The 288,358-nt window shown below is 46.7% G+C and overlaps 1 protein-coding gene across 1 annotated transcript; it reads right to left on the reverse strand.

The window, feature by feature from the left end:
• Positions 1-28,682: 28,682 nt before the first annotated feature.
• PRSS56 (serine protease 56) lies at positions 28,683-164,543 on the reverse strand. Its single transcript, XM_069617542.1, has 17 exons — positions 163,863-164,543; positions 150,611-150,772; positions 128,352-128,552; positions 126,379-126,429; positions 124,916-125,102; positions 97,411-97,519; positions 91,159-91,318; positions 90,527-90,669; positions 87,236-87,395; positions 81,752-81,940; positions 71,767-71,928; positions 67,591-67,732; positions 52,741-52,909; positions 45,598-45,748; positions 41,538-41,621; positions 38,010-38,116; positions 28,683-34,353 (listed from the first exon to the last, which is right to left on the reverse strand). The coding sequence occupies exons 1-17, from the start codon at positions 163,975-163,977 to the stop codon at positions 34,180-34,182; spliced, it is 2,466 nt and encodes an 821-aa protein (XP_069473643.1). The 5' UTR covers positions 163,978-164,543; the 3' UTR covers positions 28,683-34,179.
• Between the last annotated feature and the right edge of the window lie 123,815 nt (positions 164,544-288,358).

Below are 288,358 nucleotides of genomic sequence, written 5' to 3' on the forward strand. Positions count from 1 at the left end.
TAGAGAATGGCTGTTAGTCTAGAGGTTTGTTTTTTAGATGAAAAAATAGTGAGAAATATAAAAGAAAAAATCAATATTTTTGTACTCGATAAAGTGTGTGCCTTTGTAAAATAACAATAAAACGTTATATATTTTTATATGAAAATAAAATTGTGATCTTTTTTGATACAAAAATATATGTCTCCATTCTCTACTCTCTTATAGTTGTCTGTGTAATGAACGGTCGCTAGGCCGTGAGACAATAAACAAAAAACAAAATCTTTTTCTCATGACATCCTTTGAAACTTGGGGAGAAACGGTAGCACAAGATACAGGTGACATCATGGCAGAAAGATGCAAAAGCTATGATGATGGATACATCACTGAACGTTTGAGTAACTCATCCCTCTTCGGTGGAGAATTGGGAGTTACATCTAACCTTACGAACTGGGATGAATTTACTCAAATCAAAAAAGAATAATAAGATCTGAACTCCACAGGAGCATAATGTTGGAATACCTAAGAAATGGCATCTTGCCACAAGGTTTGGTGGTAAGAAATGAACCCAGACTCTTCCTAGACAATATAGAGTTCCTGATACAATGGAGTTACATTGGGAATAAGTGTGGGAGGGGCTGGGTTATCTTAATCATAGATACGGCCAAACAAACTATGGAAAATATTGCCATAGACCTACAAAAACTTGAAGATGAAATAAAAAAAATAGTCCCCATTGAGCAGTATAAAAAGAGACTAGATGAATTACTAACAGAAATGAAAATATTTAAAGAAGATCTAACTAAAGAACATATTAGAAGATTGAAAAAATACGTCCAACAATTTACCCACAAAAAAGCTTTTCCTTATACACAGTAGAATTTATTTAAAGAACAGGTAGAGAGGGGTATTTCCCAGAAAGGTAACAATGGGAATAGGAGAATGAGAATCAGGGGCACTTCATATAGTTCTAGTGAAGACAGTGCTGGTGAAGGAAGTAACACGGCAAGACGTGGAAGAAATATTGAATTTAACACAGGTTGGAGGCAATACCGAGGAAGACAAGGTGGCAACAGGAGAAATGCCAACAGAGGAAATCCAAACGACCAACATTTTTTAGTACGGGACTGGACATAATGGGACCCAGACCAGAGGGTAACACGGAGCATGAAAACACTCTGGTAAACCTATCTGACTACACACTCAGTGAAGTAGAAACCAATACATTAGAAAAAGGCTTAGGATTTGTCACCACAAATAGACATAACCGCTTCATCTTTAGAGAGGAGTTTGACAAACTAATGAGGAAGATCCACTTAAGACAGTATTTTGCTGACAAGGAGGAAATTAATAGACAAGATAGTAGACTCCATAAAAAATCTGACTTTACTCCACCAATAAGTTTACAAAGTGCAGAAGCGAGGGTCTTCGAAAGGAGAGTCCTACAAGAGAAAATATTAAGGAAACAGGACATAGCTTTTCAGTTTATGAATATAACACTACAATCGTAAATGATACCCTGTTTTCTTTAATTTAATACTCAGGCAATGGATGAAGTTATAAATGCTTAGGAAAGCCTCAGATTACTAGGAATAAAACCCTGCAGTGCAAGACCTGACAGACACATGAGCAGGAAGATTACTCCACTTAAACATTCAACAGGTAACCATGAGGTTCCGCCATCTTAGAACTAACAATTTAGGAACAAAAAGAAATCATTTATCTGTAAAATAAAGAGGTTTTTTTTATGTGACAGATGTACTAGTATCATGTCGTGACAGGGTTTGCAAACAAGTTTATAAGGTACATTAGTGAAAAAGATATTTAAAAGATGTAGGAATTGAACTACATTGAAAGATTGGTGAATAATAGAGCCATCTTTATACCTTGTTTTTTCACAGAACATCATCCAGAAGTTGACCTAGAGCTATAATCAAAAGGGACAAGAAAGGAAACCTAGAGACCAGGTGAAAACTAAGAATAAGAAGCAATTTGGAAACAGAAATTGTTTTTACCTATTGTGTTTTTCTCCCCCTGAAGAATTTCCTGTAAATTAATGTGATAGTTGTAATGAGGAATGAAACATGTCGGGTATGTTTGTCTGAGGAATGAAAGAATGGATGAATGAAAGGCCATCTATGCAAATTAATAAGGAGACTACCAGTCGGTACCACATGGTAGTTACGACCGACAGAGAATATTTTACCGTGTAAACAAAATCAACAGCACATTAGACTTAAAAGGAATTGCTTCTGAATGTTGTGCCATAGAGAATGACTGTTAGTCTAGAAGTTTGTTTTTTAGATGAAAAAATAGTGAGAAATATAAAAGAAAAAATCAATATTTTTGTACTCAATGAAGTGTGTGTCTTTGTAAAATAACAATAAGTTGTTATATATTTTTATATGAAAATATAATTGTGATATTTTTTGATACAACATTTACCAGTGGTATGTCTAAACTCAACTGGGAAACGACATGCATCTAGGCTCAAAAACTGGATGCAGAGTGATAAACAAGGGATCCTTTGCACATCTGATATCATATTGTAGGCTGTGTATTGAAGAGGGCAGTTGCAAAGACGTCCAAGACAAAAATATATATCTCCATCCTCTAGTCTCTTATAGTTGTGTGGGCTGCGACCACCAATACCACAATAGAATTAAAGCATATGACAAGTACGTACAACACACCATAAAATAATGAAACTCACCCTGAACTCCCTGCAATTGAAATGATGTCTGTGGACAGCAAAAGTGACCACAGACTTGGTGGCATCTGGAAACCCTTTTTTACCTATTTAAAATAGCTCCATATCATCTTTATTCCACCCCCCACCATTTCCAAGCCCTCTTTCAGTCATCAAATGACCTCAAATGGGGTTTCCAGGCTGTTCGTTCATGGCGCTGTCCACCGACTACTGCATTGTGCGCGGAGCAGGCATCATCCACGCCCACTCTTTTCACGTAGAAAAACAGCTCCACATCATCTTTATTCCATCTCTTACCCTTTCCAGCCCCCCTGTCAACCACCAAATGACCCCAAATGTGCTTTCCAGACTTTTTCCCCACTGCACTCTCCGCGGACTCCGGCCGCTGTTGATGGATCCAATTTAGCGGGCGTTTCCAAAAATATGACGCACCTCATGCTTTTCACCATCCAATCAGCGGGTGTGTCCGATGTCCGCAGCCTTAGCATATCCCTCTGATTCTTTTGGAGGGCTGTCAGTGGAGGGAATACAGAAGTAAATCCACGGACTGGACCCAGATATAAAAAAAAATGTTACCTTCTTTTTTGCCATTTTACAAAATACTACCGGACGGATTTACACCAAATGTACAAAACTGCGCTTTCGGGACCAACCTGCCACTACTACTGCAAATTTGGTGAAAATCCATCCAGTGGTTTGGGCTGAAGCCATGAGCAAAATCTTTTTTCCATTGCGTCTATGAGGATTTCTGGGTCTGGTCTGCAGACTCACTTCCTGATTCGGGGGCTGCAGATGCCTCTGGACCAATCATAGAACAGCGCAACATCCGCGGCCATCATACATGCCCATTGATTGGTCGGTTAAAAATGTGAGGTGCATCAAAACTTTTGAAATGGACGCCATGTTGGATTTACAAACAGCGCCCATAGTTTTAATTTTAGACCTGAGTCTGAACGGTTAGGCAAAGTTTGGTGCTGTTTCACCAAGAGGGGGCAAAATTAGAGGTGGGGTCCCAAAATATTAAAAAGGCTTATCAATTTGTTGCTGTCCGACAAAGCTCAATCAAAGGTTGCAAAACAATTTTAGACCCAGATTTGAATGGTTTTGCAAAGTTTGGTGGGATTTTGTCAAGAGGAGGCAAAATTAGAGGGCTGCTGAGTAGTGCAGTCCTGCAGGTCACTCCTTACTCCAGATCCTGTGTCCAGAGTCTGTCTACAGTGACTAACATTTTACTGGGAGGACCCAGCTTATAACCGCTGTCATGGCAGGCAGGACAGGCTAGACTGCAGGACCAACACACGACTCACAAGCTATAATTCTGGGTCTTGAAGAATGATGCCTGCCGAGCGTGAGTCTCCGGAGGGAAGTCTCTCATCAACTGACGAGCCCAGGCAAGGACGCCCATAGCAATGGCTAGCGGGGCGGTGAAGAATGGTGTAGTCAATGACACTGAGTCCATAGGTAAGAGAAACTGTGCAACATCCAAGCACCCCGCCCCGCTTATCATATCCAGACTTGAATCGAGATGAAAAACGCCCTGTACCCTTAACCAGAAACTGACTTGTGTTACTTAGATGGCATTATCTGTGGAAAGCTGCGTGAGTGCACCCCCGATACTCCTTACCCAGCTCCCGAAACACCCTGCCTTCGAATTTGAGGCGGAATGTGGGGCGACTGCTATCGGGTTAATGGAGGAGGCGGGTGAGGACGCCGACGACCCCATGGCGGCTCGGACCGGGCTCACTCGCGGAAAGCTGCAAAAGAGAGCTAGGTGCTGGTGGAGGGCAGTGTTGGACAATTTGAAAGAAGGCCCAGAGAATCGGGAAGGCGCACAGGGGGGAGAATGACCCATTCCAATAAACCCTGACCTGTTAACACCCAATGACCAAGAGAAGGGTCACCCAGGATCAAAAATCATGAAGTTCTCCCTACTGTAGTGGCTGTTTCCGAGGGGGTGCCTCCGGGCTCTGGCCCGATCTGCACTTGGACTGCGGAGTCGATTCCAGCTCCCCCTTGTGGATGAATCGTGGAGATGGAAATCCACGCAGTAAACAGTAATTCGCCATTGAGAAGCCCAGATGACCTTACATCGAAGACAGGTCAAACAGCGGCGGGGGGGGCGGTCAGACCCTTACGATATGAGTATGGAGGAAGCAATAGGCCGGTGTGTGAGGGGATCGGTAAACGAGCCAAGCGTGGACTCTGAATTGATAGGAATGTTGGTGCCTGGGGCGGACCACATTTGCGTACCTGTCAAGAATAAAGGACCTGTAAAGAACAGTACTAACATCATCACACCAGCTATACCAGCTACACCAGCCACAAGCGATGGGGAAAGCATAAGCCCCCTACAAGAACCTCTTCTCCCCCGAAGCTCAGCTGATGACCCTAGACAACCAAAAATTAAAGCTAAACCCAGCTTCCAGCCAAAAACTATGACTCTGAATAAATCCAACAAGATGAAGAACAGCAAATCCCATTGGAAGCCGTATTACAGGGGCTCGACCCATAAAAAGAGGGATAAGAAGACAGAGGTGCAGCCTAACAGCAAAGGGGGTTCTACCCCATGTCAAACTTCTTTAAAAGAAAGGAACTTGAGGAAATCCTAAAGACAAATGGAATCTCGAATACCGAATTGTTGGAAGGGGTGAATGAAGTCGGGGAGATTAGTAAGGAGAAAGCACACCATCCGACGAATAATGTATTAATTACAAACGTGACCGAGAAAACATCTACGCTACTGAGATGGCACTTTGGGAAACCACTATCTTCACAGACAAATGACACCGTGCGAACACCTCGGTTTGAAAGGCGAGAACCGCAGGCTTTGACTCCAGCTTGCCCAAAGGGTTCTGTGTCAATACTCCAAGAGAGTGAAAGTGGAACCAACGAAGAGATTTCTATCGACTTGAATTGCACAAAGACGACAGACATCCTGGAACATAGGGGTGGTCCAAGAACAACTAAAGACACCCCATTTAAGGAACCGGAGACGAATTCAGACAGACGTTTCGATATAAGACCTCCGGAGCCCTCGCTGCCCTGGACAAGCCAGAAGAACCTGAGAGACAGAAAAGCCCCATAAGGGCCAGTCTGCAAAAAAAGCCCGACCTGATGGCAATAATGTCAACAGTGACTATCGCAGTAGCACTCTTTAGCAAACTATACGAAGCAATTAACGAGACTCTGAAAGATCAAACAACGTTAATCGCTTTGATGCACACCAAGTTAACCTATCTGGAAAAACATATCCTTGTCAGTGAAGCCAGGAACGACAACACAAGGGACCAAGGAACATCTTGCTTGATCGAGAAACACCGCGACAACCCTATATCCTTGCAGGCTAGTGTGCCAGTATTACCATCTGAGCCTCCGCAAGGTGCAGGGGCCATGGTAGAAGTGAACAAACAAGAGAAGGATGGAGTAGACTTCAGCCCTATGACAGATCCAGTGGAGAACAATCAGCATTAAGGACGATCCAAAGACCAGAGGACAGCGAGCAAACAACTGAAGAAAATAAATACTCAAGATATACAAGCAAAGAAGGACGGTGACGCGGACAATGGAAGTATATCTACAGAACCATTCAAAATCACTATGCCACCTGTAAATGAGAAAGGAAGGACAAATCCTCATTTACACCAAAAAAGCCCAAAACATCGCGAGTTTGGGATCTTCTCCAAAACCAGCTCGCTGGAGGCTGATAAAGAAGGGGCAAAGAAGAGTCAAACCGCCAGACCCGAAGGGACTAAGGAGGTGGTCCTCAAGATAGTGCCCTTTGGTGATCAGCCAAGACAAACGGCAGTGGCCAAGGGACAAGCTAAAAAAATGGAACCAGTACCGAATCCTTCACAAACAAATGAATTAACAAGGAAGAGAAAACAAAGAAGTGCCTCAGACGTGGATGAAGATCATGATCCATCAATAGATCTATTGGCCTCAAGCACATATACAATTGAGGAATCCGAATCGGACCTCCCAGTTGAGATCCGAACAAAAATAAAGAGCGGGCGAGAGGTCTAGCTGATAACACCAGAGAACCTACAGAAAAGAGCCGACCAACAGAGCAATTAACGACCCCTTTTAGCACAATGGAAGACAAAAGGAAATGTTTGGTTATCATCACCAGGCCACCCTTAAAGAATGTGACTAGGGTCCATTACCTTCCACAGGGAGAGACCGAGAGCAGAACCTCGTGGGTCAGTAAGGCCCTAGCGAAATCCAACAAACATAGATCGAGGGACAACTCTCCAACTAAGGTACAGTCATTGTAACAAGGCCCAGCGGAGTCAAATTAACAACAGAGACAAGGGCAATATGATCAGGAGTGAGACCCGACTTTATAAAAGGATTAAGAGTGGATGTGTATTTTTGCTTGAAGGGATTCAGGCAACAAAGGGAAGAAGAAGACTAAGCAGAAACACCACTCTAAGCCTGTTTGGGCATGTTCCAAATCTTCGACAAATAACTTCAGCGGACTTGACGATAATTGAACCATGTGAGAAGGGTAGAAGTGATTGCGTCTACCTGCACATCGACTCACTAATAGTAAGGAACATCTTAAACCAAGAGACGGAAAACCTCTTGATCCTGGGCTACGACCTGAGAGAGCTCAAGCAAGAACCTTATACTCCTTTAGGGGAAGGCCCCACAAACAATTTAAACATCAAGAGGGATTGTGACACCAAGAAAAACCACAAATCTGAAAGTCACAACAGCCAAGATCCTGATGAGACAGCACACAGGAGGAAATCAATAAAAGTGAACAGAAATAGGTGCATTTCTGAGGCGAATCAAGAGCAATCCCGACACGGGAACATAAAAACCAGCCGGGCTAAAGGAGTTAACAGCCCAGATCGACTGAGTCGTCCCAAGGAGAAGCACTTTGGATCCTTAAGAGACCCAGAAAGATGACCACAAGGACTGAGAGAAACAATTATGATCACTCTCGACCAAAGTCCTCAAAAGGCAAATCTACTGCCGCGACCGATAGAGAAAGATTTGGGACCCCCTAGTGGAGAACAGCAATCCTGGGCGTGGGTCCCATTAGCCTTGGCAAACACCCAGGCAACTTAGCAACTAAGAACAGCTAGGGTTGATGATGAGCAAAAGAACAGAGAATCAGAGAATGCTCCATTACAGGAAAAACAGATGTTAATGGGTTCCTGGAATAGTAGAGGATTCTCACACTTGACATCGCCCAGTGACGTGAACTTGGGAACATTCGACATCTTATGCCTACAGGAGACTTGGTTAATGTCAAAACCCACTTTGGACGGCTATGAAATTATATTCACGGCAGCCCAGAAGGGCCAGACTGGCCGTCCCAGGGCGGGGCTTTTGACAGCGATTCGATCTGGCAGTGGGCTTGAGCTCCTTGCTCGAATCCAATGCTCATCTCTGCTGCAGGCTTCCGTTATCTCCTGGCAAATGAATGAAGTGAAGAGTCACGAAATAACCCTTGAGATGCTGATCATTATCAATACCTACTGGAATCATAAAGATATTACAACAGAGCAATTAATTCTCGACATAGACAACTTACTGGAGGAAGAGAGTGAAAGACACCAGTTGACCCACATAATTATAAACAGCGACTTTAATTTCACCTGCGAGCACCCAGAACCCAAAAAACCTGCTAACCCCCAAGCGTTGGCTGCAATGGAAAGAGGGAAGAGGTGGCAGAGATCTTAATGGGAAAATGGGACCTACATAACCTTCATTGGCTAAGAACGAAAAACAACGGGGCTACCGCGACCTGGCAAAGAAACGAGCAATGTGGAACACTCGATTATACCTTTGTGTCAAAAGAGCTACTTGCCGCGACTGATGCCTTTAAAGTAGTCAAAACAGATAATAGCGACCAAAATGTACTGGTAACTACTTGGAAATAACATCAATCACGAAGAAAGAAAATGACACGGGAACTTGAAGCGTGCTCTAGAGGCAAGCGGATAAAACTGTCTGAGAAGGGAATTCGAAACATAACTGTCATGACTCATTCCAACTCACCCTCAACACAGCCTTTTTCCCTGAAGTTATGGAGACTGCCCTGGCATCTCGCACAACGCCAACAGTGGAAAAACTACAGTTCCCGGCATTCCAAAGTAAAGGGTGGTCACGTGACTCGCACGCAACGTTCCCCTCATTTGCTTCGTTGTACAACTATAGATGCACCTGAGGAAAGCCGTTCGAGTGCTCCATAACAGTTGCCTTCTGCTAAGTTAAATTGCGCTTTATTTCCTGGTTTACTGACTTCTGACACGTTTCCTGACTACGAGTTTTTGGATTGTCCAGTATTTTTGACCCGGCGCCTGATTTCCCTTCCACAGTGCAAGCTCTCCTGGTTACCGACATTTTGGCTCCCCATCCTACTCCCCTCCTGTCTTGCCCCTTAATTGGATTTGGTGTTCCTGTTACGTCCTCCTGCTTGAGCACGAACGCTGCACATATTCACACACCCTTTTTGTTTTGTGTGTAGCAGTTCCATGTGGAACTAACTCAGACAGAACGTCTGGCTGTCTGTCGCATACGGCAGTCTCCGGCTCCCTACTTCCAAAGTGACCACTGGACGCTCTGCTGCTTGAAGTCTTGGTCACTTATTTTTGATTTCAGTGGATTTCAATTGGGACGCTTTGCTGTTTTCTTCATTGTTTTTAACTATGGACGCTTTGCTGCCTATTGTAGATATTCTGGGATGCTCTGCTGTTACACTCTGGCTTTTATTTTGTTTTCTTTAGTTACGCCCTCGTGCCTTTCGGGTTAGTTATTTTTTGAAGATTTCACCTTTGGGAACTATTGAACATATTTTCACCAGGTGAAAATATGTTCCTAATTCCTAACACTGCTTCCTAATTCAAGTAGGTTCTTCGCCTTTTCATGAACACTGCAGGTAAGAGTGGGGTTTCTGAGAGTGGTGCGGCTGGGATTCCTTGATGTAACGGATGCTCATGGTATCTATAATCTTTGTCTTTTTCCCTTAGCTCTGTTGCTGCTCCTGACTTTTCACCCAAACTCGTGACCTGTCAGTTGTTTTCAGTCCTGCAGGCTGCGCTCTTGGGGGGAAGGTTTTTCTGTCTACGGTCTACTGTTCAAGGTTTTCGTTCTGAAAGCAAACAGTTACTTGTGTCCCCACTTTTGTGGTTGCCTTCACTGGATCACGACAATAACCGAGACTTACAAAATGAACCAAAATGGCACAAGAAGGGAAAGAGCCGACCGGGAAGTGGATTACGTACAGCTTTTGACAGTACACCAGATAATGAAGCCATGAACCATGAAAGCTAGTGGAACCTACCACCATATTTACAACCGACAACTGGTCCTTCAGCGTGCCATCGTAAGAAAAATCAAACAAATTGCAAAAAAAGCCAATACAGCACAGAGATGGACGCAAAACTAAAAAAAGTAGAATGATCTTACAAAAATTGGCTCCGACAACAAAGAGCAATCCTATATCAAGAGGATGCGGAACAAATGTTACGCACTCTGAGCACTGAGAGATCTAAGGACTTTTGGGCCCTAATTAAATTGTCAAATAAGAGCATTAATGATGCACTCCAAAATAATGTAAGTGAAGAAGGGTAGGTCAAATTCTTTGATGATTTATAAAAGGCACCTACCTCTGAAGCGCCACTTGAAGAACAGACCGGCACAACATCCTGGAATATCCCAAACAATATTGAGACCATAACAAATAAAATTATAAAACTGAACAACTCCAGAGTGCCAGGCCCGGGCGGATTATTAAACCTTGATCTAAAAAACCACGTGGAGGCATGGGCCAAATTGATCAGCCTGATCTTTAAGAAATGTAATACCTATAAAAGAGTTCCTCCTTCTTGGAAGATAGCCAATGTTGTGCCAATCTTTAAAAAAGGAGCTAAATACAAACCCAAGCACTACAGACCAATAGCGCTCCCTGACGTTATTGGAAAGCTATTTGGCTCTTGTGTTCTGAGACTATATTGGCCACTATCAGACAGGTTTCATAGAACATATCAGCACTACAGTGAATATCCTCCTACTGAGTAGCCTAAAAGCTAAAATACATCAAGGCAGCCTGAGAGTTTTCATGGCGTTTGTTGACCTTACACAGGCGTTCGACCATGTCAACAGGAATCGCCTCTGGATGAAACTTCAAGGGACAGAATGTCCGGAAAACTTGCTGGAGCCCATTAAAGCCCTGTATGAAGGTACTACGATGAGAGTTCGACTGAATGGAGCTGGTGACATATTGAAAGAAATTAGAACATTTCGGGGAGTGAAACAAGGGTGCCCTTTGGCACAACCCTTTACAACGCCAACACAGCAGATCTCAAGGCGTGGGCCAAAAACATCAGAAGTTTCCCCCCGATGATAGGGGAATCGAAGGTGCCACGGATCCTATATGTGGACGACATTATATTATTGGACCAAACTGAAGTGGCTTACAAAGACAACTGGAAAGCCTTTTGGAATACCTGAAGTCAAACAACCTTGAATTGAACAGGAAAAAACCCAAAATAATGTCATTTGAAAGGTCAACCAGAACATTGGGAAAAGGAAAATGGTACGTTGTGGAAGAAGAACTCGCACCAATAAAAAGCATTAAATATTTGGACGTGATAATGAGCAACAGCAAAACCGAAGTACCCATGCAAGAGGCCTTGAGAGGGAAAATGATGGCTCTGGCACAGCAGGCCAAGATGGTGGACAGGAAGTACAGATGTTTTCCCTTATCCCGGTGATAAACTTTTTTAAGGAAAAACTGGTCCCGAGTGTGGCATACGGCATGGAAGTCATGCCTCGCTTGCCAAAACAGATTTGGGACAAATTAGAAGGTCTGTTTTGGAGGCGTGTGCTGGGCCTCTCCAAATCGGTACCAATAGCCCTAATTAGAAGAGAATTGTGTTTAACATCTTTGAAGGGCACAATAACAAGAAACAGCATGATGCTGTACATGAAATCAATCATGACACACAGTCCCAAGATCTTTGAAATCCTAAAAAAAGAACTGGATGGAAGTGAGAACAAAATGCTCGTAACATGGGCGACAGACAACAAGAACTTGCTGGACGAAGTTGCACTGTCTGAAGACATCCTCTTAAGAAACCCTAATAAGGTTGCAAATAAAATGAGGTAATTAGACTGGATAAAAACACAAGAGGATGCCTCAAGGTATAAGGCTGCAAAAAACTACCCAGCCATCCTGATGAAAATCAACGAGGTGAGAGGCTATCTGAAAAAGTAACCAGATAGAAAGCTGAGCTGTACCTTCCTGAGAGTCAGATTAAGCCTGTTAAAAACAAACGAATTAAGGGCAACCAGAGACGATGTGATATCCAACGAATGTCGCTTTTGTAAGACAAAAGCGGTAGAGACAGTAAGACATTTACTGCTCACATGTCAGGGCACACAAGGAATAAGAGAGACCTATCTAATGTAAATACTGAAAACTGTAACTACACAGGATGAAGACCAATGGTGGGCGCAACTCATGGGCGGTGAGAAAACAAACTGGACATTGGCAGTGGCGATCTTTATTGAGAAACTTGGTCTCTCATTAACGCAATGGGTTATTGCGGTTGCTTTGTTCATGAAAAAATATCGATGTGGAACAGAATACTGACTTGAACTGACCAGGAAATATTGGGAAACTTTTACTTCCCTTTCTTGAGTACGTTTTATGACGTTTCGTTAAACGATTGGAAAACAAATATGAATGATGTGATGAGAAGCTTTTTGTAAAAATTGCAATACAGTAAAAGAGGGGGTCTCATCATTTTTGGATGGCTTATAACTTTGTTGCATTTGACGACTCTGCACAAAAGTTTTCATATAAATTGTAGACCCAACTTTGAATGTTTGTGCAAAGTCTGAATGCATTTTGTCAAGTGGGGGCTTAGTTAAATGACTGTTTCTGTGCGTACACTTTGACACTTTCAAAAAATAAGACATGGACGAATTTGTAGCAAACTCATGCAAGGAGCATTGGCAAGGACCCGAAAGCATGGTTTTGCAAATATGTCTGTGTTTTATTTTTGAAAAGTGTCATAACGTAGGTACAAAAAATAGTGATATACATTTGGTGACTGAGACCATGGGCAGTGGCCAGATTGTCCGAGTCATGGACAGTCTGCCTACTGGCCATGACCATGAGTGACCAGAAACAGGGTTAAAGTGGCCCTGGCCACCAGGGACCGGCTATGTGGTAATGTTTTTCAAAATCGGGATAGGTTTGAATGGGAAATAAAATTCTGCTGTGGTTGCACCCCAAAGTGCTGGACAGGATTGCAGCAAGCATTTGCGAGGAGCATCAGCAAGGACCTCAAAGCATGGTTTGGCAAATCTGTCCTGTATTTTATTTTTTTAAAGTGTTAAAATATAAGTACAAAAAATTGTGATATAACTTTGGTGTCTTGGCAATGGGCCTGGCCCTCAGCAAGGATAAATGTGTACTCTGATTTGATTATTGGGGCATGCGGCATGGCCGAAGCCATAGGTCTGAATGGGAAGAATATTCTGCTTGCGTCTACAGACTGAAGTGCTTCACTGGATTACAGCAAACCTGATCCAGGAGCACCAGCAAGGACCTGAAAGAATGCTTTTGCAAATCTGTCGTGTGCTTTATTTTTCCAAAGTGTCAAAATGTAAGTACAAAAACTAGTGATATTACTTTGGTGCATGGACAGTGGGCCTGGCCCTCGGCAAGGACAAATGCCTACTCTGATTTACTTATTTGGACATGCGGCATGGCAGAAGCTCTAGGTTTAATGGGAGAAAAAATTGTACTTGCGGCTGCAGCCCAAAGTGCTGGATGGGATTGCAGCAAACATGCAAGAGGAGCCTCAGCAAGGTCCTGAAAGCATGCTTTTGCAAATCTGTCCTTTGTTTTGCCTTTTGAAAGTGTCAAAAAGTAAGTACAAAAAATAGTGCCTTGCCAGTGGACCTAGCCCTCAGCAAGGACAAATGTCTACTCTGATCTGCCTATTTGAGAATGTGGCTTGACCGAAGCCCATGCCCAATGGATTGTGGAGACCGGTCATGCCTGCAAGCCATGAGCACTGGCCATTTGCCAGGTTATGAGGGTATAGTGGACACTGAACTAGGATACTGGGTAGGTGCAGTGGATAACGGGCGTGGTTTGGTGGGGCTGGTGTCATGGTCGAGCCTCATGCCCTAAGCAATTGAACAATGACTTGCATCCCCAGCATACGCTGCTGATAACGACACACATCAGTATGCGTTGCAAAAAATATGTTTCTTAAAGTTGGTTTATAGTTCTTTGATGTATGTTAAAAGAGGAATTATTAATAACTTATATATAGTGATGTAACATCATGAAAAAACGTTCTTAAAGGGATGTTATGGTTAAGTTGCAGTAGTAAAAACCTATGAAATTCAGTGAGCATATTTGTTAGAGGGATGTTATAGTTACAAGTAAAATGGAAAATCCCCAGATAATCGCCACTTATGGTATGCTAAGCAACCATAACTCGTGCCACCACTGTGCGCTGGTAAGACTAACACCCAAGACATCAAAGATGACATCACAAATGCCATTGATGACATCATTGATGACATCATATATTTTGTTCACAAGATGTCATGTGTGATTGGGAGACCTTTCGTGAACTACTTAATGTATTAAAGAACATTATATTGGAGTGTTTTTGTTAATACACAAACATAATCATACATAGACATAGGGAATGGCAGCAGCATGCACCATAGAAATACAATCTTTTTAATTTGGTAATTTTGGATAGTAAAATAATGAATGCTACCTTAACAGAGTTTTGAGTAATGTTAAACATGGAAAGAATAGCTAATAATTCAAGACTTACTTGTGTTAGTATAAACAATATATATGAAGTTCCACAATGCATACAAATCAGAGGCACATACAGGGAAACGAAAGTAAGGGAGAAATAAGCAACATCACCAGAACATATCAATAACATTAAAGTTCATCATCATGTATACAAATGATATCTGTGTTTGAGGCCTGTTTATTGCCCCATACATGTGCACCATGAGCTGAAACCAAACCCTAAGGAAAGTACTTTAAGAACATACAAGAATTTTAACGTCTAGATATATAGCACCTTTTCAATGTTCATATTTTCACTGTCAGTGTACAAAAACTGCTTGGCTTAGCTACGTCACTGAACAAAAACAAGTGGCCCAGATTTGTGATGTCATCAGTGATGTCACCAATGACATTTGCGTAGTCATCTTTGATGTCCTGGGTGTTATTTTTAGCAGTGCACAGTGGTGGCGTGAGTTATGGTTGCCTAGTTTAGCATAACTGGCAAATATCTGGGTTTTTTCAGTTTTACTTGATACCATAATGTCCCATTAATAAAAACAATGTTTTTCACTGAATTTCCTTGGTTTTTATTAGAGCAAGTTAACCATAATGTCCCTTTAACGTTTTTTTTGCACTGAATATATATACATATATATATATATATATATTTTACAGGGCCTGCGGTAGCGGCCATGTAGTTATGGTTAAGTCGCTCAACCCATGGGATATATATGTACACATATATGAAACCTCCCTCACTCTCCCTACTGCATCATCTTTACAGCGTGGTGTGACTTTCGGTGATCGGTTTAGCATCTGCCCATCAGTTCTGTGTCCGGTGATGTTTTGTGCCGCTGGTTTATCGTTGTGTAGTTAGGCATCATCTAGGCCTTGGTATTCCATGTGCACGTGCCTCCTCGCAGGAACTTCGCATTTTGCGTCCAACCTCAGTGGCAGGAAAAAACAATCTGAGAACGTCGACGTGTGAAGCATCATGGGTACCTGTACATGTAGAGTAGGGATAGTTTTACAGGTACACACACCCCTGCGAAACCCATTTTTCGAAATCGAAAAAACAATATGTAATACTCCTCATCAACCACTAGATGTCAGCCTATGTATAGCAGTTTCACATTCTCAAGAAACAAAGCCACTCTTGCATCTTTCGACAGGGTCTTTTAAAGATAGCCTGGCAGATATGAAAGTAAAACAAAAAAAATCAGTATATGGCAGCCACACCGCCAGCATTACCACCACACCTTCATAACCAGATGAGCACAGAAGGACACCAAATGGCCCGCAAGAAAATCCAAAGTGTGGAAGGGGGAAGTTTTGATACCAACCATCACGTGCACCCTGTGCAAGTAACCTTCATGCTTGGGAATGTTTGGGGGTCCAATTGGTATCTCTGCAGTGCTGCACAATGTGAAACCATGCACAGAACTGTGGCGAAACCCAGAATACACCTACTGAAGCCCATTAGCAGTAGCAGTCATCCTGCCAAGCCCTGCCCTTAGTGTCCCCCCAGGAAACCGCTGCTGTGCCATAGTGCCAGCATCTGACGGCAGTGGTGAATGACTGTAAGCGTATGAGCTGGCCTTCGCTGATACTGTATAACAGGGTTGTTCAACTCTGGCCCACAAGGGCTGGAATCCTGACGGATTTTCAGGATATCCCTCATTAATATTCATGAAGAAATTGTACACACATTTAGAATCATTGTAGTCAAATGTATGTCATGAATATTAATGAGGGGTATCCTGAAAACCCGGCATGGTTCCGGTCCTCGAGGAATGGAGTTGGACAACCCTGCTGTATAACCACATTAATGCAGTGAGAGCCACTTTCCAACAGATCAGACAGTACTCCTGGCAGTGTTTCCAGTTCTCCCAGTTAAACGAGAGCTTCAAACAAGGTTTATTGGGCTTCCTTGTTCCTGGTATGTAACAGCTGGAAGCATACAGGTTCAGGCCCTTGCTGAAGGTCCTCCAGCACTGAACCACATGGGTTTCAGGTGGAACATCTTTTCAGAATGTACACACAACATCTACTCTGTGGCTTCAGAAAACAAACCATCATCCCCAGGTCTCAACAACAAGAGGGAAAAGTCACAGAAGATGCAAAGGAGGGGGGATTTCTTGACATGGGGAAACCTGGAGCAAAAGCTGTGCCTGCCACCTGACATGTGCCGACCCTAACTGGAAGACTTGGGCAGTCGAATGCTATTGAGGCATTGGGCAGATTGCTTGTTATTGAGAATAGGTTGAGCGGGTAGTTGAGACCCACCATATATGCAATCAATTGTTGAGTAGCAGTGGTGTTCTCAATGCTCGTAGCAGTTTTAAGAGTTCAGTTACTCATTAATGAGTTGCAAAAGAGATCCCAGAGGGGACGATGGATAACATACTTGACAGACATGGGTGGTAATCACGATTTGTAGTAGGGGGTTAATGGGGCAGGTAGAGCTGCCGGCCCTGTTAACCCCCTACCGCCTCATTACGAGTTCCGCTCGTGGGACTCGCTAAGGACGTCTGGTTTTACCAGGCATCCTTAGCGGGTCTCGCGAGCGGTGCAGCATGCAAACAACGGGCCCGTTATTAACGGGCCCGTTGTTAGCATGCTCCCCATTCCCATTGAGCCCTATGGGGGCTCGAATGGGGATGGGTTCCTGGAATGGGAAATACTGGGCCCTCCAAGGTAGGAATGGCCCAGTATTTCCCCCATTCCAGGAACCCAGACCCGATACCCGGAATGGCGGTAGCCAAGCCGTAAATAGCGGCATGGCTACCTCCAAAGTCGTAATGACCTCCATACTCTTTATGTAAAATGGTATTTATAGTATGTTTGTCCAAGATGTCTTTGTGGAGTGCTTGATATTGGCTTCATGCATTTTTGCCGCAAGGGACACATTTCTAGGGTCTTTGTGTAATCCTTGACTTTCTGCCTTCAAAGTATAGCAACAGTATTGCAAGGGACACGTTTGCAACCGCAAGCTATCATGGGCCAACAAAAGGCTCCAATGAAATGTGACCATTATATTGATTCCGGATTATCTCTGGCAACTATGATGAACTCTTTAACTCCTGTGAGAACTGTTTTCATTCCTTTTCCAACACTGGAGATAGTGGTACAACATCCAATGTTAAGCATGGCTGCATTTGTTTGCCACAAAACCAGAGGTTGTGAAAATGGCTTTTGTAACTTATTCACATTTAAACATCTTGCACAATTGGAGAGCCAATGCCAGCGTATTTGGGGACCCATGCTCTGGGGGTAGTCTCTCGCCTGCCCTTGTCCAATCATCTTCTACAATGCCAGTCACCTATAAGAGGATTTTAATGTATTTTAATGAATTGCTTATAGCGTGTACCTAGCACAAGAGAAGCTAAGAGCTTTACAACAGGGGGGTGCCAGCATTGGGCTTGGCATTTAATACAGTCGAGCAGTGCTGCTGGTGGAGGGAGAGAGGGATTTGTGTTTGTTCAACAGTTATTGTTGAGTGACCCTGGGTATAATGGCACTGGAGCAGCTCTACATGGCAAGCTTCAATGCCATGGGGTTCAACCCCCCTGACTGATGGACATCTCGCGATAAAGTAGTGTGTGCCTTTATACCACATCAGGTGGTCCCTCTGTGACTGCTGAAATAGTGCCACACCCACAAGGTTACACCACAAACAACAAGCTACAGTGTTGGGGGTGGCAACAAGGCTCTGATTCATGTGTTTGTGCGTTGCCATGGTTCCATGTGTAACCCTTCCTTGGTAAACCCAGCTTGATAGGCGTCTGGTGTTCCATGTGCAACCCTTCCTTGGTAAACCCAGCTTGATTGGCATCTGGTGTTCCATTTGAAACCCTACCTTGATATACCCTGCTTGACTGGCGTCTGGTGTTCCATGTGAAACCTTTCCGTAGTATACCCCGCTTGACTGGCATCTGGTGTTCCATTTGCAACCCTTGCATAGTATACCCGCTTGACTGGCATCTGGTATTCCATGTGTAACCCTAGCTTGACTGGCATCTGGTTTCCATGTGCAACCCTACCTTGGTATACACCGATTGACTGGCGTCTGGTGTTCCATGTGCAACCCTACCTTGGTATAGCCCGCTTGACTGGCGTCTGGTGTTCCATGTGCAACCCTACCTTGGTATACCCTGCTTGACTGGCGTCTGGTGTTCCATGTGCAACCCTACCTTGGTATACCCCGCTTCACTGAGGTATGGCGTTCCATGGACAATCTTTCCTTTGTATACGGCGCTTGACTGTGCCATAGCAGAGTGCTTTCCTCCCCCTTTACAGTCTCTACCTCACACAAGCTAAAGTAGTCCCAGACCCATGACGAGCGGGGACCTGTCAAGAGTTGTGATGATGCCTGTCTTTCTGGAATTTTGGCAAGGGATCCAGGCTTGTTTTTCTCCTTTTTGCCCAGGTGTGCACTGCTCCGGGGGCTTCTGTATCTTCTGGTGGGCACCACGTCTACCTCATCCTTCTGTTGCTCTTTCATCTCACGCTGCACCACCACCAGTACCCTCTCTTCATCTATCTTTGGGATGCCTCACACCTCTGCCACACCTCCATGATGAGTTATTTCCAGCTCCTCTGCAACTTCAAGGTTGATGAAGGCATTGACCAGCATCTCCTGTAACCTATCCAGAGTTACAGTGCCCTCATTCTGGATCAAGACACCTGTGTTTTCCCATCCCTTCCCACATCCTCTGGAACAAGGACTCCTTGTTCGGGCATGACCCCTCCAACTGCCCTGCCTCTGCCACCTCTTCCTATGCCACCTGTGCTGGAAGTGGCAAACTCTCATTTGTCAGCCTGGCCTCATCTCCTCTTCCAGGGCCATCCTTCAATGACTCTCCCACCACAGTCAACACCTGGTGTGACTGTGGGCATCTGTCACTGAACCTTGCAACCACAGGTCCTCCAAGACCTGGCAGTGGAAATTGACATCCCTAACCTCCAAGAAGTGCATCTCCTTATCCTCCTCCGCCTCTCCCTCCATGTACATTACACAGTCCTGCTCCATGGTTTAAAATTCTTGCTAAGAAAGGACTTGTGAAACACCAACAGAAATAAGTGACTAGGTCAAACAAATCGATTCTTACAAGACTCCCACAGATAACTGGAAATAGTACTCAGACACACAAAGGAAGATGACAAAAATGCAGGAAGAGTTCTCTGGTTCACTCCTTTGGGAAGCTGTTTGAGGTTTACACAAAGAAGTGGGAACACAAAAGTGATCAGTTATTTTTTGGGGGGATACAAGACAAGACAAGAATTCACACAGGGGCAAGTAATATTAACACACAGCCAAATGGGGTGAGGAATACACAAGGGAAAACTGTTTTTAACAACGTTTTGGGATGAAAGGAACATGGCATAGATCTAGCTGAAATACGAGATTTCAGTGTTTCAGCCTTTCATTATTAAAGAGCTGTGTGCGCATGTGTTCGTGTGTGTGTGTGTGTCTGTGCTCGTGTGCGTGTGTGTGTGTGTATATATACATATATACAACCTGCTTATTACAGGAATTCAAACCTTCGGCCATGAGGTTGCACACAGATCTCAAAGGCCAGTGTTCTTGATTGTACATGCAATATTAACTGTGGGTATAAACTACACACTAATCAAATTCTATTTTATGCTGCCCATCCGTGACAACTCATTAGTATGGATGGAGGACGTTGCTGTCAGGGCTGGGCAGGTTGGCAGCACTTCATGAGGGAAAGTAGTGTCCCCTAGTCACCCAAACCCTGTGAATCCTTTGTCACAACCCTGTATGCAGTACATAAGGAGGATTTTCCATCCATATTGCAGGCAGAGTATGAAGGGCCAGAGAATCATCAAGAAACTACATTTCCCAGCAGGCCGTGTGCTTCACAAGCCTGCCGGGAAGAAAAGACCCACGGGCGAGCCGCGCCCAACTAACTGTGCATGCGCGAGCCGCGCCCACGCGTCCCCGCTTGCTATTCCGGCTTCAGAGGAGAACGGACGTGTTTCTCAGCGCTCCGCCTAGAGCAAGCCTACGCGGGGCATTCCGCCCGCCTGAACTCATCACAGGACCTGCACCAGCTTTCAGATAAGTGCTCTAGATTTATTCCGCGAGCGGAGAGAAAGACTAACGAAGCGGCTGAAGTCGCGGTGCATGCATTCATAGTATTTTGGTGGTACACACCGCAACGCATGGCAGAACATTAACCCGCATGCAGAGTGCATATTAGGGGTGACTGAGTGCTCGAACGCTCAAGCAACGTTCCGGGTGAGGAAACCCGAAATGTACTTATTCCGATCCTCCTACGGGGCAGGGCAGGAGGCACGTGTGCGGAGCCACGGGTGAAGACAACCCGACTCGAGAACCTCAGTGGGTCACGATTGCCCATTGTTTTGGGGAACAAGCATAGTATCAGAACGTTAAGTTTAGCCCAGCACACGCTTATTGTTATTTTGGTATTTTTCAGCGGAGCTCGCTATAGAACATTCGGGGACTTCCCGTGCCGTGCTAAAGGAGAACACGACTACGATCCGCAGCTAATTGCAATTCCGGTTCTTTACTAAAGTGTACATTGTCTTGCTTCAAGGTGCTATGTAATGCCACAAGGTGCTATGTAATGACACTAGATATCTTGTAATTGTGCACGTTAACACAAGCCTTTTATAACTGCATGAAGGTAATGCAGTGGGGAATAAGGCTCATGCTAACTTCACCCTGGTGAAGTAGATTGTTGTTAGAGCTCCAAGCAAAAGCTCCTATGGTGTGGTTTCAAGCTCCACAAAAAAGGCTTCCAATTACTGGGCAAAGGTGTGACTGTGAATAGTATGAGTGGGCAGAGAACGCACCACAAGAAAAACCAGTGGAGGAGGCGGCAGGAGCTGAGGAGCATCTTTCCCTAATTTCCCCATTCCCATCCATAACCTCTCCCTAATCCTTTTCCTGGTGATCTGACAACCCTCTACCCATCCACTTTACGGACCCTAACCCTCTTTCCCAGGCGGGTTGCACTAGCCTGTGTTTCCTATCAGGTCCAGGTGCCAAGACCTTACAGGGAGGCAGGTGTTCATGCTGCCTCTGCGCCAGACAAGATAGAAGACGTCTTGACAGTTGCCCCTTGCTGCTCGCTTGAATGGGAGGCAGCACAGACCAATATTTGCAGGGGGACTGTGCTTCCTGCATCTGAGAGGGATGCATCCACCTGCTTCCTGTAATATTGACTGTGTGCATACATTACACATAAATACACGCCTTTGTTTGGCTTCCCACCAGTGATGATTCTTTAGTGTTGGCATGGGTTTTTCCCCCCCCCCGCGTGAGTGGCATCTAGCACAGTCCATTATTTGCAAAGGGGATATGTTGCCTGCCTCTGAGCAGGGATGCATCCCCTGTTTCCTGAAATATTAACTGTGGGTTGCGGGATATTTTGACCCATTCAAATGTGCCCCACTGCATCACTTTACAAATGGTGAAAGAAGCCCAAAATGGATGCACTGACTCTGGTGCGCGCCAAAATCTTCAAAACAGCGTTTGGGTCACAACCAAAAAAAGGCTGCACACTCTGCCACACACAGTCGGGGGTGTGAAAACAGAGTTCTCACTGCAGGGGCATGCCAGTGGAATCTGCCACATTCAACATGGAGCAAAGCAGCAGAATTGTGTTGAAAACCGAAAATGCCTTTTAAAATGTTAGCTTTGCAACCTTAAAAAAGTGCTGTATTTGGTGCTAGATCCATTCATTTCCCTTGAAACATTGAGATTAAAAGGGTACTGCAGTGCCCAGGATCATCCAGTGTGGCTCAGAGGACCGGGCCTCATTGACTGACAGCTCTATAAAATGTATCTAATGAAAAAGCAGCCCAGGAACCCTTGTTTTCATTTCCACTGGAAAAACGTGGCTAACTTTGCAACAAGTAACATAATCAGCTGTGCAGAGAGAAACTCTAAACAAAGGCAGGCTACATGTGTCCAGATTGCAGACAATCCCAGCACTCATGGGAAGACCTAATGCTGAATTGTGTATTTGCTGCATAGGAAAATCGGATTTAAAGGACTCAGTTTAATGTGCTTTTTTCATGAATGAAGTGTAAAATCACCTGTTGTGAAAGCATGTTTTTGTTTAAAGGCTTAAATCTTTAAGCATGTCAAAGGATTACTAATGTAAGAATTCACCTATAAACTGTGTTCATTTTATATGTTTAAATGAAAGATTTAGGTGAAACTTAAAGATAAACACAGCTTGAGTTAATTAACTATTTAAAAAACAATTCTGCTCTGACAGTCCTTAGCCTGGGAAAGGTTGACACTCACTGCTGGCAGGAAAGGCTAATTGCTGTTGGGAGGCCTCGCATACTCATGACAAAGGACTTCATTAGACTTTCGTCTTGGCCCCAGGCAAAGACAATAGCAGGCTTGGACACTCATCCTTCCAGGGCAGGGGCAGGATGCTCCTTTCTCCAGGATGAGGCTTCTCATTGAACTTTAAAGGACTTGACGTTTGCTCACACTTGGGATGAAAGGAAAAAAAAACTGACGTGATTTTTGGGTTTAAAATGCTTATTTGGCCACTGAAATTCAAGACATTTAACTTGGCGGCAAGAATAAGTAAACAAGTGAAAAGTACATACATATAAGTCTGAATTTATGCTAGCCTTTTGAAAACTTGGTAGGATTTCTTACTGCATAAGGAACTGAACTTATGGAAATTGACTAATTGCGCAGAAACTATTCATGCTGCAAATCTCATATTGTGTACCCATGTTCTAGGGGTGGTTGGACATATATGTACCGAATTAGGAAATGTTAGGCCAAACCTTTTATGATTAAAGTTCAACAGAAATGCAACACCAGGTCCCACTGACTTGGGAGTTGGATGTAAATGTGACCCACAAAATATGTAATTCATGTATCCGATTTTCTTACAGGGCATAAGTATATAAATATGTATTTGTGGGAAAGCTAGATTTTGGTCCAAATGACTGTGGGAGGTTTCCAGTCATCTCATAAAACATGAAGCCCTTTCTGTCATCCAATCAGCAAAGAGCAAGGCGGGAACTGTACCTTTGACCAATCATAGCCTTGTGGGTGTGGGTTGTAAGTCTGCCCTTACCATAAACTGAGTGATGTCATTTGGCATGATAAATAAGGGAACCTCACAACACACAAACACACTGATTCCTGACTCCGTCCTGATTTCCGCGTGGCGCCCTGTTCCTGAATTCTCCACCTTTGTTCCTGATTCAAGATTTCTTTGCAAAACCAAGGCCTCAGCATTTCTGAACTCTTTTTCAGCTAGGCCCACATCCTGAAACCACCCCAAAACTTAAGGGAAGCAATTTTGATCCAGTCTGGCTTGCCACCATTAAGGCTTGGCTGCTAAAACTCGCCATCCCACTGATCCACAGTGTCCAGCAACCAGAAGGGCCAATCCAATCCGGTCCAGTCAGAGGTACCAGTCTAGGTGACCAGAACCGCCCACCTGATCCTGTTCCGCCAAATGTGCCCTGCTGTCCTTAGGCCCGATCCGTGATGACCAGAGCCCTTGATGGTCCAATCTTAAATTAAAGTGGAGTGTAAGTATAAATAGGAATCATAGTAAACCATAGTATATTTGCCTTGCCTTGTCCTATCCCAATCTATAACCTATCCCATCTTTAACTCAAGAACCTATAATATTGTCAGACCATTCTTGCAACTCTGTGATTCTTAGTGTTAGCGACAATTTTTGTCATTTTGTTTTACTAGACCATAAGCCATTAGTGATTTTGATTAAATAAAGTAATTCCCATAAAGAAAACGGGGTATCCACCACGTGAAGGGTTACAAGCATCCGTGTGTAACTGTGGAGATTCACGGGTGGCATTGTCTTTTTCTTAGCCATGAATCTAGTTTAAGTAAAATCAACCTGTCCTTTTAAACCCGATTTTCTGTTTTTCTCTGTTCTCTTTTCCTAAAAGCACCTCTCATTCAAACTTGCATAACTTCCTCAAATTAATAGCTAGAAAGTTATTTCAACTCTGACTAAAACCTAAGACCTTTAGCTACATCTCTACCCAAATACCGCATCCAAAAACAGTGTATTTAACCAGTTTTTCTTAAAAACCACGTAGTGAAATTTAGGCGGGAATTTGCATTTCTGCAAAAGTTTTACACGTGTGATTTTCAATTCCAATTATTTCCAAACTTTCATAAAGATTCAATGTGTGTACTGCTGCTCATACTAAAGTTTATGATTGTTAGCATCTTTTCAGTGTTGCTCCCACAGAGATTTATATCGATTTAAGGACTTTTTGCACACTTTTCATTGTTTTGCTCAGCCATTTTCGAATGTCATTTTAAAAGTGTAAAATTTCCAAAACGTTTTTCTCTCTTGTTTGGGGAGGGAAGTATTCAACCCCTGTACACTCTTCTTTATTCCTGAATACCTGCTGCTCTCTTACCTCTGTGTAGAATTGCTGATTTGTGAGTTGAGAAATCTCCAGGGGGGAAATCTTAACTTGAGTGTTATTTTCCAAACAAGTCAAAACTGTTTTTTTCTCCATATTTTATATTCTGTGTTGCTATAAGTGAATTCAACTGCATTACCTACTTTATTTGTATTGTCACCATATTGGCGATTGCTGCCCCGTATATGAAAACATATGTTTGATTTGAATTTTAAATAAATAAATAAATATTACCTTTACCAACCAGCCTGATTCCTGGTCCATTGTGACCTGGGGGTATTTTGAGAAGGGGTGTGATAGGAGTGGTATATCACTCGGAATATTGAACCTGTAGACACAATACATAAGTATTTCATTTGTGCATTGTGCGCTAGGCTGAGACCGGGGTGTATTGCCTGATTGAAATCCTTAGCAAGGTATAAATTACACACAAATCAACTTCTGTTTTATTCTGCCCACCGGTGGGAGTTCATTCGTATGAGTGGGTGTGCTGCCCCATCTCTTGAGTGGTAGGCAGCACAGTCAATTATTTACAGGGCACACTCCATGCTAAATTTTGTTTTGTCCAATGCGGAGCACTTTGGACTCTGCAAAATGCATGGAGCGAAATAATACGAGTCTGATGGGGGCAGAGGAAGACTGGTGCCTCTCATTATTGTGCTAATAGCAAAGGCCAACACCTAGGCCATCATATCGCCGCTTGTGCCGCCTGACTAGCTAGACACTGCCTGCCCCCTCTCCACCCGCCACCCTTTACAGTTGTAATCCTTGTCTGTGCACCTCTGTATCCCAAATCCTGCTGTATATCTGTTCTGTTGTTACCTTTGTTCTGTAAAGTGCTGCGTTAGGTATCTGTATTGTTGTATACCTCTGTAAAGTGCTCTGTTGCTTCTCAAAGCCAGGTCTGTGCTTAATAAATACAATAATAATGATAATAATTATAATAATAGGTGTCACTAACTGACAGGAGAGGAGCCCCCTCCTCTTCTGTCAGTTGGTGCACTCTGCATGGTACAGACCTTTCCTTCTGTCTGGTGGTCATGGTGTCGGAATGTGGAAGGTGTGAGATAGAGCCAAGTGAAATGAATGTAAATATGTATATTGTGCAATGTGTTTGTATGTATGCATGCATGCAGTGGGGTTGTCTGAGTGCAGTGTGTAAATGTGTCCACGTGTGAATGTGTGTATCTTTATTTTTATGTGTGCATGCATGCAAGCAGTTGTCTGAGTGTTGTATGAATTCCCGGGTGAATGAAAGAGTGTTGTGTGAATGTATGAATGTGAAGGTGATTGAGAGAGCGTAAGCTGTGTGAATGAGAGGGTATGTGCTTTTAGTTTTTGTACCTGGGCTGTATGAAGGGGAGCAGGCCTCTAATTTTATGGGGGACGGCTGGTGGCATGACATTTATACTTGGCATCAAGGGTAAACCAAACATGATGGGTGCTATTAAATAGCTAGACTGGCATTCTTTGGTGCAGCCAGTCTAGCCATATCCTTTTGCAGTGGTATGTTTTTTTTTTTACTGAGCATCAAGGGTAAAGCAAACGGTTGGCATGGGTTACATAGCTAGACTGGCATATGTTGGTTCATTCAGTCTAGCTACACTTGGTATTTTTTACTGGGCATTAAGGGTAAAATAAACATGAGGAGTGCTATTGCCTAGCTAGACTAGCTTCTTTGGTACAGCCGGTCTAGTCACGTTTTCATATTGTGGATGGCATTTACGTACTAGTATGAAGGATAAACAAGCATGATGAGTGCTATCACATTGCAAGGCTTGCTTTCCTACCGTAGTGTGGCATTTTTAACTGGGCATTAATGGTAAAGCAAGAATGGAAAGTGTTATTATATAACTAGACGTACTTTGGTGCAACCAGTCCAATTATATTTCTTATTGCGGCATGGCATTTCTTACTGGCATGAAAGGTAAAGCCAGCATGATGGGTTTTATTGCATTGCTAGACTGGCATTCATTTGCACACCCAGTCTAGATCCACTGTTTTACTGTAGCATCACATTTTCTTTTAACTGGGCAACAATGGTAAAGCAAACACAATAAGTGTTAACACTGTCTGCGCCAGTGAAGGGCTGTCTAGCAACGTATTAACTCTCACCATGCTGGAGTAAGTTTGTATATGATAATCATGGCGTACATTGGTGAACTCTGCATGGTCATGTATGGGGACAGCCAGTTTGAAAATATCGTTCATACTGGCATATATTGTGGGCGAAGGCATCATGAAAATGTGTTGGAAAATGCCCTGCGCACTGCTGGTGACATACATCTATTGGAATTTGGAAACGTTTTATGTCCTATCACACAAAACTGAAGCTTTGTGGCCTTTTACCCAATTTTTCACAGAAAGTGTCATAGAAAAGGTACAATTTTAACCCATTATTTTAAAATGTTCTCAGGGGGAGAACCTTCCAAACCCCCATTGCTTGGTTAAGACTCCCTCCTCACGCTCAGTCGCTACGTCGCTCACACAAATTTGAGTTTCCACTGCTGCCCATTCATTACAAGCAAAATATTTTCAATTGAAGAACCTTAAATACAGCGCCTTTATGTTTTGAAAAAAGAGAAATACCCTGTATCAACATTTGATATGTTATGTCATGTTATGTTAAAGGCTCTTATACCCACGCTGTTTATTTATTTATTTATTTGGATTTTTAGAGTGCACTACAGCCCGCAAGCATAGAGGCCCTGTATCAGAGCTTAAGAAGGCTTGATGAAGGGTTACAAAGAAGCCACCCAGTGAAAGACTTGTTTACATTTCAGAGTTTCAGAGTCAATGGTTACTTAGTATCACAGAACACAGGTCTATACAGTCAGACAAAGAGGTTTTTTTGATGGCTTTGCGAAAGGCTGAGTGGGATCAATGAGCCTGATGTGAGGTGGTAGGGAGTTCCAGAGTGGGGGGGCAACCGTAGGCCACAGTTGCCACATGCATGGTTTCTTGGCGCTCTATATAGTTTTATTGGGGGGCTGGAGGGCAAACCCTAGATCTCACTGTTATGGAATTACTGGCAGTTTCATCACTCTGCAGGGTTCTGACTTTGGAGGTGCGGTGGAGTAGATCAGCTGTGTTGACTGATCTCGGCAATGCTACACTGGCACTGGGGACACTGGGCTATGGTCTGTGCAGTACCACAGCCCGCCACAGCACTCGCGAGGGTCAAGACTTTAAATCAACACTTGTGTATAGGCGCGTTTTAAATGTCATATCATATCATATCATACTCAGGCACAGACGGACCATCTTCTTCTGGTTCTTCTGTGTCTCTGGATCTTTTCTGCACTTTAGCACAGATGTCTCCTGTGTTCCTCTGCATTCTCTTTTGAGCGCTTACATTTATAAGAAGGGGGATCATTTTCACCCTTTGACTCATCACAAAAATAAATGAACTAAACCATCTCTGAGGGCCACTGAAAGGAATCACGGTTTTAACATCACTCTGTTGTTAATGAATTAATTTAATCACCTGTGTATGTGCCACTGCGTTCCTGGAGCCAGGGGCTAAAGGGTAAAGGAGGGGGCAAGTGACACTTCACAGGATTCTGCCACCTAAGGAACTGAGTTAGGGATTTGGCAAGACCCCCTTCTGAAGGTCTTGCATCTGCTTTGTTGTGCCCTGGATCTGGAGAGACCCGGTCCACTTAAAGGTCTCCCTCCAACCAGGTGTGTAAAAGGCTGCACAAAGCCCCATCTGGTGCAGGTTGAAAATAAATATTTTCAGACACTCTTGCATTCCTTACTGATAACTTTATTTTTCATTAACCATGTACAAAAGTCCTCACAATCATATGCATTATCTGTACAAATAAATAGAGACAACATGAAATTGACGCCAGGTGCTGTTTCTCTTTCATTACATGCTGTCAGCGCCTGCACCTGCACGCCTTCTGATGTCCATAGTCTTATATACATAACTTACAAATTTTCAGTGCCACAAGAAAAAGTAGACGTCATAACTTTCGAACCACAAGGGCGTTGAAGCTCAAATATCATGAGCAGTCAATTGTTTTCCGACTCAAGGATCTGTTTTTATAGTCTGGCAAGGATTATTTTTGACTAGCGCACAGTGTTCTCTGAACCACTTCCAGGCACCAATATGACTTTTGTGCTGTTATTTCGGTACTCATGAAAGGTCACGTGTTGATGCCAGTGTGAGTGTATGCATACTCCATCAAAAGCTCCCCAACTTGCAATAACAGCTGTGCAAAAGGGCTAGTTCGTTTATTTGTTTGTTATTATTTCTATAGCGCCAAAGCTAGCCCCTAGGCACCAGGGTACTAACAGAAACAATAATTACAAAAAACATCTAAAGTAAACACACAATACATATAAATATTGAGAAGAATATTTCGGCCAGGCGGCTTCCATGTACGATTCTTGAGCTCTCTTCCAAGAATGCCCAAATTGACACCAACAAGGGTCTATGTGTTTAGAGTTGTGGACACCGGCCTCCCGGGAAAAGAGCTAGACCACCCACTCTTAACACAGAGTCCCCAAAGTCCCCGTCAATATGTTTTATTCCAGGAGTCTCTAAATCCAGTTCTTGACAGCCCCAAACACACCAACTGTGTGAAGAACTATTATTTAGATGTACTGGACTCTCCTGTTTTTTTTGTGTAGACAGCTCTAAAACATGGAGAGGATTTGGAGATTTCTATTTTAAATCTCCACCCACAAGCAGTAGCGAGAGACTTAGAGGGACATCTGTGTCACATCCAAAACAATGACTCAAAGATTAACAGATTAGAAACCAGGACACGATGAGGATGGCGAGTGGGAACATGTTATTTAGGCAGTACAAGATGGCTGCTGGCTGGCACACTGTCCATTGGTTGGCATTTTACATATTCACTTTTCCCCTCTTTGCAATTTTAGAGCCAGAGAGATAGTGATGTTCACATAATCATAATGTTTGATTAGTCTCCTGCAATAGATGGCATTAGACTTCGCACCTCAAGGGTCCAAGGTCAGCCACCATGCCACTAGACCAAATGTCCTTAAATTACTCTGCAAATACAAGAAACATACTAACAACAATAGTTAAAAACACACAGCAAGCGTTGCTCCCCTTGACGTTTGTCTCGTATCCCCCTTCTGCAGTGGTCGAAGTGGGCGGGAGCGGTCGGGAGCGGTGCTCCTATACGCCTTTTAATTAAGTTTTACTGTCCCTATAGTTTTATTTTAAAAAGAAACCATTCCGGAATGGTTGCGTTTCCCGAAACAGCAGGCGCATGTGTTTTGGGGTTTATATTGCGCGTGGGAGAGGGCGTGGCGATGGGGTTTGTGGGGAGCGGTACAGGCTAGTAGGGAACATAGATCCACTACTTCTTTTCGTACACTTCAACCACTGCCCTTCTGAACAAAAATAGTAATATGTGTATTAAGAACCTACCAAATCGAAATTTGCTGAAACATTAAGTTAATTTCAAGTGTGTGTGTGCATTCAGTCCATGAGGAATCAGTGGGTTTATTTGAATAAGTTATCACTCCGACGTGCACTAAGTGCGTTCACTTTGTAGTTTCTTGGCGTACCTGCTCCCTAGGTGAGAAAGTGCACGAATACCCACAGGGGTCTTGGGGATACACGTTTGATGCTTTGAAAACCTACCATTGGTTGCCTTCTGAAAAAAGAGAGAGGCTGTAGGCAGGCGCCTCAGATTTGAGGTGGGGTTAGTGTTTGTTAGTTGGGAGTAAAAAGATTTTTCAGGGAGTAAAAATAAAAGTGCTTATGGCCCACTGGGGTATCTTTAGGCAAGATAAAATACATTTAAATTTTAGAAACATAGACGACGTTTTGCGCAATGAGCATATGGCGGGCTTTGTTGCTTTACGTTGCAAGTTTAAACTAGAGAGACATGAGATGGGGCACTGGTTAAGAGGTTATTATTCCACCGGATTGATTTGCTAAGTGCTTCGGGTACAGACAAACCGGACATGTGTAGGAGTTTTGACTCGCCCCTGCAAATGGTCTCGACATTTCTTAGTGCCATGCCTGTGAAAGCGGAATACGTTGAGCGCTGGGATAACCTACGACAGGTTTGGCCGACGGAATTGAATCGCAAACTCTCAGTAGGGCATTGGGACTACATGACGAAGGCAGGCTACAGAGCAACATTAGATCGGAATTTGAGATTGATTCGACAGAAGATACTTGGACGCTTAGATTGGACGCCTGTGCACATGCACAAGTTGGGATTACTGGATAAGGATCTATGCTGGGGATGTGGTACGGAGAGGGGTGCACTATTGCATACATCGAGAATTCCTGGAAGGATGTGTTAGACAGACTGGATATGACATTAAGTGTGTGCTTCCCTAGATCAGCTGTGCAGGTTATTCTGTTATCTAAGCAGGACAGGTGTGTGATAGCTCGTGGTCTTACTCAGTGGATTGGTAGGTCATTACTGGTGCCCGTAAAGCAGATACTGAAAGTCTGGAAAACAGGGAAAAAGCCACAGGTGAAGATTGGGGGACTGATTTACAGATGTTGTCTAGCTTTGGTAGGGTCATGTTTTCAAGGATGGGTTGAGGATGGTATTGCATCCTTTTGCCGACACCCGTTTTTCCGACGGGTGCTTTGCTGCAGGAGTTTTGCAAAAAATTCCCATTGAAATTTTGGGGGTGGGGGAAGGGTAAATAAAGGGTTGGGGCGAGGTTAATAAATCAAATTAAATTAAGGGGGGTTTGGGAGGTGAGACCCCCAAAATAATTTTTCAAAAATGTTGATGAAGTTTTTGGGCAAAACTCCCATGGCAAAACACCCGTCGGAAAAAAGGGGGCCGGTGAAATGACATGGAAGCGAGAGGATACCTATTTGGAAATGTGGACATCTTTTAACGAATTGTATGGTTATGTTTTGTGATTAGGGCCTACATTGTGCTGTGAAAAGGAAGGGAGGTGGGTGTGTGTGTATGGGTGTTTGTGTCTGCAGGAGTGTGTGTTGCTGTTTGGGGTTATGTGTTTAAATCTGATGCTGTGGTGAACCTTTCAGGTTATTTTGCTAACTGTGTAATGTTTCGGATTATTCTTACAATGTTTCTTTTTTTCTTTCTAGGATTGCGAATCTTTATTTTGAAAAACTGCGAAGGTGGGTTTTTTCATGGTTTACCCCCGAGTGCTGTTGTTTAGTTGATGTATTCCTTTTGAAAAATAAAAGTTAAAAAAGAAAAACATGGGAATTTTTGTTGCAACACATAGGCCCTCATTACGACCCTGGCGGAGAGGGGTTTACGCCAGCGTAATGCATGGCGTACCTCTCCGCCAGATTAGGACTTTCCGTAGCGCCATGGTGATTTTTATGCCCGGATTTTCCGGGCGGAAAAATCCATGGCGCTACGGGACCCCTCGTTAATTACGCCACCGTAAGCTACGGTGGCGTAATTAACGCCTTCCCCACTCCCATTATACCCTATGGGGCAAAAATGGGAATGGGGAAGGGTAAATGGGGATTGGGGACTTACCGCCCCGCCAAGGTCGGAATGGGGCGGTAAGTCCGCCAACCCCCATGGCGGAGTTGGCAGCTCTGCGCCATGGTCCATGGTGCAAATTGCACCATGGATCTCCGCCAGGGTCGTAATGAGGGCCATAGTGTATTTGTGCCCAGTTATTTCGATTAATGAATGTTTTAAACACAATCTTTGAGTCCCTCTTCAGATCAGATAACACAATAGCAGAGCTCCTCTCTGGGCCAGGTGGTGTTCAGGCCTCTGGTCTGAACACATTATCAAAGCCATGCTGGCAGCAGCAGGGGCCAGGCACCTGCATAGCTGTTACTTCTTGTATTTTTAGTTTGCAGTATTTGTCTAATTTTAGGAAGGGGAGCAGACAGGTGTTCCGCCTATCTGGAGGGCTGTCTGCGAGTTGCCATTGCCTGAAAAGTCCGGTGAGTCTTATTCAGCATATAGCTGAGTAGAAGGCAGGCTTCTGTGCAGTCCCCCAAATGCCTCCTCACACTTGGAATCAAAGAGGCAACTAATGCATTGAAACCTTGCAGCGGTCTGCAACCAGCACACATAGCAAATGTTCTGCGTGTAGGATCTCGTTGGGATCAATTGATCTACAGCTCGCCCAATAGGTGATCAGTGAAGCTGCGGTGTCCGACATATGGCGATTATGCAGACTCACCCCAAGAGCCAATCAGAAATTGGTCAAAGGCCTGACATTGAGTAGCTGTATTGTGATTCTTAATAAGCCAACAGTTCGCATGACTCATGGCTCCAAAGCATTGTCGATACTGTGTGATGTCCTCAGACAAATAGGCCTTCGCGCAACAAATGATGAATAGCTTGCCAACCGGTAGACCCGTCGATGGCTTATGATGCAGCTTCGTTCCTTCGGCAGGGCTACCTTTCTTTCTGATCTTGTAGAATAATCTAGAAGTAGGTACCTTTACAGGAACATACACATGGGATAGCTTTTGCTTGTCAGTGTAGACTTGCTGCAAAGATGCCTGCCCCCGATACATGGCATAGAGTACCTGACAGCAACACATGTCCTAGAGCCACCAAACAAACATGGCATCTAGCCACCCAGCAAAACATGGCATCGAGACACCCAGCAATACATGTCATCGAGCCACCCAGCAAGTAGGCTTGCACTGAATGATGGTGCTGTAGAGGTATCCTCAAACCATGAGGCCAGTGAACAGAGATGCTAAACCCAAGCCTCTCACACGCTGGAGCGTAGATGAAACGGTGACAGGTCTTGTCCATTACTATGGCTGTCTGCTCCGCCACCCTCAATGGTACATTGGGAAACTGCTCTTCTGGAACGGCCTAGATTATTGACGGATAGACTCAGTACCAGGTTTCCTGGGCATTATGTGATGTCCATTAGGAGAAGGGCTCTTTTCATTGCCTAGCCTATCTTCCAGGCAAATGATCGTCCATGCGCAGCAACTTTGGCAAATTCAGAGGTCACATAAAGATGGTAGTTTGTTTCACCCGACTCCACAAGTGATTTCGTTTTGTGTTCCCAGTTCCATCAAATTCTCCATCTGATGTTTCTATTAAAGTAGTAAACGCTTACTTTTGGTCTTGGCCAACACCTTGATATTGATATTTCGTCTCTGCCGTCCTTCTCAGCACACGGAGCAGAAACGGTCCACTAGTGCACTGGTCAGTGGATCTTCAAGACCATGGCAGGACAGGGTCCTGGCTTTTTTTGGCGTTTTGCCTCCTGGAGACTTTATTTGGGCTCAAGGTAGATGGCGGGTACTTGCCAAGAAGGAAGCCACCTCTTAGGTCTTTAAAGCCCCGAGAGCCAACGCAATCAGTCCCGGCATGCTGCGGTCCAAAGAGGCCTTTTCCAAACCTATCAGGCTGTTGAAGGTGATAGCTTTGCCACCCACAGTAGCTTGGACCCGGGCTCGGAAAAGACCCTTTTCATTCTTTGATCCCAGGTCTACGAGTATCTGAAAGAGACAGAGAGGTCATGGAATCATTGGTATGGACAGTTGAAGAGAAGAAAAGGAAGAGGAGAGGCAATAAAAGAGAGCAACAGCGATAAAACAAACAAGGGAAAGAGAGTGGATGATGCAAACAGATTCAATGAGAAAGATTTAAAGGTATGCCTGGTGAGACTAGGATACAATGCTGGACAATTGAAACAAAAGAGAGAGAGAGAGACAATGAGGCATGAGAAAAATATTTAAAACAAAGTAGGAAAGAGTAAGACGTGATGAGTAAGAAACAAAACAAAGAAACCAAGAGCTGGTCAGTGTGTGTTTTGAGAAAGACAAAAAAAGACTGGGCCAGAGAGAAAGCAGGACAAAACAGACAAGACAGAGAAAAAGACACAGCAGTAAATACACCTGAAGCTAAGACATGGAACCCTTAACATAACATCACATCATTTGCTGCAAATAGATAGATGAGTGTAGTATTGGCCTGATGATGTCATTATATTTGTCTGCAGTATTTGACCGTCTTGAAACCTCCATTTTGCTACATTGTTTGATGAAGGTGGCAGTGGTGTCTGTTACATCAGTGCAATGGATTGAGTCATTTTTTGCACCATAGAGTATCAGGTGTTTGTATTGGTAGATTCAAATCCTGCTAACATCTGGTGGACTGTGAGGTCCCTCAGGGGTCTTGTTTGTTGCCACTGTTTTTCAATAACTTTGTTAAGCCACTATATGACCTCTCTTACATTTGGGCACCGAGTTTCAGAATGATGCTGTTGATACTCTAATCATCATCCACTTAGATGGTGACCATGAAAATGATACAACCTTGAAAAATACTTTTTGTGGAATAGGTAGGTGGGGGACGGATAAGTGTGTGGGCCCGAATCAAGCAATAACATAGTTGTAGGTGACATCATCTACATATATGACCTGTAGGAATAAGGAACTATCCCTGTACTTTGTCATTGCAGACCACTCTATTCAGGTGCAGAAAAAGGTTCAATCCTTAAAGGCCCGATTTACAAAAATGTTTTGAAATGGGAAAGTCCCATTGAAAACATTTTGTAAATAAGGCTGGAAGTTTCATCTTTGCCTACTAACTCTACTTCGAGCAGCCTATTAATTATCCGGGTCCCTTAATACTTATCTTATGTAACTCAAGCAGGCCACTCTTGTCTGACTCTCATTGTGCCATCTTTGTCTGGGCAGTAGTTGGCACGGAGCTGGATTACAGCCGCTAATTATTCTGAGGGGCTACTCAACCCACCCTTCAGTGGCTCTAAATATTACATAATGCTGCTTCCAGAGGGGTCTCAAGAACATATGACCCCAGTGCTGAAGAGACTTTCTTGGCTCCAAATGAAGGCGTGAGAGGAGTTTCAATCCCAACCTGGATCCATGGGGCACTATATGATCGAGCGCTAATGTACGTCATGCAGCAAATTAAAGAATGTTGCCCAACAGGACCTCTGCAGTCTAAACAGACATTTTGAATTTTAAATATCCAAGAACACTTGACAGATTTTTCGGAGTTCTTACAGTGTCCCACTGGAGCGGTTGGGTGCTAAGCATTGTTAACAACATTCTGGATTAGGAAAGCAAACCCCATTTTGTAATGTAGGCACTCGTCCCTTTTCACTGTCGCCTCTCGGGGTCAGAGGGCAGGGAAGAGGCCAGTGGAAGATAGAGGCATCAGAGCAGGTCCTGATGGGAGCAACCTCTCTGTTGCCGATGCAGGTTTGGCGGCGCAGAGGAGGCCAACAAAAGGAGGAGGCGGTCAGATGAGGACATGCAGGAGCAAGTGGCAGGCAGTGCTTGGAACGCAGGTGGCAGAGAATGAGCCGTCTTGGAAGGTAGTGTTTGGCACCTGCTCTAGCAAATGGAACCCTGTAAGCTAGCAGGACCAATGGGCACACCAGACAATAATGATGGGAAGGCCTGGATTCTGATTGGCCACTATGATTCCAACATTCCACCCAGGGTGCTAATATTCTGTTTTGGACATCTGTGTGCCGCAGTAGTTACTGCTTTGTTTAATATGGTTTATGGTCTATGATGGAGGGGTGGGCGTAAAAGACTCTATTTTACCTGTCGTAAATGCGGAAAGCTATAGTGGATCTCATTGCCGGAATGATGGAGCGAAGCTTGTGATAAAGTAACAATAACATGGACCAGTTATCTAGCACACCCTTGAGTGAATTGTCTCTTTGCACTTAAATAACAGGCATTGGTATTACCAAAAAAACACTGTTTCTAATTCACGTGACCTTACGTGAATAAAGCTGAGCTGCCGCTTGAGTGATTTAAACTTATGACTTGACGGTCAAACATAGATATTTACAGTGAGCACCGAACCCGTAATACCAGCGTCCCTGGACTAACAATGCAAGCTTATTGGACGCTATAGGTGAACATAGCACATACTGGATCTACTCCCTGACCACAAATCAATTGCACCTGGCGCCAGAATCGCTATCAATCCGCTGATCTCCAACTTCTCCAGCCCACTCCCAGTTCACTGCACTCTTACCATCTTTTTAATCTCTTTGACTTTAATGTTGATAGTATTATTATGATAGTGTTTATTATTAATGTAATGCTTTTATTATTATTATTTATAATATTCTCATGCTGCTGTCATTATACGCGCTAAGACTGTTATCATTAGTCTTATTATTTCAATGTATGTGATTTGTATTTACATTTATAATATTATTGGTGATTGTTTTAGTATTATTGATGTTTCTCATCTTTTATTTTTAATAGTTATATCATTGTAATTATTTGTAATATTTGTGTTTTAGTAGTATTAATGACATCATTATTATCATTATTATTATTATTATTTGTATTATTAATGTCATGTTCATGGCAATTATTATTATACATAGTATTAAAATAATAGCATGACTCTAATTATTATTATTGCTTTATAGTTTGGATTATTGATATTAGCACTATTGATCATATTATTGTTAGTATTACTATTATTTTTATTATTTGTGTTGCTACTGTTATTGTTATATGTGTATTGAAGCATTACAATCAAAGTACTGGCTAGGTTTTAGACATAAGAATAACCTTTCCAGGGTTGTGCATAGGTACTCAAAAGGTTTATAGAATATATCAAACATTGAAAGACCTTCCTCAAAGTGGTAAAGTGGTAACTCAGACACTCTGATTCTAAATAGATGATCTGTGCTTATAAAGATAAAGTGATCACTAGGCCTGATAGGAATTCCCAGCAGAGCCGCCTTAAATTTTACTCATTTTAATTCTATTGAAATACACCAATATTCTCATCGAAAGCATGGATCATCGTGGAAAGGCGTAAGAACTTGTTTACCTTTTCCTGAAAGAAACTCACCATTCCCTGGCTGAAAGGTCCAGAATTATGAACAGGCTTTTTGGAAATCCACAGAATCTCAAAAAATAAATGAAATGTGTCTCTGAATATTTGCAATATTTGGCCACAACTACTGGGTACATTTTCTTGGTCATGGCAGTTTTCAGCGACTCTGGTAGAACGCGTATTGGCCAATTTAGTAAAGCTTGGTATTGCAGATTGGCCAGTTTAGTAAAGCTTGGTATTGCGGTTTGGCCAGTTTAGTAAGGGTTGGTATTATTACTGGTTTATTAGTTAAGGCAACCTAGCCACTCACCTCCTGGAAGGCCATGGACAGTTTGGATTCCGGGGCCCGCAGGATCCACTTACATTGCTCCCTGAGGGCAGCCACATTCGCCTGGGACTCATTCAAGGCACGGCATGCTGGACAGAAAATAAGGATGGCGTTCAGTATTTGGGCACCATTGAGGTTCTAACGGAACAACACATACGCCAAACGTAACTGACGCATTGCGCGGCAGACTGCACAAGGTTTCCAATCTCTTTGGTCTTGTAGTAGGAGGTCACTGGGGCTAATCTTTTCTCCAGTTAAGAAATTAAGGTTTGATGTCTCATTAGAATACAGTCAACTCACATGAAGCTATTTTTTGAAGATTTATTATGAAAAGACATTGACAGTATAACAGACATTCTGATTGGGTCTCAGTGGTGTGATTGACAGGTTGACTTCATGAACAAACTGTTCATTTTAATATCAGTGCAAGGCAGTTTGTTTTCTAGAATGGTGTAGTTATGGTTGAGAGTTGTGCTTGTATCCTCAGGGTGTTTTATAAAGAGAGGATTGTGAGAAGGCAGCATATACAGGTGATATGTATACAATATGTATAACATTTCTCATTGCATCTCCTGTTGGATGAAGGACGCATACATATGTTAGCAAAGCCAGACCATAGAGAACCCAGGGGCAATTTCAAGTTGAGAACAATGGGTACAGGTCTTGGGAAATAAACCGTTGCAACGAATAGTGCTCAGGTCTCTTGTGGATTGAAAGCCACTAGAAATCATATCTCAAAATGCCCCCAAAACATAATAAATCAGAAAACTGATGCTGTGACGGTCACATCTACATTAAAGATTTCATTTTACAAACATGGGCAATTTTTCTATGTGAAGAAAATTCCAACTTTGAATACAAACCCACCATCCAATACATATCCAAAGTGACTTTTTATGGCCTTCTAGTTTCATATTGACTGTATAATTTTTTTTGTCCTGAAGAAGGCCTCACAAATCTGTTTGCATGGCGAAATATTGTAGACTCAACTAATGAGAAGATGTAACAAGCACTTTTGTGGCAATAAGCCCAGAGCCAGCTAGCCATTACCACCCATGGTAATGCCCCCAGAGCTCATAGTTACAGGCCTGAGCATAGCGAGGGACTTAACGAAGGCCTTGGGGGCATTACTGTAGGCAATAATGGCCCGCAGTTGAGGGACTTATTGCCATTAGTACCCCAGCCCATAATATTGGGGTACTAATGTATTTTTTCCCAGCTGCGAGACATGTTGCGTTTCACAGCCGGAAAAGAAAAATTAAACAAAAGTTTACAGTATGGCCGTTGTGGACAGAAAACGTAGTCTGTTTTCTATTTCCTTGGCGGCCATAGTAAACAAAGAAAATGGCCACCATGGAAGGGGAGAAGGGACTAGCTGTAGTCCCTTCTCCCTTTCCATGGCGGCCATTGAAGTAAGTTGAAAAAAGTAAACAAAAAAATGCCAGCCATGGAAGAGTGAGAAGGGACTACACATAGTCCCTCTCCCTTTCCATGGTGGCCATTCCAGAATTTAACACTGTCGGAGATGGGAGTGAGCTGCACGCCGTTGCCTGATCGGGATTACCATCCAGTAAGGCTTGGAATCCAGCCAACATAGGTATGTGTTTTTCTTTTGTTTGCCGGGCCGGGTGCTAACATTTCTTATAGCATTATACAGTTCACAATTCTAAACATAAATGAAATTTTATAACTAGCACATAATCTACAACACTGTTGCTCTACCGTGTGTAGTCACCATTAATAATATGTAGTTATCTAGCACAATACATGATTATAGATTTTTTGAAAGAGCTTTGGTAACAATACATCGAAATGATACAAACTAAATAATTAAAGTTAAATTATATATACTGGACTCCGACATTCGTACTGAGGAAAACTCATCTGTCAAGTACCCATTAAAGTGCCTGTCAACCAATATACCACATTAATAAAACCATGTGAAGTCAAACTCTATCACCTTAGTCAAAGTCTCACATATGTGACAACACACACAACCTTAAAATAGAACTGTTCAAGATTCATATTTGATCAAACAATCTTTTTTGCACCTAAAATAATAGATCATGTCGTTGTGATAGAAATGTGTGCCACAGGAATGATTTCTTTCTGAAATCTGAAACAGCAATTGCACTTAATTAGAATGAATTACTGGCCAACCGCCAGTCCTAATCCCTAATCTGCTAAACAAACTGTGTCATACTCAGGAGCCAAACAGAAAACTGCTTTGCCAACTTTCAAATGCACTTTTAACACTAATACAACTATATTATCGCTGGGATACAGCAGAAAGGCAAAGTCAACATGTTGACATTCCAACCTCTGACCATTGTGTTACACATACAAAATGCAGAAGGAGCATTGACCTACTAAGATAGTTCACCAGGTCACTTGAAGCAAACATAGGCTAGGGTTGATCCGAGTGGATGAGACAATAGATCTAGATCGGTTCATGATTAATTATTAACAGTTGGTTAAAACCCCCTTTATGCCTTCCTATATAAATGGGATAAACATACTGGCCCTTAGGATTTAAGGCGTTAATGTGGAAATAATCCCCGAGCCGGCGGGCCATTACCACCTAAGGTAATGCCCCTGGGGCCCATAGTTATATGCCTGAGCATAGTGATGGACTTAACGAAGGCTGTGGGGGCATTACCATTAGGCGGATATGGCCCGCTGGGGAGGGGCTTATTGTCATTAGTATTCTGAGGTTTTAAGCCCCGGCATACTAATGGTGTTGTTTTATTTTTCAATCAGCATTTGTTTGTGCCATTTGAAAAGGCAGCCGCTGCAGTACGTCTTAGTTCTAGAGAGACTAGAATGCGTGTACTCCTTTATTACTACGGATCAACAAGGCGCCATTTTGGGCCAAGTTGATCCGTATTAATGAGTTGGGAGGTAATGTAGTGAGATTGCATAACTTGCGAAACACTTTTGAAAGTGAGTGTGGACTATTGTGGAAGCTGCAGCGTGCTGTGCCGGGCTCGCAAGTAATGCGAGTTTGTTTCCAGAAATGGAAGCGGATGGCGGTGAGTGAGGAAGATATGAGACCCGACGCGAGGTGCATGCCGATGTGTGAACAGGATTACACTGTGGTAAGGCTCGCAATTGAGCCAATCCACATTCAGTGTTTCCCACAGCATCACCGTGGTAGGCACTAATGTTTACGAGTGGACCCAGTTAATATCTGGTGGCCGCAAAGTACATCTATTGTAGGGGCAGGTGGATGTTGCAAAGCCAGAGGTGAAGGAAGCATTATTGCATTTCTTCTGCAATCCTCTAGCAAAGATAAGGCTAAGTTATGTTAAGAGTTATATAAGGTTCCAGCCACCAACATAGTGGTCTCCACTGTTACACCAGTGCTCGGCTCATGTGGAACGATGCAATGGTTTCCTGAAGAATGATGGGGCAGTGTCCTACGCTGTTTATTTAGCTCTGGGTCAAAGCGTCTGCCCCCAACTTGAATCGTCCACATTTTGCATAAGGGCACATCTGCCCAAACCTTACCTCTGGAGTCTGCTCTCCTCTCTGCAATGGTCCCAGTTACATCTCTTGCCTGTCTACGAGAAGGTCGGCTGAGGGTCTCGGATTCTGCAGACAGTAAAAAACAAGTAGAAGCAGTGTGATGAGTGCACTCCACAGCGTGATAAGTGTCCAAAGCAACCCACTATCCACTGAGTGTCCTTGACAGTGCTGCTCCACTGAGTGCGCAATCCCACTGAGTGCACTTCACAGCTCAACTTCACTCTATGCACTCCATAGTTAAGTCTCACCGAGTGCCCTGCGCAGCTCAACCCAAGAGAGTGCTCTCAACAGCTCAACACCCAGTGAGTTTTCCCCACAGCACAGATCAACCAAACTCAGGGTCTGCTACAATTCGACCCTGGAGACTACTCTCCACATCCCAACTCTACATAGAGGCTTTCACAACTCAACATCACTGGATGCCTGACACAGCTCACCCCAATGAATATCCTTTCACACCTCCACACCTCCACACCTCACCACGTGACTTGGAACTTTGAACTTTGGGCTGAGATTGCCCGGTATGTTGTGTACGTTTATGTTAGTGCGGAACAGGGTAATGGAATCTGGAATGCGGCTCCTAGTAGCAAAGGGATTAAAGCTTTGGTGCATGACTTTACCTTGCTATTACTTGACACCTTATCACAGAGATGTTCCTGCTTATGTTTATGAAAATGAGGCCCTTCATATTTGCCAAACCTCTGTGTGATTACATTCTGTTCTCCTGATCCCTCGGCCATCACAGAGTCTAACTAGAGGTGGGCAGGTGCTTAAACCCAGCTGTAATCTTAATCCTTCCCATCTGTGCGCTTAAGCACTGCAAAGATGAGTGCTTAGTGAAAGACCCCCGCTGAGATCCACGGGAGGCGATGCTGCATGAAAGTGTGAAAGGATTTATTATGTGATAATGGGTGTGATTTTATGACACTGACAGTGCAGATGTGATTTTAGATGTCATTTACATGATTTGATCTGACTGTCTATATAATTAGATGTGACTGCTGCTGTGATTTTATGTGATTTACTGTGATTGCAGATGTGATTTGCTTTGATTGTGGATGTGATTTACTGTGATTTTAGATGTGATTTGCTGTGATTGTGGATGTGATTTACTGTGATTTTAGATGTGATTTACTGTGATTGCGGGTGGGATTTGTTGTGGTTGTGGATGTGATTTACCGTATTTTAGATGTCATTTTCTTTGATTTGCTGGAATTGTGGATGTAATTTGATGAAATTGCCAATATGATTTTATGTGAGTATGGATGTTTTTAATGTGATTGTTGCTAAAATATGATTATACATATTAAAAGTGATTTGATATGCTTGTGGATATGATTTGGTGTGATTTTGGGTACCATGTTGTACGACTGTAGTTGTGATCTGGAGTGATTGTGGATTGGTATGATGTGGATGTCATCTGACGTGATTTGATGGATTGTGTTAATATGATTTCATGATATTTGACGGAATTGTGGCTGTAATTTGATGTGGCTGTGGATACAAGCTGATGTGATTGAGGATATGAATTGATGTGATTATGGATGTGGTTTGATGTGATTGGAGATGTAGTAAGAAGTGACTACACATGATTAGGTTTGATGTGATTGGGTGTTATTGTAAATGTTATTATATACACTTGCATATAATTCATTGGATATGATTTAGTGTGATTGGATGAGATGGGAATGCTTGTGAGTCATGCATGACTCATGCACCCAGGTTTTGGACAGATATCTGAAGCGCTTCAGGAAGAGAACAAGCAGATGTGAGAAGGGAGTTTGTGGGGCTAAACAAGTCTATAAATGGCAAACATCAATGGCACGTGGTACGGCGTCACAATCCTGTGGCCACCTAGGATGGGACACTTGGAGATTGAAGGTATCACAAAAAATCGGTTAAGGAAATGTGCTTCTATAGGGGGGTGTCTGAAGATCCTGGTGTAAGTTTCAGTTTTCCACTGGGTTTAGTTGTGGTGTATTGGCATTTGGATGTTATCATATATATGGCCTCAACCAAAAAGCAATGTAAATTCTACTGATTGAATACAAATATTAAAATTGTTCCTACATGGAAATAGTTGTTTTCCCATACCACGTTTTGCATCTGAGTTTATTAGAGGGGAGGGAAGAGCTCTAACATGAGGCTCTGTACATGATGTAGAAGGCACTGGAGTTGAAATCCCCAGACTGCCTGCCTTACAATAGGATACAAGATGCCATGACAGACAGAGTAAACAGCCTCTGAGTAGGGAGGTTTTGGCAATGAAGAAGGGACAGTACTGACATGCAATGAGCACATGCCGCGCATATACAGAGATGATGATTTACAGATTTTGGCACGTGCCTAAAGGTGGTGGGTGAGAGTGGGGATCACAGAGGAGGGCGGAGGCTGCTAGATCACTCAAGTATTGCTTCAATGTCCTGAATCCTGATACAGTGCGGCTGGGGGGATAGGGAGGTCCAATGGCAGGTGGCAACAAGGCTGAAGGACTGGAAGTGGGCAGTAGCTCAGAGAGAACCAATACATGTAGGATATGGAGGGCTTCAGAACTCAGTGTGTAAGAATCACTGGTGGGAGTTATCCAGTTGGTAGTTTTGGGGGATATACCATGGATTGATTAGAGTCGAAGAAGGACTTTAAAGAGGGAGCAATTTTGCATTGACTGAGAGTCCACATGAAGGTGGGGCACAGAGGTGGGTGAGGATGAAGAACGGTTGAAGAAGGTGCGGATGGCAAAGTGTAGGAACCTTGCAACAAGGGGTATAAGAGCGAATAGAGGGAGACCCAAGAAGAGGCTGGCAAAGTAATCCTGCCCGCTGAAGACTATGCTGGCTATGCAAATCTTGCTGGAGTGAAATGTTGGGCACATTTTATGAATGTGCGGGAGGTTACACCTGGCAGCCTTTGCAGCAAAGAACTCTTGCAGTTTCAGATTGCTGTCAAAGAGAACCCCCAAGTTGCAGACACTGGAGGGTGAGGCGAGGGTATCTGAGGGAAGGGAGGGTGGAGTGGGCAGGGTGAGTGAGATTTAGAGGAGTTAAGCAACTGACAGCAAAGCACCACCCAGCAGCGAATGGTGCAGAGGCGGTCAGTGATGCAGAAAGATACCTCTCCAGTGAAGGAGGGGATTTAGAAGAAGATGAGGTGTAGAGAGTGAAAATGATGGTCCCAAAGACAGACCCCTGAGGGACACTGTGTGGAAGCAGACTGGCAGAGGACGTACCAGTGTAAGTTGAATCTCCAAAGAACCAGATATCAGCAAATGTATTGAGTAGAAACAATTTGCAACAGGTCAACTGGAATTCCCAGAAGAGGAGCCTAGAGCACTAGTACTGGATGTCATATATACATGGAGCCTGTGAAGGAGAGGGCACTCTCTGTCATAGGCTCAGATTGTGTGAAGCCTTAGCATTGGGCCATCTGCAACATTCTGGTGGATCCGAGTCTTATGCAAGGAGCGCAGCTAAGGCTTTCCTGTAATAAGCAGTCAGGGCTTGTTGGATAGGCCTAGGGCAGCCTAGGCTGAGGGGCGGCAACTAAGAAAGCTGGTACCTCCTAGATTACCTAGGCAAAAAGGACAGCTCGCCATTACTTAAAGAAGCAAAGTTATAGGCCAAACAATTGCATTCAAATCTATCTTTTTTCTGTCTGGAGGTTTTAGAGGACACTGAAATTGAAAACCCCTACATGCTCCTACACACAAAAATTGACTATCAAAAATGGCCTAGGTTGCTTTGAAAATTAAAATACCTTTAGTGCCTTGAGTCCCCAACTCTACCCTGTGTCGTTTTCCGAAGTCACTGACAATGAGACATGATTGGGAACCTTAGGCCACTGCGGCCTCAGCACTCACAAGGCGCACAGACATGGTGTGCTGAGAAGGTGCTCGGTTTTGCAAGGGCCTGAAAATATCCTTCATGTTTAGGGAGATTGTCTTGTTACGGAAGAATTATATTTCCATATGTGCCCTCACGGGGAGTCCATTTCTGGCCGTGAATTGGTGTCCAACCTGCTACAGAACTAACCTCTTCCACCTTACCGTTGAGCATTAGGATTTCCAGCTGTTCCACGGCAGGCATTTCAAGATGGCCGATGTCTTGATCAAGTGCCTGAGAAGCCAGGCCCAGCATCAGTCTCTGGATGTACAGCCATCCCTGCCCTTTTAGTTCTTCCACCGAGCTTTCATCCCCCTGGAAATGGATGGGCAAGAAACATTCCCATCAGACAATCTTCTCAGCATAGCTCTGAAGATGAACCTGCATTTTACTGTACATTTATGAACAACTGTCAGTAGACTTTGCAAGTTCTTGCAATATTGCTTTAATGCTGCAGTAACATTAGAACATTTTTTTTAAAATCTCAACGTCTCTGATAACAGTTAGGCAATCTGACATATGGTTTTCCATGACCCTGGATCTCTGCGGACTGCATTTTCAATGTAACATATGTCGATGATGCTGTTTGATGTATGATGTAATCAGAAGGCTGCTCTTACATCATCAATATCCATCCAAAGTTTTATTACACAACAGTAGATTTTCCATAACTCTTCTATCTTTCTGCAGGTGCACCCATAACTCTCTCATGTATGCAAGCCCATACCTGATTACACACAATAAATCTTTCGGTATTAAAGCACCTTAAGGAGGGCTCACATTCACAGCCTTTGCAGGATCTGCAAGCCCACTAGGTGTTTGCTGTCGTCTCCTCTCCTACGCCTGGTTGGAATTTATTTAGCTCCTTTGAGATCCAAAGCAAACGGTGAAGCTGACAAGGCCCTGTCTGAAGGGCTGCACCACTTTGAAAAGAGGGGTGGCTCTGTTAATCTTCTTCTGCCCAGAAGCCGCCAGTATTTTTCCGCCATCCGCTCTTAAGCAGTCACTCTCTCACTCCTCCCAGGCATTTTCGAACAAACCAAATTACACCCTGACTCATTCCTCTGGTGGCTTGCAATGGGATGTTAAGTTGAAGGTTGCACGTGCTTGAGATGATGATGGAGGAACCCAATATTGGGTGTTGCAGAGGATACTTGTTCCCTATGGGTCTCTGTTGTGCAGGTCAAAATTAGAGAGGCCAGGTGGGCATGACTACAGGTGATGGTCACTCATGAGCTGCTGGAAGACTCTTGGCGGACAGTAGTGTGTGAAGAGATGCAGATCAGAGGGTAAGATGTGTGTTGTGGGGGTGGGGTTGAAGTGGGTTGGAAGATTCCAGCAGCAGTGCTGGTCGGTTCATGGATGATCTTGGGGCAACGGGACGTGAGGCCAGTGGCAGTGAAGGAAGGTCCGCGGGTGATCAGGATGGATTGGGTATACTTTATGATGTGATATGATATGGCATTTATAATGCGCCTATACACAAGTGTTTCAAGGCGCAACGAGGCAAGGGAGGGCTACAAAGGGAGGACAGACAACGATCCTACTAGACCAGGTGTCATTCAGATCGCGCAAGTGCGAGGGAAGGGAGCAAGGGAAAATGCAGTACATGGGAATAGATAATAACAATAGTAAAAAATAACGTCCAACATGTGGCAAGTGCATGGGTAAGTGCAGACAGCAGGTGTCAAGGGCTGGTAGGGGGGCTGTAGGGATAAAGAAACAGTCCCCAAGTGCGGGGGTTGCCAGGCGGGCAGTGCAGCTTGTGCGGCCGGGCGACTGGATGCTTCATCAAACGCAGTTGGGTATTTCACACTTGGGACTCGGTTATTTCTATCACAAAGTTGACATTTTGGTGTAATGGAACCACATGGCTGTGGATTGCTTGAACCATAGTCTTCCCATTGCTGTAAATCTGTATGATGATACACGTGTGTGTTGTACCTATGGGTGTGATGGCAGAGAGCAAGATGGAGAGTGAATGTGTTAAACGTGTCAAGGTTCGAGTCTGCCGAGGGTATCCGATGAGTCGAGCAAGATGCCAGGATTACGTAGGCCTGTTGTAGGACAGTGCTATGTACTTAGACGGAGTCTCTTTGGTTGTCAAAGTTAGGTGTTTTATATGTCTTTCTGATGCTTTGTGATTCTGCTGAAAATGGATCAGATAACTTAATGCTGGAAGGTAGACTTTAATAAGCTATACATGCTGGTTGCATTGGAAGCAGGGGGGTAACAGAGGAGGCGGGTAGACGGGAAGTGGGAAAAGAAGTCTAGATTAGTTTGTGTAGATAGTCTGAGCTGGCTACTATGATTTCTAAAGATAAAATTTCAATATATGTTGTTGGTATCCTCAACAGTGTATTTCTTACTCAACCTTTGAAAATGACGTCCTGGGAAAGTGTTCATATTTGGAGATTACCAGCCCAAGGGCAAATCTTGGCGAAGGTCTTTTGGAGTGTGTACTGGTGATCAGACCCACCGATGTTGGTGCTAGTTTTGTGTGAAGTTACTTTAGATGAGGGAGATCTAGGCTCCTTAGATGAGTTACAGTGTACTTTGAATTATGTGGTGTATGTACAGGTGTAGCCTAGACAATGATTAAATGAATACAGGAGGCCCCATTAGGCTATTCCACTCACTTATTGAATGAGAAACATCAGTGGCCACTAAAGTACATCTGGATCCAGAGGTGCACTGGTCAATATGGGAATCTCAAGAAGTACAGACCAGCCGGTGCCTTTGCAAGGCCAGTAGTGATGGGGCAGTCATGGACATGTCCAGGGTAATGAAGAGCATTTTAGGACCGACTGTTGCTTCCACTGTGTCTGTAGTGCCGGGGAAGGGACATGTCACTGTAACTCTCTCATGTTCAGTGTTTCATCATAAGTGGGCATTCATTTGCTGTCCAGCTGGCACCCTCAGACCTGATCCAATTGCTCCACTGTCTTCAAACTTTCACTTCACTCTGGTATCTTTGCAACTTTTTTCAAAGTGGCACCATGATACTAATTCTGAATAAACCCTGACAGAGTCACCTATTGACCCCTCTCTTTCCTTCTTCACTATTCCAAGATAGTCAAACAGGTAGTCGTCAACCTCATGACTGACCAACCAGAAGACAGCGCCGGCAGTTACCACCTCCAATCAGGGTGCTGCAGTACACAATCCACAGAGATAGCATTTACCCATATCTTTAACTCCCTGTCTACAACCCAGCACTGCCACCTGCCACCTGCCATCTGCCTTTTATCCTCATTCATCTTGATCTCGTTGCCACCTTTGATTCAGTTGATCACCGCCCCCTCCTTCAGGCTCTCAATCCATGTCTTCCAGGCCTGGATTGGCCAAACTCATATCTGGTTGATCGCTCTTTCCCCATTTCCCCGCAGTGATCTGTCCTTGGTCATTTCCTCTTCGGTTTCTGCACCTCCTCTCTTGTCAAACTCGGCTTCTCCTCTTGCTTCTCGTATGATCTATGCGCTGATGATAGTCAGATCATCTTCTCCTTCCACCCCCTTCACTCCCAGCTGTACTTCCACACCCCTAACTGCCTATCCACCATCTGCCACTTGATGGCGTGGCATTGCCTGATACTGTTATGAATCCCCATTCCTGAGGAACCTTTGGAAACCTGTACGACTTCAGGAAGTAGGACTTGGTAGCGGTCGAGTCTTCTCTGTTGCGTCTAGGTTGCATCCGGTGCTGACTCATCGCCACGTCATCATGCATCCCCTGCTCTGATCCTGGAAGCTTAATCTTCCTTCCGGTTAGTGGACTGATCACGTTACAATCCTTTGTTGCAGGTACGCTGTTTCTCCTGTTCTTTCTGACCCGTTATTCTTCTACTGTGCACCTCCTGCCGAACTCCTCGTCTCAGTATATGTGCTTATTCGCCTTAGTCATCCTTCAGCCTACTCTCTCCTCACCTTCCATCTGCCCTTTGCTGGAATATTAGGAGCTGGCCGTATCCTCTAACGTCAGACCTACCAGCCTTCTTCTCATCTGCAAGAACACATATGGGGTTTTATTCCCCTCAGGGTTTCCCTCGCCCCTGTTGGGCTGACTCCTGGGGTGGGTCCATGATATGATATGATACGATAAGCTATTTATAACGAGCTTAATACCCAGAGGTTTCTAAGCGCGGACCCGGGGATCAAACCTGTGGTGCTCCGTGTCGTCTTGCTTCCAAGCCAATCGCGTTGCCCCTAAGCTATCCTCCAAAGACTCCGAGGTCTGATATCATTCAGCCCCAGGCTAGCCTCTCATTAGGACAGATCCTTTCACTACAAGACCAAAAACCAGGGATCTGGTCGAAGCCAGAGGACCCAAGGGAGACCCTGCCACAATGAGGAAAGTCATCGAAAAGGTATTGTTCTTGACATTTGCCAACTCATCTAAAACTGTAGTGAATGTACTGCTAAGACTCCAAAGCCTCTCCTCTGGCCTTGACACCTGATCTTCTTCGGCCATTGCCCAAAGCTAGCAATCTAAAGTCTACCTTTCAGAGTGACCGGGCACTTCAGACCTTTATCACCTATACTGCTACGGCTGCCAGGCTTATCCTCCTGAAAATCAGTAAAACCCATCCCCTTTCCCCCTTTCACTCTGCCAATCTCCAACTGGCTTGACTACTGTGCCAGCCAACTCAGAAGATCTTCTAACTTGTCTGTTCCTCCTAACAATGTGTTGGACTTTACAGCCTGCATCCTATATAACCTTCCACGTTTCCTGCCCACCTCCATGCGTGACCTTCATGGATGTGACTTCTTGTACAATGTCCTTCCCAAGTGAAATCCCTTTTTCTGTTTAAATCCATCCAAAGGATAGTCTTGCTACCCAACCCCTCAACCTGGCTGAATCTGTCTCCTGCTTCTCCCCACCTAGCATTCCACACTCCCAGGGTCCACTCACCCTATAAGAGTACCCGGCCCACTTGTTTTGCCTCCCGGTTCCACTCCTTCGCCGTTCTGCCTCCCCATCACCAGGAGTCTTATTGTGGTTTCATCCCACAGTCATCATCAACCAGCATCACCACTTGAATGCATGTCTTCACTAATCAGTAAATACTGCATTTACTGACGATGCAAAATAAATAAATAAATAAATACATAAATAAATAAATAAATACATAAATAAATGCAATGTCCTTCTTGTGCGGTTCCCATTCGTGGTCTCAAGCTCCTCCACCACCGTCGTCCAGTTTAATTAACAAGCTACTTCATCGTGACTATGTAAACCAATTAGACTGCTGCAGTTTTCAATATACCTTGCACAGTGCTACTTGGAGAAGCACTTTTGATGTTCAGCAAATAATTACAAACGTTTCCTAAAGGGAATGTAGCGCCCAGAGGCACTTTATTTCACAGAGGCATCCGTAAAGCCATGCACTTCCTCTATTTCCTTGTTGACCCATCTGTTTTCGTCAGCAGGTCTCAGAGGAAGCATTGGTTTTCATTTATCCAATGGTTTCTCAATTTCTCATTGAAACAATGGTAGAGTATCACAAAGCGCCAGGAAACCGTGTTTCTAGGCAGGTGCTAAACAAACTGCCAGAAATATCCAGGGAGCAGGATTCATGGAGCATTGTTTCAAGTAAATGCAGCCGGCTGGAATCAGAACGGGGGTCGCATTACACAAGCACAAGCACAAGAACAAGCACAAGCACAAGCACATTAGTACACGGTGCTGCCAATCCACGCGATACACTGAATGCGGATTGGCTCATTTCCGAGCCATGCCGCAGTGTAATCCAGTGGATGCACTTATGTGCATCACGCGCTTGCTACACTCTTTTCTTTTCTTTTTTTTCTGGCGACCATGGAAAGGGAGAAGGGACCACACGTAATGCCTTCTCCCTTTTCCAAGGTGGCCAGTTTCCTCCCATTCATTAGTACGCAACAAGTTGGCCCATAATGGTGCCCTGGTGCTCCGTACTAATGAAGCAGTACACGCGTTCTGGTGTTCCTAGAACTAACGCATACTGCGTCGACACCTTTTCAAACGGTAAAAGAAATGTCAATTGAAAAGGTTTCATCATCGCATTAGTATTCCAGGGCTGCAAACTCCAGGAAACTAGTATCCCGAGACTGCAGACCCCGGAATACTGATGGCAAGAACCACCTCGCCAGCGGGCCAATACCGCCTTAAGGTAATGGCCCCGGGGCCACTGTTAAGGCCCTCACTGCGCTTGGGCCTGTAACTTCAGGCCCTGGAGGCAGTACTTTAGGTGGCATTGGCCCGCTGGCTCAGGGGTCATTGCCATAGTATTAGAGTTTGGGGGAAAACATATTGGGCCTCATTATAAGTGTTGCGGTAAGGCAACGACGGTGCCAGTAGTGCTAACGGTGCCGTTGTTACCGCGCCACAACATTACGAGTTCTGCAAACCAGACGTGCAGAGCAGTACCACGAGCAGTACCGGATGGCAGCAACGGCCCCGTTATTTACGGGGTGTTGCTACCATCCTCCCCATTCCCATTGAGCCCTATCGGGGCTCAAATGGGAATAGGGACGTACCAGGTCCGGGTCCCGCGAATGGGATTTACCGGCCCTCCAAGGTCAGAATGACCCGGCAATTCCCATTTTGCGCGACCCGGACCCGGGCCAGAGTTTGGGGGTAGCCATGCCCTTAATAAAGGGCATGGCTACCTCCAGACTCGTAATGAGGCCCATTGTGTTCATATCATTTTTGCACCAGGGCTATGATTGCCCTATTGTTCAAGGGCTATGGTTTTTGCACCAGGGCTATGCCTGCCCTTGAACAATAGGGCAATCATAGCCCTGGTGCAAAAATAAATTGAAAGGAATCATTCTTTGCACTGGGGCAGAATTGCACTTTCACAGGTGCAAAGTTTTGGTGATCTGGCCCTATGTAGTTTCAATAATTGTACTTGCCCAATTAGACATTGTAAGTGGTTCTCTAAAAATACACATGTGAACTACAAGTGGTGAAGATAACTTATGATGTTGAATGATGACCTGACCTTTAAAAAGTAAACATGTTTCAGCATTTCTTTAAATGTGAAAGCCTTCTTCAGGATTATATAACTTTGTGAGTCCTGGTGGATATTCTTCTCTGGGCGTTGCATTTTCTGAAACCAGTCTTACTAGTGATGTAAGTGTATGCATTGGAGAACTTCTTTTAAAATTTACAAATAAAAGTACAATAAAAGCAAAACCCTGTGGGATGAGTGACAGGTGAGCAAAACAAATGTGGAAATAATATAGTTGGGAAATTCCTATTGTTTGTTTCTAGATATCAATGCTTTCTGATGACATAGTTCGAGAACAGCTTCTCGCTTCACTGACCTGCTTGAAGAGCTCCATCTCCGCTGCCAGGCCACCTTTACCGCTAGTAGAAGTCACTACATTGGGCCCTGTCGCTAGGCTTGCCAGGCCTCGCAGGTGCGTCACCCAGTCCTCCAGATGGGGACCAACGCCTTGGAATAAGGATTCAAATGACAGTTCCTTAGACAGCCTGCAAGGGGGTGACAGAGAAGAGAGGACAATTGGAACTCGCAGCGCCTAGAAGACATATGTCAGGTGTTCTGAAGGCCATTCACACACCATGGGCCTCTGGTACAGCTCATCATCAGGAGTCTTTACCCAAGAAACAATAAAGGGGGTTCATGCATATTTTCATTCAAGAAGGGACACTTTTCCCACCATAGATTTAGGCAGAGATCTGGAGCCCTGTTCTAGTACTCACAATTTCTTTTTTATAAAGTGCTGAGCTCAGGCGCTACTATAACAGATGTTTCTATTCATTGGCATGTATTTGATTAACCTGAGAAGGATACAAGTCTGAGTAATCTATGCTGGATTTGAACACGGAATTTCCAGTTTATGCCTAGAGCTCTGGAAAAAGTGCATTATCCCCGGGGGCCATTTGACAGTACTCTCAAGTTGTCCTATTTATTTATTTTATTTTTTTGAATTTTTAAAGCACTCACACAGCCCGGGGACATTGAGGCACTGTTACAGGAATATGTCTTAGTTGTGTATTTATAAAGTGCTTAATACCCACAGGTTTCTAAGAGCGGGTCTGGGGCTCGAAACTGTGTTGCTTCATGTCGTTTTGTTTCCAAGCCCGAGCACGTTGCCACTGAGCTATCCACCCTCCTATGTTTCGTGTGTTAGCTTCAGTCAGTGTCCTTTTAGCCAAAAGGCACTTTAGATTCTGGCACTTTCAGCCCAGAATTTAAAATGGAAAACATACAACTAGGAGTGACCGAAAAGTAACCCATGAGAGCTGAAACGCTGGGGTGAGTAAACCTCCAAGAGCGCTTGTAGTATTCCCACCTGATATAGGGGGCATCTTTAGAACAGCAAACTTTCCAGTGCATAATAGTATTTTGTGTTTTTTTTTTTATCTAATGAAAAACTGATATCAATGCAGCTCTGACATAAGAGCAAGAGTGATACAATGGGGTTCAATTTGCTAAATGGAGAAAATTGTATGCAGGGAACTGACAGTGCTTGCACTTATGTGCTGTTGGCTCCCTGCATGCAATTTTAAACCGAGGAACAATTGCCTTAACTCTTTGTTTTTCCTTTGCGCTTTGAGAGATATAAAACACTGTGAAGAGATGGCACCTAGAATGGTCCTCGTGACCCCTATATACATGACAGCCCAGAGACTGAGAAATGAGAGCTGCCAGTCAAAGTTTGGCCAGCCTCCAGCTGGGCCAGTACATACTACATATGTGACCAAATATTCTCTTAGACAACCATTCAAACCCTATCCAGCTGACGTCTTCACAAACACAGGTGCCTCAACACTGGACCAGGTTGACTAACGATAAATATCCAGCTGTGCTGGCGTCATTAGAGACACCACAACATAGCAACGTTAGCCACAAAGCACACTCTTATCCCTGCACGACGTTACATGGACACACATGTGCACACACAAAGAACATGCATACACAGTTCTATAGAGGACAGATGCATGCACATACTATCAAATGTTTTTCTTATTTTCTTTCATTAGCCAAATGCAAAAACGCAATGAAGCAAGAGTCACACAAAACAAGTTTGCACCAGCTTATTGCACTAACCATAGGCGACTTCAAGGGTGTATAAGGAACCTGGAAGAACCAAATACTACTACCCTCACGAGAAAGCAATACAATTTATATATATAGATAGACATAGAGAAACCATAGAACTGCAGTGAAATTACACGAATCCACAGGCCTCAGAACAAGGAGGGAAGACATGCAGACTCTGCGGCACGAAGCAAAGGGACAGTGCTCACAGCCAAGGACAAAGGTGGGTGGAACATTCCTGACTCCAGGGGCATGGAGCCACCTGCAAAATAGCAGAATAGATCCTCACTAATTGCAGATGAAAAGCTCAGTTTTGCGGTCCTCGTCCACGTGATGCGGCCGAGCCGAACAATAGCCTCTTACCCATGGTGGGAAGAGAAGCTGTTCCCACCGAAGCAGACAAGAACTGATATATGTGTTGCTCAAGAAACATTGCAAGTCGCAGGCCCTCTCTCAGGCATGGTGGATATACCAGTGGAAACAATTGGGACACAGTCTTTCTCATCACCTTGAGAAGGTACACAGAGCGCTGAGAACAGAGCGAGGTGCCAGGCCCGAGGAGACCCGCACCAGCCAATCAGGGAACACAAAATCTAAGGTGGAAGGTAAGGGGCAAGGGCCAATGGTAGTCCTGTAATCTTGAAACAATGTAATTGATTGTTTTTCGGAAACCTCAGGCGAGACCACCTATCATGGAAGGACCAGTTAGCTAACAGCTATAGGTGCCTTCTATAGGCACTAACACCCAAGCCAACCAATAGAATGGGCTCTTAGGTTTTTGGGGAGAGGTCAACGGCTATGATGCCATCTAGTAACAAAAGCCCACGACACGGCCCCAGAGCTGTGATTGCTGGAGATTTGTTGGTTTCCTGTATGATCCCTGTCTGGATAATAAAAGACAGTTCTAGCTTTCTCTTGGCTGAGTCCTCTGTCATAAACGGGGGAGGGTTCATTGGGCCTGGGTCCTCTGCTGAACAGTGACTGTATAGCACGAACCTCGGTCCTCTGGCATAGCATTTACAAATGCCTGCAAATGAAATGTGCTCTGCGGGCGGTGTTTCATAATGGATTCCAAAATAATCTGTGGGGTCATTACCAAGTGCTAAACCAAGGCGCATTCCATTGGAATCTTTGGACTTACGTCTGCATGAAAATCTCATGCTGGCTCAAAACCAAGTGCTTTTCCCAGACAGAGGACGACTTACCTTTGCTGCCCTCCTTCTCCTCCGAATGCCATGAAGATGAGCTAGAGCGGAAAATGAAAGCGTAAAAGCAATTGTAAAATGACCCCCATAGTGGTTTTATGTTGTACCCCGTTAGAGTGACCAGCTACTATGCAATCCCACGTCATCACACAGCACTCAGCCTGCATCCTCGTCCTGTTGATATCATGGGAAACCACGGTAAATTGATACAACTTGGAATGGTTCAGTTACTGATGGCTCATCTTTTATCCGTCATATTATATTACTGCAAAACTGCATTTTATGGGTGTCGCTTAGTTAGGTTATTACTTTGTTCTGCATTTCTTCTTGGACCATTTGAAATGAAGAGTTGGTGAACTTGAGTCGCAATGTGCCTACCTATGGCCTGTTTTGGTGGAGGTTGGCAAGTGGTATGTCACTCTTCCCTGATTATTCCATGTTCCACGCTGCCTTATGGATCGACCACATCAGTCTTCAGCCTGATCACCTCCTGCCTGGAGGCCAAGAGTTTGTGACCTTCCTCTAATCTGGGCTCCGCAACAGATGCACCATGCACAGAGCACTTACCCACATCTCCCACTCCTGTGCTTACGGCTCACCACTGCCATCGGCCATCCATCCACGTTCTGCTTGATCTCTCTGCTGCCTTTGATCATCGGTTCCTCCAGACTCTCCACCATTTGACCTTCAGGGACAGCAGGTGTGCGCCCTAGCTGGCTGATCGCTCCTTCTCTGTCTTCAAAAGCACTGGGGCCTTCTTTGCCAGCCCGATCCCATGAGGAGGTCCCCAAGGAGAGATTGTGGGCGTCTCCTCTTTGCACTCTGCACCTCTCTTGGCAATACAATCTTCCTTGGCATCTCATATCATCCATTTGTTGATAATACTCAAACCTTTCTCTCCTTGACCTTCTTCACCCTGAGCTGCCATCTCACAGCACTAAATGCCCATTGCTACCCGTCACTTGCCTGATGCCCATCTCCTTTGAAAACCAAAGAGCTCTTTCCCTCCACCACCAATGCCACCCCCTTTTCGCCTTTAGCTTATTCCTTTTCCCTGGATCCATCGAGCAAGGTTTGGAAAGCCGGGGTCCACTTGGCCAGCATGTCATCATCTCCACTGCTATGGTTGTCATGCTTTATATGTGGCTGTGTTTTTGAGACATTTCAAAGATTGTGTACTGAACACTTATTCTGCTCCTTTTCCCTGTCAAAACCCTCCTAGCTGCCCGGTCCTCCACAGAGTGGATTACACCGTCAGACTCCTTATGAGACGTACCCATTACTCCTTGACAACTCTCAGCAAGGTACTGAGCTTCGCTACCGTTGCCCTCAACCTTGCATAGTCTTTACCCACCACCGCCAAATGCTTCCTTACCGAATTGGCTAACCATTCAAAATGGCCCCTATTCAAATTCCTTGTGCTTTGTTTCATTCTTTCCACGGGCTAGCCCCCACTACCTTGGGGAATTGATCTGTTATGTACCACGTAGAAGTTTCTTTTTACGAAGCCCCCCTCCATCTATCTGTCCCCGCCCGACCCTGTGCTGCTTTGACTCCTTCCCCCTCCTGGCACGTCATCCTTGGAATGAATACCCCCAGAAATGAAGGACATTCCAATAGTGACTGCCTTCAAGATCCCACTCTCTACAAGTTGGGAATCCCAGAGTAATTTGGTGCTACTCTTCCCCCCACCCACTTGAACGAGGCACAACCCCTGTAACCTAGGGTTTGAATATCTGTGCACAGGTCTGGAAATATTCTAATTGCTGAAGATGCATTTAAAGTCTGTCCTGTGCTGTCCCCGTTCACTGTTTCTATCGCCTTACCAACCACCATACCATCAAGGGCCCGATTCAAGGAATTTTTTGCACGGTTCAAAGTGACTTTGCACTGACTCTGCACTGCAAAAATACACTTTGCACAGTTCCATGGATCAGGGTTTGTGTTAGCAGTGCAAGTCGCTTGTCAGCAGTGCATGTATTAACTGCTTTATTATGATTGTGCAAAGATGTGCAGAGCGCCCATACATGGGATTGTTCCAGCCAACAACAGGCTCTATGTCTAAAGATTCTGGGTGAAATGCTGTTCATTTTCAAAAAATGAACACAAATACACATTGCTTGCATGTTGCTCATGATGAACATTAAAAATGCCTGATCTTTAAAGACTTGAAACTCTAAACCTGGCATCATGTGTTAGAACAAGGGAAAGCTAGGAGCGCTACTGTAGAAAGTGAAGAGTTAATCATCGCCGGCACATGCCACCTGTCCCAGCATTCCAGTGTTTTTCATCTGCATTCCCCTGATTTATTCATAACATTCTACTCTCAGTGGATGGAGGATTCTGAGAGCACTTTAGCCCTCCGGCTGATGGGGCCTATACGGGTCAATATACGCACCGCTCTAGCTATAAGCCCTGGTCGGTTTCTCAGGCCATAACTTGGGAGAGGGCCTTTTGCATCAGATAGCGCACGCGGTGGTGGGTGCAAATGTAACACGTGTTCCGTCTCTGCGCCTAGATCTCTTTTACACCATTAACTCATCCGTGATGTGATTTATTAGAAGCAATGGGATCCGGTAGATCCTGTAGGGTTGGTTGCCTTTACAGTGAGCTGCAGCGTCAGACCCAGGCACCCTCACTCCTCACCTCGCATTCCATTGCAAATCCTGCAGACCTGCTGTACAGACCTTGACATGTGCTTCAGTGAGGCCTTTCCCTGACCCCCTTTTTCCTGCAACACTGGTTATAGGTGTGCCGAATCCTGCAGCTCGCAAAGTGCCTCCTGGGGCTAATGTGATCAATTTATTTATTTCCTGATTTTTAACACGCCGGAACCCGGGGGTATCAGGGCGCACATATACACATAAAACAACGGAATTACAGGACATGAACAGAGCAACAATGAAGAAAAGAGGGTTTACTCAAAGAGAAAGGTCTTCAGTGCCTTTCTAAAAGTTCTGATGTTGGGCCATCACAGGACAAAGTACTGGGAACAAAAGTGGTCGATGCTGCAGAAAAATAAGCGATTCATAGCAAGCTCCGGCAGCCTGCCAATAAGGTGCTTTTGGGCAGCGCGATGCCAGGCAGAAGAGGGAGACATGTGGGACCCAGCGTGTAGTTCATTGTACTTATCAGACAGCGCTGGAATTGCGGCGTCCCATGCCGGGTTTCAGACGCATTGGGACCTGGATGAGATAAAAAGGGTGGTGCAATGCGTTTCCCCCCTTTATTCTTGCTGGTCGCAAGGATCCTGGCCACCTCCCCCAGCTGTTGAAGAATTGTTTCTCCCGCCGACCCATCACCACAAGTTAGGTAGGTTTAGGTTAGGTATTGTGAACAATTTAGGGTGTTAAAGTATCACCTGGGTGGCAGGGTTTTTGATACATTTTAAAGATTGTTTACTGAACTCTGATAAATGGAGTACATTTTGGAAGATACATTTTGCTCCTTGTAGTGAAGCGTGGCTCAGGGCATGCCAGGGAAGTTGCCATGGGACACGCACCAGTCCCTGCTGATTTGGTAGGTACACAGGGGCGAGGGAAGTGATCTTGGGTATGATGTCATGCACCCCCCATGTTATTTTATGTTATGTTATTTGGCTTTTATTCTGCGCAAATCACCACCGTAGTAGTCTTAGGGTGCTGAGTCTTTGTCCGTGGTTGAGTGAATTGTGACCTCACGTCAAGGTGTTAAACCAAACCGTAGTCTGAGGCAGGGTCGGACTGGGCCATAATATTGCCTCGGGCATCAATGAAAAAGTGGCCCACCGTTGCAAGTGGCAATTCATTCCATTTGTGACAGACTGTTTGAGTGGTACCCCAGGGGGAAGTTTTTGATAAAATGTGGTGCAAATTCTGCAATTAATCATTCAGTAACATGGGTCAAAACTACTAGCTGCATGGTGAAGTAACTTATCACACTGGCCAACATGGGACAAAAAAGTGGCCCCCTTTGCCTCAGAAACTGGTCCAGGCTAGCATTTTGTGTTTTTGAGGGATGAGAGGGAAGGGACAGTGAGACGAGGGAATGAGTGAGTGGGAAGAATGAAATATGACAAACCAGAATAAAACAACGTTTCGGTAAAATGACAACAGGTAGAAATGCAAGTGTGAGCAGGGATACAGGTATGATATATGTAGCAGTTCATAGGGAAATACAAGTTAAAGATTGTTTTACCAAAGTAGAAACAACCGCTGCAGAAATGACTGTAGTCGATTTCGTCACAAATCAGTTTTTACTTCGGTAAAACAACCGAAATCCATGTCCCGTAAGCAGCCGTAGACCAAACCCCCCTTCTTACCTTTTTGCCAGCTGCCGCTGCTTCTCCTGTACCCCTGCAGTGTTAGTTTGGTCCCTCTAGCGCGGATCGGAGCCGACGCTGCAAGGTCACTTTTCCTTTTTCAATCGTTTTTTGTTTGTTTTTGGTCCCCTGATTCCATTGTCAAGGAAGCAGGGGACACCCCTGCAACCCCGAAATCCATTATATCAAAAATATAGAGTGGGGGACAGCCCCGCAACCCCAGTTCCTCATGTTCAGTATTTTGGTCTTTGATTTTTTAGTACTGGTCGAATTCGGAAGATGGTCCAAACAATCCTTTTGTAATAACTTTTTGGGCGTTTCCGGCCACAGAGGAAGAAAGAGTGGATTTTAAGGGTTATTTTCTCTGTATGTTGTTCACAAATATCTTAAATGTGTTGAGGAGCTTCATTACCACTGGTATGGATGTGTGAGGGCCTTGAGATGTGCTCAAGAGTTCCAGATAGTTTTGTTGGCTATTTATACTGAAGGATCATGCCAAGACTCCCCAGATCAGAGTTCTTGTGGGCTGCCTTAGGCAAGTCCATTTGAAAGAAGTGTACCCAGAACACAAGAGTTGGCTATGAATCGGAGGGTGCACAACTGAACACAATAGGAAAGGGAGATAAGGGCTTCCCAGCCTGAGCCAAAATCAAAGGCCTCAAGTCTTGGAAAAGAAATATCAAATCTTAATTAGAATGCTACTATAGGGGTTGGGGTCCTTAGTTGTATTGAATAATCCTACAAAGATAGTGCTAGAGCAGTGGTCTTCAAACTTTGTAGGCCCCCCCAAAAATGCCAAATGGAAAGTAAGTCCAAATGGCTATGAAATATCACGTGCATACACCGCACCCTACTCCCGGTATAGAACCTGGGCCCCCCCCACACCTCTCTGCCCGCCTACCACCTGCTCCCATTAGTCTCTGGACTCCCTCATCCCACTCCGAGACAGTCCCTGTGCTCGCCCCACATGCTGCTCCCACCACTATCCCATGGCTCCGGTCCATCCTGCTCCCACCACAGTCCATGGGCTCCCCCACCCTGCTTCCAGCACAGTCCCAGGGCCTGTGGTAGCAGGTTAGTTTTTTAAGTGGTGTGGCATAAATATGTCCGCCAGATGTGCCATAGCGACCGAGCACAGCGAAGGAGCCAGAACCAATCAAGAGGGGTTTGGGGGGTTTTCCCCCTGTGAATTACTTTTGAATAATGGGTTCAAATATTGCAATTGGCACTGGAGGGCCAGGGGGCAGGCATGATATTTTTTACTGGACATCTATGAAAGATGTCCAGTAAAAAGATACTATCCCTCTCCCCTGGGCCCCACTGGGCCTAACACAATCAACATGATTATGTGTGTATGGAAGGCGCTGGGATGCCACGAGGGAAAGCATGGTATTTCTGACTGGACATCTATGAGAGATGTCCAGTAAAAAAATACCATCTGTGTCCGCTGGGCTCCACAGGACCTGAGAAGGAGAGCTGATTTTGGCAGGTGGGTAGGGGGGTTTTGTGCAACAAAGGCATTTTTAAAATGCCTTTGTTGTACAACACTCCTTCCCCTCTGTTCACCCCACTCGCCAAAATCAGCCCAACAGACCAAAACAAACACACACACACACATTCACACAGAAATCACTCTATCATTCACTCAAGTACCCATCACCATACACTCACTCATAACACAGGCATACACTCATCCATACACATATTTAAATAGAAAATAAATTAACATAAACGTACCTTCTGCAGGGGCCTGTGCGTGGGTGCTGAAATGCCCCGCTCCATGCTGTCTGTATGTGCAAGGAGGTGTAGGAGCTCCCCCTCGCATATAAAGACATGCAATGCCTCAGTCAGCATTTCCAATGAGCTATGCAAACCTGTTGAAACAAAACGCCCCCAGCACTTGCATGGCTCAGAGCATGTGCAGCTGGGGAACTGAACTGAACTGTCGAAGGGAAATTTGGTTTCCCTTCTACAGTTCAGCCAGCCCAGGAACACTCCCTCAGATGGAAAAAGCAGCTGAGGGAGTGCTCAGTGTTTCACTGGGCTGGCTCCTTTGCTCCTCCATAATGGGTGATGGGGCCACTGGGTGGTCGCCCCCTCACCCATTATGGATGAGCCTCCAAGCTCGGACTAGGCTATAGGGCTATAGGGCAATAGGGCAATGCCCGTACTAAAAATGCAAAATGCTAGGGTGGGGTAGTCAAAATAGGCCAAAGTGGGCCAGTTTGACAAGTTACTTCACCATGCAGCTAGTAGTTTTGACCATTGTTGCAGAATAAATATTCCTTAAATTTCACAATGTGCTTACATTTGAACAAAAAACACCCCCGTTGGTACTATTCAAGCAGTATGTGACTAAAGGAATGAATAGCCATTTAGAACTGCGGGCCACTTGTTCATTGGTGCCTGAGACCGTTGTATGCTTCAGTCCAACCATGTGAGCTGCCCCTGCCCATTTCCTCCAATCTAATTTTATTTTACATTTCATGCTGGGCTCTCGCCCCACACAGCTTGAAGACCTCTTTGCTAAAGGGTGTCAGATGTTATATAGGCGTTAACTTACTCTGCATTGTATTAAGCAAGAATACACAGTGTGCAACTTAGGGTTGAGCAGTAAACTTTTATTACAATGGGGCGAGTAAGCTGCCTATACACACGGCTGGGCTGAGATAGAGAGTCATACCTTCGGAAATTAATTGTCAGGGGTACAGAAAAATATGATAGGCACATATAATATCGGTAGAGCTAAAGGATAATCAAAATGATACATTACACGTGTGACATGGAGTTAAACATACAGAGAAAGAAGTATCCAAGCCAATTTTGTCTTGGGAGGATAGCGCAGGGGCAAAGCGCTCCCCTTGGAAGCAAGACGACACCGAACACCACAGGTTCGATCCCTGGGTCCTTTATAATGCATGCCCCCTATGGGTGCCTCAGACTGCTTTCCACTCTAAGCAAGCGTGGGGGCAGACAACCATCATGTTGAAATGGGCCCCCACACATCTTCAGCTGGGCATGGGCTGGTGGTAGTTTTATTAAGCTTTGGGGTGCAGGCCGTAGATGTATCCAGAGGTGATGCTGGACACCCTGCTCACTAAAATATTCGGCAGCCCTAGAAGCCAAAATGTGTTTGTAACTGTGCAGGAGAGGATGGTAAAATGCCAGGCCACCCTCCAGAAATCCACACATGGCGACATAAGGAATCGTGTTCCTTTGCCTCTCTTGGACCTGTTCAGGTCAGGGATAAGTGTGCACGAGAGGATGGTAAAATGCCAGGCCAACCTCCAGAAATCCACGCATCCCCACGTAAGGAATTGCGTTCCTTTGCCTCACCTGTGCCCGTTCATGCCAGGGATATGTGTGAACGAGAGGATGGTAAAATGCCAGGAAACCCTCCAAAAATCCACACATGCCCACATAAGGAATTGTGTTCATTTTCCTCCCTTGGACCCGTTCGTGCCAGGGAGCAGGTGCATGTTTGCTTGTAAAGTGGGAACGGGTTCCCTTGGCTCTGATTGGCCTTAATCTCAAATCTATGCAGAAATGACAATGGAGCTGCAACAGTGTTTCCAAATTCCCCCCATAAAGTCTGGAGGCTCAGAGCAAGTACTTGCAACAAAAACTGGACTGCAGATCAAGAAGGAGGTTGGACGAGCATTTTTCTAGAGCAGTGGTCTTCAAACTTTTTTGGCCTGTGCCCCCCCTGAGCAAAATCTGGGCAGGCCGGGCCCCCACCAAAAATGCGAAATGGACAGTATGTACAAATGGCTATGAACTATTACGTGCCGTCATCGTAACCTACTCCCAGTATAGTCCGTGGGCTCCCCCCCCTGCTCCATCACATTCACTGGGCTCCCTCCTCCCACTCCTACCGAGTCACTGGGCTCTCCCAACCCCATCACAGACCCTGGGTTCTTCCCACCCTGCTCCCACCAATATCCCAGTGGTCCTGCCCATCCTGCTCCCACCACAGTCCCTGAGCTCCCCCCATCTTGTTCTCAACACAGTCCGAGGGCCAGTGGAAACTGGTGTATTTTTTATGTGGAGAGGCATAAATATTTCCGAAAAAAATGCCATAGCGACCGAGCGCAGTGAGGGAGCCTGAACCAAACAAGGGAGGTTCGGGGGGGGGGCATCCCAGTGAATTTTCTAAAAATAATGTGTTAAAATGTAACATTTTAGAGCATACTTTAAAAGAAAATGGGTAAAAAGCCAAACAGATTGCAACTGGTAGAGGGGGACCAAGGGGGAAAAGCATGATATTTTTGACTGGACGTCTATGAAAGATATCCAGTAAAAAAATACCATCCCCATCCTCTGGGCTCCACAGCGCCTCAGAAGGAGAGCTGATTTCGGCAGGTGGGTAGGGGGAGTGTGCCTTTCTTGTACAACCCTCCTGTACCCCCACTCGCCAAAATCAGCTCAACGGACCAAAACAAAAACACACACACAGACAGTAATCACTCTATCATTCATACAAGCACCCATCATCATACACTCACTCACAACACAAGCATACACGCATCCATACACATATTTAAATAAAAAATAAATGAACGTAAATGTACGCAGGTGCCTGCGCATAGATGCTGAAATGCTCCAGGCTGCTCTGTCCGTATGTGCGAGTAATCGCAGGAGCTCCCCCTCGCACATACAGACATGCAGTGCCGCAGCCAGCATTTCCAATGAGCTATGCAAGGCTGGCGAAGCAAAACTCCCCCAGCCTTGCATGGCTCAGTGAGAATATGCGCCTGGGGAACTGAACTGTCAAAGGGAAACAAGGTTTCCCTTTGACAGTTCAGCCATTCCAGGAGCACTTCCTCAGCTCGAAAAAACTGCTGAGGGTGTGCTCAGTGTTTCAATGGGCTGGCTCCTCGGCTCCTGCATAATGGGTGAAGGAGCCACTGGGTGGACGCCCCCTCCTCATTATGGATGAGCCGCCAGGCTCGGACTGGCCAGTAGGCCACTTTTCTGGCCAATGTGGGCCAGTTTGATGAGTTACTTCACTATGCAGCTAATAGTTGTGACCATTGTTGCTGAATAAATATTCTTTAAATATCACAATTTGCTTACATTTTAACCAACAACACCCCCTTGGGTACTATTCAAACAGTCTGTCACTTAAGGAATGAATATCCATTTGCAACTGTGGGCCACTTTTTCATTGATGCCTGAGACAGTTTTATTGCCCAGTCTGAACATGTGTGCCACCCCTGCCCATTTCTATATTTTTTTATTTTTTTTTACACATTTCATGCTGGTCTCTCGCCCCACCCCTCCCCCCCCCCCCCCCCCCCCGGATTCGGCCCCACAGTTTGAAGACCTCTGTTCTAGAGTGATGTTTTACTGAAGTACCAACTTCCTCTCCAGCAGGAGTGACTGGGACGAGGCCCTTGTGCTTGGAAGCCTGCTTCTGCCAGCAAGCCTACTGAAGACATTACCATGGCCCCAAAGTATAAATGTACCGGCAAGCGCCACACCATGTCGCACCTGATGTGCACCATGACCAACCAGCCCAGTCGTCCGGAGATTTGAAGGCAGAGGTCTGCCTGTGTCAGGGGTTGCAGCTTAGAGGTCAGAATCAAGGGTCCCAAAGCTGGTGGTGACTGTCAAGTGATCTCCAGTTTGGCAGGCCCACCGCACACACACACGTTGGCCACCCAGAGGTGGTGACTCGACCTGGTGAGCCAATCTTGGCAATTTCCCAAGTCTATCGCTGGAGTACGGACAGGAGCAGGTGCATCGATATATGATCTTTCAATATAAAATATTCAATATAAAATCTGCATACCGTGCACGCTTCACCAGCCCACACCACTGACGCCAAGCTCTGCTTGGTAGTCCTGCCGGTGCCCATCGAGCAGTGGGAATAAACCTTCATTGCTGTGTTAAACACACCTCACCAATAGCACTTGGGCCTGGCGTTTCCAACCACAGCCATCACCGCTGAGCACAACAAGCCACTGCCGTCCTCTGTTGCAGTGTTCCCCAAACCATGGGCGCAAGATTTTTCTGCACATTTACCGCCATTCCCACAGAGTGCCCGGGACATTATTCTTGTATCATGAAGTAAGTGACTTATGTGGTCTGGCCTTCTAACTGTATTCCTCCTCCTCTTTCAGCACTTCTGTTATTTTACACACAGGCACCTTACACGCACTTCCTCTCATTTGTGATAGATCCAAGAAGCCCCTTCCTGAAGAAAACAAACCGACCAGGGCTTTAGTTGAAACCAGGACTTGATGCTCTTGAGATCCTTTTGAATGGAAAACAACAAATGGAATGTCTGGATATTGTCTCACCTTCATATGACTTCATATGATCGTATCCACTGCACATGAGTGTATTTCTCCATACGCTGTACCAATTGGAAACCATTGATGGCTACAACATGAGATCAGACCTCTGTGGTTGTCTACATTCTGGGGTCCATAGCTTAGATTCTGATTCAATAGGACTATCTTGTCTAGAACCCTATAGAACAGCTTAGGGCATTAATGCGACTTACTTGTTATCTTCTGTTCCCTAACCTCTCCATATTCTGTCGTTTTTTCTTTCTCCCTTTTCCATACACCTCATATCCCGGGAGGATAGCTCATGGGAAACGTGCTCACCTTGGAAGCAAGACGACACGGAGCAACACAGGTTCGATCCCCGGGTCCGCGTTTAGAAACCTCTGGGTATTAAGTGTGTTATAAATAACCTATCATATCATAACTACCTCCTTTTGATTTCAAGACATAGAACAGCTGGCATAGGATAGCAAAGGGAGCGGGTAAGGGGTAGGTATTGCCAGCCAGTTTGAATTTTGCTGATTATTTCCCAGGGGGCCTGGTGTGCAATTTATGTACAACGATTTAGTCACTTTTGTAAAGTTGGCACACGTGCTGTATGAAATATTGATGAACAATTTTGTACATTTATGAAACATGCTGCTTTCTTTGTTACATTTTGTATTCAATGTGGCCCAAACCGTTCCAAGAAATAAAGTGCCTTGAGTGCTTCTTCAAGGCTTCTTGGCACGTCCGCAGCCCACCTTCTTTGCTTCACAGACACAGAATTCCCACTCATTAGGGCCCTATGTTACTGACCAGTCCATTAATTCAGTATTAGATATTTTTTAAAAACACGCTACCCCTTCTGGAAATAGTTACCCGTCTAGAAATGAAGGTAGGTTGGTGCCTCTCATGAAAATAAATTGAATTTAGTTCAGTTTCAGGCCTCTGCTCAAGGGAAGGGTAGATGGAAAATGGGCCCTGAAGCGAACCAGTCCATAAGAATAATAATCCCAGCTTCACACTTGACCAAACATTGTGATCTTGACCAAATCCCTCCATTTCTCTACACTTCGGTTCCCTCATCTGCTAAAATAGAGTGTCTAGAGGGCAAACTGAGCATGAGTCTGGGGGATCCTTGGCCCGTGACATTACTCGCTTCAGGCCCATTTTCCCATTGGCAGGTGGATAGCGCTAAGAAGCACATTTGAGTGGCGCTGTGCTGTGTGAACTCAAGGCTCTGCTCCCTCCTTTACTCTTAATTGCACCACGCATTACACCCTCATCCGCACCCCAGTCCACAGTGAGGGTATGAGCGCAGTTACCTTTCTGGGTGCTCCATGGGTTTGCTTCCTGCGCCTGTTGGTCCTCCTGCGGTGGGTGGTGGGGTGGCTTTGCCGGGCAGTCGTGTGGCTTCTGCTGGTGCTTGGGTTGCGTCTCTTGCTGATGCCTCCTCCGTCACCATCTCTAAATCAAAAGAATCAGAGGTTCAGTAAAGGAGCAGGGAGCTCGTGGGGGAGAGGTAATAGCATCAGTGGCCTTGGGGTCAGGGAACTGGGGGCAAATGGACTCCTGCAAACTAGGAAGGTGTGAAGGTGAACACGGGGTGCGTGTGTGCAATGAATGCAAAGTGCAGGTGGTTGCATGCACAGTATGCATTATGAGGAAGATGGCGGACATGGGGGTTTTTAACCCGGTCGGAGGAGGCATCAGATGGGGGTTTCACTGTCAACAAAGGTTCTGATTCAGGGTGATATGATAGTTTATTTATATAGCGCCTATTCACAATGGGCCTCATTACAACTAGTGCAGAATGGGATTAACGGCGCCAGTAATGGTACCGGTGCCGTTAAACCCAATCCGCACTATTACAAGGTTCCTATCGCGGGACCTGGATCGGACGCCGGGTAAAACCAGGCGTGCTTTCCGGGTCCTGCGATGGGAAGAAGGAGGTAACAACGGGCCAGTTGTAATCTGCCCGTTGTGACCTCCATCCCCATTCCCATTGAGCCCTATGGGGGCTCCAATGGAAATGGGGAATGGTTCCTGCCAGGAGGAATTACCGGGTCCACCTATGTCGGAATGAACCGGTTATTCCTCATTGCAGGGACTTGGTAAATGAGCCCGGTTTGGTGGCAGCCATGGAGCTAATAGCTCGACATTTCTGGTAGAGGCAGAGCTCATTTCTTACCGCCTAGAATACCCCGCCTCCCAGGGGAGTTGCTAGGTCTGGAAAAGACCCGGGGCTATGCTGTTGTCGGAACTGTTGGGACTGGGGGCTAGCTCGTCTTTTGGCTGTAGCTCCTGAGATTCTATCCGGGGCTACAACCAAAAGATCAGGGGCTATAGCCCCCTTAACCCCCCCCCCCAGCAACGCCCCTGCTGCCTCCTCTCCTGGCATTTTCAGGAGAGATTCAGATGGTTCTAGGAAACTCTAAGGAGGGTATGAGGTTGACCTTGAACTCAGGGACGGCCAGGCAAACTCCGGCCCTAGGAGATCTTAACAAGTAAAGATGAGCACCTTAAGTAAGATTCAATGTTTTGAAAAGGAGTGGGCACAATTGCTGACATCGAAAAGGAATTTGCGATATTCGCCAACAATTCCATTCCTCCTACTGGGTGGTTTTCAACTTTTTCAACCACATATTTTGATGATTTATTTTTGCAGAGATTTCGCTATCCACTGAAATCTGGGGCCTCATTACGAATTTGCCAGTAATTTGGTGGTAATTTGGTGGTAGCTCTGCTGAATTACCACCATATCCAATTAGCGTTACCACCACTTTGAGCAGTGGGTTTACCATGGGATTACAAGTGGTGGTAAACTGGAGGTGAATCTGCCACCATATCCCCAAAAATAGGTGGATTTACTGTGTAGTAATTCCGCCAGTGGTAAATCTGCCCAATTTATAATTTGGTGGTGCAGGAAAAGTGGTGGGAACGGAATTACAGACACATTTTTCCCACACCACCAAACTTTTAATGAGGCATTGCATAACAACGAAACTTTGTTTTTCAACAAGCGAAATTTTGAAAAAAAATTTGAGACAGGAAAAGTCCACAAACTGCAATTTCTGCTACACAAGCAAAATTTGTGGATGGGGTGAATTTTGCCTGGAATCCACCAATTTTCTCGCAGAATGAAATTGAGCAATTTCACCCACCCCTAGTTCTGACCACGACATATGCATGATCTTCAATGACTACAGTTTGTATTTTTAGTTTTTGGACATGTTTTAGTTAATGTTAACATGTGTCTGCTTGTTTATATTGCATCTGATGAAGGGTTATTATCGAAAGGAATGATTGCAACAAGTTGGAAGTGTAGAGGAGGTCCCAGACATGGCCTGCACCCCTTCCCCTCATTTCGAGTTACCAGGAACGTACTCGCCAAGGTATGTAACGTATGATGAGCAAATGAACCAACAAAGAGCTGCCCTGGGACGCTGCCCAGTATACATCAGAAGATCTGTGACCAGCCAGGCGCGAAGAAGTACCACCGCCTGATGTCATCCAGGACCCGAGGATGCCATAACTTTTCCCGATAAGAGACTACAATTTCGAGGCCATCCTTAGCCAACTAATTGACACATCGCCCTAAAACACTGATTGATGGAAGGGAGGCAGGGTGAAACTTGGGACACCAGGCACATGGGTGTCCATTCTGCATGCCGCTAATTAAAACAGGGATTTATGTCTAGGGGCGTAACTTGCCCAGTCACAATGGACCATGTAATCTAGGGTCCTATGGATACTGTAACCAATAGGACGTCGTAGTTGTAGTGACGTCTATCGCACGTGATGTAGAGGGATGGGCGTAGACGCCCACCCGGTAAGAATTATCCAATCCGCATGCCTTATTATCATATACAGATATAACACCTATACTCAAGTTACCTTTCCTAACCAATTATATTGCATGATGATTTTTTATAGAATTAGACGTCAGTGATGACGAGTTTTGCCTATAACAATGACTGTTTGACTGATGTTCGAGGAAGTCGGAGCAAGCCAGGAGATCGCAATGATCCTGATTTCCATTTGTTTCTCTGTTCGATGTACTTGTCATTAAACGGACTTCCCTTTGCCAACCTACTGAGTCCTCATTATTGAGTCGTGTCGGAGTAAGTGAATCCTGCACCCCCTATCCTCACATGGTGCAGCTATCTTGTTTTACAAGTTCTAGAGAGTGAGCGCTGACCTATGGGCCCGTCAGTGAATTCCTCTCCTCTTGGACAGAAGGAATGACTATAATGGGTAGGGGTAGAGTATACATTTGGAGCTCATAACGGGAGCGCAGACCCTAAAAACGAGGCAACATGCATGCCACTGCCCTGATGCCCTGCAAGCCAGCAGAGGGAGACACAGAAGATGACATGATCCCTGGGAGAGAGGGCACAGGATGCAGGCTGCTGAATCGTGGGCCCTCAGTCTGGAGGCCAGCAATTTGAGAACACAGATAAGCAAACATAAGCCACGGAGAAATAACCCATGCCAACAATGCTAGCCTTCCCGAAGGCATGCTGTCCTGGAAGAACATCTCAGACGATTGTGGGTCCTTACATCGCTGCCGATCTGGAATAAATTGTTACTGTATTTCCATATACCAGCACTTTTCCGGACCGGCAGAGTAAAAGTTTGCCGGTGGGGGTTACCTGATTTTCCTCCAGTGAAGAGCTGGAGGTAAATCACGCCACCACTGGCAAAAATCATTGTATTACCAGTATTACCGGTGCCTGTAATATTGGCATTCCCCTCTAGCCCTAGGGGACTCCATGGATAGGGAATTCACCGCTCTTCACGCCACCTGGAATATCCCAGTAATATCAGGATATCAGGCGGTGGGAACGGCCATAGCGTTTGGTGGTATCCTGTCGGTAAATCCGACTAGTGAGGGCCAACTTGAGCTGTAAAAATGACAATTTTACATCTTCTGAGAACTGTGGGGCCGAGGATGGTTCAAGGTCCACTATCCCGCTAAGATGACTTTCCATGTGTTGACATTACAAATGGTGGCCTGTGACTGGCAGACGATCCCCCTGGTATGCACCAAGGTAAGCCTCCTCCATCTTTGGGCCATTCAAGTTTAGAAAATGTGTAACTTGTTTATATAGGGCCTGGTAGAATACTTTTGTCCTTTTGTAGGACTGGGATAAACAGGAGTTCCTATAACACAACTCAGCGGTAATCCTTTCACAATTTCAGAAGGCTGAATGACACAGCTTAACTTTTGGGTTGCACACTTTGGAGCGATGGCCCTTCCTGGATATCTCGATATCTCCCCATAGACCAGTCCCCCACTCAGGAGGACAAAGACAGAGAATGATTGGCAGATGGAAGGGCAAGAGGAAGGGAGCAAGACAATGGTTCTAATGTGAGAATTTGGGGACACTGAGCATTGTAGCCGTAAGGGGACCACCCGGAGGCACACAGTGGGGCCTTCAGGGAAGGGAGTAAGTGACAAAGTGGGGAGGTCTAAGAGCAGGTGCGGAAGACAATACCTGTGAGGTCTCTGCGTACGCGCGGCGAGAAGGTCTGCTTGTACATCTGCTCCATGAACTGCGGCAGGGTCTGTGTGAAGAAGGAGAAGTCGACATTGTTGCGCAGAAAGTCCTCGGCCAACCGCAGCAAATCCAGCAGCCCCTGCAGGTAGGATCTTAGCTCTAGGGGCAAGAGAAACACAAAACACCATGACACCTCCAACATGTGTGTATCCCTGAGGAAGAGCAGTGCATGATAGGGTGTAGGGTATTCCAAGCCATCAAACAGGCAATGGATTTGGGGTTTCTTCTCCATTGACCTGAAAGCTTCCAAGCAATGGGGTGCGACTGGGCAAAGAGCCAAGGGACTAATGGGGTGCACAGAAATACACATAAAACAGGAGAAGACTCTGCTACCAATGTCTGGAGCCCAAACACTGGATAACATGAGTGAAGAACCACCAAGATTCCATCTTTCATCACACGGAGAGGGCTGCAAAGGCCAAACCTGCACCGTATGGACAGCAGCTGGCATCAGGGAGCTATGATAAAGGCATGCATATGTCAGTGGCATAAATATTCCAGACAAGGAGTCAATGTCACAGCTGAGGTTTCCCCTACAGCTAATTGGAGAACAAAAGGTAGGTAGGCCCTTAAACCCTCAGATCCTGGACCAAATATGTATCAATTCAACAAAAGGGAGGAAATGAGGGTGGATATCATACAGATAAATGATCAAAAGTCTCATTTAATAATTCCAAAAGGGAGTAAATGAGGGTGGATATCATACAGATAAATGATCAAAAGTCTCATATAATAATTCCAAAACGGAGGAAATGAGGGTGGATATCATACAGATAAATGATCAAAAAAAGGGAGGAAATGACGGTGGATATCATACAGATAAATTATCAAAATTTGTATTTAATAATTCCAAATTACCACAAGTCGCTGGCTTCAACACATGTATGTTAAAAAACAAATGGTCAATACATATTGGATACAACACATGAGGTACATGGAAAAGGGAGAAAGAAAAAATGACAGAATATGGAGAGGTTAGGGAACAGAACATAACAAGTAAGTCGCATAAATGCCCTAAGCTGTTCTATAAGGTTCTAGACAAGATAGTCCTATTGAATCAGAATCTAAGCTATGGACACCAGAATGTAGACAACCACAGAGGTCTGATCTCATGTTGTAGCCATCAATGGTTTCCAATTGGTACAGCGTATGGAGAAATACACTCATGTGCAGTGGATATGATCATATGAAGTCATATGAAGGTGAGACAATATCCAAACATTCAATTTGTTGTTTTCCATTCAAAAGGATCTCAAGAGCATCATGTCCTGGTTTCAACTAAAGCCCTGGTCGGTTTGTTTTCTTCAGGAAGGGGCTTCTTGGATCCATCACAAATGAGAGGAAGTGCGTGTAAGGTGCCTGTGTGTAAAATAACAGAAGTGCTGAAAGAGGAGGAGGAATACAGTTAGAAGGCCAGACCACATAAGTCACTTACTTCATGATACAAGGATAATGTCCAGGGCACTCTGTGGGAATGGCGGTAAATGCGCAGAAAAATCTTGCGCCCATGGTTTGGGGAACACTGCAACAGAGGACGGCAGTGGCTTGTTGTGCTCAGCGGTGATGGCTGTGGTTGGAAACGCCAGGCCCAAGCGGTTTTGGTGAGGTGTTTGTAACACAGCAATGAAGGTTTCTTCCCACTGCTCGATGGGCACCGGCAGGACTACCGAGCAGAGCTTGGCGACAGTGGTGTGGGCTGGAGAAGCGTGCACGGTATGCAGATTTTATATTGAATATTTTATATTGAAAGATTATATATCGATGCACCTGCTCCTGTCCGTACTCCAGCGATAGACTTGGGAAATTGCCAAGACTGGCTCACCAGGTCGAGTCACCACCTCTGGGTGGCCAACGTGTGTGTGTGCGGTGGGCCTGCCAAACTGGAGATCACTTGACAGTCACCACCAGCTTTGGGACCCTTGATTCTAACCTCTAAGCTGCAACCCCTGACACAGGCGGACCTCTGCCTTCAAATCTCCGGACAAATCTCCGGCTGATTGGTCATGGTGCACATCAGGTGCGACATGGTGTGGCGCTTGCCGGTACATTTATACTTTGGGGCCATGGTAATTTCTTCTGTAAGCATGCTGGCAGAAGCAGGCTTCCAAGCACATTGGCCTCGTCCCAGTCACACCTGCTGGAGAGGAAGTTGGTACTTCAGTAAAGCATCACTCGAGAAGACTGCTCTTCCAAGCTCCTTCTTGATCTCCAGTCCAGTTTGTGTTGCAAGTACTTGCTCTGAGCCTCCAGACTTTATGGGGGGAATTTGGAAACACTGTTGCAGCTCCATTGTCATTTCTGCATAGATTTGAGATTAAGGAGGTGGCCAATCAGAGCCAAGGGAACCCAGTCCCACTTTACAAGCAAACATACATCTGCTCCCTGGCACGAACGGGTGCAAGGGAGGCAACTGAACACAATTCCTTATGTGGGCATGTGTGGATTTCTGGAGGGTGGCTTGGCATCTTACCATCCTCTGGGGGCACACTTATCCCTGGGATGAACGGGCACAGGTGAGGCAAAGGAACACAATTCCTTATGTGGGCATGTGTGGCTTTCTGGAGGGTGGCCTGGCATCTTACCATCCTCTCCTGCACACTTATCCCTGGCATGAACGGGCACAGGTGAGGCAAAGGAACACAATTCCTTATGTGGGCATGTGTGGATTTCTGGAGGGTGGCTTGGCATCTTACCATCCTCTGGGGCACACTTATCCCTGGCATGAACGGGCACAGGTGAGGAAAAGGAACACAATTCCTTATGTGGGCATGTGTGGATTTCTGGAGGGTGGCCAGGCATTTTACCATCCTCTCGTGCACAGTTACACACACATTTTGGCTCCTAGGGCTGCCGAGTATTTTAGTAAGTAGGGTGTCCGGCATCACCTCTGGACACATCTACGGCCTGCACCCCAGAGCTTAATAAAACTACCACCAGCCCATTCCCGGCTGAAGATGTATGGGGGCCCATTTCAACATGATGGTTGCCTGCCTCCCACTGGCTTAGAGTGGGAAGCAGTCTGAGGCACCCGCAGGGGGCATACATTATAATGGAGAAAAAGATAAGGTTAATAGCCCGCAATTATCAAGAGGCAGCGAGCTAAAACACTGAATGCGCGCTGAATAGCAATGAATCCTTCTTTGTAAGTAAGTGGCTTATGTGGAGGACCCAGTGTTGAAAAGCAACAAGGTGCTAACACTCCTGTTTCCCCCAACCGAAGTGATGTCTGGACGGGCTCCAGCAAACGCATCTTGTAAGGTGAGCGCTGCAAAGCGCACACTTTAAGCCCCAGAACGTAAGTACTATAAAGGAATACATTGCCACGTTACTGAACTGCTGGCTGGCACAGTGGGGGTAGTTGGTGGGGGCCCCCTTGAGGCTCGAGGCCCCTTGGATTTGAAAATTGTGGAAAGACCCTGACGCCATCCCTGCCCCAGCCAGAGAGTCAACACTTCGCCAGTCAGGGGAATGCACCCACCAGCAGAAAAGGGCTACTTTGGCTAATCCCATCTCTCAGTGCCCATAATCACGCTTCCTAAATGTATAACCCTCTTCATAATTTGACACCTCCTGCAGAATATACCAGAGCTTGCCATGTCCCGTGGAGTACATCAGTCATAGCAAAAGGTACTCACAGGAGAAGGTACTCCCAGAAGGATTGACTCACAGCAGAAGGTACTCCCAGAAGGATTTACTCACAGCAAAAGGTACTCACAGCAGACAGTACTCACAACAGGATTTACTCACAGCAGAAAGTACTCACAGCAGGATTTACTCACAGTGGAAGGTACTCACAGCAGAAGGTACTCCCAGAAGGATTTGCTGACAGCAGAATGTACTCACAGCACACAGTACTCACAACAGGATTTATTCACAGCAGAAAGTACTCACAGCAGGATTTACTCACAATGGAAGGTACTCACAGTGGAATATGCCCACAGCAGAAGGTACCCACAGCAGACGGTACCCACAGCACAAAGTACCCAGAGCAGGATTTACTCACAGCAGGATTTACTCACGGCAGGATTTACTCACAGCAGAAGGTACTCACAGCAAAAGGTACTCCCAGAAGGATTTGCTCACAGCAGAATGTACTCACAGCACACAGTACTCACAGCATGCTTTCTTCACAGCAGACGGTACTCACAGCAGGATTTAATCACTGCAGAAAGTGCTCACAGCATGATTTATTCACAGCAGAAGTACTCACAGCAGGAGGTACTCACATTAGGATTTACTCACAGAAGAAGATACTCACAGCAGGAGGTACTCACAGCAGGATGAATTCACAGCAGGATTTACTCACAGCCTAAGGTACTCCCAGAAGCATTTATTCACAGCAGAAGGTACTCACAGCAGGCGGTAGTTACAACAGCATTTACTCACAGCAGAAGGTACTCACAGCAGAAGGTACTCACAAAAGGATTTACTCACAGCCACATCAGGGCTAATCAAAACGTTCTTATTATTCCTGAGATATGGATTGACCTCACACTCTGGATCACGTTGAGCCCACATCTTGACCTCACATCTTGGCTGCTGCAACTTACACCGTGTTGGTACCATGCAGCGCACCTTGGCAACCCTTGTCTTCCACTCATATCTTGCACCATGCCTGGGGCGCCGAGTATGTGGGTGCTCCGGGGCCCGGGCATCCGCCCGCAGAATGAAGTCAGGGCTGAGCCCCCCCCCCATGCCGGAGAGAAGAGTCGCAGTATGGATGGCCCTTTGTTTCATCCGTACTGTGTCTCTCTCTGGTGGCCCGGGTAAAAGCCGGGGAAGAAAACAAAGCTTAGAAATTGAGGGACAGATGCAAAGCAAGAGGCTCTTGTTTTGAATCTATCCCTCAATTCCTAAAAATAGTTTTGGGTTGGGTGTACCTCTACATTTGTGCACCTGGGTGCACAGATATAGAGGTACACCCAACCCAAAATCATTTTTAGAAACTGAGGCACAGATGCAAAGCAAGTCTGTCCCTCAATTTCTAAAAATAGTTTTGGGTTGGGTGTACCTCTACATCTGTGCACCCCTCTTGCATTGCATCCATTGCATCTGCGGAGGGAGGGGGCAGGGAGATGGCAAATGAGACTGTTTGCATGTCTCTGAGTGTGCACGTGGTGAGGGTGAATGCTATGGGCGGGGAATGGAGGTGCTGAGGGAGGGAACTCCCCTGAATTCTAAGGGAGGAAACAGCGCGGGAGAGAGTAGAGGTGTGGGGTGAGGTGGGATCACCTTCTTGGGGGAATTAGCAGGGGGCAGTAGAATGGGATAATTCAGCATTTTGAAGACCACAAAAATCAGCTGCAATAAATCACTCTTTTTTTGTATTTGTTCTTCAAAACGCAGAATGATGACATTGTACCCAGTATGGACCTTGCCATACTGTTCACCTTGATTAGTGTAATAGCATTCAACGGGACAGTACTTGCAGGGCTGCAGTAACTCAATGGAGCACAGCTATTGGGCTTCTGTATTTTTTTTAATTTCTTTTTTAATTCTTTTTTATTTGACTTGACAGCACAACAAAGAAAACAGAGGGAGCCACATGGCACCAGTGCTAAGAGCCAGCAATGCGAATGATAAACAGTACATATTGAGTGGAATGAAGCACATTAATAAAAGGAAAACATACAAAGAATTGATACATACACCAAAACGGGTCACCATCTATGGGGAGCCACCTGGGGAAGTAGGGGGAGAAGTTGGTGGTGAGGCCATGGCAGAGATATAGTTTCGGAATCTCGGCCAGATATCCCTCGGCCTAGAGTGTGGATACTGCATCGCGTTCCAGGATTGCTCAGTGTCGTGAGCCCATGTGACCGATCTGAGCCATTGTGTATAGGTAGGCGCTCTAGGACGGAGCCAACAAAGTAATATACAGCGAACTGCCAGTAGCATGCAGAGACCTGCCAGTTTCTTAGAATCACGGGGTAACTGAGGGAGGTCATGTGTAACAAGCAGTGCAGTGGGGTGGGGGAGATCGAGTCCTCCAGAATGTCAGACAAAGTAGAGCAAATGTCTACCCAAAATTGGGACAGCCGGGGACAGAGCCACAGCATGTGTATATAAGAGGCTTGATCTGCACCGCACCTGGGACAGGAGGGAGGGTTGGCGTTGAACATGCGATGGAGTCTCATAGGTGTATGATGATACCTATGTAGGATTTTGAACTGGATGAGTTTAAATTTAGTGTTGTAGGAGAACTCGTGGGTACGAGTGCACATCCGCCTCTCGTCAGTGATCTCAGAACCAAGGTCCTCTTCCCATCTGCGTCTCAACTCGGTGAAGTGGGGGGCCGCTCTAGTCTGTAATAAGGAGTAGAGCCTCGCCGCCTTGCCCCTGAAGGAGAGATAGAAACAGAGCTCCTCCACTATGGGTTCATCAGGGGGCAAGGCGGGGAAGTCTGAATATCTGGACTTGAGATGTTCGTGGAGTGAGGAGTACTGTAGCCACACCAAGGGCCGGCGCATGAGTGAAGGAGGAAGGTCAGACCATTCGATAAAGTTTCCCTGTTCAAAGGCATCGCGTAGCGTCAGGAAGCCAGCATCGGCCCAGCGAGTGACCACTGAAAGTGGAATGTGTGGGACATCGGGGAAGAAGTTCCACAGTGGCAAATCCCCGTGGAATGGGTCGGGTGTGTCGACCATGGACCAGAATTTGGTTAGAGCCAAGGATGTACTGGCTACAGGATTCGCAGAATTTGAGTCAGGGGGGATTGGTTGGAGGACCAGGGATCCGATCACTCGGTCACAGACAGTTAGCTTCTCGAGGCGAACATGTGGGGGGGGATCAATGGTATTGAACCAGTATGCAGCAAACTGTGATTGCGTCACCACCCAGTATCTGATAAAATTGGGTGCGCTGAAACCACCCAACGCCTTAGGAGCGGTCAGTGTGGATAATTTGAGTCGGATGGCCCCAGAGTGCCAGAGGAAGGTGTTACATATGCTGTGCAGTGCTTGGAAAAAAGTATCCCCGGGCCACAGAGGCAGATTGGTGAATCAGTACAGTAATTGAGGTAATACAATTATTTTGAGTATTCCAATTCTGCCTGCTAGTGAGAGGGGGAGTTCAGTCTAGCTGGAGGTTTTAGCCTCCAGGTTAGTTAGGTAATTCTGATAGTTGTTGTCACGCAACTGTGACGTGTGCCGGGAGACCACCACCCCCAGGTAGGTGAAACTAGAAGGAGACCAGTTGAACCCATGTAGATCGGGGGGAGGGGCTGTGTCGAGTCTGTGAGTGGAAATAATGTAGACTTGGAGCAGTTAACCTTCAAACCAGATATGTCCCCAAATCGAGCCACATCTGTCAGTATAGGGAAAAGATTGATTTCAGGGGATCGAACATACAGCAGGGCATCGTCAGCATAGAGGGAGACTGTATCGGTCTGTCCAGATGTGCGCAACCCCCTGTGAGAGTGTGATTGCCGAATCATATCTGCGAAGGGCTCAATGGCTATAGCAAAAATTAGTGGGGAGAAGGGGCATCCTTGGCATGTACCTCTAGATATCTGGAAGGGGGAAGAGCATCTGTCTTCCGTGCGGACCTTAGCTGACGGGGCGGTATAAAGGAGCTTTATCCAGGTGCGGAAGTTGGGGCCGAATTTGCATTTCTCGAGAACACACCACAGGTATTTCCATGAGACTGAATCAAATGCCTTCTGCATGTCCGGGCTTCTATATTTTTAAAGGGACAGTAGCAGCACTTCTCAGCAGGGCTGTGTATGTGCCAGCACTTTCTAGTAGAGCTGCCATATTTGAAATGGGGCAATGCTGGTACTCCTCAGTTAGCTTGCTATACTCTTGATGGGGTAGTACTGCTGTTTCCTAACAGGGCTTCTATAATTGTTGAATCTTCTCTGCGGTAATACTATGCTTTTGTTGAGGCAATGCTAGTTCATCTTAGTGGGGCTGCTATATATGGGACAACATCAGCACTTCTCAGTTGAGCTGCTACACTCTTAGTGACAAGGCCCCGCACTTCTCAGCAGATTAATTTATTTTAATTTTAATTGGTTATTTATAATGCGCGTAATACCCATAGGTTTCTAAGCGCAGACCGAGGTATCGAACCTTTTTTTTTTGCGTGGACCGAGGGATCGAACCTGTGTTGCGCAGACTGAGGGATCGAGCCTGTGTTGGACGGACCGAGGGATCGAACCTGTGTTGCTCCGTGCCGTCTTGCTTCCAAGGCGAGCACATTGCCCCTGAGCTATCCTCCCGAGACTCTGAAGTTCTGAAGTACATTTAATGAGACAGAACCAGAACTATTCAGCAAGTCTGATATCATCTTCATCATCATCAGAATAACTCAAAACTGTTGTGGTTATACATGAGCTACTATATTTAAAGGGATGGAATTACTCAGAATGTAGCAGCACTATTCAATAATAACCCAAAGCGCTTAAGCATAGTTAATGTGGAAATACTACACTTCTCGCCGTTGGGACAGTACTGCCACTTCTCACAGAGGCTTCTACGCCTTTTATGGGGCAGCATGGAGCCAGCCCACTGGACAGCTTCACTTTTAATGGCACTTCTCAATAGGGCTGCTATACTACAATAGGAAATGACCAACACTACCTCGCAGGGAATTGCATACTGTTGATGCCACCGAGGCAGCACTTCCAACCACCACTGCTGCTTTATTTTTAATGGCACAGTGTGTGTACTTCTCAGCCACTCTGCTTTACATTTAAACAGACTGAATTATCATTTCTCAGCAGGACTGCAACACTAGACCATTGTGTTCTGTATGTTGAGTGCTTCTTCACCACCAATGTGGGTTCATGGCACTCTCCCAATGTCTAAATTGTAGATCTGGCTACATTCAATTGGCAACAGGCATCTCCCGAGCTGCTCGCTGTCCATAAGCTGCTGCTCAGGATGTTGGAAGCCGTGATGGGGCAAGGGATAGAAGGCTCAAGCCTGTAGGACAGCAGAATCAGCAGGGTCTTAAAACCTGCTCACTCCTTCTGCAGTAAAGGGTCATGGGCAAAATGAGCCTGATGCCACATACAAGGGGCTGTTACCACTTTATCTCTCCTGAATGAAAGAATGAGATCTCTCAGACAAAAGTTATCACCCCTGTACACACATCGAATGAATATGGTATGGATCCATAGATCGCGAAAACTGGAGTGAGAATTCAGAGTGTTTTAACAGAAATATAATCGTCTTCCCAGATGGGAGACTGACTCCATTAATATACATGGTGTCACTGAGATTACCAAGATTGAAACTGTACGTTCAGTTGTGAGATTACCAGCAACAGGTGATACTATGCTCCAAGCAGCGAGGTGCCCACTCAATATATCACACTCTTTAAAGGTGTGAGACCCATCCTGAATGCTTGCCCAAAGAGCCTTGGCCAGAGTTTCACACTGAAGAAGTGAGCATGTGATCCTGGGTCTGCAGCCCACACACACACAGGGGATTCCCATGCTCCCACTTGCGAGATTTGCACCGAATTAGTGAGATTGTGCTCCAAGGTAGGAAGCACACGCACATTTTTGCTCTGAGATTTGACACACTCACGGGATGGGCTGGCATTTCGTTCTCCCATCCTAGTTGTGTTGCTCTGGCTTTTGAGGGCTGGTTCAACCGGGATGATTATAGAGGGGTGGAGTAGGGGCAGTGTTGGCCTACTGGAATGCAACTGGAAGGCTGAAACCTCCTTCTTACTTGACTTTAGTATATGCAGTACATGCTAACCAATGTTTCCACTGTCCTGCGCGCCACCCACCCCCTTCGCACCAAGTTAGCTACTATGTATAAATGCGGTCATATAACCGCTGGTGATGCCACTTCCTATATTTGGGCACCCCCCTTGGGAAATTCATTAGTCGGCTACCGAGCTGATGCCTGCACACCTTGCATGTGGCGCTGATGTCTCTCAGTGCCCTCTCAGCCCCCGCACTCACCACACTTCTTCTGCTTGGCTCTGCAGGTCTCCTCGGCCGCCCGGGTGCAGGCCGCCTTGCTCAGGCGAGGGGTGCAGGACTGGGTGTAGAAGGAGCACAAGCGGCTGAACTCTGACCTCTGGTCCTTCTCGGACAGCTTGGACAGCGTCCCCAACTCATGGCAGGTAGGTTCCCGGGTCAAAGGTGACTCTGAGGGGCACAATCAAGGAGGTTTGTGAGAAGGATGTACACAAATGGGGACACACACACACACACACCCTGTTACTTTGCAAAAAATAAGCATCGAACCATTCAACAGACTAGACTGAACCCACCCACGGCACTTCAGAAAAGCGATGGTTGGCATTTAGCACTATCAAGCGGATGGCCATGCCCACAGTGTGACAGGTGTTTCCCTGTTGGGCATCATTAGAGAGATGTGTTCCTTCTTGACCTTGGGGATGTAGCTTGAGGGACCAATTGAACTCTGACCTTAAAAATAAAACCATCCATTGCACAGCCTATTCATATTCTCTCTCTCTCTCTCTCTCTCTCTCTCTCTCTCTCTCTCTCTCTCTCTCTCTCCCTCTCTCTTTCCTCTCTCTGTCATCCCTCTCTCTCCCCTCTATCTCTTTCTCTCGCTCCTCTCTCTCTTTCTCTCTCTCTCCCCCTCTCTCATCCCTCTCTCTCTCTCTCTCCCATCTCTCTCTCTCTCTCTCTACTCTCTCTCTCTCTACTCTCTCTCGCCTCCCCCACCCCTACAATCCAAATCCTGCGTATGCGGAGGGAAGGGGAAGGGAATATCAGGGAGTCCTTATGGTAATCACCATTTTAGGAAACCCCTCTTACCAGCTGTCCCCCAGGAAGTCATTGCTTACGTTAATATGCACGCTGGGTTGTTTAGTGCCAGGTTTTCCAAAGAGAATTCTGCGACTCATCAAAAAATCCCAAAGTGCTGCATGTTTATGTCATCGTTTTATCGTCTTTGCCCCATGGGTTCAAGAAAGAGCCCACTCTTTCTTTTAGCCCCCACTTTTACTTTAAGATGTTTGCAATGAAATATAGTAATGAAAATGATTCAAGTATAGCAGCCTTTGGTCATTACTGTGTGTGACGAATCAATTTCCGGGGTACCAGTGGTCCAGGGGTGAATATCAGTTTCTAAACCATCAATCAGCCCCACACCTCTAGTACACCAGAAGTGATGCGAACAGATTGCAATAACAAGCCAATTATAAACCTCCTTGTCCAATGTTGGTAACATGGATGGAATGGCAGGCTTATCTCCGCAAGGTCGTGGATATTTGGTTAGTTGTAACACAGCAAAAATACAATTATTATCCAATGAGATAAAAGGGACTGTCCAGTCAAGGATTGTTAATGACCACAAAAGGTTATGGTTTCCTGGCTTCAGCACAAAGGGAGCAATGGGTCTAAAAATGATTCTAGCGGATTCAGGGTGCTTTGCAGTCTTCTGTGACAGAGTTTGAGATGGAAGTCAGCTGAGGGTATCAGGTGGCAAGACGGTTTGGCGAGCGAAGCTGGAACAACAGCTGCATGCTGACCTACAAGGCGGCACATGGTCAGGGATCGTTGTCTGAGTGCTGGTCGGAGGTTCTGAAGCACTGGTTGAGACGTCTTGGATGTCTAAGTGACTGCAGCATAACAACAGTCACTTTTGTAGTCAGTTGCAGCTCCAGCACTTCTTCCAGCTTCTTCACTGGGCTTGTATCATCATTTAAGGCAGATGGCCCAAAGCAGAGGAGTTATGTTTATGTATGTATTCATAGTGCGCCGATAGCCGGCAGGAGTGTGTTGCTGGCAGCTGCATTGTCCTTTCTTGCAGGTTCAGAGACCTTCTGGCACTTCCTACATAGGGAGCTTGCTGCAGAGCCTAGCAGGGCATGCTGTGTGCTGGCTGGGTACCGGTTCTGGAGCGGCCAGAGGGTCCTCTGAGGTCTTTATCTACCGCTGTTCCCTGGGAGATGTTTAGGGGAGGGATCTTGCTTCCCTCTTTGGAACTCCTGGCCTTCATTCACTGGTGGATGCTGTAAGGCAGACTGTACCTTCAACTCGGGCAAATGATGAGTTCTTCTTGTTACTACTTGCAAAGTCTTCAGATGATCTTCCAATAGAGGGGGTCAGCCTTATTTTAAAGCAAAGTGGGCCACAGTGATTGGTGTAGGCTAAGCCTACCTTAATGAACTAATCCTGGGGTCCCTACCAACAATCTCCTGTATGCATGAGGTCATAACCAGAGTAATGTACAACAGGAAAGATAAAGGGGTGAACACTTGTGTTACTAAGTCCCACTGTTATGCTTGAGCTAAAACATGGCGCTGGTGCGCAGTGCATTCTGGGAGCACTCAGAGCCATAATGGATATTTACTTCATGCCGCAGTGAAAAGCTGTATTCATTTTGCTGAGAGCTGGATTCACTATGCTGAAGAAAACATGCTTTCCAAACCTGGTATGCAGTCAAGGACATTCTGCTGGGAAAGCTGGCTTTGTTATGTCTTGTTATGAGTTATGGGACTGTTTTCCGTGGTTCTTGTTTTTAGAGGAGGGAAGCACTTTGCTCCTTGAGGTTACTGTCGGTTGACCCAGCTGACAACCAACGGCTGCCCATCAATGCGCAAGTGCGTTGCCAGAAGGTTCAAGAAATTACCACCCCTTTTTGAGGAGTGCATAGATGCGGAACCCCTTAACGGTCAGACGGGACCTCAGTTGGAGGGGGGACGCTTCCGTCCGGCATACCTGTGGGCTGTTGTGCTCTCGGCCTGGCTGTTATCGGGGTCTTCCAGCCACTTCTGGCGGGATGAGGGATTCAGTTACGCCCACAGTGATGTATTTTCTTTTGAATTCTCTGTTTCTTCTGTGATTTATTTCTGTGTTATCACTTCTTGCTTCCAAGCTTTGAATAAATAGCCGTATAAGTGCTCATTATTTTCTAAGAGTGTGTGTGGTTGTAAGTCATTGCGTCGTCTACCTGCGTTTAAAGTATTGACTCCGTAATTGCACTGGTGATTAATGACTGTCCGTGCACTCTGGGCGAGCAATACACCCACCCATCTTGATAAAAGCGGTAGTTCTCCCTTAAAGCTACTGCTAGACCAGACTCTCTGACTCCTGTAAACCACATTCTTGTACCTGATAAATGGGGTCCCCCAACCGGGAGGCCTACTGTAAACCGGCAGCCCAAGACATGACAGCTCACTGTCAATGATACTAAGGGCAGGAGCTGGCTTCAGATTGACACAGTAACATTTGAAAGGTTGTTGGGTTTCCTTTCTCCTTTGTTAACCTCTGCAGCCAGGTCCCATGTGGGCCTGTTTGAAGTACACTCTATTAGTAAGTTAATTGCTGCCACCCGCTGCAGGACCAAACAAAAGTGCATGGAACCTTTGTTAGTTAATCAGGCTGACCATGGCTGGGGAAGCTTGCTGCCTGTCACAAGCCAACTAAATATGCTAGTGCGACCTGTACCTGTAGGTTGTGTACCCCCACAGTACACAATTCCATGTGTTTGTCGTGGTGTGAGCATAGGAAAATGTGTGTGGATTAGCCTCACATATTTTCCTGAGGTTGTTTCACCGTCATTCCGTTTAATAAAACATTTTTTTAAAGCCCAGACCAGTGCACACCCACCGTGCGGATGGCCGAACTCCTCACACTGTGCAATGCCCAGTCTACAGAATCTGTTTACATATTTGTTTGCTTCCCAGAACTTTCTGATGAGGTTTGGCAGAGACCAATACCTTACCTATTAAGGGGCCGAAGATACCATCCTATCACCCCCAATCTCCTTTCTACCACTGTTGGCGTGTTTCTCCCACACCGTCCTTCAACCGCAGCACCCCTATCATCCACCCAGATTTCGTGGGGCACTTTGAGGATTCCAAGCTCCTTTGTTGATCTATCCTGCTCCGCATCTCATCATGAACACAACCCTCCAGGGCTTCAACCTGATTCTGAAACCTAGGTTTTGGAGTAGCCCCAATAGAAGATAAGGGTTGGCAGATGGGTCATGCGTGCATTTTATGTTGGCCTGTGGCTGAATGCCTGGAGTATCAGGAGTATGAGGATTGCGTGATGCATTGAGGTCGTTTTATGGGAGAAACCAATGAGTGATTCTAGCCCCTGCCCTGATCAACAGACATACACGGTTTCTTGCCCCGACAGGCAAACATTTCAGGTGGCCACTGAGCACAGCAAAATAGCAAGTTACAAGCAAGCAAGCAAGCAACCGAGCAAGTAACAGTGAGGTTTGAGATGCTCTCAGCTGCCAAACAACATGCAAATGTAGGTTGAAGGGCACTCTTGGCCTTCTTATCTCAAAACATGATCTTTTCACCAAGCAATCCTCCATCCCATAACCCTTAGCACACAGCTGATGATGAGTGGGAACTCCAGACTCACCCCTTCCCTCATCTGCAAATTCCCAGATCCTTGTTGCACATGGAATACAATGTGTCTATGGAAGAGAGAGTGAGAGAGAGAGTGAGAGAGAGAGAGACACACACAGAGGGAGCAAGGGAGAGAGACAGAGAGAGAGGGAGATGGGGAGAGCGAAGAGAGAGTGGGAAAAGGGAGAGAGAGACATAGAGGGAGGGGGAGAGAGAGACACACAGGGAGAGAGAAAGAAGGAAGAGAGAGAGACACAGAGAGAGGGTGAGAGGAGGAGGGGAGAGAGAGCGCGTGGGGAGAGAGGAAGAGAGGGGAGAGAGACAGGGAGAGAGGGAAAGAGAGAGACACACATGGAGAGGGCGAGATGAGGGGGGAGAGAGAGAGAGAGAGGTGAGAGAGGAAGGGGGAGAGAGAGACACACAGGGAGAGAGAAAGAGGGAAGAGAGAGAGAGAGACACGGGAGAGGGCGAGAGGAGGAGGAGAGAGAGAGAGAAGGGGAGAGGGAAGAGAGTGTGGGAAAAGTGAGGGAGAGAGAGAGAGAAGGAGAGAGAGAGAGGGAGAGAGAGACAGAGATAGAGAGAGAGAGAGAGAGAGAGAGAGAGAGAGAGAGAGAGAGAGAGAGAGAGAGAGAGAGAGAGGGCCTGCAAACATCAACACAACAGATCTGCTGGAGCTTTTGGAGACCATGTAAACTGTGTAAATCCCAGTATCATGGGATAACATACAACATACATGATGTGTGCTACTGTATCTATGAAACCAGACTGTTTCAGATTGGCCCAGGAGCCACATGGAACAGTTTAGTGTCAATTTAACGCTGGCGAAAGGACAAGGGATATAAAGAATCAAAGGGATTCTTGCAAATGGGAACAGTGCGGCCATTTTGGCCCTTACACCCAAAACCAATATTAGAAAGTTGCACCATTTAGATGGAAATAGAAAAGTGATAACTGCATGCCCGGGGGAGGGAGGAGACGTGCAGTAAGGGACTTCTCTGGATGTTGAGGTGCACTGTGGGATGCAAGGCGAGTCATGCACGATCCGCCAATCCCGACCTCCCTCACGTTTCCAAGATGGCGGAGCTAGGGCAGAACTTACTGCTCATTTGATGAAGGACCCAGTCGGTGAAGGCCGTCACTCTTGTGTAAACACCTGGTTTTCCCCTCTCCCCGCAGCCGTCACCCCAAGATGTGATGCCATGCAGGACATACAGTTTGGAGACGGGATCCTGGCAGGTCAGGGGCCCCCCGGAATCACCCTGTAAGGAAAGCACAGGGTAATGAAGACCTATCCATACAGTTTTTGTGGCAAAATAACATACAGCATTTTGTACATGTATTTATTGTATTGAATTAATTATTCTTGAGTAGGAAGGCACCCGCTGCGGAAAGACGGCATCTTCCTGGTGCCCCAAGTTACGGGTGAGGCACTTCTTTTCCCATTGGCAGTCACATCTGCCAACTACCAAAGGCAAACTGAGCAAATAGCTTTTCGTGCAACAATTCGCAAACATCCCCAAGTACAGTGCACTGTTCTGTCTTTGCACAGCAACAACCACTGGCCTCTGAAGACATCTTGGTCCATTAGGCTGAAGGACCCTATTTAAGTCCACTAGGTAAAGGACGTGCAGCAAAGAAATGCTTGGGCCCCATGTTCTAGTATCAATGACTTTACAACACTGCAGCTGCGCAAGATGTATTGAAATACTCACATGCATCATGAGGGTAAATCTCAAAGTGAACATGATGACGGATGTAAAGGGATGCGAGCTTGCATGCCAAAGGACCAGAGAATGAGCCGTCTCTGTCTATGCCCCAAGACTATGGAACCTCCTCCCCGTCAGCATCAGTCTCACCCCCACGGGCTTACAATTCAGAAAAGAACTCAAGACCCACCTCCTCAAGGAGTCTCTCCACCTCAACACCTAGGCCATCATGTCGCCCCTCATGCCTCCTGACTCGCTAGACACCATCCACCATTCACCTTCCCTCTGCCCTGTACAGCAATACCCCTCTTCAGTGCCCCTCTGTATTCAACCCCCTCTCTATATCTGTTTTGTTATTACCTCAGAAAAAGCGCACCGTTATGCATCTGTAGTGTTCTATACCTCTGTAAAGCGCACCGTTATGCATTTGTACTGTTCTATACCTCTGTAAAGCGCACCGTTATGCATTTGTACTGTTCTATACCTCTGTAAAGCGCACCGTTATGCATCTGTAGTGTTCTATACCTCTGTAAAGCGCACCGTTATGCATCTGTAGTGTTCTATACCTCTGTAAAGCGCTCCGTTATGCATCTGTAGTGTTCTATACCTCTGTAAAGCGCACCGTTATGCATCTGTAGTGTTCTATACCTCTGTAAAGCGCTCCGTTATGCATCTGTAGTGTTCTATACCTCTGTAAAGCGCACCGTTATGCATCTGTAGTGTTCTATACCTCTGTAAAGCGCTCCGTTATGCATCTGTAGTGTTCTATACCTCTGTAAAGCGCACCGTTATGCATCTGTAGTGTTCTATACCTCTGTAAAGCGCACCGTTATGCATCTGTAGTGTTCTATACCTCTGTAAAGCGCACCGTTATGCATCTGTAGTGTTCTATACCTCTGTAAAGCGCTCTGTTGCTTCTCGAAGCCAGGTCCGGGCTCAATAAATACCATCATAATAATAATAATAATGTGAAAATTATCGATATTTAGAGTCAAATGGTACATGGTCCGTCCACCTCGCAATTTTACAAGGATCAGGCAAAATTAATTAAAACAAATTAGCACCGTGGGTGGAATGTTGCAATCTGGACGACCAGTCAGGATGCAGGGCTTCTGGGCAATAATCACTGGTGTAACCATGGAACCTTTTGTCTCACAGGACACTGCTGGCCACACCGGGTGTCTGCCATTGTCTCTGTGTTGCTGCACTGCTGTCCCTGCTCCCGACCAACCCTCCCTCACTCACCCATGCTTTCCAGGTGCATACCTCTGAGCTCACATGCTTTTGGCCGGTGTCACCCGCCCTGTAAGCAGCACTCTCACTGAGCCAGCTCTCTTCCTGCCCATACATGTCAACAGGCTTTCACCCACCCAAAACGAAATCGGGTGTTTTCACCAGTCCCGGGGGCCACACAACGGTGAGAGTTATGCAGGTGTGGGCTGCTGGAGACCACATTGCCTACTCTCCAGCACCTCCATGGCAGCTTCTTTAGTCCTAGCCTCGCCTGACCTGGGCACTGAAAATCAATGACGGGCCGTTCCAATCACCCGTTGCTCGGCAGCCATCTTTAAGTGACTATAAAATGTGGCATTTCCCTCCCATCACGAAACGGGCGCAGGCAGCGTCATTCCCCCAGATCTGGCGGGCAATAGAGAATGTTATAATCCCTCAGGCCCCCCACGACCCCCCGCTTATGCTCCCTCACTTAGGGTCCCTCATGCCGCAGTATTATATAAGTGCATAATATTATTAAAGTGCATTAAACAAAAGATTAAAGGAAGATAGTACATAAACATTTGTAGTTAAAAGACTGCCTTCCAAATGAACTGTTATGGTCCCCAGGCCGCCATATTAGCCCCTGCCATGCCAGCTCGGGGAGTATTTTAAGGGTACCCCGAGCTGGCGTGGTGGTTGAAGGTGCCCTAATGAAAGGCAATGCACCCCGCTTTCGCCAGCGCCAGTACGAGAGCGGGGCACAGTTCCTTTCAGTAGGACGCTGATGCTAAACCAGCAGGGGGCAGGTTAAAATGATTAACTCCCCGCTCTGGTTATTCACTTCTGTAGGGCGCCAGCGATCTCTTCAGCCAGAGTACAACAATGTGTACAACCTTTTAAGTGCCAAAAATCTCCAAATACACAACACAAGAAAAGCCTTCCTGGAAGACCCTCTTCTTTTGCCCACCCGAGCCACTTGGCCTTCTGCCTGCACACCCCTTAACGCCATAACACGTGTGTTGTTTCATGCCAGCACCCTACCCATGCAATCCCGCCTGGGTCACAGTTCCACTACTTTTTTCGCTAGGTTTTTTCCTCTGCTCAGCTCTGTTGTGCGACCCAGTGCGACCAGGCGCTGAAGTTAAAGGGATTCAAGTCCTGTAAAGTGATGGCTGCCCATTACATATAGTGCTGTGCATGTGTGGACTAGCAGATGCACTACGGACTTTAATGCTGTTTACGAGTCTTGCACTCGACCAATTGAAAGACCTCTACATCTGCTCTCGAGGATAAAAGTTTGAACTAATACTCGGTGAGTCTTGCATCTGTTGACTGATTGAGTTGTGACATCTCAGGGGACAGAAGTACAAACAAAGATGACCATGTAACTGTCACCCCCCACCCCAAAGTCACACCCACTTCCCTGCAAATAATCTTCCATTGGCAGACACAAGATTTCTCCAATGTACCTGGCAGGAGTCGATGCCACCCGACAAATACCCGGCACAGAACATGGTGTTGGTGAGCAGGTCCTTGCCCAGAGCGTTCCGGCAGGATTCCTGGCTCAGGACTGGCACCCGGGCCTCCATCACTACGTCTGCCGAAGGTCCATCTGTGAGGGGGTCAAGAGAAGAGGCATGTGGTGAGACAATAGGTGGTGCTGGAAGTTCGTGCATTGGGGGGTGGGCTCTGCAGACATTGGCTGCTAGACCTGAGCACAGTCATCAGCATGTCAACACTTAACTAACTCTGCCAAGCAGTATCGCCCACTGTGAGGCACCAGCTCACCTAAAAACTCCAGAATTTCCAGTAGACTAGTCACTGCCCGGGGAGAGAAACGAAGTCTCACATCTTAACAGCAGGATACACCTTTTCCGAGGGAGGGCCTATTTTGGAATGTCTGTCCTGCCCTATGGACCAGACCTCCTCTGAAAGAGACAATCTGTATTATGGTAAGGGGCTATTCCACCACCGTTTGCTCTCACCCCTTGAACATTTAGAAAAGGACCCTCTGATTTCTGCCCCACCCACCTCCCACAGTGTAGGATCAGGAAAATACTGCTATTGTCGCACCTCTGAGTTCTCCCCCTATGCGTGTTACCTTGGTACACAGAGCCCCAGCCCGCAATGAAGCAGGGGGTGCCGGCGGCAGGGTCCTGGGGGGCTTCTGGCAGGCAGACGGGGCTGGTCTTCTCCAGATGTGTGGCGGGTGCGGTGAGCTCCACGAGAGCCAGGTCATTGTTGAAGGTTTTCTGGTTGAACTGCAGAGGAAGGAAGGTGTGCACTGTGAGTGGCCAGCCTTGATGAACAGGCAGTGTCTGGAGGCTGCAGGCAACGACCTGGCAAGTCAGTACGCTTCTGCCACATTATAACCTTCAATCTGCAGCAGGCCTCGGGCATTATGAGGAGAGCACCTCAAGACATTCCTCTTTGCTTCTGCCTTCGCTCCTCCTCTCCCCTGCTGATCTGTTCTGCTTTGGCATCGTGCACCTGGTAACCCTCTGATTTCGGGCCCAGGTACTTGTTCACCCTGCCACGCACCGGCACTGCCTCCTTGCAACCCCTGCACTTGGGTCTGTATTTGTAACCCTACAGTCCCCCCATTTTTCTGCACTTATCAGACACCCCTGTCTGTGCCTTAAACCTAACACTTGCCACTTGATGGCTGCACTACCACTGTTGTTTTTTTTTATTCCTTTGCTCAGCACTTTCCACTTCTTCCCCTCCCCCCTGCACTTTCCCCCTTCTCTCTCCACTACACTTGCACGTTCTCAATGTCACTGAGCCTAGTAAGAGCCTTGTTTTTGTTCTCCCTTGTTCCTCTCCCTTGCCTTGTCGTGCTCTGAAACACTTGTGTACGAGCGCGATACAAATAAAATATCATCATCAATTATGTGGAGCAGGCATCTACAATATTTGGCCCTCCAGCTGGGTCACACCACAAGTCCATGTTAGCATGGTTAATGGTGAGGCAACATGGGAACCGTAGTCCAAAACATATGGAGAGCTGTAGGTGGCAGACATCTGCTGTAAAGCGTATAGGGTGCTCTAGGGTGCTTGGTCCTCCATGAACTTGTAGTTCCCTATCCCTTCTTTACTGTATGCAATCTGACTACTTACGACTTCAATTCTTTTTAATGCACATAGTGACTAGGTTATGCCATTGCTGCTTGTAAGCCTTCAAAAAAGGGATGAGCAAATTTTAAAGTGCTTGTCTCGAATGCCTAGAGCCATTCGGGCTCCTTAGAAAAGGCTCGCCAAGTGAATCTAGCTGAGTGAGATCTATTTAAAAAATGGGGGCTGCCTGCCAATTACAATAGGTGAGCCGGCCTATCAATGTATCCTAACACATTCGTTTTTTTTTTTCTGTAGCGATAGGTTTTTAAAAATAAAAGTAAAACATCTATTTATTGTCATTACAAATGTATTACAAATAGATAAAATATATGTAGCATATCTAGCTACAACACAATCCACATATAATACAGAATTCGTATAATTCATACAAAAATACAAATGTATATATTACAGGGCCTGCGGGAGCGGCCATGTAGTTATGGTTAAGTTGCTCAACTCAAATGAAGACCACTTTTTGGGTGGCTTATAACTTCGCTCTCTCTGGACGAATCCTCACCAAACTTTGCAAAAAAGTATATGGTACATCTGAATTTTTGGGGAAGTTTGGTGAGGTTTCGCCAAGAGGGGGCAAAGTTGTAGGGGGGGTCCCAAATTATTTTTTTTTTCCCATAGACATAATGTGAAAAACCTTTGCTCACGCCTACAGCACGAACCGCTGAACGGTATTTCACCACATTTGCGGCATGAGTGGCGGCTTGGTTCCGAAAGCGTACTTTTGTTAATTTGGTGTAAATCCGTCCAGTATTTTTTTTTTTAAATGACAACAAAGTAAGTAAAAAATTAGTGATATCTGTGTCTGGTCTGCGGACACACTTCCCTGTGTGCTCCATGGACAGGACTCTGATTGGCTTAGAATGCAACGTGATGTCCGCGTACATCGTACGCGCCCACTGATTGGATGGTGAAAAGCGTGAAGTGCGTCAGATTTTTAGAAATGCCCGCCATCTTGGATTCGCGGACAGCGGCTGATGTCCGCGGACATCGCAGTAAAACATATTAAAAAACACAACATTGCACTTGTCAAACTTATCAAATAATCTCTGGGGAGGAGAGGGGTGATGAGGATGGGATGGGATATGGCTGCAAGAATCAAAATAAACAGGTGTTTTGCAACGTAAAAGTTTGCGAACAGTTGAGATGTTTGCGAACAGTCCTGTGAAGTTTGCGGACACCTCTGCATTACAGGGTTGGTGGAAAGCAGTTCTTGGATGGCTTATAACTTTGGCGCCACTTAATGAAACTGCATGATATTTTGCAATCATATTCTCGACCTGATTCCGAATGGGTTTGCAAAGTATGGTGAGATTCTGTCAAGAGAGGGCAAAATAAGAGGGGGTCCCAAAATATTGTAAAGGTTTATAAATGTGGTGCCATTTGACAAATCTACACAAGGTTTGCAAAAACATTTTTGATCTACATATTAACATTTTTGTAAAGTCTGAATGGATTTTGTCAAGTGGGGTCTAGGTTATATGACGATTGTATGTGCATACATTTGACACTTTTGAAAAAATAAAACATGGCCGGATTTCCGGCAAACTTGTCTAAGGAGCATTGGCAAGGACCTACAAGCATGATTTTGCAAATGTGCCTGTGTTTTATTTTTTGACAAGTTTCATAATGTAGGTACAAAAAATAGTGATATACCTTTGGTGACTGAGGTATAGCCTTTGGCCATGGGCAGTGGCCATATTGTCCGGGTCATGGTATAAGGTCATGCCCCGGACAATCCTGCTACTAGCATTGACCGCGAGGGATGAAAAATGGTGTTAGAGTGGCATGTCCACCTGGGACCGGCTATGTGATAAAGTTAATCGAAAGTAGGATAGATTTGAAAGGGAAAAAAAATGTGCTCATGCTAATATGGTCATAGGAGTCTGACCTCCCCTTCTACAGGCTGCCATGGAAAGGGAAGAGGGGTTCTGTACTCAGCGTCCTGCTGTAGGAAGAAAAATCTATTTTTTAGCACCCCGGGTTCCTGCTTTGGGAACCAGGGGTACTAATGGCCTTTATTCCCCATTGCAGGTGGTGCATAATGTAGGTACAAACAATAGTGATATACCTCTGGTGACTGAGGTATAGCCTGTAGCAATGGGCAGTGGCCAGATTGTGCGGGTCATGGTATAAGGTCATGACCCAGACAATCTGGCTACTAGCCTTAACTGCGAGGGAGGAACAATTGTGTTAAATTAGCCATGTCCACCTGGGACCGGCTATGTGATATAGTTATTCGAAGGTAGGGTGGATTTGAAAGGGAAAAAAAATGTGCTTGTGATAATATGGTCATAGGGTTCTGACTTTGCCTTCTTCAGGCTGCCATGAAAAGGGAAGAGGGGCTCTGTACTGAGCTACACCTTCTCTTTCCATGGTGGCCATCTTGGAAAAGGATTTTTCTTCCTACAGCGGGACACCGCAGGCGTCCCACTGTAGGAAGAAAAATCTATTTTTTAGCACCCTCGGTTCTCGCTTTGGGAACCAGGGGTGCTAATGACCTTTATCGGCCATTGCAGTGGGTGCAATAGAGGATAATGTCCTTGTTATTTATTTATTTATAATGTGCCAATGCCCACAGACATCAGGGCGCACACAGACACACTTCGGTAGGGCCGATAATTTGGGCTGCCCGGCCCTTATCCCCCGTTTCAGTCCCTGGAACGTGGGATGAATGCCAGATTATTCCAATTAGCATAACACAAAATGCTAATGGAAATGTTGGACAAATGTATTGAGTCTCTGTATGGTCACGTGGCACTGTCCGGAAGGTCCACAGTGACGTCAGACGTTCGTGGTCATCGACGGATTGCAAAAACAGTAGAAAAAGTATAGAAGTGTAAAAATGATGCTAGAAGGTGGGAAATGGCAGAGTTTTAAGGTGAAAGGTTGTAAATTGGACATAAATGTTGCTATATTGGGGTGAGTATGATATTATTAAGTTGTAGGAAAACAGCATGCACTGGTAAAAACCCATGGAATTCTCTGAAAAAAACTTTGTTTAAGAGACGTTATGGTTAAGTTGCACGAATAAAAACCTATACAATTCAATGAAAAAACTTTGTTAAAGAGACTTTATGGTTAATTTGCACTAGTAAAAACCTATGAAATTCAATGAAAAAACTTTGTTAAAGGGACGTATGGTTAAGTTGCACTAGTAAAAACGTATGAAATTCAATGAAAAAACTTAGTTAAGGGGATTTTATGGTTAAGCTGCACTAATAAACACCTATGAAATCCAATCGAAAAACTTTGTTACAGGGACGTTATGGTTAAGTTGCACTAGTAAAAACCTATGAAATTCAATGAAAAAACTTTGTTAAAGGGACTTTATGGTTAAGTTGCACTAGTAAAAACCTATGAAATTCAATGAAAAAACTTAGTTGAGGGGATTTTATGGTTAAGTTGCACGAATAAACACCTATGAAATTCTTTGGAAAAATGTTGTTACAGGGACATTATGGTTAAGTTGCACCAGTAAAAACCTATGAAATTCAATGAAAAAACGTAGCTAAGGGGACGTTATGGTTAAGTTGCACTAATAAAAACCTATGAAATTCAATGGAAAAACATTGTTACAGGGACTTTATGGTTACAAGTAAAACCGAAAAACCTCAGAAATGTGCCTGTTATGGTAAGCTAAGTAACCATAACTCACACCACCACTGTGCACTGCTAAGACTAATACCCAGGACATCAAAGATGACATCACAAATGTCATTGATGACATTACTAATGACATCACATATCTGGCTCACTTATATGCGAGATATGATTTGCTCCAGTTATGCCAGCACCTAAAATGCACTTGAACTGGATTGGTGCACACAGAGGGAACTGTGTGGCAGAAAGTAAACTAATTGCTTTTTTTGAAGATGTACGCACGAGAAATTGTCATTGTTGTAAAAAATAAATACTGCAAGCAAAGTTAAGCAGATGGAAACAGGTAAAGTCACTGGCAAGAGGTTCATTCAGACAGGTTTCAACATTTGTGAAACAGACTCAGTGCGTAGAATACACCAACTCCTTGGCATATCTAACAATATAATAAAAGGCCAGGTGTATGTTTGTCCTGTATGTTTGTCTGATGCAGTAGCTTCGTCTGTTGTCACCACTGGAGGGAGCTATTGCCTTAATATACAGAGAGACAATGCCAATTTGCCTAACTTCGCCTGTTGTCACCACTAGAGGGAGCTGTTGCCTAGTATACAGCGACAATGCCAATTCGTATAGCTTCACTTGTCAACACTAGAGGGAGCTCTTGCCTTAGTATAGAGAGACAAGGTCAATTTGCATAGCTTTGCCTGTTGTCACCATAGTTGTCACCATAGCATAGCTTTGAGCTGTTTCCTTAGGATATGTAGGGATCCTACTGTGTCAATGAAAACCTGCACCTTGGACCGTGTACAGGCTCTTACACTAGTCTCTATATATTTTGTGAATTCACACACATGCGCACGTACATCGTACTACGTCAAATTCTACTCCACAAGACGGGGGCGGATTCACAGAGAAGCTGCCAGGAGTAACTGTGATTTACTACTGAAGAGAGTCTTTTTGATTCACAAAATGTCTAATTTCAAAAAAACAGTGAAGTACTCAGAGGGGACCGTCTGTGTTTGCACTTGTAATCCTTTGGTCCCCCTGGTGAAATTGGCATCATCATTTACAAGACACAGTGTAAAAAGAAAACAGATATAAATTATTTTTTGCACTTTGTTTTGTAAAAATGTAAATGCCAACCGCATGTGCAAAAAACAAGTAGATTCCATATTTAAGACATTAAACACACCTTCATCAATTACACTATATATATTATAAATATACATAAGCCCCCTAGTGATAATTGTTGGGAGTGAATGGAAGAGGGATAGACTCTGCGGTTCCATCCTAGGAGAGAAGGGGGTTGTTAATGGTGATCTTGACTGGAGTGATGTCCTCAGTTTCAGGCCCCCGGGAGTTCCAGTGATGGGGAGCCAGGAGGGAGAAGGAGTGAAAGCAGGTGGAAGTACAGGGTGGACTGCAGATGGCTACTATGAGAAGGGGTTTGTGAGAATTCAGTGCAAGGCGATGAGCAGCAGCACATAGACACAAGAATTGTGGGGGTGGGGCTAGCCCATGGATGGATTTAAACACAAGAAGCAGGAATCTGAATGCGGAGCGCTTCTGCGTGGACAGCCACCCTCTGCGTGGTGGAGGGAGGTGGGTATTGTGTCATGCCTACCTTTGGGTGGACGATGATCCGGTTCACCGCGAGAACCTTCTCCCCCTCGTCTGGCTTGCTGAGGTCATAGTCCCCCACCACCACCGTCCAGTACAGCTCGTTGTTGGTCCTACACAAGCAAGCAAAAAGGGCAGCAACACAATTAGTGGGACTCGTTGTCCGACAAACTCTTTACAGAGAAGCTGCATTGTTGCAGGAACAAACACCACGATGCGTTGTATTCATTTCTATGTATTTATTGTGATAGAAGTGTTTGCAAAGTGATGCAAGCCGGATGTGCTTCCAGAACCGTAGGCGATCATTGACTTCCTGAAACGCTAGTGGTCTGTGTGGAGTCTGAGCGGAAGTGGAAGGGATTTCCAAGGGAATAGAAAAGACTTGATGGTGGCTAGATCCAGCCCAAAACTTTTGCATGTCGGCTAGTGGCACAGCTGCCGGTGTGGGGTTGCCGGCCATAGGCTTCCGGTTGTCAGTCCGGTGAGATGACTTTGGTGAGGTGCAGAGCCGTTTCTAGGGGCGGGCTGAACGGGCAGCTGCCCGGGACGCATTGTGGGGAGGGGCACAACAGAGGTAGGTGCTAATCATGCCCAGGACCTCGGGTAGAGCAGGTGCCATTCACATGCAGACACTATGCACAGCGAGCTGCATGCATTAGGCTGACCAGATTTTTTTAAAAAATGGGACAGGCCATAAAAATAGAAGTAGGAATACAGTAAATACAAATAAAACTGTAGTCCCACTTCTATGTCTCTGGCCTGTTGCGGGGGGGCGGGGCGGGGTGGTGCTCACAGGCACACTCTTCTCATTGGAGGAGAGTGGCCGGGGAGGGGAAGAGTGAGGAAACAGGGGCATGAAAAGCATTTAAAGCCCCCATTCACGCAGGAAGAGTTGCACCGGGACCCGATTTCGGGATTTCGAAATCGGGTCCTGGAAAAAAACAGGACCGTAGCCACCCACCCTTGCAAACTCGGGACGGGATTTATAAAATTAAATAACTCCCGAGACCCTGGGTGATTTCCCGGGACTGTGCCACGAAAACCAGAATGTCTGGTCACCCTAGCATGCGTTCTGTTGAGGATTGTGGGTGCCCTACTTCTTCATTGGACTACATCGTGCGATCCTTAATGCATCACTGTACCTCCCTGTGCTTCAGTTCTCTTATCTGCCAAAACTGGCAGTGCTTATAAAACAGGCTAAACTCCAGCCTATATAGATGGCAAATGGTATCCGGTCATTTTATCGCAAACATTACAGAGTAGTACACAAAAGAGCAGACAATAACACTGAAAAACACTGAAAAGATTAAATACATATATAAAGGGAAGTGGGGTAAGGGGTTAAAATGGGCCAGGATGGGTTTGGGGTGGCGTTATAAGGGTTTAAAATCAGGGGGCTGAAATAATAAAAAAATCGGTTTTGTGTTTTGCCTGTGATTAAATGTACCACTCTGTAATTGTGGCCGGTAAAATCACATATATCAATGGCAAAGGAGTGGCATCAACGAGGAGTCAACTGGCTGGAACTTGAATGCCCAAAACAACAACAGGGAAGGGTGTCACATGAGAAGAATGCAAAAAAAACAAAGCAATACGTACTCGAATCCTACAGCCATCTATAGGCGTGGCAGCAACTCAGAACTGTACTGAAATGCATTTGATAATAATGATTTTATACACGGCAGCATTTTACATAGACAAGAACAAATGTTTCAATTGCTGCTCTTCTGGTCCTGATGAAGGCGGTTCATTATTTGAATTATATTTTCATTATTTAGTCGAAACTGGCAGGGAGGGCGGTTCTCACAAATGTATATGGTACAGCATGACCTTGCTTAGTCAAAAGAGGATGCTCTTGAATGAGGCCCATTGTAGACATATGACCTCAACTAGTAATTCATTGGTGAACAAGTTATTGATTTACTGTGCATCAGATTGTTCTGTTGGTGCATTTTTATAATGCAGTGTTATTTTACTCTATTTGTACTTGGTGAATGTGGGGTTGACTTTTTCTAAGTTAAAAAGGTTCACAGTCACCCTCCCCTTTTATTAACTGAGCCCTGGTTTGCACTTTGTCTTTTTCTATGCACATTTTCATGGATGCAGACGCTTTTAGAATATGCATTTTTCTAATCATTGGTATTTGTGTATACATGTGTTATTTTGGTAATTGTCTATGTAAAATGCTCAGGGACGTCATTTGGAGGTCACGAGGGGTCGCATCTGCGACCTCTGAGGTTTCTCTTGCTACCCATGTGGTCTCCCTTGCTACACCTAAAATACATTGTTTTTTAAATAAATAAAGCTTTTTTTTTCATTGAAGCTCCTGGGCTGTGGCCAGTGCCATGTGGCTCTTTTTTTCTGGAGAGGCTGGAATTTATGTTGAGCCCTCTTAAAAAGAACAGGGGGTTCAGCAAGTGTAACACATTGAGTAGTGACCCTAAATAAGAAGGAATAGGAATAACAAATAATTTGTCTTTCTGGAATTCTATACAATAATTGCTAGACTCATTAAAGGGGTGAAAGGTCATGTTCTATCGCTTCCCATGATGTCACTTTGGGGTGGGGGTCAAACGACATCACTTCCTGTGATGTCATCAGAGGTCAAGGGTCATGTGATGTCACTTCCGCCACCCCTGGCATTTTGGTGAAATGACCCTGAAAATGCTGCTGTGTACAGCAGCATTGTTATCATACAGATTTCAATGCAGTTCTTTGGTTCTGGGTTTGAGTTGGTTCCACGCCTATTGATGGCTTTAGGGTTTGATCACGTGTTGCTTTGTTTTTTATGCATTCATGTCACGTGACACCCTTCCCTGTTGTTGTTTTGATGAATCTTACCCCAGGTGTCCATGAGTCATGGGGTGCACCCGACTCTTTGGATAAGCATGGAACGTGAAGGCCGTCATCATAGAGCTGACACATGAACAAGGTGTAAAAGACTCATCTTCCGAAATAATATAACGAACGAGGTACAATTCTGGGTAAGGCAGATACGGTCCAACTTCCAATTGAATTTTTGGAAATAAATGGATTTTAAGAAACACTTTTAAAAAGAAAGAAAACAACGACAATTTTGGTCCTAACTACCTGCCCAGGACTTTTGAAAGCGAAGCAGCTGGGAGATGTGGGGCGAGGAAAGTGCCGTGGTGGGGGTTGGGGGGGTCAGGGGCTTATTCCCAGCGATTGGGCCAATTATCGACCTAAGCGATGTGTTTTTAGTGCTTAGAGGGAACTGTTGTAAGCAAAGCACTGTGTTCAGGCTCAGAGGATTCAACTCCTCCCGCCGCTAGAAAAATACCAAGTCAAGGGAGCAGGCATGCAGATGAGCGCAATCAATGACATGGGGGGCACGGTGGGGGGGCAATAGCCACTTTGCATAATCATAATGGTAACTTGTTTTTATGCAACAGTGACCTCGAGTTTTTGCTTTTTCGGAGAGCGCCCAATCAACAGCAGTTATTCTGATATCCTGTGTTTATTGCAGAATATTGTGTAATGGTTATTGTATTTTGCCTGAAAGTGCTGTGCAAACCAGTTCACAAATATGTGCAAATTAAGTAAAAGAACTAACAAGCAGATCTGGTAAAAGATGAGGTGTGAAAAGGTCTGCATTCAGTAGGGGGGAGGGAAAAAGTCAGATGAAGCCCCCTCCATCCTCAGTCCAGCTCCACCAGTCACCCTCCCCTCTGGCCATCAAAATGCACAAGCCGCAGTGTCCCAGGAGCTACCTGGAGAAATCCCAACGCCACCCCATGTGCTCAAATGCACACCTCCTCTTGCACATCGCCCACAAACCTGAACACTTATTAGCCAGTTCGTCTGTGCAGGAGGTGTTATAGAACTATGCAGATAACAAGGAGGGTCCTGGGAGACTCTCTGGCAGACATGAGTCCTGGTTAAAAGAGCCTTACCCAGAGTCTTTAGCTCACTATCTTTCACAGAGAAGAAATATCCCAAACATATCAGTCTTTGTCCTGCCCTGGGGCAGTCCAGCGCCGAAATGCTAGGCAATTCTCCTCTGAACAGAGCTTTGCCCGTGATTATGATTAATTCAAAACCTTCCAGGCATCACTGTTCTGTTTTGCTAAAGTCACCCCGAGTGGGACGGGTATGCCCAGACATGGGTCTCGAGTCTGCTGGTTCTAGAGACCGAAGCTACTCCTCACTGATGAGGCCCAACAAGGCTGAAACATGTCTGGGGATGCTTGTGGTCTCCTGCAGAAGGGATGTGACCTAGCAGTTTGGGCTGGACTACCCCTTTTTGGGGTGGGACCAAGCCTGATTTGCATATGGTTTTTCCCCTTCTGTAATGGCTTGGCAGGCTGAAAAACGATGGTCTGGAGAGTTGCCCAGAGCTTTGCCAGTGGTTATGATTAATTCAAAACCTTCCAGCCACCACCTTTCTGTTTTGCTGTTGTAATAGAGCTTTCCAGGCTTCTCCTGTTCGACCTTTGGATAAGGTAATGTTAGTGGAGTTGAGGCTTCACGGTCTAAACCCCGTAGGGTCTCTTGCAAACTCTATTTATAATCTGGGTTTGAGGGGGGGAGTGGTGACTAGTGCGCTACTCAAGTACCAAATGTATTCAGTGCAATTGCAGACCATGCTGAGGGTGAGTTAGAGAATTTCTTCAAGCACAAGAGAATTTCTCAGAAGGTACTATGTTCAATTGCATTTTTACATGACTACATTAGTTCATGGATTTCTTCTATTTTATGTGAAACAAAGCTGGTACATTGTGTCATGCCACATGGAGCTTCCTCAGGGCTTCCTCAGGGCTTCCTCAGGGCTAATATCTAAGAAATTATACATTGTAATGTAATGTATTTGTCATTTATATAGCGCCTTTTCCCATTGGTATGGTCTCAAAGCGCTGCCCTCGGGGGACCGAAGTCCAGGTATGGGAAATTCTTCAGAGGGGTTTAGAATGTGTGTGTGCATTGTAGCCAATATGAACGTATGCAGCAGTAGCAAAGTCACAGCTAGCTAACTATGTCGAGCTGGCGTGTGGATGGGAGCTAAGAGGTAGTCCGGAGAGTATGAGAGAGCAGTATCATTATGTCTACAGCCAGACTTAATTTCTATCTTGGTGCATAGCTGCATTCTTAGGCCAGAGGTGTTGCGTGATGTGTCTTAGAGTAACGTATGATAGTAGATGCGTGCGGGTGGGTGGCCGTGCCACTGGCTGGTTTCTTGGTTTCATAGGTGCAGCTGAATTTAGAAGGGGGTGAATTGAAGGTGCATCTAAATTCTAACACAGTGGCTATATTCAAAAGCTGCTCAATATAATACAGAGGCTGTGCTCAAAATGCAGCTAAATATACCTCAGTGGCTATACTCAAAGATGCAGCTAAATGTAACCCAGTGATACTCAAACTGTAGCTAAATATACCTCAGTAGATGTACTCAAAGATGCAGCTAAATGTAACACAGTGCTATACTCAAAATGCAGCTAAATAAACCTCAGTGGCTATGCTCAAAGATGCAGTTAAATGTAACACAGTGATACTCAAAATGTAGCTAAATATACCTCAGTAGATGTACTCAAAGATGCAGCTAAATGTAACACAGTGCATGAATTATTTAAGTGAATACATGGCACACGTTATCCATAATGCAAAACAATTAGTGATAACAAATAAGTGTGAAACAAGAGAACGCAAGAAACTAATGGACAACAGAAGAGTTGAATAGGAGGAAAAGGAATAACCAATCGTAAGTTATATGAAAAAACATAAGAACAAATGCAATTTAAATAAAGACGCTTATAAGGTTGATTACATCTTATGTTTATAGAAATCTTTTTTGTTGCACGGTTTTGGTTCATGGTAAAAGATATGGTTAATACAAAAATTAGCGGGCATTGTCGATGTAGTAAACACTGCATAGAGGTCCCCCGCTTCCTAACTGATGGACACGATGTAATGACATGGCATGAAGGGAAGAGGGTGAGCTTTGGTGCAATTGCTCTCAATATAACTTACATAAACTAGGACAATCCAACTCCTTGTGGGAATTGTAATTGGTTATTTATAATGCGCTTAGTACCCAGAGGTTTCTAAGCGTGGACCCGGGGATCGAACCTCTGGTGCTTCATGTCGTCTTGCTTCCAAGGCGAGCGTGTTGCCCTTGACCTATCCTCCCGGCCCTGGCATGTGTTTTTTATTATATGGCATGTTTTGTATAGAACAAATCTGCTCTTTGAGTGGTGCAATGGTCAAACCTTAAACTTCAGCCCTCAAACATGTCACACAAAATAGAAGTTATTAGCAGTTACTAGGACTATGGATATATCTTGCAGTGCCCACTTCAATAGCCTACTCTAGTGTCCCTACAAACTTCATCCCCCAATTACCACTTCTTCACAAAAGGCAGCCAGGGTGGTCATGAGCCTGCAACCTCAGGACAGCATTGTGCCAGCTCTGCAGACTCTCCCTGACTTCCAGCGAATCGGAGAACTGATTTCAAAACCCCCCACATTATGCTTCCAGACTATTGGAAGAAAGGCTCTGCACATGTCAGCCAAAGTCTACAGACATCAACACCAACAAGAAACCTGAGAATGGCAAGAATGATGACCTTCACCAACACAACACTCAAAAAGAAGAGCTGTGGAAGAAGGACTCTCTCACCAAGTGGACAACCATTGGATGAATAGAAACCCTCCCAATGTCTCTCCCAACCATGATAGTCCACGTATCCCTTAATTGCAGTCACCACCTCTGGTTTGGGTGAAGGGCATCTTCTTGTCGGGTCCGAAGGTGTTGGTCAAACCAGAGTGGTCTAGACCTAGTCTAGCTGGATATGGGCTGTATATCGCTTCTTCTTCACGCTCTAAAGTGAAGGCTTATCGCCAGAGAAGGGCGGCCCAGCAGGCAGCAATGTACAGCCAATGGGCTGTGAGCGGAAGTTCATCTCCAGGAAGGCTTACATGTGAAAAGTTCAAAATCTACAAGAAAAATCCTGATAGTTGGTATTATCACAGAGATGCCCCCTATGGATTTTAAAGAAAAATCCCACCACAGTTCCTAAAACGAATTGGCTACATTGGGAAGAAAATGCCACATAACTATTTAAACAATTATTACTTTTGGGGGCGAACTACCTATTTTATTAGCATAATATATAAAAAACTGCTTGCCTTTTTCAAGCACTGAAAAAAATCAGGTGACCCCTTCTGATAATGCAACTCATGGGAGAGTATACAGCAAACCTACATGCACCAGAATTACGGAAAGAAACAGCTCACCTTTAGTTTTTCTCCAGCTCTACCAGAAATGTCGTCAGGCCTAGTACGATAGTCGCTTGTTTTGTTCCTCCCCTCCCTTTCTACACCCCTATCCCTCACCTTTTGTTTTTCTCAGGCTCTACCAGAAATGTCGCCGGGCCTAGTACGTTAGTCGCCTGTCTGTTTCCATTTCCTTCCCACTCTCCCCCTCCCTTCCTTATCTATGTCTTAGCTCTTGCACTATCTGAAAAGTCGTCAGGCCGAGTACGATACTTAATTTCACAACCTTACTGTTCATGGCCTGTAAGAATGTCATTGTATTTTCCCTTGTTCCCTCCCTTGCCCTGAAGCGCTTTGAAACACATTGTGTAGGCGCTATATAAATAAACTATCATATCATATGACGTGGCATATTTGGCACCTGACGTGAGGAAAGTGAGATTTCTGAGGTTTACAAACTGTGACACGCACTGTCATTTTACTTGTGCTTTGCACCATAATCTGCAAATACTGCTGGTGTACTACAGAGATTTAGCATGAAGAAGAAGACTATGTTAGTTAATGGATATCTTTTATTCTATGTGAAACAAAGCTGACATGTTGTTTCGTGCCAAACAGTGCTTCCTCAAGGCATGTATAATCCAAGGAATTATACAGTGCATGAAATGTTCAAGTGAATACATGGTACACGTTAGCCATCATGCAAAACAATTTGTGATTAAAAAAGTGTGAAACAATGGAACGCAAGACTAAAATGGACAACAGAAGAGTTCAATAGGAAGAAAAGGCATAAGCAATCATACGTTTGCAGTCCACCCAGTCCATCTTTTATTTTTTCTTGGCATGTTGTCACCTATAGTTCTGCACTTCTAGTGGAGTAAGTAGAAGGATTGGGCACAATAACTAGGCGTGTACCAAATTTCTGCGTCAATTAACTATTCGGACTATGTTTGGCTGAAAACCAGATATTTGGCTTTGATTGACTACTTTATGGAACACTCGCTCCAAGCCAAAGTCCACTTTTTATGATTAGCTATCTTCTCTCTGTTTGAGAGATGATAGCGAATCACAGAGAGTGGAACTGTCGGGGAGAGGGTTGCAGCAGGCAATAAGCTGTTTGCTTATTGGCTGCTGCAAATGTCACCTTCGCTGGTGTGCTGACTGTATTTTGCTCACGGAGAATCTCCACTGTGGAGACCCTCGATGAGCAAGACACACTCAGCATACCAGTCAAGGTGGCATTTATATAAGGTGCCTCTGCTTGAGGCACAGACGGGGTGCTGGATGTATTTTGCTCATGCAGGGTCTCCAAAAGAAATCCTTGGAGATGCCCCATGAGCAAGACACATTCAGCAAAGGTGGCATTTACATGACTAGTCTCCAGACATGGATACATGAACATTTTCTGATTGGGTTAATTATTAAACCGTTCAGAAAATGTGCATGTAACCATAGAAAAATGCCTGCGTCATTTCCATAGCGTACCTCAAGCAGTACGGTAAACCTACTGCTGTAGGAATGGGGGCTGGAGCCACACCTTTCCCTCACAGTTAACTGTTCAGACCTGTAATTATCTTCGGCCGAATACTTTGGCCAACTATTCGATATTCGGCCGAATAGTAATTTCACTGTTCGTACACCCCTAACAAGAGCACAAAGAAACAAGGCAGGATTAACTACTCTTGCCTGGCACGCTCTTGACCACCCTATAGAGTGAGTGAGTAACCCTAGAAAAGTAGCAGGCACGTGATCAACCTTTACTTTTAACCAATATCCTTTTGCATTTGTCGATTTTCAGACATTCACTTATAGGAAAAACAAATATACTACAAGTCCCAGAATGCAAATGTGTGTTAACTGAAAAGCCAGTGCAGAATCAGACTAAGCAATGCCTGAAGGCCTGGTGGAATTGAACCCCCGCCCTGTAGCTATTTCAGGCTGTCCAGGTCAAGAAGGACATTCTAAATCAGACCTGGCCTCCAGGCTCACATCACCCACTATTGGAAGGCCTGCATTTAATCCGGACAATTAAACATCTAGGACTATAACTTAACTGCATAACCAAAGTTTCTGGCTAAACTAGGCCCCTGGCAGTAGGTTATTACCCAGCACGCTGGGCTCTGCCTGTCTTTATTTCCTCATGAGCACTGAGGTTTGGCTCTAGTAGGGCAGTGTATGGATAGGAACCTGCAGGGGTTACAAAGAGACGAGGCACCACTTCAGCCACGCCAAGATTCAAGCCTATAAACCAGAGATTACATACTTCTCAGCAGCATGTCCTCAACCCACTGAACTATTCTACCATAATTGTCTTTCGTCTTAAAGTATAGGCTGTTGCATATTTCTGAACACACCACGCCAGTCAGTGCATACGTGCAAGTATTTCTGGGTGGTGCTGTGACCTCTTCCGCCCAATGGGGAAAGGGGGTATCCCACCACCAAGGCGCCGTGATCCACAGGGGCCTCGTGCCTCCCTAGTCCCAGAAGAGGCAGATCACTGCGGAGCAGGGCTCTGCGGCGGCTCGCAATGGGCGTTATGTCCCAACTAGTCTATTGAAATACAACAAGAGCAACCCATTTTTATTGAGATAGCTCAGTTAGTTGTGACACTGGAGTGTTACCAGCAGAGCCCCAGCAGAGGCCGAGTTCGAAACCTCTGCAGAGGAGAAGGGGGAAAAACAAAGGCGCCTGCCTGGAGCGCTGCTCCGAGTGGCATAAAGTGAGCGAACGTTGGCGGATTTTCAGCAACATTGTGGAAACGTTGTTCCCTTTAGTTCCTGCCCATTTCGATCTCCGGGAGAGTGGAGAGAAAGAGAGAGAGAACCGACCCACATCCAATAAATAACACACATCCTGTTTCGAATCACCTTAAACCAAGCACCCTACTGTGTATTATTCTATACTATAAAACCCTTGCAGAGTGCTAATATCCCTGCCAACACAACCTCGTGGCACTAGGAAATGCCACAGGCAGCCCGCATATTTATCGATCATGTGTCAGTGATTGAGGTGGAATGTGTTGAGTTTTGCTGGAATTATCATGATCTGAGGTGGCCCAGAAAAGAAAGGGAACATACTCCTACGACATGCCGCATGAATCGACAAGGCCTTGTCCATCTACTCTGCCCTTTCTCGGCTCTTGGAATACTCTCAAGCAAACACCAAGGATGGGGCCCCAGGAGAACGGTCCAATAGGAGGCTGGGCCCTTGTAAGGTGGCACGTTTCATAATAATCACCTTCTTATGTGAATCTTGGTGCGTCCAAGGCGACGCTTTGGAGAAAAGTGAGAGGTGCCAAGTGTATGAGAGGGTGCTGAGAAGCCAGAGGAATACATGGAGCCTGGGAGAGATGCTTAGAAGCACTACAGGTGCCTGGAGTCCAAGCGTAGTGTTGAGAATTCTGAGAGGCGCTAAGAAGTCTGAGACGTTCCTCGAGCTTGAGAGGGGCACGGAGAACACAGTCTGTGTGAGGCGCTAAGAAGTCTGAGACGTGCATAGAGCTTGAGAGGGGCACGGAGAACACATTCTGTGTGGGGCGCTAAGAAGTCTGAGACGTGCCTAGAGCTTGAGAGGGGCACGGAGAACACAGTCTGTGTGAGGCGCTAAGAAGTCTGAGACGTGCCTAGAACTTGAAGGGGCACTGAGAACACAGTCTGTGTGAGGCGCTAAGAAGTCTGAGACGTGCCTAGAGCTTGAGAGGGGCACGGAGAACACAGTCTGTGTGGGGCGCTAAGAAGTCTGATACGTGCCAATGAGGTTGAGAGGGGCACTGAGAACACTGAACGATGCCCACAGTCTGTGTGGGGCGCTAAGAAGTCTGAGAGGTACCCAGAGCTTGAGAGGGGCACGGAGAACACAGTCTGTGTGAGGCGCTAAGAAGTCTGAGAAGCCTAGAGCTTGAGAGGGGCACTGAGAACACAGTCCGTGTGGGGCGGTAAGAGGTCTGAGAGGTGCCTAGAGCTTGAGAGGGGCAGTGAGAACACAGCCTGTGTGAGGCACTAAGAAGTCTGAGACGTGCCTCGAGCTTGAGAGGGTCACTGAGAACACGGTCTGCGTGGGGCGGTAAGAAGTCTGAGACGTGCCTAGAGGTTGAGAGGGGCATTGAGAACACAGTCTGTGTGGGGCGCTAAGAAGTCTGACACGTGCCTAGAGCTTGAGAGGGGCCTTGAGAACACGGTCTGTGTGGGGCGCTAAGAAGTCTGAGACGTGCCTAGAGCTTGAGAGGGGCAGTGGAAAGTTTTAAAAAGCAGAGATCCAGAGAATATGCGCAGCTCGATGTATGCTTCCACCACCTCTAAACTGCACCTTTGCTCTTTGGCAATGCAGCAGCACTGGACTGTACTAATCCCTGCAGGGGGCTGCACCAGGAAACCTTCTCTGCAATCCTCGCTCGGTGTTTGCAAAGCGTTCGCTTTCTAACTTTTTATAGCAATCATAACACCATCCCTTTGATCAGTGACTCTCTTAGCCAGCGCTACCGACGCAGCCCCCAGGCCACTGGGTGTGGCTTTTTCCGGTTTGCGCCCCACATGCCTGGTTCCTGCTTTCGCCTGCTGTGTCCCCGCCTCTCCAGCATGATTGACCCAGTAGGCAGGGCATGTTGTATTATGTATCCCAGAGACACTCATCACGATTTCATCCAATGTATCGTATCCTGAATAGTGTCTGGTCTTTAACCATCTACACGACTTTATGTAAACCGCCAGCATTGTACTGTATTGAATTGTGCTCTAAACCCATTGCCCTTGGACTTCTTACCTGCCATTGCCGATGTAGCCCCCAGTATAGTGGATGTGGCATTCCCAGTACATCCCAATTCCCGAATAGGGCTGTACCTGTACACCTGATGTAGCCCCCGTACCATGAGGTGAGGCTTTGCCAGATTGTGCAATCACAATCGACTCTTTGTTGTAACCTTCATGCTCAGTGCCACACACTGTGGAATGCACTCCTTACCTTGTAACTGTAACTAGCGCCTAGATGTCTCAGGGTTTTGTGCGCTGCTTTAAATGTACAAATAAATCAATACGGGTTCTGGGAAAACCTGAAAGTTGGTCAATCTGAGAAGCCATATGAATTGTGAAAGACAGTGAGAAACCAACTAGATACTCACAACCTCGAGCAAGAAGGAAAGAGTTGGGAGACTCTGGGACGCTGAGAAATCCTGACAGTGCATGCAAAATAATACAAAGTGGCACATTAGGACGAGGGTACCGTGTACTTATGCTATTTATTCCATTCAACCAAAACATATTTACATGTAAGAGCTCGTGATATGAGTCCGAGTTGGGGCTAGTTTCCAAGGACGACGGATTACAAAAGAGGATTTTAGCCGCCAGACTACGTCCTTCATTTTAATCAAAAAATAGTTTGCTGCCATTACATCTTGCTTGACTTTCCTGCTATATAACATGATCTCAAACTGCAAAACGTTCAAACCTTCAACAAAATCATTTGAAATGTGTGCAGTGTCTTTACACGAAGAAAATGCCTTTGCGCGTTCGCGTGCAGTATTCCACTTTTCCGCTAGAGGGAGGCAGTGGACAAAGAAAGAACTGACCGAAACATAAAATACGTGCGTAGTCTATTGATGAATAAGGTAGCCTGGGTCAATGTTACACCCGCGTTACACCTTACACAGCTCCATCGGACTTAATACACCACCGCCACCCTCCTGCCATCTATAAGGTGACCTACACCGGGCGGGATTCAAACTATAAGTGTTACTCTTGCTCCTGTCAACGCTATTTGTTTCATGTTTTCTGAACTCCGAAGAAAGAAAGGCCGAGTCGGTCCGTTTGTAAATCGAATGGGCTCTGAATGTGAGCCGGTGGTGTGTACCTATCGTACAACCACTGGCACCTGCTGCGTACAGATCCGAGAACAGGGGGAGGTGCTCAACCCACCGAGCTATCCTAAACCCAGGTTCAGTTCAAGTGCACAGGATGCATTCACAGGCTGAGAGCTTTGAGGCGCGTGGGAGATTGCCGGGAATGTGGCAGGCTGGTGTCACTGGGCTGCTGCTGGCACGCGGCCCGTGTGTGCCCTTTCAGCTGCAGCTGCACACGCGGGCCACTGGGTGAGGCTTCTCCCTGCCCGAAGAGCTCCTGTGACTTTCCGCAGACTACTCCAGTCTTCTTCTTCTTAATTATCGGGTGAGTGGGCGGACCCACGCAGGCGCTTCCCCACCCTAAAGGATGATGTGCACAAGACCCACCAATCAGTACTTAGCTCCCATAATCTCACAACTCCTCCCACCGCCCAGTCTGCCTCACAAAATCCAACATCACACTGTTCCTTCTCCTGCCTCTCACCCCGTCACCTCCCAGCAAAGCCTTCCCACTCAGCTCAGCCACACCCAGCGCAGACAACCGAACCCTCATCAATTCTCTCTCCTCAACATGTCTCTCACACCTAAGCAGAAAATGTCCCACAGTCTCAGGCACCCCACACACCGCACAATCCCTCGACTCACGCTTCCCTACTCGAAACAGACAGTCATTCAGCCCCACATGTCCTATCCTTAACCGATTCAGCATCACCTCCTCCCCCGCCTCCATTCCAGGCTCCCCGCATCCACCTTCACCGACACTTTCCCACGAACACCGAACATCCACCTGCCCTTCACCCCACTCACCCACCTCTCCTGCCACTCTTCCATGACCCGTCTCACCACCACAGCATTTACCTCATCCACACTCAAAGGCAGCCTCACATCAGTCGCTCCCCTTCTCATACCCTCACCCGCCGCCCGATCCACCAACTCATTACCCAAAATGCCACTGTGACTGGGAACCCACGCCAACTCCAAATCCATTCCCCCACGCACACACCGATCAATCTTCCTCCTGATGTCCATAATCACATCCTTCCTATCACCATCCCCTGCCACAATCGCCTGCAACCCACTCAATGAATCTGAAAACATCACCACCTTCTCTAACCCCAACTCGCACACCCTATTAATCGCCAATGCAATCGCCACCAACTCAGCCGTACAAGTCGACACATCATTCGTCAATCGTCCCACTTTATACTCCCCAGTGCTTTCCAGATAATACGCCATACCCACTCTCCCAGACACAGGATCCTTCGAACCATCCGTGAACACCTTGCGTCCTTCCTTTCCTGCCACATACGCCTGACCCAAAGCTTTGATCTCACCCCGCAATCCTCTCTTCTTCTACACCACATTCGCCAACTCCAAACACACCTTTGGAGACCCCATCATCCACCTGGGCCATCTCTCCAAATCTGTATCCGTCACAGTCATCAAATCGCCCACACCCCACTGCACCCCTTTCTCCCACATGTGAAACCCAAAAGTGCCCCCCTTCCTCCTCCACTGGTCCCTATAATAGTCAAACCTCCAATTATACTTCAAACATTCACGCACCGGATGAGCCACACTCTTCGCACTGCACTTCACCCACCATCTCATATTCAACTCATCCCTCCTCAACCCCAACGGCATCTCTCCCACAAGCACCTGAACCGCATTCACTGGAGAGGACCTCATCACACCCGAAACTCACCCTCAATGCCCTCGCCTGCACCCTATCCAACCGCAACTTCCGACTCGCCGTGAAACCCACTGACACCTGGCATCCAAAATCCATCACACTTAAAATCAACTCCTTATACAACATTCGTAAACACTTCTGCTGCGCACCCCACTCTTTCCCAGTCACCGCCCGCAACAAATTCAATCTACGTTTACACTTATCCACCACACCATCCACTTGCACATTCCAATTCAACTTTCTATCCAGAATCACCCCCAAGTACCGAAACTCTTCCACGCTCTTCACCCTCACACCTTTCAAAACCAAGTCCAACCCTTGCTGCACTCTTTTCCTTGAGAAAACCATACTCACACTTTTATCCACAGACACCAAAAAGCCCCATTTCCCACACCACTCCTCCATATGCATTATCCCAGCTTGCAGCCGACTCTGCACCAACAACAAACTCTGCCCTCTTACCCATACCACACCATCATCTGCGAAGAAATCCACCTGACACCCAATTCCTGCCAAAGCCCGAATCAACCCATCCACCATCACATTAAACAGCATCACACTAATCACACTCCCCTGCGGCTTCCCATTCTCCATCTTCCAAACCTCAGACAGCAACCCTCTCACTCTCACCTGAAAGGTCCTATCAGCCAAAAACGCCCTAATCCACCGAAACATCCTCCCCTTCACACCCATCTCCAAGAGTCTCACTAACAACCCTCTCTTCCACACCATATCATACGCTTTCTCCAAATCCAAAAAGAACGCCCCCACCAACTCCCCATCACACAACGCCTCCTCCACACCAGTCACCAACCTTACTAACGGATCAGCCACTGAACGATTCCTCCTAAACCCACTCTGGAAATCACTCAAACGCCCATTCGACTCCAAATAAAACCCCAATCGCTCAACCACCATCCGTTCCATAGCCTTACACATCACAACAGTCAGCGCAATCGGCCTATACGAATTACACTCCGTAGGAACCTTGCCACTCTTCAAAATCGCCTCCACAATCGCTCTCTTCCACAACTTCGGCAAAACTCCACTCTTCCAGATCTCATTGAACAGCGCCAATACCTCCAACTTACATTCCACTGGCAACTTCTCCAAAAATACATACATGACACCATCTACCCCCGGACTTGACCACTTCCCTTTCCGAATCGCCCCATCCAACTCCACCATAGAAAACGGAACCTCATACTGCTCTTCCCAAGGCCCAACATTCGCCAACAACTCCCGCTTCTCCTCCTCAACCACTCCCATACTTAGTCTCACCGCCTCTGGAAAGTTCTCTGAACTGTGCACTCCTGCAAAATGCTCCCCCAACAAATTCGCCTTTTCCCCATCTTCACTGACCACCTCCACCCCTTTCAACAACACAGACACACCACCCTGAGGCCTCATCAACCCAGACATCCGCTAGAACTGCATCCAAACCTCACCCACACCAGAATTACTCCCCAGAGACCCACAATAGCCCCTCCAATCTCTGCGCTTTCTTTCCCTACTCACCCTCTGTACCACCGCCTTCGCCTTCTTATATGCCAACAAATCCTCCAACCTTCCCATTCTTACCGCCCTGGCCCTCGCCTTCTTACGCGCTGCCACAGCCCGTGAACATTCCACCGACCACCAAGGAAACTCCACCTTCCCACCCTTCCGCTTCTCAACCTCCGGAACTGCTGCCACCCACGTCGCTCTCATTCCCTGCATCAAATGCTCATTCCATTAATCCACCCCCCCATCTCTATCTCGAGGAACAATCAATTCCTGACATAATCTTTTATACAACTTCAAATCAGCCTTCCTAAAATTCAATCGACTCCCAAGCATCCGAGATCTGACCCCTACCTCACCCCTCACAGTCACCAAAATGCCAGAATGATCACTCCCCATATCCCCATCCTCACGCACCATCCAGTCACATTCACCCGCAATCGCAGCAGACACCCAGGTCAGATCTAAACACGACAACTTCCCAGTCCTCACATCCAACCGCGTGCCCGAACCGTCATTCAGCAAAAACAGACTCAATTCATCCGCCATACCCTCCAACAGTTCCCCATTCACATCCGTCCGATCACTACCCCACAACGTATTGGCACTGTTGAAATCGTCACATAAAACACAAGGTCCCACATGTCCCCTTATCACTCCAGACAGCACATCCACCTCCACCACCTCACACAGATTATAATAATTCAACACCAAAACCTCTGATCCCCCTACCCAAATCCCCGCCCCGATAACCTCCACAGTTCCATCTACCACAATCTCCCTTGCAACCAACCCCTTCCGAACTGCCAGAGCTACACCGCCCCCTCTCCCCTCCATCCTATCCTTACGAAACAACTCAAAACCCGGAATCACAAACCTCAGATCACCCCTTAACCACGTTTCCTGAATACAAACCACATCAACATTCAATTCCCCACACAACACCGCTTTCAACTCCTGCCCATTCCTCAACAAGCTCCTCGCATTCCACTGCAAAATTCTCAGGCCGACACCACACTCTGTTTCCGCACTTTGGCAACCTTCTTAAACACATCAAGTTCCAACACATCCACAACATTCAAAAACCTTCTCCCTGCTTCCACCACTCCTTTCGTAATATCTGACACACTGACTGACAAATTCCCCTGAACCAGCTCCAGCACACTAACTATAAAGCACACAAACTCAGTTATCGGGACAACCATCATTTCTACGCCTTTCACCTCTCCCACCACTCTCTTCCTTCCCGCAGCCTCATCCACCACCGACTCTCACCCACACACCTCGTTCACTACTCGTACCGGTTTCACCTTTGCCACAACCTCCGCATATGACAAACCTTCTGCCGCCCTCACATGCACCACCTCTCTTGCCACCCTATGACTCTCACACCCCCTAAATGCTGTAGAGTGCCCCCCTCCACAATTCACACACTTCTCCGGGGTCTCCCCCTTGCATTCCTTAATATCATGATCTCCACCACACCTCCCACAGTGCCTCTCATTCCTGCATACTCTCACCACATGTCCGAACTGCTGACACTTGTAACATCTCAAAGGCAACGCTACAAAAGCTTTCACACGGAACCTCTGGTAACCCAACACTACTACCTCCGGACACTCCGCTCTCGCAAACCTCACTGCCACAGTCGTTGACACCACATCCCCTTGTGCATCTCTCCTCCCCAGCCTCCACGCCTCCACTACCCCCACATCCGCCAGCTGCTCCTCCACCTCAGACATATTCACGGACACCGGCACTCCATACAACACCCCCTTACACGACACACCACTTTGATCAAACACTCGCATCGCATGTCTACCCAGACAACCCACCTCCAGAATCTTAGCCTTACTGCCAGCATCCGTCCCCTCCACCAACAACCGGCCCCCAGCCACCACTTGCACCCGAGTGACATCCCCCACAGCCTCTTTCACCCATTCAGCAATCACCATCGGATTATCTCCCTGAAATGTCTTCACCCGACTTTCAGGCTTCAATACCAGCTTCCACACACTTTCATACTGCATCTGCTCCTCCCCAGACACACCGCTCCCGGAGGCCCCCAGCCCCTCCAAAATGCACTTTTCCTGGATCCCTGACCCTGAGATGTTCCTGACCAGCCCCCCTCCATCATTCCTCAGTGGAGATCTGCTGCGATGCAGTCCCTCACTTTCCCCCTTCCCCCCCTCCACAGGTGCAGGTTTCACAGACTGCGTCTTCTCCCTCTTCTCCCCTTCCTCCACCCCTCCTTTCTTATCAGCCTTCCCACCCCCCTTTGCCATCCTTACCTCCTCCTCCAGGCACACTCTCCCCCTGCACCCGCCTAGAGAGACCGCTCCGCCTCCTCAAGCCCAGCACCCTCCTCCCAGACACCGCTCCGCCCGGATCTAGTTCCCATCTGAGGAACGGACTCTACACACGTCCTCGACTACTCCAGTCGGGAGACCGAAAGGCCCATGCGCAGATGCGACGGCCACTCTCCACACCCCTCTCTTGCTTGGTTTCTCCCCATTGTTATGTTTCACACGTGTAGCGCTGTAACACCTAAGCTAAGGCGCTTTATAAATAACTATGTACCTAACAGCCTTTCAGAGGAACCAGCCTATCCTCATATGCTCTGCTTGCGACTGCCACTTTCCACATCTGCCTCTTGCTTGGTTTCTGCTTGCTGTTATGTTTCACATGTGTAGCGTTCTGACACCTAAGCTTAGGCGCTTTATAAATAACTAAATACATACCTAGCAGCCTTTCAGAGGAACCGGCTTGTCCTCATAGGCTCTGCTTGCTACTGACACTCTCCATACCGCTCACTGGCTTGGTTTCTCTTTATTGTTATGTTTTACATAGCGCTTTGACCCCTAAGGCGGGCTTAAGCGCTTTATAAATATACACCAAGCAGCCTTTCGAACGAACCGGCCTGTCCTCACCTGCTGTGGCTGCAGACTAACCGCCATGCAAGTATGAGGCAGGTCAGGGCCAGATATGTTTTAGCCACGGACTGGAAAGAAGGTTGGTGCTCCCATGCAGGGAAGACTGGCCTTAATTAAACTAATTGACGGGCTGGAACCGAAGGCTCCACAGCTGTCCCTGTACTGATTAGGGTACCTGGCTCCTGCATTCGCCCCTCCCAATCAAACCAGGGGCTGCTTCACTCAGAGGAGGCAATGCAAGAATCGGCTGTTAGCGAGATCAGGGGTGGCCGTGCAAGATCAGGAGTGACCATACAAGATCAGGAGTGGGCATTATGGAAGGTTTCATTCAATCATCCCTGTAAACAAGTGCCTGGCCACTGGCCAGCCACATCTACACAGCTCATGCAAACACAAGCCACATAGCTCAGTGAGATAAGCACGTGTTGCCGAAGACTGTGTTCACGCACTGTTTACAGAGTTACTAAATAATGAAGGCGGAAGTAGCCATCGCTACTTTAAAGCAATTATCTGTGCGGTTTAGGGGTGATGTAAGGCAAGGGCGAAGCTCGGGTGTAAGAGGCGGGGGTCGTTTCACCTAGTCCTGTGACATCTAGAAGATTTCACCTCAAGGCTGCTCGCCCTTTCATCTTTCAGAAGTTCATGAATTCGGACCTTTTTCATTGGGTTATCAGGATGGCCTTTACCTAAAGCGCTTCGAAGCCTATACGTGCAGTAGATGGGAAGGGCTGTGAAGTGCGCACATGCACGGAAACACACTGGCACATTGGCTGATTGTGCACGAGAGATAAAGAAACAGAATCGGTCCATTACACTGTGGCACAGACCAGACAAAGCGCACAGAAGCGTTCTGCTGATCCAGCCCTTCAAGGCGCTGTACCATATTCACTGCTACGGCTGGAGGGGAATGTGTAGAACTTTCACAGATTGGCATTTGTGTTGTGGTGCCCGGGCAGCCGTTCGCATCTCCATTTCACGCTCATGCCAGGCTGTTAATCGGTTCTGATCTTGCTCTGCCCAGTCATGGTACAGAGGCTGACCGGCCCCCGCAGGGGGCGCTAGAGGGACAGCCTACATAGCGGGCTGTCCCTTCTGGCCACCCCCTTCCGGTTGCTGGTCAGGCCTCTCCTCTTCCTCCCCCCTTCAGCGAGGCAGAAGAGGCGTCCCCGGGGGACCTGGCTTCCGGTCAGGTCTCCTCGGGGACACTTATAAGGGCGGGAGCTGCTGGCCATCAGTCTCTTTGCCCAGCAGCTCCCGCCTTGTGTGAACCGCCCAGCAGTTCCAGCATCGGTCGGCCTTTAGGACTTGGTCAGGCAAAGAAGCAGTGGTTGAGTGAAATTTAAGCCTAATTTTCGAAGAGTAAAGAAGAGTGTATAGGATGTCGTCGGTGGAGGACTCGCAGGACCTGTTCCACTCCATTGAAGAAGTGCCCAACACCCCTGGTTCAAATGAGGAGGAGGACGAAGGGGCCATCTGGGCGTTATTTCAAGAGAGGATGCACAGGTAAGGGAAAGGCTGGGCTAAGAAAGTGTTAGCCAAGAAGCAACCACCGCCCCCCAACAAGTGGTGGTAGAGGCCCAAATCTGTCCACCCCCCGTGGTGGATACCCCCTGCCCCCCAGCGAAATCACACTGAAGCCCTTACCTGCCAAAAGGAAACGCCAGCAAAAGGGTAAGAAAACTGAAGTGTTGCAGGTGGCGCCTGCGGTGCAAACTACCAGCGAGCTGGCGCAAGTTGGGCCGGGGGCTACAGCCCTGCCACCGATAGCGGCGCCAGGGGTTATGAGTGTGAATCAAGCGCAATTGTTTACCATAGCACCACCCCTGTTACAGGTTTCTGCTGTGAACTCAGAGGTGACACCATTAGTCAGCAGTGCAGTAGGGAATGAAAGGTTTGGGACGATTTTGGAAGAATTGTTGTTGTTGGTCAGGGGCAATGGGGCACCTGCTGCGGCGGCGGCAACCTTACCAGTGCCTAGGAGCGTGTGGGAGGGTACCAATGTGTGCACTACTAATAACAATCTACCCACCGCTTCCGCACCCAGCGCTCCCGCGACAGCCCCGGGGCCAGGCATCAGCACCCCCACTCCCCTTCTTCCCCCACCTGCTGCGCCTTTGGGAGCGGGGCAGCCTGTGACAGTTGCCCCCTTGTTGTCGGGCAGGTCATCCTTGGCATGGCACATACCCCACGACATTAGAGAGCAGATATGGGTTCGGAAGAATATTGACATATTTAGCCTTTTGGCAGTAGAAGATGCCGGTCCCAATGTCACGTTAAGTGCGGAGGAGAACAATAAGAGGCACCGGAAGTATCATCCGGAGGAGAACATCGCTAACTGGGAGAAAGCGTTCGCTATACTGTCAGTAATAGTGATGGAAAAGAATCCTGAGCACGGACCAGGTTTGGTGAAATAAAGGGAATCTATCGTACAGGAAGCAAAGGAGTACGGTTCTACTGGGTGGACCGACTATGACAGGGATTTGTCTACAAAGGGCCCCTCTCCAGTCAATTTGCAAGTTTTAGGTGAACACCTAAACCATTACCCCAGACAGCGTGAAAGGGATTTGCTATTTCGGGGTTTCACGGAAGGATTTGTTATTCCTTACGAGGGACCCCTGACCTGCCGCTTTGCTAGGAACTTACCTTCAGCGAGGGATCTGCTGGGGGAAGTCGATAGAAAAGTGAACAAAGAACTGGAACTAGGCAGAATTTCGGGACCGTTTGATGCCCCAGCCCTCCCCAACTTCATTGTGTCACCACTAGGCATAGTTCCCAAGAAAGAAACGGGTAAGTACAGGCTCATCCACCACCTTTCATACCCAAAGGGAGAGTCTGTTAACGACTGGTTGAGCCCTGAAATATGCTCTGTTCACTATGCTTCTTTTGATCAGGCTATGCTGGTGGTTGCCAATATGGGGAAAGGGGCTTTGATGGCCAAGGTGGATATAGAATCTGCATTTCGCTTATTACCAGTGAATCCGGTCAGCTTCCATTTGCTGGGATTCCAGTGGAAGGAGGGTTTCTTTGTGGATAAATGTATGCCCATGGGGTGCTCAGTTTCCTGTTCCTTTTTCGAAACATTCAGCACGTTCCTTGAATGGGCGACACGCAGAAGAGAGCAGCGGGGGGCAATGGTTCATTATCTGGACGACTTTTTATTTACGGGCAAGGAGGGGTCCGATGACTGTGCAAGTGCAATGTCTGCTTTTCAACAATTGATGGGAGAGATGGGGGTTCCCTTAGCTCCTGGAAAAACAGAGGGTCCATGTAGGGTTCTAACATTCCTTGGCATTGAGATAGACACTGTTAAGGGCACTTGCAGGTTACCAGAGGATAACGTAAATGGACTGAAGGCTGAGATTGTGAATAATTTGTCAAAGGACAGGACCACCCTGGAAAAAATGCAGCAACTTCTGGGCAAGCTGAATTTTGCGGCCAAAGTCATCCCAGCAGGGAGGGTCTTTGCACGAAAGCTGGCCAGCGCAACAGCTGGTGTGGTTCAGAAACAACACCACATTAGATTAAGCGCTGCCCTCAAAGAGGACTTAAAGATGTGGTGCAGATTCTTAGACAACTTCAATGGGGTGCAGATGTGGCGAACCCCGTGGGAAACCAGCGCTGAGCTACAGATGTTTTCAGATGCTGCAGGAAGCAAAGGTTTGGTGTGATCCTAGGGCCTGAGTGGTGTGCTCAGAAGTGACCGCAGCAGTGGCACAAGAAAGGCAGAACAAAAAACATAATGGTCCTAGAGATGTTCCCCATTGTTGTCGCATTGTTGTTATGACCTACGGTTCTGGCCAACAAGAGGGTACGTTTTTGGTCTGACAACAATGCGGTAGTACAAGCCATTAACTTACAGTCTGCATCGTGTCCAGCAATGTTGAGCTTGCTCAGAAAACTAGTGGAATTGTGTCTGTATCACAACATTGAATTTAGAGCTTGACATGTGCCGGGCACTGCAAATATTGCTGCTGACGCTCTTTCTCCCTTTCCGTGGTCCAAGTTCCGGAAGGCCCACCCGGAGGGCAAGCTGGAGGGAGCGCAGTTCAAAAAGGAATGGTGGCAGCTGGTGGTGTGGACAGGGCGCTCACAGAGTTGATTGAGCGCTCACTCACGCCCTGAGTAAGATGTAGATACCAGCAAAGTTATGGTAAGTTCAAGAGCGTGATCTCTTATCTGCAGGGCGAGAAACAGACTGCTGAGGAACAGGTACGCGCTTCTACAAGTGCTGGCCCCCTGCTAACTCACGCCGACACTTCTCCCCTTTCTGTATTTCAATTTCGCAAGGTGCTAACAATGGCTTTGAGGGCCTTGGGAATTCAGGGGGAGGGATGGTCCACCCATAGTTTCAGGATAGGCACAGCTACCACAGCCTTTCAGCAGGGCATGTCTCCCCGGGCGATCATGAAGGTGGGGAGGTGGGAGTCGGGCCGTTATTGATTGTATGTCCGCCCCCAGCACAGTGCATCCCCTGAAGAATACTAGACACCAAGGGCACTCAAGGACCGGGGCTGGGTAGTTGTGTGTTTTTGGATCCGGGCAGATCAAAGAATTTATGGTATGGTATGTTTTTCCCCTCAGATGATGCAGTGTGGCTGATCGGCCACTCATTTGTGACACGCGCTGAGAGAAGGGCCAGGCAATGGACGATCGGCCTCAACCTGGGATTCAAGGGTACCGAGTGTGTGTGGCTGGGCACGCCTGGCATGAGGTGGAATTCCTTGCTGCCTGCAATTCACTGGCGACTCCAGTGGAGGCAGACACAAAGGTGGTTATTGATTCATTTGGGGGCAACGATCTGGCCAAGTTAGGGCGCGGACGCTTGCTCGCCCAAATACAGGTTACTTTGCGCATAGTGGCGCACGAGTTGGCAGGCACGGAAATATTCTGGTCAGAAGTCGTGCAAAGGCAAGTGTGGAGAGACGCCATTTCTGTGGCCGGCATGGAGAAATCCAGGAAGCGCCTCAACACAAGTGTTGCGAAATTCACCAAGGCAGAGGGCCTGGGGTACGTAGGGCACTGCTGTTTGAGCTCCTTGCCTTCCCATTTTGAGGCAGATGGGGTCCACCTATCGGATAAAGGCAACAATATTTTCCTGAGGGCTATATTGGGCGAGCTAAAGAGGGCTGGTCGCAGATAAACCAATGGTGAGTATGGTAATCATGTAAATGTCTAAACATTTTTTAAAGAGAAGCAAGGTCCTAGGGTTTGGGGGCATTGATGGCAGCGTCAGCCACCATCAAAGCGTGGCGGAGTATCGGGGCGGTCCTAGCCAATGAGTGACTTCACGCTGCAGCTGCAGTGGCTCGGGATTGGCCGGGCTCGAGCCGATCCCTCGACGGGCACTGACTCCCTTCCTTAGGGCTTTAGGCCAACAATCTTCCTGGTCAGTGCCCCTGGTTCCGGCTGGCAGTGCCAGTGTTGCTGGAATAACCAGCAGTGTTGTCAGTTTGGCCAGTGGCTAAAGAGGTGACAGTGTCACCCGTATCTGACTGTTTGTAATGTGGCTGGGACCGTCCCAAGTTGTCTTGCTCCAAATAAACTGTGACCTTGTGTTTTTCCAAAGAACTTTAATACAGTTGTCTGTGTATTCATTTATTCATGTCATTGTGTTATAATACTGACCAAAGGAGGTGGGGGTGTCCAATGGGGACCTCCCCGCTATGCCTGCTGCGCTATGGAGCAGCTGGGTGGACGCGTTGGCTGAGTACCAGGCGCATGCACAATGCCAGGATTACCCACCTATAGGCAATTCTACAATCTAGCTCAGTGGGTTAATGCTGTACAAATCTAAGTGCGAACGGATGATCTTAGGTCCAAACCCCACCAGGCATGGCTGGCCTTTCCTCCTTCTTAGACTGATGAAATGTGTGAATCCGTGGTTATTTACTCAAGACTGTCTTTAAAAGCTGTCTATGCAAAAGTCACGCATACATGTTGAAGAGCCGTCAGGTCTGTGAATAGAATTTAAAGACAGGGCAAGGTGCACACAAACAGCTCTGCCTGATTATAAAAGGGCCCGGGGTGCTAAAGTGGGCGTTAAAACCATGTGCATTGATTAACACCCATTTTAGCACTCTGGGCGATACAAAGGTAGTTGTACGGGGGTGACAGAAAGTATAATCACGTTCTCACCACCCCATATGATCCCTCTGTCACACACGGGAGCATCTTTGCCAACATCTTAAAGCTGCTGGATTCCAGAGGAGGCCATGCGAATGCCACACGCTGTGCTTGGACACGGCAGCCGTCATGTATGATTCCTCTGGGCAAAGCCCGTACAGTGACATGGAAAGCCCGGTCTCCCTGGATATTTGGGTTACTTTTGGGGCCTTTCCAGACATGAATGGAAGCTGCTTGCCCGGGACAGCCTGTGTGTGAGGTAATTACTGAGGAGCCGGGAATAAGCGGTGTGCTCTTGCGCAGTCACTCACCCCATGCAGCCCAAACTCGGTCACTCACACCACTGGCTGAGTTGGGATCTCAGGACCCGGAGAACTGTGTTCTTTCCCTGAATTCCCGATGAACCAGGAGTGTGAGGCTCTAGGCTTGTTTCTTCATCGCCCCTCTGCCTTTCTTCCCATTTCTGTATGGAGCTATGAGTGTTTATAAAGCGGCCTGAAGACATGTGCGCCCCAGCTCCATGCACCTAGCTAGTGGAGTAACTTTTCTGAAAATGTTGGGGGTGGGGGGACATGACATCTGAAGAAAAGGTGCCCCAGTATGGTCAAAATGGTGTGCCATGAAAGTTGGGGGGACAAACAACCCAGTCCCCCCCTAAAATTATGCCCATGCACCTGGCCTTGTTAAGTCAGATACCCTCAACTTTGTTTTCCTTCCCTCCCCTCGCCTGTTTTCAGCCTGCACACTCTGAATTAGACCACACGTTGTGGCGATACAACACAATAAATAAATAAATAAATAAATGAATGAATGAATACATAAATAAATAAATAAATAAATAAATAAATAAATAAATAAATACATACATACATACATACATACATGCATACGTACATACATACAAGCTTCAAGTCCTGGGCACGAGCACTACAAATGAAAAGAGGGGAACTGGAAGATGGCGGTGTGGGGGTGGCCCGGGATTACCCACTGAAAGAAGAAGGAAGCGAGTCCATAGGTGGGACTGACTGTCAAACGTAGGGGCTCATTATGAGTATGATGGTGTGGTCAACAAATGTCAGGACAAGAATGGCCACACTCCAAATTTGGCAGTAGTCTGGAGCAGACGCCTCGGGCAACTGACTGGAGGTTTTTCCTCCTCCTTAGTGCCGGAATCTGGAGGATTTCCAATGCCATTTTGCCACTGATAATCGGGTGGATTTTGCCTGATTGAAAGTGGCGGTAATGGTAATTGCGTTTGGTGGTACCTCCGGAAATCCTAACAAGCCCCAATGATCAGCAATTTTGCCTGAGCCCACATTCAATCAGTTGTGTGGCATCCAGCCACTGATTGGGTGAGATAAGGAACGGCATAGGAGGAAGAGGATAGAGGGGAGCCGTCCATCACTAACCTACTCATCCATCTTCTTTCCATCTTGCATTGCCCCCCACAAACATACTGCATTGTATAGGCCTGCAGTTCCTCTCCACCGCCGCTCACACCAACACCATGATCTACGCCCCCATCCCTGCAGCAGCTATTCCTGGTTTTGCCTGATCTGGCCCCATACTTGCTGCTCTGTCCCCCTTTTTCAAGATTATGTTCCCATTGGAAACTGCAGTGGTCTCGGGTTTTTGGTAGTCGGTCTTCACAGCTGGCAGGCAGGAATGCATAATCTCACACAGAAGAAACACTGCATTTTACAGCTTAAAATAGTCTTTGTGATTAATTATAATATGTGTTTCTTTTCAACAGTAACACTTAAACCCCCTTCTCCTCCAAATGCTACTGAAGTGTAGTGCCTTGAAAGGCACTTTCAAGAGTTAGTCCTTCTTCTATGTTAATTGCTTTGTCCCGGTTTTTTACTTTTTAAATCTGGTCACCCTACCAGCAGCCTCTCTCATCCTCACACCCAGGACTGACCTCAACTGTAGCAACCCAGGGGGATACCCACACCTGGCACCCCTTTCCCCAACACAGACCCCCCCAGTGCCCTCACCATGACCCATGAGAAATGTACCCGCACATAGAAAACTGGTTCTTTCGATCAGCCATTGCTCCACTTCCTAAGCATATATTATTTATGTTAGAAAATATTCAGCGTGCAGTATCTGTTAAATGAGTGACCATGTGATCAATAGGGGCGGAGTTCAACTTTCCTGCGCCCTCTGCTTATGATTCAAGATGGCTGCTGGCTCACCCAGTGAAGCAATGCGCCGCCGTCAGCACCCAGGTGCGGCCCACCAGCACGCCGCCACACATCAGCTCCCCGTTCAGGCGGATGGACACCAGCCAGGGCCACGCACCCGGTCCCGCTGCCGTGCCCCCCACAATCTTGCCCTTCACCACAGTGGCATTAGCTGGTTCGAGCCGACGGCCGCAGGTTCCTGTGAAGGCAAGCGAGCCTGGTTCAACAGTTTGTTTTCAAACAATTGTATGTCCCACACGCTGCCTTGCAGCCACTCAGAGTGCTTGGAGACACTACGAACTAAGAGAAAGGCTGAACACGACAGTAGAATTCAGAAAATCCAGGAGTCTAGAACATTCTGGATGGTTCCTCTTTCCAGAACGTCCTCTCTTTCTCTCTCCACACGCCCCACTTTCTATCTCTCTCGCTCTCTCTCTCTCTCTTTTCTCTCTCACTCGCTCTCTCTTTCCCTTTCTTTCTCTCTCTCTCTCTTTTATCTGTCACACACTCTCTCTTTTCTCTCACCCTATCCTCCTCTCTCTCTCTCATGAACTCCCAGACTCAGTCTCTGGTTATATGAACCTTTGCCACATTTTTTTTACTGAATACCAACTTCACTCCAAAAAAGTCGCTGGTTTTGCTGCTTTTTTTTTACAACAAACAGTGGGATTTGACCCCCGTATTCTCCTTTCCACCCAACACCTTACCCCATTATATACCTTTTCCCCAAATTATCATACAACTGTTTGTGGTAAAAGAAACTGGCAAAAGAAATGCAGCAAACTCGAATTTGGCAAAGGTGCCATTCGGTAAAAGTGGGCTGGACCACCTCCCTCCCTCCTCTCCCGTGTCCCTTTTTTCTTTCTATCTTTCCCAGTATTTCTCCTTCTCTTTGTCCTTCTCCCTTTGCCGCTCTTTCTCTCTTTCTGTCTGTCTCGACCACCTCTTCTTCTTCTGTTTCGATGTTGCCAGTGGGCCTCTCTGCCATGGGCCTGGTTTGTGTGGTTCCCTTGGTTTTCTGCTCCACTTACTCTCTCCCCCATGCACCCTGCCTCTTTCTTCCACCTCTCCCCCACATCTTCTACAGACCACCCAAAGCCCTAGTTAGTGGGCTTGGGCTTGCGTACAGAGTGTAATATACGGCTACTTTGAAAAACATTTCCAGGGCCACGTCTAAAAAAAAAAAGAGCATTTTCTGGGAGGGTGCCCAAGCTCATGTGCCCCCGTGTGGGCTGAACCATACAGTCTGGTTAAGGTCATGTTTAAATCTTTGCAGGGATCTGAAATCTTTGACTCTCAATTCCCATCAAACATTGCCAAGGGGTCATGGGTGTTGTAGTTCAAAACCTTTGAAGAGCAGCAGGTTGCAGATCCGTGCTTTACAGTATTCCCTCGACTGGCTAAAAGCCCTCTGCAAGGCTTACCCCAGACGTAGACTCACCACGCATGTCCGGTCACTCCGGCCGGGGGCTCACCTGACTCCTCCTCCGTGGCTGTGTTCAGATAATCCATATCATTTTCTAACCCTGTAAGCAGAGGGAATGGGGGGAACACATTAATTTTCCACAGATAAGAGGTCTGCACAGGCACACAACAAGGCTTCGCAGTAAAAGCAGAGTGCCTTAACGTAGAACTATACATATCTAAACTCTTAGGGCCTCATTACGACCATGGCGGTACGGGGTTAACGGCGCCGTAAAAGGTGCCGGTGCCGTTTACCCTGTACCGCCTCATTACGAGGTCCCCTCGCGGGACCCAGGAAGTAACGCCTGGTCAAACCAGGCGTGCTTACCGGGTCCCCGCGAGGGGAAGAGAGAGCAAACAACGAGCCAACTCGTAATCGGCCCGTTGTTTGCTCCCTCTCCCATTCCCATTCAGCCCTGTGGAGGCTGAAATGGGAATGGGGAAGGACCGGGTCCGGGTCCTTGGAGGGAGGAATTACCGGGCCTTCCGAACTCGGAATGTCCCGGTAATTCCTTATTCTGTGGACCCAGACCCGGGTGCGATTTCGGCGGCAGCCATGCCGCCAATAGCGGCATGGCCACCGCCGAGGTCGTAATGAGGCCCTTAGTGTATTAGTTTCTGGTCTGTTTTTTTTTCTTTTTTCTTTCTCATACTTATACATTGTTAATCTATTTACTCCATAACACCACCTTTATTTGTAGTTCAACTCCCTACTTAAGGCTAGTTTATCATCTGTCAGATAATATGTCTGCTGTTAATTCATGCTGTCATTATTCTAATACAAATTATTAAACAAAAAGAACTAGCCCTATCATTCCTGCTCAATGAGGTGCACCCCCATTAACCTTCTATGCTAGCTTGACTACTTTTTCATTTCACTGTAATATGTTGGCATTCGTTTTAGTAGAAACATAGTTGCATCTATTCATTCTTGCCATGCAAAGTTTTTAACAATGTCACTTTTAATTACTACATTTTTTTAAACAGTCTGTTTTTGGAAATTCTGTCTCTGTGTAACTTTTTATTTAGGTTACTCAGTTTTTCCAAGTCTATGGGGGTCATTATGAGTTGGGCGGTAAGGGTTTACCGGTACCGGTAAGGATGCCGGTGCCGGTAAACCCTTACCGCCCTATTCCGAGGTCCCTTAGCGGGTCCCAGCAGGAACGGCTGGTCTGACCAGCCGTTCTCTGCGGGTCCCGTTGAGGGACCTTAGAGCTAATAACGAGCCCGCAATTTGCGGGCCCGTTATTAGCGCCTTCCCCATTCCCATTGAGCCCTATAGGGACTCAAATGGGAATGGGGAATGGTTTACTGAATGGGGACTTACCGGGTCCACATAGGTCGAAATATCCCGGTAAGTCCCCATACAGCCAGACCGGACCTGGACCCGCATTTGGAGGCAGCCATGGCGCTAATAGCACCATGGCTGCCTCCAAATTCGTAATGACCCCCTATGTTTTTGGTACACGTTAGTTTTGTACTCTTTATTATGGTGTATTAGTCACATTGTTGTTCTGGCTTCAAGTCACCAGTTTTAAGGGGACCCTTAATGCAATGCCAGGTACAATATTCAGTACCCTTAGGGCCTTAGTAACAGACACCCATTTTATTCAGAATAAATTATGCCAGGCAAACATTAATCCTCTTCTTGGGATTAATTTACACCTGAAAGCGGTGTTCACAAAGAAATCAGGTGTAACTTACTGCTGTCAGAATATGTGCACCCATAATTTGCAAACTTTTTTCTCTCCAAATTACCTTACTACTTCACACAACCTACACATTTAGGACACCTCCCTTCACTTTCACACCGCTCACACCCAGCCCTAGAACCTTCTGGCAACATTTAGGTGTGCTCAAAGAGGTTCCTAAAACAAGCTTGACATTTTGGGAATACACATGAAGTTAGACTCCTTTGGGCACACGCATGTTGACTATAAATGCACCACACCCTTGCAAGTGGGGGTGACGTGGAGATACTTACTGCACTCCTGCAGCCTGAGCTTGCAGTTCCCAGCCATCAGTTGGATGCAGCTCTCTGCAGTGGGGTTTCCTTCTGGGCAGAGCCGCTGGTAGTGGGAGCACGCCTTACTCAGTGCCCAGTTTCTTCTGGACTGTTCTGGAATTCTTTGGGTTTCCAGGACCTCCTTGCAGCTGGGCTCCAGGGCCTGAGCAGGATCCGGCACTGGAAATGAGACCGGAACTCCAATTAGAGTGTCATTTACACTTGAACATTACTATAGCCTTCTAGAGCTTGGAAGTGGGTCATTATCGCTCGATAATGACCCACTCCCGAGTTATGGCCTGAGGCAAAGCCGAGAGCCAGAGGTTGGGGAAGGATCCTTATCCCAAGCGATAATGACCGCTCCCAGAGGTCTAGGAGGCTTTTAGTACACATAGTGGTGAAAGCAATACATTTTTTGAATTTCTTGTGGTGAAATCAGAAAGGGTGGTTTAATAGTGAGTCAATTTTAGTTACAACATTTAATGTCAGGATTTAAATAACAAGTTGTTTTTCCTAAATTATGCATTTTAATTGAACCCTGAGTTGAACTCCTGGAATGGATTTCACATGAGCATGCATTAGATGTAAAAGAAAATGGTTTCTTGCTGAGAATGTGAACACATTTCCCCATCTTTTAGCTTTCTCTTTGTTGTGTTAAACTTAGAGTGGCGGTAAAAAGAAGATTCGCCCAGAGAGGGAGTGGCTTGTGGAAAGAAATCGTGCCTGGAAATTGCATTGTTGTTTCTCAATTTGTCTTTGCACTCAGAATTATCAGATTCTAGTCAATACCGGTAGTTATTGACTATGTTCCGAACATCCTGATTGGCTGGGAGGAGGTCAATAATGATCTTCATGGGCTAATAAAGGTAATTTTTACTTGCAAACCTCTCCTGTAGATTTCCACAGATTCAAATGAATAATAAGCCATGCAGACACATAGATATTCAGCTTTAGTACAAGAAGATAGGAGGCAAAGGCAAGGATCAATAGGCCAGTAGTTGGTCAGCAGTGCTAGTCTAATATGTGGTGTGAACTGTGGCGAAGCAGAAGCGGACACTGCCTACACAAGTGTATATCTCGGTGTGGAGAAGGAGCGGTCTAGCTAGCCACGCCGTTTACCAGTCTCACTTAGCTATTTACTGCATTGGGCTGTGTTAGGCCCAGAATGAATCAGTGACTGAGAAGAGCTGGGAAGGGAGGAGGGCAGGTCGGAGACGGAGAGTGCCCCACCACTGTTAGTCACCTGCACAGTCCCCAGAGTGTACAGCGCTCCTATAGTGCCCGGCAACCGACTGGCTGAGGAATTATGAGGTATGTTGTTGCTAACTTTGACACGCGCAGTGCTGGCCAATGGGCCGGCCCTCGCCGGATCTGAGATCCGGCATCAGATCTCTAGCTGGATCTCAGGATCCAGCTTGCTTCTGCCTCAGCCCCGGCATACAACCGAAAGTGCTTGCTGAGTGGGGGGGCGGAGCGGCACAGAGAATATTGGTGACATGAGCGCTCTTCTGGCTCCGCCCCCTACCTATATCACAGCAGGAGCTAAGGCAGACCCTCGGCGAACCTGGGGGCTTCCCTCAGTGATCTAATCTGCTCTGTGTGCAGAGGGCCCTGCACAGAGCAGAGTAGATCACTCAGGAGAGGCTCCAGGTTCGTCAAGGGTCAAAGACCCTGTGGCAGAGCTGGAAGCGCACTGTGCGCACAAAGCAGAATCCATTTGGAAAACGGAATGATCGCAGAGCCCCCAGCTTCGCAGGCTCGGTGACCATGGCCTTTCCCAAATTCATTCTGGTATTTGTAGTTTTGGGGATATCAAAAAACATTTTGACACGGACGGTACATGCTGTGCTCAGAAAGATGTCTTGAAAAGTTGTGTGCGTATCTTACTATGGTTTATGTACTTTCAAGCCATGAAAGAAATTGCACCATTTTAAAACTATTATTTTGAACATTTCCTTTCATCTGAGTTCAAATGCCAGCTCTGCCCAATGTGAACTCCGCCTCCTTGGAACTCTGCCCCTTCCTCCAAACTCTGCTCCCACCACAGCCCTTTTTGGAACCCCCTTCAAATGTTTTCCATTTCCAGCACTGGACCCACACACACTCACTCGCCCGGTTTAGCCTGTAGCACACCTGGGGACTCAAAGCCTGTGAAGACAGCTAGTTCAGAAGAGGCCTCATTTGGGTAATTAGGGGGAGTGGATTGATTTGAACGAAGAAGGAGAAAGGAGACGTGCCGTAGGCAATGCACAGGCCAGGCAATATGGGGCATGCTTGCGGCAAATGGCTGACAATTGTGGCAGTTCAACATCACCTCGATGAATTTTCCTGCATCCCCATCGGTCCAGTCTTAACAATTGCCCTCATGTTTTTTGCATACGCTGCCAAACCTGTCATCTGCTATATGAAATCACCAGGGGCCCTGATGGGCGCCCGCTATGAGCATAGGCCGTCCCCCTCTCCCCCGTAACACTGTTTATGCCATAAGCACTGGCTAAAATGTCCACCGAAAATGATGTCATATGAAAAGGTGAGATGGTGTCCCAAAAAAACCAAAGACTTCAGAAAACCCCTTGTCTACAACAATGGCCAGGCTCATGGGCCCCGGGGCCCTTGACACAGGGCCAGGGATAGGTCACAAAGACGATGAACCCCAGAAAGAAAGAAACTGGGGGCACCTGAGACATCCAATGTCAGACCCTCAGACATTTATGCAAGGTAGGGAAGAGGGAGAGGGGATGCAGACCTACTTGGGCTATCAGACCTTTTCCTCAATAAGGGAGGAGCAAGCATTCCAGCTGATGCTGGACACAATAAGCAGAGAGAGGGAGGTGCTACAGGCTTCAAAGCACTAACTTTAAACCCACCCTAAATCCGAGAGAGGGTGGGGCAGAGAAGGAACTCCACCATTGATCCTTGGAAGTAAAAATGAATGCAAGAGTAGCCTTACAAGTAGAGACACTCCCTCCCGTCTCCTCCCCACAGTGATAGATGCGTCACTTCCAGCCAGACATTATACTCATGCATTGAGACGGAACAGAGAGCAACATTAAATCTATCGCCGCAAATATCAAGCCTGGCAAACCTTTCAAAGAGCTAATGGCATCAGTGGCTTAGGCACGCAATGTCATTGAGCTGGCCGGGCTGAAGCCCACCTTCCCCCAAATGTTAGCTGAGGGGCAGGGCTTCCATGATCTTTAGCAGTTCAGAGGATCAGGAACATGCTTCTGGGCGCATTTTGTTTCTTTCGAGGCAAATCTATTATCTGCTCGGCTCGGATGATCAAGCACTGCCTGTTTCCCATAGCGGGGCTCACCCCTACTATGGCCCCACCCAGTAATACATAATATACAGGGCTCACATATAATGAGATGAGACAGAGACCTTTTCCGAATTTTTAAACACATATAACATTTTATTGGAAAAACACATGGTCGCTTTCTTAGAGTCATCCTATCGGACGGTCCCAGCCCTGCTCAGGCCATAAGAATGCCTGGCCCCAAACATCATTCTTTCCCAGGTGGTTTTGCCAATCCTATATTACATAGTCCAATTCCAAACCAGTGAGCCCCTCTCACTTGCATTTTCGCTCTTGTGAGAACGGCCCACCCTGGTATACGACTGCCAGTTCAGTCACTCCCATTTGGACAATGGATCGAACCCAAGGCCACTTCATTAGTTGTTGAGGAGACCCAACCATCCTTAGTGGTATCAGTGCTCGTCTCCCCCATCCTGGCTGATGCAGCCAGTGGTTATAGCTCGCAGATAGACCGCAGCGTGCCTCCTTCTCTTGGACCGCCCTTGTAACTTCGCCATGCTTTGGGGGTGGCACCTCCGCAACCCAGAATGCCCCCACAGCATCAGTTGTATTTCTCATACTCACCATCACAAACGGAATCGTACAAAAATGTCGACCTGAGAATTGCGACGGCTGAAAATGCCGACTTTAAAAAAAAATGTATACCCCCTTAAAACACATATATGTGGGGGGTTATGGGATATTATAGTAATAAAGGGAGCTGCGGGGGTCTCCCCCCGCATGTCTATGTGGTGCAAAGAGGGTTTAATTTTTTTAAAAGTCAGCATTTTCGGCCGTTGCAATTATGTGTGGTCTCAGTGATAGATCCTCTCAAACTATGTACATCCTGCCCTTGACAGGACTCCCCGCAGCCCTCAGTTGAAGGTATCCGTACCGGCATTGGACAGATGAACCCTGTCTTTAGCAAAGTCCACTGGGTCCCTATCGCACAAAATGAAGTGACTGACAAAAGCCAACCCTTCTTGCTAAATCGTTCCATGTTTTTATTGACCCTTCTCCTAGACTTTTCCATGGCTGCGTTGTACCCTGCTCCATGCCACACACTCCTCTGGAGCATTTCCGACCATGCTATTTCTGTTTTAGGAAGCATCCGCCCTAAATTTCTGATGCCATCCTGCATCTCCTTAAGTTACCGACCCCTTCCCAAATCAGCGAGGTCATTACCCCCAAGGAGTACTATGAGCATCCTGGGTGCCCCCATCCGGGCCAGTTGGCTGAGCACCGCAGGGAGCAAAGTGCACAATCGCATGCCGGGTGTGCTCAGCCAGACAAGCTCAGTTTCCTGAAATCCTAAGTGGGCCCCTCGCCTAGGCCCTGCTCGGGCCCTCTTTTCTGCTGGGGCGATTAAAGAATGGCCAATGACCCAGACTGTGCAACCCGCTGGAATAGAAAGAAAACACCAATGTTATAACGCACGCCCCTTCCATCTGACCCACTCACCACACTCGACCACCAGAATTCTTCATTTCACCCTCACATCCCCTCACATCCCCGGCTGCACCCCTGTGTCCTGCCCTCTGGCCGGGATATATAACTTATACCGATCCGATTCCCATCTACCCATCTTCTGAATGGCTGACTCTGGCATAGCCTGGGCTGGAAGAGAGACCTGGACCTCTCAGCCCAGGCTATTTAAGTGCCTCCCCAGGCCAGGCCGTTTCCAGCCGTACCATAGGGGGGCATGCACTTCTGCCCCTTTGGTGAGAGGTGGCAAGTCCATGAAGGGGGTGGCCAGAGGGGCGGCCCGCTATGCCAGCTGCCCCTTTAGCACCCCCTGCGTGGGCTGGTGCATCTGCTGAGTCCCAGCCCCGCCTGAGACACACAGGCTGCGTTCCTGGCTCTGCAGCCAGTGTCGTAATGAACTCGACCACACGTCTCTTTTGTGATCAGCAGCATAGCCTTTCTTATGCATGATGGTGAATTTCCAACTGAAAGACCACCAGTCACCTTGCACATCTGCGACACTTAAAGTGAGCAACACAATAAAGCACCCTTTCAAAATGTGTTCATACCCATAACTTCTTGATATGCTAAAAAGTAAAGTTTGCTTTGATGTCCTTAGTTGAATGTTCTTAACACCATACATAACACCACACTGGAGGTTTGTGACAAATCTCCAAACCTAAGTGAGTTTATGACTCAACTTCTTTTATTGTGTGTCTCAAAGCACTGAAAATAAAGTGGGTAAAAAGATATTTTGCCTTTTGCATCTTATAGTTTTCCATTCAGGATGTGGAAAATAAAGGGACACTGATATTATTTTGGCCCAACATGCTGCTATAAGGATTTACATGTTGTCATGAAGCTTTTATGCAATTTGTGTATTTTGCAAGTAAACTCTATAGGACAGTATTATTGTAGGTCTTGACACCCAAGACATAAATATTTGTTCCAAGTTAATTAAAGCGTGGAAGAAGGTGGCTCTGCCTAAATTGCAGGGTGGGTTAAAATTCCTGCTTCTCTGTTTAACGAAAGTGTGTGATCCCGAGCCAATAACGTAATCTCACCCTGACTTCAACTGCAACAATTGGAGTGCTTATAATAGATTACGTATACACCCTTACAATAGGACAGTTTAAATAAGTGTAAGGACACATTGGTGTACCCTGGTGCTCCTCTGCTAGTGGCTCCAAAACTGTCACATAGAATTGCATTACTGCTGCATTGCCCACCTGCCCCCCCGCAGTTTCATATTACTTCATTTGACAGGCAGACATAATCTCACCAGCCAGTCACTTCACCAGAGATTCTAGTAGAGCGGACTAACTGTGGTAGAAGCAACATTACATTTTCTCCCCTGTTGCTCCCAGCCACTGAAGTTGCTTGGGCCGTCCAGAGTACTGCCCCAGACTCTAAAATGTCCTGTTATGCTATGATATTGAGTCTTTCATTGCATAAAATATGCCATTTTCACAATTTGTAGGACCTTCAGGATCTGCAAGAAGTGGGTATTTTCAGACTTGAAGGAGAGAGTTAACTGATTGTAATATTGAAGCTGCACTAGAACAGTCTCATTACAATGAGTAATGAAGTTCGATGCCCTTCTACAAGTAAGTTTGCCACTCCTCCACCGTCTCTGAAGTTGGCGCCTCTCCCAACATTTGAAGGGTTAGCCCCTGCCTACATTTTAGCCTAGGTGCCCCCCAGGATGTGCGCACTTGCATTTTGTTAGGAGAGTGGTGAGGGAAGCCTTTTTCCGAAACTGGCGGCGTTCAAGTGTTAAAGTTTTACTGTGTTTGTGCAGAAAAACGTACTTGAACAAACTCAGTAAAACATTAAAGCTGCTATTTTGAAGAAAGACTTCCATCGCCTCTCCGCATATTGCGCTCTAAAATATACTATTTGATAGTTGGTCCTCACACCAGACCATGGGGCGGGGGGCAGAGCCTCTGACTTTGCCCGGCCTTTTTTCTGAAGCGGCCCCTCCCATCACCACTCAGCCCACCCCTCCCCGAGATGTAGGTTTCGTTGCGCCCCTGCAGTGGCTGCTGATGGCGAAGGAGAGTGAAAAGCTGACGCTGGAAGAGGCCGCGCAGTCCACTCCCCGGATGCGTGAAGGTGGTGAGTCGCACTTCCTAGGCCCCGCTAACAAAGCGCAGAAAAGAGCTGAACTAGGCGAGGAACACCAAATAATGCTGGACCAAGCCACCTCGACCGATGGGGTCGATAGGACAAAAAGAAACCTGCACGCCAAACTGCAGGAAGCACCGTGAGACTAGGCCAGCCCTGGAGAATAACAAGGAACCAGGGGGCCAAAGAAAGGCCCCATTGGTGAGCCTCCAAAAAGTCCATACGTTGGAACTATGTGAGGCTCCAAGTACAGAAATCCTGGGCTGGTCCATCAGGAAGCTGGAAGCCGGTGCAGTAGGAAGATGTGACTCGCAAAGAGTCTGGGGGATAGGGGCGTCCAAGACCCCCATTGGCCTGGGATTCTGTTGCTAATAGAAAGGTAGAGCGCCACCTCACAGGAGAGCCCCAGATTAAGAGCGAATCAAGTCTTGAAGCAGAATCCCAGAGATTGCGACCAGCCTCACATCCTGCCCAGCTTGCCTGCATGGCAGTGACTTTCCAGCACAGCCTATCAAAGCCGGGTCCAAGTGAGGAGGCTCGGATAACAAGCCTTCCCTCAGCCCTCTCACCCGCCATGTCTGCAATCACATTACACACAACCCCACCAAAACAAACATCTGCCCTGATGCTTCAACAGCCTCTAAACTCAACCCCAGGAGTATCAGTATCTTGTCAAGTAACCCACCACGGCCCAGCCGAATATCCACACCTGGTGCTCACATTTCACAACACACACTCCACTTGCCCTAACCTAACTCGCTTAGACTCTCTCTAGTGAGGATACACGACATTGGGGTTATGCCATTAAGACAGCAGATGGGGGGAGAAAGCCACTACATCTGCCATTGTGCCAGCAGTGCAGAATTTGTTGTGTAGTGTGAACTGTGTTTTGTGTGTTATGCCCAGGCGTGTGAACATTTCGGTCAATTAATAAGCCTGACATTTTCATGCACTCTGATTGGCTGAAACGACTGGCATTTCAGCCAATCACAGCGCACAAATGTTTTGCGTTTCGGAATGTCCCAAAGTGTTCATGCACCCAGTGCATAAACCACAAAAGGATCATGAAAGATTGCTTCTGCTCCAAGGAGGCCTCCGTGAGAGTATCGCTCCTCCGGGGCAGTGGCGTTATAGGTGGCACCAACCAATACCACACCCAGCCACTCCAATCGTTCGCTCGCTTATCAGAGCCAATACCCAACAGGTAGGGTGACTAGACGTCCTGATTTTGCCGGGACTGTCTGGGAATCTGAACCTGCGTCCTGGGGTCCCGAGACTTTTTTAAGTTTAAAAACCCTGTCACGGGATTTGTGGATCGGGTGGATACCATTCCGGTTTTTGGCCGGATATCATGATTTTTCCACCAGTTAACCAAAAACCGGGATGGTATCCGCCCCACCCTCCAATTCCGGATCGGTTTTTTAAATTTAAAATAGCCTCAGGGCCCCCAGTGCTGCAACATGATACGGGACGGGCCACCCACATAGAAGTAGGACTACAGTTTCACCGCTGGAGCTGTAGTCCTACTTCTATGTAAGTGGCCTGTCCCGGTTTTTTATTTTCGAAATCTGGTCACCCTACCAACAGGCCTCCCAATTGTCAGATGTTGTGCTATACAATATCCAACTAAATTGTATTGCACTGGGGCGCCACAGTGTGAACAAGTTTGTAGTCGTTAGTTCTATGTTCTTAGATCACCTGTTTTTTTTCGCAGAAAGTTTTTGGCTATTTTTTTATTTTGTATTTGGTGTAGTAACCCCCAAGCCCTCCCTTTCCTATTATCTAGTCTCCATTCCCCACACCGCCCTAGCTCTTGTATCCCCTTACCCACCAACTCCCTCCCCCATATTTTTCGATGAGTTTTTTCGGCTGAACATTTTCGGCAAAAAACTGAAAAAAAGCCTGGCGATGTAACAACGTCGTACCATATTGGTTCAGAAACGCCCCACAGAATGAATACAATTGTCTTTTTTAGTTTTCTTTTGGGACAAGTGATCCATGTGACCTGACTTGTTGCGGATGGAGAAATGCAGCCCGGAGCGGGAGTCAAGTGTGGATCGAGTGCGACTAGCCAAAGTATATGTGTCCCCTCCCCCGACCCCAAGTTACTCATGTTTACAAGTTCTTACCCATTGTTTCTGGACAAAGGAGGCATTCTGGGAAGTGCGGTTTCCATTAACTCGATCTATTTGGGTTACACTCACTGAGTGTGTCAGAGCGTGCGTCGAGAGACTCATACGTTGCCTTGATATATGATATGATTTGGCATTTATAACACGCCTAGACGCAAGTGTTTCTGGGCGCGACTTGTGCTAGGCTTCCCGTCCTCAGCACAGGGGAGCACGACTGTGCTTGAGAATGGCACTTGGGCATATTGCTCTTTTTTCTTGGCACAAATGGCCATTTCACTGATGCAGTACCTCACTGTTTTGATATGATATGATAGTTTATTTATATAGTGCCTATACACAATGTGTTTCAAAGCGCTTCAAGGCAAGGGAGGGAACAAGGGAAAATACAATGACATTCTTACAGGCCATGAACAGTAAGGATTTGAAATTAACTATCGTACTCGGCCTGACGACATTTCAGATATTTTTTAAATATTATTTCTTTTATTTATTTTCAATTTTATAGTACACTACAGCCCAAAGGCATAGAGGCGCTGTTACATGAAATTGTACATTGGCATGATTCATGGTTACATTGGTGTCGGCAACACGTGGGGTTTCTTGGTTACAGATTCTTGGTACTTGGTTACAGATAAAGTTGGAAGCAGAGATGAAGGTAGATAGTGCTGGAAGGGGGGGCTTTAACCCCAAATACCCAGAGATGTGGCCTGTTGAAGCACGCCAATAGGTTTTCAGTATATTATGTTACCACAATTAAATGTATACTATTTTACACTGCAATTTGCATCATCTCCAGGCACTCGGGGGGATATGAAATGGGGGGTGAGGGGGGACGGCTAAGGTTATTGGGGAGAGAAGGGAAATACTAGTAGGTTCAAGGTTATGTAGATGTGTGGCGATCGGAAGCACCCTGAGCTCCGCTTATGGGCCTGTTTCTAAGTGTCGCATGAGGTCATGTGTGTCTTGCGGGGAGGCGTGTATGCCTGTGGTGCTAGGATACATTAGCTGGAGCTGTGGTTTGCAAGATGTCTGTAGAGGCGGAGTGCTCTGATGTCTGTTGGGAAGGGTGTCCAGTTGCCATGTGTGGGTGGGTTAGTTGGCATGCATATTGTATGCTGCAGCATAATATTTGAACATGTTATTGCCCATGTTAGCAGATCATCTTCAGAGTTATTGCCCAACACATTATTCATCTGGTGCTCACATGGAGAGCCAGGGGCTTTGTTGGGCCAGGACTCCATCTGAGTCTCCAGACCTATGTCCAATCAAACACGTCTGGGATGAGCATAATGTGACAGCCTGTACCTCCTGGTAGAAACTGAGCTGCAACGGCCCCAATCCACCCCCTCCAGCCTACTCCTGCAGGAGTCTGTCCTGATACATTCTGGTTTCACCATCACCGTCTTGTGACCAGGGCTGGATTTGACTTTTATTGACTGCATTGATTTACGGTGCGTCACCCTTTCCCATCTCTCATGCTGGACTTCCTTTGCATCTTGTACTCATGGTGGCCCTGAATCATGCTGTTCCCATCTTCATCTTGTATCCTGGCTTGCAACATTATGTGTTACTACTGACTTCTGCAATTGTATTTGCTCTCCCCTCTTGCTTCTCCGTTCTTTTGACTGCTTACTCTTTGTTCTCTCCCCCTCTCCCTTTTCCTGTCTCCTCCCCTTACTTTCTTCTATGCACTTACTCTATCAGAATTGTCTCTGACCTAGTATGGTAGAAACCATGTCTGTCTCCTCCCCCACCTCCCTCCAGCACTATCTGTAATGTCGTCAGGCCTAGTACAGTAGTCACCTGTCTGTTTCCATTTCCTTCCCACTCTCCCCCTCCCTTCCTTATCTATGTCTTAGCTTTTGCACTATCTGAAATGTCGTCAGACCGAGTACGATAGTTAATTTCAGATCCTTAACTGTTCATGGCCTGTAAGAATGTCATTGTATTTTCCCTTGTTCCCTCCCTTGCCTTCAAGCACTTTGAAACACATTGTGTATAGGCGCTATATGAATAAAGTATCATATCATATCATATCATTATTCACCCGTCGCCAAAGATGGAAAGCGGTTTTTGCCGTGTTTCACTGCATTAAATCATGGCAAAGAGTATATCGTGTGCCAGCTGGTATTGCAAATGTTGATCACAAGTGCTCCAGCACTGACCAGCTTGTCACTGCAGGAGCATTTTAGTTAAGGGCAGTTGTGATTAGGCAGGGGAGGCGACAGGGCCTTTCAACTGTTTCAGTTAAAATTATCGTTAGCACCTCCTTCCTGCCTTTTCACTGCACTGGACGGGAAACCCAATTGGGGGCATCATGACAGGGTACTAGCTGGGCCTGGGTTACAAAAGGACTGCAAGGTGCAGTGTTCCCCCCTGTGATCTGCTCCTAGAGTTGGGCAGATCACATGAACATGCTGTGGCTGGAGGTTTCACTTTAAACGTTCTCTGCACGCTGGCCTCACTGCTATCTAACAGTGTTAGGCTGTGTGACACCCCCGACCCCTGACTCATCCAGTGTTTACCCCAAAGGCGATAACAAAGAAAGCTTGACCCACCGGATGTGTTGCTGTGTACGAGCCTCTGTGTGCTTTTTTGGTGAGTGTTCTACTCCTGCTTTGTGATTCCACCCCACCCAGTCTGGCTACCCTCAGCGTCTCACTGGGTAGCATGCTCCTCATGATCAGTCACCCCTGCACTGCCTCCAGGCCTACCACGCTCTTAGGGGCTGTAACTGTAACCCTACAGTCCCCTGCCTCCTTGCACTTACCCAAAGTCGTGCTTCCTTAGCTGCACTTACTCAGCGCAATGCTGCCCTAGCGGCACTTCCTGCTCCCTCTCCCCCTGCACTTTGCGTTGTATTACACTTGTATGATCTGGATGACACAAGGCCTAGTAAGATCGTTTGTCTTATCCTCCCTATGTCTTCCCTCCCTTGTCTAGTCGCGCCTAGTAACACTTGTGTACAGGCGCGTTATGAATGACTTCTCATATCATATCACCCCTGAGTGTCCCTGTTCCCATCATTTTTCATGAGATGTTCTGTGTTTTCACTCTGCGATGAAGCCGCACTGCTTGCAGCAGGAGATCCTTGTTTCAGGCAGAAACAAGAGGCGGTAGCTGAGCAGGTTGAGAGGCTGTAGCTGGGATCTGTGTTTAAGCTACAGGGCCCTGCTCTTTCTTGAACCCTTGTGCAGCCAAACATGCCATTTCCTTTTTTCAGAAGGTAGATCTATTTCCTTTTTTGAAACTCTGTTTCTATTTCATTTAATATATTTAATATATATACCCGGGGATCGAACCTGTGGTGGTCCGTGTCGTCTTGCTTCCTAAGCGAGCACGTAGCCCCGAGATTTAGAAAGAAGAAGGCTTGCGACATTAAATTAATTTGATTTTAACGTGATGACTGTGGGCACTTCCTTGGCCCTTTTCCTCCACACTGTATAGTAGTAAGGTAAGTGCACACCTAATTAGAGAAGGTATTGCGAAGTATTGTTTTAACACCCACAAGGAGTGATCTCTATATTCTTGTGAGGTGCAGAGGAGGAATAGAGGGTCATGGCACAACAACCCTATAGTGAATAAGAACAAAGGAAGAGGACCCAAGGTTTGAGTCCTCCCGTCCCCTGCACACTCTAAGGCTACGCAACAGGGGCGTAGATATTTTAAGGTAAAATTCAAATATTTGTTTTTAGGCTTTCTATAGAAGAATGATTTGTCGAGACTTTTAACTTAAAACATAAGAACAATCGTTTTGGTTTCTTAGGTGTTCAAAAGTGGAGTGAGCACCTATTTATTAATACATAAAACAATGTGTAGTCAAGGCAGGAAAAACAGAACAACATTATAATGTCAACGTAAAGATGATTGATTGAGATTCCACTTTCTATGGCTTGACGCGTTTCGAGGAGATTCCTCTTCTTCAGAAGCCTTTGTGGATCTACTGTCTAGTCATTGTACACATAGAAATAAAGATCAAAAAGAAATCAATTAATCAAACGAAAGTATATGTCTACATAGGCTTCATTGATCAATAAAACAAAGTTTCATAACTACAATCAGATTGAATATATACACATATTGTGGTCTACATTGCACATATTCAGTTTAGTACACCCAGGGTTGCCATATTTTTAGTTGAAAGCAACTCCAAAAAATATCAGTCTAGTGCATTCCCTAGCACCTCTAATGGGAATCTAATACGATAAAGCAGTTCTACAGGTGGTACATGGGGGTTAGCAGACATGATTGCCCAGAGGAGGACAATTTAATTGAGTATGATTGACGCGGGCTACTCACCCAGCGAAGTTGTTTTGACAAGGAAAAGCATTTTCTAAGTAAAGTGCACTAACTTATAGAGGTCTAATGTTGTGGCTGAGAAGCCACCCACAGTGAGAAGTGCGTCAAAAGGTTACATACTAGAGAAACCAAGTTCTCGATGTAAATATTTTCCTGATGCCGGTTGGTGTTCCGACACTCTCAGTGTGACCTGTATGAAATAGTAATCACGTACAGGTCACCGTGTGTGATTCGATGTAACTATACAAGTGTGAAAACCAAAAATGCATTGGTCGGGATATGCCAAAATACCTCTCTGCGGCACGATTCAATGCTGTGGTAGTCTCTGGGACACGTGTAACATCTCAGGGGGAGCAGGTGAGAGTGGATCGGCGGAGTCCTAAAGCCAGCCGTTGTCTGTAGAAAGACAGTGGATTGTAAGTAAGCCTGCAGAACTTGGTAAAACATAGATCGCGTGAGTCGAGTGTGCAGAAAGTTAAAGGAACGCGTACCTATTCCATCGCGATGTTCTATTGAATCGGCAATGCTCTGCTCGTTGTTAACACGATCTCCATGGAAACCAGGGACCGTGTAGAAACAGTCTGGTATTTGGCGGGCTAGATTCAGTGAAGAGACATCAAGGAGGGACTAACCCAATCGTAACAGAATGTGGCGGCCATCTTAGGCAGTCTGGGTAACACTGGTAAGTAAATGTAGTAGCATGTAAACGATTCAGAGTAGCATCATCGAACAACTGAAACAGGAAGATGATGCCAATAGCATGTTTTTGAGAAATCTATGTTTCACCTAAAGTGATCAAATATAGAAATCAGAATAATTTTCTCAAGTGGTTTTTTACGTGATGGTGCTAAGCAATGTGGCATTACTAAGGCATTCGAGTATAGGTGAGTCCCCATGAACATTCATTTCTTTATTACACTTCGCTGAAACATCTGATAAAAAATCTACCAGGTGTCCTCACATTCTTTGTGATTAGCTGAACCATCTGGTTACGAGTACCAGGTGTCCTCACATTCTAAGTTGTACGTAACATACTCAATGTTTAGCCTTAGGGGATAGTTGTACGTAACATACTCAATGTTTAGCCTTAGGGGATACCATTGTAGGTTACATCTTATGTCAAGGATCTCAACTATGTACATACTGTGTAACATAACGTAGATACTCTACTTAAATGGTAGCGTCCCCATAGTTGGTGCTATTTGTGCAACAGATGGCTATTGTTCAATCGGGAGCCATTACGTTACTGATCATCTCATATATCAAATATCAGGTGGGTATTTATTGGATCGTTGCTGACAAACCATGTCCCAAGACTAAGTGAATATGTTGGTGTATACTAGAGGGTGCAGGGTCTACAGGACAGAAATATCTAGACTGTTAAAAAATGTTCAGATAAAGCAGTTAAGGGATGTTTCCTCATTGAGTCCCCTTGGATATTTAGTGTCTAGAAGATATATCCAGAATTTTTCTCTTTGTGACAACAGTCTTGTATAGTTGCCACCTCGCTGTGGTTTGCTAACAACTTCAACGACCTGAAATCTCAATTGGCTGATGTTGTGTTTTGCTTCCATAAAATGTCTGGCTACCGGTGATTTCTGGTTTAGGCACCGGATGGTGGACTTATGCTCTGAAATTCGTTCTTTTAGGGACCTCGTGGTCTGTCCAATGTACAATTTACCACACGGGCATTTCAAAGCATATATGACGCCTGCTGTTAAACAGGTGGCGAAGCTTCTGATCTTTATCTTCCTGCCAGTCGATGGATGAGAGATGGTGTTTCCCTTAATTACATTATTGCAATTGGTGCAATTAAGACATGGGAAAGTACCCATTTTTTTAGTCTGTAGGAATGTTTGTTTCTCCTTGTCAGGTCTTTCAGCTTTCACGAGTCTATCCCTAAGGTTACGACCCCTTTTAAAAGCCATCATTGGTGCTCTTGGAAAAAGTTCCTTCAGATGTTCATCACTCTGTAGTAGTGGCCAGTGTTTTCTTATTGACTTACCAATTTGGAAGCTTTGACGTGAATATTTGGAAATATACATCAATGGAGTGGAACTAGTTTTGGGTTGAGGTGCTAGCAGATCTTTCTGTGTTAGATGATTTGATCTGACGTTGGCATCTTGTAAAATGTCATGGGGGTAACCCCGTTTCTCAAAGCGTTCAATCAATTGGGTGCATTCAACGTCGAAGCCCGCTGGATCTGTTATAATCCTTTTAAGTCTCAGTATCTGACTGTAGGGGAGACTTTTTAGCATCGGTTTGGGGTGAAAACTGGTGAAATGTAGGAGATTATTAGCATCTGTAGGTTTATGATAAATGGTGGTCACTATCTTGCCTTCATAGATCTTCAAGCTTACATCCAAAAAGTGGAGGTCTGGTTCCCCCACATCCATTGTGAATTTGATTTTGGAATGTACTGTGTTCATGTAGAGCAGAAAATTATCCAATTCCATTCTTGTGCCGCACCAGATTCCAAATATGTCGTCTATGAATCGTTTCCATACTATGATCTTACTCGACCATATTTGGTTCTCTAGGACATGTTCTATTTCAAATCTATGCATAAAAGAGTTTGCATAGACCGGTGCCATAGCAGAGCCCATGGATGTGCCGGATATTTGATTGTAAAAGGTATTTTGAAATCTAAAGTAGCTATTATATAGAATGAGTTTCAGTAATTCTATGATGAACTCTGGGTTACCTCGTGTTTGTTCCGAGTTGAGGAGCAACCATTCCACAGCGTTAATACCTTCCTCATGGGGTATGGAAGTATATAGGCTGCATACATCCATGCTGAATATGATGCAGTCACTACTGATAGCTGAAATTTCTGCTAGACAGTTGAGGAAATCTGTAGTATCCTTGAGATAGGTAGGAATTACCTGGATCAGAGGCTGGAGAAGGCGGTCTACATAGATAGCCAGGGGATCGAATATACTCTCCGTCCCTGCAACTATAGGTCTTAGTGGAGGTTTCTGACTGTCCTTATGGATTTTGGGGAGTCCATAAAATACTGGTGTTATGGGATATTTATTGATAAGGAATTGACTGGTTTTAACACTAATCCAATCATTTTCGAGTGCATTATTGATTAGGGTCTCGATGTTAGTCTTTAGGCCCTGAAGGGGGTCTCCGTTCAATCTGTTGTACGTTGTCTGGTCGTTGAGTTGTTCAAGACATTGAGCGGTGTAGTAGCTCGTGTCCATAACTATTATGGCTCCGCCCTTGTCTGCAGGTTTGATGGTGATATCTTCATCTTTTGCCAAGGTTTCAATGTGCTCAAGTTGACTATTCTTGATATTAGTCGGAGATGATTTACGGTAGTTAATCTGTTTCAGATCATTGAGTACCTTTTTCTCAAATAAATCAAGTATAGGGTTTTGAATGGGTGGGTCGAACAAGCTCTTAGGTCGTAGCTCTAAATTGTCTTCAGGAGTGTCATCTTGTCCAGGGTCATTTTCAAAAAACATCTTGAGTCTAATCTTTCTCATGAGACGGTGTAGGCACACTTGTTCATCAAACATTGATGTATTGTTCGTGGGTACAAATGATAGGCCCCGATTCAGGATAAAGAGTTGGTCGCTTGATAGACTACAACCTTCGCATTTGGCACGGAGGAAGCAAAACGCATTTTGTCTCTTATCAAGAATACAGAACAAAGTTTACAATCCACATCAAACCCGGAGAAACTTGTTTCTCAGTTGGAAAAATTGATCAGGCGTGAAATATCTCAAAAACTTCACGCTACTACATTAGTTGAATACTATAAATCCCAGAGGATCCCCAGAGGCCTTAGGGTATATCTGAGACCGACCCTGTGCAGCGAAAGTAAAGCATTTATTGCTAAATGGGACCAAATTTTGAATAAATGCTCACTTGACCTCATTTTACTAACGATTGAAGAACTTTCGAAATCATTGACAAGTTTAGATACAGACATTGATACGCTTAAAACACAATTATCAGAGTTCAAAACAGCGGAGGAGCTCAAAAGTCTGTTGGAGGACATCAACGAGAAATTAAATAATTATAAGATCGACATTGAACAAAGAAAATTAAGGAAGTTCAAACGTGATACTTTCGATTATTTGAACGACATCGTCTACTCCTGGCAAGAGTTCTACCACCATCGAAACCAAAACAGAAATAGACCACCACACCCGAATTCCCCTAACTCGGGTAGCGACAGCAGCAGTGGGAGCTTAGGGGATCCAATTGGTCAAGCCTCAGGACAACAATCAACAGTATCCCAGAGCGAGACAGAAAGCGCCAGACTAGAAACATCAATAGATCAACACACGGGACGAGCAGCAACAACATCTGGGGTTTTTTTAGGCCTGAGAGACCGGTTAAGAGAAAGACCCGAAGAGGGAAAAAGACCTCCAAGAACAAAGAACAAGTAGTTGAGAATATCGTGATGAATATTTCAAGCAAACATCTATCAAGCGACCAACTCTTTATCCTGAATCGGGGCCTATCATTTGTACCCACGAACAATACATCAATGTTTGATGAACAAGTGTGCCTACACCGTCTCATGAGAAAGATTAGACTCAAGATGTTTTTTGAAAATGACCCTGGACAAGATGACACTCCTGAAGACAATTTAGAGCTACGACCTAAGAGCTTGTTCGACCCACCCATTCAAAACCCTATACTTGATTTATTTGAGAAAAAGGTACTCAATGATCTGAAACAGATTAACTACCGTAAATCATCTCCGACTAATATCAAGAATAGTCAACTTGAGCACATTGAAACCTTGGCAAAAGATGAAGATATCACCATCAAACCTGCAGACAAGGGCGGAGCCATAATAGTTATGGACACGAGCTACTACACCGCTCAATGTCTTGAACAACTCAACGACCAGACAACGTACAACAGATTGAACGGAGACCCCCTTCAGGGCCTAAAGACTAACATCGAGACCCTAATCAATAATGCACTCGAAAATGATTGGATTAGTGTTAAAACCAGTCAATTCCTTATCAATAAATATCCCATAACACCAGTATTTTATGGACTCCCCAAAATCCATAAGGACAGTCAGAAACCTCCACTAAGACCTATAGTTGCAGGGACGGAGAGTATATTCGATCCCCTGGCTATCTATGTAGACCGCCTTCTCCAGCCTCTGATCCAGGTAATTCCTACCTATCTCAAGGATACTACAGATTTCCTCAACTGTCTAGCAGAAATTTCAGCTATCAGTAGTGACTGCATCATATTCAGCATGGATGTATGCAGCCTATATACTTCCATACCCCATGAGGAAGGTATTAACGCTGTGGAATGGTTGCTCCTCAACTCGGAACAAACACGAGGTAACCCAGAGTTCATCATAGAATTACTGAAACTCATTCTATATAATAGCTACTTTAGATTTCAAAATACCTTTTACAATCAAATATCCGGCACATCCATGGGCTCTGCTATGGCACCGGTCTATGCAAACTCTTTTATGCATAGATTTGAAATAGAACATGTCCTAGAGAACCAAATATGGTCGAGTAAGATCATAGTATGGAAACGATTCATAGACGACATATTTGGAATCTGGTGCGGCACAAGAATGGAATTGGATAATTTTCTGCTCTACATGAACACAGTACATTCCAAAATCAAATTCACAATGGATGTGGGGGAACCAGACCTCCACTTTTTGGATGTAAGCTTGAAGATCTATGAAGGCAAGATAGTGACCACCATTTATCATAAACCTACAGATGCTAATAATCTCCTACATTTCACCAGTTTTCACCCCAAACCGATGCTAAAAAGTCTCCCCTACAGTCAGATACTGAGACTTAAAAGGATTATAACAGATCCAGCGGGCTTCGACGTTGAATGCACCCAATTGATTGAACGCTTTGAGAAACGGGGTTACCCCCATGACATTTTACAAGATGCCAACGTCAGATCAAATCATCTAACACAGAAAGATCTGCTAGCACCTCAACCCAAAACTAGTTCCACTCCATTGATGTATATTTCCAAATATTCACGTCAAAGCTTCCAAATTGGTAAGTCAATAAGAAAACACTGGCCACTACTACAGAGTGATGAACATCTGAAGGAACTTTTTCCAAGAGCACCAATGATGGCTTTTAAAAGGGGTCGTAACCTTAGGGATAGACTCGTGAAAGCTGAAAGACCTGACAAGGAGAAACAAACATTCCTACAGACTAAAAAAATGGGTACTTTCCCATGTCTTAATTGCACCAATTGCAATAATGTAATTAAGGGAAACACCATCTCTCATCCATCGACTGGCAGGAAGATAAAGATCAGAAGCTTCGCCACCTGTTTAACAGCAGGCGTCATATATGCTTTGAAATGCCCGTGTGGTAAATTGTACATTGGACAGACCACGAGGTCCCTAAAAGAACGAATTTCAGAGCATAAGTCCACCATCCGGTGCCTAAACCAGAAATCACCGGTAGCCAGACATTTTATGGAAGCAAAACACAACATCAGCCAATTGAGATTTCAGGTCGTTGAAGTTGTTAGCAAACCACAGCGAGGTGGCAACTATACAAGACTGTTGTCACAAAGAGAAAAATTCTGGATATATCTTCTAGACACTAAATATCCAAGGGGACTCAATGAGGAAACATCCCTTAACTGCTTTATCTGAACATTTTTTAACAGTCTAGATATTTCTGTCCTGTAGACCCTGCACCCTCTAGTATACACCAACATATTCACTTAGTCTTGGGACATGGTTTGTCAGCAACGATCCAATAAATACCCACCTGATATTTGATATATGAGATGATCAGTAACGTAATGGCTCCCGATTGAACAATAGCCATCTGTTGCACAAATAGCACCAACTATGGGGACGCTACCATTTAAGTAGAGTATCTACGTTATGTTACACAGTATGTACATAGTTGAGATCCTTGACATAAGATGTAACCTACAATGGTATCCCCTAAGGCTAAACATTGAGTATGTTACGTACAACTATCCCCTAAGGCTAAACATTGAGTATGTTACGTACAACTTAGAATGTGAGGACACCTGGTACTCGTAACCAGATGGTTCAGCTAATCACAAAGAATGTGAGGACACCTGGTAGATTTTTTATCAGATGTTTCAGCGAAGTGTAATAAAGAAATGAATGTTCATGGGGACTCACCTATACTCGAATGCCTTAGTAATGCCACATTGCTTAGCACCATCACGTAAAAAACCACTTGAGAAAATTATTCTGATTTCTATATTTGATCACTTTAGGTGAAACATAGATTTCTCAAAAACATGCTATTGGCATCATCTTCCTGTTTCAGTTGTTCGATGATGCTACTCTGAATCGTTTACATGCTACTACATTTACTTACCAGTGTTACCCAGACTGCCTAAGATGGCCGCCACATTCTGTTACGATTGGGTTAGTCCCTCCTTGATGTCTCTTCACTGAATCTAGCCCGCCAAATACCAGACTGTTTCTACACGGTCCCTGGTTTCCATGGAGATCGTGTTAACAACGAGCAGAGCATTGCCGATTCAATAGAACATCGCGATGGAATAGGTACGCGTTCCTTTAACTTTCTGCACACTCGACTCACGCGATCTATGTTTTACCAAGTTCTGCAGGCTTACTTACAATCCACTGTCTTTCTACAGACAACGGCTGGCTTTAGGACTCCGCCGATCCACTCTCACCTGCTCCCCCTGAGATGTTACACGTGTCCCAGAGACTACCACAGCATTGAATCGTGCCGCAGAGAGGTATTTTGGCATATCCCGACCAATGCATTTTTGGTTTTCACACTTGTATAGTTACATCGAATCACACACGGTGACCTGTACGTGATTACTATTTCATACAGGTCACACTGAGAGTGTCGGAACACCAACCGGCATCAGGAAAATATTTACATCGAGAACTTGGTTTCTCTAGTATGTAACCTTTTGACGCACTTCTCACTGTGGGTGGCTTCTCAGCCACAACATTAGACCTCTATAGGTTAGTGCACTTTACTTAGAAAATGCTTTTCCTTGTCAAAACAACTTCGCTGGGTGAGTAGCCCGCGTCAATCATACTCAATTAAATTGTCCTCCTCTGGGCAATCATGTCTGCTAACCCCCATGTACCACCTGTAGAACTGCTTTATCGTATTAGATTCCCATTAGAGGTGCTAGGGAATGCACTAGACTGATATTTTTTGGAGTTGCTTTCAACTAAAAATATGGCAACCCTGGGTGTACTAAACTGAATATGTGCAATGTAGACCACAATATGTGTATATATTCAATCTGATTGTAGTTATGAAACTTTGTTTTATTGATCAATGAAGCCTATGTAGACATATACTTTCGTTTGATTAATTGATTTCTTTTTGATCTTTATTTCTATGTGTACAATGACTAGACAGTAGATCCACAAAGGCTTCTGAAGAAGAGGAATCTCCTCGAAACGCGTCAAGCCATAGAAAGTGGAATCTCAATCAATCATCTTTACGTTGACATTATAATGTTGTTCTGTTTTTCCTGCCTTGACTACACATTGTTTTATGTATTAATAAATAGGTGCTCACTCCACTTTTGAACACCTAAGAAACCAAAACGATTGTTCTTATGTTTTAAGTTAAAAGTCTCGACAAATCATTCTTCTATAGAAAGCCTAAAAACAAATATTTGAATTTTACCTTAAAATATCTACGCCCCTGTTGCGTAGCCTTAGAGTGTGCAGGGGACGGGAGGACTCAAACCTTGGGTCCTCTTCCTTTGTTCCTTTTCCTCCACACTCTCACTTTCGAACCAAAAGCGCATGGAACTTGAAATAGATGTTGATGGCTGTAAAACAAATGGTAAAGCCCTTCTCAGTCTCCCCAAATACTGCGGTAGTCCCCACGCCTAGGTTAAAAAGGCTGTGTGTAGGGAGCACCCGGAGAAACACATACCTGCACACTCCGTCGTGGTGCTGCCACAGTCTTGGAAGAGGCAGGGGGCGCAGCCTCTGCACGCCTTCAGCCACCGGTTCCGCTGCTCCAGCGCCCCTTCCATGGACTCCAGGGCACTTTTCAGGGCCGCCTCTAGAACCAGAGTCCCTCTGCTGGACAAAGCTGGAACAGCAAGCGACACAGATTAGGGTTCACCAGGGGAATATTGCTAGTTTCCTTGTGACATCGGAACAGAGTCCTCAAGAGAGACTTTTTGGCAGGGCTTTAAGTGGCATGGGAAAACGATCCGGGGCTGGTTGCGGGGCGTGGCCTAATGGCGGGGGTCGCCTGCAGACCATTAGGCCATGCCCCCTTAACGAGTTCCGGTTTACTGGCCTAATGGCTGGCAGCCAACCACCAGGGGGAGAGGGTGATGATCCCTTAAAGGGATGCCTAGCGTGGGTCGACACCAGCCAGCCTCGGACTGGCCTATAAGGCAATAGGCCAATGGCCAAACAAAAAAACACAAAATGCTGGTGTGGGCCAATTTTTTGGGTAAACGTGGTCCACTTTTTTGACCAGTGTGGGCCAGTTTGATGAGTTACTTCACTATGCGGCTAATAGTTTTGACAAGTGTTGCTGAATAATAATAGCCATTTGCAACTCTGGGCCACTTTTATATTGGTCCCCGGGACGATTTTTTGGCCCAGTCGACCCTGACACCACCCCTTTTATTCCTCAATGGTGACACTGACACCTGCCAGGCATCCTTTTAACTAAGAGATGCAGCAATCAGTCCTGGATGATCGCTGCATCTCTTAAAGGGATGCCTGACGGAGGCCAGCTCCACCATTATGGAAGAAACAGCGTGGACAAGGCCTTTTTCTTTCTACAACCTGAAGCTTTGCACATGAGCGAGAGCTTCAGGCTGTAGTAGAAAAAGGCCTTGGCATCTAGCGGCCTCATCAACTGGGGCTAGTGGGGACTTTATGGAGCCCGGGCAGCGCTCCATTTCAGATACATTTTATGGAGACTACTGGGACTCTGCCCCGGCTAGCTCTGGCCCACTTTAAGCCCTGCTTTTTGGAGAATCATAAACTAGGCTCTTGGCAAAAGCTGCTGGGCTTATGCAGAAATGGGAGATTTTCCAACAGTACGGGGGTTCGCAAAAGCTTCCAGAACACAGGAAGAATCTAGAACTCTTCGCCAGCCTCACTGACCTCTCTAAACTGTATGGAAACATATTCATTTCCCAATAGTCCAGTCTGTGTCTGGGGGAGCCACTACCACACAATGCAATTTAATGCAGAATGTAACTTTCTTTGTCCTGAATCACGTGAACTTTCTTGGTTAATGAACAAATCACTTTCCATCTGGTAATGAGTCCTCCTGATGAATTGCCACATGTGGTTAGATGGAGGCGCAGTGTTTCATCCTGTTTCCGTGGCCCAGTGACAATGGTGTCATTCTATGTGGCTGTGTTACTTCTCCTCGTTCCTCACCACACTTACCACCACCACATCGTGGCTGACACAACAGAAGACACCAAAAAGTGAAGAACGGAACACTTAGGATTAATCATAAACACTGGCTTGCTCTGGGTAGCGCAAAATCCATTGTTCTAAGTCCATCAGCTCCATTAAAACAGGGACCAGCCATATGTGAATCTAGCTTGGTCCAGCCATCAATCAGAGCAGTTCAGCCCGAACTTCTATGAACTGCTATGGACTGCTAGGGACTGCTAGGGACTGCTATGGACTGCTAGGAACTTTTAAGGACTGCTAGGGACTGCTAAATCTCCTCAGTGCACGAATTAAAACAACTTCAGAACAGTTTCTGGCCCATATATCCGCTGTCAAGACCCCACCCCGCCACACCAAGGCTGGCCTCTCCTGCAACAACTCCAGATCTGCTGGACAGGGCCACACAGCACAACCTTTAAAAATATTTCTGGATCAAAATTGTATTTCATCAATCGTAGCGCCTACACCAACATTCTAAGCTGTTCTGATCCATGGTCGCATCATTTAAAGGAATGTGTCTGGGGTACGACGTTCATTTAACGACAGTCATTTTTTCGAAGTTTTTTTGGAAATTTCTTTTCTCGAAAAAACTCATAAAAACATAGGGGGAAGGTGTGGGGAAGGGTATATAAGGGGTGGGGTAGGTCATACTACTTTAATTGGGCAGGGTGCAGGGGGTGGAACCCCCAAAAAGAAAGACAAATAATTTCAATGAGTTTTTCAAGAGAAACAAATGTGACAGAAAAAGCATCGAAAAAATGGCCATCGCTAAATGAACATAGAACCGTGCTGCCATGTCTTTAAGTGGAGCGTTCCAGCCCGAACATCCCACAATGCAATCTGCTGCTAGCACAAAAGCAAGAGGGGGTGCAGACAACACACATGACACGTGGCCACTTGACAGGTGTGCAGGGGAGAAATCGGGCCTCATGACAACTGTGGCAGTCCGGAAGCACCCAGTTCTTCCGTGGTACCCATTCCCATATGGAAAAGAGACTTACAAATTGCCGGCGCCTGATTTACCGGACTGCCAGCATTGTAATCCCCGGGTTACCGCCAGATTCGGAATGAGGCCCATTGAGTGTATTTACACTCTTGTCACTCTGATGCCATATTAAGTGCACCATAGGGAAGTGTGGGCGACTGTCTGGGCTTAGTCTCTATTCTCGGGTGGAGACTGCTAAAAGTCTAGGAGGATTCATGTAGCAGAATGAGTGCTCTAGAAGCAAACTCACTCTCTCACTCACTCATTCATGAGGTGTGAGATAGCTCTCAGTCTGCCAACCAACATCCTGAGAAAGGTGAAATGAGCACCTGTGGTTTTCACACCCAGGCCAGAACCTTCTCTGAAACCAACAACATCATACCTCCAAGACATCCTTGCTCTTTACTTTTGGTGGGAGGCCTCCTTCGGCCTGGCTCTTTACTTGTGGTGGGAGGCCTCCTTCGGCCTCCAAGAAAGCCTGGCTCTTTACATTTGGTGGGAGGCCACCTTCGGCCTCCAAGAACGCCTGGCTCTTTACTTATGGTGGGAGGCCTCCTTCGGCCTTCAAGAAAGCCTGGCTCTTTACTTGTTGTGGGAGGCCTCCTTCGGCCTCCAAGAAAGCCTGGCTCTTTATTTGTTGTGGGAGGCCTCCTTCGGCCTCCAAGAAAGCCTGGCTCTTTACTTGTGGTGGGAGGCCTCCTTCGGCCTCCAAGAAAGCCTGGCTCTTTACATTTGGTGGGAGGCCACCTTCGGCCTCCAAGAACGCCTGCCTCTTTACTTGTGGTGGGAGGCCTCCTTCGGCCTCCAAGAACGCCTGGCTCTTTACTTATGGTGGGAGGCCACCTTCGGCCTCCAAGAACGCCTGCCTCTTTACTTGTGGTGGGAGGCCTCCTTCGGCCTCCAAGAAAGCCTGGCTCTTTACATTTGGTGGGAGGCCACCTTCGGCCTCTAAGAAAGCCTGGCTCTTTACTTTTGGTGGGAGGCCACCTTCGGCCTCCAAGAACGCCTGGCTCTTTACTTATGGTGGGAGGCCTCCTTCGGCCTCCAAGAAAGCCTGGCTCTTTACTTATGGTGGGAGGCCTCCTTCGGCCTCCAAGAAAGCCTGGCTCTTTACTTGTTGTGGGAGGCCTCCTTCGGCCTCCAAGAAAGCCTGGCTCTTTACTTGTTGTGGGAGGCCTCCTTCGGCCTCCAAGAAAGCCTGGCTCTTTACTTGTGGTGACAGGCCTCCTTCGGCCTCCAAGAAAGCCTGGCTCTTTACTTGTGGTGAGAGGCCTCCTTCGGCCTCCAAGCACGCCTGGCTCTTTACTTGTGGTGACAGGCCTCCTTCGGCCTCCAAGAAAGCCTGGCTCTTTACTCGTGGTGACAGGCCTCCTTCGGCCTTCAAGAAAGCCTGGCTCTTTACTCGTTGTGGGAGGCCTCCTTCGGCCTCCAAGAAAGCCTGGCTCTTTATTTGTTGTGGGAGGCCTCCTTCGGCCTCCAAGAAAGCCTGGCTCTTTACTTGTGGTGGGAGGCCTCCTTCGGCCTCCAAGAAAGCCTGGCTCTTTACATTTGGTGGGAGGCCACCTTCGGCCTCCAAGAACGCCTGCCTCTTTACTTGTGGTGGGAGGCCTCCTTCGGCCTCCAAGAAAGCCTGGCTCTTTACTTGTGGTGGGAGGCCTCCTTCGGCCTCCAAGCACGCCTGGCTCTTTACTTGTGGTGACAGGCCTCCTTCGGCCTCCAAGAAAGCCTGGCTCTTTACTTGTGGTGACAGGCCTCCTTCGGCCTCCAAGAAAGCCTGGCTCTTTACTTGTGGTGGGAGGCCTCCTTCGGCCTCCAAGCAAGCCTGGCTCTTTACTTGTGGTGACAGGCCTCCTTCGGCCTCCAAGAAAGCCTGGCTCTTTACTTGTGGTGACAGTCCTCCTTCGGCCTCCAAGAAAGCCTGGCTCTTTACTTGTGGTGGGAGGCCTCCTTCGGCCTCCAAGAAAGCCTGGCTCTTTACTTGTGGTGACAGGCCTCCTTCGGCCTCCAAGAAAGCCTGGCTCTTTATTTGTGGTGGGAGGCCTCCTTCGGCCTCCAAGAAAGCCTGGCTCTTTACTTTTGGTGGGAGGCCACCTTCGGCCTCCAAGAAAGCCTGGCTCTTTACTTATGGTGGGAGGCCTCCTTCGGCCTCCAAGAAAGCCTGGCTCTTTATTTGTTGTGGGAGGCCTCCTTCGGCCTCCAAGAAAGCCTGGCTCTTTACTTGTTGTGGGAGGCCTCGTTCAGCCCCATCACCAGACCTGCTATTTTCAGATGTACAAGTATCTATTTGAAAAAGACAGAGCGAGGGGAAAGAGAGTGAAAGAAAATGATAAAAAGAGAGATAGAGCGTGATAGAGTGAGACAGAGCGAAAGAGAGCTTGAAAGTTAGAAAGTGAAAATGGGAGCTGTTTTCAGAGGACAGCATTTGGAGGGACAGCAGACAGACATGTGGCGTATTTCCTTCCAAGCTTTGTTATTTTTTTTCAAAACATTTTTTTTATTAAAGTGCCTTTCGTCACAAACAACCTTTAACACTGTAAAACACGAAGGAAGGAACATACATGTTAAAACTAATTTCAGCAATAACTTAATAAACATTCAATTCATGATTTTCATCATTTACCTAAAGAATCAAATTCAAAAATGCATAAAACATCACCTAATTCATAGGCGTCCTCTCATATTTTGTTCAATAGTTTTTCAACTTCCATCCATGTATAAATACATCGCATAATTCAAGACGAGGCCGCTTTGCTGTGCCCTTAATACACCGTCGCACCACTTCATGGCTTGTTGTGAAGTGCTGCGCCTGTCTTTACATTCGCAGGCCTCATTACACTATACAGTGCAATGTTAGCCTATGTTATTCTATGTCAAGCCAGCCTGGGCATGACCCAGGGTCTGCAAATTGCAGTCAATTGTCTGGAGCCTCCCTGCCCTCTACCTATTAACAGATATTCCAACTGCAACAACATTCAGGGTCTCCCGTTGGTTCAACTAAGCCAATTACTTTGCGGTCATTTACTTCGTTGCAAACACTTTGAATTACTTTCATTTTGGTACATGTATTGAAGGGTTATGGGGTAAAATGGAGGGTTTGGGGGCTTGGGGTAGGGGTAGTAGTGAAAGGCAAAGGGGGGCATAAGGGGACCCTACCAAATAATGAAGAATGTGGAACCCACTCAGCCTTCCATTGGGTAGTGATGCAGCACTGCTGTGCACACCCTTTGAAGAAGCGACTGCGGTAACCGGCCACAGACCTCGGCATTACCATGCTTGCAGGTACCGGTGAGGCAGGGCATTCTATATTTTGATTCTATGGTATGCTATTGCGCAGGCAATGCTATGTTAATGCCCAGCTGCAAATAACATATTTATGCACCAAATGCCAGCTATTCTTTAATGTCATACTCACTAAAGCAACCCAAAAGTGGGGTGGAACCGGGCCGCATTTGCATATGCTCTTTCCCCTTTTGTAACGGCTTTGCAGGTGTAGAACTATGGTCTGGAGGGTTGCCCAGAGCAATGGCAGAGGTTATGACTAATTCTAAACCTTTCAGCCATCACCTCTTTTGTATTGCTATGTCTTACTCACTGCCACATTGCAAGCCGAATTATCACCACAGGTTAATGGTCCATTCCCTACAAGCCCCTTCCCGGTCAGCAACTCACTCTGGGCCAGTGTCACATGCCCCCGTACTACATTAAGACCAAGCAGAACACCTACACCTGGGCTTCCTTCTGCATAAACATTGTCTAAGTACCTGAACCACAACACACCTATAAGCATAAGTGCTCGCACCACAACTCACCTAGGAGCATAAGTGCATGCACCACAACTCACCTATAAGCATAAGTGCCCGCACCACAACACACCTAGAAGCATAAGTGCCCGCACCACAACTCACCTAGGAGCATAAGTGCCTGCACCACAACACACCTAGAAGCATAAGTGCCCGCACCACAACTCACCTAGAAGCATAAGTGCCCGCACCACAACTCACCTAGGAGCATAAGTGCCCACACCACAACTCACCTATAAGCATAAGTGCCCGCACCACAAAACACCTAGAAGCATAAGTGCCCGCACCACAACTCACCAAGAAGCATAAGTGCCTGCACCACAACTCACCTAGGAGCATAAGTGCCCACACCACAACTCACCTATAAGCATAAGTGCCCACACCACAACACACCTAGACGCATAAGTGCCTGCACCACAACTCACCTTGAAGCATAAGTTCCCGCACCACAACTCACCTAGGAGCATAAGTTCCCGCACCACAACTCACCTAGGAGCATAAATGGCCTCACCACAACTCACCTATAAGCATAAGTGCCTGCATCACAACACACCTAGAAGCATAAGTGCCTGCACCACAACTCACCTAGGAGCATAAGTGCCTGCACCACAACACACCAAGAAGCATAAGTGCCCGCACCACAACATACCTAGAAGCATAAGTGCCTGCACCACAACTCAACTAGAAGCAAAGTGCCCGCACCACAACTCACCTAGAAGCATAAGTGCCCGCACCACAACTCACCTAGGAGCATAAGTGCCCGCACCACAACTCACCTATAAGCATAAGTGCCTGCACCACAACACACCTAGAAGCATAAGTGCCTGCACCACAACTCACCTAGAAGCATAAGTTCCTGCACCACGACACACCTCCACACACCTAGAAGTATAAGTGCCCGCACCACAACTCACCTATAAGCAGAAGTGCCTGCACCACAACTCACCTAGAAGCATAAGTGCCTGCACCACAACACACCTAGAAGCATATGTGCCCACACCACAACTCACCTAGAAGCATAAGTGCCCGCACCACAACTTACCTATAAGCATAAGTGCCTGCACCACAACTCACCTAGAAGCATAAGTTCCTGCACCACGACACACCTCCACACACCTAGAAGTATAAGTGCCCGCACCACAACTCACCTATAAGCAGAAGTGCCTGCACCACAACTCACCTAGAAGCATAAGTGCCTGCACCACAACACACCTAGAAGCATATGTGCCCACACCACAACTCACCTAGAAGCATAAGTGCCCGCACCACAACTTACCTATAAGCATAAGTGCCCGCAACACAACTTACCTATAAGCATAAGTGCCCGCACCACAACTCACCTAGAAGCATACTCGCACACAGAGAAAAGGTTCTTCTGCACTCAACACCTTTTGCATCCAGTCTCTCCCCTAAATATGTTCTCCCTTCTCTTTCAGGACTTAGTCCATCTCGTTGGAAGATAGCTTTAATACTCCCAAGGCACGGCCACCCGGCCGCACACCTCAGCAATCACCCGCAACTTGATCTCGTAGCGCACATCACCTCTGCCACGAGAATGCAGCTAAGTCCCATGACAAACATTGGGTCTCGCTGGAGACATAATCAGTCTCCTTGACTCGCATACCCTCCCGACAGCTTTCACAGCGCCCATTCAGAAGCCTGTTCTACATGGGGTGCTAGCAGGGACTTAACCACCCCTACCTACCTCGTACTGGCTAAAATGCACACACGCATTCTAAACTCACTGACCAATCTCTCATACCTCGGACTTCGGTCCTCCAAGGGCGTTCACCTACAGCGCTTTGAGGCTATAACAATTGCACTCGGCGCTATAAAAATGACATATTACATTTCTTAGCAGCAAGAAGCCGAAATAATTAAAGTTGCGCTATACCAGAACACGTTACATTACGTTAGTTAGGGGATAAACACCCACCTGGCAGGCTGAACCAGCTTTTAATGGCCCGGCGCTTGTATTACAAACCAAGGGCAGCCAGGTAGGTGTACTTCGCCACCGCCACCTGTGGGCAGCAACAGCTATCAGCGGGCGCTAATGCACTGTAATAGATCGTTGCTCTTGTGTCGACCTCCTTTTCCTCTCAGCTCTCGGAGTGAAGAAGAAAGGAAAGGGGGCGGGGGTGGAAAGGAACATTTTTCTCTTTTGTGTTTTTGCAGCAAACAATAGAGGCAGTCGAGGAGTGTCGGATGCTTTGGCAGCTGCTGACAGGTTGCTCCAAATGCGGGCTTCAACTGTTTGTTAACGCGCCCTTTGGGAGAGACGCTGCACCCGCTGCAGGTGTCAAATTACTTCACTCACACATTCACTCACTGTTCATGACATCACCGGGCACTGCCCAAACCAGGCACAGTGTAAGCCGGTCAATGTCTATGTTAGGCACAGCAATACCAGAGAGGTGTACAGCATTAACAGGGCCGGGCATTAGCAGGGCACAGCAGAAAAGTGAAGCACATTGGGACGCAGGGCATAATCAGGGCACCGAGATAGCAAGGAAGCTAGTAGGAGGGCACTACAGATCAATCGACATTGGCACGGCCATATGCTACACTGCTGAAACCAGGGCATTTCTGAGAAACTATAGAGAAAGGGCATTGCCCACAGAAGGCAGGAAATACCCAAAAATGCAGGACGTACGCAAGGTCCACTGAGCGAGCGAGGGGGCGGGGGGGGGGGCATTACCAGGGTATTAACTGAGCAAAGGGGGCCATTAGAACATAACTGGCCAAGCAAGGCTGGGCACTACTGTTGCAGTGACGATAAAAGGGAGCGCGCGGGCAGCTCAGACAGGGCATTTAAAGGACAATGTCAAAGCAGGGCACTGCAGAAAGCAGGTGATTCCCATGCCAGCAGGCGGGCTACTGCAGAGGCAAAGAAGGGCCTTATGCCAGCGCTGCCCACGCACTGATGGGCACTATTGGGGCACGCTGGAGGAAGTCAGGGCACTGCAGAAGACGTGTGATTCCCATGCCAGCCGGCAGGCTACTGCAGAGGCAAAGAAGGGCCTAATGCCAGCGCTGCCCACGCAATGATGGGCACTATTGGGGCACTGCTGGAGCAGGGCAAGGCACTGCAGAAGGCGGGTGATTCCCATAAAGGCAGACTAGTTCCTGGGCACAGAGGGAAGCGCACCTAGGATGGGCAGTGTTAGAGGAATGCCGAAGCGGGGCAGGACAGTGCCAATGAGTGTGTGTCACTAGACGGGCACTGAGGGCATGAGCAGAGACCTCGCAGTAGTGCACTCATTCCCGTGCTCTCTCACACGTAGCTCCTCTGATTTCCCATTCCAAATGCAGCACTACAAAGGCCCAGGTGCAAAAAGAAGACCCAGTGCGAGGTGCTCTGGTGGCACCTGACGTGTGCCAACTTCAGGTCCCTGCCACATTAGCAGGGCACGGCCCTGCACGAGTTTACAAGAGTTATACGGACAAATGAATTCCGCTGTCTTGTTCAGCGCTTACAGCAAACTTCGAGCCATTTCAAAGCGCTATACGAGAGAGGGGAACTCACGAATGGGAGCCCGGAGGTATAGAAAGCATGTGAGCTTAGTTACACACGTGTAAAGACAATGAACTCTTGCTGCCCTAATGCTTGTGTCTTGTAGCTCCCTAAAAACAGCGCCCCCGCCAAAATGCCCTGCTGTTCACCCTGGGCAATTACCTTTGACGTTAGAATGCATACACGCCTGTGACAGCTACCCGCCCTCTCGATCCGTGTAGAACTCCAGGTCTCCAGGGCCATAATCCTGTTGGGTTTTCAGGATATCCCTCATTAATATTCATGAGAAGAAATGTGCATACATTTAGAATCACTGTATGCAAATGTCTCTGATGAATATTAAGGAGGGGTATCCTGAAAATCCAACCTATTTCCGGCCCTCGTGGTCTGGAGTTGGACAACCCTGATGTTGAATATTACCAGGGGCTTGCTGAATGGGTGGCTTGATCAATTGATGGTTGGCTTGATGAATAGATGTAGAGAAAGACGTGTGGGTGGTTTGGTTGGGTGTGTGCCTTGCTGAGTGCACTGACTGGTGGATGGATGGATGGATGGATGGATGGATGGATGGATGGATCAAACGGTCGTTGGGTGGCTTATGGATGGATGTGTGGGCCATATGGGTAAAAGAGCATTGAGTGCATCAATGGATGAATGGTGTATGGATTAATCGATGGTACGATGGATGAATAGATAGGTGGAAGGAAACACATACAGGTGATTTGGGGATGCATGCATTGGGTGAGTGATTGATGGGTGGCTAATCGATTGATATGGGTGGATGTGTGGATGGATGGGTAGAGCAACCAATTGATGGTGCTTTATGGGTGGAGGCATGGGTCATATGGGCAAAGAGCATTGAGTGGATCGATGGATGAATGGTGTATTGATGAATCGATGGTAAGATGGATGAATAGATAGATGGAAAGACATACAGGTGATTTGGGGGATGCGTGCATTGGGCTAGTGGATTGATGGGTGGCTAATGGATGGATGGGCGGATGGGTATATGGATGGGTAGAGCCACCAATTGATGGTGTCTTATGGATGGATGCATGGATCATATGGGAAAAGAGTGTTAAGTGGATCAATTAATGAATGGTGTATTGATTAATCGATGGGTAGATGATAGATAGGTTGATGGAAAGGCATATGGGTGATTTGGGGATGTGTGCATTGGGCGAGTGGATTGATGGGTGACTAATGGATGGATGTGTAGAGCAACCGCCAGATGGTGCCTTATGGATGGATGCATGGGTCCTATCTGAAAAGAGCGATGAGTGGATCAATGAATGAATGGTGTATTGATCAATCAATGGGTAGATGATAGATAGGTGGATGGAAAGGCATGCGGGTGATTTGGGGGATGAGTGGATTGATGGGTGGCTAATGGATGGCTGGGTGGATGGGTAGAGCAACCGATTGATGATGCCTTATGGATGGATGCATGGGTCATATGGGCAAAACGCATTGAGTGGACCGATGGTTGGTGTATTTTTGAATCGATGGTAAGATAGATGAATATGATAGGTGGCTGGAAAGATACACAGGTGATTTGGGGATGGGTGCATTGGGCGAATGGATTAATGGGTGGCTAATGGATGGATGCAAGGGTCATATGGGCAAACGAGTGTTGAGTGGGATGATGGATGAATGGTGTATGGATGAATCAATGGTTAGATGGATGTATAGATAAGTGGATCCCAACACAGGCGGGTGAACATGCATTGGGCGAGTGGATTGATGTGTGGCTAATGGATGGATGAGCGGATGGGTAGATGGATGGGTAGAGCAACCGATCGATAGCACCTTATGGATGGATGCAAGGGTCATATTGGCAAAAGAGTGTTGAGCAGATCAATGGATGAATGGTGTATTGATGAATCTATGGGTAGATGATAGAAAGGTGGATGTAAAGACATACGGGTCATTTGAGAGATGCGTGCATTTGGCAAGTGGATTGATGGGTGGCTAATGCATGGATAGATGGTTAGAGTAACCAATTGATGGCACCTTATGGATGGATGCATGAGTCATATGGGCAAAAGAGTGTTGAGCTGATCAATGGATGAATGGTGTATGGATGAATCGATGGTTAGATGGATGTATAGATATATCGATGCCAACACATGTGGGTGATTTGAGGGATCCATGCATTGGGTGAGTGGATTGATGGGTGGCTAATGGATGGATGGGTAGATGGATGGGTAGAGCAACCGATTGATGGTGCCTTATGGATGGATGCATGGGTTATATGGGCAAAGAGAATTGAGTGGATCGATGGATGAATGGTGCATTGATGAATCAATGTGTAGATGATAGATAGGTGGATGGAAAGGCATGCAGGTGATTTGGGGGAAACGTGCATTGGGTGAGTGGATCGATGTTTGATCGGATAAATCAGCACTCAATGCGGGGGATGAAGGATGGATGCATGGACATACGCGCAGTTTGAGGGTTATGTGCATTGGGAGCGTGGTAGATGAATTTGGTGGATAGATGTGGATGAAGGGATTGGGGGCATGTGTGGAAGGGAGTGGTATTTTGGTGCATTAAGGGATGGAGGGCAGGGAAAGTGGATGGATGAAGGGGAGGATCAGAGGGGATAGGATAGATAGGTAGAAGGATGAATGAATGGGATGGGGTGGATAGGCAACTTTGTGGTGATGCACCCCAAAATACGTATCCTCAAGGCGTTTTTTGCCTGAAGGAGGGATGGCCGCTACAGGTGGGTTGACCAATGATGACAGGCCATAGTGAGACCTGCGGTAGAGTAAGAATGACAGGTGACGATGAAAATTCCAAAATGGAGGAGGCACCCCGATAACCCGGGAGGTGTCCTCCTCCTAAAGCTCCCTCTCCCTCCGCAAAGGAGAGGAGGTGACGACAGAGCGCGGCAAAAGCGGGGGGAAAGCCTGCGAAAAGTAAAGAGTGCGGCAAAAGGTTAGAAAACCTGCAAAGGACCACAATGAGAAGGGGCGGAGCTACCCCTTTAAAGCAGGCAGGCTGCCCACTGCAGGCATCATCCAGCCTTGGCAGTGGGACGCCCGCCTGCCACCAAGGATTTCGTAGAGTTGGGCCTATGATGGACTTGTGGAAAGCAAGGGGAAGCAGGTTTTGGACATGGAGCAGTCGCTGCATCTTCCAAAGTATTTCCACTAATGTGTGCAGTGTGTTTTATGATTTTGTGGAAAATAAACCTGCGGCCTTTTTATGCCAAAAATACGCAAGACTCATGTTACGCTTTCCTGGGGTGAAAGAGGGAATGAGTCATTGCTATGTAATGGGTCCGAAATGGACGGATGCACGGGTTATGATAGACACAATAGGCACCCAAAGAGATTTTGAGGGGTCTGAAGGGCAGGGGAGGGGGGGGAGAAGGCCCAGAAACGGAAGCGGAAGCAAAGCATTAGGCCCGCCTCCCGTGGCAGAGGGGGCGGGGAGCACTGACCTCTTAGTACTCCGGCTGGCATCAGGTACAGGTCCTTGGCAAGGGGGGCGCTGCAGCTCTGCCCGGCGGCCAGGAGGAGGATGAGGATGGCAGCACAGGCGCAGCCGGGTCCCATCGTCTTATTCGGCAGGGGCCTGGAGCCTGCACCGGCAGCAGCTGGCCTTCTGGCGGTCCTTTCCCCAGTCTGCACTCTGCCCCCTCACTCACTCTCAACGCCCTATCCCTCTGCTTTCTACTGCCTGTGTGATGTATTCTTCCGTTTCCCTCACCCGTCGAATTCTGTTCTATATGTCTGTTAAGAGAGGGGGGTAAGCAGAGTTCTAAGTATCCCCTCTGCGGGAAGATGAGGAAATGGCGATATGTGACCAGGATCACACAAATAATGAAGAGCAGTAGGCAGGATTTCAAATCCGGTCTCCCAGTACACCAGTCAACCTCCCCACCAAAGGGCCGCCAACTCGCTTCACTTTTTCAGTCCCTTTTGCATGTTATCATCCCCCCTGTCCTCAGTGACACCCCACTGTCCACTAGAGCAAGTCCCTGAATGCCCGCGCCTCTCGTGTTTCTCTCTCCAGCAGCCCTCTCTTGACCCCCCTCCTTCCACCGTCCACTTTCTCTCGCTTCGTGACGTCCTTGTACTGTCCTGGTGTTGTCGAACTCTCAGCCCCCCAGTCTTCCGCTTTGTTTGTTTTCCTTCCTCTCTACTCGTCTTGTCACCCCCTCAGCCCCCCCCTGTGTTCTCTTGCTGCACCCTCAGCTATCACATCGCTTTCTCTCACTCTGTGTTGTGGTTCTCTGACTTCCGATGTGTTAGTCTCTTCTTTCTAGTACTCCCTCTGTCTCAATGTTTTTTCCCTCCCAACTGTCCTTGTTTTTCTTTCTGAGTTTTTGTCTCTCACTCGCACTGTGCTTGCCTTATCGCTCTCCCACTTCTTGAGTTTTCCTTTCTTTTTTCGCTCACTCCCACTTTCCTTGTGTTGACGCTGCCTCGCCTCTTGAATTTTGATTTCTTCTTTCTCACCCTCCCGATATCTTTGACTTGTTGTTGCTTTGCTTCCTGAGTTTGTGTCTCTTCTTTCTTCCCCTCCCGCTGTCTTTGACTTGCCGTTGCTTCGCTTCCGGAGTTTGTGTCTGCTGTTTCTCCCCCTCCCACTGTCTTGTCTTGCCGTTGACTCGCCCCCTGAGCTTTCGTCTCTGTTTTCTCTTGTTGTTCTGGGACTATCCTCGCCTCGTTAGGCCCACCGTCCGTACTGAAGATGACAGCCAAACAATAAGGATAGGGGTGAGGTAGCGTTGTATATATACACACAGAGTGGAGGGGGAGGGATAGGGGTAGTGGTTCCCAGCAACTGTTTTCATTCATTAATGCATCTGCAAAGATGCCAAAGGCTGGCCACGCGGAGGGGAGGGTGGAGGCAGGGCAAGGGAAGGGATGGCAAGAGGGCTGGGGGTAGTCAACGGTGGGGGCAGTGATTGGGAGAGTTGGCAAGTTCATGAAAGTGTTGAGGTAGGCCCGGCTGGCCTGGGCCTGGTGGGTGAAGAGAGGAAGATCTGGTGGCAGGTCCAACACTGAATGGAGCCATTGTCCGCCGGGGCCGGAGCAGCCGGCTCCATCAAAGGCCGGCCTAATGATCATAGGCGGCGGGCACTCTTGATCACTTCCATGCTTTTATCCAACCCAATAAAATATTGTCAGTTCCGATCACTTTGGTCTCTGAGCGGGTTCCTCTGAAGTACGCAAAAAAAAGACCCATCGGAAACAAACAAGGCCGCGGCATCGACAAGAGAGGACGTTAACTGCTTGACAGAAGGGGGGTGTCAGGGCAGGATGGAGGGGAGGGTGGGCAAAAATTGAATAATTGAGTCCCTTGTTCCAAAATGTACTCCTTGCACTCACGCACACTTGTGCAAAATGGTCCATTAAGAAAAGGTTGAGGGGGAGGGTCTTTGATGTGTGCGGCGTGCCCTTGTGATGTGGCGCACTGGTGGGGCTGCCTCGCTGGATGCAGCCTCAAAGCGGGTGGTTTGATTGGACAGTCCTGTTTTAATTAAAAAAAAATATATCTGTTATTGGACCTTCCTTTTATTTGTGATGACAATCAAAACCTCTTCCTCCCGCTCAACAGCGAAGCAGGCTTTAGCCAGCCACGCAAAATAGAACAGAAATAAAGGACGGTCACTATGAATAACATCATGTTGTGTAAACCAGAAGGAGAATACGTGCATGGAAGAACGGCAAGCCCGAAACAATGTGTCCATGCCGGGAAGTAAATGTGAGAGCTGCGGTGCAGAGGCTCGAACAAAACCCAAGAGCTGCAAAAAGAGTCAAACAGATACCAGTACAATAAGACACCAAAAGGCAACTCATAAGTATCAATTGCAAAACTGAAAAAGAAAACACGACATACAAAATATGTTTGCAAAAGGGGTAAACATTTTAGGCGTGAAGCTACTAGCCATTGAAACATAAGGGTGGCGTCAATTACATCAATTATCCTCTGCATTTCTATTTACTGCAAAGGTTATGTCATTTTGCATGCTAAGTATCAAAGGAACTGTATACTCATGATTAGTAGAGGTATAAATACAAACAAATGTCAAAGTTGAGTATTAGCTTATTTATTTAGCTGATGTCAAAAAAGGAGTATTTAATAGTTTTTTTTTAACAACACTTGCCTACTGATTGGCAGACATATTGAAGACAGAACAAAGCAAAAAGCAAACTGAAGTCACAATTCAAGGTATTTACACATGGTCATAGATTTGCTAATGCATGTACATAAAAGCAGGGCAATTTTTCAGCAATTATGATTGCAAAACACAGAAAAGGTGAAACTGTAAATAGTGAACAGGAGTTTAGTCTTCACAAAAACATCCTAATAGTTGTTTCCAAGGTGTGCTGGATTTTTGGGAAGCTACTAGCCAGCAAAACAAATCTCCCGCCCCCTGGCATGAATGCCAGCTCTCCACATGCACACAGCACATCATCCTTACTTGATATTGATATTTTATTTCTATCGCGCTCGTACACAAGTGTTTCAGAGCGCGGCAAGGCAAGGGAGGGGAACAGGGGAGAACAAAACAGCGACCTTACTAGGCCCAGTGACATTGAGAATACGCAAGTGCATGGGAGAGGGAGAGGGGAAAAGTGCATGGAAGGGGGAGAAGTGGAAAGTGCGGAGCAAAGGAGAAACAGATCAATAATAGTACACAAATAAAAGACAACATGGTAGTGCAGCCAGCAAGTGGAAAGTGCTGGGTTTAAGGCAGCAGACAGGGTAAGTCTGATAAGTGCAGGAAGAAATGGGGGGACCCCAGTGCAAGGGGTGGCCCGGAGGCAGTGCAGCAGATTGAATTATCAGTTGCTGATGGCAAACACCCAGTGCAAATGTTGACACCTGTAAACATTGTCGTGTCTTAAGTCTTGTATTAGAATTAGTAGAAAAATGTGTTTGTAGGGCACAATTTATCACTGCATACACAGTATCAAGGTGCAGTTGACATTTAGAATAGGGCAAACCATACACAAATTTCACCTCGACATCATAGATAGATAAAACAGAATGCAGATACTAAAAACATTTGGCATCAGGGTACACACAGCACAGCACCACTCCCGTTTTCTTGTGTGTTCTCTAGTCTTATATTTTGTCTTGCTGTACATTTTCTTTCCATACAATGGGGCTCATTATGAGATGACTGGTGCACAATTAACATATACCAGCACGTTTTCCGCACGGGGCAACTACAAGTTGGCCAGTGAGGCAGCGGAAGGACCTGCTAGAAACTGGAGGTCCTTCTGCCACCTTACTGGCAAAAATCGCCTGTAATACCAGAGTTACACTGTCACCCAGCAGTCATAATCTGGTGAACATTCCACCAGACGGAGTGCCAGTAACGGTAATACTGTTTGCCGCAATCTTCCGGTAAATCCGCCAGGATACCAGCAAATTTATAATGAGCTCCAATATCTTGCCACACATTCTTGTCATTCCTTGTCTTGCCATAGATTGCCTTTTCACACACTGTTCTGCCAACTGTCTTGCCATACGTTGTCTTTGCATACATTGGGCCTCAGTATGAGTCCGGCGGTATCCCTGCTGGCGCTTCCGCTGCCTCCGGTAGCCCCCGGGACATTACAAGTCCGGCGGCCCGGGAAGTCAAGGGCCGGTAAAATGTTAGTCCCCATTCCCATAGAGCCCCATAGGACTCCATGGGAGTGGGGACTCAGAAGCACAGTCACTGTTAGCAACGGTGGCAGCGCTTCCATGAAGAGTATGCCTACCATGTCTGCTGTGCCCGGCAGTTTCAGACATGTCGGGCGCAGCGGCCCCGGCAGGCAAACTCATAGTAGGCCCCCTTGCTTCGGGACTGGCACACTTGTAATGAGGCCCATTGTCTTGCCATACAGTGGGCCTCATTACGCGGTAGGCGAAGAACCATGGCGCAATTAGCGCCATGGTTCATGCCGGTAAAATACCGGCACCGCCTTGGTGGAAAGGGGAATTACCTCCCCATTCCAAGGTTGGCGGGGCGGTAATTCTCCCTTCCACCATTGCCCTTCCCCATTCCCATTTTTGCCCCATAGGGCATAATGGGAAAGGGGAAGGTGCTAATTACGGCACCGCAAATTGCGGTACCGTAATTAGCTCCCTGGGTCCCTTTGCGGGTTGGTTTTTAATGCCTGCAAAAAGCAGGCGTTAAATTCCCCAACCTGCAAAGGGACCTCGTAGTAAGACGGTAAGGCTTTACCGGTACTGGTAAAATACCGGTACCGGTAAACCCTTACCGCCTACCTTGTAATGAGACCCAATGTCTTGCCATATATTGGCCCTCATTACAACCCCAGCGCTAAACCATGGCACTATTAGCACCATGGTTTGTGCCGGTGTTGTAACGAGTCCGCCATGGTGGAATGGGGAAATACCGCCCCATTCCAAGGTTGGCGGGGCAGTATTTCCCCATTTCACCATGGCCCTTCCCCATTCCCATTTTCGCCCCGTAGGGCTTAATGGGACTGGGGAAGGTGCTAAGTACGGTACCGCAAATTGCAGTACTGTAATTAGCACTGAGGTCCCTTTGCGGCACCCTACTTTAACGGCTGGTAAAGCCAGCCGTTAAGGTCGGGTCCCGCAAAGGGACCTCGTAATCAGGCGTTAAGGGTTTAACGGCACCGACACCTTTAACGGCACTGTTAAACCCTTAACGCCAGGGTCGTAATGACCCCCCTTGTCTTGCTATACATCGTCTTGCCATACATGGTCTTGTATTAAGTCTTGTCTTCTGTGTTCATTAGTCTTATTTTTTGCCTTGCCATACATTCCCTTCCCATGCAATTTCTTGCCATACATTGGGCCTCATTATAATGTTGGCGGATACGGTGTGAACGGCACTGGCACCATTCATACCATACCGCCGAATTACAAGTTCTGCTCGCGGGTGCTTGACAGGTCTTACCTGGCGAGCTGTGCGGCACCCGCGAGCATAACTCGTAATTGCTCCAGCACCGGTATCAACGGTGCTGGCACATCCATGCTCCCCACCTCCATTCCGCCCTGTGGGGCAGAATGGGGATAGGGAGCCCGGCAATACCGCCACTCGCGAATGGGTAATACCGGCCCATTCAACTCGTAATGGGCCGGTAATTTAACATTTGCGGGTAACGGGGCTGGTAACGTGTTTGGCAGTTGTAAAACAGGCACGGCTACCACCAAGCTCGTAATGAGGCCCATTGTTTGCCTTATGCCTTGTCTCGTGCCTTGATTTGTCTTTGGGCCTCATTACGACCCAGGCGGTAAGTTACCGCCTGGGCCGTGACTTTACCACCATGGCGTAAACTACGTTTACGCCATGGTGGTTGGCGGACTTACCGCCCCATTCCGACCTAGGCGGGGCGGTAAGTCCCCAATCCCCATTTACCCTTCCCCATTCCCATTTTTGCCCCATAGGGCATAATGGGAGTGGGGAAGGCGTTAATTACGCCACCGTAAATTACGGTGGTGTAATTAACTCCATGGTCCCTTAGCGCCATGGATTTTAACACCTGCTAAAAGCAGGTGTTAAAAGCACCATGGCGCTAGGGGACCTCGTAATCAGGCGGTAAGGGTCGGCGCTGTTAACGCTGCCGTAAACCCCTTACCGCCTGAGTTGTAATGAGGCCCTTTGTGTCTAAACCTGGCTGAACATTCTGACAAGTTGTCCGTAGGCTCTTGCAAATCTCAGGGTGAGATACAAGTATTTTTGCAGGTTTCCACAATCTTATCTTCCAAACGCAATCTGCCCGAACTTCCTTTAATAAGTGCTGAGCTATTTTGCGTTCCTATGCAAAAAGGACGAGTATACTCGTCCTCAGCCATAGCTCTTCAGCATAGTGTGCAAGAAGTTATGGCAGGTTCAGGGTAAATCTTGAATACTAAACATACACAAAAAAAACCTAAAAAGACAACTGGAAGGGAGAGAACAGGGAAGGTGAAACGACAGCAGAAATCCTAAGAACTGTTAACGGGGTGGTCAGCAAGCTGTTCGACTGATCCAATACTAAAGAACCCACCATAGGCAGGGCCCACAAAGTGGAAGCGCCCAATAAATGTCCTCGTTCTATCCTTGTGAGAGTTCACTACTTTTCGGAAAAGAGAAAAATCCTGAAGTTGGCACGGAAGAAGGGCCCAATAGACTGGGAAGGTGCACAAGTCACGATTTATCAAGATCTTTCAGCCTTTACCTTGGCTCGTCGTCAGCTATGTGTTCCCCTAACGAAATGGCTCCAGTCCAAGGGTGTCAGATACAGATGGGGGCATCCTTTTTCGCTCTCTTTTGAACATGATGGCTACAAATACTCTTTGGTCACGGAAGATGACATCCGCAGGGTGTCCTTGGATCTGATGCGGAACCCCCCCGCCCGAGGGCGGTCAAGGTGATCCTGGGGGTGATGCCTCGGCGGTCCACAAACCCTCTGGCTTTTTCAAAAGGTGCCGGGTCCGTGGCAACAGGAAATTCAGGAGGGTGGTCCCGGCCTCCCCCAATCCTTCAGCTGACTCATTTTCTCCTGGCGCCACTCCAAATCATTTGCTGAGGTGGCACTTCACAGTTGCTGCGTTGTGCTGGACGATCCTGTTGTCTGACCCGGGTTTCTGAACCCATGTTGTCCCGGTCCGGGGGTAAGTCTGGCTGCCTTGGGTCTGGGTATGGGGGAGAGTGAGGGGGGGTTGATCTGATCTATTCTGGTATTCAGTGTGCTGGGGGGGCTCAGAGTTGAGGCATTTATCTGAATCTCTATCCTGATGGAGGGAGGCACTGGTGGCCTGGTTAGATGGCATCTCTAATGTCGCATGCTATCCAGGTGCTTGGGGGTGCTGGGGGGGTGAGGGGATGGTTTTGGGTTGGGTTGTGGGTTTGGTTCAGGTGTTTTAGGGGGGATTGCTGTTGCTCGTTGAGGTCACTACCGAGTTGGGACTATGTCCCGTTGAGGGTCGGTCTTATGGGAAGGGATCTTGCTAGAAGGCATTTCCAGGGGGTCGAGGATAACGTGTGCTCCTGGAGGGAACGGGAGAACTCTCTGTCCCCCGGATAGCTGACTCACTTCAGGCTCCGACGCTGGGTTCTTTGAATGCTCTTGGGTTGAATTTGCCCCATAAGAGGTCTCTAGTGGTTAAGGAATTAACCCGGTTGAAGCTCCACTTCTTATTTTTCCAAGAAACGCACTGTGCTAGGGGTAGGGAAATATCCCTCATGTCCAAGACTATACAGGAGGTGTTACACGCTTCGTGTCAGGTCAAGAAGAAGGGAGTTTCATTGGTAGTGTCGCCTAAAGCTCACTTTGTAGCTCGTGCCCAATGGAAGGACCCAGAGGGCTGTTTTATTATGGTCAAGGGGGAGATTAGGGGCTCCATAATTACTTCTGTCTTGCGCCCCAATAAAGCACAAGACCTTTTCTGGGAGGAAATAAAAACAAAAATCATTGCATTCATGGAGGGGGTCCTTGTAGTAGGCAGGTAGGATTTTAATACGGTTCTCTTTCCCGACCAGGATAGGAAATTGGATCGCCCTTGTATTGATGGGCGAGCCCAGCAGAAGATGGCGGCCTCTTTTCGTAGCACTAACGAAGCACTGGGCCTCTTTGACTCTCACTCTACACTGCAGGGATGCAACCCCTTATTCACCTTTTTCTCTAGCCTGCACTACTCTTTTTCCAGGATTGATTATATGACCTTGTCGATAGTACACTTCGTGAGAGCATTTCTGACTTCGGGGTAGAAGTGATCCTGTGGTCAGACCACAACCTTATGAGAGTCCAGATTGGGCTCCCTCCGGCCTCTTCGGGGGATTCGGGATGGACGTGCAATGATCTCATATTGCGCGACAAGGAGCTATCCCAAGACTTATTGGCAGTCATAAAAGAGTATTTTGTAATCAATGACAATGGGGAAGTGGGGGTGGCCATTGTATGCGAGGCCTTTAAAGCTACAATTAGAGGTGCCCTTGTTGAGATGGGGGCAAGAAGGAAGCGTGAGAGAGATATGGAGGAGAAGTCCCTTAGAGGTAAAATGGAGCCGGAGGGTAAATGGAGGTCCCAGATGCTCCCAGGTAAATGGGCGGAACTCCAGCAGCTCAAGGCAAAACTGTCTGCGCTTGCGGTGGGTCAAACCGAGAGGAAACTAGCTTTCCTAAAGCAAAAATATATGGAGAAGGGGGAAAAGGCGGACAAGATTCTTGCGTGGAAATTAATGGAACTTAAAAGCAGTAGGAGAGTTCACAGACTGCTCGCTCACAGGGATGTCAAATGTCTGGATGACCAGGAGATAGCAGAGCTGTTTCGACAGTATTATGAAAGGCTCTATGCTTCAGAGTACTCAGGAGATGGCTTGGACACAGACACTTTCATGGAGTTGCTCCTGATCCCCCGTCTCCCCCAGGAGGTTTCGAGCACCCTGAATAACCCCATAAAATCCCAGGAGGCTGTTGATACGAAAAGCTCCATGAAAAGTGGTAGTGCCCCGGGGGATGATGGCTTCACAGTCACCTTCTATAAGTCCTTCCGCTCCACACTTGCTCTTTTTTTGGCTATGTTGTTTAGTTCAACCTTTGATTCGGGAGCCCTTCCCCAATCCATGCTTTCCGCCCGTATAGTAATTCCCAAGGAGGGGAAAGATCCAACCCAATGCCCATCCTACCATCCATCCCATTTCTTTACTCAATGCTGATGTTGAGATCTTGGCGAAACTCCTCGCCAACAGGTTGGCTAGTCATATGCCGTCACTGGTCCATGGGGACCAAGTTGGTTTCATCCCAGGTAGGCAGGGTTCAGAAAACATTAGAAAGATGCTTGACCTTGTTCACGAAACATCGAGTAACAATGTTGAAGCGTATCTTTTGTCAATCGATTCGGAAAAAAAGGCCTTTGATTGCGTCAAATGGTCATGTATGGGCGTGGTCATGCAAAAAATGGGTCTGGGTGTGAAGTTCTGTGGGTGGGTTGCTTCCTTCTATAATGGCCCTATGGCAAGGGTAGCGGTGAATGGTGTAGTTTCCGCCTGTTCCACCTCTCCAGTGGAACCCGTCAGGGGTGCCCGATCTCTCCCCTCAATTATGCTCTAGCAATGGAACCCCTTGCTATAGCCATTCAACAACACCAGGGGATAACGGGGGTCAGGGCCGGGGAATTAGATTTTAAACTCTTGCTATTCGCGGACAACATCCTGGCTTATCTAACCAACCTGAGTGTGTCGCTCCCCAATCTCCTGGGCTTGATTCATTACTTTGGGACCTTCTCGGGTCTAACGATAAACCCATCAAAATCCTGTATTATGCCAATGGGGAAATGTGAGCATGACTCAGGGGTGTGGGGGGCTACTGCCTGGGGGTTGAGAGTCGAGCGGAAGGCGACTCTATATCTCGGAGTACTCGTCCCTAGGCACTTGGGTTCCCTTTTTGAATTGAACTTCTCTCCAATCCTAGCCAAAATTAAATTAGACCTTGATCGCTGGGTACCCTTAACCCTATTGTGGTTTGCTTGCATGGTATCCGTTAAAATGAATAGTCTTCCCCGCCTTTTGTATCTCTTTACGTCTCTTCCGGTCAAGATCCCTGAAGCCTTTTTTAGATCCCTACAGTCTATGATCCAATGGTTCATATGGAAGGGTAAAAGACCAAGAATCAAATTCTCAACCTTGACGCTACTGAGATCCATGAAGGGGGGTTTGGCATTCCAGACTTCCGCTTATACCATAAGGCTGCACAGCTTAGAGTCATGTTGGAGCATATGAAGGATGAGTTGCGTACTTATTGGGTTTCCATTGAAGATACTCACATGCACCCAAAGAAAGTCAGGGATTTTTTATGGACATCGTTCAACGCCCCCCTGTCGTGTGAAATCCTACCCAAGGTTGTCAGTCTCATGGGCTCTTTGGAAAAACAACAAAGAGAACCAGGCCCTCTCGTCCTGGCCTTCCCCTTTGTCCTCTTTGTGGGCCCTCCACTCAATGTAGGCAATAAAGGCTTTAGGAAAACGCAACAGTGGTCGGACACGGGCCTACAGCGAGCCACCCAACTCTTCCACCAGGGTATATTCGTTGACTATGAAGTTTTAGCTGGGACTATGGGAGATGCTTCAATGTCTGTTTTTGATAACCTCTGGGTTAAGGGTCTCCTAACCAGCTCCCAATCGCAGTAGCATCTCGCTTGTCTCCTCAAACCTCTTGAAAAGGTGATTGTTGAATCTCCCTCGAGGAAGGGGTCCCTGTCTAGAATCTATTGTGTTTTAAATTCGGTACATTTGTCAGGAAGACAAGGGTTCAAGAAACTGTGGGAAGATAAGTTACGAAGGGTGTTAGACGTCTCCACTTGGGCTAAACACTTTGGGGCTCTTTTCTCAAGATCGTTGTACACTGCGGCAGTGGAGCACAATTTTAAGATCCTTCACATGTGGCACCTCCCCCCGGTAGGTTTGTCTAAAATATTTCCTGAAGTCGCTCCTTTTTGCCCTAGGGGATTGTGGTCAGAGGGGTACTTGGTACAATTTGTGGTGGGAATGTCCGCACATGCACATTTTTAGGGCGGAACTGTTGAGTTGGATTAAGGGTATTATGGGCATTGCTCTTGACCAGAGCCCCCTCGAAATTCTCTTTGGTAACCCGTCCCCAGACACGGACTCAGGGGCTCTCCCGAAGGTGATTCAAAGCATTTTGAGAGCTGGTAGACTGGCCATAGCTCAGAATTGGAAGAGTGGTGCAGTGCCCTCAAAATCAGAATTCCTGGCCAAACTGTGGGCAATTTTTACCTATGAGAAGCTGTCGGCACTAGCTCATGATACAATGGAATCCTTCCTGTTGGACTGGACCCTGGTGCTCCTCCACGAGGACTGTGGTGCTCTGCGACTTTGATCATTCCTCCAGTGTGAGGCACCTTCCCCCTAGCCTACGTGGAACTATGTGCTTCTTCACCCAGAACCCATTGCATCAGTCAATAGCGCTCTCTTGATCCCTGTGTTTTGGTTCCTTTGGTGGCATTCCCTTTTGTGATCTAGGTGGTCCTCACGGGGGGAGGGCTGTGGGCGGGGAGGGGGATTTCTCTTCTGTTCTTGTTCTCTTTTGGTACTGATTTTGTTTTGGTCAAAATGTTTAATAAATTGTAAATGGAAAAAAACATATATATATATATATATATATATATATATATATATATATATATATATATATATATATATATATATATATATATATATATGTGTTGTCTAAAGTCCTACTACTCATCTTCTCAAATAGCACAGGCTGGATTTGAAAAAATTTGAATCCCAAGATGGTATTTGATTTATTTATAGTTTCAACACAGAGTTTCATGCTCTAATATCCTCCTCCACAGAAGTGTTCTTCCTTTCGTGCTTACATGTCTACGTTAACATGCAGCATGAACGTTATAAAAACAGACAGTCTATTCCAAGAACTACAATATATTTTATTTCAATTCTACTGAAAATGTTTCTGGTCATAAAAGAAAGGAACTTTTTTGTCATCTAGCGAATAAAAGAATAATCATAGACAGAAATGGGAATTTTGTGAGCTTCCAAATGTAGGAATGTATGGATACGTATATATGCTTATAAATAATAATAACCACTGACATGATTATTATCACCTCTCCCTCCCAGAGCCTTTCCTCCACCCCCAGAGGAGTTTCCTGGATGCCCCCAGCGGGGCCTGTGGTAGAAACAGAGGCAGAGAAAAGCATATATCACTCACTGTGCACTACAAGAGACAGAATGCAACAACCCCCTGCAGTGGTTAGCTACTCTTACACATCCACACAGGACAGATGTACTAATGTCACATATATGGTATTGATGGTCCACCGCTCAAACCTTCTACTAATGCTTGTTTATTTCAAGACACACACCATATATATGATATGTCAATATACAGTACTTCAAATAGATGTCTCACACTTCAATATGCGCATTCTAATGTTTTTGACTTGATTTTCAATAATGAACACTCAAAGAATACGTTTACGCTCTCCTGTATAGTTTAATATGTTTTTTTAATGAGAAATACATTTTAAAGAAACATTGCTACTAATACAGTAACTAAATTGAAAAGGAGTGTGGGAGCCTCTTTACTGAGAACAAACATGGGTCAAATAACCTGTTTGATGGAATTTCTTCCTCTCACTAGGGTCTGCAACCATATTTTAGTGCACTGCACCCTTCACAGAGAAGGAATTTCCATTTGCATATCAGTCTTTGTCCCATCCACAAGTGCATTCCAGCTCCGAAAATGCTAAGCAATTATCCTCTGAACAAGAGTACCATCAGAAACCCCAGACACATGTTTCGGCCTTGTTGGGTCTCCTCAGTGAGGTGGAGCTGAGCTTCTATAAGGCACAGTGATCAATGGTTTCACACCTGAATTACCCTTGGTTACTGATATGGGAATGGATCTTTCTCCTCTGTGAAGGGTGCAGTGAGCTAAAACGTGGTTGTAGACCCTCCTGAGTGGAAAGAATTCAATAGAACAGGGTATTTGACCTATGTGCATTCTCAGTAGAGGCGTTCCCACACTTCTTTGTAATTTTGTAAAACATCCCCCTAAGTAACCCAGGGTAATCCAGACGTGAACCCCTTGCTCACTGTGCTTTGGAGAGGCTCAGCTTCACCTCACTGAGGAGGCCCAACAAGGCTGAAACACATGTCTGGGGTTGCTGGTGGTACTCTTGTTCAGAGAGGAATTGCCATAGCATTTCGGTGCTGGACTGCCCTTGTGGGTGGGACAAAGACTGATATGCAAATGGTATTTTTCCTTTGTGGAGGGTGCAGTGAGATAATACGTGGTTGTAGACCTTCCTCAGTGGAAGAAATTCCATAGAACAAGGTATTTGACCTATGTTCATTCTCAGTAGAGGGGCTCCCACACTCCTTTGTAATTTAATATAGTAACTACACACAACACATTTATGCAAAATGTTATCAATGAATATGCATCTATCATCTTATTCAAGATCAGTCCATCACCACAGAAGCATAAACGACACATCAAAAGCAACTAACTCCCTCATTAGTTCTCACTAGGCAACCTCATGAAATGAACGACACTTCCAATACCTCACTCCTTTCCCAATATGATATTAAAGATGGGTAAGCCATGCCCTCATACAACTGTCCTCACAGGGTAGGGGGAAGAGAGCTGGAGTCTGGATGACAGGTACCTGGAAACTTTTGGTCTGCACAATCAAAAAATATAAAATCCAATTGGAAAAACCACCCATCAAAATCACCAGGGTCTTCTTTAGGCTGTACCGAACTTCGGCTTCGAGTTCCTATTCTGCCGAAGTTCGGCTGAAATACAGCTATCCGGCTTCGGCACAATAGTTTCTGTGTAGGGACTCAAAGCTGAAGTCCACTTTCTATGATTAGCTGCCCTCTCCCTGTTTGGGAGATGACAGCCAATCATAGAAAGTTTTACAATGTTCAGGCTGCAGAAGCCAAACAAGCTGTTTGCCTATTGGCTTCTGCAGCCTGACCACCGAGGAACCAGCCTCAGAATGTGTTGAAATAGTAAGCGAGGAAAGGGAACAGTTCTTCCCTTCCCTCGCTTCCCATGCCAACGGACAGGCTCCAGTAGATGCCAGCACCTGGACCCGGAGAGATCACCAGGTAAGTGACTGACTATGACCCCCCCATGCCCTCTCATCACGGTGAGGCCGCGGGGGTGCCCTGCACCACGCGGTCTCACCGCAATAATTTTGTTCATGCTGGTCGGGCCACTGGTGCAAAGTCGATGGCCCGACATTGTTTTGCATTGGGGGGCCGCTCCTGCAGGAGCAGCCCCCCAGACTCATGAGGCCGCCGAGGCACTTTGCCCACCCCAGCAGCCTCGATTTGAAATGTGCCCCCCCACCCCTTCAGCACGGTGTGGCCGCGGGGCCACAGGGAACCCAACGGCCTCACCGCAATAACATTGTTATTCGTCAGGCCACCGGTGCAAAGCTGGTGGCCCGACATTGTTTTGCATTGGGGGGCCTCTCCTGGAGGAGTGGCCCCCCCAGACTCATGAGACCACCGGGGCACTTTGCCCGCTCCAGCGGCCTCGAATTCAAATGAGCCCCCCAACCCCTCCATTGTCCCATGATCTCCCATGTCCCCCACCCCCTCTGTTGTCCCGCAATGTTCTCCCATGTTCCCCCACCCCCTCTGTTGTTCCGCAATTTTCTGCCATGTTCCCCCACCCCTCCATTGTCCCGCAATGTACTCCCATTTACCCCCACCCCTCCATTGTCCCATGATGATCTCCCATGTTCCCGCCACCCCTTCTGTTGTCCTGCAATGTTCTCCCATGTTCCCCCCACCCCCTCTGTTGTCCCGCAATGTTCTCCCATGTTCCCCCACCCCTCCATTGTCCCGCAATGTACTCCCATTTACCCCACCCCTCCATTGTCCCATGATGATCCCCCATGTTCCCGCCACCCCCTCTGTTGTCCCGCAATGTTCTCCCATGTTCCTCCCACCCCCTCTGTTGTCCCGCAATGTTCTGCCATGTTCCCCCACCCCTCCATTGTCCCGCAATGTTCTGCCATGTTCCCCCACCTCTCCATTGTCCCGCAATGTTCTGCCATGTTCCCCCACCCCCTCCATTGTTCCATGATGTCCCTGCAGGAGCGGCCCCGAGAGTTGCTTTTAGCCTTGCCCTCCATAGAGTTCTGTGTCTGAAATGTTTTATAAGTGGATATCAGTTCTGCTGCTGTCATGGGACTTCTGCGTCCCAAAGAGTCTCATAGTTTGTTCCTTTTAGGCCATAGAGTTTCTTGATCTTCTGAATTCTACCTTATGACCCAGTTGTCCTGGGCCATTTATTTGTTCTTGTAGACTTGTTGTGACAAAATGTGATGAGTAGAAAAATTGTGCATTTTTCTTACTCCTGCAACACTTGTCTAGCAGTAACATCATCCTTTTCTTTACTTTAGTTATACCACAGCCCAGAAAAGACGCAGCACCTGCCAAAGAAGCTCACCCCTGAGACGGACTTACACCACCTTGATGCAGATGCCTGCTTAGTGCCTACAATCCTGGTGAATACTATGGGGGTTTTACTATTGAGGGGAAGCTTGAGGTGGGAGGTTAGCACTCAGTGCATATGCCTGATTAAATGAAAGACTGCTATATTATGGGTGCCGCCGTCAATGGATGTACATAATGGCTCCTTCAACTCCTGCCAATTTCAAGTGAGGTTTTTGACGTTAATATTTCGTTTTTTACATAGTTATATTTGATAAAAGGCTTTTTCAAAAACATTTTTAAAGGGAACCCCAATATCACTTCAGAGCCCAGAGCCATCATGCATTACTGCCTTGCCAAAACTCTTAAGTTTGACTTTTGCTTTACATTTCTTTGTCACCAGTATGAACTTCTGATTTACCTAAAGGCCCACAAGCAACAGCTAGGAGACGTGCCCAGCAGAAACCCTATCCTTCGCACAGAGCTGCAGAACCCCCTTCGTTGTCGGCATGAGTAGCACCAAGGAGAAAACCAGCCCTGTGTGGGATTACTTTACCATTAAAATGGATGATAACTCCAAGGCAGTGTGTTCTGTGTGCCTTGAGGTTTTGTCTTGTGGATCGGCAAACACGAGACAGTGCAGCACATCAGCACTGACCAACCATCTGCGGTCCAAACATCACAATGACTATGTCCAATATGAAAGGAAAAAATAGGCAGTTGTTGGGAGAATCAACAGCAATGTGTCTCCCGCAAAGTGCAAGAGGGCATTGTCACAGCTGTCCATTAAAGATTGTCTGGACAAAAAACAAGTGTGGCCTCTGGACAGACCTTCCGCACATGCAGTGCATCGCAGTATTGGCAAAATGATAGCTCTAGACTTGGAACCATTTTCTGTTGTTTAGGATGTCGGTTTTGTGCGTTTACTCCATAAATTGTAGCCTAGGTACAAAGTACCATCACGTAAATATTTTTCAACACGCATCATCCCTGACCTGTATGAGAAAGTGAGCCAGTTTATTGCTACAGAGGTTCAGAGGGCTGAGAAAATTGCATTTACTGTGGACATTTGTTACGCTCACCTGGTATCCACAGGGACGCCACCCAGCCGGGTTACTCGCTGGTATGCTTCTCAGCTTTGCCCTGATGTGGTCTGTGGGGAGGGTTCTGCCTGAAAATACAGGAGGACTGTGTTCAAGACTGACCGACTGGGGTAAGTATCCTCCCTCCACCCCCGTATGCTTTCAGTCCCTCAGGTGCCCTCTCCTCACCTTGTGGTAGATTTAGGCATGCTCCCCGTCCTGCCTTCTTTGCAGGGGCACGTTGTCTTTCATGGGCGAGTGCGGTCCAGTTACTTCACTAACGCCAGCCTGTTTGATATTGTTCAGGTAGGTTTTATTGCTGTTCTTTAGTTTTGTTGCTATTCTTAATGCCTTTCTTTGTTTAAAATGTCCCTTTTTTCTCCCTTAGGTATGCGGAGCTTCAGCGTGGTGAACTGGCTTGGTTGAGCCCCGCTTGTAAATGATGGCGCATTAAGAGTGCTATGATGCGGTAAGTAAGCGTTATGCGCAGCGCTGCGAAGTCTTGCCTTTGCTAACCTGTGTTTTCCTTCCTTGTAGGTCACGGTGTTCTTCAGCGCAAGTGGAATGTCCGGAGTGGTGCCAGCCGAGAGGCGACCAGCCAGGTAAGCCTTTTGAGCAGTTTGTAATTTGTAAATGTCTCTACAGCTTTCTTTAATGTTGCCTCTATCTTCCTCTTTCAGGTCGTTCTGTCCAGGAAGCGTGCAGATTCGAGGAAGCTGTTCTCAGTAGCTGCGAGTGTTTAAAGATGAAGACTGCAGGTAAGATGCTGCTGCTAATGATGTTCCTTTTGTCTCCTTGCAGGTTCTGCTTCTCCGAGGTTCGAGGGAATAGCTGGACACGGTGAGCGTCACGTTGCAAGCTGCAAAGTAACATTAAGCATGTTCTGCAGTCGGGGTGTGGTTTATATAGCCCAGGTAAAGTAGTACCAGGGAAAGTAGTTCCAGGCCTGCCAACCCCAAAACACTAGACCGCACAGCTTGGTTCTTAGGGAACCAAGCTATGTGGATGCCTCCATGTTGGCTGACAATACAATAAAGTAGTTCCCAAGCACATTGTTGTTCATGGTGTATAAGCCTGGCGCCATAGGCACCAGGACTGGCCCTATGAGGGTGATGAAGAGGATGCCAGGCTCTAGAGGCCCGAGTCCTGACTCCACCTGGCCAATGGGTTTGCCAGAGGGGGTTTTGGGCGAGGGTCGTGACACCATTTGGACATCTGATAACACTGTGAAATCTTTTATGAGCTTAACAGGGCAGTGGCTGGCCAGAAACATGAAAAGGCATGGAGTTTTGTTGCAGTGCAAGGCTTTTGGCGGAAGCCACACTGGTGCCAAAATAGGATTAGCATTCCAAGAAATGCTAATCCTTGAGAGGTGGCAAAATAGCCATTCCAAAGTGCACGTCATTCTTCCGGATAATGCCGCTAACATGTGCAAGGCCTTCAGAGAAGCAGACTTAGCTAGTGTGGGGTGTTTTGCTCACACCCTACAGCTTTGCATCCATGATGGCCTTTTTGTGCAAAGATCTGTGTCGGACATGATGGCACATGCAAGAAAACTTGTAGGCCACTCCAAACATTCTAGTTCCGCCACGTCCCGCCTGCACGCACTGCAAAAAGATCTAGGGTTGCCTGAATTGCAGTTGATTCAAGATGTGTCAACACAGTGGAACTCGTCCTTTTTGATGCTGGGGCGACTGGTAGGGCAGAGGCGGCCAGTAAGTTTGTACTGTGCGGAGGACGATAAAGTGTCAAATCTTTCTGCCTGCCAGTGGATTTTGGCAGAAAATGTGTTATCTTTGTTGGCACCCTTTGCAGAGCTCACAAAGGAGATTTGCTCCCATGCACAAGCATCTCCTTGGTGGTTCCTGCTGTGAAAGCTTTAAGGGCCTAACTGAGCTCTGGCGAGGTTAGGGACACTGGTGTGAAGCTAGTGAAAGCAGAGTTATTAAAGGCTGTAGAGGCAAGATTCAAAGACATTGAGGCTATATCTATCTACTGTGTGGCGACAGGCATCGATCCACGGTTCAAATTAACATTTTTCAGCAATGATGTTGTGGCCAACAATGTGAAATGTTCTATGCACTCTAATGCCTTAGCCCTCTGTAAACAGTCCTCCCCCCTGAGGGGCAACCTGCAGACCCTGACCCACAAGAGGATGAGCCACCACCCAAGAAGAGCGTTCCACCATGTGGCATATGGGCATTCTGGGACAGTGTTGTTCAGCAGTCCACGGCTGGTGTGAGTCAGTCAATAAGTTCCCTGGACACTGAGCTCACTGTCTTTTAGAGAGATCAGCTGCTCCCTAAAACTGCAGACCCGCTGGAGTGGTGGGACATGAACAGTGTTCATTTCCAGGGTTGGCAAAAGTTGCGCGTGTGTACTTGGCACCTCCTCCTACCAGTGTTCAGTTCAGCTGGAGATATTTATTCTGAACCCAGAAGTAGCCTCTTAGCTGAAAATGTTGAAAGGCTTGTTTTCCTAAAATACAACCTTCCCCTTACAGGTTACTCTTAGTAGGAGTGAGGGCTTTTCCCATTACTTTTGTTTTTTTTTTGTCTTTTGTCATAAGCTTACAGAGATGTTTCCAATGAATAGATATGTACCCATGCAATAGAATGCCTCCTTAGTTTATTAATTGAAATGCTGTTTATTATGCTCTAGAATATTTTTGACTAAAAAAACAACAATTTGGCTCACTATTTGGCCCTGGTCGAATAGTTGAGAAATTATTCGGTATTTGGCTGAATACTAAACATGCTATTCGGTACAGCCCTAGTCTTCTTAGCAAAAAGCAGCAACAATGGATAAAAATGCCTTAAAGGGTTTAGTGTCAATTGGAAATGACCATGGTACAAACAAAAGCCAATTTTAAATCATCTATCCTTAGGTGGTGAGCTGATTGCCATGGGTAGGGATACTCCCCATACCGATCAGCCAGAAATAGTAGTTCTTCTCAAAAGCAGAGAGAACGTTCTTTTTGAAACTCAGAAACCAAAAATCCAACTTCAGAAGCTTCCAAATCCGGCCAGAAAAAAAGAAGGGCAATCCCCCTTTGGCTCCATTGGCTTGCATGGAGGGATGTTCCAGTCTGCTTCTGGGTGGCCCTTCCATCTTCATCTGCAAACAGCCCATCTCCTTCTGAGACTGTTCTGCGAAGCTAATCTTTTTATAGTCTTCGGAGCTGGTGTATCTCTAAAGCAAGGTCAATACTGTGTTACCTAAACGTTTCGCTGATATTCTCCTTCTTCCCTCATATGTTGTCCTTGTCCAGAAGCATTGAATTCTATTGTAGTTTCTTAAAATATTGTTATTGTTTATGGGAACATTCAGTTATATTTATCAAAACAAATGAGGCAATTGGAACACTTTCCGGACTGATGGAGTGCAGTATTGTTATTGTTATGTATCAGTGTGTCCCCAAACAATAGATACGTTTGCCACACATCCCAGACATTCGAACTGAACATGGAATTGTTACTATTTGATAATATTAGCACATTGCTTAAATATATTTCAATGGCTTTCACCATATGATCGCCCGAAAGGCTAGACAGCTTGAGATTTCATGCAAATCTTCATGCTCTAAGCATGGCTGAAAACTAAAATTACATATCCCCCCATGAGCTGTTTAACAAGCCATGGAGGCATTTTAGGCATCATTAAAATAAGAATGAAGGGACACAAGAATATATGTTTTTGAGAAGAGCTTGCTCTGGCAGATACAGGTCATCAGACAGCTGTCCGTCGATGTAAGGCTGATGTTTATCCAGATATGGGTAGATTTTCATCACACTAAAGATTCCAAACAGTTCTCATCTGTCAGTCAGGATAGAGCTCTAGTGCATTAAGCATATTTTCTGTTATCCGCCACGGCGAAATAAAAAGATGATCAGGATCAGGATGAACCCAGCTGCGAGCATACAGAAAATAGGCATATTCCCTGAGCCTATTTTCCCCAAAAAGTTCAATATACTTGTCAACAGATTGAAGCAGAAAACTAAATTCGGCAGCCAGTCAGTAAGGGATCCCTGGATTGAACTCCCATTTGCTGAAAAGGAGCTTTCTAGGAGGGCTTGAACCTCCATTGGCCATTGTAGTGTTTTCTCCACCAGGTCTCTGGCCATCGGCAGTGCTCTGTTTGATGTCTCCAGAAAGGTTTCTGTAGTGCTGATGATGTGAATCTTCATGTTCAGGAGATATGCCAGTTTCAATGATAACTGCAGGAACTGCAGAGGCGTTAGCTTCACTTCAGGTCAATTTAATAGCACTAGTTCAGTACGTACTGGTGGATGAAGGATGATGTCAGAACATTTTACCACCTTTGAGGCAGTGAGCAGGCTGGCAACTCCCACAAGCACGCCAAACCACAAAGCACTAAACTGCACAATGTAGGATCCATAAGGTAGTAGTAGAGCTTTGCTACTAAAGGTTTCCATTCAAATTGCACTCAGTGTACATTTGGTGCAGTTTGACTGAACATGGGCTTTATCTTCAAAAGGTTCTGGCATCTTACATGGACTATTCCCAGACAATCTTTCACGGAATACAGATGGACGGTAGAGCCCTCATTTGTCACACAGGCATGGGTGTAGGGCACCTCAGAGATTGTTTGTACTAGTTGACTTTCTACTTGATGCATGGCGCCCCTGGACTGCAATTCCTCACAAAATAGTGGTGGCCTTGCTGGCACGGGACTGTTCAGGTTCCCATGAAGTGTCCATGACATAAGGTCATTGTCCCTCGCTGATATTCCACAGAAAGTCTTTTTGAAGCTGCTCAGCAAGCTATATGTGGACTCTGAAATGGCCTGGATCTGAGTCTGTTTTGATAGGTTCATTTATGTCAGATGCTTTGTCCATGTGTTGGTAGTCCAATCTGGAACACTGGTAGACAGCGTGTGCAGGACGTCTGTAATATTCAGAAGTTCTACAACTACTTGTTCCCCTTATAGGACTTCTAGGTCCCCTTGGATGATATGAACTATATCTACTACCATATCTCTAAGCTTGTATGTTCCCCTGCCGCAATGCAACAAAGTCGTCATCAGCGGCAAGAGCGTTTTTCTCTCTGGTCTGTCCTGCCACTTTGTGAATCTCCAGGACAGCTTCTTTCCAGGTGCACAAGGTTTCTGCATTTTTCACATGTCTTTTGGTCCTGGTCTTTCCTAGTTGACCTATCATGTCACCTTTCCTAGTTGACCTATCCTATCAAGGATTGCCGACCAATTACCTGACCTTCTCCATGTATCTATCTCTCTAATTACCTCATTTAAAGGTGCTTATTTTGCCATTAATTAGCATGCTTTGCCTATGGGAATGGCATAGGTTTGTGAAATATTTTTGGTAGCTATACCTCTGTGTCTTTTTAACACTCCCTGGTGCCAATGTTCCAACCTATTGGAACGCCTCCGGCTTTCGTAATATTTTTTCTGTTTTCTTTTATTGGTTAAAATTCAATTCAACCTTTAACAACATAACAAGGAACAAGTGAAGCAAAATAATACAAGTTATTAAAAATACCAAAAAAGAACAACGAAAAAAAAATGAGAATTAAAAGAAAAAGTGTAAAAATAAAATATAAACATACAAATACAATAGAATCAATTCATCTTTCCATTTGCAGATAAGATAACATATCTTTTCCAGTGAAAAAAAACACCTAAAAGTGAGACTGCATTTACAATCAACATAGCTCATGATCATCTTCAGACAATTCATATTTTCTATTTTTCAGATAGACTACACATCCTTCACGTTAAGAATTACATCAAAGACGGATGAGGCAACATTTACAATTGATGTCGTTGAACCTGACAAACAGTAATCTGGTGATATTGCCTATTCATTTTGCTATTTATAGAATGCTCTTATCCTAATGTGTTTTAAAGCATCACATACCAGCAGTACATTCCTGACTGTCTCTATTTGTGTTTCATCGTTGCAAAATCTGCAGAAAGCAGTAGCTGTTGTTGTCAATCCATATCTCAGTAATACTTCCTTGGTCCGAACCAAATTTAACCAAAATCTAAGACAAGTGTATTGCACCTGTTTGCTCGAATAGATTGACAAATATGGGTCTAAGATGCCATTTTTTATGATCATGTTTGAGATGGCTTAAAGATGGATATGCAAGAAGTTCCAAGATAGTATTGGCCCCATCTGCTGCTAATAATGCTTTCTTTACTCTGTCTAGTTTTCCAGTAAGATCTAACATTGAGCCCCCGGACTCAGCCAAAAGAATGTGTGCCATCCCCTTTAACTTAGTCAAGGGACGAAGTTCTCCACGATCATATGCCTTTTTAAGGTCCCCCAACAATGAGCTCTCTGATGCAGTTAACATTTTCCCACATAAGGGTAGGTAATGCCAATATGCTCTAGCCTTCAGCTAAATGCTCCCCAGTTTGTACCGGATGATTACAAACGGTGTTGAGGATGGAAGATGCAAGACCCTTTTCCATATTGAGGCTTCCAAAAAAGACAAATAATGAATTAGTACTGGATTGTATATTTCAAACCCGATGGCCTTGAAAAAGCGCTTCTAGGGCAGCAAGGAGAAGTTGCCAAATTTGTAGTCCATCCTCTGTAATTGATAGGCCAATTTGGTGGCCTTAGATAAAAGCCATGATCGAATGGATGTGAGCGATTGTTTGGAATGATCTTAAATCCTAAATACTGAAAAGAGTCTATGGTCTCAACCACCTCCGAATGCACACGCCACTTGATTGTGACCTGTTTCCGGGTATTACAGAGTTGCATCACCTTAGTCTTTACCAGGTTCAGTGTTAAAGAATTGGCCTTCGCAAAGGCAGAGAACCCGTTCAAGAGTAGCTGGAGGCCATTGGGGCTGTTATCGTCTGCATAGTCCATCCATAAAGGTCTTAAAATTGATATTTTTGGAGTTGTCCAGGCCATCGGCTGTAAATGCTGATCCAAATCAGCCATGTACAGATTGTATAGGCAAGGGGCTGAGACGCACCCCTGCCTTAGCCCTCTGTATGATTTTATTGGGTGCACAACAAACCTTAATGGTTCTGCCTTATTTATATGGTCGAGTGGCTATGGAGCAGAACTATTAGTCTTAGAAGACCCGGTGGAATACCCCATTTCTGATATTTATGCCACAGCAGTGCCCTATCGACAGCATCAAATGCTGCTGCAAGGTCGATAGTAACCATGTAAATCGGGTTACTCCCTCTTGACCAAGCCTACCCTGTACACACTTAAGTAGCATACCATTCAAAATGGTACCCATCCCTTTCCTGAATCCAGTTTGCCACCTGGGTATTATATTGTGGCTATTGGCCCAGATTTGCAGGTGTTGTAATAGGATGCCGGAAAAGAGTTTAGAGTCTGCGACAATTATGGATATTGGATGGTAGTTGAATGGCGATGCTCTATCCCCTCTCTTGTAAATGGGAATAATGTGGGCACTGCCCCACGTTGGAGGAAATTGCTCAACTTCAATGATGTTGAGAAGTAAAGTGTGTAGAATTTTTGCCCAGAGTGACAGATTCCTTTTAAACAACCTATGTGTAAGCCCATTTGGACCTGGTGCCCTCGAGTTACTGATGTTACCAATTAACTCAATTAAATATGGCTGAGATAGAGTAATATCCAAAGGGTCACCCTAGCAAATTCCGAGCTACTGTACCTCTGACTTGCGGGGTGGGCATAGCATACAGGGACTCAAAATGAGGTACCCAGTCTTCCTCTGTGACACCATTCACCATCCATCCCATTGTGTGTTTCCAGTTGCATTAATCAACGTCTAGAAGGATCTTGAGTCCCTATCTAAGAGTGCAGATAACATTATTTCTGTATCCAGTTGCAAATGATCAGCTCTGGATGCACGGAGCCAGTTTTTGTACTGCGGCTGTGCTTTCCTGATGTAATTCCCATTGGACAGCTTGGAGATCTTGGAGTTGTTTTTAATATGCCTGAGCAAACATCTTAATTCTCTACGTCTGACAATCACATCAGCATTATAATTGTGAGTGTGGAGATGTAAGCAAGTCTTCATGGAACCTGCCCTGGAGGTCTAGGCAGCAATTATACTATCTACAAAACACTCAAAGTTCCCAACAGAGAACATGGTGCACATTTCTAGCTTAGATTTAACGGCTGTAACCTCCGCAACAGCTTGGTTTACCCTTAGTAGCATGTGGGGTGTGCAAAGTAGACGATTGCCTTGCACGTTGGATGCCACAGCACGCCATCCCAGAATTATTGCAGTCTGACCAGGCACGTTGGCTAGAAAATTGAAGCAAACTTTCAAAATAAAGTGATCACTTATCTCTGTCTTCTGAATTTCAAAACAAGAGCAGTACTCCAGTAGCCAGGGTCTCCCAAACACATAGGCCCTCATTCCGAGTTTGCGCCATGGCTGCCTCCAAACCCGGGTCCGTGTCCGGTCTGGGTGAATGAGGATTTACCGGGACATTCCAACCTGTGCGGACCCGATAAGTCCCCATTCACCCGACCATTCCTCATTCCCATTTGAGCCCCCATAGGGCTCAATGGGAATGGGGAAGGCGCTAATTACGGGTCTGCCACAAATAAAGAGATGGATTTGCCCACCTTTGTCATTGCCCCCGTGCCCTGGTGGCAATAGATGTTAATAACCAGCACATTCACGTCCGCTCCTGTTGTAAGTCTAATATAAGTGGTCAACACCCTGAAGTGGACGTCAATGCTAGCAACCACCTTTATTGACGGAGATGTTTTTACTAGCGTCAGTAGACCACCATATGGGCGGCCATGCACACCTTGTTTTGTGGGCTGGTGGGAGACACAGTAGCCATCAAAGGCAGGATCCACCCTAAGCTAACTCTCCTGTAAAACAAGCACCATGTGTGACCTAAATGAAGAAGCCAAAGATAGATTATTAAACAGGTGAACATGTCCTCTGCAATTAAAGGAAACCACAGAGAAGCAGCGAGTCTTCCAATTTAGGGCCACATCCGAAAACCCAAGTTGAGACCTCCAAGTCTAACATGAGGACGATGCCAGGAGCCATGACCAGTCCCGGGTTTCCTAGGAGTTTATGACTTTTCTTTTTAAGGCAAGAACCTGATCTTCCACTGTAACTCCATGTCCCAGTTGTTGCAATGTCTTTGCTCTATGGCTTTGTTGGAGCCCCTGAGCCTTACAGAAGCCCTTGCCCTACAGAAGGTTGACATTGAATGGTAGCAAATCATAACCCAAAAATCTCAGATTATCTCGCTCCTTCAGTAACGTGTCCATCACAAGTTTGGATTTAAGATAGATCACTGATTGATATAATCTGAAGCAATCAGGAAAGAGTACTCTATCCAAGTAACCCAATGTGATACCTCCCAACAATGGTATTTCTTGTAACAGAGATAGTAGATTTGGTGCGGTTCAAAATAGAGGAGCAGGTTTCAGGAATTACACTTTCGATCATCACAATTAGTAAATCATCTCATGCTTCTTCTGAGATGTATGAAGCCACTTCTCCAGGCCCAATGGGCCCTTGGGGAAACAATCTTGTCTACTCTCCCCACAGTCCTTAGAGCCCCCCTGTGGCATTTGTGACCTGGGTGGGATGACAAAAACAAGCCCCTGATCCAGCAAATTTGCATTTGTAGTTGGGGCGTGGGCTGACTGCAGGGCACCGCGGGGCAGACCAGTGTCAACTTGTAGAGGAGATTTGGTCACTAATGAGACACTACCCCCTCCCCCTCAGGAGGAGCAGACCCTGCTCCTTCGACCTGTGGGCTCTTTGAGGCGAATTGACATGCAGCCTGGCATATGTCCTTCTTTGAGGCCCCCGCCCAATCCAACTGAGACATGGCTGCCTTCACTCCACTCTGTGCATACAATGATTTGATGAAATTACGTGCCCCTTGTTTTTTGCATTCGTGGAGGGCATATTTTTAGCTTAATTTCTGTACAGCATGAAGATGGTGTACGAACGGGCTTGTCCTTGACCTCCCAACATCTAGACAGGACCCATGCTGAGAATTTCCTCCACCGATTCTCCCGCTATGGCGTCCTACATATTGATGTCCAAAATCTCGGGCTGAGCCGGTAACCTGTTTGAGGAGATGTCAAATTCCTGATTCGCCCCAGACTGCCGCCTGTGTGGTATCTGTGCCTGGCATGTTACCCGGGATTGTTTCCCAATGGGAGCCTGCAGGATCACAGGGCAAGCAGAAGATGGCAAAGGGGCATTAGTCTCACCCACTGGATCCTGTGTAGCCCGTTGTTCAGGGGCTTCCTTCTCAGTTGATCCAAGTGGGGTGACTTTAGACGCCCGTGCCACTTGTTGTGTTGGTTCGTTAGTGACCATACCCATAGTTTCCTCTACTGTCAATGGAGGTGTTTCAGCAGAGCCAAATTTCCTGGAGAAAAGAAACTCCCTCGCAGCGACTTGCAGGTCAATGTGGTCAAACTTGAACAACAACGATTCAAGTAATGCCGTGTTCGTTTTGGTCTCTCGGTGTATACCTTCATATAAGGAGACCAGAAGACAGAAGACACGATTTATCTCTCTGAACAGACATCTCTCGCCTCTCCTTTGCCATCCTCAATTCAACGCATCATCTACGATAACCGTTGCAGGGGGAGTGGAGTAGGGGACAGTGCTGGAGAGGAGGAGGAGAAGTCTGTGCACAAAGTGCACTGGCCATTATGTAGTGCATTCCCCGAACAAGCCATCATGGCATGCAGGATATCCGCCATCGAACGGCCCAATGGCACTTTCTTGAGGAAAGCAGCGCTTGCTTCTGATTAAATACTGGATACTGACAATACTTCTTGATCCTGCTTTGGTGGAGCCAGTTGTGAGTTGCAGGAATCACTTTCAGGAGATTTCCTAATGCTGTATGTACTATTGGGTAAGTCACTGATGACTCACCCGGTGGCAAAAAGAAGGATGTAATCAGGTTCTGGCATTGCTTTTTCAATTTCTTTTTTTTAAATTTTATTTATTCCGCTGACATACAAAGTACATTTACTGCATCACATAAATCGTACACATCCTCACACATAATGGTACAGTGAGTCATTATCACAGATGACCGAAAGGGGCTACGGATCTGGCATGGGGATCACTGGCCCCTCCCCTGCTTCCGGGTTCAAGTATCACCTCAGAGGAGCCCAGATATCTTTAGGGTGACACGCCAGTGTGGTTCCTCTAGCATAGCTGTCCTCGCATTCGTATGTGTCAATCAGGTCTCTGAACCATGTATGAATTGTGGGGGCATCTTTCGCCTTCCAGCGTCTAAGGATACTGGGGCCCTCATTACGACCCAGGCGTTGGACCATGGTGCTAATAGCACCATGGTCCATGCTGGTAACTTACCGACTCCGCCATGGAGCAATGGGGAATTACCGCCCCATTCCGAGGTTGGCGGGGCGGTAATTCCCCATGCCACCATGGCCCTTCCCCATTCCCATTTTTGCCTCATAGGGCTCAATGGGACTGGGGAAGGCGCTAATTACGGTGCCGTAATTAGCTCCTAGGTCCCTTTGCGGGTTGGTTTTTTAACGCCTGCTAAAAGCAGGCGTTAAAGTGCCACCCGCAAAGGGACCTCGTAATCAGGCGTTAAGGGTTTAACGGCGCTGCCACCTTTTACAGCGCCGTTAACCCCTTAACGCCTGGGTTGTAATGAGGGCCTGCCTTTGGACACTGCAGTCACCACCAAAAATTCTGATTTTTTTCCCTTTGACCGGCATAGATAGATTTAGAGCCAGCACAGCCCCATTTTCTGCGGGTGAAAGTGGGTAGGGGCAGCGTGATAGCAGCCAGCATCTCTTCGTCCATAATAGGTCTATGAGGGGGTGTCGATCGTAAGTCCTTCTTCTTGATGACAGTATGCTGGTGGCAACGTGGCGGTGTCTGATATAAATGGTGTGATGAGCGGTAAGTCAGATGATAATTGGTCTCAAGTGAAAAATGTGGCCCCCGCTTCAGCCAGTATTTATCATAGGGTAAGTAGGCTCAAGAAGTCAGAGTCTAGCCCCCACTTCAATCAGTATCAGAGGAGCTCAAAGGCCAGCGCCCACAGACGCTCCACTATTCAGCAGTGTATCTGGCCAACAGGAGTATTACAGTTCACCAGGTTCGCATGGGCCAAGGTAAACAAAGGTGAAATGCGTGTATTTCAAATCCCCACTCGGTATCCACAAATGGACCCCAGACCGAGTGATATAGCAAATTGCAGTCGGCGGGCGGGTGACAAGATTTTACGTGTGCTTGATACGTTTGAACAATAGCTCAGTAAATAGCAATGCATCACATTACCCGCTCTACGATGGAGCCCCTTAGCCTGCAACCCAGCAGGCCAGCCGACCACTGAACATGAACACACTACTCGTACACTGCGCGCGCTTCACGCCTGCAATGAGTCTTTGCAGTCTTGTGCTGGCTCTGCTTGTCCTTAACCCCTCCTCCAAGTAACAGCCAGCAAAGAAAGATTTCCAAAGCTAAAGCAAATTTCCTCCACGAGTAACACAACCACACTACTCGCACACCGCACACGCTCGACACCAGAGATGTGTCTTTGTATGGTTGTCCTGGCTCTGCTTGTCCTTAGCCCCTCCTCCAAGTAGCAGCAGCAATGAAAGATTTCCAAAGGTAAAGCAAATTTCCTCCATGAGTAACACGAATACTCTACTTGCACACTGCGCATGGCTCTGCTTGTCCTTAGCCCCCACCTGCAAGTAAGGGCCAGCAAAGAAAGATTTCGAAAGGTAAAGCAAATTTCCTCCATGAGTAACACAAGCATATTACTCGCACACTGTTCATGTTCAGTTCTGTTTTCCTGCATTGCTTTGGTACGCTGTTCAGTTGTCTCCCAAAATGTACCCTCTTTATCCTTCCAATTTGGATACGAGGGTAGATAGTTTGATCTACATATTACATACAAAATTAGTGTAATTGAAGGACTACATTAGATGTGTATTTCTACATGCTAAATCTAAAGTGTCTGTTGCATGTACTTGCCAAGTTTGCAGGTGGAGGGTGAATTTATAGTTCTGCTCTACAATCCTTCCCTTCTCCTGGGGTGATTGTACATATGGGAATAGTGTCTTAAACTCTGGTGGTGAGTTCAGCAATGGAACAGGACAGTGCTCCCAGTTTGATATGTTTGGGCACTGCCCTGGTCTTTGTTTGCCAAAAAGAATGGTGTCAAAATATTTCACAAAACATACATGATCCGCCATGTCATCTAACCTTTGAAGATCATCTTCAGGGTATAACAGTCAGTGCTCCCTGAGCAAAGGCTTCTATCTCAGCCCTCAGCATGTTCCCATAGGTGTCTATGACCTGCATTTTAGGGGACACTATCCTAGATTAATCTGTCATTGACAGTGTATGTATCTGAAGCTGCATTCTAGGTTTTATACTGACATATCCAGGACTGCCCTAACTCTAGTGGGTGTAGGCTTATTTGTGTCGCGAATCCACCCCCATCAGCAGCCTGCTTCTCCCTCTGTGCATTTGGTCTATTGCATGTGCTGCATATAAAGTTGACATGTTTAACTGTCTGCTGATCATTGGGATCTCCATTGGGATAAAAAAATGTCCTGTGGTCAATAGGATGAAAAAGGTGAGAATACTTATACACAGAAGAGCTTAGAACAGGATCACTGCACCACCAAATATTTAACAGTTTTTAGTGCACATTGGATGGTCAGAAAATCTTCGGATGGACTTTGTGCTTGACTTTACTTCTAGCTTTGTGTCTGGCTCATCTGTTCCCAGTACAACAGTCAAATTATTTTAGGATGAGGAGGTTTCCATTTTAATGGTTAACATCATGAGTTCATCTTCTTGACTGCTCGAAAGGTTATTCAAGATAGACAGCCGCATTACGAGTTTGGTGCTAAGTGGTAACATTTGCTGCAACTCTGTTACTGCCAATTTTACCACTCCGCCAAATTATGAGTGTCCCAAAAATCGGCGGTAATTCCACCTGCGGAATTACCTCTGGTAGAATCAGAACAAGCGCTAAATCCACCAGAGATCAGCGGTAAGAGCATCAGGGCTAAAACCCATTACCGCAAGATTAAAAGTACAAAAACAGTAGAAATACCTCCAGAAATCAGAGGTTATTCCTCCAAAAACCCTGGATAACTACCTCCACATAAAAGGTATAGGTAAATGCATATAGGTGACACAAATGAAGGCCCAGGTGCACCAGATCCAATCATGTGGAGTATAAAAGACCCACCCCCAGCACACATCTAAGCAACATGCAGCCACAAGCAGACGTAGATTACAGGCTCCACAATCTGCTCCTCTACATCTAGCTATAGCAGCATGCTGGACCACAGCAGGGAAGGAGACAGGCGCTGTTAGGGAAAATTCTCTGTTTAGGCTGAATTTCCTAAACTAGTGAGTCCCCCAGCAGCTTTGCTGGATTTCGGGAGTTTGTTTTTTCCATCCTGCAAGAGTGAGACTCTTTTTCCCACTCTTGGACATATATGTGTGTAATTCCTTTGAATGTCAATAGGCCTCATTACGACCCAGGCGGTAAGTTACCGCCTGGGCCGTGACTTTACCACCATGGCGTAAACTATGTTTACGCCATGGTGGTTGGCGGACTTACCGCCCCATTCCGACCTTGGCGGGGCGGTAAGTCCCCAATCCCCATTTACCCTTCCCCATTCCCATTTTTGCCCCATAGGGCATAATGGGAGTGGGGAAGGCGTTAATTACGCCACCGTAAATTACGGTGGCGTAATTAACTCCATGGTCCCTTAGCGCCATGGATTTTAACACCTGCTAAAAGCAGGTGTTAAATCCGCCATGGCGCTAAGGGACCTCGTACTCAGGCGGTAAGGGTCGGCGCTGTTTACGCCGTCGTAAAACCCTTACCGCCTGAGTCGTAATGAGGCCCAATGTGTTCTATGGGCTATGGGGTCTTTTACTCCATAGGGTGTCATATGTTTTTCTATGTGTGTTACACCGCACCCTATGTGCCGTAGCACTGGGACGCCCTAGCGGACCCCCACCATAGAATCCATACCCGGGGACGGACTCCTGTCTGCCCGGGCATGTAAAGTCACCATTGGCTTTACTAGACCTAAATTTACTAACAGGACTAGTACCAACCATCTTATTGTGGACGTACTAGTAGGGGTGATTCGATTACTCCTGGATCTGTTACTCGAGGGGGCACTGTCCCATCCCCCCTCGTTGAGTTTTGGCGGGTGGCAGTGGAAACTTCTTGTTATGTTCGACCCCGGACATAACCCTATGGGATTCATCCCATTGTTGGAGATTGATACGTTTTCTCGTTAATCTCTAACGTACCACCGATCTACTTATCTTAAATAGGTTTATCGGATGGTATTTTCTGCCAGAACTCGGTTTGTAAAATGGCGTCTGTGTTCGTCTCTGTGACTCCTAAACCAAAGGTCGAGCCCTTTGTTCCACTTTTGGCGGGCTCTGTACAGAGACCCTCCAAAGTGGTGCCATTCTGTCTGGGTTACCACAGGGGTGTGGGAGGGGGTTTAGGCACCCTTGCCTTGCCATCTCCGGTCGCACTCTGGAGTGATTGGCCCAAGTGGTGAGCCTTCCCGCTCATCACTTAGCATGTGTTGATTGACAGCTAGGCTGAATGAATGGGGGTTTTCTGCATAAAAGCAGGGCTTTTGGGACTGGATCTTCAGAAGTCGCCACAGGACTTAAGAATCCGACGAGGGTAACGCTGAGCCGACCTGCAACGACGACACCTCCGGTGGAGCCCTGCTGAGCCGACTCACCACTTCCCGACGACAGAGGAGATCTCCCTGCCGGAGAGTCTCTTCCCCTGACTGGTGGGAACAACCAGTCCCCTTTGCTTTTTATTCGCCTCAGGACGCAGTGGTCGAATTGCCCGTGCAGCGCACCCCGGCAACCGGATAGCCACTACCCCTGTACCACGACCAAAAGGTGGTGCCTTGTGACGGAGCACTCCGCGGCTGGTCTCTTCCCTGGTGGTGCACCGGACTTCACTTTTCTTCGACAACGAGAACCTCTCTACTCTTGGCAAAGACCCGACGTGCATCCACCACCAGGAACAACTGCCCCCGCCGGAGCTGCCCTCCACAACAAGGTACCGTGTCCACCTGGCTTCCCTTTCGATCGGTTCGAGTGAGGTGTCTTAATCCTCTCCTTACCATTGGGTCGCCTCCAAGCTTTTCTCATTTATTGATCTGAACTGGTTCAATCTGCCGATAACAATTTGCTACAAAGAGTGGAATGCATCTCCACTAGAGACTTTTTGGGACATCGCGCCTTGCCTCTCTCCGAGTGGGCCTGGCCTCTGAACTTTATGATCTATTGTGGTTCTTGCCTTCTTACCGTACATTTTGCCTGTGAAGTATTGAACTGTGTTGATTTCGTAACCTGCCTATCTTTTTCTCTCCCGACCTAACTAATATTCGAGTGCCATCTAGGTTGAGGTATACACCTCTGTCTGTAAATAAGTGGTGCCGGCAGAACCTAGACTTGTCGAACTATTGCTAGGGGGATTGATCGTTTCTTCTTCGCAGAGTAATTGTGTTTGATTTGTTTGCCGTGAAAGTGCCATAGTGTTTTTGATAGATGTTTCATTATAAATAAATACCGTAATATCTTTACACTAAGCCTTGTTGCGTGTTTGCTTGTCTTGCTGTGAAGGATTGCCCTATTTTGTATACTCCACATACTGCTCAACTCTTCTTGAGGGAAGTCTGACTGCTCAGCCACAGCTACCAAGTGAATCTGTGTGGTACAGACTGCTACCAAGTGGGTTCACCGCCAAACACCTGTAGTCCTAAATCTTTTGCAGTGGTCCCAGAGGGAACTGCACAGGTTTCCGCCTAACACTGGTGTACAGCGGTGGGATTTGTATCGAGTATACAGTTTAGAGTGCTTTTCGACACTGTAGGATAACTAACCACAAAACTTTGCACAAAAAGCAACTTTCAAAAAACATGTCTACGATGGAAACTTACAGTCAAGAGTCCTTGTCAGGTGAAAATACTGAGAGTTTGCGAGCTCTCTGTAGGCAAGAGAATCTTTCTGTAAGAGGCAAGAAGTTAGAACTAATCGAGATATTGCTGGTGAACCAAAGTCTGGGTACTGGTTCAGAGGAGCCAATTTCTCTGGCAAATGTAGATAACAGTAATGGTGTTGATATAAGTCATAATTCTGATGATAGCGATGAAGAGGCTGACGAGGATGGCGAGGCTAACGAAACTGTCTCCCCTGCTCCTCTACCCGCCTTACCAGCTGTACCTACGAGGCCCATACCAGGTCCCACGAGTAACCCTGCTTATTCTGAACTTGAAAAAATGAAGCTCGAATTAGAATATAAACGGTTCTTGGCTCAATCTGAACGAAACCAAGAGCTTGAGTTCAGACGGATGAATGCCCAGGCTGAGCAGAAGCAAGCTGAGTTAAGACTCAGGGAAATAGAACTTAATCACGAATTAGAGATGAAAAAGTTGTCTATGGAAAATGCTTCTCTCTCCTCTGGTTCCTCTAGGAGCTCCAGTCCCAAAAGACCCCGGATGCCGAAGGAATTAGTGGGTATGTATGAACCGAGATTGGATGTGTTGGATTGGTTGAAACTGTTTGAATACAATCATGGGCTCCAGGACATCACCGGGAATGCCTTACTTCCCTGGTTGTTCTCTAGGCTCCCTCCTTTTGCGACTGATGTGGTAATGGAGTTGGGGGAGGCGGATAAGACGGATTACGAAAGTGTGAAACTAGCGTTAATAGCTAGATTCGGGAAGACCCCTTCCCAGTATCTTAAGAGGTTTAGAACCCTCAAAAAGCATGATGGTACCCCTTGGGCTACCTGGGTGAGTGAAGGGTTGAAGAACTTAGAGGGATGGATTAAGGGTTACAAAGTGAACACTTATGAGGGTATGAGGATTTTTTTTATGTTGGAGTCTATTTATGATGCCTGTTCTCCTGAGCTCAGACAGCACTTGGCTGATTCGAAGGAATTGGATTCCCGGGCACTAGCTAAGACTGCTGACTTGTGGGTTGCCAACAGGGCTACTCACAAGGATTCTGGGGCAACTCAGAAAAAGGATGAGGGAAAACAGCCTAAAAAAGACTCAAAAGAGAATTCTAATAACTCACATTCCAAAGAGGGCCCCAAAAAAACCAGAAGGGTAAGCCACAAGGAAAACCACCGCAGAATAGTGTGTCTTCTGGTGCCAAACCGGAAGGAGGTCAGAACAAGCCACCATTCCAGAAAGCATTCGGTAAATGCTTTGTTTGTGGCTCGACTGATCACGTGAAAGGAGATCCCAGATGGAAGGGTAAACCTTCAGGGGTCCAGCTTGTCTCCTTAGCCTTCGCTCCAGAGGAGGAAGTCCAAATGGCAAGTGGAAACTTTCTACTGCTAGCTGACGAACCCATTGGAGTCTCAGCCAGCGTTTCTTTAGTATCTCTGGGGTTGTGGGAACAACAGAATTTAGATGCCTATAATTCTATCCCCGATAATACTAAAGAGTATTATAAAGACAGTGTCCAGGTGAATGGTCAGGAGACTCCTGCCATTAGGGACACTGGGGCCAGCATAACTGTGGTGGATACATCGTTTTTTCAGGCTGAGGATGTTGCTAAGGCACCCAAACGCCTCACCAAGTTAGCTGGAGGGCCTGTGCAGATGCTTCCCCAATTACCAGTTCTCATCCCGTGTAACGACATGACTGTGAAGATACCTGTCAGCATACAGAGTGAGGTACCAGGACGCGTACTGTTGGGTAACGATTTGAAAACTCTCGGAGTTGTATCGCATACTCCCAGACCTCCTAGTAAACGGTTACAGGAGCTAACCAGACCCGCACGAGAGAGGACCATGCGCGGTACTCTCCAGGAGATGATGAAGAAACAAATCACTCCTGCTCCACTGGAATTGTCAGCCGCTGTCTCCAAGAAATCAGAAGCGAAAGGGAAACCTAAGGCTTCTATCACGAAACCAGCAGCCAGCATTCCAGTGCAGCCCACACGGACTTCCCCGCGGTTGTCCAAAGTTACACCCGTAACTCCACCTCCAGCCGAGGCTGAGAGGGAGGTACAACCCTGTGTGGTAGAATTAGACTCTGAGGAAGAGCTAATGGAAGGCCAGGAACTCATTGGAGATCTGGATCCTGTTGACCATCCTGAGCTGCAGTCTTTACTGGCAGAAGGTGGACCCAGCAGGGCAGACTTCAGTAAGGGACAGAGAGAATGTCCAACTCTGGAAGGTCTTCGCCACCAGGCAGAAGCTCAGGCTGAAGGGCAAGAGCCTGGGAAATACAGGTTGCACTGGGAAGATGGCCTCTTCTACAGTGAACTGACCGAGTCTGCACCTGGAGACTACAAACGACTTGTAGTACCCTAAGAGAACAGACCACAGTTCTTGCAGTTAGCCCACGAGATTCCTTTGGCTGGTCACTTGAGTTTCAAGAAGACTAAGGAAAGGCTCTCTCTCTACTTCTATTGGCCGAAGATGGGGGCTGAAGTAGAAAAACACTGCAGGAGCTGCCACACCTGCCAGATCTCTGGTAAGGTTGGCACCAAGAATGTGGCACCTTTAGTGCCTCTCCCAGTTGTGGGAGTCCCATTTGAGAGAGTAGGGATTGACATTGTTGGTCCCCTTGATCCTCCAACCTCCTCAGGCAACAGGTTTATACTTGTTGTAGTAGACCATGCTACTAGGTATCCTGAGGCAATTCCTATGAGGACTGTTACAGCTCCGGCTGTGGCTAAGGCCCTCCTTGGTATTTTTACTAGGGTCGGGTTTCCTAAGGAAGTAATCTCTGACAGGGGATCAAACTTTATGTCCAACTACATGAAAGCCATGTGGAAAACCTGTGGAGTTACTTAAAAGTTCTCAACATCTTACCACCCACAAACCAATGGATTGGTAGAACGGTTCAACCGAACCATGAAGAGCATGATAGGTGCTTTAGAGGAACCCCTTAAGCGAAAGTGGGACCTTCTACTGCCATGCCTTCTCTTTGCTTATAGAGAAGTCCCTCAGGAGGGAGTAGGTTATTCTCCCTTTGAGCTTCTCTATGGTCATCCCGTCAGAGGTCCATTGGCCCTGATTAAGGAGAGGTTGGAGAGTGCTCCTTCCCCCAAGCCAGTCAGAGCGACTGACTACGTGATAGGTCTCCGGAGGAGAATATCACACATGATGACGGAAGCAAGTGATAACTTGAAAGCTGGACAAGCATTGGTCAAGCACTGGCACGATCAAAAGGCTAACATGGTTGAGTTCGCTCAAGACCAGCTTGTTCTTGTTATGATCCCAACAAGGCAGAGGGCCTTGCAAGATAAGTGGATGGGACCCTTCCGAGTCATGGGTAAACTCAGAGAGTTTAACTATCTGGTGGACTTGGGCAATCCCAAGGAGGCTCTGACAGTCTTTCACACCAACCGACTTAAAGTGTATGTCTCGCGACCTGATGTAGGAGCATTGCTTCTAGCGTCATCCGAGGAAGAAGAAGAGAGTGAAGCTCTTCCGGATCTCCTCAGAGGCTTACCTTTAGATGAAAAAATTGAAGGAGTAAATCTCTCCTCCAATCTGACACCCGAGCAACAAGAAGAGTGCAAATCTATGTTGAATCAGTTTGCCTCTCTGTTCTCGCTTTCGCCAGGCTTGACCCCTTGGGGCCAGCACGACATACTCACTGGTGACTGTCTGCCAGTCAAAAACAGAGGATACCGCATGTCAGAAAACGTACGAACCCACATCAAAGGTGAGGTCAGCAAGATGCTTCATCTCGGGGTAATAGAGCCCTCTACTAGTCCATGGTCTAGCCCAGTTGTGTTAGTACCAAAGGCCGGATCTAAAGAACTTAGATTCTGCATGGATTATAGAGCTCTTAATGCAGTCACCAAGACTCATGCCCACCCTTTGCCAAGAACAGATGAGTTGGTGGATAAACTTGGCGCCGCCAAGTTCCTCAGCACATTTGACTTGACGTCAGGCTATTGGCAAATAGCCCTGACAGACCATGCCAAGGAGAAAACTGCATTTTCTACCCCCGTTGGCTTATATCAGTTTAAGGTAATGCCTTTCGGATTGAAGAATGCACCTGCTACGTTTCAACGGATGGTAAACCAGGTTCTGAATGGGATGGAGGACTTCTGCATGGCATACTTGGATGACATTGCAGTGTTCAGCAATTCCTGGGAAGAACATGTAACCCACCTGAGAGATGTTTTGCAGGCTCTTGGACAAGCCAATCTGACCATAAAGGCGAGCAAATGCCAAATTGGACAGAGTAAGGTAGTCTATCTTGGGCATGAGGTAGGCGGTGGAGAAATAAGGCCTTTGCTCAGTAAAATTGAAGCTGTGCAAAATTGGACAACATCGACTACTCAAACCCAGGTGAGAGCCTTCCTAGGCCTCACTGGGTATTACAGGAATTTCATAGAGAACTATGGGACCATAGCTTCTCCACTGAATGTCATCTCCTCGCCCAAATTTCCTAAAAAGGTTAGATGGAACGAGGAGTGCAATCAGGCTTTTGAAAACCTGAAAAAGGCTCTTTGCCAAGCCCCAGTACTCAGAGCTCCTGATTACCGCCAACACTTCATTGTGCAGACAGATGCTTCAAATGTAGGAATAGGTGCCGTACTCAGTCAACTGGATGGGAAAGGTAGGGAGCACCCCGTTTGCTTCATCAGCCGCAAGCTGAAGGATCCTGAAACAAGGTGGGCAACAATCGAAAGAGAGTGCTTTGCTATCGTGTGGGCTCTGAAGAAGTTTAGGCCGTACTTGTATGGTTCTACTTTTGTCATTCAGACTGACCACCAACCCTTGAGATGGTTAATGCAAATGAAAGGGGAAAACCCAAAACTATTGAGATGGTCGATCTGCCTGCAAGGGTTTGATTTCACCATTGAGCACAGGTCAGGATGTCACCAGCAAAATGCTGATGGTGTCTCTAGGATGTATGTCATCGACTAGAGGTATGCGATTCATCAAGGAGTGGATTAAATCCTCCTGTCCCTTAGTCTGGGGGGGGCGAGTATTAGGGAGAATTCTCTGTTTAGGCTGAATTTCCTAACCTAGTGAGTCCCCCAGCAGCTTTGCTGGATTTCGGGAGTTTGTTTTTTCCATCCTGCCAAGAGTGAGACTCTTTTTCCCACTCTTGGACATATATGTGTGTAATTCCTTTGAATGTCAATGTGTTCTATGGGCTATGGGGTCTTTTACTCCATAGGGTCTCATGTGTTTTTCTATGTGTGTTACACCGCACCCTATGTGCCGTAGCACTGGGGCGTCCTAGAGGACCCCGACCATAGACTCCATACCTGGGGACTGACTCCTGTCTCCCCGGGCATGTAAAGTCACCATTGGCTTTACTAGACCTAAATTTACTAACAGGACTAGTACCAACCATCTTATTGTGGACGTACTAGTAGGGGTAATTCGATTACTCCTGGATCTGTTACTCGAGGGGGCACTGTCCCGTCCCCCCTCGTCGAGTTTTGGCTGGTGGCAGTGGAAACTACTTGTTATGTTCGACCCCGGACATAACCCTATGGGATTCGTCCCATTGTTGGAGATTGATACTTTTTCTCGTTAATCTCTAACGTACCACCGATCTACTTATCTTAAATAGGTTTATCGGATGGTATTTTCTGCCAGAACTCGGTTTGTAAAATGGCGTCTGTGTTCGTCTCTGTGACTCCTAAACCAAAGGTCGAGCCCTTTCTTCCACTTTTGGCGGGCTCTGTACAGAGACCCTCCAAAGTGGTGCCATTCTGCCTGGGTTACCACAGGGGTGTGGGAGGGGGTTTAGGCACCCTGGACCGAGTTGCCTTGCCAACTCCGGTCGCACTCTGGAGTGATTGGCCCAAGTGGTGAGCCTTCCCGCTCACCACTTAGCATGTGTTGATTGACAGCTAGGCTGAATGAATGGGGGTTTTCTGCATAAAAGCAGGGCTTTTGGGACTGGATCTTCAGAAGTCGCCACAGGACCTAAGAATCCGATGAGGGTAACGCTGAGCCGACCTGCAACAACGACACCTCCGGTGGAGCCCTGCTGAGCCGACTCACCACTTCCCGACGACAGAGGAGATCTCCCTGCCGGAGAGTCTCTTCCCCTGACTGGTGGAACAACCAGTCCCCTTTGCTTTTCATTCGCCTCAGGACGCAGTGGTCGAATTGCCCGTGCAGCGCACTCCAGCAACCGGATAGCTACTACCCCTGTACCGCGACCAAAAGGTGGTGCCTTGTGACGGAGCACTCCGCGGCTGGTCTCTTCCCTGGTGGTGCACCGGACTTCACTTTTCTTCGACGATGAGAACCTCTCTACTCTTGGCAAAGATCCGACATGCATCCACCACCAGGAACAACTGCCCCTGCCGGAGCTGCCCTCCACAACAAGGTACCGTGTCCGCCTGGCTTCCCTTTCGATCGGTTCGAGTGAGGTGTCTTAATCCTCTCCTTTCCGTTGGGTCGCCTCCAAGCTTTTCTCATTTATTGTTCTGAACTAGTTCAATTTGCCGATAACAATTTGCTACAAAGACTGGAATGCATCTCCACTAGAGACTTTTTGGGACATCGCGCCTTGCCTCTCTCCGAGTGGGCCTGGCCTCTGAACTTTATGATCTATTGTGGTTCTTGCCTTCTTACCGTACATTTTGCCCGTGAAGTATTGAACTGTGTTGATTTCGTAACCTGCCTATCTTTTTCTCTCCCGTCCTAACTAATATTCGAGTGCCATCTAGATTGAGGTATACACCTCTGTCTGTAAATAAGTGGTGCCGGTAGAACCTAGACTTGTCGAACTATTGCTAGGGGGATTGATCGTTTCTTCTTCGCAGAGTAATTGTGTTTGATTTGTTTGCCGTGAAAGTCACATAGTGTTTTTCATAGATGTTTCATTATAAATAAATACCGTAATATCTTTACACTAAGCCTTGTTGCGTGTTTGCTTGTCTTGCTGTGAAGGATTGCCCTATTTTGTATACTCCACATACTGCTCAACTCTTCTTGAGGGAAGTCTGACTGCTCAGCCACAGCTACCAAGTGAATCTGTGTGGTACAGACTGCTACCAAGTGCGTTCACCGCCAAACACCTGTAGTCCTAAATCTTTTGCAGTGGTCCCAGAGGGAACTGCACAGGTTTCCACCTAACAGGTGCAACCAAGTCGTAGGAGATGCATGCTGCGGAGGACATCAATACCACGTGTCCGACCATCCCGATGGACACACACGGACAGCCAATTAGTCACCTTATACAGGCTGGACTGTAACCATTGTCGACCTGATCACGCTGACACAGGCACAACTGCAGAGTGCCATTTCCATCAGGACAACTATTCCCCTCCTGCTGAAGCTGTTTGCAGTCCTACATTTCTGTGGCACAGGTGCCTTCCAGCACACAGTAGAGACACTGCATGGCCTGTCCCAGCCCACATTCTCAAAGGTGCTGGACCAAGTCCTGGATGCCCTAATGATGCACGCACATCTGCACATCTCCATGCCCATCACACAGGCACAGGTGCATGCAGCCAAGGCAAAGTTCTGAAGAATTGCCCTTTTCCCCAACACCATTGTGGCATTGGATTGCACCCATGTGGTGTTGGTACCACCCCAGGCAACAGTACAGGCATACCGCAACCGGAAACAATATCACTCAATGAAATTTGCAGATGACCTGCAATGCCGACCTCACCATCAGTCACTGCTGTGACCAATATCCTGGGGCCACACATGATTCACTGATTCTGCACAACAGCACCCTGCCTGCATACATGAAGAGGCACAGAGGACAGCACACCTGGCTCCTGGGTAAGTAGCACTCAGAGCTGACTGCCAGAAGCACTAACACACACATGGGGCACGTTAGCAATAGCAAAGTGAATGAACCACAAGTCCCATGATGCAACAGCAACAATTCACAGAATAGTCCCGGCACCCTGACTGACCCAAATCAGGACACATATGTGAAACATGCGATCACAAAGGACATTCAGCCATGCTAGGCAGCACCACATAATTAGGCCAACGTACAACAGAAGTAAGCATTGCCGTTTACCCAACATGGCGTACTGCCACATCATAGTTGACCAGTGCAATGCCAATGTCACAGCTGTGAGAGACACCACATGACGTCCAACTCTCACAACGTGTATGACTGCAGGGGAGCCATGTAGCCCAAATCTCGTCTACCCCGATGTACACAAGGTGCACCGTGCCCATCCACTGAGTCATGCATATTGGGGCACACACATCATGACCATTGACTTGTTCCATGGCCCTCACACCGCCATGTCTCGCAGAGTCCATTCCTATCTTGCAGGTGACGCTGGATACCCGTAGTTGGCATGGCTAATGACCCCCCTGACAAACCCTTCTACACCACTGGAGACAGCCTATAATGGGGCACAGAGGAGAACAAGAGCATGCATTGAGTAGACATTTGGCCTTCTGAAATCCCGGTTCAGGTGCCTACATCACACAGGTGATGCACTGATATACAGCCCTGAATAAGTATGGAAAATCGCAGTGGTCTGTGCCATGCTGCACAACATGTGCATAAGCAGGAATGTTGACATGTCCGCAGATGAGGACAATGACCACCCCCCCCAGCTCTGATGAGGAAGAGCTGGAGGAGGGAACAGGGCACCACAGCCCTTACATGGTGAAGCAAGGGAAGGCTGGATGGTCCGCCAGGAGCTCATGAATCATTATTTCTGGCTCTAGAGACGTGACACACATACATGCAATGAATGGATATGTCAGAATTGCATCTAATGAAAACCATCATACTGATAACGATTCAAGTGTGTTTGTTAATAGCAACAAGGTGACCCCATCCCCAACACCACCCCCCACCCCCACCACCATCCCCAACACCAAGAACTGCACCCATCAGTGCTTGCGTTTGTCTCCCTTGTCTGCAGGTCTGGCAGCATGTGAGGCACGCAGTTGTGAGCACCTGGGTGGTGTGCTTGCCAATGACCCCTGAGTAGGGGTATCAGACTGTGAGCTTCCCTGCCCGTTCCCCTGTAGATAGTCCATGTTGAGATGTATGGCGGCTGGCCATGGACTGATGCGACGAGGACATTTGTTCAGCCAGCTCCGGCACCCTCTATCTTGTGAGGCACAGGCTGGCATTGCAAGTCACTTTGCTCCTGCAGAGACGGTCAATTGACTTAGACAACCATCTCAATGCCCCCTGGATGCAGTCACTCATGGCCTCAGCATGCCCCATGTGTTCCTGAGCAATGGCATGCATTTCCGGCTGCCTCTGTGCCATGCGATCCAGACGGTGCAAGATGGCCTGGAGTGTTGGGGCTGGTACTGGTCATGAAGATTGGCCTTGGTCATGTTCTTCATGCTGCCCTGGACGGCAAGCATTCCTGGCTGGATCATCAGACGAGTCCCTCGCATAGCACAAGGCACGGCAGGAATCACAGTGGGATGGTGGTGTGTGCAGTGGGGAGAGATTGTGCAGGGTAGAGGACTCAGGTGTGAATTGGGGGATGGGAGAATGTATGTGGCTGGACACAGGGTAGACATGCTCATACTCCCAGGCACCCATGCCTGCATTGGTCTGCTCTGATTGGAGGCTGTCGTCCACACTCTGACGCACATGTCCGTCCGGAGTCAGACCCGATGTGGTTGTGTCCTGGCTTGTTGCTGGAGGAAGTGATTGAACGCTTGGGGTATATGGTGGCCCTGTGGGCATGTCGTCTGGATGGCCCCAGTGGCTGTCAGTGGCCTAATGGCCTGGTGCCTCTTCTGTGACAGCACACTCCCACTCCCCGAACTGCCTTGGCCTGGCTGCTTGCTGGCAGTAGCTGGTGCTGGTGTCATGGAGGGGCCAGCATCCTCGGTCCCTTCCTTGGTGTCTTGCGTTCCTGTTGGGACAAATTGAGATGGGCATTAACACATTGGTGATGGGGCGCTTGTCAAATCAACATTCACTGTCACTTGTTCTTGGTCGTCACTGTGTGTTGGGCCTCCTAGGCGGGCTGGTGTCATGCATTGCCCGCTGTGTACATGGCATACATTGCATTTGGATGGCCAGGTGTGGGTTAGGGAAGTTTGATTTGGTGCTTCATCCATTGGATGTGTTTGGCTACAGCCTGTCCTGTCCAGTGGTGCATCATGTCTGTTGGTGGCAGGTTTCTGGTGGTGAAGTCAGGTGGGTGTAGTGCATTTGGTTGTGTGTGGTTCAGGTGGCCATGTTATCAGATGTGCACTCCTCAATGTGTCTGTACATGGGCCACAGTAGCTGAGGGGATAGTGGCTGCGGTGCAACTATTAACAGTTGTGCATCCATGGGCAAGGACAAGTTGGGTGTCATGTCATGGGGTCCTGTGGCCACTGGTTGCTGTCATTGTGGCCTGGTGCTTCACATGGATGGTGATTCCTTGCTTGGGGTCACGTTGCTTGCTTGCATGGCATTCTGGGTGTTCGCGCATGCCTGCATGGTTGTCCATTTATCAGTGGATGTGTCACTGTGGTACTCACCAGAGTCAGCTTGGCTGCTGGCTCCTAGCTCTGCCGTGCCCATGCCCTTGATCACGACCATGTGCAGTATGATATTATATGATATGATTTGTTATTTATAATGCACTAAATACCCAGAGGTTTCTAAGTGCGGACCCGTGGATCGAGCCATTGTTGCTCCGTGTCGTCTTGCTTCCAAGGCGACCATCTTGCCGCTGAGCTGTCCTCCCGGGCCTGGTGTATCCCACTGACCCTCTCCTCCCATGGTGACAGTAGCAAGGGCTCCACTGAGCCACCTCCAGTGGCAGCTGTCACCCAGAGGTGATTGGAGATGAGGCTCCTGATCCTAACTTTGAGGTCATTCCACCTCTTCTTCATGTCCTCAACCTCACGTTGGATGTGCCCTACGGCCACCACCTTGTCACTGATTTCCACCCACATGTTGTTTTTGTGCTGTTGGCTGGTCTTCCTGTTCGATGCCCCATACAGCTCCTCAGAGTGGGAAACCACTTGCTCTCCCAACACCGTGAGCTCCTGCTCTGTGAATTTGGGCTTAGACTGGCTCATATCAGGAACCCTGCCTTTACCCTTTCCTGAGGGCATGTTAGCCTTAGCTGGGTGTCTGGATGGCACTCCTTTCTCAAGATATTCGATTGATTGTGATTTCCAAAATGGCCGCTGTGGTGCTTCCTTTCAGAGCGATGACAAATTTACACTGGCAGAATTTCCACCAGCGGAAATTCCGCTGACTGCTATGACTGTAACGGTAATTCCGCCTCTGTTTGGCAGAATTAGGTCATTCCACTGGTTGTTCAGAAGTAACTTCACTGGGTGGAACTACCATTAGTGCCATTGGTATGTGTGTGCACCCGCCAGATCGTAATTCAGTGGCAACAAATGGAGGTAATGCTAATTCCGCCACTGTGTAGTTTCCACCACAATACCGCCATACTCGTAATGAGCCCCCAAGTCTCCTCCTTCGGGAACAGGGGCGTAACCACCTGGAGCTGGTTTAAGGTGTTTCATTGACACTTGACACACACCTTTTGTAGGAGGCTGGGCTGGCAGGACGGTTGTTCTTGGGTCAATGAGTACCTTCACCGGAGGTCAGAATTCACGGTGCTCTGTGACTTGTCTTGGTGCTTCATCACCATGGATGGAGTCTCTCAGGAGATTTATAGGAAGCAGCTGGCCTGGCCTGCTGAGAGAACTACATGGATGGTACAAGTCATGCAGATGCATGGGAGTGCCAAAAAACAACTCAGAAGGTGTTTACCCTCACATTGGGAGAGGCGTGGTAGGTTGCTATTGCTATGTTGCACTTAAGGTACTTGACTTACCCAGTTACCTCCAGAAGAGAGAATGGATTTGGTCAAGGCTTGCTTTATTATCACATTGGCTCTCTCAACAACCCCATTGGTTTATGCACTAAACAGATGTGAGAAGTGCAGAGTACAGACCCAGCTTGACATGGCCTCTCTTAAGGCTCTGCTGGAAAAGGCTGGCCCAATGTCAGCTTGGAGCAATTTCATTGCTGTCATAGCTACTACGGACAGCAATCCTTTTATGACCTCCTTACAATCTGCTCTCTTCTATAGAATTAGCCAGGCAAATCGTGTGCACAAGTCTACCACTACCATCAAATAATTGTGCTTGTTGGCGGGTGTCATGGGACCTGTGTGGCCTATGTACATGCATTGAATTGGCACTGTCACCTTTACTAGTGTGTTCTCTGGTGGTTTTGGGGAATTGTCCACTGTTGTTTGCAAACCTATGGAACAATTTTCTATGCACCATCGTACTTCTTTACTAAGCTCCAGCCACCGTATCTATCCTACAAGAGTTGCAAGAGTTGTGTACTAGCTGACACCCCAAAGTGGATTGTGCATACACTTTCATGTGCTGCAGAGATTAATTTGAATGTATTCTGCCTATTAGGTAGTACTCTATCAATAGGACCTCTCTTTGACCTAGGGATAATTACCATCACTGTATTCTCTTTTACAGAGTAGGTATAAGTATTGGGGAAACCTTGTGGGTTAGGACTATTTGCATCTAAACATGCTTTTATGTCCTCAGCTACGAATGTACCAGAGCGTGTTAATGCTGCCACTAACTTTCATACAGTCTGCTGTCTTGCAGACTGATTGGCAAGCACATTGACTGCACTGTGCACAGAATCTTTTCTGTGTGCTTTTTATGCATAACCCAGATGAGAGGTCTAGCCTTCTTGATGTACCATACCTTTTGTGGACCAACTTGTTGCAGTGCATGGAGGAGGTTGTGTATCTCACCAACCTTAGCTGATGTATCCCCTTGATATTTTGTTTGGGTATTGTGAGAAATGTAAAGGTGTCTCACCTGCTAGTCACCAGGGATCTGTCATCCAGGTGGCAAGGACACGCGCATCGCTTTTGGATCCAGTTCATGGGGATGGTCTAGTGCGGGAGGATCATCTGGATGAGGGTTCCTTGGGGAGTGGAAATGGGACACTGTAGGGTGAGACGCTGTATCCCCTTCCCAATAACACCTTTTTCTCATCCTTTCAGGTAGGATACCTAGGAATTCGAACCCCCTCCCCATTTCCAACACAGACACTTCCTCACGGACAGTTCAGCATGAGTGACAATGGATTAACATAGCTGTATACCTGACATGTCCCAACACCATGCCCAGGCAAGGTCAGGCAATTATGGATTATTACACACATCTGATTTCCATCACACTTCCCCCCACGGATAGAAGGTGAACCCCGAAGGTGCACTCTGAGCGAGGCAAACCACACGAGGAAACAGCAGTTCCAAAATGGCAGTTTAGTACAAGGAGAAAGACAGCAAGACCAAAAAGAGTTGCACAGAGGGAAGCACCCATGACCTCTGAAGACCGTTACTTTCATGAGCCTTGGAAAGTAAGGAACCGAAGACCAAGAAGTAAGGCTTATCAAACCTGCACAGTGTGTCGGAGGTACCCTGGGCTCTCCCGCGTATATAACCAAGGTGGGGAGGAACTATTGCCGCCGTGGCACTGTCCTTGGCTCCTACAACAAATCGGCATCAGAAAAGATAGCGCAGCTGGTGAGTGGGACAGACTGATACCAAACCAGCTTGTCTTTTGAAGCAAGGTTGCAAGCATCAACATTGTACAAAGAGAACAGTGTGTGAGACTTTGGAAAGATCAATGTGGATATGATTTGAACTTTACAATTGAAATTTATGAAACTAAGAAAAAGTACCATAAACAGAGTGGTCCAGCGCCACATGGATGCTCATTCGAACGTCTCTGTTAGGTATCCAACGTTGAGCTGAATATGAGTAAAAGGAATGTTGAGATTGAGGCGATCATGTAACGGGTAAAGCTAAACCCCCTGCACATTCGAAAGTCTTTGATAATTTAAAGTATATCACAATTGGTCCGAGCCCGGTGGAGGGAGACTAATTGATTGAAATTGAAAGGGATCTGAGCCCAGAAGAGGTGGATCCAATGTTGAACATTTGTTTTGGAATTGAATGGGAACTGAGCCCAGATCAGGTGGATCCAATGTTGAACTTTTTATTATGACATTGAAAGGATCTGAGCCCAGCAGAGGGGGATGTAGGGTGAACACCCTAATTTTTTTTTTTAAACTTTATTTTGGGGTTTTTCCAAAAGGAAAACAAATACATTAACAAAGTGCGCCATTAGAACCCGGCCCCCCTCAACAAATTATAAAGGATATCGTGTACTCAAAGGTTATCTTGTTCATGGCATCGTGGTACATAAATAATTAAGCACAAAGTCTTTGCCGATTGTACTGCGGTGATGATCCATGTGAGGAGCTTCCATTCGAGGAAGACATTAGGTATGAAATATATGGGCCCCAAATATCCGGGGGTCGTGCGTGGAGAGGCAGAGTCCTGATAAATTCAGTTTCAGTGGCTTGGCAGTAGGTTATGTCTTTAAGCCATTGTTGTAGGGAGGGCGTCTCTCCCCGTCCCACGACATTGCGATTTTACTGCATGCCAGTATCAGTAGTAGTCCTGTCAATTTTCTTGTTGCAGACGGCAGATGTTTAGTTAGACCTAGTAGAGCTACTATGCGATCGGGTTCCAGGGGTGTCCCTTTTATAGCAGATGTCATTTTGAGAACCAGGTTCCAGAATCGTCTTGTGGGCAGGCAAGTCCAAGCGAGATGGAGAAAGTCTGCTGTGGGAGCGTTGCAGCGTCAACACGCAGCTGGAATCGTCGGGCGTTGTGATTGGAGTTTCTCCGGGGTGTGGTAGACCTCGTGTAAATAATTGAAGTGGATTTGTTTATATCACGTGTTTACTGACACCTTCTGGGTCTGTTTTAGAATGTAGGCTCAGTCCTCGTCTGGAATCGTGGCCTCCAGAGCTCTTTCCCATATTGTTTTCGGGGCTGTGAGTGCATGGGTCGTGTCCACTAGGAGAGTTCTGTATACGGTAGAAATCAGCCTGCCTGTGCCTTGCGATTGAAACACCCCATGAAGTAGTTGCCACATGGGGGGTTGCTGTGGAAACATGGGGAAAAGTGCCTGGAGGGCATGACAGAGGCGGAAATAAGTGAATGTGTCCAGGGCGGTGTCGCCTCCTCTGTCTCAGGCTAGCTGGGGAGTCAGAAAGGCTCCTTCTGCAAAGAGATTGTCCATTGTGTTAATGTGTAACTTATCCGCCCATTTTAGGTACACCTTCTCGGCGGTCAGAGGGATGCCGGGAATTAATCTTGCAGGTAAGTGAGGGGAGAATCGAACCTGGACATTACATTTTCTTGCGATTTTCTTCTAGATTGCATAGGTGGAAAGGATCACATTTAGTGCTGTGTGTGGAACTTGCATGTGGCCTATTATGACTGTCCTTAGGAGGTTGGGGGTGCGAGGGCTCGCTCAACTTGATCATGGGGTCTAATGAAGTGTGTGGTGTTCCAGAAGCCGAGGCATTGGGCTTGTGCGGCCCAATAGTATCTCTCTAGATCCAGGAGTGCCAGACCTCCTTTGGTTACTGATTGGATGAGGGTTGTGTATGCTACCCTTGCAGGTTTGCCGGCCCATAGTAGTTCAAGCACTAAACTCCGTAGTCGTCGTAGAAATGTTTGTGGCAATGACAATGGGATATTTGCAAATAGGTAGAGGAGTTTGGGTAAAATTACCATTTTGACTAAAGAAACGCGTCCCCACAGCGTGAGGGGGAGGAGCTTCCAACTGTTGATTTTGTCTCGAAGTGCGTCTGCAACCTTTTCATAGTTGTCTTGAAAGAGGTCTTGGTGAGTTCTGGACATTAAAATCCCCAGGTTGTGAAAACAAAATCAAGATAACGAGGGTGAGTACCCCAAAAGGAAATACACCGAACACGTGTTACAAAGGAACATACAAAGAACTTTATTTTATACTGAACAGTTTTCCTAAGAAAAGTAACAGATAGCTATCGGCCCTCAGTACAACACAATGACCTCCAGCGTGGTTCAGTGAGAGACGCTGTACATTAGAATTCATTGCTCTTTCATACTATTTGTGAATATGATGTCCAACCCTACTTCAGGTTAATATTCCTCTAATACATTACTGATCTAGGGTTCATGCCGAGTTTGCTTATCCACATGTAACTAGTTTGCTTTTAATAAATAGGTCAACAAGCCTCCACGGCAACTGTGTGTTTTGGGATTTCCCATACAGGTCTTCTCAAACATGAATACAATGTAGTTAAACAAGTGTTCTTAGTTCAGTATTCAAATACATTGTTCTTAACATATGCTCGTGGATTAGTTTGATTGCACGAGTAATCCTTTACACACAGGTCAACGAAGGACAAGGTCTCAGTTCACGACCTCAATAAGTGGCCTGCAGGCAAGTTATATATATACAGAGGTCAAGACGGCCATGTTGTATTTCGGAATGACATCGTCCACCATTTTAACTCACAGGGTGACTTTACAAAGCAAACCTAAAATGGCGGATTGACCTAAAATGGCGGCTTACATTGATTTTAAGGTCAGGACCTTGCGACATGGATTTCTTCGCAAGTGACTTACAAGCAGCTTGGCGTAGGCCAATATACATACATTCATTGCAATAGGAGGCACGATATAATTTCTCATTTGACAAGGTATCTAACCTTCGAGTGCTCCCACATAAAACCATAGTCATTGGTGAATTTCTTAGTTTTGGGAGTTAGCAGGAAAATGACTGATTTAGTGTGATTAATTTTCAGGCCTGAGAGGGTGCCAAATCTGATCACTTCTCGCATAACTGGGTTCAAGTTTTCGGTTGAAGAGGGCTACATCGTCTGCATACAAGGAGATTATTAATTTATGGGGACCGAGGGAGAGGCCCCTATCGAGTTGCCGGGACGGAAGACCGGATGCCAGGGGTTCCATTACTAGAGCAAACAGTAGCGCCGACACTGGGCAACCATGCCTGGTCCCCCTCTGCAGCTCAATACTTGACGATTTAGTTTTCCATAGGATAATGTTAGACTGGGGGTATTTGTATAGGAGAGATACTAATTCAAGGACGTGTTTTCCAGGACCCATACGCTTCAGTACTGTGAAACGAAAGGGCCACTCGACGGAGTCGAAGGCCTTCTCTGCATCAAGCAAAACTGCTACGGCTTGGTGTGAGGGGTCGAGTGCCTCCATGACTCCAAACATTCGTCTAATACCAAATGTGGTGTTGCGACCAGGTATAAACCCTGCTTGGTCGCTGAGCACTAACCCGGGCATTAAGGGGAGCAGCCTAGTGGTGAGAATATTTTTATCAGGATCTTGTTGTCGAGGTTGATGAGGGAGATTTGCCAGTATGAGGCACACTCTTCCGGGGTTTACCTGCTTTGTGTAAAAGGATTATATTTGCCTCATGGAGGGCTGGCGGTAGTGCTCCGATCTCAAGCGCTTCCTCATAGACCTTTAACAGGAGGGGGTGAACACCCTAATTCAATACTGGAGAAAGGAAAAGAACAATTGTGTGTTAATTTTGGTAAAGCAGGCCCTCTTCGTCAAGAGACTTGCAAAAAGTAAAGAGTCCTGAACACAGAAGGTATTCATCTGCTATGAAAGGTCTCTCTTTCCTCTTCTACAGGGAGCATACTTTTTTATAATTATAATTGTTCTTTTATAACACACTTAATACCAAAGACCAATTTCCAAGACAAACGTGTTGCCTCTCAGCTATCCTCCCAGTATCCTCCTTGTACTGGAAGCACCTGCCCTTCCTCTTCTCCCTCTAACTGAGAAGGTGCTCCTACCTGGTACCAGTAGGGCTAGTAGCTAGTAGTAGCTAGCACCCTTCTTTAAAATATATTTAACATTTTCTTCAAAATTGATTAAAATTTCATATAAAAAAAACAAAATCAATTCATTAAAACATAGCAATACAGACCACAATATATTTCAAATGGTAAATACCACCTCTAGTACATAGATGTATTTGAGACACTCACAAAAAAACAAAATCACAAGGAACTGAATTACTAATATTCCCACTCTTGGACTTAATACAAGGGAGTCATCGTACAGGAAGGTGTATTTCCACACAACTGTATTAAGTTCAATCCAAAACAGCAATGGAAATCCTGCAAAACCAGGTGACCACTTCGAGTCGGACCTCTGAGTCATTGGGAACAAATGTGGATTTGGGTCTAAGCATCGTAGCAGCCTGCTTTTCCATATCTTCATGACCTTGGAAAAAGATTTTTAACCATATTAACCTAAAGGATCTATACGCGATAGATGGACACATGTGTACAGATTTACACCTATACACCATGGTGAAAAACTATTGGGTACCCATGGGCCTCTTCTTAGTTGTCTCTATGGACTTATTCTATTTCCCTCTTTTTTCTCTCTTTCTTCTTTCTTCTTTTGGGTATTGGCATCATAGTTAGTAGGACTTGTTTTGGGGAACTATTTAAGGGGTGTTTCTCAGCAGTTTGGGATTGGAGGGTTTACTGGTTGGGTGCTGCTCCTTCTCCATCGCCTGTCCATTTCAAAATTGTTATATTGGTCTAGGACCCTATTGAAAATAACATTTACTTGTGTTGATTTTTGTTCATTATCGTGGTTTTCACACGGTAATAATCATTTTTCATTGTTTCTTTAAATAACATGAAATTGTGAAAATAATAAGTGTCCACTGCACCAAACAAATCTTTTTGCCCTGAAGAAGGCCATGCTTTTCCGAAACAGCCACAGCCCTAGGCCAAAACTCGAGTTAGCATCAACTACTGGCATGAACAAATGTTTTATGTCCCAATAATCATTGGCTACAAGTGGTGTTTTGTGTTTAACTTTTTTGCCTATTAGCATGTATGTAGGTTTATAGCACACATATTGCCACAGGTGCACAATAATGGCACACAGCAAATATTATGATGGACCTGATGGGCAATTACCTACCTGTCGTGTTTTTAATGGTTCTTTCCTCACTGATTTCTGTTCAATTCCTTCTGAATATGAATGCGACATGGGGCCTCATTACGACTGAGGCGGAACGGGTTAACGGGCTACGCTAAACGAGGCGGACCCGTTAAACCCGTTCCGCCTCATTACAAGCTCCCCTCGCGGGACCCGGTAAGTAACGCCTGGTCAAACCAGGCGTCTTTACCGGGTCCCGCCAGGGGAAGAGGGAGCAAACAACAGGCAGCTCGTAATCGGCCCGTTCTTTGCACCGTCTCCCATTCCCATTGAGCCCTGTGGGGGCTCAGATGGGAATGGGGAAGGTCCGGGCCCGGGTTCCTGGAGGGAGGAATTACTGGGCACTCCGAACTCGGAATGGCCCGGTAATTCCCCATTCTGGGAACCCGGACCCAGATGCCGTCAATAGCAGCATGGCTACCGCCGAAGTCGCAATGAGGCCCATGGTCTTTTCATGTCTCTTATAACAGCTGCGGCAATGGTGATAGTGCTAGAAGCCTGTTATAAATGACACCGGGATTATTACAAACCCCTGCACTTCTGCCTTCCACACAACCTTATTCGACAACTAAATGTTGCCCTGAATGCCGCTTTTGGAGGCGACTTTGGGCTAAAAAAAGAGACCATACACCAGCCCACAGAGACTCATGAAACACTTGTGTATTTATGCGCGTTTTAAATGCCATATCATATCATATCGTGGCACTGGTTTCCCATTTTAGCTGGAATCGAATTTAAGATTGTTTTTTATCACTCATGGAGCCCTCCAGGGAGTAGCCTATTCAGTCTAAAACAACCATACACCATATGGTGGTTGCACTCAGAGGTTCGCGCTCTGCTTCTGCAACCACCATTACAAAGAAAAACTATTAGGAAAAGGGGTCTTTATAGAGCAAACGCCTCTTGTTTGGAATAGTCTCTCACTAATGACTGAAGTTTAAGGATTTAAGGAAGAACGTGCACGTTCCGAATGTCACAAGGCCTAGTAGGAGCGCTGTTTGTTTGCTTTCTTATTTATTCATTGTCATTTCCATTGTTTATTTTTTCCCTGCTCCCTTCCCTTTTGCACTGTGGCGCTTCGAAACACTTTCTTGTTGTATAAGCGCATTATAAATAACCAATAAATAAATAGCGGATGGTCACCGAGAGCCTAGTATGGCCTACAAAATAAAACTAAGGTAACACAAAAAGGAGATGTTAAAAGTAAAGTTACAGTTTTATACTGAGAGAATGGCAGAGGCCACTAATATGACCTAGAAAATCCTGAGGAGAGAAAATTGACATCTTAGTTTCCTCATTAATTCCCCTCTATGAAAAGCGATCTAGCATGTTTCCAAAGTGCGGTGCCACATCTTAGATCGGAGTTCCAAATGAGTGAGTCAAACACGCAAAGAGAGCTCTAGAACCAAATGCCAACCCCTTCATGACCCCCAGGGGACACGAGGTGGGGGAACTGCTGAATAGGGCCAAGATGTCTGCATCCCATGAAGACTTAAGTCCAGAAGCAAAAGCTCAAATGGCAGGAATCCATTTGTACTGTGATTATGGAACAGTTATCAATACCTAATTTGGAACAGCACATTTGAGCCCAAATCCTTGAAAATGAGGTAAGAGATGTCAGTGTCATGGTTGTCTCTGATGAGCCAGGACACTAGGAGCTGTTTTTACTGCTAAAATGGGCCTCATTCCAAAGCTGGCGCAAAAGGGTTACGGGCACCGGTAAGGACACCGGCGCCGGTAATCCCTTTGCGCCCTATTCTGAGGTCCCTTTGCAGTTCCCGCCGAATAAACTGGTAAGTCCCCATTGAATGAGGGCGGACTCGGTACCGTTATTGGAGGCAGCCATAGTGCTATTAGCGCCATGGCTGCCTCCAATCTCGGAATGAGGCCCAATGTCTGAAAAAGGACTTGACATAATTTTCATTTCACCCACTATTACAAATACCGTCATCTCTGCCAGGTTACATTATTGCGACACTGTTGCTATAACCATATTTTTATTAGCTTCTTGTTCCTCACGTGAACTAGATAAAGTAGCCACGTTACTGTCGACGGTACCTTCTGTGCTTTATCTGAACCGTCACGCGCACAGGCTCTATACGACTCGATCAGTTTGTTCCTCATTGAGAGATTCATAAGATCTGTCTGTCCATGACTGGTAGGGTTGTGAACTGCCTAGAGGGTAGACAATCAGTGCGACCTCATGTCGTGATAAACAGGTCTGAGCTGTTTCAGCTCCAACCGGTGACTGATGTGTGGATTCGGTGGCACTTCAAAAGTTGAAATTAGCTTCTCCCGCCGACCCTATTCCTCTCTGGTTATTCAATCTCTGCCCCCTAAAGTAATCCCCTTGCTTATGGCAGCCCCTCATTATTCTTCCACCATGGGAGTTATCCCAGCTTCCTTAAAGCATGCGCTTGCCACTCCATTGTTGAAAAAGCCGTATTTGGATGCTCCTCTTGCAGAGAACTTTCGTTCTACTTCAATTTGACTGTTTCTTATGGAGATCTCGAAGTTATAGTTGCCCCCCAGTTTTTTTTATTTCTTGGAATCTCATTTTCTTCGACATCTTTTTCAGTCGGGTTTTCGGCCAATCATCTAAGAGCACAGAGTCTGTGATGATTTCCGTCGGAAGCAGACCTTACTCTTCTTCAGGACCATGGAGAGTTCTGAGTTTTGATTCTCCTTGACCTCTCTGCAGCGTTATATACTACTGATCATCCTGTCATGCTCTGTTGTCTGGATAAAGCAGGGGTCTCTGGTTCACATCTTTTCTCTCGGACCGTACTCCTGCGGTCTCTCTCTTTCCATTCCACTCTACACTGGTGACTCTCTCCTGTGATGTCCCTCAGGAATCTTCATTCTCGCTGCTCCTTTTTAATCGTTATTTATGCCCCTTCACTGATCGTATTTGTGAACATGAGGTGCATTTTTACACATAAGCTGATGACACCCAGCTGCTATTTCCTTTAGATGCTCCTGCATCCTTCCAAACTTAGAAATTGCCTGGCTGCAAGTGGGGATTCGATGGTCAAAAATTGGCTTACGCTAAATGGGGATAAAACAGAGATCTTGATAGTTCACTCCGCTTCGACGAATGCAGCCTGGACTACTGCTTTCTGGCCTGGCTCTATGGACCTTGTCCGAAGCCTAGTAAACCTCTACCTTCAGACTCTCGGGATTTGCAAATTTCGTCTGTGTGAAACGCAGGCTTTCAAAATGGAAAATTCTTAAGAAAAGGTTCCTTTTTTTGCCATCTGAGTCTCGTGATAAGGTGGTGTCTGCATCAATCTTGGGTTCCTTGGACTGTTGCAGTGGAATCTACTTTGGTGAGCCGGCCTTCCGGGTTCAGTGGCTGCAACTATTACAAAATGCTGAAGCCCGTCTGGCACTCAGGGCCTCCCGACTTTCCCATTCTCATAGTCTCTTACGTCAGCTTCATTGGCTCCCGGTGAGCAGCCACATTAAATGTAAGATTGTATGCATTGCTCACCATCAATTCCTCATTTGAGAGCCGAGGACCTTCAAGCTAAACTGATCTCATAGGTCCCTGCTAGGCCACTTTCCTCTGCCTCACAGAAACATTGGGTAGTGGCAAGATTTCGCAGAGCACGCGCAGGAGGCTGTGCGTTTTCTGTCCTTGCGTCGTGTCTGTGGAACTCTCTCTCGTTTCAGCTCTAAAATGTTTGACCATCTGAGCTTCCGTAAATCTTTTAAAACACATTGGCCCTCATTAGGACCCTGGCGGTAAGGGGTTTGCGCCAGCGTTAGCTGCGCCGACCCCTTACCGCCAACTACGAGTTCCCATAGCGCCATGGTCATTTTTCCGCCCGCTTTTTGCGGGCGTAAAAATCCATGGCGCTATGGGACCTTGGTGTTAATTACGCCACCGTAATTTACGGTGGCGTAATTAACGCCTTCCCCACTCCCATTGAGCCCTATGGGGCCGAAATGGGAATGGGGAAGGGTAAATTGGTCAATGGGGACTTACCGCCCCGCCGACCTCGGAATGGGGCGGTAAGTCCGCCATCCGCCATGGCGTAAAGGGACTTTACGCCATGGCGGAAAAGTCCGCCGACGGCGGAAAAAATCCGCCAGGGTCCTAATGAGGGCCATTGAGTTTTTTGTTCTTTTCTGTTTCCTCGCCGGTATGTCTAGTACCTAGTTGCCTTCAGGCCTTAGTTAGCGCTCTATAAATACTATTCCATTACATTAAATTACTGTATATCTGCGACTACACAGGGGACCAATTTCAGCAGGTCATCTCACGGGCCATTGACACCTCGGCAGCAGAGCGACTGAAAATAATTAAAACGGAGACAACAAAAAACACCTGGTGTTGCAATGAGGTGATCAGGTGTAGGGAACTGAAAAGGACCTGCGAACATTCCTGGCAAAAAATTCCATGCCTTGTTTCCTGAACTGTCTATAAGCAGGACGTGCAGGGCTATACACAAGCCATTATTCCGGCAAAGCAGGCCGATTGAAATTCCAGAATAGCCAATGCCAAATCAAGTTCGAATGAACTCTTCGTGATTTTGAGAGTTAGAATAGAAAAAGGCCCAGTCTTTAGTAATGGGAAAAAGCGATCTTTAGAGTCAGAATATCCATGATGAATTAACCAAGAAAATATGCAGTTACCGATAATCTATTAGAACTCGACAACATTGTCTGGTGACTATCACTCCCCCTTCCTAAGTATCTCTTGTTACCTCATTTCCTTCTCCTAATTCGGATCAGCCTAAATTCACCTTTAGACAGGTCACTGAAAGAGGCATGAAATCAACGTCCTGTAAAGGGGATATTTGCCTGGCAAACATCACTAAGGATTCCTTAGACTTATGTATCCCTTGGATCACTAAAATCGTCAATGCCTCCTAGGTAGACGCCACCGTACCGGACTGTCTTAAGGAGGCTTGGATCACACCCCTCCTGAAAAAGGAAAACCTGGATGCTGCAATGTCCCACAACTATCAGCCTATCACTAACGTCCCTTTTCTATTAAAGATCCTGCATACGATTGCTTACCTCCAGTTTCAGGAGTTCATCGAGACAATCGACTTGGCACTCGACAATCAGGCTTCTGTGCCAAGCACAGTACTGAGATGGCCTGCTTGACCTCAGGTCCAATATTGCAGGTATTGTTTATAATGGCGACACTGCCCTCTTGATTCTGCTTGACCTTTCAGCAGCCTTTCACCTGGTGTACTGTACTGCCCTCTTGGTTCTGCTTGACCTTTCAGCAGCCTTTGACCTGGTGTATCACACCCTGTTGGTTAGCAGACTGATTAAAGTCAAGGTGTTCAGGGAGTGCAGCTGCCTGGATAGAGTCCTTTTCGGGGCCTTGTTCTGACAGGGCCACTGCGGGCGATTGTCAACCCCGCCCCACTCCATTGACATGTGGGGTTCCGCAGGGCTCTTGGCCAACTCTTTTTAACATCTATACCAGGCCCCTTTCAATCTCTTGGACAGCCTAGGTGTTAGCTATACGAACTATGCAGACAACACCCAGATAACATTAGAACTGTCGGGTGATTATGTCTGGGACTTAGATGCCATCCATCGGATTTACATGTCAATTCAATCATGGATGGTTACACCTGTTTTTGCCTTGAATGACAACAAAACTGAACTGCTGATTGCGGGTTCAGGGCCTCGGCTAAAAAGTCTGGGTCCCGGCTACAATCCATTTTTGATCGCTGGCTGTACTATGGCAGTGGCTCTCTATGTTAAAACCCTCTTGGGATACCTGGATTCTCATCTTTTGATGTAAACGCCCACCTCCCATTTGCGGTCATCCTGTACTTATGTCATTAAACTGTTGCGTCAGATTAGACCAAGAACCCTCCTGGCCTCTGCTCTTATCAATTTTTAACTGGATTACTGCAAAAGCTTGCTGGCGGGTACTTCTCTGGCTAATCTCAGACTATCCAGAAGGGGGCAGTGTGGGATGTTCATGGCCTTGCTGGGCAGGACCATGTCTCCACCTCTAGAAAGTCCCTCTACTGGTTGCCCGTGAAGCACGGAATCGCGCACAAATCACTCACTTTGACCTCTAAATGTCCGACTGGAAATGCATCCCATTAACGGGCAGACCGTCTTAAGGCTGCGCCGTGTAGGGGAGTGCTCCGGCCAAATGATGACAAAGAGCTCTTTAATCCGCGGTTCAAATTGCGGAAGAATGGGGTAACCAGATTTGATGCGTGGGCCCCCAGTGCCTGGAATGATCTTTCAGCTACACTATGGGCCGCCCCCTGCCTGACCCACTTTAATAGAGCAGTCCAGACACACCTGTTTAATAGGGTCATTGATTAGGTACTTATTTGGCGTCTCTCTCTTGGTTCTAGCATTCTCGGTCTGTTTCCTTTCTTGTTTTCCTTTGTATGTGTTCTGTGTGCGACCTGAGGCCTACGGCGTGTGACGCTATACAAGCATTGAATAATACTAAAAATACGGCCTAACATCGTAATCTATTATAATTTACCACAAGAAAGGTATCCGTACGCAAATAAACGACCGTCCTACGCGCCCAGTGACCTCTAATCCCTCTGGGTTTTAACGCTGATATTTAATTTTGCTGTTTTAATTGAATAATAAGCGTGCCGTTTCCAACAGAAAAAGACCCCACTTCTGACGGTCAAGTGCTTTGCAACCTGGAGGATGAACTACTTCCGGGTGTGGGGTGAGACCCCACCTTCTGATGGTCAAGTGCTTTGCAACCTGGAGGATGAACTACTTCCAGGGGTGGGGTCAAGACACCACCTTCTGATGGTCAAGTGCTTTGCAACCTGGAGGATGAACTACTTCCAGGCGTGGGGTGAAGACCCCACCTTCTGATGGTCAAGTGCTTTGCAACCTGGAGGATGAACTACTTCCAGGCGTGGGGTGAAGACCCCACCTTCTGATGGTCAAGTGCTTTGCGACCTGGAGGATGAACTACTTCTAGACATGGGGTGGATACGTTGTTCAGCATTTGGAAATAATTGTTAGCCCCATTTTAGCAGCACACACAGAGGTTTGTGTTATTTCCTCTACGGCAGCACACATGTGTGTGGTGGAGACTGATATTTCCTTAACTGCACACCTAGAGGTGGCTGTGGTATTCTTCTTAGCATATCACAGAAGCTGTGATATCCACCTGGGCAACACAAACATTGTGTGTGATTTTATTTACAGCACACTCGCGGATGTGATATCCTCTTCAAATGTGGGGTGGGAGGATATCTCCAGGGCAACGCGCTTGCCTTGCAAACAAGCAGCGCGGTGCAAGTAAGGAGGCACACGCAATAAAGCAGACAGAGGTGCGGATGATGCCATCAGAAATGGGTGTGGCGTTCTTTTAGCGTCAATAGTAGGGGTGATAACCTCAATAGAGCACACAAGAGTGAGTGTGATAGCCTCACTAATACAGACAGAGGAGTGAGTGGGATAGCTTCACTATTACAGACAGAAGAGTGAATGGGATAGCCTCACTGTTACACACAGAGGAGAGTGTGGGATAGCCTCACTATTACAGACAGAGGAGTAAGTGTATTACACACAGAGGAGTGAGTGGGACAGCCTCACTGTTACACACAGAGGAGTGAGGGGGATAGCCTCCCTATTACACACACAGAGGAGTGAGTGGGATAGCCTCACTGTTAGACACAGAGGAGTGAGTGGGACAGCCTCACTGTTACACACAGAGGAGTGAGTGGGACAGCCTCACTGTTACACACAGAGGAGTGAGTGGGTCAGCCTCACTGTTAGACACAGAGGAGTGAGTGGGACAGCCTCACTGTTACACACAGAGGAATGAGTGGGATAGCCTCACTATTACAGACAGAGGAGTAAGTGTATTACAGACAGAGGAGTGAGTGGAATAGCTTCACTGTTACACACAGAGGAGAGTGTGGGATAGCTTCACTATTACAGACAGAGGAGTAAGTGTATTACACACAGAGGAGTGAGTGGGACAGCCTCACTGTTACACACAGAGGAGTGAGGGGGATAGCCTCCCTATTACACACACAGAGGAGTGAGTGGGATAGCCTCACTGTTACACACAGAGGAGTGAGTGGGATAGCCTCACTGTTAGACACAGAGGAGTGAGTGGGACAGCCTCACTGTTAGACACAGAGGAGTGAGTGGGACAGCCTCACTGTTACACACAGAGGAGAGTGTGGGATAGCCTCACTATTACAGACAGAGGAATACGTGTATTACAGGCAGAGGATTGAGTGGGACAGCCTCACTGTTAGACACAGAGGAGTGAGTGGGACAGCCTCACTGTTACACACAGAGGAGAGTGTGGGATAGCCTCACTATTACAGACAGAGGAATACGTGTATTACAGACAGAGGAGTGAGTGGGATAGCCTCACTGTTACACACAGAGGATTGAGTGGGACAGCCTCACTGTTAGACACAGAGGAGTGAGTGGGTCAGCCTCACTGTTAGACACAGAGGAGTGAGTGGGACAGCCTCACTGTTACACACAGAGGAGTGAGTGGGATAGCCTCACTATTACAGACAGAGGAGTAAGTGTATTACAGACAGAGGAGTGAGTGGAATAGCTTCACTGTTACACACAGAGGAGAGTGTGGGATAGCTTCACTATTACAGACAGAGGAGTAAGTGTATTACACACAGAGGAGTGAGTGGGACAGCCTCACTGTTACACACAGAGGAGTGAGGGGGATAGCCTCCCTATTACACACACAGAGGAGTGAGTGGGATAGCCTCACTGTTACACACAGAGGAGTGAGTGGGACAGCCTCACTGTTACACACAGAGGAGTGAGGGGGATAGCCTCCCTATTACACACACAGAGGAGTGAGTGGGATAGCCTCACTGTTAGACACAGAGGAGTGAGTGGGACAGCCTCACTGTTAGACACAGAGGAGTGAGTGGGACAGCCTCACTGTTACACACAGAGGAGAGTGTGGGATAGCCTCACTATTACAGACAGAGGAATACGTGTATTACAGGCAGAGGATTGAGTGGGACAGCCTCACTGTTAGACACAGAGGAGTGAGTGGGACAGCCTCACTGTTACACACAGAGGAGAGTGTGGGATAGCCTCACTATTACAGACAGAGGAATACGTGTATTACAGACAGAGGAGTGAGTGGGATAGCCTCACTGTTACACACAGAGGATTGAGTGGGACAGCCTCACTGTTAGACACAGAGGAGTGAGTGGGACAGCCTCACTGTTACACACAGAGGAGTGAGTGGGACAGCCTCACTGTTAGACACAGAGGAGTGAGTGGGACAGCCTCAACAGCATCCGTAGGGAATGATGTCTTATTCTCTTTAGCCCACACAGGAGCAGGAATGATGCCCTCCAGAAGGCGCACCAGAGGGGCACTGATATCCTCTTTAGCAGCATTAGGAGTGGGTGTGATCACGTGTTCAACAAAAGCAACACGTGATGGATAGAAATGCTTCAACCAATAACTCTAAACTGTTTGGCTACCTCAAAACAGTGGTGCAAGTGGGCGGGGGTTTTGGAGAGTGGTGCTCCTCTGCTTAAGAAAAAAAGTTGTACTGCTCCTATACTTTTATTTTACAAAGAAACCGGTCTGGAATGGTTTAGTTTTAAAATAAACGCGTATGAAGAAGTTGAAACGTGCATTTCGGTGCAATGATATGATATGGCACTTATAACGCGCCTATACACAAGTGTTTCAAGGCAGGACTCAATGGAACATTCCCTTAAACAGCAGGTGTGTTTGGGGAATTGTATTGTGCGTGGGAGGGGGCGTTGCGATGGGGTTTGTGGGGAGCGGGGACAGGCCAATAGGGAACATAGTTCCACTACTTCTTTTCGTAAACCTTGACCACTGCCTTAAAGGCATGGTCTAGTAAAAAATGTTATTTAAAAAAATAGATAGGCAACATTAAAAAAAATACTAGCATTCTCTTTTTTAAAACTTCCTATGTAACATTTTGAGCTATTCAAGCTCAAAATTCGCAAAAGCAAGCACATGGGCGCATCCATTTTGTGAAATGGATGCCCTCCTGTGCTGGCTTTTGCTTTTGCGTCACTAATGAAGGAAAAGCCAGCCAGCTGTAGTAAACAAAAGCTACCGCTGGTTGGCTTTCCCTTCATTAGTGCTGTACGCGGAGGACGGGGACCGGAGACCAGAGCAGGAAAGCTGCAGCTGAATCTCGGTAAGTGCTATTTATTTAAAAAAAAAATAAGCACTAGCTGCGTTTTTTTTTTCTAAGTTTTCCGGGCTAGAGGAGCCCGGAAAACTTAGAAATAAAACCGCAGCTTTAAAAACGTTGTATTTATATTTGCGGTCACTTTTGAAGCGACCGCAAACATAAATACAACGTTATTGTGTTGGAAAACGCTGCGGTTTTTCTTTCCAAGTTTCTCAGGCTCCTCCGGCTCGGAGGAGCCTGAGAAACTCGGAAAGAAAAACCGCAGCGTTTTCGAACACAACCGCGTTGCGTTTCTGCCTGCTGTGGCTATCACTTTGGGTCTCCGGTGCTCCAGCACCGGAGACCCAAAGAGATAGCCACAGCAGGCAGAAACACAACGCGGTTGTCTTTACATGCCGCGTAGTGTTTCTGCCTACAGCTGATTTCCCATTTGGGGCTCTCGGGCTCCCCGTGGGGAGCCCGAGAGCCCCAAATGGGAAATGCTAAATGCTGCGTTGTTTCTGCCCAAATCTGCTTTCCCATTTGGGGCTCTCGGGAGCCCGAGAGCCCCAAATGGGAAAGCAGATTCAGGCAGAAACAACGCGGTTGTTTTCCGCAATGCTGCGTTGTTTCTGCCTGAATCTGCTTTCCCATTTGGGGCTCTCCGGCTCCCCGTGGGGAGCCTGAGAACCCCAAATTGGAAAGCAGATTCAGGCAGAAACTCAACGCGGTTGTGTTGGAAAACGCTTGTGTTGGAAAAAAAAACGCAGCTAGTGCTTATTTTTAAAAAAAAATAAATAGCACTTACCGAGATTCAGCTGCAGCTTTCCTGCTCTGGTCTCCGGTCCCCGTCTTTCGCGTACAGCACTAATGAAGGGAAAGCCAACCAGCGGTAGCTTTTGTTTACTACAGCTGGCTGGCTTTTCCTTCATTAGTGCCGCAAAAGCAAAAGCCAGCACAGGAGGGCATCCATTTCACAAAATGGATGCGTCCATGTGCTTGCTTTTGCGAATTTTGAGCTTGAATAGCTCAAAATTTTACATAGGAAGTTTTAAAAAAGAGAATGCTAGTATTTTTTTTTTATGTTCCCTATCTATTTTTTAAATACAAATTTTTACTAGACCATGCCTTTAAAGGCATCGTTCCATCATTAGATTGTCTTTGCCATTAGACAATGGGACCTATTATATGAAAGTCAGGTTTGATGACACCCCGAAAAGGTGCCGTTTCAACTTTGCATTGGAACAAACCAATCCAAGGACCATTTTGCCTTCGTGTGCACGAGCAGCCCAACTGGTTTGCTTGTGTGTAGCTCGAGGTGTATACAGCCTTGGACTTGGGACTGCTTACTGCAGGAAGAAAAGAAATAGACTCCCATGTTTTCGCTCACCTCACGGAATGGCACAACACCCTACAAAGGATGGAATGGAATACTGCCAAAGGCATCCCCAGCGAATTAGAAAAAAAAACTTCCGTATTTTCATCCATCCGTTTTTGGTTTTCTCAGTTAGCCTCTCTGTGTATTAATGTATCCCACCTTTGTAAGAGCCTCAAGTTGGTTTTGCCCCTAATGCCAGTAAAACATGGCATGCCATGGTACGAAAACGTCCATACTGGCTGTACAAATGAAGGCGAGTAGTCCAGGTAAGAACACTAATCATGTTGGGTTTCCTATAATGGCAGTAAAGCATGCCGTGTCACTCTAAAAAACATCTATACTGGCTGCTCCTGTCCCCTCAGCCCTCCCCATGAAAGAACATTCAACAAGTTTGCTTTGCCAATAATTCCAGCAACACCTGCCCTCCACTCTAAGAAAACATCCATACTGTCTGCTCCATGTCCCACCCACCATCAAGTCCCGGTCCCCCTACACACATTTCTACTAATGTACCCATGCAGTCACACACCCATACAGCATGCACACTTCGGTCTCGATAACAGTCATACATGCACCCATTCAGAATATTCACACTGCACGCATGTGCACTTACACAGATGCAGCCTCTCGCATGCACGCATACACAGACAAAAAAAATCATGTTTTTCTTACCTGCTCTGGCTCCGGAGTCGTTGTCAACTGTTGCCCCGGTAGACCCTGATTTCTGGGGCGGTGAAAGAGTGCCCCCTACGTATATTTCGACCCACAGTTCTGCGTCTGGTTGGCCAATGGGCCATGCAACACTTGGGAAGTGAAACATCCCCGGCCTTGCAGGCTTAGGGAATTGCAAACTGTACACAGGTAGTACACCACGTGTGCCTGCTTATTCTGACTCGGGTCTCGTGACGCGCCCACATTGCCCGTGATGGACGAGCTGCCACTGCGTGCAATATCCTCCGAGGCACGCATGGCTGAGTGGGCTAGTCCTTTTTAGCACACACAGAGGGGAGTCCGAAATCCTCCAGTCACATACCCTGGATACCACTTTTAACACACACAGGAGCGATCGCGATACCCGCTTTAGCACACGCAGGACCTCGCGATATGTCTTCTTTAGCACACAGTGGAAGGGGCGTGATGTCATATTTACCATATACGTGTGCCTCTAAGAGCACTATATCACCCTTGGTGCACACACGAGTGGGAGTGATATCGCCTTTAGCACATCTCCACACGCATGGGTGGGTGTGAAATCATGTTCTGCAAATGCATGGGTTATGAGTCCTCTTTTACCTCACACTGGACAGAGTGTGATATCACGTTAAGCACACACAAAGGCGTAGGATTGATATTCTAATTAGTTCACAGTGGGAGGTAGGGTGATAGCTCCACTTCAGCACACCCAAGAAAAAGGAGTGATGTCCGGTTTAGCAAACGTGGGTGGTGGGGGTATGATCTCTATAGCACACAAACGAGTGGGCGTGATGTCCTCTTTAGTACAGAAACGAGTGGGCGTGATGTCAACTTTAGTACACAAACGAGTGGGCGTGATGTCCTCTTTAGCACACACAAGAGTGGCGGTGATGTCCTATTTAGCAAACATGGACAGGTGATGTCCTATTTAGCAAACATGGACAGATGGAAAGTGTTTGTCCTCTTTAGCACACAGAAAGGGTGGGTGCGGTAGCCTTTTTTGATAATCTAAGGGTGGGTGAGGTGTGATACCTCGCCTAGCAAAGACAGAAGCGGGTGCACGATTCTTGGGCTCCCTTCACAACACAGAAATATTAACTCAGCACCCTCCCTGTGTCGAAATGCTTGAATTTGGTGATATTGAGGCCTGTTGTTTTGAAGAGATTGACTTCGGTGTTGGTGTGTCGATGACCGCCCTCCCAACACTCCCCCCCTCCTCCCCCTCCGACCCCGCTTTCCTCTAACTGTAAACTATTGTTAAATGAAACCGCATTTCTTCGCCTCTAGTTCTATGTGGGACACACCAGGGGTGGTTGGGTGGGGGGGGGGGCGCAGGGCCGCCCCCAGCTGCATGAGGTAATTATTAATTATGCCTTGCGTCAGGGCAGACAGTGGCGGTTGGGGTAGAGGGGAGGGGGTGGGAGGACAGGGCCCCATTGACGAGAAGCGCTGGGAAACACCGGGCGCTCCGTGTGACAATGGAAGGCTGGACAATGGCTCCCCTGACAAGGAGGGGGGCAATGGGCGGGTGAGGGGCTCGGGGCGCTCCAGCAACGACTCAGCCAGGGAGGCTGCAGCCTCGACGAGACTGGTCCACTCTAGACAGATATGATCAGGTGGCTAAGGACCCTCCCCCCGCCCCCCACATACCCCCTCCGCCTTCTCCTCCCTCTGCAGGGACCTAAACTGTCGCCAGATCTGCTCACAGCTTGGTTTGGAGCAGAGATAAAACAAATAAAAAAACAGTAAAAAAGACCAATGGGACCATCTGGCTAGGCTGGGAGTGGACACCTGTCCAGCGGAGTTTCTAGGGTGTGGGGCAGAGAGAACGCCTGTCCAGTGAGTCGTACAGAGACCGGGGCAGAGAGAACACCCGTCCAGTGGGTCTTACAGAGACCGGGGCAGAAAGAACACCAGTCCAGTGGGTCTTACAGCGAATGGGGAAGAGAGAACACCTGTCCAATGAGTCGTACACACACCTGGGCAGAGAGAAAACCAGTGCAGTGGGCCTTGCAGAGAGTGGGGAAGAGAGAAGACTGGGGAAGAGAGAACAACTGTCCAGTGAGTAGTACAGACAGCGAGGCAGAGAGAACACCAGTCCAGTGGGTCTTACAGAGAGTGGGACAGATGGGAACATCTGGCCAGTGAGTCGTACAGAGAGTGGAGCAGAGAGAACGCCTGTCCAGTGAGTCATACAGAGACCGGGGCAGAAAGTCATACAGAGACCAGGGCAGGAAGAACACCCGTCCAGTTGGTCATACAGAGAGTGGGGCAGAGAGAACGTTTGTACACTGAGTCGTACAGAGACCGGGGCAGAGAGAACACTCGTCCAGTGGGTCTTACAGAGACCGGGGCAGAAAGAACACCAGTCCAGTGGGTCTTGCAGAGAGTGAGGAAGAGAGAACGCCTGTCCAGTGAGTCGTAGAGACAGTGGGGAAGAGAGAACACCTGGCCATTGAGGCTTACAGACAGCGGGTTAGAGAGAACACCTGGCTAGTCAGTCTTACAGAGAGTGGGGCAGCGAGAACACCAGGCCAGTGAGTCCTACAGAGAGTGTGGAAGAGAGAACATCAGGCCAGTGATTCTTACAGAGAGTGGGGCAGAGGGAATATCTGGCCAGTGAGTCGCACAGAGACTGGGGCAGAGAGAACACCAGTCCAGTGGGTCTTGCAGAGAGTGGGGAAGAGAGAACACCTGGCCAGTGAGTCATACAGACAGCGGCTCAGAGAGAAAACAAGTCCAGTGGGTATTACAGAGAGTGAGGCAGAGAGACCATCTGGCCAGTGAGTCGTAGAGACAGTGGGGAAGAGAGAACACCTGGCCAGTGAGGCTTACAGTGGATGGATCAGAGAGAACACCTGGCCAGCGACGCTTACAGTGGGGCAGAGAGAACATCTAGCTAGTGAGTCTTACAGAGAGTGGGCAGTGCGAACACCTGGCCAGTGAGTCCTACTGAGAGTGGAGAAGAGAGAATATCCGTCCAGTAAATCTTACAGAGAGTGGGGCAGAGAGGATATCTGTCCAATGAGGCATACAGAGAATAAGGCAAAGAGAACACCTGGCCAGTGATTCTTACAGAGAGTGGGGTAGAAAGAACACCTGTCCAGTGAGTCGTACAGATAGCGGGGCATCAGTCAAGTGGGTCTTACAGAGAGTGGGGCAGAGGCAACATCTGGCCAGTGAGTCATACAGAGACAGGGCAGAGAGAACACCAGTCCAGTGGGTCTTACAGAGAATGGGGAAGACAAACCACCTGTCCAGTGAATCATACATAGACCGGGACAGAGAGAACACCCGTCCAGTGGGTCTTACAGAGAATGGGGAAGAGAGAACACCTGTCCAGTGAGGCGTACAGAGACCGGGGCAGAAAGAACACCCGCCCAGTGGGTCTTGCAGAGAGTGGGGCAGAAAGAACACCAGTTCAGTGAGTCTTACAGAGAATGGGGAAGAGAGAACACCTGTCCAGTGAGTCGTACAGAGACCGGGGCAGAGAGAAAACCAGTGCAGTGGGTCTTGCAGTGAGTGGGGAAGAGAGAAGACTGGGGAAGAGAGAACACCTGTCCAGTGAGTAGTACAGACAGCGAGGCAGAGAGAACACCAGTTCAGTGGGTCTTACAGAGAGTGGGACAGATGGAAACATCTGGCCAGTGAGTCGTACAGAGGCAGGGGCAGAGAGAACACCAGTCCAGTGAGTCTTACAGAGAGTGGGGCAGAAAGAACACCTGTCCAGTGAGGTGTACAGATAGCGGGGCATCAGTCAAGTGGGTCTTACAGAGAGTGGGGCAGAGGGAACATCTGGCCAGTGAGTCATACAGAGACAGGGAAGAGAGAACACCAGTCCAGTGGGTCTTGCAGAGAGTGAGGAAAAGAGAACACCTGGCCAGTGAGTCGTAGAGACAGTGGGGAAGAGAGAACACCTGACCAGTGATGCTTACAGACAGCGGGTTAGAGAGAACACCTGGCTAGTGAGTCTTACAGAGAGTGGGGCAGCGAGAACACCAGGCCAGTGAGTCCTACAGAGAGTGTGGAAGAGAGAACATCAGGCCAGTGATTTTTACAGAGAGTGGGGCAGAGGGAACATCTGGCCAGTGAGTCGCACAGAGACAGGGCAGAGAGAACACCAGTCCAATGGGTCTTGCAGAGAGTGAGGAAGAGAGAACGCCTGTCCAGTGAGTCGTAGAGACAGTGGGGAAGAGAGAACACCTGGCCATTGAGGCTTACAGACAGCGGGTTAGAGAGAACACCTGGCTAGTGAGTCTTACAGAGAGTGGGGCAGCGAGAACACCAGGCCAGTGAGTCCTACAGAGAGTGTGGAAGAGAGAACATCAGGCCAGTGATTCTTACAGAGAGTGGGGCAGAGGGAATATCTGGCCAGTGAGTCGCACAGAGACTAGGGCAGAGAGAACACCAGTCCAGTGGGTCTTGCAGAGAGTGGGGAAGAGAGAACACCTGGCCAGTGAGTCATACAGACAGCGGCTCAGAGAGAAAACAAGTCCAGTGGGTATTACAGAGAGTGAGGCAGAGAGACCATCTGGCCAGTGAGTCGTAGAGACAGTGGGGAAGAGAGAACACCTGGCCAGTGAGGCTTACAGTGGATGGATCAGAGAGAACACCTGGCCAGCGACGCTTACAGTGGGGCAGAGAGAACATCTAGCTAGTGAGTCTTACAGAGAGTGGGCAGTGCGAACACCTGGCCAGTGAGTCCTACTGAGAGTGGAGAAGAGAGAATATCTGTCCAGTAAATCTTACAGAGAGTGGGGCAGAGAGGATATCTGTCCAGTGAGGCATACAGAGAATAAGGCAAAGAGAACACCTGGCCAGTTATTCTTACAGAGAGTGGGGTAGAAAGAACACCTGTCCAGTGAGTCGTACAGATAGCGGGGCATCAGTCAAGTGGGTCTTACAGAGAGTGGGGCAGAGGCAACATCTGGCCAGTGAGTCATACAGAGACAGGGCAGAGAGAACACCAGTCCAGTGGGTCTTACAGAGAATGGGGAAGACAAACCACCTGTCCAGTGAATCATACAGAGACCGGGACAGAAAGAACACCCGTCCAGTGGGTCTTACAGAGAATGGGGAAGAGAGAACACCTGTCCAGTGAGGCGTACAGAGACCGGGGCAGAAAGAACACCCGTCCAGTGGGTCTTGCAGAGAGTGGGGCAGAAAGAACACCAGTTCAGTGAGTCTTACAGAGAATGGGGAAGAGAGAACACCTGTCCAGTGAGTCGTACAGAGACCGGGGCAGAGAGAAAACCAGTGCAGTGGGTCTTGCAGTGAGTGGAGAAGAGAGAAGACTGGGGAAGAGAGGAACACCTGTCCAGTGAGTAGTACAGACAGCAAGGCAGAGAGAACAGCAGTTCAGTGGGTCTTACAGAGAGTGGGACAGATGGAAACATCTGTCCAGTGAGTCTTACAGAGACCGAGGCAGAGAGAACACCAGTCCAGTGAGTCTTACAGAGAGTGGGGCAGAAAGAACACCTGTCCAGTGAGTCGTACAGATAGCGGGGCATCAGTCAAGTGGGTCTTACAGAGAGTGGGGCAGAGGGAACATCTGGCCAGTGAGTCATACAGAGACAGGGAAGAGAGAACACCAGTCCAGTGGGTCTTGCAGAGAGTGAGTAAGAGAGAACGCCTGGCCAGTGAGTCGTAGAGACAGTGGGTCAGCGAGAACACCAGGCCAGTGAGTCCTACACAGAGTGTGGAAGAGAGAACATCAGGCCAGTGATTCTTACAGAGAGTGGGGCAGAGGGAACATCTGGCCAGTGAGTCGCACAGCGACTGGGTCAGACAGAACACCAGTCCAGTGGGTCTTGCAGAGAGTGGGGAAGAGAGAACACCTGGCTAGTGAGTCATACAGACAGCGGCTCAGAGAGAAAACAAGTCCAGTGGGTATTACAGAGAGTGGGGCAGAGAGAACATTTTGCCAGTGAGTTGTAGAGACAGTGGGGAAGAGAGAACACCTGGCCAGTGAGGCTTACAGTGAATGGATCAGAGAGAACACCTGGCCAGCGATGCTTACAAACAGTGGGGCAGAGAGAACATCTAGCTAGTGAGTCTTACAGAGAGTGGGCAGTGCGAACACCTGGCCAGTGAGTCCTGCAGAGAGTGGGGAAGAGAGAATATCCGTCCAGTAAATCTTACAGAGAGTGGGGCAGAGAGGATATCTGTCCAGTGAGGCATACAGAGAATGAGGCAGAGAGAACACCTGGCCAGTGATTCTTACAGGGAGTGGGACAGATGGAAACATCTGGCCAGTGAGTCATACAGAGACCGGGGCAGAGAGAACACCAGTCCAGTGAGTCTTACAGAGAGTGGGGCAGAAAGAACACCTGTCCAGTGAGTCATACAGATAGTGGGGCATCAGTCAAGTGGGTCTTACAGAGAGTGGGGCAGAGGGAACATCTGGCCAGTGAGTCATACAGAGACAGGGAAGAGAGAACACCAGTCCAGTGGGTCTTGCAGAGAGTGAGGAAGAGAGAACGCCTGGCCAGTGAGTCATAGAGACAGTGGGGAAGAGAGAACACCTGGCCAGTGAGGCTTACAGTGAATGGATTAGAGAGAACACCTGGCCAGCGATGCTTACAAACAGTGGGGCAGAGAGAACATCTAGCTAGTGAGTCTTACAGAGAGTGGGCAGTGCGAACACCTGGCCAGTGAGTCCTGCAGAGAGTGGGGAAGAGAGAATATCCGTCCAGTAAATCTTACAGAGAGTGGGGCAGAGAGGATATCTGTCCAGTGAGGCATACAGAGAATGAGGCAGAGAGAACACCTGGCCAGTGATTCTTACAGGGAGTGGGACAGATGGAAACATCTGGCCAGTGAGTCATACAGAGACCGGGGCAGAGAGAACACCAGTCCAGTGAGTCTTACAGAGAGTGGGGCAGAAAGAACACCTGTCCAGTGAGTCATACAGATAGTGGGGCATCAGTCAAGTGGGTCTTACAGAGAGTGGGGCAGAGGGAACATCTGGCCAGTGAGTCATACAGAGACAGGGAAGAGAGAACACCAGTCCAGTGGGTCTTGCAGAGAGTGAGGAAGAGAGAACGCCTGGCCAGTGAGTCATAGAGACAGTGGGGAAGAGAGAACACCTGGCCAGTGAGGCTTACAGACAGCGGGTTAGAGAGAACACCTGGCCGGTGAGTCTTACAGAGAGTGGGGCAGCAAGAACACCAGCCCAAGAGTCCTACAGATAGTGTGGAAGAGAGAACATCAGGCCAGTGATTTTTACAGAGAGTGGGGCAGAGGGAACATCTGGCCAGTGAGTTGCACAGAGACTGGGGCAGAGAGAACACCAGTCCAGTGGGTCTTGCAGTGAGTGGGGAAGAGAGAACACCTGGCCAGTGAGTCATACAGACAGCGGCTCAGAGAGAAAACAAGTCCAGTGGGTATTACAGAGAGTGAGGCAGAGAGAACATCTGGCCAGTGAGTCGTAGAGACAGTGAAGAAGAGAGAACACCTGGCCAGTGAGGCTTACAGTAAATGGATCAGAGAGAACACCTGGCCAGTGACGCTTACAGTGGGGCAGAGAGAACATCTAGCTAGTGAGTCTTACAGAGAGTGGGCAGTGCGAACACCTGGCTAGTAAGTCCTACAGAGAGTGGAGAAGAGAGAATATCCGTCCAGTAAATCTTACAGAGAGCGGGGCAGAGAGGATACCTGTCCAGTGAGGCATACAGAGAATAAGGCAGAGAGAACACCTGGCCAGTGATTCTTACAGAGAGTGGGGTAGAAAGAACACCTGTCCAGTGAGTCGTACAGATAGCGGGGCATCAGTCAAGTGGGTCTTACATAGAGTGGGGCAGAGGCAACATCTGGCCAGTGAGTCATACAGAGACAGGGCAGAGAGAACACCAGTCCAGTGGGTCTTACAGAGAATGGGGAAGACAGAACACCTGTCCAGTGAATCGTACAGAGACCGGGGCAGAAAGAACACCCGTCCAGTGGGTCTTGCAGAGAGTGGGGAAGAAAGAACACCAGTCCAGTGGGTCTTACAGAGAATGGGGAAGAGAGAACACCTGTCCAGTGAGTCGTACAGAGACCGGGGCAGAAAGAACACCCGTCCAGTGGGTCTTGCAGAGAGTGGGGCAGAAAGAACACCAGTTCAGTGAGTCTTACAGGGAATGGGGAAGAGGGAACACCTGTCCAGTGAGTCGTACAGAGACCGGGGCAGAGAGAAAACCAGTGCAGTGGGTCTTGCAGTGAGTGGGGAAGAGAAAAGACTGGGGAAGAGAGGAACACCTGTCCAGTGAGTAGTACAGACAGCGAGGCAGAGAGAACACCAGTTCAGTGGGTCTTACAGAGAGTGGGACATATGGAAACATCTGGCCAGTGAGTCGTACAGAGACCGTGGTAGAGAGAACACCAGTCCAGTGAGTCTTACAGAGAGTGGGGCAGAAAGAACACCTGTCCAGTGAGTCATACAGACAGCGGATCAGAGAGAAAACAAGTCCAGTGGGTATTACAGAGAGTGGGGCAGAGAGAACATCTGGCCAGTGAGTCGTAGAGACAGTGGGGAAAAGAGAACACCTGGCCAACGAGGCTTACAGTGAATGGATCAGAGAGAACACCTGGCCAGCGACGCTTACAGACAGTGGGGCAGCGAGAACATCTAGCTAGTGAGTCTTACAGAGAGTGGGCAGTGCGAACACCTGGCCAGTGAGTCCTACAGAGAGTGAGGAAGAGAGAATATCAGTTCAGTAAGTCTTACAGAGAGTGGGGCAGAGAGGATATCTGTCCAGTGAGGCATACAGAGAATGAGGCAGAGAGAACAACTGGCAAGTGATTCTTACAGAGAATAGGGCAGAGAGAACACCTGTCCAGCGAGTCTTACAGAGAGTGGGGAAGAGAGAACACCTGTCCAGCGAGTCTTACAGAGAGTGGGGCAGAAAGAACACCTGTCCAGTGGTCGTACAAAGAGTCGGGCAGAGAGAACACCTGTCCAGGAGGCTTGCAGAGTTTGAGGCAGAACGAACATCTGCCCAGTGAGTCTTTCAGAGCATAGGGCAGAGAAAAAACAAGTCCAGTGGGTCTTTGTTACGCAGCTGTTGGTCGTGCAGAGTATGGGCTATCCCTCTGTTCCCAAGTATCAGACTGACAATCACGGAAATACCGCCAGAGTGATGCTTGGGGCCAAAGAAGGTAGTCCGTAAAGCCAGGACTCAGGAACAGCCGGAAGAACCCCTGGAGCGCTGCAAAGGAAGGGATAAGGTTATGTAACTGTACAGTATGTAGTATTCTTAGTGAAAACAACCAGGGCACTAAATACCTGTGAGGACTGGAGCGTTATCTCAGAGAATCGAAAGTAGGCGTTAGCCAGTTGTTCAGAACGGGGCAGCGGGTCCGAGCAGGCATGGCAGCAGAGATGGGCAGGTAACCACCTAGGACAGGACCGGAGTCCTGACGTAACACATGAAGAGAGTACCAAAGCAGTCCGAGGGGCTAAACACAAGGCAGTCCGTAGGGCAGAGCGTAGGTCGGCATCAGTGGATCCAAATTCCAAGGTAGCAAAGGGGCAAGACACAAGCAATCCTTTGGGCAAAAATAGTTCGTCAACCAATAGTCCAAAGTTCCAAAGCAGACAAGAGTTAGGCACTGAGCAATCCAAATAACAAAGCCGAGGTCAGATGAAGTGAGGAGTCTTGAAACGAAGAGTAAGCAACACGTGATCCAGATAGAACAGCTGTGAAGCAACGCTTTCCGTAACCGGACTCCTTTTATCCATGGAGAGGAAACACGTGACCACTATCACGTGACACGTATACCCAAGCATTGAGAATTGCTAGGCAACGAGTCACGTGTTCCGAGCCGCGCTAGGTCGCGCAGTCCTCCGTGCTTTTCTGTGATGAAGCCTCCAGTTCGCTTGCCACAAACATGAAGGGCGATAGACTCCAGCCCTGCCGAGCATGCCACGCCTTGCCCCATAGCGTGACACCTGATGAGGTGATAAGGTACCCCTGTCGGGACGTGTGTGTTTGGGTGTTGGTTGATAAGAGGCTGTGGACGTGGAGGGGCGTGCCTTAGTAGGACGAGTCGTAGCTCGTGCGGGGAGCGGTGTGACAGAATCCCCCCGCAACGGCCCACGACCCCGTGGGCTAGCCGGGTTGTCCCTATGGAACTGTGACACCAGAAGAGGGGCCTGGACGTCATGGGAGGGAACCCAGGATCGGTCCTCGGGACCATAACCCAGCCAGTCCACCAGGTACTGTAGCCGGCCCCTATGGAATCGGGACCCGAGGATGGCACTGACCTCAAAAACGTCCTGGGAAGACACAGAGACAGGGGCGGGAGGAACAAGGATGCGAGTGGAAGCAAGGAATGGCTTAAGGAGGGAGACATGGAAAACCGGGTGGATCCGCCAAGCACGCGGAACAGACAGACGCAGGGCCACAGGATTAAGTATTCTGACGATCCGATAGGGGCCCACAAAGCGGGGCAACAGCTTGCGACAACCAGGGATTCGCAAGTGTCTGGTCGACAACCATACCCGATCGCCCACATGATACACCGGTGCCTCGGCCCGCTTACGGTCTGCTTTGACCTTCATCACCGACTGAGCCTCGTGGAGGTGGACCAGTGTTTGTGCATGGACACCTGCTAGATCACGCACGCAGGCGTTAGCGGCAGGAGTGACAGAGGAGAAATCAGGGAGCGGTAGGGCGCGAGGATGTTGTCCATACAGAGAGTAGAAAGGGGAGAACCCAGTGGCCGAATGACGTGAGTTATTGTATGCGAACTCAGCCAGATAGAGCAGCTTGAACCAGGAGTCCTGGTATTGAAGGGACAGACAGCGCAGGTACTGCTCTAGGGCTTGGTTAACCCTCTCCGTCTGCCCATCGCTTTCAGGGTGGTACGCCGAAGAGAAGCGGGCATCGATCTTCAGGAGTCCGGTAAGAGCACGCCAGAAGCAGGACGTGAACTGGGATCCCCGGTCTGATATAATGACTTGTGGTAAACCGAAAAGACAGAAAACCGTTTTGAAGAACAGGCGAGCCAGTGTTGGGGCCGAAGGGATGCCTGTGCAGGGAATGAAATGGGCCATTTTGGTATATGAGTCGACGATAACCCATATGGTATCGTAACCCTGTATGCGAGGTAGATCAGTTATGAGGTCCATAGAGATGGTGTGCCACGGCCTGGGAGGTATGGGTAATGGTAGGAGTAACCCCAATGGCCGTCCTCTACGTGTTTTGCATTGTGCGCATATAGAACATGTGTTTACATAGTTTTCTATGTCCTTTCTCATGGACGGCCACCAGCACCAGCGTTGTAATAATTCAAGGGTGCGTTATTGCCCGGGATGGCCATTTATGGCCGCATCGTGCGACCATGCCAGCGCCTGGTTGCGTGCATCGCATGTAGGAAGGAATAGTTTGCCCTGAATGAAAGGTAGCCCGTCCTGGAGAGTTATGTCCCATTCCGTGAGTGTATGAGGATGTTGAGAAACCCATTCTCTAATGGCAGTGAGCATGAGTGGCGAGGGTGTACACAAGCAAACAACATGACTTTTCCCTAATAATGTGTCTGGAAATGTAACCAAGGATTCACCACCGGGAGATCGGGACAAAGCGTCAGCCTTGCCATTGATGTGGCCTGGTCTATGTTTGACAACAAAATCGAAGGCAGCAAAAAACAAGTGCCAGCGTACCTGCCGGCTGTTTACGCACTTCAGGGAGGCCAGGTCTTGCAGGTTTTTGTGGTCTGTATAAACCACCGTTTGGTGCTTTGCCCCCATGAGGTGATGTCGCCATGTCTGGAGGGTGTCCTTGATGGCCAGCAGCTCTTTCTCGGTTACAGTGTAGTGAGTCTCGGCTGTTGCGAACTTCCGAGAGTGATAGGCCACCGGATGTAACCGACCCGTGGCTGGACATGGCTGGGACAACACCGCACCTAGTGCAAACGAAGAGGCGTCTGCTTCCAGGACGTAGGGGAGGTCGGGATAGGGGTGTTGTAGGACCGGGGCAGAGGTAAACCTGGACTTGAGTGTCTCGAATGCCCTTTGCTGCGTAGGGGTCCAAGAGTACGGGACAAGAGGACTGGTCAAAGCGGTCAATGGAGAAACGATGGAAGAGAAGCCGGCGATGAACCGTCGGTAGAAATTAGCAAAACCAAGAAAGGACTGAAGTTGTTTAATGTTAGTCGGGGTCGGCCATTCCATGACAGCGCGAACCTTGGACTGGTTCATGGACAGGCCTCCAGGGGAGATGTGAAAACCTAGGAACTCTACTTCCTTTGAATGGAAAGTGCATTTCTCCAGCTTGGCGAACAGGGCGTTCGCCTTAAGGCGAGAGAGGACCTCTCTGACGTGACCAATGTGTTCCTCTAACGAGGGTGAAAAAACCAATATATCGTCCAGGTATACCACTACGTACGTATCCAAGATGTCAGAGAATACGTCATTGATAAACCGCTGGAAAGTTGCGGGAGCATTACAAAGCCCAAAGGGCATTACGGTGTACTCAAATAACCCCTGCCGAGAACAGAAGGCCGTCTTCCACTCATCCCCAAGTCGCATACGGATCAGGTTGTATGCCCCTCTTAAGTCCAACTTGGTGAAAACGGTAGCCCTAGTTAACCTGTCCAACAGTGTGGAGATGAGGGGGAGAGGGTACCTGTTTTTTATAGTAACGGCATTCAACTTCCTGTAGTCCACACATGGACGCAAATCGCCTTCCCTTTTTGGCACGAAAAATATCGGGCTGGCAGCAGGGGAACTCGATGGACGGATGTGACCCAATTGCAACGCCTGCTGGATGTATTCATTGAGGGCCTGCTCCTCTGATGGGGACAATGAGTAGATCCTCCCCCTGGGTATAGGTGCATCCGGAACCAAATCAATCGGACAGTCGTATGGTCTATGTGGGGGTAGACCCTCCGCCTTGGCTTTATCAAATACCATGTGGAATTCGTGGTATTCGATGGGGATATTAGCCAGGATGGCCCCCACAGTATGTGAAGGCCCAGTCTCTGAGGTTACGTCAGTAATGCGAGTAGAGGCCATGGCGCCCAGGATAGTGGCAGGAGAGGAGAGCTATCACCATCCACAAGACAAAACTGCTGACACACCTCTGATTCGAACGTGACCTGTCCTGTCCCCCAGTTAATCAACGGGTTGTGTTGCCGTAACCAGGGTATTCCCAAAATGACACCGAATTGAGGCGTGGTGATAAGGTCAAACGACATGATTTCCCTGTGGGTGCTTTGAATCAATACTTCCAAGGGCGCGGTCTGAAACTGAATGGGGCCGGACGACAAGGACTTGCCGTCCACAGCATGTACGGGTTCCGGGTGTTCTTTCCTGACCAGGGGTAGGTTGAGACGATGGGCCAAGGCAATATCAATAAAACAACCTGTGGCCCCAGAGTCAATTACAATTTGGACCACATGTGCGATCTCCTTGGTGGGTTTCATAAGGGCCTGGACTATTACTGGTCTGACAGGGCCAAAGGCGGGTTCAGAGGGGTTTGAAGACAGGCTCGCCGGTGCCCCCTGTATCATGGGCGAGCCCTCTGAAAACTCGGGGTTTTGTTCTTAGGGCGTCGGGGCATTCCCTTACATAGTGCCCGTTTAACCCGCAATAAAAGCAGGCGTTATCCGCCCTCCGGCGTTCACGCTCGGACGGTGTTATTGGGCTTCGGATACCACCAATTTGCATGGGTTCGGAAGGGGTGGTAGAAGAGGCCTGACCGGACTGGCTAGTGAACATTGTTTCTGTCCTTCTCTCGGATCTCCTTGCATCTATCTGTAAAGCGAGATCCACCAGATCCGAGAACACAGAGGGAAGGGCAGGAACTACTGAAAGCGCATCTTTCATGGAGTTACATAAACCACGGTAGAACACAATCGCCTTTTTCTCCTCCGGCCAGGAAGTCTCGGCGGCGAGCTGGTTATATCGAGCAATGTATTCAATCAATGATAGTTTACCCTGTGTTAGGTCCAGGAGTTCCAGGTCCCTCGATTGAGCTTTATGGTGTGTATTAAAGACCTTGGCCATTTCCGATGTAAGAAGGTCAAAATCATACAGAGCGGGATGATCGCTTTCCAACATTGGGTTTGCCCAGGTGGCCGCCACCCCAGATAAATGTGACAGAAGAAATGCGGCCTTTGTGACTGAATCGGGGAAAGCCAAGGGTCTGCACAAGAAGTGGAGTTTACATTGATTAATGAAGGTACGGTATTTCCGAGGGTCCCCCTGGTAGCGTTCTGGGGCAGCAAGAGGAACAGGTGTCGGAAACAACATAGGAGCGGGTGCAGAGGCCGGGATAGGTGCTGGCTGATCCGAGGGACCGGAGTCCCCGAATTCGGTGTCTGGGGGTAATGGGTAACGTGTGCTCTGTAAGGCGTCAAGACGGTCGTGTATGGCTGTTGTGGCGGCGGCCATGTCGGTCCTGAGGGCCGCTACTGCTTGCATCAAAGCGGTCACTGGGTCCCCGGTGGAGGGATTCATACTCTGGATGACCAAGAAGGCTTCACAGTCTGTTACGCAGCTGTTGGTCGTGCAGAGTATGGGCTATCCCTCTGTTCCCAAGTATCAGACTGACAATCACGGAAATACCACCAGAGTGATGCTTGGGGCCAAAGAAGGTAGTCCGTAAAGCCAGGACTCAGGAACAGCCGGAAGAACCCCTGGAGCGCTGCAAAGGAAGGGATAAGGTTATGTAACTGTACAGTATGTAGTATTCTTAGTGAAAACAACCAGGGCACTAAATACCTGTGAGGACTGGAGCGTTATCTCAGAGAATCGAAAGTAGGCGTTAGCCAGTTGTTCAGAACGGGGCAGCGGGTCCGAGCAGGCGTGGCAGCAGAGATGGGCAGGTAACCACCTAGGACAGGACCGGAGTCCTGACGTAACACATGAAGAGAGTACCAAAGCAGTCCGAGGGGCTAAACACAAGGCAGTCCGTAGGGCAGAGCGTAGGTCGGCATCAGTGGATCCAAATTCCAAGGTAGCAAAGGGGCAAGACACAAGCAATCCGTTGGGCAAAAATAGTTCGTCAACCAATAGTCCAAAGTTCCAAAGCAGACAAGAGTTAGGCACTGAGCAATCCGTATAACAAAGCCGAGGTCAGATGAAGTGAGGAGTCTTGAAACGAAGAGTAAGCAACACGTGATCCAGATAGAACAGCTGTGAAGCAACGCTTTCCGTAACCGGACTCCTTTTATCCATGGAGAGGAAACACGTGACCACTATCACGTGACACGTATACCCAAGCATTGAGAATTGCTAGGCAACGAGTCACGTGTTCCGAGCCGCGCTAGGTCGCGCAGTCCTCCGTGCTTTTCTGTGATGAAGCCTCCAGTTCGCTTGCCACAAACATGAAGGGCGATAGACTCCAGCCCTGCCGAGCATGCCACGCCTTGCCCCATAGCGTGACACCTGATGAGGTGATAAGGTACCCCTGTCGGGACGTGTGTGTTTGGGTGTTGGTTGATAAGAGGCTGTGGACGTGGAGGGGCGTGCCTTAGTAGGACGAGTCGTAGCTCGTGCGGGGAGCGGTGTGACAGTCTTACAGAGAGTGGGGAAGAGAGAACACCTGGCCAGTAAGTCTTACATAGAGTGGGGCAGAAAGAACACCTGTACAGTGAGTCATGCAGAGAGCGGGGCAGAGAGGACACCAGTCCAGTGGGTCTTACAGAGAGTGGGGCAGAAAGATCACCTGTCCAGTGAGTCGTGCAGAGAGCAGGGCAGAGAGAACACCTGGCCAGTAAGGCTTGCAGAGTTTGGGGCAGGGCGAAAACCTTTCCAGTAAGTCTTACAGAGAGTGAGGTAGAGAGAACACCTGACCAGTGAGTCTTACGGAGAGTTGAGCAGAAAGAACACCTGTAAAGTGAGTCGTACAGACAGCGGGGCAGAGAGAACACCAGTCCAGTGGGTCTTACAGAGTGGGGCAGAAAGAACACCTGTCCAGTAAGTCATGCAGAGAGCAGGGCAGAGAGAACACCAGTCCAGTGGGTCTTACAGAAGGTGGGGCAGAAAGAACACCTGTCCAGTGAGTTGTACAGAGAGCGTGGCTGAGAGAACACCAGTCCAGTGGGTATCATGGTGTGTTGGGCAGAAAGAACACCTGGCCAGTGGGTATTACATGGGTGGGGCAGAGACAGCACCTGGCCAGTAAGGCTTGCACGGTTTGGGGCAGAGTGAAAACCTGTCCTGTTAGTCTTACAACGCATGCGGGAGAAAACATCAGTCCACTGGGACTTACAGAGAGTGAGGCAGAGAGAACACCTGCCCAGTGAGGCTTACAGAGAGTGGGCCAGAGAGTGCACCGGGGCAGTGAGGCTTACAATGAGCTGGGCCGAGAGAACACCAGTCCAGTGGGTCTTACAGACAGTGAGACAGAGAGAACACCTGTCCAGTGAGTTATACAGAGAGTGGGGAAGAGAGAACACCTGTCCAGTGGGTCTTACAGACAGTGGGGCAGAAAGAACACCTGTACAGAGGGTATCATGGTGAGTTGGGCAGAAAGAACGCCTGGCCAGTGGGTATCGTGGTGAGTGGGGCAGAAAGAACGCCTGCCAAGTGGGTTTTACATGGGTGGGGCAGAGACAGCACCTGTCCAGTGAGTCTCACAAAATTCGGGGCAGCGAGAAACGCCTGGCCAGTGGCTCCTATGCATAGGTGTCTCTGGAGGTCGGGGGTGGAGGCAAAGTGGGCAGTTCCCCTCCCTAGTTACTGATGTGCACCCTAGCATCCTTCAAGTCTCCTGTGGCAAGGTGTTGCACGGGCTTTGTTTGCTGAGCCCGTCCCTTCATCTGACCTGAAGCAGACACTGCAGGGGCAAATGTGGCATGAATATCAGTAGGGTGGGGGCCATGTATGTCACGTGCTGGTAACACTGCTCACATGATGGAGACACGGCTCACATGCTGAGAACACTGCTCACATGCGGAGAACACTGCTCACATGAAGCAAACACGGCTCACATGCGGAGAACACTGCTCACATGCTGGGAAAACTGCTCACATGCTGGGAGCATGATGAGAACACTTGGAGCAGCAGTACTCGGCCCCTCTTCCGCGGAGCAGGAGCTCCATTACACTGCCGGAGCAGTGCCCAGGACCCCACGCTGGAAGGTAAGCCTTCTAGCCGTGCAGCATGATTGTGCCTCCTGAAATCCTTGTTCCAGAAACGGCGGCGGAACTCCGCTTCAGCGCAGCACATTTCTGCTGATTTCTTCAGATCTGCATCTGGCCTGTATCTCAGCCAGCATCAGCCATTTGGCTACGTTCTATCCCAATTTCGAATCCCGCCACCATTATACTCCACGAGTTGTGGCAACTCAAAGATGGCCGCCCGTTCAATGCAAGGTGCATCCACCTCCATCACAGCCTGAACGCGCCCCGATTGGCCATCCTGGTGCTCTTGAGCACCAATCACGAACCGGCAGGCGAATCGGAGCCGGCCCACCACAAAGAAGGCTCACAGCAACAAAGGCTTTCTTCTCTGCCTGTCCCGAGCCTGTCACTTGCCGTCAGGCCGTCAGCCAGAACCCCTGCTTGTCCTGCCCAAGGTAACTTCACAACCTCCACATGCGATACCAACGTAACATTACCCCAACCTTCCTAACTCTTACGACCAACACCCCCACCTGGCCTTGTAACTTCCAAGGCGCCAAAGAACACTTGATCTTAGGTATTGTCCGATTCTGTAGCTTTCCCACATATCTCTGTATTGTTCCATCTTAAATGTCCTATTCGTTTATGTACTCAGCTGCAGCAATTGCCTTGTGTTGGTAATCTGACTACCTTGTGCCCTACGGCATCTACCGGAGTCGCACCACCATCCTCCCAGCATATATGTGCTATTTCATATCATTGTGCCCTTGTACTATATTCACCGCTGCATACCAGTTTATTCCAGCTACATTACTGCACTGTCGCCAATTGTGTCTTTGATTTTAGCTGCTACCCCTATTGCATTGTAGCCTAATTGTGTCTTGAATTTAGCTGCTACCCCTATTGCATTGTAGCCTAATTGTGTCTTGAATTTAGCTGCTACCCCTATTGCATTTTAGCCAAATTGTGTCCTTTGAATCTAGATGCTACCCTCACTGCGCCTTAGCCTAATTGTGTCTTGAATTTAGCTGCTACCCCTATTGCATTTTAGCCAAATTGTGTCACTTGAATCTAGATGCTACCCTCACTGCACCTTAGCCTAATTGTGTCTTGAATTTAGCTGCTACCCCTATTGCATTTTAGCCAAATTGTGTCCTTTGAATCTAGATGCTACCCTCACTGAACCTTAGCCCAATTGTGTCTTGAATTTAGCTGCTACCCCTATTGCATTTTAGCCAAATTGTGTCACTTGAATCTAGATGCTACCCTCACTGCACCTTAGCCTAATTGTGTCTTGAATTTAGCTACTACCCCTATTGCATTTTATATGCTACCCTCATTGCATTGTAGCCAAACTGTGTTTGCTGAATCTAGATGCTAGCTCCCTGCTTCCTAGTCAATCCTTGCTACTTGATACCTAGGAACCCCTGCGCTGCACCTCAGCCATAAGCCCTTTCCCCTCCTGAATTAGGAAGATTCTAACTCAACACTGGCCAAGGCCTGAGCCTTGGTCCCACAGCTAGATTAATTATTACCACTTCTAAACATCTTTTCAAACCATTTAGCATGTGGCCCTTGAATACGAGCCTGTTTTCCTGCCTCCTGCTCGTCTTAAAGACCGTAGCACTTCCTAGTAAGTTACCGCAATTACCTACCAATATGTATCTGACTTCCAGCAACATCAAGCCCCATGGCTACGCTCTTCCACTTACCGGCGACATACAGTCACCATTACATATCAGCCTTCCCCGCTCCACCTCTGACAGGAACTCAGGACTTAGAGCCAGATTAGCCAAAATCTACAAGCCCCTTGCCCATTCTATGACCACACCACTCAGAACTAAGAGTGCTCGGCATATTCCACCTGTGCTCAAACCTAATTCAGCCCAGATCCCTAACCCGACACCCAAAAACACAACCATTACTACTAACACATCCCCACAAATTAAGGGAGCCTTGATTAATGCTAGATCGCTAGTAGCTCATGGAACAGAAATTGCAGATCTGATCCTCAATGAAGACCTTGAGCTCCTGGCCGTCACAGAGACCTGGCTACATCCGGCAGACGGCCCAATGCTTATGCGTGCCATCCCAGATAATTACACTATCCTGAGACACGACCGACCCAACTCTAGAGGAGGGGGCATTGCTATTATACACAAATGCAACCTTACTATGAGAAATGTAACCACTGTTAATCTCACCTCCTGTGAACTACTCTCTGTCAAAGTCCCTCTTCCCGCATCCCAAACCCTCACCATACACCTGATATACCGCCCCCCAGGCCCAATAGGTACCTTTGATGAGGATATCAACACTATACTTTCCTGCAACCTCAAAAGTTCTACTCAAGTACTCACCCTTGGAGACTTCAACCTAGGATATAATGACCCAGCTGACCATAGTGCCAACTCCACACGTAGTACTCTCTCCGATTTAGGATTCACCCAAAGATGCACGGAACACACACACGTTAAAGGTAGAATACTTGACTGGCTGGCCGTCTACAATTGCCTAGCTAATATCACCGACATCTCACCTCTAGTATGGACCGACCACTATTTGGTATCATTCACTCTCTCTACTAACCGACCCCCACCCCCACCCACTAGCAAGGCCCCACCGACACGCACAAGAAATAAAAAGAGCATTACTGTGGAAAGGCTCACCCCGAACTTACTTCCCACACTAAACACACTCCCTGACAACCTGGACCCTGAGACCTTGGTTGACGAATATAATAAAATCATGTCCACCTCACTGGATTTAATCGCTCCCCTGAAACTCAGATCAAGCAAACCCAAAGCTCACCTGAACAACTGGTACACACCATTCCTCAAAAATCTCAGACAGCAAAAAAGAAACTGTGAAGCCACCTGGAAAAAATACCCTTCAGCACCCAAAACTCTTAAACTAACCAAACTAGCAACCCTCTACAAAAAAGAAATGTACCTGGCCAAACGATCCTCCTTTGACTCCCGCATAAACCAAGCCAATTCTAACACGAAGGAATTATTCGCTATCTTGAAAAAAGTAGAAACTCCTATTGGACCACCGGATACCTGTATTAAAGATAAAAACCGGTGCTCAGAAATTCAAAAGGCCTTAGCCAACAAGATCACTACACCACAAAATAAAATCTCCTGCAAAAAAGCCTCCCTGAATGACATTCCCATATCTGAAACACCTGAGAAGCCCACCTCTAGGGAAAATACTCGCCTTAAATTCTCTCAAGTCACTGTACTGGAAGTTGAAAAGATTATCCTGTCACTAAAACCATCCAATTGTCGGGGCGATCTGTGCCCTGCACAGCTCATTAAAGATGCGGCCCGATACCTCTCCCCGTTCATCATGAAATTAATCAATGCCTCCTTCTCAACTGGCTCCATCCCCACTAACCTAAAACAATCCTGGGTGTTGCCATTACTAAAAAAAGCCTACACTCGACCCAGCCATACCCACAAACTATAGGCCTATAACGACTGTGCCTTTTCTCTTAAAAATATTGGACAAGGTCGCATTCATGCAAATTCAAAAGTACCTAGAAGAACACCACCTACTCGGAGCCAGGCAATCAGGCTTCCGTCCCCTACATGGAACTGAGACTGCCCTCATCGACCTTAAAGCCCAGATCGACAAGCTGAGAGATAATGGCCAAGCTTCCCTACTCCTCCTATTAGACCTCTCCGCAGCTTTCGACCTAGTCGACCACTCCGTTTTATGTTCCCACTTACATACATCAGCCCATTTCTCTGCTGAGGCCATTACATGGATCAGATCATTCCTCAACGGCAGAACAATGATGGTCTTTTCACCTACAGCTGCAGCAGACCCCATTCCCATTACTTGTGGTGTGCCACAGGGCCCCTGCGTCTCCCCCACCTTGTACAACATATTTACCAAGCCCCTTTTCGATGATTTGGATCATCTCGGTATCACCTAACACGAATTACGCGGATGATACCCAGATCCTCCTTCCACTTTCTGGAGATTATGGAAAAGATTTGGCCTTGGTGAATAGAGTGTACATCATCATCCAGGCATGGATGGCCACACATGGACTATGCCTGAATGATGATAAAACTGAAATCATAATTCTAGGCACTACCACTAGCTTGAAGAAACTGGACTCTGACTACTGTTCCTTTATGATTGATGGCAACTGCATTAAGGTGGGACAAGAGGTTAAAACCCTAGGTTTTTACCTGGACTCCACCCTTTCCTTCCACAGACAGGTGAAATCCCTTGCCTCATCATCGGCCTACACCTGTAAATTGATCCGGGCAGCCAAACCCTTCCTGTCCGACTCTAGCTGCTTGACCCTGGCCAGAGCCCTTATACTATCCCGCCTGGACTACTGCAATGCTCTCTATCTTGGGTCTACCAAAGCCGTTACTAGTAAACTCCAAACCCTCCAGAACAACGCTCTTAGGGCGGTTCTAGGCATCTCTAGAAGAGAGCATATTTCAGCACATTGTCAACAGAGTAACTGGCTCACTGTCAACAACAAAATCCTGCTCAAGACTGCCTCACTTACACACAAATCACTCAACAATGATGCCCCTATCTATCTCATCGACAGATTCCATAGACAGACCTCTCTGAGACCAACAAGAATACATTATAAAGACTGCCTTTCTGTCCCCAACTTTAAACGCTCCACTATAGGCGGTAGCAGTTTCCCAGTCAAAGCAGCACAACTGTGGAACTCCCTTCCACCACCCTTCAGAATGGACCTGCATTATCAGAACTTCCAAGCGAAGGTCATCTCATGGCTAAAAACGTAGGCCCCCCATTACAGCTAGCCGCCTAATCCTCTCAGACTCATCTATGTTGCACCTAATGATGCCCGCTTGCACATTTGTATATATTCCTGCTGTTACTGTATATTGTATATTTTGTTGTATTTTGTTCTTTTGTCGTAACTAAGCCTCGCGATCTCTTGTAAATGCTGCGCACCGTTACCTGAGGGTATGGATTGCGCATTACAAATAATAAACAAACAAACAAACAAACTGCTCACATTCTGGGAGCACTGCTCACATGCTGGGAGAATGCTGGGCACACTGCTCACACGCTGGGAGCATGCTGAGAACACTGCTCACATTCTGGGAGCACTGCTCACATGCTGGGAACACTGATCACATGCTGGAAACACTGCTCACATGATGGGGACACGGCTCACATGCTGGGAACACTGCTCACATGTAGGAAACACTGCTCACATGATGGAGACATGGCTCACACGCTGAGAACACTGCTCACATGCTGGGAACACTGCTCACATGTTGGGAGCATGCTGAGAACACTGCTCACATGCTGGGAACACTGCTCACATGCTGGGAGAATGCTGGGAACACTGCTCACATGCTGGGAGCATGTTGAGAACACTGCTCACATGCTGGGAACACTGCTCACATGATGGAGACACGGCTCACATGTTGATAACACTGCTCACATGCTGGGAACACGGCTCACATGCTGGGAGAATGCTGGGAACACTGCTCGCATGCTGTGAGCATGCTGAGAACACTGCTCACATGCTGGGAACACTGCTCACATGATGGAGACACGGCTCACATGCTGGGAACACTGCTCACGTGATGGAGACACGGTTCACATGCTGAGAACACTGCTCACATGTTGAGAGCATGCTGGGAACACTGCTCACATGCTGGGAACACTGCTCACATGCTGGGAACACTCCTCACATGATGGAGACACAGCTCACATGCTGAGAACACTGCTCACACCCTGGGAACACTGCTCACATGCTTGGAACACTGCTCACATGCTGAGAGCGTGTTGAGAACACTGCTCACATGCTGGGAACACTGCTCACATGATGGAGACACGTCTCACATGCTGAGAACACTGCTCACATGCTGGGAGCATTCTGGGAACACTGCTCACATGCTAAGAACACTGTTTGCTCGCATGCTGGGAACACCTCTCCCATGCTAAGAAAGACTGTTTGCTCACATGCTGGTAACACTACTCACATGCTGGGAACACTGCTTACATTCTGGGAACAGCGTTTGCTATATGCACTGCTTACAATTTAACATGAAACACAAAAAGACATTTCCAGTGGGAAGCGCGTGGCTTAAATTGAAAACCGCGACAGTTTGTTTTGGTTCATCTGTGTAGTTTGACTGAAAAGACTCGGGAGGATAGCTCAGCGGCAACGCGCTCGCCTTGGAAGCAATACCACGGAGGAACACAGGTTAGATCCCCGGGTCCGCGCTTAGAAACCTCTATGTATTAAGCGCGGTATACACATTCTCTCTTACGCCACCTCCTTTTAGTATGTTATTGCATGGCATCATTCTAAAGTTGATGTTGTCTTGCCAAACTGCTCAATCAAAATGAAATGCTCCTATTATTCTGACAGTCGTTATTAGGAAACCTAACAGTGCCTTCATGGGTGCCAACATGTTATTTTCACCCTGGAGCCAGAGATTCCCGCCACCCTTGCCTTGAACACGCGCAAGCAACCAGCCCAACCCCTGCCCTGGTCGAACAGTGCGTTTTAAAGCACATGTTAATTTAAATAAGGGAATGCAAAACGCGATACACGGTATAGGTCACTTTGATAACATCTCAGCGACAGTCAAGAAACCTCCTGAGCTACCTAGTTAGCTCTCTGCTTTAGGATGTGTCAATCCCTGATTGAGCTCAAATCCACTGGCAGTTCCCTTACATATCTGTAAAGCCACTAGCATTCCATCTTTAGCCGTCAAGAAACCTCCTGAGCTACCTAGTTAGCTCTCTGCTTTAGGATGTGTCAATCCCTGATTGAGCTCAAATCCACTGGCAGTTCCCTTACATATCTGTAAAGCCACTAGCATTCCATCTTTAGCCGTCAAGAAACCTCCTGAGCTACCTAGTTAGCTCTCTGCTTTAGGATGTGTCAATCCCTGATTGAGCTCAAATCCACTGGCAGTTCCCTTACATATCTGTAAAGCCACTAGCATTCCATCTTTAGCCTCTCAGTCACATTTAGTGGGCATGGGCAGACTGTAAACATCGCCATGGGGGCACAGTGAGACGCCTGCCCCCGCTGGTAAAGAACTAAGGGGGCAGGTGCCTCCTTTCCCCCTCCATCCTCTGCACCTGTGTTCTGTTAAATGGACTGGCGTTGTTAAGAGGGGTTCGATGGGCATTGTATGCGATTTCTGTATGAAGCACCCAATGGGCACTTTATGGAAGGCTGCTGAGCTGGCACGCTGGAGTGGTAATATGTGTGTGTGGTTGAGGTGCCGTTCAGGGTGACTGACCTTGAAGGTATCTGATGAAGGGGAGGTGTGGGGGTGATTCCGGACCCTTAGTTTATTTTGTCATGTAGTTGGACAGCAACGAAATATGTTAACATGTGTTCATTGCAGACACACAGTAAAACACTTTTTTTTAATGACCGAATGCACATGGATGTTTTGATTGGAGGCTTTTTTGCAACGGTTGAACGTAAATTTCCTTTTCAGGATGTATACTCACTTGACGCTAACTTTTTCTTTTATTGAACCTACTCTAAATTTGCATAATTTCATTTTTTTTATAAATACAAACCGCTTGGTGAAATATATGTTTACTTGAACCAGCTTGGCCTATTGACCCTTATTCGTTTGTGCCAACCCCCAACCCCTCTTGTTTTATTTGTGCCCCTAGTTTTCCACTCCCATCCCCTCATATTGATTTCTAGAGACACCACTGGCTCTGTAGGGTTTGGGCAGGAGAGAATACCTGCCAAGCGAGCCTTTCAGAGTTTGGGATGGAGAACCCCGGTCAAGTGGGTCTTGTAGGTTAGAAAGACCACTGCACTCGATTACCTCTGCAATTCACGCTTAAGATATTCAAATTCGTATTTCTGATGTTAAAATTATTGTTATGCCAATCTATTTCCAGCAATAACATTGCGTGATCACTCACAATTGTTTCTTTCACTTGGAAGTTTCTAACTTTTCCAGCAACGTTATCAGACAAAAATATAAAATCATTTTCAGATTTTACCCATCTTGCAGCCCAGGTAGCTCTCTCATTTTCAAGCCGTTGACGACCAGTGCGTTTTATATAGTTTGGGTCACAGAGGGCACGTGCCCAGTGTGTCTTATATAGTTTGGGTCAGAGAGGGCACATGCCCAGTGCATCAAGAGAGGGCACATGCCCAGTGCGTCAAGAGAGGGCACGTGCCCAGTGCATCTTATATAGTTTGGTTCAGAGAGGGCACATGCCCAGTGCGTCAAGAGACGGCACATGCCTAGTGCGTCTTGTATAGTTTGGGTCAGAGAGGGCACGTGCCCAGTTCGTCTTATATAGTTTGGGTCAGAGAGGGCACATGCCCAGTGCATCAAGAGAGGGCACATGCCCAGTGCGTCTTATATAGTTTGGATCAGAGAGGGCACGTGCCCAGTGTGTCAAGAGAGGGCACATGCCCAGTGCGTCAAGAGAGGGCACATGCCCAGTGCATCTTATATAGTTTGGGTCAGAGAGGGCACGTGCCCAGTGCATCAAGAGAGGACACGTGCCCAGTGCGTCTTATAGTTTGGGTCACAGAGGACACGTGCCCAGTGCGTCAAGAGAGGGCACATGCCCAGTGCGTCTTATATAGTTTGGGTCAGAGAGGACATGTGCCCAGTGCATCAAAAGAGGGCACATGCCCAGTGCATCAAGAGAGGGCACAAGCCCAATGCGTCTTAAATAGTTTGGGTCGGAGAGGGCACGTGCCCAGTGCGTCAAGAGAGGACACGTGCCCAGTGCGTCTTACATAGTTTGGGTCAGAGAGGGCACGTGCCCAGTGCGTCTTATAATTTGGGTCAGAAAGGGCACACGCCCAGTGTGTCTTGTAGTTTGGGTCACAGAGGGCACGTGCCCAGTGCGTCTTATATAGTTTGGGTCACAGAGGGCACGTTCCCAGTGTGTCTTATATAGTTGGGTCAGAGAGGGCTCATGCCTAGTGCCTCTTATAGTTTGGGTCAGAGAGGGCACACACCCAATGTGTCTTATAGTTTGGGTCACAGAGGGCATGTGCCCAGTGCGTCTTATATAGTTTGGGTCAGAGAGGGCACATGCCCAGTGCGACTTATATAGTTTGGGTCAGAGAGGACACCTGTCCAGTGCGTCTTATATAGTTTGGGTCCGAGAGGACATGTGCCCAGTGCGTCAAGAGAGGGCACGTGCCCAGTGCGTCTTATATAGTTTGTGTCAGAGAGGGCACATTCCCAGCGCGTCAAGAGAGGACACGTGACCAGTGCGTCTTACATAGTTTGGGTCAGAGAGGGCACGTGCCCAGTGTATCTTATAGTTTGGGTCACAGAGGGCACATGCCCAGTGCGTCTTATATAGTTTGGGTCACAGAGGGCACGTGCCCAGTGCATCTTATATTTTGGGTCAGAGAGGGCACATGCCCAGTGCGTCAAGAGAGGGCACGTGCCCAGTGCATCTTATATAGTTTGGGTCAGAGAGGGCACATGCCCAGTGCGTCAAGAGACAGCAAATGCCTAGTGCGTCTTATATAGTTTGGGTCAGAGAGGGCATATGCCCAGTGCGTCAAGAGAGGGCACGTGCCCAGTGCGTCTTATATAGTTTGGGTCCGAGAGGGCACGTGCCCAGTGCGTCTTATAATTTGGGTCAGAAAGGGCACGTGCCCAGTGTGTCTTATACATTTTGGGTCAGGGAGGGCACGTGCCCAGTGTGTCTTATATAGTTTGGGTCAGAGAGGGCACATGCCCAGTGCATCAAGAGAGGGCACAGGCCCAGTGCGTCAAGAGAGGGCACAAGCCCAGTGCGTCTTATATAGTTTGGGTCAGAGAGGACACGTGCCCAGTGTGTCAAGAGAGGGCACATGCCCAGTGCGTCAAGAGAGGGCACATGCCCAGTGCGTCTTATATAGTTTGGGTCAGAGAGGACACGTGCCCAGGCCGTCTTATAGTTTGGGTCAGAGAGGGCACACGCCCAGTGCGTCTTATATAGTTTGGGTCAGAGAGGGCACGTGCCCAGTGTGTCTTATATAGTTGGGTCAGAGAGGGCACGTGCCCAGTTCGTCTTATATATTTTGGGTCAGAGAGGGCACGTGCCCAGCGTGTCTTATATAGTTTGGGTCAGAGAGGGCACATACCCAGTGCGTCAAGAGAGGGCACAAGCCCAGTGCATTTGATATAGTTTGGGTCAGAGAGGGCACATGCCCAGTGCATCAAGAGAGGGCACATGCCCAGTGCGTCAAGAGAGAGCACAAGCCCAGTGCGTCTTATATAGTTTGGGTCACAGAGGGCATGTGCCCTGTGTGTCTTATATGTTGGGTCAGAGAGGGCTCGTGCCCTGGCGTTTTAAATAGTTTGGGTCAGAGAGGGCACAAGCCCAGTGTGTCAAGAGAGGGCACAAGAGAGGGCACAAGAGAGGGCACAAGCATCTTATATAGTTTGGGTCCAAGAGGACATGTGCCCAGTGCGTCAAGAGAGGGCACATGCCCAGTGCGTCAAGAGAGGACACGTGCCCAGTGTGTCTTACAAAGTTTGGGCAGAGAGGGCACACGCCCAGTGAATTTTATATAGTTTGGGTCAGAGAGTACACGTGCCTAGTGTGTCAAGAGAGGGCACATGCCCAGTGCGTCAAGAGCGGACGCGCGCCCAGTGCGTCTTACATCATTTGGGTCAGAGAAGACAAGTGCCCAGAGTGACTTATATATTTTGGGTCAGAGAGGACACATGCCCTGTGCGTCTTATATAGTTTGGGTCCGTGAGGACACGTGCCCAGTGCGTCAAGAGAGGACACATGCCCAGTGCATCAAGAGAGGGCACAAGCCCAGTGTGTCTTATATAGTTTGGGTCAGAGAGGGCACATGCCCAGTGCGACTTATATAGTTTGGGTCACAGAGGGCACGTGGCCAGTGTGTTTTATATAGTTGGGTCAGAGAGGGCACGTGCCCAGTACGTCTTATATAGTTTGGGTCAGAGACGGCGCATTTCCGATGCGTCAAGAGAGGACACATGCCTAGTGCGTCTTATATAGTTTGGGTCAGAGAGAGCACATGCCCAGTGCGTCTGATATATAGTTTGGGTCACAGAGGGCACATGCCCAGTGCGTCTTATATAGTTTGGGTCAGAGAGGGCACAGGCCCAGTGCGTCGAGAGAGGGCACAAGCCCAGTGCGTCTTATATAGTTTGGGTCAGAGAGGACACGTGCCCAGTGTGTCAAGAGAGGGCACATGCCCAGTGCGTCAAGAGAGGGCACATGCCCAGTGCGTCTTATATAGTTTGGGTCAGAGAGGACACGTGCCCAGTGCGTCTTATAGTTTGGGTCAGAGAGGGCACACGCCCAGTGCGTCTTATATAGTTTGGGTCAGAGAGGGCACGTGCCCAGTGTGTCTTATATAGTTGGGTCAGAGAGGGCACGTGCCCAGTTCGTCTTATATATTTTGGGTTAGAGAGGGCACGTGCCCAGCGTGTCTTATATAGTTTGGGTCAGAGAGGGCACATACCCAGTGCGTCAAGAGAGGGCACAAGCCCAGTGCATTTGATATAGTTTGGGTCAGAGAGGGCACATGCCCAGTGCATCAAGAGAGGGCACATGCCCAGTGCGTCAAGAGAGAGCACAAGCCCAGTGCGTCTTATATAGTTTGGGTCACAGAGGGCATGTGCCCTGTGTGTCTTATATAGTTGGGTCAGAGAGGGCTCGTGCCCTGTGCGTTTTATATAGTTTGGGTCAGAGAGGGCACAAGCCCAGTGTGTCAAGAGAGGGCACAAGAGAGGGCACAAGCATCTTATATAGTTTGGGTCTAAGAGGACATGTGCCCAGTGCGTCAAGAGAGGGCACGTGCCCAGTGCATCAAGAGAGGGGGAGGACACGTGCCCAGTGTGTCTTACAAAGTTTGGGCAGAGAGGGCACACGCCCAGTGAATTTTATATAGTTTGGGTCAGAGAGTACACGTGCCTAGTGCGTCAAGAGAGGGCACATGCCCAGTGCGTCAAGAGCGGACGCGCGCCCAGTGCGTCTTACATCGTTTGGGTCAGAGAAGACACGTGCCCAGAGTGACTTATATATTTTGGGTCAGAGAGGACACATGCCCTGTGCGTCTTATATAGTTTGGGTCCGTGAGGACACGTGCCCAGTGCGTCAAGAGAGGACACATGCCCAGTGCATCAAGAGAGGGCACAAGCCCAGTGTGTCTTATATAGTTTGGGTCAGAGAGGGCACATGCCCAGTGCGACTTATATAGTTTGGGTCACAGAGGGCACGTGGCCAGTGTGTTTTATATAGTTGGGTCAGAGAGGGCACGTGCCCAGTACGTCTTATATAATTTGGGTCAGAGACGGCGCATTCCCGGTGCGTCAAGAGAGGACACATGCCTAGTGCGTCTTATATAGTTTGGGTCAGAGAGAGCACATGCCCAGTGCGTCTGATATATAGTTTGGGTCACAGAGGGCACATGCCCAGTGCGTCTTATATAGTTTGGGTCAGAGAGGGCACATGCCGAGTGCGTCGAGAGAGGGCACAAGCCCAGTGCGTCTTATATAGTTTGGGTCAGAGAGGACACGTGCCCAGTGCGTCAAGAGAGAGCACATGCCCAGTGCGTCACGAGAGGGCACAAGCCCAGTGTGTCAAGAGAGGGCACAAGCCCAGTCATCTTATATAGTTTGGATCTGAGAGGACATGTGCCCAGTGCGTCAAGAGAGGGCACAAGCCCAGTGCATCTTATATAGTTTGGGTCAGAGAGGACACGTGCCCAGTGCGTCAAGAGATGACAGATGCCCAGTGCGTCAAGAGAGGGCACAAGCCCAGTGTGTCTTATATAGTTGGGTCACAGAAGGCACGTGCCCAGTGCGTTTTATATAGTTTGGGTCAGAGTGGGCACATGCCCAGTGCGACTTATATAGTTTGGGTCTGAGAGGACATGTGCCCAGTGGGTCAAGAGAGGACACACGCCAAGTGCCTCCTATATAGTTTGAGTCAGAGAGGACACGTGCCTTATCCGTCTTATATAGTTTTGGTTAGAGAGGACACATGCCTTATGTGTCTTATATAGTTTGGGTCAGTGAGGACACGTGTCCAGTGAGTCTTATATATTTTGGGTCAGAGAGGACATGTGCTCTGTGTTTCCTATAGAGTTGTGGTCAGTTGGAACTCTTGTCCGGTGGTTTCTCTGGGATTTTGGCCAGAGAGTGAGCCCCCACTATTGGCCCTACAAGGTGTTGGTCTGAGAGAACTCCTGCCCAGTGCATCCAACATGGTTAGTGGCAGAGAGGCCACCTTCCCAGGGCGGTCCTATAGTGATTGGGTCATAGAGAACAAAGAGCACATGCCCAGTGAAACCTATAAAACTTGGGAGAGAGAGAACTTTTCCCCTTTGGGTCCTACAGGGTTTGGGTCAGAGAGAATGTGTCCAGTGCATTCTTTACGGTTTGGATAAGAGAGAACCTCTACCCAGTGGGGCCTCCAGAATGTGGGTCAAAGAGAACACTAGCAATGTGCTTGGATCAGGGTGAACACCTGCCCGACAGTGCCTGTAGGATTTGTGTCAGGGAAAACACCGGCCGGGGGTCGTATAGTGTTTGCGGCAGAGATATGCCCGGTCCATTAGGTTCTATAGGCTGTTTAGCTTCGAGAAGCAACAGAGCACTTCACAGAGGAATACACAATACAGGTACACAACAGAGCACTTCACAGAGGAATACACAATACAGGTACACAACAGAGCACTTCACAGAGGTATACACCAATACAGGTACACAACAGAGCGCTTTACAGAGGTAACAACAGAACAGATATACAGCAGGGGGTAGAATACACAGGGGCACGGAGGAGGGGTACAGCTGTACTGGGTGGCAGGAAGTAGAGGGGCGGGCAGCCTCTAGCGAGGGGTGATGGGATGGCCTAGGTGTTGAGGCATCTACCTACAACCCTGTGCTTTAGAACTGCACTATGAAGAGTGACAGAAACCCAGAGAAAGAAAATACATCTTAAGATGGGTTTTACGTTCAGTCCTTGCTCCCAGAGGCTTGTGCACCCGTACCTTTTCTAATCACCCCCACTATGCCAAACGCCACAGACAGTCCCACTACTCACACACAGCTGTGCCTGCAGCAATCTAAGTTTAAACGTGAGTAGTCGCAGAAGACAAACGCTGGTCATTGCAGGTGGTGTTTTGGGGGATGGTTAGGAAAACGAGCTTTAAGTCCAAAGCCGGCAATGAAAAGTAAGTGCAGACAGGGGGTCTCAGCAAAAGTGGTCTTCAAGCTATGATGACAGCACAGCGAGCTATGCCGCCAGTAGGTTACTTTTAAAAGAGGTTCCAATCCCTATACAGAAATGAAGTAGAAACATGATCTTCTCCTACTGTCCGGGAACTAGAAGCTAGACAGAAAAACAATGTGTGATTTTACGTTGGACCCGTTAAGTTCCCACCCACTGCGACCCCTCGATATGAAAAGGAACTCTACTTAAGACCAACACCACATGGCAATGGGGTAAGGTCGATATCTGGTCGGTCTCTGCTGCCACCAAGAGGTAGAAGAGAGATCTGCAAATAAAAACAAAACAGGAAACTCGGGTAACCCGAGTGTACTTCTAGCTAGCAACAAGACAGGCGCTTGGCGATTTGTACTGCTTGGTTATGTTTCATAAAAGCGCCCCGCCCATCCCCGTCTCCTTCGTCTGAACAATGTCTCTTTGAGGCTTTAATAAAAGCATAAAGACAACTACCACGACTCTGGAAAAGTCTCAGGAAATGTTCAATAAGAGGACATGATAGTCTCGGCAACAAAATGTTATTGTTAATGTTAAAGGTATTTGTATTACGCACCATCACTACCGGAGTGCTCCCCGGGCGCTCTGGTGGATGTGAAAAGGAGGGTGTGGGAAAAAAGGGAGGAGTGGGGGTGTTAGTAGGGTGTAGTGGGAAAAGTAAAGTGAGAGGTGTGATTTCCTGTTGGCAGCTTCATTTCGGTTTGCCGTGTGCGAGTCGGTGCGACTTCTCATGTGCTGTTGCGAAGGATTATGTGTTGGTAGTCTGTTGTTGCAGTGTGGTGACGTATGTGCGTATTGCTGTGCAGAGATGTGGTTGTGTGAGTTTCGGTATGGGAAGTGTATGCAGAGGGATAGAGTTGGGTTAGCAGGTTTTCCTTACCTCTTTGTCATTGCATTTCTGTGCTTAACATCTATGATTACCCTGTGCGTTTGGTATTGTAGTTTGTCCGCTTAGTTGGCAGGTGTGTTGAGAAGTGGATGTTTTCCTCTGTGTTATGATTGGGATAGAGGGTTGTGGTCACTCCCTACCCGACCTTTGGGGGGTCCATACCTACCGATGTTTTCTATGTGGGCATGGGTTGTGGGGGTGTCCTCCCCCCACCCTCTGGTTAGGGGAGATTAACATAGGGCCACGGGTTACTCCTTAAGGTTCCCGTTTCTCATTGGGTGTATGCTTCCTAGTCATTTCCTTCTGGCTCTGGAGCAAAGAGCCAAGTTTTGAGTAGTTTCCTGAATTCCAGATGATCCTTTGTGTTGTGTATGTTTTTTGGTCGGTCATTCCAGGTTTCTGCTGCCAGGTGAGAGAAAGGTGATCCTCTGAATTATATTTTATTGTCTGGTTTTGTTTCTAAGTTAATGTTGTTGCTTGATCGGAGTGGTCTTGTCGGACGGTAGTCCGTTATTTTCTCATTTAGGAACTCTGCTCCTACATTGCTTTGAACTTTATTCACTGTTTTATTGGTAACCAGTGTAGCAGTTTCAGTGCTGGGGTAATGTGTTCTCTTTGTGGTAATTTGAGCAGGAGTCTGGCCGCATCGTTTTGGATGCACTGAAGTTTCTTTAATAGTCGTTCTGGCATTCCTAAGTATAGTCTGTTGGCGTAATCTACTGTGCACATGAGTGCGATGATGTTGAATGTTTTGTGGGTGAAGGAAAGGAATGGTAGGATCCTTTTTACAACGTGTAGGAGGAAGAAACCATTCTTGATTATGGCATTTACTTGTTGCTCAAGTGTTAGTTCGCTGTCCATCAGGACTCCATAGTTTTTTTACCATCATTGATGGGGTCGGTGCTGTTCCCAGTTCTGTTGGCCATGGGGTGTAGTGATTGTTTTCCCCACTTTTAGATATGATCATTATTTCTGTTTTGTCCTGGTTCCGTTTGTGACTATTAGTGTTTATGCAGCCATGGAGTTCTTGTAGGCAGTCTTCCAGCGCTTTGTTTCCTTCCTGTGTATCTTGTATTTTGTAGACAATCTGTGTGTCATCAGCGTAGTCATAGCATGTCAGGCCATGTTTTTTAATGAGCTTGATTAGTGGCACCAGGTATATGTTGAAAAACAATGGTGATAAGGAGGACCCTTGTGGTACTCCGCAGGTGGATTCTCTTGGGGTTGATTTGAAAGATTTGATCCATACAGTTTCTGTTCTGTTTGTTAGGAAGGATTTTATCCACCGTAGGGGTAGGTCAGAGATTCTTATTTCTTCCAATCTCCCGATTAGGATGTCATGTTTGTGTAGACGAGCAGCTGCCTGCCCCTGCAGGAAACCCTGCCCCCTACCTCCCATCTGTTGGAGACCTGAGATTGTGCCGTGTTTGACACCAGCAGCTCTGCCAATAGCGCAGTGTGTTAGAAAGCAAAGACCCATCGAGACAACCCGACCGAATGTATCCCCGAAGGGATGACACCTTGAGGGAGGAACTCCCTGAAGGAATATGAGAAGGAGCAGAGAAAAGAAGCCAGTAACATCACAATAAGTGTGCACAACGTCTCGTGGTACTGACTGAAGAGAATGTATGGAACCTAAAGAAACTGATGACGAAGTAAGGAATCGAGTGAACTCTCAAATATAAAGGAAGAAGATTAAACATGCACGAAGTGCTGCAGAAAATCAACCATTCAATAAAAGTACAGACGCTGAAACACAAGGTAGACCAAGTCATCATAGAAGCTGGCTATATGTAGTGATTGCAACGCAGAAGATGCCGCCATTGTATAGAAACTGGACATTGGTATCATGAATTTAGTAAGACAGGACCTATGAAGCGGGAAGGGAAAGCTGTATCGCAGAAAGAATAAGTGGAATCGTGGAGCTGCAAGATGAGGTTGTCTGGCCTGGAGTCAAGACTGAAGCAGCCAAGGTCAGCTATCTATTCTGGAAATGGGCAGACGTGCAAAGTTTAATTCATTTAGAGAATTTAAAAGCTGCAAAATGTACCAAATCCTGGTCTCCTGTCATGTGAGCCAAGGATGAAAATAGAGTTAAAACCTGAAGTCCCGGAACACAATAGCGAGTGCTCTCACTACCATGTATTCTAAAAGACAAGGATACTTTGCAAAGCCAAGTTCAAAGACAATCTTCATGGCAGAAGGCATGGGCAATGAGAGATGGTGGGCTAATTAAGTGCAGAGGTAGTGACATGCCCCATCTCATTGCACCTGGGTCTGGTCTTACGTGATGCTAAGTGAACTGTATGTTCCAGACCTGGCACAAGCATGTCAACCAATTATACTAGTCCATATAATGAAGGACCTTATTGTTTTAAAACCAATGCTAAATTGTGTATCTAATGTTTCTGAAGATAACATATTGTAGACATAGGTATATGTTGTCTACCTGATAGTGGGCAGCCAATCGCAATCCTAGTTCTTATAGAAAGTATACTTAGATGTTCCTCTTAAGCAAATCCCGACCCTTAGTAGGTTTTTCATTATTGCCACATACTACGATGTTGATGTCCCCTCTGACGTATTTCTTATACAAAACTATGTTTTGTGTGAAGATCGCTGAGAGAAATCGACTGTACGTCCATTGTAACTTCCTGTTTTAGATAATTGTTTATAAAACAGTACTTTGCCATCTTCCTGAGTTGGTTCGGTTATTTGGACTCAGAATGTATCTGTTTGATCCCATTCATTACATATGCATGTTCCTAAAGGGCCCTAAGCTCACGTGGTAGCAGTGCCGATGGTTTAAAGATCAAAACTAGTTCAGCTCCAGATTTTTGGATGCTCGAGCATCCTCTGCCATTAGCTGAAAGAACGCAGTTTCCTGTGGAGAGTGCCGAACAGAAATAAACTTGCAAGAAGAAATGAGACAGCGGGGAGGTTCCCTTTAAAGAAATCCCAGCCCGGTTTCCACAGGCGCTCTGTCGACAGAAGGCAAAGTGGTCAGATTGGAGGAGGAGTCGATAAGAAAGGCCTCGAGTTGATTAATGAATGGAGAGTAGACTAACGGGAATGGGAAATAAAGGGATGGGATTATAATCATTTTGAGTAATGGAAAATAATTGTGAAGATAAAGAGATACTGCCTAGGAGTCCTAATTCAAGGTAATTAGAATGAGACATTTCAAACGCCAACAGCAGGAGAGAGAAATATAAAACACACAAGTCAGGACTGTGTTAGGTAATGTCTCAAACCCTGTACAGGGTAAAAATAAAGGCGAGAGAAGAAGTACTCCGTATTTATAAAATAGACATAAATAAGTGGGAAGGTGATCACAGTGTTTATAATGTTTAAATGTCTGACTAGTTTAAATGTTGTTTGTTGAATATAGTATCGAGGAGCGATAGAATTGCGAAGAAGTAATGGCAAATAAAGATATGTGTAGTGAAACTATTGGTGTCAATCAAAAGGAGAGATAGATCATTGAAATGAGAGGGTTGAGCAGCGATTGATGGTGCCCGCTCATATTTGTTGTTTTAAAATGTTAAAAGTGGTGATTTAAAATAAAATGTTAAGTTTATTTAATGATCTTGTAAGTATTGACAGTCAATTGAGACTTGTCATTATGGGGGATACTTCTCTCATGCACCTATGCAAGACACTACCAAAACATATACCCAAGATCAACCAGTACATTGCAGAATGGGTAAAGGGCACAGCAGATTAAATGTTCATATCATGGCTGCAAGGGTGATCGTTGTCAAGAGCAGTATTGCAACACATGACCTCATACTTGCAGGCTGTGTATACAGGAAATAAATCAGAGAAAAGATTAGCAATTTCAGAGCTTTGGAATATGCATCAAGAGGAAAGAGAAGACCCACCACCTGAGGAGTGGATGCTTAATAAGCATAAGGGGGAAGGCATTGAGCCCTCAGCTCCCTTTACCATGCCTGAAGTAAAGAGTGTTGCTACAGAACATATAGAAGTAAATCCTTTAAAGGAATTGAAAGCAGCGACGCAGTATACTAATCCGATTAATGAACCCCCTGTTTATAGTAGAGACGAAAGTTCAGAAGAGAATAAGAGAAATGAAGATGTTTTTACAGTCATACAAGACAAGGAAGAAAGACGCGAATGGTTTGAATCGTCGACAGGTATAGACAGAGAACTCAAGAGATGGAAAGGAGAAAAAGATAAGGTTGATGAGGTAGCGCTTGTACAAAATGAATGTATGGGAGGACAGATATTACTTAAGATCGATGGGAAAATCATTGAGGAAGTTAGGCAAAGAGAAGATAAGGACAAACAAGAGAGGAAGGACATGGAACGAGAGAAGAGATTAAATAATAATAATATCTTTAATGTGATATAGTTTAAAAATTCAAATTTTACACATATACATCTTAATTACTTTCAGTACAAAATTCAAAACACCATAAACATAAAATTAAAATTGAATGAAAATTCTTCGTGAAATAGCACACCATAGTTACACATGGGCATAGTTTTGATTATTTCTTATCATGTCGACAGTTAAAATACATATACTGGTCTGTATTATCCCATAGTTCTATCCAGTACGATGGCTAGCTCTCCTCATATGGATATACCCAGCTCATCTTCCACTCTTAACTAAATGGAATAGAGTGCAGTTAACAGACGCATACTGTTAGTGTTTACACAATGATTCCAGAACAACATGTCTACAGTAGTCTCCCAATTATGCACAAACATACTTAAGTGTAATTTTATGTCAACCATCATACCCTGGCATTCGGTTAGTACATGTTTAGCGGTCTCTAGAGCTTCCTGATTCTTACACAGGCGGCAATAGCGTTGTTCTCTGGGTATCTTTTCCATAATACCAGTGGTCATCTTAATGGGAAGATATTCCATTCTTAATAGAAGTATGAACCTCCTTAATCTTGGGGACGGGCATAGCATCAGGTATTTCTGTGGTTTCTTGAAAGTATATAATCTCGTTTCCATGAACCTATACCTTTTTAATTTGCGCAGATGTTCGTAATTCTCTAGCCAATCCCATAACTCAACTCGTCTCCCCATACAGGATTGCATAGCCTCTGTATAAGTCCCTACACGATGATTCCAACAAATTTCTTTGAGCAATTGTTCCATTTGTTTTTTGAATTCACTGAGGGTGTTTTCATTATTATTATTCAGGGCAAATGTCGTTAGCAGAGCATTACCCGCGCCATTCACCATTTTTAAGTAGAATCCGGCTCTTTTCTTTAATATCTGTGCTTTTAATGATATCAGACCCAACTTGAGTCTAAGGAGAGCCATAGGGATGCATACCGGGAGTCCTAGTATCTTCCTCCAGTATTTTCCCTCAATAATTTGTAGCCAATTTAGATCCATCTTAATTAGTGATTCCAATCCATACACCATCATGGGCGCTAGAACCTGTATATAGAGGTGTCTAGATCCCCATAATGTGTAACCACCCTGTTTAATTGTAAAGCTTTTAAATAGGGCAGTAATTTGGGCAGCTCTTATTTTCCGATTGCGTTTACAATTCGTGTAGTCACCTCTGGGTTCAAATTCAATCCCGAGGTATTTATATTCAGGGACATAAGAAATTACAACTCTATCAATGCATAAAGAGACACGAGCGGACCTTTTACATGTGTATCTCATCACATGTGTTTTTTCAACATTAATTGTAAGCCCATTTTGTTCAGAATATCCCCAGAGAGCTATGGCTGAACGACGTATACCACTGATTGTGTGGTCGAAGATCACTAAGTCATCTGCATATGCGAGTACCAAACATGGAGTTTTACCAATATTGGGAGGACAGTTTTTTGCCAATGCTAAAGATGACGGTATGTCATGCACATACAGATTGTATACTAGGGGAGCGGTCACACAACCTTGTTTAACTCCTCTATTTTGTATGACTTCCTCCGTCATATGACCTGCTCGATCTAATTTCAATTTAACCTTGGTATTCTGATGTAGTAATCTTAGGTAGTATAGTAGATCAGCTGGACAGCCAAGCTTTTGTAACTTCAGCCATAGTTTTTCTCGGGGGATAGAATCAAAGGCCGCTTTAAAATCTATGTAAAGTGCATAGAGGGGTGGTTGTCCGCTTTGCAAGGCTCTAGTTCGTAAATAGTCCATAACAAAAATGTTATGGCTAGTTGAGTAGTCTTGCCTAAAGCCACATTGAAATTTACTTAAGATTTTAGCCCGGTCAACCCATATCTGTAGTTTTTTCAACAGGAGTGACGCAAATATTTTGCTTGTACTGTCTAACATGGAAAGTAATCTATAGTTATTAGGGTCTATTCGATTACCTTTTTTAAATATTGGTATTAGTATGGCTGATTGCCATGAGCTCGGGAGTACCCCTGCCCTCAAAATCTTGGAGAACAGTACATTCATTAGGGTGGCCCAAAAAATTGGACTACTTTTTATTACAATATTAGGGAGCCCATCGGGACCAGGTGCCCTAGATGACTTCAACAGTTTAATCATAGAGAGGATGGAGTCATGGGAAATGTCAATATCAGGGTCCGTTGGTATATTACCCAAGGGGATTATCTCCTCGACTCTGATCGCTATGTTGCGTTTTTCCAGAAACGCAGTCCATTCCACACTGGAAATAGGATTAACTAATTGCCGTGTCCTATTCCCTCTTGCTTCATTAAGGAGAGCCCATATACTGCTAGTTTTATGGGAGCAAATAGTCTGTATTAGCTTTTGCCAAGCTCTATTTCTATCAGAGCTTCTTTTTGCTTTAATCACCCTCCTATATCTCATCTTTATTTCCTTGGACACAGTGTTATATATATCCCAAGTCGTACTCGTTTTCTTTGCTCTTCTTAGTTCCGCCCTCAGAGTTCTTTTAGTATCTCGAATAAATCTGTCATAGGTAGGACATTTCTCCTGCTCACCGAGCATAGTCCCAACCGAGGTTGCGGCATATTGTTCAGAGAACAGGTGTATCCAGTCCTCGACTCCATCTATGGTCATTTTCTTAAAGTCTTCGACACTGAGATAGCCATACTTATGTAGGGCTTCCTCAGCGCGAGAGATATTCTTATCCGACCAGCGGATACATGTCCCTGCATGGTTGATTTTCAGATCTCCCATAGTGCACACTCGATCATGAGTTTCCAGGATGTCAAATGAGCACGCCAAAATAGCATGATCACTCCATATGTTTGATATTACCATCATATCATCAATCAGTAACAACAGACTTGGAGACACGAAAATATAATCTAGGGTACTGATCACAGTTCCATTGTTCCAAGTATGTTTACCTGGATGATCACTTTTGGTGCGTCCATTTAATATCTCAAATTCCCACTTACAAAAGAAGTGTACCCAATCAAGTCCTTCATCCTCTAATTTATCATGCTCCATAACACATCTGGGACGGAGCTTAGGATTGGCAAAACTCCTCTCTCCCCCAAGCATATGGGTATTAAAATCTCCAGCCACACAAACATTAATATTTCCTTCAATGGTTAACCAACTGGCCAATAGCTCATGTAACCCTTCTTGTATTAATTCTCTACACATAGCGCCCGGAGGATTATATAAGCACACCACCAAGACTTTCTCGGTGGTCTTCTTAATGTTGTATATTATTTCAACAGCCAATAGTTGGTCATTTTGGCTCCCGAAAATCCTCCTTGAACTTAGTCTATTGGATACCCCAATCCATAACCCCCCAAAGGGTCTACCTCTTTCGCCTCGTTTGGCAAATACCTGGTGACCCTTATATCCATCTAAAAATAGGGGATTCATTGCAAAGGTTTCTTGCAAGCAGATACAGTTGTAATGAGATAATTGAGCTATAGGGCCTGTCTTGTTTAAAAGGTGGGCAAAACCCCTACAATTCCAAGAAGCCAACGATAATTTTCAATGATTCTCTACCACTTTAGACAATGCCTCCGTCAACCATTTCAGCACGGATTGTACATCATTTTTGTCCATCTTGGTTCCTGATGGCAAAATAGGGCAAGCGTCCACGGGCCCGTCTATAGCATTTTCGGTTACAGAGCTGCTAGGCTCATTATAGTTCACTTCAGCGTCTATCTCAATGTCAACAGTTTTCAGCTCTGTTTTATAGGTCCTTAATAGTTGGGCAGTCGATATAAATTTGCAATGCAGGGCTGATACCTTGGGATGGGATCCTGACAAGGGCTCAAGAAATTGAAAGTCTTCCGATTGCAAAACTCTCAGTTGGGGTACCGAAAATAATCTCTTTAAAGAGATTAAAGGAAGTTGAGCAAAGAAGGAAAAGCAGGGAGCAGCGAGAACAGATATATCCGGAGGAACAGGAGAAAGATGAAAAACGAGCAGAGGAACAAAGAAAGTATGACAGTAGACAAAGAGCGGTAGAAGAGAGGGACAGTAAGGAAAGAAAGAGAGAAGAGAAAGAAGCAGAAAGATTAAGGGACAAAAGATTACAGAGACAAAGGGAAGAAGAGGAATGAAGAGGAACGAAGAGAAGGAGTAAGAAGGGAAGAACAAAGGGAGGAGGAAGAAAGAGTTAGAAGAGATGCGAAAAAGCGAAGGAAGTAGATGAAGAAATAGAACGAAAAAGGACACAGTGAGGTTTCGATGTCAGTCTCATTCATAAAGAACAAATGAGGCCAAGCCCAGAAATACGATGGGACAGAGTGGAAGAGATTATTCCGATAAATGAAGTATCGTCAGCAGTATCAAGAGTAACGCTAGAAGATAAAAGAGATGATGCGGAAAGGATTGGAGGAAAGATTGACAAGGTCTATCAGCAATTAAGACTAAATAGTGAGAATGGAGCTTCAAGGAACGATGATCGATCCCTAGTATCTCAATCACGAAGTGAGGAAGGAACACTGTTTAGTGATGAACGTCAAGCATTGTCTTCAAGCAGATTGAATTTGGACAGATGGGAGGATGATGTTAGTAATACTAGTTGGGGCATAGACATGTCAGACGAGGAAAGAGAGTCTGGTCTTGTGGCAGAAGGAGGAAGCACATGCAACCCTGTAGGAAGCCAGCAAATGGATAAGGAAGTGAGATGGTAAGATCTGGAACAGCCTAAAAATAGAACATCAGATCCCATACCATATCCTTAGCATACTCGAGGACGATTGTGTAGTGAGAAGGGAGAGTCTCCACCATATCTAAGAAGGTTAAGGTCATTACTGACAAGGAGACGGACAGGAACAATTATCCTTGCCATGAATAGACTAATAGTGGGATCTGATTACGGGATGGGGTTCACGCAGTTCCCTTGTTAGAGAAGGGAAGGGCAAGACTGCAATATATTCCATGGCCACAGGTGGATAAGGATAACTTAAAATGTAAGCTCCCTAGTTTCACTTTGAGAGCTGGGAAATGGATATACAAATTAGAGAAAATGACAGGAGGAAACACGCTGGCCATAGGGGACATAAAAGGTCTCCTGGCAGTCATTCTTGGAGAGAGGGGCGACGATATATGGAGGAGAGTGAGACATTCAAGTGTGACTGCACAGAACAGAGCACATGATGGAGCGCCATTAAATAATTGTAGGGCAGATGTTTGGAGGGCTTTCAGGGTACAGTATACTGACACATCAGATATGGGTACAATTATCACGGAAAGTGAAAGATGATGAAGACCCTATTGCTTATATTTAAGATATTCAGGAGAAATGGCAGCTTGAAACTTGCGAATTTCTGGGAAAATACTGTGGCATTGTTTTATCATATTTTATGCCAAGGGTAGCCTGAGCCAGTGCAAAGGCAGATGAAAAGACAAGTGGGGATAGAAGCAAAGCTATGGGATGAGATACAGTTGACCCTAGTGTACCATTGCCGATTATTACAAGAGAAGAACAAAAAGAAAGATGAAAATAGAAAAATTGAGGAAGCCAAGATGGATTAGAAAAAGTTCTCAAAATGTGCCATAGAAAGGGTGGTATTGACAAGCGGAGAAGGAATGGGAATACAGGAAGCAATGGGTACATCACTGGCAAATAATCCATGCCCGATGGATCAAGGTGGGTATGGGTTTATGCCACGAGGCAGAGGTATGGGTTTTAGGGGAAGAAGAGGCAGATTTCAGAATAACAAAGGTGGGTTTCAAAACACACAGCACGAGAACCAGAGTGCTCAGGGAGCATATAACCAAGGAGGGATTGTCAGAAGGGTTACCCCAGTATGTTGGAATTGTGGAATGACAGGACATACTGCGTGCATATGTGAGAGCCGATGGGATGTAATAAATGGGCAGCTTTCCAGAGGGGGGACAGCTTATCTTCCCAAAATCACACACCTTATCAGACACAAGTAATGCAAGGACAGGAGGTGCCACAGCAGGGACAAGCACAAATGAATCCACCACAGGGCAGTCACAACAAGCCCCTATGCAGACACAGCAGTATGCAAATACAGGACAAGTATTGACACCTAGAATGGGAGGTGTCACTGTGGTGGGAGGAACTCCTTTTACAGGGACGGGGAGGAGTTTGTATCCACAATAGGACAGCTCACAAGGTGACTTGATGTGTTCAGTACTATCCATGACACCAGACCCCCAAAAGGAACCAAAGGTCAATGCAATGAAAGGAGGCAAATCCGTTTCCTTTCTTGTAGATACTGGATCAAATCGTTTGTGTATATGAGAGGGAAATATCCAATGTCAGTTATTGCAATGAATGCTCAAGTGTTCTCTGGAGCTACGAGTCGAGTTCCTTTTACTGATAAATTACCAGTCTCCATGTCCGTGTCTGTTCCTTTGTTATATTCAATGCAGACACCAGTTCGTATTTTAGGAAGAGATCTAAAGACAAAACTTAATATGATGATTTCATTTACTGATCAAGGAATAGTGAGCTCCACTCCAGGAATACACTATTTAAATGTGGGAGAGTTCATACTTGCGTTCACTGGGTAAGTGGCTCTGCGAGGCGTTCCAGTAGATCCAGAGATTTTTCATTATGGAGTAAGTATTTTGTTGACATGGCTAAATGGTTTGGTTGGGAAGATTGTAAGGATACCTGATGAGGTTTTGTTTAGACCACACATACCTGTGGATGAGGAAGGTGGACAGACTATTCCTATAGAGTTGGAAGCAGCTATAGTATGAAGAGAGATGGCAATGCTCGAAGGAATAGACAGTGAGGGTAGATCATGGAGAACAGTGATAGCTCTTGAGGATGGATCTAGACTGACTGACTTAACTGATGATGATATGTTCAGGGAGTACCGAAGCGATAACAAAGTGGTGTTCTTCATGAGCATTACATACTGGATAAAGATAGAATAAAGGGAAGTCCCACAAAGAATAGCAATAATACAGCAATGATCAGCATTTTTTCAGGAAGATCTTGAAAAGGTGCCGAGCACCCTATGGACCACAGGCCCTTATGATGTAGGTTTATTAAAGGGGATAGGGGAGTTTAAAATAAAGTTTAAACCAGGAGCCATTTTACCCCAAGCAAAATAGTACCCTATGTCTCGAGAAGCTGATGAAGGTATGTTTCAGACTATTTCAGCACTAATGAATCAGGGGATTCTAGTGCCGTCACAATCATTGTGTAATACCATGGTGTATCCGATTAAAAGAGCTAAAGGAGGGTCTTGGAGAGTTATCCAGGATTTGAGACCTCTTAACCAGATTGTAGATGCTATATTTACTTTAGCTCCTAATCCTGCAACAATGTTGTGAAGTATCCCAGTAGAAGCTCAGTATTTCACGGTGATCGATTTGAAAAATGCGTTTTTCTCGATGCCGTTGTATAAGTACTCCCAAGACTTGACTTCATTTATGTTTCACCAAAAAAGACTAAAACACTCGGCTGCCTCAATGGTACTGTGAATCCCCATCGATCTATAACAGAGTCCTACAGATGGATCTGGGCAATATTGATCTCAAAAGTGTGGTGATACAATACGTAGATGACCTATTGATTTGCAGTAAAACAGAGGAGGAGTGTAGACAGGACTGTATCCTACTAATGACTATTTTAGCAGGCAAAGGATATAAGGTGGACAAGGAGAAGTTACAGTACTGTCAAGAAGAGCTGTTATACAAAGGTCCATTAATTTTGCATGAAGGAAAGAAAGTGACACCTGAGAGAGCTGAGGCAATCATGAAAACATCAAACCGAACACAGTGAGACAGATGTAACAGTTTCTAGGTTTGTGCAATTACGTTGGAGCCTGGGTGCTTGATTATAGCCCATATACAAGGCCACTTCTGCAAGAATTAAAGAAAGCACAAGTTGATAAAACAAAACTAGAATAGACCGAAGAAATGGAGGAAAGAGTTGAGGAATTAAAAAGGGCAATTTGTATAGCTCCAGTTTTAGGGATTCCCAATTATGATGAGGAATTTTATTTGTTCTCACACACAAATGGGTCAGTAATGACAGCAGTGCTTACACAAAGGACACCATTGGGCTACACACCTTTAGCATATTACAGTGGGATTCAAGACCAAGTTATGAGAGGACACTTCCCTTGCAAACAATTTTTGGCAGCTGCAGCATTTGCAATTGAGATGTCCACATGTATTGCCATCGGCTGCTCTATGACCCTTTACGTGAGCATGCTCTATTTGCCATTCTAGAGAAACCTAAGGGCACATCGACATACCAAAGAGCTTCAGCTTATGAGGTAATGATTTCTAACCCAACAATTAAAATGGTAAGATGTAAAATAGTGAACCCAGCGACATTCATAGCTGAACCCGTAGAAGAAGGTGATCATGTGCATGACTGTGCCAATTATGTTGAATTTTATGATGATATACCCCATGTCAAAGAGAATGCTTTGGCGGTAGAGGAGATTCTCTTTAGTGATGGTTCTTCAAAAATTGATTTGACTAGCAGGGAAAGACATTCAGGTGCCACAGCAGTGAGACACACATTAAATGGAGAATTGGAAGTAGTGGCTAGTGCAAAACTACTGTCTCACTTTTCATCGCAAGCAGCAGAATTAGTACCACTTATTGTCATGCTTGAGAAACAGGAAGTGATGGATTAAAGTGACTCTGCCTATGTGATGTCAACCGTACATGCAAGGTTGTCATGTTTGAAAAGGAGGGGCTATCTCCACGCAGATGACTCTCCACTGCAGCATGCTTCCTTATTGGATAGGCTTATTAAGGCACTACAACTCTTAGTGGCCACAGTGGTCATAAAATGCAGAGCGCATACCAAACAAACAGACTTTATCTGTTGTGGGAATGAAGCCGCAGATATAGAAGCCAAAAGGGTTGCATATTCTCCAGAAGTTATGAGTTTTGACACTGAGGGTATTAAGGAAAAGTTGGCTACAACTCTGTTAGTGCAGGAGGGGTTTAATATGTTGTCAATAACCCAATTGTAGAGATTCAGGGAAGTGCACCATAGGAAGAGCAAAAATTATGGAAATGAAGGGGGTGTTCTTTATCCCCCATGGAAGCTGTATGGCGACAGGACAGCACTGGAAAGCCAGTGATGCCAGCACATTTATTGAAAGTCGCACTTGAATAGCTGTATTACCCCGCGCATGTAACTAGAGAAAGACTTTCTGATAATATTGCAAAAGACTGGTTAATTCCTAATTTGTTGGAACATGTTACACTGTTTATGGTGAATTGCATCATGTGTCATAGGTTTACTGCTGGGCAAACACTGAGAATGATTAGAGGAGTAATACCTCAACCGAATGGTCCATTTCAGCAACTACATATTGACTATGTTGATATGCTGCAGGCATATAATCGATATAGGTATCTATTAGTGGTGGTGAGCCCCTTTACCAGGGGGATCAAAGCTGGTCTTTGTGCACAACCAGATGCCACTTGTGCAGCAATATTTTTAGTGCAGAAGATTTTGCCGAGGTGGGGTGTGTTTGAAGTGCTGAGATCGGATAATGGGCCACATTTTGTCAATGAGCTATTCGAACAAATAGGGCTTTTATTAAGGATAAAGCACAAGTTCTCTTCTGGGTATCACCTGCAAGCAAACAGGATATGCGAGAGAGTCAATGGCCTCCTCAAAGATAGGATTGCCAAGATTAAATTGACTTTGAAAAGGGGATGGCTATATTGCCTACCCCTGGCCTTATATGCCCTTCAGAATCAGCCAGGGTCGGACCACCACCTCACACACATGAGTTAGTAACAGTTCATCAAATGAGAACACCCCTTACACCTCCATCCAGAATCAGGAGTGGTGCCCAGACTGTAGCCAAAACTCTAGGTGATGAGATGCACGATCATTTGACATGTATGACTACCAGTATTTCTTTCATTTCAGATCAAGTCAAGCATCCGGGGGGTGGTATAGGAACACGGAAGAAGATCATTTGGCAACCAATCCAAGTGAACTATTACCACCACCTAAGTCATATGTTGTGGACCTGATCCTGATCAAGAACTTTACCCGGAAGTGGAATGAGCCTCAATTTAATGGCGCATTCTGTGTTGAAGAAGTGTCCCCTTCAGCAGTTAAGGTTCAGGGAAGAAAAGCTTGGTTGCATCTGAATAACATGAAGGTTCATAAAGGCGAGACCCTCCCTCCCAACGTTGCTAGATTCAGAAGCAAGACAAGAAGAATTGTTTCTGTAGGTGCAGACCCAATCGATGACTAAGAAGAAGGACGATAAGGCACCAAGTAATTAATACATACTTTATTTGGACTGGAATTCAAAAGAATATATTAGTAGGGAGTGCAAGGACTTACAGAGAATTCCAGAAATGTGTACCTTTAGAAACATACTGAAGCAGTAAACAATGCATCAGACCTATGCCTAAACATCAGTTTCTGATTAGAATTGGAAAAGAGATCAATATCCAGATTCGTTTTGTGGAGAATATTTGTTTTAGGTGATAATAACACATGATCCCTGCCGACAGTGACGTTCATTGGGTTGGGGTTGCTGTCTTTGTGTTTATACTTCAATCTTATCCTGTTCTTGTCAGAATAGACGTTAATATTCATCCTTTTTTACAGGATCCTAAAGATTATCCAGTGATAAGAAGATTCCTCATTGCCATGATTGAATGAATTGTACAGTTACAGATATACAAGAAGCTCAATGATTGTATTATAAATGATTAATGAAGAAAACTACACGATTATAGAGAGAACACAAGTTCAGCAAGCAGTAGGATGGCACAATAAACGGTTGCCCAGGTGCCAGATTTCTATGCATAATATATTTGCATGATTGTTCTCGTCTTTTTGTTCCTTATCTTTCACACTCTCTATCATCTTAATGCTTCTCCTGAAGAAAGAGTGCTTATGATTCTCCCCATTATGAAAATGAATAATGAAACATTCCTTGATCTCTATAAGTATATTGGGAGACATAAAAGAGATGTAGAGGAGGATAATGAAAAGATAAATACTTCTCTAGATAATTCCGCTCACCTGGGGAATAACAGTGGTATAAACACATGAAAAAGGTAGGGGATAGAGCATCTGATGAGAGCTGCTATGTCTGCTCTATCATTCCCTTTGCCATGAATACAATAAGCACTTTCATTTCAAAGGAGGTATCAGCACACAATGCAAAGCACCTCAGCCATGTTGCAGCATGTACTACTCGAGGACAGTTTCAAGGAAGTTGGGCGACCTTGCGATGGAGATCAAAATTGTCGTTTCCATACCAGTATGACTATATCAAAACTATACAAATGGAGAAGGAGCCTGGATGGAAAAGCAAAATGCTTATATATCCTGCTGCAGGGTAGGATGAGGTGATCATTGAAGAAATGAAGAGAATGAATTGTCCTGATGTGACAGAAATAGCAGGATCACCTGGATGTTGGGAACAAACTCAGATGTTGATCTATGGACGAGTACATACAAAAAAAGGATGGGAAGAAGGAATGGTGTCCTGTGCAGCTCACCTGCTGAAGACGGACTACGTACAAGAAGTGCAGAAAGTGAATGATAGATGCTTAAAGTCAGGCCCAGTATATGTAGTTCCAATGTTTCTGAAATCTTGGAAAGAACCATGTGGGATATAACAAAGAATGCAAAGCCACCATTGACGTTCCTGGGATGAGAGAAGGGACATCCATCCTCATTGATCAATATTGGGGATGTGGATCTAGAGCCTATGTGAAGTTTATTGGGGATTGGGGTGGAGTGTGTTCCCTGGTACTCATCCATGTTCCAGCATTAATGATTCCTCAGAGTGATTTAAACATTGGTGAATTTCCAAAAGTGGATGACCATTTGAGAAAAAGATCGCTTGAACTCCTCCGACGGATGAAAAAAGAACATTATTTCTCAGTCAAGTCGATAACAGCGCATGATACTATTCCTAAAGAGTACAAGTCATTCAGCAAGACTACTATGATAATGAAAGCTACTTCATGCCTGGAATACAAACAGTGGTAAATGCAAAGTGGTTGCAAATTACCAGATGGGAGCTTTTTCAGACAATCAACGCTACCATAGCACAGGGATTTAGCACCATCAAAGAAGAGTTGAGGGCCATACGATTTATGACCCTCCAGAATAGATATGTCCTTGATATGATCACAGCGATGGAAAGAGGAATTTGTGCCAAAATTGGGCCATCATGTTGCACATTTATACATTCTCATGATGACCAGAATGGGACCTTGACAGAGTCCATAACGTTGATGACAGACCTGCATGCCAAGATGGAAGACAAGACAGATGACATTGAAGATGACAGTTGGTTTGCCTCTTTGTTTTCATGGATTCCACAGCGGATGGCGAATATGTTCAAGGTTCCTGGAGTAATACTGATGCTAGTAATGTTTGGATTCTGTGTAGTCAGGATGGTGATTTCCCAAAGCAAGAAAACGGCAAAAAAGGTGGTAGGCATGAAGATCGTGATCGATGTCAAACCTGAATCAATTGCCAAGTAGCTGACTGATGACGTTCTTAGAAAATACATAGAGGCTAGCATTGTAGTACCTCAAGGAACAAAGTTTCTGTATCCAAAGAATCCTAAGAAATATGTGGGAGGATTGGTCTATTGTACCCCAAACGGACAATGGGCCTCATTATAAGTTTGCCGGTCCGGTAAAAACAGTACCGGTAAGCAGAGGATGTCGGATGCAACAGCACCATTCAAAATGATGCAGTGCATCCGACCTCTCCATTCTCGCTCAATGGGAATGGGCAGCATATTGTTCCGACGCCTGCGAATGGGCAATTACCGGGTCCGGCAGGGCTGTAATGACCTGGTAATTGCCCATTCGCGGACACCAGAAAAAGAATTATAACAGTGGCAGCCATGCCAGTATTTACTGGCATGGCTATCGCCAAGGTCATAATGACCCCCAAGGTAACTACATGACCTGGAGTATAGAGGAACATGTCAAATCAGCAGGCACCCTAGGGGGCTGATGAAGATATGGACAACAAAGAATCACTTCTTCAAGAGAAAATTCCAGGATGTGGAAATGATTGAGGAGGTGGTTGAGGAGGTGGTTGAGGACTCAACCAGAGGGGAGAATGTAGAGGAGAAGCTGCATGCCTCTGCAGGAAACCCTGCCCCCTACCTCCCATATGTTGGAGTTCTGAGATTGTGCGGTGTTTGACACCAGCAGTTGTGCCAATAACGCAGCATCTGTTCGAAAGAATATACCCATTGAGACGACACTACCGAATGTATCCCCGAAGGGATGACAACTTGACGGAGGTACTCCATGAAGGAATATGAGAAGGAGCAGAGAAAAGAAGCCAGTGACGTCACAAAAAATATGCACAAGATCTTGGGATACTGACTGAAGAGAATGTATGGATCATAAAGAAACTGATGATGAAGTAAGGAATCGAGTGAACTCTCAAATATAAACAAAGAAGTTTACACATGCACAAAGTGCTGCAGAAAATCAACAATCCAATAAATGTACAGATGCTGAAACGCAAGGTAGACCAAGTCATCATAGAAGCTGGCTATATGTAGTGATTAGAACGCAGGCAAAGCCGCCATTGTATAGAAACTGGACATCGGTATCATGAAATTTATAAGCCAGGACCCATGAGGCGGGAAGGGAAAGCTGTGCCGCAGCAAGAATAGGTGGAATCGTGGAGCTGCAAGACGAGGTTGTCTGGTCTGGAGTCAAGACTGAAGCAGCCAAGATCAGTTATCTATTCTGGAAATGGGCAAACGTGCGTAGGATGAATCATACCTTGTTAAGGTGCAAAGGAAGAACATCAAGGGTGCCAAGATTAATTCATTTAGAGCATTTAAAAGCTGCAAAATGGTCCAAATCGTGGTTTCCTGTCACATGAGCCAAGGATGAAAATAGAGTTTGAACTTGAAGTCGCAGTACACGAGAGAGAGTGCTCTCACTCCCATGTATTCTAAAAGACAAGGATACTTTGCAAGACTAAGTTCAAAGACAATCTTCATGGCAGAAGGCATGGACGATGAGAGATGCTGGGGTAATTGGGTGTGGATGTAGTGTCATGCCCCATCTCATTGCACATTGGTCTGGGCTTATGTGCCTCCAAATAAAAAGAATATTCCAGACCTGGCACAAGCGTGCCAACCAATTAGTCCATACAACGAAGGATCTTACAGTTTGAAAATCGGTGAGAATCTGTATCTAATGCTTCTGAAGATTACATGTTTTAGAGGTAGGCATGTGTTGTCCACCTGATAGTAGGCAACCAATCACAATCCTACTTCCAATAGAAAGTATATTTAGATGTTCCCCTTATGCCAATCCTGACCCTTAGTAGGTTTTTCATTATTGCCACATTGTATGACGTCACATTTGACGTTTTATTTTTATATAAAACCATGTCTTGTGTGAAGATCTTTGTGAGAAATTGCGCATACATCCATTGATATTCATTGTAACTCCATGCTTTAGATAATTGTTAATAAAACAGTTATTTGGACTTGGAATGTATCTGTGTGATCCCATCCATTACATATGCATGTTCCTAAAGGGCCCTAAGCTCAGCCGACGGTGTCAAATGCTGCAGAGAGATCCAGAAGTACTAGAGCTGTGCTTTTGTCTGAGTCTGTGTTAGCCTTTAGATCATCCCAGATTGAGAGCAGTGCTGTTTCCACTCCTCTCATTGGTCTGAAGCCTACTTGTGCTTCATCCAGCAGTAGGTGTTCTTCTAGGAATTCTTGTGTTATTCTGTAGACATATGTTTCAAGAAGTTTTGCACCGTATGGGATGTTTGAGATGGGTCTGTAGTTGCAGAGGTCCTCCGCGTTTCCTGCAGTGTCCTTGAGGAGTGGCTTGATGTATGCCGATTTGAATGCTCTCAGTACTTTCCTCATTGAAAGTGATTGGTTGAAAAGTGTTTTGTAGTATTCCATGGGTGTTCCTTGTGTGAGGATTGGTTTATTTATATATCAGGGGGCAGGGTTCCATAGGGGAGCCAGCTTTGTTGCTGTTGCTTACCAGCTTGACAAATGTCTGCGCTGATATTTGGGGGGAAGCTTCGTAGTTTGTGCTGGCAATCCTCAGATGGCTGGGTGGGTTGCACATTGTGGTTGCTTGGTCTGCTTTGCATGATTCGTTGGATGGTGCTGTTTTTTTTTTAGGTTGTCTGCAAGGTCGCTGCATAATTTCAATGAAGGTATTGGTGTGTTGCTGCAGCAGGGAGTTTCTAATTTTGTTTATGATTTTAAACAGTTCTTTTTTGTGTTGGCAACTTTGGTGATTCTGTTGTCACAGTATTTCTTTTTGGCCTTATGGATTCCCTTTTTGCATGCAGGGATATGTAATTGGAATTGTAGTTTCTTTACTATGTTGTTTTTTGTTCCTCCATTCTAGTTCAAGCTTCCTGCTTTTTCTTTTCATGGTGCCGAGTAGTGGGGTAAACCATTTTTCTGTTGTTCTTTTGTGCGGTGGGGTGAAAGGTTTTTCTTTGGAGATCTTGTTTATTGTTCTGGTGATCCATTCGTGCAGTAGTTCTGTTTTTCTGTTAAGGTCACCTTAATCCAGAGTTGTTGCCGGTGGTTTGTTTGTTTCCAGTAGTTCTACTAGGTTGCTATTCATGATAGTCAGCAGTTTGTTGGGTTGTTTGGTTGTTGATGTGGCAACCATGACCACGAAGGGGATGATGATGTGGTCGCTCCAGAGGATCTGTATTGGTGGCACCCTGGTGATGGGGTTTTTGTTGGCCAATATTGTGTCTAGTGTATGTCCCGCTATGTGAGTTGCCCCTTTGATTAGCTGATTAGCTTTCATTGTCCTCAGTTCTTTGGTTAGTGATTCTTCTGTGTTAGCGGTTTCTTCATCAAACCAGATATCGAAGTCTCCACGGATTATCAGGTGTTGCTGCTCTATGGTTAGGTTGTTGATGGCTTCATTTAAGGCATCCATGAAGGTTGCATCATATGTCAGGGGTCTATATACCAGGATGAATTTGTGGTTTGTCTTTGGGTTTGCTGTTAAGCAAAGGATTAGTGGTTCACAGTTTTTTATGATTAGCGCATCTTCAGCTTCAATTTTCAGGTGTTCATTTTATTCTGTCGCCATTCCTCCTCCTTTTTATTTCCTGTTCGCTTGTGAGCACTTGAAATTGTCAGGGAGGCAGTTATGGAGTGTGATTTTGTAGTTGTCATCTAGCCATATTTCGGTTATGAAAAAGATGTCATTACTACCGTCACACAGGAGGTTGTAAATCTCTGTGGCATGCTTGGACATTGATTTGAAATTTGTTAGGTTACAATGGAACTTTTTGACGTTGTTAGGTTTGTTATTTGATCCTTGTTTTGTCTTACAGTTGTTTAATTGGAGTGCTTCTGTGTTGTCGTAGATCGGTTGATGATCCGTGGAGTCTGCTTTGTTGTTAAGGCGGTCTGTTAGGTTGATGGTCGCGTTGATGAATTCTTCTGTTTCATTGTCTTCTAAGTTTTGATGGGGTTGCTGGTGGTGCCCTTGTGTTGTACGGAGTCAGTGCTTAAAGTGGCCCGGGGCCTGCCGGGGCCAGGCCCCGCCAGTCTCCAAAAAGTGGGGCTGAGCCAGGGCCCTGCCCGGGCCCCCCAGTCCCACCACGCCATGGCAGGATGCATTATCCCACCATGGCCACAGCCGCGACAGGAGATGCGCCCGCCAGTTTAACGTTAGGCAAGTGGACAGAAGTGCCAGTCAGCCAAAGTGTCGCTGAGGCTGGCTGGCACTTCTGTCAGTCACTGTAACATCCCTGATGACCCCCATCTGAGGGGTCATCAGGGAAGTTACAGTTCCTTTGTTTGCCCTCGCCAGGTCACTGACCCTCTGTGAACCCGCAGGCTCCATGATCTAATATGTAGATTAGATCACGGAACCCGCGGGTTCCCAGAGGGTGAAAGACGCCTTGGGCTCTGTGATCTCTGCTCAGATCAGCGAAAACTGAGCCCGAGGTGCCTGTCTCCTTTGGCAAATCTTTATAAAAGATGCCTTGAACTGTGTACGTTTCAAGCCATCTTTTATAAACGTAGAAATATTGTATATTAAAATATACAAATATTTAATAAAGCTTAAAATATATATAGCATAAAATATTTTATAAAGCTTTGTCGACGGACAAAGCCACCTTGGGTTTTGTCCGTCCGCAACGCTTTATAAAAGATGGATTGAATTGTGTACGTTTCAAGCCATCTTTTATGAACATAGAAATATATTACAAATGTCTATGTTTATAAAAGGTGGCTTGAAAAGTACACAATCCACAGTATGGTAAGCACACAACTGATCTATCTGGGATGATGCCACTTGGTGCAATGTTATGCAACAAGCTATGCATAAAAAACTCGATATTATAAAGGAAAACATACTAGAGAAAAGTATTAACCTAAAAGACACTAAGGCGTCCTCAACGGAATGGTCTTTTCATAGAGCATCAACAATTCCAACTTTTAATCTATTCCCCATAACAGATAAGGATTTAGAAAATATTATCACTCAACTAAAGCCAACAAGATGTAAAAATGATATATATACTACTATGATAATTAAGACGTGTGCCCCCTCACTAATTACCTCCATACGCCAATTTGTTAATACATCCATATACACCGGCACGATTCTGCAGGATCTTAAGAAATCCTGGGTTATGCCAATCCTGAAAAAACCTGGCCTATCTGTTGATATGCCAAATAATTATCGCCCAATTACCAACACTGCAACCAACACTGCATTTCTACTTAATATCTTGGACCGTGTGGCGTACATTCAAATTGTAAACCATTTAAAGTCATACCCCATCCTTAACAATTACCAGTCTGGTTTCCGAGTTGGTTATGGTACTGAAACAGCGCTTCTTGAACTCAAGTCTACACTGATGGCTCGTATGGATAAGAAGGAGGCATCTTTACTCATGCTGTTGCTCTTTCTGCGGCCTTCGACCTGGTGGACCATGATATCATGGCCACCAGGTTGTCTGAAGTGGCCAACTTCTCCCCTCTAGCTTGCAAATGGGTTTTGTCCTTTCTCAGTAATCGTGACAGTAGAGTCTTTCATGGAAGTGCTGAATCGGAGCCTATTATCACATCTTGTGGAGTCCCTCAGGGTGCTTGTACTTCTCCCTGCTTCTACAATATTTTTACCGCCCCATTGTTTGCAATGCTTGACCACGAGAATATTATATTTACCAACTATGTGGATGACACTCAATGTGTCATCCCACTCTCTGGCTCTCACACTCTGGACGAACTGGCCATCTATAGAGTCTTCTCTCTAATTGAGACCTGGATGGGTCATAATAAGTTAGCATTGAATAAATCAAAAACCGAACTGTTGGTCATTGGCTCCCCACACACTATCACTAAACTTGGTCCACTGTATGATCATTTCCAACTGGCAGAAGAATCTATCAAACCAATAAAAAAAGTGAAAACCTTGGGAGTGACATTCGATCAACACATGACCATGAAACAACATGTTAGTAGCCTTGTTTCGTCATGTGCCTACTATATTAAACTCTTAGAACACTTAAGGCCTCTTATTTCCCAGGACAATGCAGAGACTATTGCAAGAGCTATTATAGGCTCTAAAATAGACTATTGCTCTAGCCTTCTCATGGGAATTAATAAGGCTGATTGCAATAGGCTACAAATCTGTCAAAACGGGGCTGTTAGAGCCGTCATGAAACTTAAATATAGAGACCATGTTACACTAGCTAGACGTGAGCTCCATTGGCTTCCTGTGGCCTCTAGATTCCTATTCCGCACTCTGACTATTGTGCATAAGTGTAGATCGGGGAATATGCCTGGATACTTACAACAGCTACTATCCACAAGAACTAGCTCAAGATCACTGAGGTCAAATAATCTACATCTCCTGTTCGAAGCAAAGTGCCACACTGTTAGAGCAGCCAACTCAGCTTTCTTTGCCAATGGTCCTAGAGCTTGGAATGCTCTTCCGCTGGAGCTGAGATCCATGGACTCCTTAGAACTGTTTAAGAAACGGTTAAGGACCTATTTGTTCCGTTAGACAACCCTGATGCTCTTGTTATATTATGTGGTTGCCTGCTGTATGAACATGCTTTATTTTTTGTTTGTTTGTCTTGTAGTGCCCTCATGCCCTCGGGTTCATGGACGCGTTATACCAATGTATCAAAGTAAAGTTGTACACTTTCAAGCCACCTTTTATAAACATAGAAATATGTAACATTGCTATGTTTATAAAAGAAGGCTTGAAAAATACACAAACCATAGTAGTACGCATACAAATATATAAATGCTCGCATACATTTATATATTTGTTTGTGCACCCTACTATGATTTCTGCACTTTTAGGCCACGCCCACAGTGGATGCCACGCCCCCAAACAAGGGCCCCCCTCAATTTCTTACCCCACTTAAAGCACTGTACGGAGTGATGACTTTGGTTTCATACCTTCCTCTTCTGGGGTATTCTCTTCTTTTGTTGTGGGGTTCCAGGTCATTGTCCACATGTCTTGATCTGTTGGTGGAATTGGAGTGTCACAGTGTTGTGGTTGTTGTGAGGTACAGTGCAAAATATAGGGATTTTTCTCATCTCATTTTGTTTGTTCTGTTGGCTTTAGTGTTGGTTGGAGTGCGTTCGGTATTCAAGGTGGTTTCTATTGGAGGGGGATGAGGGTGTGGATCCGTTCGGTTTGTTCCTTTTGTTTCTTGTTCAGATTCCCTTTGGCAGTGTCCATCTCTGTGTAGGGGCATTTTGTTGTCTTTTGTAGTAGGATATTTAGGGTATTGCGTTTACAGGGGTGGTAGCCCACCTATAGGGTCTTGTGTGCTTTAGTTGGATTCGACTCTTATCCTCTTGCGATGTGATAGCTGGATATCCTCTATGGGTGATTGTTCAATTAGTGGGTTAGGTTCTGGTGTTTCTCTATATATGGAGATCTGTTTAGATGGGGCTCTGGTGGGGTACTATGTGTTGGAGGTCGGCAGTACATTTGAATATGTACAGAGGGTGACTGGTTCCTAGTTAACTTAGGCAGTGACCTGGCTATCAGTACTTTGCGTTCAGTGGTTGCTGGGTTTTCCTGGGTGAAAGGTGGGTCTAGATTTTGCAGATGGCAGGCAGTGGGATAACATACCTAGATTTGGGATTCCTAGATAGTGTGAGGAAGGCCGAGGTGTCACAAAACGGGAGTCAATTGAGAAAACGCACACCCAGATTTGAGATTCCTAGACAGTGGTAAAAAAAGTCCCAGGTTTCACAAAAATGGCCTTCAAATGGAGAAAACACACCAAGATTTGAGATCCGTATATAGGCGCTCAATTGAGAAAACCAAACCTACATTTGAGATTCCTAGAGAGTGGGAAAAAGGCCCAGGCCTCACAAAAATGACTGTCAAGTTGAAAAAACACACCTAGACTTGAAATTCCTAGACAGTGGGAGAAAGACCAAGGTGCCACGAACTTGCAGTCAATTGAGAGAACCACAGCTATACTTGATGTTCCTAGACAGTGGGAGAAAGGCCTAGGTTTCACAAAAATGGCAGTCAATTGAGAAAACCACACCTAGATTTGAGATTCCTAGAGAGTGGGAGAGAGGCCTAGGTTACACAAAAAAGGCAATCAATTGAGAAAACCACACCTAGATTTAAGATTCCTATATAGTTGGAGAAAAGGCGTAGGTTTTCACAGAAATGGCAGTCAATTGAGAAAACAACACCTTGGGCCTCATTGCGAGGTTGGCGGTCTGGCAATAACGGAGCCGGTAAGGCAATACTGGCCTCCAATACCGGTCTGTAGTATTACGACCCTAGACACCGGTCCCACCGGCATTGACAAGGACCCGCTATGGCGTGCACCACGGTACCCGCATGCGGGCGCGCGCACGGGTTGCGTGCCCGTAATACTGGTATCCCGCAACGAAGAGGACACCGCGAGTTGCACAGACATGAACATACCGGCATCTAGATGCCGGTAAGAAGGGCCACCATGATGCCGGCAATACCGGCATCGCGGACCACCCATTAACAGCAAACTGCTGTGTAACCAAGTGCCACAAGTGCACACAATCACCACAGGTGGAGGCAATGGAGTCAGGGCCAGCACAAAAGGAGCACACACCACACCCCTTTCCAAACCAAAATGCTACCACTTGCACTTGCCATACTGGGGCTGGAGGACATGCCTGCACTGCTACTCCTTGAGCAGGCTGTACAACAGGCAACACAGAGGAGACGCAGGAGGAGAAGGAGGGTGAGACTGGCCCAGAAAATCCCACCAGTGCAGGTAGTTGTTCCCTGCAGGCAGCCATCAATTCCACGTATAAGGGCCAATCCATTTGACCCCAACACAGATCCACACCCTGTACTGGCTGGACAGGGACACCATCACCAACATAGTGGAATTAATACAGGAAGACTTGGTCAGCCTGATTAACATCGGCACAGCCATCCCCACTCTGCTGAAGGTGGCATCTGTGCTCCACTTACTGGCCACATGCACCTACCAACACACAGTGGGCCAAATGCATGGCATTCTCTGTTGTGTTAAACCAAGTGCTGGATGCACTACTGAAGCATGCAAGTGCCCACATATCCCTACCACGGACACCACAGGAGGCAAATGACACCAAAATAGCATACCATGCACTGGCAGGCATGCCCAATATAATTGGTGCCCTCGACTGCACTCATGTAGAGTTGGTAGTCCCACATGATGTAGAGGTGGTGTACCGCAATCGGAAGCTATACCACTCCATCAATGTGCAGATGGTGTGTGATGCCAGTCAGATAATAATACATTGCTGTGCCAGATACCCAGGATCCGTGCATGATGCCATGCTGCGGAACTCCTCACTAACCGGCTACATGGAAGGAGACGTCGTACGAAGTGGATGGCCGTTGGGTGAGTCTGCCCCCTGGGCCATGGGAGGAGGGTGATGGGGGGGCTACATGCATATGCAAGGGGAATGCCCCCTGGGCCATGGGAGGAGGGGGATGGGGGGCTACATGCATATGCAAGGGGAATGCCCCCTGGGCCATGGGAGGAGGGGGTTGGGGGGGCTACATGCATATGCAAGGGGAATGCCCCCTGGTCCATGGGAGGAGAGGGATGAAAGTATCTTGAGTAATCCGCTGCCACACAGCCCTCACATGTGCGTACATAATGGTCCTAGTCAAAATGCATCGGGGGATGTGGTGTTTGAAATGACTAGGACCCTAGGTCATGTATGTCACCCAAGGTTCGCACCATGGATTGGCATGCACGGTACAGGGCTGATAGTCATGTGGATATGGCTGCCATTGATTGGATAGTGCATATGAACTTGAAAGATGTACAGGCTGAGCACACATGGCAACTGAGCATTATCCTTAGACATACCTCCTTCTGCTCCCATGTAGGTGATGCTGGCTATCCTCTGAAGGCGTGGCTACTCACCCTTGTCAGGAATCCGCGGAACAGGCACGAGGAGGACTTCAATCATGCACATACACGCACGCGTGTGGTCATTGAGCAGACGTTTGGCTTTTTTAAGTCACGGTTCCGCTGCATCAGCAGGTCGGGAGGGGAACTCATATACGGGCCTAAGAAGGTGGGCAAGATCATCATGGTGTGTGCAATGCTGCATAACATGTCCATCCGGCGGAACGTACCCCTGCCACCTGACATGGAGCTGCCACCACCTGGTGAAGTAGAAGGAGAGGAAGGAGTAGATGTAGGACATAGGCGAGGACGCGATACACTTGAGGGTCGCGCAGTGCGGCAATTGGTCATATGTTTAAAAATCAGTGACAAGGCTGGCACTCTGTTGCCAGTCAAGTTTTCCTGCATTAGCCTCTCCTCCAAACGCACGTTTTCATGACTCCATCAATCTTCAGGGAGGCTGTGTTTCTTTGCTTTTTCAGGCGTGTCTTCATTTCCTTTTCAGGTGTGGCAAGTTAATTGACTCTAAGGATTCTGGTACTTGTATTTTCGTACTTATTTTTTCTTGCAGGTGGCTGGAAACAACTCCCTCCATAGCACAAATCTTCCCCTTGATGGGGGGAGGGGGAAAGCCATGGTTGTGGCTCTCCATTGTAAGGCATGATGGCCCTGCTGCTGCTGCCTTTTGAGCCTGGGACTCCTGGAACAATGTTTAAAAATTGGTGACAAGGCAGGCGCTCTGTTGCCAGTGAAGTTTTCCTGCATTAGCTTCTCCTCCAAACGCATGTTTTCATGACTCCATCAATCTTCAGGGAGGCTGTGTTTCTTTGCTTTTTCAGACGTTTCTTCATTTCCTTTTCAGGTGTGGCAAGTTAATTGACTCTAAGGATTCTGGTACTTGTATTTTCGTACTTAATTTTTCTTGCAGGTGGCTGGAAACAACTCCCTCCATAGCACAAATCTTCCCCTT

Source organism: Ambystoma mexicanum, chromosome 10 (genome assembly GCF_040938575.1).
Source record: "Ambystoma mexicanum isolate Mex_15411 chromosome 10, UKY_AmexF1_1, whole genome shotgun sequence".
Taxonomy (NCBI): domain Eukaryota; kingdom Metazoa; phylum Chordata; class Amphibia; order Caudata; family Ambystomatidae; genus Ambystoma; species Ambystoma mexicanum.

Coding starts and splice junctions, on each gene's coding strand:
- PRSS56 (XM_069617542.1), bottom strand. CDS start 163,977: ATGGGACCCGGCTGCGCCTGTGCTGCCATCCTCATCCTCCTCCTGGCC. Junction 126,430..128,351: donor GCTCAGGCTGCAGGAGTGCA/GTAAGTATCTCC, acceptor CTCTGCTTACAG/GGTTAGAAAATGATATGGAT. Junction 87,396..90,526: donor GTGGCATCGACTCCTGCCAG/GTACATTGGAGA, acceptor CTTTCCTTACAG/GGTGATTCCGGGGGGCCCCT.